This window comes from Drosophila santomea, chromosome 3L (genome assembly GCF_016746245.2).
Source record: "Drosophila santomea strain STO CAGO 1482 chromosome 3L, Prin_Dsan_1.1, whole genome shotgun sequence".
NCBI lineage: Eukaryota > Metazoa > Arthropoda > Insecta > Diptera > Drosophilidae > Drosophila > Drosophila santomea.
In genome coordinates, this window is record NC_053018.2 from 7,926,922 (window position 1) to 8,134,670 (window position 207,749).

The 207,749-nt window shown below is 43.6% G+C and overlaps 38 protein-coding genes and 2 long non-coding RNA genes across 56 annotated transcripts; 19 read left to right on the forward strand and 21 right to left on the reverse strand.

Annotated features, from left to right (window-relative positions):
* The first annotated feature begins 13,470 nt into the window (after positions 1–13,470).
* Positions 13,471–14,285, forward strand: LOC120449667. Its single transcript, XM_039632266.1, has 2 exons — positions 13,471–13,994; positions 14,144–14,285. The coding sequence occupies exons 1-2, from the start codon at positions 13,477–13,479 to the stop codon at positions 14,283–14,285; spliced, it is 660 nt and encodes a 219-aa protein (XP_039488200.1). The 5' UTR covers positions 13,471–13,476.
* A 1,116-nt stretch (positions 14,286–15,401) lies between these two features.
* Positions 15,402–16,501, forward strand: LOC120448947. 2 transcript variants are annotated; one of them, XR_005616164.1, is made up of 4 exons: positions 15,402–15,523; positions 15,624–15,907; positions 16,110–16,294; positions 16,361–16,501. It is a non-coding gene; the product is annotated as an uncharacterized LOC120448947 (long non-coding RNA). The 2 variants fall into 2 exon arrangements; XR_005616163.1 differs by having other exon boundaries at positions 15,408–15,907.
* On the reverse strand, positions 16,090–17,020 carry LOC120448946. Its single transcript, XM_039631192.1, has 2 exons — positions 16,295–17,020; positions 16,090–16,231 (listed from the first exon to the last, which is right to left on the reverse strand). Exons 1-2 carry the CDS (start codon positions 16,810–16,812, stop codon positions 16,090–16,092), a joined length of 660 nt encoding a protein of 219 aa, XP_039487126.1. The 5' UTR covers positions 16,813–17,020.
* A 260-nt stretch (positions 17,021–17,280) lies between these two features.
* Positions 17,281–18,984, forward strand: LOC120449191 (folliculin). The gene is made up of 3 exons (XM_039631545.1): positions 17,281–18,529; positions 18,630–18,732; positions 18,790–18,984. Exons 1-3 carry the CDS (start codon positions 17,371–17,373, stop codon positions 18,908–18,910), a joined length of 1,383 nt encoding a protein of 460 aa, XP_039487479.1. The 5' UTR covers positions 17,281–17,370; the 3' UTR covers positions 18,911–18,984.
* On the reverse strand, positions 18,943–20,141 carry LOC120449193 (60S ribosomal protein L18). The gene is made up of 4 exons (XM_039631546.1): positions 20,069–20,141; positions 19,975–20,004; positions 19,603–19,689; positions 18,943–19,530 (listed from the first exon to the last, which is right to left on the reverse strand). Exons 2-4 carry the CDS (start codon positions 19,975–19,977, stop codon positions 19,054–19,056), a joined length of 567 nt encoding a protein of 188 aa, XP_039487480.1. The 5' UTR covers positions 19,978–20,004; positions 20,069–20,141; the 3' UTR covers positions 18,943–19,053.
* A 623-nt stretch (positions 20,142–20,764) lies between these two features.
* Positions 20,765–22,095, forward strand: LOC120449485 (nuclear receptor coactivator 5). The gene is made up of 2 exons (XM_039631962.2): positions 20,765–21,254; positions 21,314–22,095. Exons 1-2 carry the CDS (start codon positions 20,833–20,835, stop codon positions 22,005–22,007), a joined length of 1,116 nt encoding a protein of 371 aa, XP_039487896.1. The 5' UTR covers positions 20,765–20,832; the 3' UTR covers positions 22,008–22,095.
* A 10-nt stretch (positions 22,096–22,105) lies between these two features.
* On the reverse strand, positions 22,106–22,908 carry LOC120449486 (39S ribosomal protein L50, mitochondrial). The gene is made up of 3 exons (XM_039631963.2): positions 22,817–22,908; positions 22,652–22,761; positions 22,106–22,595 (listed from the first exon to the last, which is right to left on the reverse strand). Exons 1-3 carry the CDS (start codon positions 22,844–22,846, stop codon positions 22,166–22,168), a joined length of 570 nt encoding a protein of 189 aa, XP_039487897.1. The 5' UTR covers positions 22,847–22,908; the 3' UTR covers positions 22,106–22,165.
* Positions 22,909–23,282: 374 nt separating this feature from the next.
* LOC120448503 (meiotic recombination protein P22) lies at positions 23,283–24,475 on the forward strand. Its single transcript, XM_039630537.1, has one exon. It carries the CDS (start codon positions 23,350–23,352, stop codon positions 24,340–24,342), a length of 993 nt encoding a protein of 330 aa, XP_039486471.1. The 5' UTR covers positions 23,283–23,349; the 3' UTR covers positions 24,343–24,475.
* Positions 24,476–24,612: 137 nt separating this feature from the next.
* LOC120448502 (cell division cycle protein 27 homolog) lies at positions 24,613–28,265 on the reverse strand. The gene is made up of 3 exons (XM_039630536.1): positions 27,621–28,265; positions 27,469–27,544; positions 24,613–27,398 (listed from the first exon to the last, which is right to left on the reverse strand). Exons 1-3 carry the CDS (start codon positions 27,642–27,644, stop codon positions 24,781–24,783), a joined length of 2,718 nt encoding a protein of 905 aa, XP_039486470.1. The 5' UTR covers positions 27,645–28,265; the 3' UTR covers positions 24,613–24,780.
* A 198-nt stretch (positions 28,266–28,463) lies between these two features.
* On the reverse strand, positions 28,464–29,613 carry LOC120449978 (mediator of RNA polymerase II transcription subunit 4). 2 transcript variants are annotated; one of them, XM_039632687.2, is made up of 3 exons: positions 29,475–29,613; positions 29,148–29,367; positions 28,464–29,089 (listed from the first exon to the last, which is right to left on the reverse strand). In XM_039632687.2, the coding sequence occupies exons 2-3, from the start codon at positions 29,325–29,327 to the stop codon at positions 28,550–28,552; spliced, it is 720 nt and encodes a 239-aa protein (XP_039488621.1). In that variant the 5' UTR covers positions 29,328–29,367; positions 29,475–29,613; the 3' UTR covers positions 28,464–28,549. The 2 variants fall into 2 exon arrangements, with proteins under 2 accessions (XP_039488621.1, XP_039488620.1); XM_039632686.1 differs by lacking the exon at positions 29,475–29,613 and having other exon boundaries at positions 29,148–29,468.
* Positions 29,614–29,838: 225 nt separating this feature from the next.
* Positions 29,839–42,680, reverse strand: LOC120449116. Its single transcript, XM_039631426.1, has 4 exons — positions 42,543–42,680; positions 31,315–31,438; positions 30,825–31,253; positions 29,839–30,706 (listed from the first exon to the last, which is right to left on the reverse strand). The coding sequence occupies exons 2-4, from the start codon at positions 31,335–31,337 to the stop codon at positions 30,187–30,189; spliced, it is 972 nt and encodes a 323-aa protein (XP_039487360.1). The 5' UTR covers positions 31,338–31,438; positions 42,543–42,680; the 3' UTR covers positions 29,839–30,186.
* A 3,145-nt stretch (positions 42,681–45,825) lies between these two features.
* LOC120449104 (BAI1-associated protein 3) lies at positions 45,826–98,627 on the reverse strand. Its single transcript, XM_039631413.2, has 11 exons — positions 97,340–98,627; positions 65,521–66,129; positions 63,000–63,249; positions 59,941–60,181; positions 58,025–58,193; positions 55,320–55,626; positions 54,028–54,540; positions 53,454–53,927; positions 50,735–52,124; positions 48,929–49,175; positions 45,826–48,859 (listed from the first exon to the last, which is right to left on the reverse strand). The coding sequence occupies exons 2-11, from the start codon at positions 65,954–65,956 to the stop codon at positions 48,768–48,770; spliced, it is 4,119 nt and encodes a 1,372-aa protein (XP_039487347.1). The 5' UTR covers positions 65,957–66,129; positions 97,340–98,627; the 3' UTR covers positions 45,826–48,767.
* Positions 98,628–105,649: 7,022 nt separating this feature from the next.
* LOC120449327 (uncharacterized protein F13E9.13, mitochondrial) lies at positions 105,650–106,739 on the forward strand. The gene is made up of 3 exons (XM_039631726.1): positions 105,650–105,781; positions 105,855–105,937; positions 106,009–106,739. The coding sequence occupies exons 1-3, from the start codon at positions 105,706–105,708 to the stop codon at positions 106,675–106,677; spliced, it is 828 nt and encodes a 275-aa protein (XP_039487660.1). The 5' UTR covers positions 105,650–105,705; the 3' UTR covers positions 106,678–106,739.
* Positions 106,678–108,956, reverse strand: LOC120449326 (rhoGEF domain-containing protein gxcJ). The gene is made up of 4 exons (XM_039631725.2): positions 108,733–108,956; positions 108,114–108,671; positions 107,504–108,057; positions 106,678–107,447 (listed from the first exon to the last, which is right to left on the reverse strand). Exons 1-4 carry the CDS (start codon positions 108,863–108,865, stop codon positions 106,767–106,769), a joined length of 1,926 nt encoding a protein of 641 aa, XP_039487659.1. The 5' UTR covers positions 108,866–108,956; the 3' UTR covers positions 106,678–106,766.
* A 233-nt stretch (positions 108,957–109,189) lies between these two features.
* Positions 109,190–111,837, forward strand: LOC120450273 (RINT1-like protein). Its single transcript, XM_039633189.2, has 5 exons — positions 109,190–109,432; positions 109,488–110,315; positions 110,373–110,598; positions 110,653–111,445; positions 111,518–111,837. The coding sequence occupies exons 1-5, from the start codon at positions 109,292–109,294 to the stop codon at positions 111,702–111,704; spliced, it is 2,175 nt and encodes a 724-aa protein (XP_039489123.1). The 5' UTR covers positions 109,190–109,291; the 3' UTR covers positions 111,705–111,837.
* Positions 111,838–112,089: 252 nt separating this feature from the next.
* LOC120450274 (major facilitator superfamily domain-containing protein 1) lies at positions 112,090–114,446 on the reverse strand. Its single transcript, XM_039633190.2, has one exon. It carries the CDS (start codon positions 113,916–113,918, stop codon positions 112,476–112,478), a length of 1,443 nt encoding a protein of 480 aa, XP_039489124.1. The 5' UTR covers positions 113,919–114,446; the 3' UTR covers positions 112,090–112,475.
* A 323-nt stretch (positions 114,447–114,769) lies between these two features.
* LOC120450276 lies at positions 114,770–115,327 on the forward strand. Its single transcript, XM_039633192.2, has 2 exons — positions 114,770–114,998; positions 115,063–115,327. The coding sequence occupies exons 1-2, from the start codon at positions 114,874–114,876 to the stop codon at positions 115,223–115,225; spliced, it is 288 nt and encodes a 95-aa protein (XP_039489126.1). The 5' UTR covers positions 114,770–114,873; the 3' UTR covers positions 115,226–115,327.
* LOC120450272 (structure-specific endonuclease subunit SLX4) lies at positions 115,130–119,037 on the forward strand. Of its 3 annotated transcripts, none has more exons than XM_039633185.1 (5): positions 115,130–115,271; positions 115,353–115,876; positions 115,935–116,873; positions 116,934–116,978; positions 117,034–119,037. In XM_039633185.1, the coding sequence occupies exons 1-5, from the start codon at positions 115,225–115,227 to the stop codon at positions 118,926–118,928; spliced, it is 3,450 nt and encodes a 1,149-aa protein (XP_039489119.1). In that variant the 5' UTR covers positions 115,130–115,224; the 3' UTR covers positions 118,929–119,037. The 3 variants fall into 3 exon arrangements, with proteins under 3 accessions (XP_039489119.1, XP_039489121.1, XP_039489120.1); XM_039633187.1 differs by having other exon boundaries at positions 116,939–116,978; positions 117,034–117,166; XM_039633186.1 differs by lacking the exons at positions 115,130–115,271; positions 115,353–115,876 and having other exon boundaries at positions 116,772–116,873; positions 116,939–116,978; positions 117,034–119,036.
* A 132-nt stretch (positions 119,038–119,169) lies between these two features.
* LOC120450277 lies at positions 119,170–119,959 on the reverse strand. Its single transcript, XM_039633193.2, has one exon. It carries the CDS (start codon positions 119,957–119,959, stop codon positions 119,786–119,788), a length of 174 nt encoding a protein of 57 aa, XP_039489127.1. The 3' UTR covers positions 119,170–119,785.
* A 6-nt stretch (positions 119,960–119,965) lies between these two features.
* LOC120450275 lies at positions 119,966–120,953 on the reverse strand. Its single transcript, XM_039633191.2, has 3 exons — positions 120,798–120,953; positions 120,251–120,606; positions 119,966–120,160 (listed from the first exon to the last, which is right to left on the reverse strand). Exons 2-3 carry the CDS (start codon positions 120,542–120,544, stop codon positions 119,966–119,968), a joined length of 489 nt encoding a protein of 162 aa, XP_039489125.1. The 5' UTR covers positions 120,545–120,606; positions 120,798–120,953.
* A 238-nt stretch (positions 120,954–121,191) lies between these two features.
* LOC120448905 (N-acetyltransferase eco) lies at positions 121,192–124,752 on the reverse strand. Its single transcript, XM_039631128.2, has 2 exons — positions 121,693–124,752; positions 121,192–121,630 (listed from the first exon to the last, which is right to left on the reverse strand). Exons 1-2 carry the CDS (start codon positions 124,662–124,664, stop codon positions 121,426–121,428), a joined length of 3,177 nt encoding a protein of 1,058 aa, XP_039487062.1. The 5' UTR covers positions 124,665–124,752; the 3' UTR covers positions 121,192–121,425.
* Positions 124,753–125,406: 654 nt separating this feature from the next.
* LOC120448622 (RNA-binding protein lark) lies at positions 125,407–127,861 on the forward strand. 2 transcript variants are annotated; one of them, XM_039630738.1, is made up of 4 exons: positions 125,407–125,558; positions 125,826–126,736; positions 126,842–127,080; positions 127,312–127,861. In XM_039630738.1, exons 2-4 carry the CDS (start codon positions 126,035–126,037, stop codon positions 127,427–127,429), a joined length of 1,059 nt encoding a protein of 352 aa, XP_039486672.1. In that variant the 5' UTR covers positions 125,407–125,558; positions 125,826–126,034; the 3' UTR covers positions 127,430–127,861. The 2 variants fall into 2 exon arrangements, with proteins under 2 accessions (XP_039486672.1, XP_039486673.1); XM_039630739.1 differs by having other exon boundaries at positions 125,922–126,736.
* LOC120448621 (major facilitator superfamily domain-containing protein 8) lies at positions 127,848–131,235 on the reverse strand. 3 transcript variants are annotated; one of them, XM_039630733.2, is made up of 6 exons: positions 131,112–131,235; positions 129,635–129,929; positions 129,065–129,571; positions 128,852–129,003; positions 128,188–128,784; positions 127,848–128,123 (listed from the first exon to the last, which is right to left on the reverse strand). In XM_039630733.2, the coding sequence occupies exons 2-6, from the start codon at positions 129,824–129,826 to the stop codon at positions 127,934–127,936; spliced, it is 1,638 nt and encodes a 545-aa protein (XP_039486667.1). In that variant the 5' UTR covers positions 129,827–129,929; positions 131,112–131,235; the 3' UTR covers positions 127,848–127,933. The 3 variants fall into 3 exon arrangements, with proteins under 3 accessions (XP_039486667.1, XP_039486669.1, XP_039486670.1); XM_039630735.2 differs by having other exon boundaries at positions 129,635–129,923; positions 131,112–131,225; XM_039630736.2 differs by lacking the exon at positions 131,112–131,235 and adding an exon at positions 131,058–131,074.
* Positions 131,236–131,561: 326 nt separating this feature from the next.
* On the reverse strand, positions 131,562–133,050 carry LOC120447605. The gene has a single exon (XM_039629076.1). The coding sequence runs from the start codon at positions 132,906–132,908 to the stop codon at positions 131,685–131,687; it is 1,224 nt and encodes a 407-aa protein (XP_039485010.1). The 5' UTR covers positions 132,909–133,050; the 3' UTR covers positions 131,562–131,684.
* Positions 133,051–133,177: 127 nt separating this feature from the next.
* LOC120447607 (signal recognition particle 19 kDa protein) lies at positions 133,178–133,914 on the reverse strand. The gene is made up of 2 exons (XM_039629080.2): positions 133,726–133,914; positions 133,178–133,655 (listed from the first exon to the last, which is right to left on the reverse strand). Exons 1-2 carry the CDS (start codon positions 133,788–133,790, stop codon positions 133,235–133,237), a joined length of 486 nt encoding a protein of 161 aa, XP_039485014.1. The 5' UTR covers positions 133,791–133,914; the 3' UTR covers positions 133,178–133,234.
* A 288-nt stretch (positions 133,915–134,202) lies between these two features.
* Positions 134,203–139,575, forward strand: LOC120447606 (geranylgeranyl pyrophosphate synthase). 2 transcript variants are annotated; one of them, XM_039629079.2, is made up of 7 exons: positions 134,203–134,605; positions 134,791–134,945; positions 137,258–137,366; positions 137,434–137,694; positions 137,760–137,862; positions 137,939–138,066; positions 138,192–139,575. In XM_039629079.2, the coding sequence occupies exons 1-7, from the start codon at positions 134,540–134,542 to the stop codon at positions 138,348–138,350; spliced, it is 981 nt and encodes a 326-aa protein (XP_039485013.1). In that variant the 5' UTR covers positions 134,203–134,539; the 3' UTR covers positions 138,351–139,575. The 2 variants fall into 2 exon arrangements, with proteins under 2 accessions (XP_039485013.1, XP_039485011.1); XM_039629077.2 differs by having other exon boundaries at positions 134,204–134,605; positions 137,222–137,366.
* LOC120447604 (transcriptional repressor CTCFL) lies at positions 139,521–142,627 on the reverse strand. Of its 2 annotated transcripts, none has more exons than XM_039629074.1 (4): positions 142,508–142,627; positions 141,994–142,386; positions 139,986–141,934; positions 139,521–139,926 (listed from the first exon to the last, which is right to left on the reverse strand). In XM_039629074.1, exons 2-4 carry the CDS (start codon positions 142,382–142,384, stop codon positions 139,825–139,827), a joined length of 2,442 nt encoding a protein of 813 aa, XP_039485008.1. In that variant the 5' UTR covers positions 142,385–142,386; positions 142,508–142,627; the 3' UTR covers positions 139,521–139,824. The 2 variants fall into 2 exon arrangements, with proteins under 2 accessions (XP_039485008.1, XP_039485009.1); XM_039629075.1 differs by having other exon boundaries at positions 142,504–142,617.
* Positions 142,628–143,000: 373 nt separating this feature from the next.
* Positions 143,001–145,781, reverse strand: LOC120449263. Its single transcript, XM_039631646.1, has 7 exons — positions 145,572–145,781; positions 145,333–145,499; positions 145,127–145,261; positions 144,500–145,038; positions 144,350–144,439; positions 144,118–144,287; positions 143,001–144,047 (listed from the first exon to the last, which is right to left on the reverse strand). Exons 1-7 carry the CDS (start codon positions 145,673–145,675, stop codon positions 143,210–143,212), a joined length of 2,043 nt encoding a protein of 680 aa, XP_039487580.1. The 5' UTR covers positions 145,676–145,781; the 3' UTR covers positions 143,001–143,209.
* Positions 145,782–146,252: 471 nt separating this feature from the next.
* Positions 146,253–150,065, forward strand: LOC120447563 (translocation protein SEC63 homolog). The gene is made up of 4 exons (XM_039629019.1): positions 146,253–146,734; positions 147,463–148,172; positions 148,241–149,489; positions 149,554–150,065. The coding sequence occupies exons 1-4, from the start codon at positions 146,611–146,613 to the stop codon at positions 149,730–149,732; spliced, it is 2,262 nt and encodes a 753-aa protein (XP_039484953.1). The 5' UTR covers positions 146,253–146,610; the 3' UTR covers positions 149,733–150,065.
* Positions 149,650–154,950, reverse strand: LOC120447564 (SH3 domain-binding glutamic acid-rich protein homolog). 3 transcript variants are annotated; one of them, XM_039629021.2, is made up of 5 exons: positions 154,571–154,950; positions 153,234–153,671; positions 152,103–152,180; positions 151,827–151,878; positions 150,690–151,770 (listed from the first exon to the last, which is right to left on the reverse strand). In XM_039629021.2, exons 1-5 carry the CDS (start codon positions 154,613–154,615, stop codon positions 150,950–150,952), a joined length of 1,434 nt encoding a protein of 477 aa, XP_039484955.1. In that variant the 5' UTR covers positions 154,616–154,950; the 3' UTR covers positions 150,690–150,949. The 3 variants fall into 3 exon arrangements, with proteins under 3 accessions (XP_039484956.1, XP_039484955.1, XP_039484954.1); XM_039629020.2 differs by having other exon boundaries at positions 150,690–151,773; XM_039629022.2 differs by lacking the exons at positions 150,690–151,770; positions 151,827–151,878 and adding an exon at positions 149,650–150,673 and having other exon boundaries at positions 154,571–154,948.
* A 503-nt stretch (positions 154,951–155,453) lies between these two features.
* On the forward strand, positions 155,454–158,243 carry LOC120447944 (akirin). The gene is made up of 4 exons (XM_039629622.2): positions 155,454–155,803; positions 157,351–157,722; positions 157,795–158,151; positions 158,208–158,243. Exons 2-4 carry the CDS (start codon positions 157,479–157,481, stop codon positions 158,216–158,218), a joined length of 612 nt encoding a protein of 203 aa, XP_039485556.1. The 5' UTR covers positions 155,454–155,803; positions 157,351–157,478; the 3' UTR covers positions 158,219–158,243.
* Positions 158,244–160,071: 1,828 nt separating this feature from the next.
* Positions 160,072–163,956, reverse strand: LOC120447943 (sphingomyelin synthase-related 1). Its single transcript, XM_039629621.2, has 4 exons — positions 163,107–163,956; positions 160,945–161,448; positions 160,722–160,888; positions 160,072–160,656 (listed from the first exon to the last, which is right to left on the reverse strand). Exons 1-4 carry the CDS (start codon positions 163,690–163,692, stop codon positions 160,150–160,152), a joined length of 1,764 nt encoding a protein of 587 aa, XP_039485555.1. The 5' UTR covers positions 163,693–163,956; the 3' UTR covers positions 160,072–160,149.
* A 341-nt stretch (positions 163,957–164,297) lies between these two features.
* Positions 164,298–168,036, forward strand: LOC120448437 (nuclear valosin-containing protein-like). Of its 3 annotated transcripts, none has more exons than XM_039630446.2 (9): positions 164,298–164,462; positions 164,661–164,784; positions 164,846–165,175; positions 165,231–165,281; positions 165,334–165,674; positions 165,741–167,012; positions 167,073–167,405; positions 167,472–167,696; positions 167,759–168,036. In XM_039630446.2, exons 1-9 carry the CDS (start codon positions 164,406–164,408, stop codon positions 167,825–167,827), a joined length of 2,802 nt encoding a protein of 933 aa, XP_039486380.1. In that variant the 5' UTR covers positions 164,298–164,405; the 3' UTR covers positions 167,828–168,036. The 3 variants fall into 3 exon arrangements, with proteins under 3 accessions (XP_039486380.1, XP_039486382.1, XP_039486383.1); XM_039630448.2 differs by having other exon boundaries at positions 165,234–165,281; XM_039630449.2 differs by lacking the exon at positions 164,298–164,462 and adding an exon at positions 164,585–164,603.
* Positions 168,037–168,091: 55 nt separating this feature from the next.
* On the reverse strand, positions 168,092–169,887 carry LOC120448438 (carboxypeptidase B). The gene is made up of 2 exons (XM_039630450.2): positions 169,238–169,887; positions 168,092–169,170 (listed from the first exon to the last, which is right to left on the reverse strand). The coding sequence occupies exons 1-2, from the start codon at positions 169,775–169,777 to the stop codon at positions 168,193–168,195; spliced, it is 1,518 nt and encodes a 505-aa protein (XP_039486384.1). The 5' UTR covers positions 169,778–169,887; the 3' UTR covers positions 168,092–168,192.
* A 428-nt stretch (positions 169,888–170,315) lies between these two features.
* LOC120449554 (carboxypeptidase B) lies at positions 170,316–178,782 on the forward strand. Of its 4 annotated transcripts, none has more exons than XM_039632084.2 (7): positions 170,316–170,343; positions 171,617–171,689; positions 171,839–174,146; positions 176,273–176,948; positions 177,429–177,539; positions 177,641–177,795; positions 178,384–178,782. In XM_039632084.2, the coding sequence occupies exons 3-7, from the start codon at positions 174,058–174,060 to the stop codon at positions 178,673–178,675; spliced, it is 1,323 nt and encodes a 440-aa protein (XP_039488018.1). In that variant the 5' UTR covers positions 170,316–170,343; positions 171,617–171,689; positions 171,839–174,057; the 3' UTR covers positions 178,676–178,782. The 4 variants fall into 4 exon arrangements, with proteins under 4 accessions (XP_039488018.1, XP_039488020.1, XP_039488017.1 ...); XM_039632083.1 differs by lacking the exon at positions 170,316–170,343 and adding an exon at positions 170,845–171,305; XM_039632086.2 differs by lacking the exon at positions 171,839–174,146 and having other exon boundaries at positions 170,325–170,343.
* A 554-nt stretch (positions 178,783–179,336) lies between these two features.
* LOC120448445 (carboxypeptidase B) lies at positions 179,337–180,696 on the forward strand. Its single transcript, XM_039630459.1, has 2 exons — positions 179,337–180,318; positions 180,375–180,696. Exons 1-2 carry the CDS (start codon positions 179,348–179,350, stop codon positions 180,679–180,681), a joined length of 1,278 nt encoding a protein of 425 aa, XP_039486393.1. The 5' UTR covers positions 179,337–179,347; the 3' UTR covers positions 180,682–180,696.
* A 108-nt stretch (positions 180,697–180,804) lies between these two features.
* Positions 180,805–182,340, forward strand: LOC120449757 (carboxypeptidase B). Its single transcript, XM_039632393.1, has 3 exons — positions 180,805–180,939; positions 181,031–181,933; positions 181,994–182,340. Exons 1-3 carry the CDS (start codon positions 180,866–180,868, stop codon positions 182,289–182,291), a joined length of 1,275 nt encoding a protein of 424 aa, XP_039488327.1. The 5' UTR covers positions 180,805–180,865; the 3' UTR covers positions 182,292–182,340.
* A 292-nt stretch (positions 182,341–182,632) lies between these two features.
* LOC120449997 (carboxypeptidase B) lies at positions 182,633–184,293 on the forward strand. Its single transcript, XM_039632707.1, has 3 exons — positions 182,633–182,733; positions 182,793–183,689; positions 183,758–184,293. Exons 1-3 carry the CDS (start codon positions 182,654–182,656, stop codon positions 184,062–184,064), a joined length of 1,284 nt encoding a protein of 427 aa, XP_039488641.1. The 5' UTR covers positions 182,633–182,653; the 3' UTR covers positions 184,065–184,293.
* Positions 184,294–187,748: 3,455 nt separating this feature from the next.
* Positions 187,749–188,454, forward strand: LOC120449459. Its single transcript, XR_005616199.1, has 3 exons — positions 187,749–187,973; positions 188,029–188,223; positions 188,277–188,454. It is a non-coding gene; the product is annotated as an uncharacterized LOC120449459 (long non-coding RNA).
* A 274-nt stretch (positions 188,455–188,728) lies between these two features.
* LOC120449458 (carboxypeptidase B) lies at positions 188,729–190,335 on the reverse strand. The gene is made up of 3 exons (XM_039631930.1): positions 190,177–190,335; positions 189,126–190,016; positions 188,729–189,059 (listed from the first exon to the last, which is right to left on the reverse strand). Exons 1-3 carry the CDS (start codon positions 190,242–190,244, stop codon positions 188,762–188,764), a joined length of 1,257 nt encoding a protein of 418 aa, XP_039487864.1. The 5' UTR covers positions 190,245–190,335; the 3' UTR covers positions 188,729–188,761.
* Positions 190,336–207,749: the final 17,414 nt, after the last annotated feature.

Genomic DNA, 207,749 nt, shown 5'->3' on the forward strand with positions numbered 1-207,749 from the left:
CCAGTTGCAAGCTGAGTGGCATGGAGCATGGCTCATGCCCTTTGCCCTAATCAGGCAGGCATTATGTAAAGTCAGTCAGCCAGCAGGACACTGCCACACTGTACTACTGCTACCATTACCAGTGTGCACCATCACCATGTGGCATTCTGGGCAGCCCAATTTAAATCGTTTCCAAATTGCTGTTGCATATCCGATTGACAAATCGGGAATTCCTCTTCGCAACATTATCGGGTTTTAATGGTTGCTCTGCCGACAGCTCCTCACCGCTCATCGCTTACAATTATAATTTAAATTCCTGGTCAAAAATTCCACACACACACACAAGTCCTCCAGGCTGCCTGCCTGGCTGTCTATCCGCGTAACGATGTTGAGTCCCCAATTTGAAAAAATTAAAACGATATCCATTTTGGCTCAGCAATTTTCACTGTCGCCACCAGCGCCACGATTCCGCAGTGCGTTTGCCAATTTGCTGACTGCCATCAAATCCAAGTCAAGGATGATGTTGCCTAGGCCAGCACAAACTCGTTTAGTTTTCATTTTACCCACAGAGCTACAAAAAAAAAAAAACAGAAAAAAAAGTAGAACGATGAGTCTAAAAATTGCGTTTGCCTGGCAATTTCAGCCATTTTCGCAGCTGCCGTGGCATAACCTTCCCCATAACCTCATTCAATTTCTTTTACATTTATTAGAATTTGCGAGCAGTCGCTCAGCCATTTCCTCTCCTCCCTCATATCTTTCCACCAGACCCTGCATCCCTGTATGTAAACAGCGACGTCTTCGCCATCTCCAGTTGCGAGTCCTGTCTCCCGGTATCCTGTCGCGATGCTGTCCTGTTCTCCTGGCTGGGCGGACGTCTTCTGTTTAGGTGTCGTTAAATGCCTTTTGCCAACAAGTCGTTGGCGACAACAGGAAGGGCACGCCAAATGGCTCAGACACCATGGGTGTGGCGACTGAAAGTTTTGAATTCAAATATTAAAACAAAAGCTACATTTTTTATATGTCAAATAACTCTTAAGTGGCGTGGTTCATACAAATGATGTAGCTTTTTGTACAGTCCCAAAAATAGAGATACCTTTAACTTTAAAATGTGCTTTAAATTTGTAGATCTATAAAGCTGGATAATATGGGATACTTTTTGTGGTTCTACCAAAATCTTTTTCTAAACATAAAAAGTAAACTAAATACCTGATTAATTTTTGAAAATTCGAGTTTAACCGAATTATTGAATTTTATAAATATATGAGTGTTTCCTCACCACCCATGGTGGCGACCTGACTTGCACCTTTGCCTTCGCGTTGTTTATTCTTCACCCTCTGTCTGTTGTGGAATTATTTTGTACACATTTTTTTTTTGCCGTATTCCCCGGGTTTTTATAATGCTTATTTGCCTGCCGCGCTGTTGGGATTTTTTTTCTGGCGCAGGATTTGTTACCTTGCCCTGATTAGAGACGCTGCTGATAAGCCGTCTTTTCATTTAGAGCACAGTCTGCCGTCTAAATTATGCATCAGCAGTTGCGGCGTTTTGCATTAGGCTGTGATAATCGATTCCCCGCATCCCCCTCTGCTTTTCAGAGCCAAATTAACATGTTTTTCAGCTTGTCGTAAAAGTGTCTGCCTACATACATACATACGTATGCATACATATGCATATCCGCATGGCCACAAAAGCTGAAAAGCCCGCAGGCTGTGGCGTTAAAACAACAACAACTGGAACACGAAATGCTGTCATCCGCAGTCAGTGGCATTGTTAAAACTAGAAGCTGGCCAAGAAGAAGCCCGCAATGCGATGGAACAATGGTGGAACAGCATCCACAGCAAACCAACATGCACTTGAAATGCAAGTCAAGAGCAGTCGCATACGATCCCAGTCGCCCCTTGAAGTATGCAATGGATTTCGGATTTCGGATTTGGGATCGTAGCTGGAAATCGCTTCCATTGAACTCGAAAACGTATTCAATTCGCATTGGTTTCGTTTTGTTGTTCTTTGCTGGCTAAAAGTAAGCAAAACATTGAGGGATTTGTGCCTTGTTTGTCGATGAAATTACTCGCATGTTTATTGGCTTTGTGGCAGCAAGCTAGCACATACATATGTGTCCGTTTTAAAGCAGCACAGGAGAAAATATATACTTGTTATGTACAACTATGCCAAATGTTCTAGCCTGGCCCCAGTTGATAATCCAATCAGATAGCACCATCACTATTTAGGCCATCAATTTAGTGGCAAACAATTAAATGATAAGCAATAAATTACCTTTCCAAGGATGCATTTCTCTTGGCTGTGAAACTATCGTTCCCAAACGTCAGTTTCCATAAATATTTGCTGACTCATGGAATGGGATGGTGATAAGATAAATTCAGTGCTATGCAATGAATCGACTGCATTTGCTCAAATGGCGTAAAAACTGAGCTGCAATATGAATCTGAAGCCGGAACTGGCGCTGATGACTGCTTAAAATTCCAGCGAACAGAAATCAAATATGCGCCCACAAGTAAACCAAGCGGCGGACAGAAAGCAAAGCAAAGAATCCACGTTCCATCCGGAGATGGAGGAAAATGGGAAAGCAGAAGGAAAAGCAAATCGCGACCGGCAGCACACAGGCAGCATAGGAATGAAGGCCCACCCGCAGGACACACGGGAGAAGAGCACGCTTCAAGTTATTTTTTGCCATGAAATCTGCAAAGAACTCCCAGTCGCCTTTTCCACACTATGCACGCGAAGAAAATCTTGAATTAAATATTTGATCCATTTTATGATATAATAATCAAGATACAAATTAAGAGCTCCAAAACATAATATATTTGTATAGATGATTAATCTTTCTTTAAAGAAAGTATATGTCTTTAAATTTAAGCTACTGACAAACATTTAGGGGGGAAGTTCGAAAATATTTTAAATTTCTATACACATGGACTATAAAATCCCATTGATGACCATTTCTAGTGATATATATTTTCTCTGTATAGTTACGTGTGTGGCTGATGAAAAGGGGAGTGTGCGGCGGCAGAACCGTAGAAACACAGACATAGACCACGTTCAACTCATCTTATGGCTTCTTTCTGCTGGTGGCTGGTGGCTGGTGGCGGCTGGCTGCTCAAGTAGCTGCAAGTTAGGAATTCATTGTTAGTTATGCGATTTCATTGCTTGTTTTCTTTGCGAATTCCTTGAGACGTCGCAGGACTACGACACCGAAGCAAACTAAACGTCTTTCATTGGATTTTGGCATGCCAGGCATCACGGAATGGAATCACGACATTGTGCGCCGATGGAGGAGGACTAGGACGAAATGGTTTTCGCCTCAATCGCATCGCATCGCAGTGCACGGCACCAGGACAAAGTCAAAGTGTTCGACATCGACATTATTTGAAATTCATGAATGACAGCCTGTCCTCCGGCACTCGTCCCTCTGGCATTACGTGCTGGCCGGGTCTTCAGCTTTGTTTCGGCGTGTTTTGTCTGGCAAATAAATTCAAGTAACAGCAGCTGATAATGGCTTATTACCACCCACTCTCAGCCATCTTTGCCGACCAAGAAATCCAAGGAAACTCGGTTCAACAGTAGCTTTCTCGATTGTAATTGAACACGCACGCCAATTAAGACGCTATAAGTTTTACTTTTTGTTACACTTTGGATTTTGGCTTTGGCTTTTGCTTTGCTTCTGTGTTTTGCTTTAGTTTATTTTCCCTTTGGTGTTAAAATCCACTCTGCCTTTGTGTTTGTCTGAATGAACGCAATTATTACGCTAATTAACTGTTCGAGTTTATGCTAATTACAAGCTGGTAGTCGAGCGAATAATTTTATTGCCGAGAATCCACTTAAAAGGTCGATCCCACTGCTTCTTTGAAATATAACGCATACGCCATGGAGTCCGAGTACTTCCTAATTGGATTGCTATGTGCATGCGCTTGGTTAATTAATAATTGTGTTTGTTTGCTTGGTAATACAACTGTTTTTGCTTAAATGTACATATATACCCAAGAGATAAAGTTTGAATTACAAGTTCAGTGCAGTTGGTCCATCACAATACTGACCTACTTCATCAAATCCAAAAGTGTGTACAGTTCGCGTTGAAATATCCTTGCCATTCAAAGAAGGCGACTGAATGACAAAGCTGCCATGTTTTCTGCATCATTACTTGGGAGTCCCCTCGCTGGCATTATCGTGCTATCGTGCACCCCAGTGAAATGCTTTCCCCAACTTTAACTAATGCACATGCAGCTTCATCACAATAATTCTCTCAGCACTTTTCCCCTTCACCTCGCTCTCTCCCTCTTCCTTCCTCCCTCTCTCCCTTTCTCTCTCTCTCTTTCACTCTCTGTGGCTGGCTGCAGTGCAATGCTTCTTCATTCCTGGCATTCGCACGTCACTCAGCATAAAGCGGAAACAGTTAGCAACCATCATGGCTACCTCGCCATCTTGCTCTCCCTCTCTCCCGCTCTCTTTTCATGTGTTAAGTGTGTGTGTGTGTGTCCGCTGCATTTCTTTAAATGTGTGCGTAATTACTGTAGGTCCAACATCATCCTCATCGCCGTCAACATCAGTGTTTGTGTGGAGACGACGCCGCCAACTTGTTTGCATACAAATTAAACTCGTCATTTATGTTAGCTCTCCATCTGCACCGCTCTCTCTTTCTCTCGCTCCCTCTCCATCTCTCTCTCTCTCTCTCTCTCTGACTTTACCCTTCACTCCTTATCGTCTGTCCCTTTCGCTGCGCCCACTCAATAGCGCGCTTCGTTGCCTGCTGTAGATTAATTTATCATCTCGCTTTACAAGCATTCTATGAGTTTAATGAACTTTTAACAAGCAACCAGCACCGCCACGCCCCCCTTTCCCGTAACAGCCACGCCCACCGTTTCGAACGCTTACCGCTGCGTAGTGCAATTTTTTCTTTCGCCCAGCACATCCAATTAGTTTTTGCAATTTTTCCCTTGTTTTTATTAGAGCAATGCAAATATTTCTCTAGTATTGTAGCATATGGAAAATGTTGTAGTAAAGTCCGTTTAAATGAAATCCTTTGCGTTCAAATGGCAACAAACCAAAAATAGTTTGCGTTTTACATGTGCGTTCAGTTACTTTATTTTCACAGCACTAACACGAAAAGCAATATCTGTCAGCTTTAGTATAAAGTTTTGAAAAATCATATTTACATGTCGAGGCATAAAAACACAAGCTACACACACAAGTTAACTAAAAATCTTGTTGATCATAATACAAAGCTTTGTTACACATATTTCCCTAATAACTTTTGTTCTTTGTGCTTATGTCATTGATCACTATTGCGCTGTATATGTTTGTTATAAAACGATTTCACTGTACCCGCACAGCTATATAGTATGAATTTTTAATGAAATGATTTTTAAGTTTTTTCTTGCACCTGCTGAAATGAGCAAATATTTTGAAAGCACTCAAAGCTCAAAGCGGCTGCCGCTCATTAAACTTTAAAAACATAATTAAAGTTTTAGCCATATATTGTCGGCCAAGTGCCAGGAGGTAAATTGCCAGCCCGCCGGCAAGTACATATGTATGTACATATGTATGTATATGCGACTAAGGGTTTGCTAATGCGCGCAGCTTTCACGCTCCCAGAAGGTAATTAAAATGCTAATAAACACTCGTTAACTACATAATAACCGTGCTAAAGGCGCCACGATGGAAGGCCCAACTAATGCTACTTATCTGCAAATTTACACCCGACACGAATGCTGTCCGGGCACCCAAAAACCAACCTACCAACCTACAAACCATCCAGACAACCAACCAACACGTAGCTACCCAAAATTTGCCAAATTTATGTCTCAAATATTCGCACACGCACCCGTGAACACGGATGCTCACCAAAATCAGCAGAGGAACTCAGATGCTGGCTGTTTTTCAGGCAGTTCGTAGCTGACTATTACCCAAATAAGTTGCTTATTATGCAGCCAACGTTACCTGAGAAATATGAATTACAAGCTAGATTTAAATAAATTAACCCACATGCTGAGAAGGCGAGAGTAACTACCCAAATCAACGAAGCCACCACCCAACATATTAACGTCTGAAAGGTGGATCCTTTCTGTATTAAGTGAAGCTGAGTTCAGATTCATAAACTGAAGCATTCATTTCCCAAAATATATACATCAAAAGCCAAAATCATAGCATCAAAAATAAATTGAATAAAAGTTTGTATTAAATCAAACAAATTTTCAAAGTTCTCATTTAATGATAAATAATGTTTAAAACTGTATTTCACTAAAAGCTCATTGCATATCCTGAAATAAACTAGTGAACTTTCGCTTATTAAGCCCAATTTGATTAATTAGTTCCTATTTAATGGCCATGTAAGCGAATTCGTTTTAATTGATTTAATATAATGGGGCACACCTTTCGGTTACGTAAATTAATGTGTGCAGAGCTGACCTGCAGCAAACGCCGTGTAACCCATTAAGTCGACCCAACACTTCAGCCCAAACACAACACAAATTTTAATTAAAAATGTTTCGAGTGTTTTTTGTGATTATGCAGCCAGAAATGGGTGGAATTACCCATGTCCTCGAGCCAGCAACTTTGGTGCCTGGGTGTTGGGGGCTCTTGTTCGTCCTTGAGTAATTCGTAGACCCAAGTTGGTATATGTACATATATAATAAATTATGACATTAAATGTAATAAACTGGGCGCAGGCACAAATTTGAGATTAAAGTGCTGCCCCAGAGTGTCAAATATTGAACCTGAATGTGAGTCCTTGCGAGCTTGAGTGTGTGTGTGTATGTGAGTTTGGATGGCACAGGGCAACGTATTCATTATTCACGCCTATTGTTGGGCATTAAATATGTAGCAAGGGAACATAGTATGCCGGCAAAGACAAACTTGCAACAAAGTTGTAGACCAAGTACCTTGGCTATAGCTCAACCACCGCGGCGATGCTGTGAAAAATGGACGAGAAAATGCGGCTGGTTGGGAAATTTGCATAAAACAAGGGGAAAGCACGAGTGTTTGGCACATAAACACGAGGTCCCGAATGCCAACAGGTTAGAAGCCAGAAGAAAACCCCTTCGGAAAACCCCCCAATCCCACATTTTTCCTTTTACCCGCGCCGCGTGTACGCTATTATGACTTACAACAATGCCCAGGTCGCTGGCAACACAGAAACGAATTTGCATAAATAACAAAAAACATATTTAACCCCCGCACACTCTTTGACTTCTGCTCCCAGTCTTGGGGTCACAGTTCATGCCCGGGCCAACTCATCCATGGGCACGAGGCTATGGGCTGCAAGCTGGCAAACTTCGCCAGCCAGGATCCGGGCTCTTACCTCATCGCCGCCTCTTCCTTCCTTGGGCTTGTTTTCTCTTTTTTCATATTTCGAATACCCTTTGCAGGGTATGTTTGATTGGGAGATCAAGGAGTTGGCAACTTGCGACAGCACACATAAGTTGAAAGTCAGCTTTTTTAGCTTCAAATAAACTTCTCACATGAGTGCTCTAGATTTTCTTAAATGTATAATTCCATACTTTAGTAGTTAACATTTAAGAAAATTTGAAACAACATCTCGATCTGTCTAATAATGTGTTTCAATTAAAACCAAGTATTGTTAATGAGTTCCTTACAGCTGATAGTGTATTAAAGTTTCGTCCGTGGTTACTTGTTATATTCCAACAATATCAACAACGGCGCGAAATTTAGACAAACGCATTAGGAAACCTTGGGTGTCCTGTTCTTAGAGTGCGGTAGACATCGCATCCTTGCTTATTCCTGATTCCTGACTCAAGACAGTTATTGCCGGATTTGGCTTTCAGCTGGAGTCACGCGGCTTTTTAACTCTGCCCTGCCAAAGTATGCATGCGAAAATTGTTTGTGCAAATGTGGCGGCAAATATTTGAAATGAATGCAAAGCGGCAAGTAAGCGGACAGGACAGCGACAGATTCAGGAAGTGCCAAAAAAAAATTGGCGCACAAATAAGCAGAGCCAACGAAATTCCTCGCTTATTTTGCTGAGAAATTGCTTAAGTTGGCGAAATAAATAGGGTTCGTTTTCAACAGTGGTTTCGAAGTTATTTTACAAATTCAAATATAAATTTTGATTCTTTTAAAGTAAAAATTTTTATTGAATGCTTACAAATCTTTTCCAATTATAAATTATCCCTCCTTTATAGTTAAAATGTATGTTGATTGCTTACAAATCTCTTCCTTCCATTAAGCAGTATTACATAATTGGATTTCCACTTGAAAACGCTCGCGAGACAAGAAAATTCCCAGCTTGCTCGTGTTTAAGGATCTTATTAGAAGCCCATTTTCCCCCCCCCCGCAATTACGCTCGCAAGCGTTTAATAGATGAGATCGCTATCAATGGCATCCTGCGGCAGCAACTTGAACTTCGCCCGGGGACCACAGTATCCTGGCCAGCTTCTTGGCGACTTTAAACGCCTTCCAATCAATATGGCCCTCACACCGCAGTCCTTCGCGGCCCAAAGTTTCGTGTCTCAAAGCGGCGTTCGAATAACAAGCCAAAACCCGGCGATAATGTTGCTCCGGTGCGCAAAACAACAACGTGCAACAGCAACACGCAGCAGCAGCAGCAGCAACAGCAACTGTGGCAGCAGCAACATGGAAAAACCGCAACAGCAGCAGACAAAAAGTTAGACTACGTTGTGTGTACGGGGAAGCAATAATTTAATTCTGCATTGCAAATGCAAACAAATTTCAGCAAGCCGCAGTTGCGAACAAAAAATGTGAAAAACCCCGGGAAAGAAGAACGAGAACTTAAACCGCAGCTAGTGACAAAAAACGCTGGCAAGGAGCTGAACACTAAAAATAAACTCGATATTCATTAATCATCAATTCATATTTGCATTTAATTTGCATATTCTGCACTATTTACAGAACTTCATAAAGTGTTACTGACCAAAATTTAAACTTTTTATTAATTACTTTTCAATCTGTCAAGGAAGAATAAGAACTTAACAATTTTATATTTTACGTTAAGCACTTAGAAATAATTTTTGATATATTTTTTCATTATAGATTTCAAAATCTTACATATTTTATAAAGAATCCTATTGTAGAATCGTTATCTACATATTTTACTCAAGTGCTTGCATTTCTTTTTCAGCACTATGTTAGCACTGGGTGATTTCTCTCAGTGCTCTATGAGAAGCTGCAGGAAAAAGGATAACGCAACAAGGAGCTGGGGCAGCAGTGAGTGAGTGAGTGTTTATTTTATAGCCCGCAATGGAGTTGGCTGCAGCAGTGGAAAGCGAGGAACTCCGATTCCGCCGGAACCCATTTTCCCACCTAACCGACAAACGCTTTGGCCTCCGCCAACTCTGCTCCGTTATTATTGAAGAATTATTGCGCGATGAAGGGGATGGGCATCTTAACAACCCAGGATCGCTGGATCCTGGAATCCCAACATCCCAACATCCCAACATCCCAGCTTCACAGCATCCTGGCGGCACAAGTTGCCAGTTGCCAGTTGCCAGTTGCCAATGCTGGCGACTAATAGTGCTGAGCCCGGAGAGCACAAAAAATATCCTTGCTGCCAGCGGCGTTTGTTTGCCTTGCCCCTTCATGTTTCCCTCAATTTATACATTTGCGCATAAAAAGCAAGTGTAAAAGTTTTGCATATTCATGGCGCTTTAAATGTCGTCGCCAAGCCACGAGGATGGCGACGTCTGAAGTGCGGATGCAGCCACAAAGGCAAAAAGCAATGCTGCAACTAGCATAAAAAACAATAACCAGCTGCTGAAGTTAGTTATGTTAGATGATGCCCTAAGGAAAGGTATATACGCTTTTTAGATTGGCATGTAATCAATATATTTTAAGTATTTATTGCAAGAGTGTTCAACTGTAGGCTGGTTGTTATTAAAATGTATATTATTTATATATATTATATTATATATTTTGTATTACTGTCTAGTGCATCAGCGAAAAGCTTTTCACTCTGCCCATCAGATTGCCTTCAACCTTTAACTTTTTATGCTGTTGCATGCCGCAGTATCAGTTGGTGGGAAAACGAAGGGAAATGGAAAACCGAGGCGTCAGTGGGGACAACAAGGAAAAAGTAATAACATCAACCATAAAAGTAGCTACATCAGATGGCAGATGGAGGCAACCGGCGGGACGGACAGAGCTCAGTTAGACGGACGGACAGATCAACCGAAGGAGTTTGGGATACACCATGTGTACACGTAGCTATACTATATATAGACATACTATATAGACAACTGACTGCCGCAGACATATTGTGTCTGCGAAACTTTGTTGACAACAAAGGGAAAAGGAAAACAGCAGGGCAATGAGCAAACAGATGGGGAAAAGTGTCTCGATTTTCAGTTCTCTCCCCCCTCCCCCCTTGCAACCCGATGCGTGATAAAAACCGCGCAATGAAGCGCATGTGAAAACAATGAGATTATTGCCTGAATTTATGTGAGCTCCATGAACTCGTACACCCCGAGCTTCCCAGCTCCATTTACATTTGCCCGGCGATCTTTCTCTTGTAATTGCCGACAAGTCAGCACATTAAACGGCCATAAAATGGCGAACAAAACTGGCAAATCAAAGGCAACTTGTCCGCATCAGAGGCGAACTTTTCTAATTTATGGCCCTTTCTGTGTGGTGTGGTGTGGTGTTGTGTGGTGTGGGCTCTATGCATTGTGCAACAGTTAAGCCCGACTGCCCTTTGAACTTCGCACCCGGCCCACATTTACATGGACACCACGCGATACCCATCTCCACGGCGTTGCTCACCTGAGAAATGGCCCCGGATCCGGGGTCTCCTTTGCGCTCCGGTTACGTGACTGTGGCTCCACAATTTATCATGACACTAATGAGCATGAAATAGGACAAGGTTTATTAAATTTCCCTTTTAAAATGTGCACATGCCGTGGCAGATGGCAAAGAAGCAAGAACAGGTGATGCAGTGCAGCCAAGGAAGGAACCAGTTTGGAAACTTGTTTACAGACAATTACTTAACTAGTTGTGGAAAAAAATAAACAATTTTTTAAAAATCTAGGACATGATGAATGATATCTATAGTATAAAATATTAATAGTTTCACATAAATTTTAAGAACTATAAATAATATGATTTTTGAGTTTATACAAGCATTCCTATGATTAATACTCTATTTTCCTGAATCCACTGATATGAATAACAATCGTATGCGAATGATTATAAATAAATCAAGTCGCTCCTCAAATGTCATTTATATTCAAAGGCAGCGCGAACTAAGAGTGCCGAACGGAACTAGAGGATGGCAACAAGTATTTTTTGCTCATCAGTTGCAACACCGCAACGAGGACAGTAGTGGCGACATGAATGTGGCACCAACGCTTCTTATTCTCTTGCTTTTGCTCACAACCACCCACTAAGCTAGCGGCCAAAAAAAGGAAACCACCCAGCCACCAACCGCCACCACCCAACGCACCACCAAGTCCAAGCAGCTGCTGCCCGGCGGGCAACAAAATGAAAAATGTCCGCAAGTGCGAAAATGAATCTGCCTCATGTTGCAATTTATTATGCCAACATAATAAATATTATATACAGTTTGTGTGAGAAATTGAAGAAGAGGAACTTCGCTCTGGGGAGTCTTTTTTTTTTTGATGGGTGGTGTTGCGGTTGAGGGATAGAAGGTCGAATGAGGTAGCTACGAGTCCATTGGGTGTCGCAGTTACTTCCTTACTTTCCTTACTTTCTTCCCCGCTCCTTCGTCCTTTTCACGCTGCCAGTGACAGTTGGAGAAATGCTCTGTGTGTGGGTGGGCGATGCCACGCCCCACTTCAGATATTGTTTTTCCAGAAACTACTCCTTCGTGCACCCGCTGCCTAATTGCGGCCAAGAAAAATAAGTTCTCTGGCTGTGCCAAATTGGGCAAAAGGAGCGGGTGAATGGGCCGAGTAAAAATGGACAAAGATGGCTGGGAAAAACATGTGCATGTCGTATGGCAGAGCATGAGATACGGCAATGTTGCAATGTTGAAACAAGCTTTTGCCAAAAATATTGCAAACAAGTGCACATATGTATGCAACCATAAATCAGGACTACTGCTAAGTAATGCAGATGCAACCGAGGACTCAAAAATGGCTTACTGGTCACATGGAACCCAAGGAATAATAGGCAATGCACAATCTCTATAAGGTAGGAAATTGCTTTGCCTAATGAAGCCACTTCAATTTCAGATGAATTAACTACTTAGGTATACATCACTGTGACGTAGTGACGAAGCGCACCGGAGGAAAGTTGTAGAGCTGAAACTGGTTTTCTTAGTAGATTCCTGCTAGGAATCAATCAAAATTACCTTATTTTTACCATTTTTCTTCTCTAAAAATATGTTTTAAGACCACTTCCTTTTAAACAAATATGTTGTCAGCCTAAAATCTATTTTTAAAATCTTTCCAGACTATGATATCAACAATGACTGGACAACTTGAAGATCTTTCATATAATGAGCTAGTCACGTGTCTATTAAACGAGTCTATTGCTCCGAATCGCTAGGTTTTGTTGATCTTTTTATTCACGCCTACACATCAGCCTCCGATAATTCAATATATTTATCTTTTCTTTTTGGGCAGCTAGTTTCTTTATAAATCATTCAAATTCTTGTTGTATTTATATGTTGTGCTTGTAGTGGCCTGTAATTCCCAAGAAAGCGGAAGTGTTCGAGACAGAATTGGGCGGCAAAAGTTTCGCGGCATTGTGATTTTGTGAGACCTAAGAACCCACATGGGATTTCGGTAGCGTGTAAACAGCATTTGCGGTCGGAATCCATTTCCTTCGTCTTCATCTTTGCGGCTTGTTGCCGTGTTTGCTGTACTCCGATTGTTGCCACCACAGTTGCCATGGCAGTGCTGTGATATAAGCAAATGTTGTTGCCAACTGCTTTGCCTGCTTGCAACTGCTATTTGCTTTTCATTTCCGGCCACGTCGACAAATCACAAAACAACCCGAAAAAGGATATTATCTCCGCCTGGAGCGGTCGCCCAGACTGTTGGTGCTACTTCCCGTATTTGTATAAATAATTTGCAAAACATTTTTCGTTTCATCGCTCTGCTGGCTGATTGTGTCCAGAGATTTTCCGTGTTTTAATGGTCTTCTAAGTGGGTCTTTCTCCATCTCCCTGCTACTGTGACCTTTCCATCTTGATCTTCCATGTTGGGGTCAGTTTATTTGGGCCTTACCCAAATGGCTGGCCATTGTCCACTCAGTTTTCCACTCACGTGTGCAAATAGAAAACCAAAACGTATTGGGCACACATTGAAAAATAATGTGTTCTAGTTAGTTTTTCTATATTTCGACATTCTCTACTTAACACAATCAATGAAATAGGTTTCTTACATTTTCGGTTGAGTGTAATCCAGTTCTTGCTAATTGCCTGGCCAAATGTTTGTGCCTCCGAAATTTCCACTTGTCATCTTGGGTTGATGGCTCACTTAATTCACGAGCTATTTCAAAGCGAGTTAAGGCTGTGACGCCTACACCTGCAGCTAGTTAGTCGTTGGGAGCATGAAGTGGACAACGGGTCTGCTCTTGGCGGTGGGGCTACTCACCCTGCCATCGCCGGGATTAGCCTCACGAAATCTGACGGAATTCATGGGACATCGACAGAAACGCTGGCTGATCTACCAGAATAGTGGGTCCATGAAGTTCAGTATTGGTCCATCGTTGCCAATTCCCCTGGAGGATAAGGTGTCCTTTCGTTCCTGTGTGCTCTCCTTCACGCTCCAAGGTGGATCCTATTCCCTGCCCACCTCACCAATCTGGCCGTGGGACAAGTGGGAAGGCACCTTCGCCCGATCCTTAACGCAAATGCGCAAGAATATTGAGCGCCATGTGGCTAATGGAGGAGTGCGATATGCGGATGATGCCAGGTTCTTGGTCTACACTGCTCTGGAGGAGTACATTGGCAGGAGGAACAATGACCATTCCGTGGGCAGACAATGCCTGCTGCGCTCCATCTGCGAGAATGCTCAGATCCATCATCACATCGGCGTGTTCTCGGAAATCATGGATATCGTACTCAGGTAACAAATTGCTATTGAATAGAGTCTTTGAGATTAGGGAAGACTTTTGTAGGAAGTTCTTATATCATTTTCAAGTTACATTTTGCTACCTATTTTCCAGTACTTACTCTCAACTCATTAATCATACGTTAATCTGTCAATCATTTCAGTCCCGGCAAAGCGGATCTGGACAATGCCTACCATGAGGCCTATGCCGCAGGAAGAGCTGGAGCCAATTGCTTGGGCCTGTACAGGACCTGTCCTCGGGGTCTCAACTTCCTCGACGGGCTTTTGATTGCGGAAGATGATTGATTTACTGCTGCTCCTGCTGCTGCTGCGGCTGCTACTGCGGATGGCTGTGGAGTACGGAAGAGAATGGGGATCCGCAATAAAGTTTTCAACCAAATCAAAGTGCATGTCTAATGGTTCTTGTCCTGACGTCGGATTCCGCTTGTTCTTGCTGCATAATTTGGGGCGGAAATGCACGGAAGCATGTCTGAGCGGGGGGAGGGGGCAGGAAACTGTGTTGACTCGGCTCCAGGATGAGCATGTGTGCACATCGATGCAGGCAACCCACATGTACAAGGGTTTATGCGGGCATCGTGCTCTAAAACCACTTCATTGCAGATACTAAACATAAATAAAAGATAATCCCATTGCTACTACAAAAATAGAGAACTAAAATTGTATTTTTTAATATTTCCAACTGCGAATAAATGAAAAAGTTATGGTAGGTATCCTAATATAAATTATTCGCACCGTATGCACCGTAACGCCTTATCTTGAAACAAAATTTGTTGAAAGCTGCATAACTAACTGAGTTAGTTACTAGTTACTCAAATGGTTTGCTTTCCTTATATTCCGTGAGTATTTTCAAGTTCACGTTATTTCTGGCGCATAAACATGGCAGCCGCAGACATTAGTTACCTATTCCTCTGCACCATCACAAGTTCAAACACCGCAAAGTTGTGCAGGCCTTCCCCCAAGCCACCCTCCGCCCTCCCCTTTTCTGCATCAGCTGCACTCTGCCAGGTTCCTTCGCCCCACTTTCTCCGCTTTCACCCCCCGCTCTCCGTTCTCTTCGCCGCTTAGCTCCATCGTTGTTCGCGTTGTCATAATCGCATTTGAATTAGCTGTGCACACGAGGCGCAGCTGAGGATTTCGAACAGGGTGCCCTGTGTATATGCTTATGATTAATTATGAGTGTTAATTAAATAAAAGAAGATATGGTAATAAACAATTGTCACTAAGAGATTTTACTTTCTAAATTATAATTTCATTTATTTATATCGTTAAATTAAAGCGCTAAACTAATAGAAAATATTTTAAATTAAATTTGTATTTGCAATTACTTTAAAGTACAATTAAAATTCAACTAATATTAAGAATGATAATATAATATAGAAAATCAAATCAAAGTAGACAGGCTAACAATTTGCACACTCTTAAATAACATTTCCACTAAATATTATATTTTTATTAATTTCCTTGAACTTGTTAGTTATTCCAAGGACACTTCCGGTTAAGAAAGCATCTGCTGCACCCTGTAGGTAAGCCCGCTCCATCCGCTTGGCACCGTCTGTGAGCCTAATGTGCCACTTAAGACGCATTTATTGTCTTTCGTTGTTGCTGTTGTTGCCGTTCTTGCAGCACGGCGGCTGTTGGTGGTGCCGCATTTTCCATTTAATTGACGCCATTGTTGACAAAATGGCGGTCGCTTTCGCTGCACCCAAGTTGCACCAGCCACAAGCCATTAATGTTAACGCATTTTTCGCTGAGATTCTGCTGGATGTTGGCTTGGATGCACTCATGTTTCTGGTTTACCAGAGGCGACATCCTTCAGTCGGCGGAGTTCGAGGGGGCGTGGCGACGACAGGGGCGCAAATCACTTGCAATTAGTGTTAAAAATGCATCGGAGTACCTAGATTGTTCATGTGAGTAGAGATTACTCCAAGGCTTGACAGTGATTTCTTCTGATCTTACTGAAAAGTGCTATCAGTGGTAGTCAATAAATTCAATTAACTGGATTTATTGCAGTTGTAAACTGATCACTTAAATACATTTTTGATTAACAATTATATGAGATGTTAACTTTGCCTGCAAAGCTGCTGAAATTTCAATACTCCACATCCACAGTATATGCATCCAACACACTTTCACCTCTTGGACAATCCGAATAGTGAGCTATGCAATCAATCCCAGCCTTGCCAGCTGCCAAAGCTTCTGTGTAAGCCACATCCAAACGCGTCTTACCAGGTCTATAAAGTTTATATATGTACATTCATGAAAATTCCATTTAAGTAATAGTAATCACAACTCACGTAAGTAGAACGTTTAGTAGCTCCGCCATGATACCCACATGGTGATGCACCTGGGCATTTTCGCAGATCCCCCGCAGCAAACAGTGTCGACCTCGGCCCGCCGATCCACTCACTTGGTCCATGTAGTTCTCCAAGATGGCATACACGAATATGCGTGTGTCGTCCTCGTGCGACTCATCCAAGCTCCTGATCTTCTCCTGCAACGAACGGGCATAAATCGTCTCCCATTTGTCCCAGGGATAAAGTGGAGCTGATGGCAGGGTAAATGCGCCGAAATGCAGCACATAGTAGTAGACCATGCTGCGCCACACCACAGGATCCTCGAGCTGAGTGGCCAGCACGGGACCCACCACCAAACGGATGGTTCCTCCATTCCTGTAGATCAACTGATGTCGCTTCTGGCGAGCATGCATGTACTCTGTAACATTCTGACCAACTGGAGGACCGACCACCTCATACGCGCTTCTAACCACTGGCAATGAAAGGGCCAACAAGTAAATCCAAGAAACCAGTTGCATTGTGTGAAAAATCAACTGGCAGTGGCACAATAACTTTCAAGAATGAATTTGAATCGGTACCCATCTGCGCTGCAAAGAATATTTAATATTGACTGAAGCAATTAGCATCCAAATTGGGTTATAAAGACATCCAGAATGTAGATCTGCTTTACATTCTCGTTTTGCATGATTAATTGGGTAAATAATTACAGTGGTAGACAGCTGTAAAATATCACAATAACTTAAAAAATTAGTTTTAATTATAGTAGACCTATATTTTAAATATTTTTTTGTGTATTTAATAATTTATTTCTCGTTGACTGATTATTTTTTCGTCCAACTTTTTTGTGTGTTTGAGTAAAGCATAACAAATTTTCTGATATATTTAATTTAAAAAAATGAATTAAATATTCCCGCCCAATTTAAAATATCGCTTAAGAATCGTTGCGATGTTTTCTATGTTATTTTTGCACTTCCAAGTATTTCACTGATTGCGCGCACCTGGTCACTCTAGCGTAATTAACGAATAAAATAAACAATAACATAACCAGGAAAAAAAATAGAAACTACAGAGCAGCGATGAACGCCGTGATAGCGCTGTGCCACTTCTGCGAGGCGCACGGTCCCTGCGCCATCTTCTGCACCCAGACACTGCGGGACACCAAGCTGGAGGACCTGTCGCTGGATCAGCAGACCCAGAAGACGTGCTCCGCCTGCAACTACTCCATTAGCAAGAATAACAATGCGATTTACAGCAGGGACACTGAGAGCGGGGCCACATTCGTCAGCACCAAGGTGGCTGTGCTGCCGGAAGTGGCCAGTCTGGTCAAGCAGGCGGCGGTCCTCAGTCTGAGCAATGGTACGGACGCCAGCAAGGATGGCGAGTTCGTGTTTTTCGGGGACTCGGCCAGAGGTCACATCCTGAGTCACACGTTCCGCGTCAGCGACCTGCAGGCGCGCGGCTACTCGCAGCTATTCTCCATCATTGTGCTGATGAAGGACAAGTACTTCCTGCTAAACATTAAGCCCTTTCTGGCGGAGCACTTGAAGAAGGTGTCATCAGAGCTGCAGGCAGCTGCCAAAAAGACCAAGGAGACGGAGGAGCTGACGTATTCGGAGCGGCAGAGGCGTCTGTCCGGCGCTCAGTTCCTGATGCCCACTTCCCGCTCTTTGCTGGAACTCACTGGCGAGGAGCACATCTTCGCCCAGTTGCACTCACACTTTTCGTGGCTCCTGCTGGCCGGATCCCGCTTCCTCACCGAGCACGTGACGTTCGGAAACCTTCCATGGCTACCGCCACAAAGTAGTGGCCGTCCACCCGCACAGCGACTCACGTACAACAGTTCGACTCTGCCAATGATAGAAAGCATCGACGATCCCGATCTGGAGGAGTTCTTTTCCTTGCGCCACCTCAAGAGTGTCGTGCGCAAGGAGGAGTTTGCCACGGTCTGCTACTGCGCCTTGACCGGGGTCAAGATTGTGGTAAGAGGGGATCCGAGAAAGACCTTTCGCTTTATGGTCTGCCTGAAGAAACTCCTGCCCGAGCCCATGCACAATCTGATGCGAATCGACGCACAGCATCAGCACTCCATTAGCTCAGAGTACAAAATCATATCCGTGTCCAATGATATAGCCGTGCCGATGGCCAGTAGCTCCGTATATCGGATCGATTTTCTGGACAAGCACGTCAACGGACATGAGGTGTCGGTCAAATGGCCGGGAGAGCTGCCACGAAAATGTAAGCTTTACTGTAGTCAGATCCCGCTTTCACTGATAAGAACCAATCGGGAATTACGTGAAAACGGGAATCAATTATGTTAATGATTCTCCCATTTCAGTGCCAGATCTCATGGTGAAACTTCTGAAGGCGGTGGAGGAGAAAAACTTCACAGAACTAGTGCTGAACAAGCAGACCAAAGTGCTCATCGAAGAGTGGAAGAAGTAAGTGGCCCTTCAATTACTGAGATAATCCACAACTGAATAAACTTCCTGCTTCAGCAAAGTGACCTGCCTCAACCATGCCAAATCCACCAGCGTGCAGGGCAAACTGAAGAAGGTACTTGGCGTGCAGCCGCAGGATCAGCCGATCATTAACTACTGGAGCACACACCTTCACTAGTATAACTATACCGCACAGATTAAGGACGTTCGTTTTCACCTTTTGGAATAAAACCTCTTTATTGCCGCGCTGCTTAAGCGAAGGCGTGAAAAATTATTATCTTAACCAAAAGGATGCCGAATCCAGTCCAGTCAGCCAGCCGCTTACTTCTTGTAGCCACAGCTGGAACGACGACCACGAGCACGCTCGAACTTGCGTCCCTTGGAGCGGACATAGGGGCGGGTGTGCGAGTGGGGCACACCGGGAGCCTTGCCGAAGTGCTTGCAGGCAGTGCGGGCGGTACGCCTGCCCTGCAGCAGCAGCGTGTTCTTGCCGGTGGGCGAGCGGAGAGCCAGTTGATCGAAGGTCAGGACCTCACCGCCGGCCTTCAGGATGCGCTCCCTGGCGGTCTGGGTGACGTGCAGAGCGCACACGGTAACCTTGGGCACCACCAGGAGGCGGGCATCGTCGGTGACGGTGCCGACGACCACGATGGTCGACTCCGGCTGGTTGGCGGCCTTGAAGAAGCGAGCGATGCGCTGCAGCGATAGCGGCGGGCGGTTGATCTTGCTCATGAACAAGCGCTTCAGGACGATGCGGTTGAACTTCTTGTTGGTGCGACGCTGCAGGAAGCGGTACAGCTGCAGGGACCAAAGAGAAATACGCATTAGTCTCCACATTGCACTGGCAATCGACGCCATCTAAAGCCTTACCTTGACCAGCAGGCGCAGGTACACATCCTGGGATTTGGGCTCGGTTCTGCGAACCTTGCGATCGTACTTGTGGTTGATATCAATACCCTGCAAACGAAACACACGTATTAGAACTGGTGTTTTGAACCGGGAAAACAATTGGTCGGCATCCGAGCGAATGTTTACTACATATCCATGGCATTCTTTAGTTTAACTGCTTATTTCATGGTATTTTAGGTTCACAAACTAGATGCCGCCCACACAAATTTGTTTTTATTTCATTTCATCGCCAGGAAGCTTTGCAATGCACGTGGGCTGGTGCCCCGTTGGCGTTTGCAGGTTATTTGCAAGTTTCCTGCAAGAATCACTGGCACACTTCCGTCGGGAACCCACCATTTCTTTTGTTGAATGTATTAATCAACGCTAAAATGGAAAATTAGACATTAATTTAAGCATAAAACGTGGAGCAGGAATTTCTTGCACGTACCTCGCCGGAAACGAAAGCCAAAAGAAAGAAAATAGTGTGGCTGCGCCGAGCAGAAACAAGACGCTAAAATATCCGACTGTGCTGTTAGCTTAACAGTGTGCTGTTAGGGCGCAAGCTTTAATTACTTTCAAAGCGCTGAGTTAAGTTTTAAAATAATATTTCTAGTATATTTAATAACATGGGTAAAACTTGCATGCCACTTAAAGAATTTTTAAGATAATTATACCTAAAAACAATTATTTGATAAGTGTCCAGTGTGGCAACGCCGCTAATGAGCTTAACATTATCAGTATGGCCATGGATTTATTTTATTAATATTAGGGGGATACAATAAAATATTGATATCTTGTTTACCAATCAAGTATTTTCAAGTTTCACAGACTGCCATGAGCTTTAAAAGCATAAAAAAGTGTATTAATATTGGAGTAAGTAAATCCTATTGGAAACACCGGCATGTTTATTAAGTCCACTACATAAAAATAGAAAAAAATGGTTGTACAGTGATTTCATTTGAAATTTAGGAAAAGACTGTAAAATTAGCCATAAGTGTTATTACTTTTACAGTTAATTAGTAAAAAAAAAAAAAAAAAGATCTTAATGCAAATGCAGAGTAACATTTTTTTTAATTCAAAACTGAGAGCAACTCTGATAAATAACTATTGAGCCTAACCGGTGTGTATGTTTTTCTTTTGCCCATCTGGTCACACTTGCATTTAAGGATTATTTTTTTCGGTTTTGTGAATAGCGGAGAGCTTTAACTAAATATGTCCGATCCAGGAGCCGCTGGCTACAACATAACCAAGGATCCGGAGCTTGCCAAGAGTCGTATCTTCTTGGGCAACCTGCCGGTTTGCACGCGCGAGGAACTGGTGAGCATTTGCCAGCCATATGGCAAGGTCCTCGGTTCGATGGTCCAGAAAAACTACGGATTCGTTCAGTTTGAAACGGAAGAGCTGGCCAATAAAGCCGCCTCCGCCCTGCACAAGTCCACGTTCAAACAAAACGTCCTCACCGTACGCAATGCCAGCATTAAATCAAAGGCGGCCAATGCGAACGTCAAAAGGAATCCAAATCAAGGAGCCCAGGTCACGGTTCAGGGCGGCATTGTGATGTCAGCGGCGTCCGTGGCTGCTGGTCAGCCCCTCATCAACGATTGCGAGATTATAGTCAAGAATCGCGAGAATACGTGAGTTATGGTCTATATAATTCGACTTCAGATGTTTATTTACTTTGTCACCGCTGCAGCAAATACGCAGAATACATTGAGGAGCGGCTAAAGAATTCCAGCCTGCGGGTGGATGTCCTGTTTCCCAACGAGGACGTCTTGCTGGGCAAGGTCCTGGCCAACATCTCTTCACGCGGCTGCCTGTATGCGGTCTTAGTCACGCCCCAACACGAGGAACACAACAGCATCACAGTAAACATCCTTTACGGAGTACCCGCGGAGCATCGTAACATGCCACTGGAGGACGCCATCACCCTGATTGCCACCGATTTCAGGCTTAAAAAGCAGCGCGACGCTGTCGTCTTACCGCCTGCACCATCCATACACAAGGGACAGCGACGACATCCCGTGCAAATGCAGGAGCTGCTGGAAAGGCTGGCAGACAATCATCCATTGACCGCGGCGCAGTACGAGGTGATTTTAAAGTACCTCGAAGGCGAACGCGAGGAGCAACTGAAGCGAGAGGTTGGCGAGGCCAATGCTCTGGCTAGACTAAAAGCACCCGATCCAGAGATCGAGTTGCAGAAAAAGATTCTCAGCATCATGAACAAGCCTGCTGTGACCGAGATCGCCAACGAGCTCATGTATCCCACTTTCGAAGCAGTAAAGGAGGACAAGAGGCTAATGGAGCTACTTGCTGATGATCGAGTGATGGCGGCCCTGGAAAGCGTTTACAACTCGGATCTCAGGCAGACTTTAGCCGAGTTTTTATAAACGCTCCATACGTAGTAGAATTAAGTAATTTAATACGCAGTTTTACGAATTCCTGGCATTTAGTAAAAGTAATACCTAATATTACGTATAAATCGGGCTTTAAACTGTAGCAGGCGTTTAATAAGTGTAAGACATTAACAACTAACAATTGGCTGTTTCTAAGGCCATGACCGCTTGGCTTCGTGTCCCTCGTACTTGCCACGGTACTTGAGACCCGTAACCAGGGTGGAGCTCTTGGGGAAAGCCGTTTTGCCGTCGAATTTGGTATCTGTCTCGGGATGGAAGCGCACGTACTCGTACTGGATGTGCAGATTCTCCGGCAACTCTATGCGCTTCAGTGCATCCAACGGCACGGTTGTGTCCACAGTTGTCTCGTAGAAGGCGATAACATCGCCGATGGTGCGCAGTTCATGGACTTGGGAGTTGGGCACTCCGTGTTGCAGCTCCTGGAAGCACGCGTTTAGGAACTCGAACTTCTCGGAGAGATTACCCAACTGATCGGATTTCAGTTGAAGCGAGGCGGCTACAGTTCGTATACGCTCTGCTGCATCTGCAGGTGGTGAGTACGGCTTATGGGGACGCAGGAAGCTGCAATCAAGAAAATATTAAATTGGTTTCGAAGTAAATAAATGAAAAGTGCTTACCCCCTAGCGGCAATGGACTCGCCGACAGCTGTTATAGAGCCGGTTTTGACGGGCTTCGCTTTTGCGGCCTTGGCGGCGGAGGCAAAACATCTCTGCAGGCTTTCCGCAAGCTAAAATCACGTTTTCATTTCATTTAAATTGAAATTTATATTATTTTTTACTTACAATTGGGGTTTTACGTAAAATCGCTGCCATCGGATGTGACCAGATTAAAAACACTTCGGCATGGCAGTTAATACTGACCAATTATTTATAAATAAGGAGATGGTAATACTAAAATACTGCAATGAGCGTTACCAGATGGCTTTGCTCTTAACCCATTGTTAAATAAACGAAATTAAACGATCATACATTTAGTATTGAAGTTTTTGCACCATTAATAGAGCTTTTAAAATTAACCTTTATCTTAAAATCATTTTTCTGAAAAAAATTAGTTTTATTTAACGAACTATCTGGGATTAGACGTTATTTTAGAAGTATGATGTTACTACATCAGTTTCAAGCGGAGACTTTTATTAACATAAATTTAAGAGTTATAACATTGATAAGCTTGATGGCAACCCTAAGCTTTTTCGATGACAAGGTCCTGTTATTCAATTGATAAAATCCGGTTATCGCGCCAACTGCTAGTTTTGTTGTAAAATTCGATCAAATTTTAGTTTAAAACATATTCGTTATTTTTCTATAGTAGAAACGAAATGGATAGGACAACAGTCACTCCGAGTCCTGCCTCCACCTACTGCTCCTTTTTGGGGGGTTCCCAGCACTCGCCATTACGGCGATCACAGCGCCTAATCGACAAGGAGAACCGCGATTTGCCGAAGTTTCCGCCCAAAAGCCTTTCTCCTCAATTATTTGGAAACACTGAGGATGATTACAGTGAACTATTGCTGCACCAAGAAAAGCCAGCAACTAAGTTAGTGCACCTGAGATCCGTGGAGAATGTGGACAAACTTCGATCCCCAGCTAAAGTTCTCCAATTGAAACCTTCCAATAAAATCGTCCACCTGAAGCCATCAGATAAGATTATCCAATTAAAGGGTTTAGATGATGTGAAGAATCCCGGAAAGAACCAGTGCAATATTCAGAAAGGAGATCCGTCAAGGAATTCACAAAGGAGGAGCACTCAATGCACTCCCAAAAAACGTGGTCGAAAGCCAAAGCAACCGGCTAAAAAAGAGGCCAAAAAACTACAATCAAGTATTCCGAACGATCATCTAGGGAACACACCATCGCCATCGAAGCTGCCTGCCAAATATCCGGCACATTTTGTTCATCAACTTCCGCCCGCAAAGGATTCAAGCTCTGCCGTTCGAAGACGTTCCTTGTCTGCTCCGGCTATTGAATTCCGCGATCTGTGCCTTACAGCCGATGAGATTCCAAATCCGGAAGGACATGGTGAAATCTTAAACAAATCGCCGTCGGATCTCGACTCCGATGTCTCCATGAACATTTCCTTGTCCGATTCCATTGGCGAGATCTTTGGCACCAAGGACATAAGCAGCATTCTGACCATGCAGCGCCCGCGTCAGTACATTTTGCTGGAGGAGCACCTGCCCACATTGGCCACCATGCTGAACGTGGACTTGGAGCGACTGCGCAGTGTGTTGGAAATCACTCAGGGCCTCACCCACGAACAGATCCTAGGCTTTCCGATAAAACAAGAGGTGGAGGAATTGGAAGTATCTTAGAAATTAGTGACCTATAACTGAACATACGAAATGTTTCCACTTTGAATAGTTTTAATGTGATCATTCCAATTGACCAAGTCCAGGATCCTTAAGATCCTTGTTGCTTTAAGTTAACATTTAAAATGTATCTGTTTGTTTTTGTATATTTTTAAGTGGTATTTAATTGTTGTTGTTTTTTTTGTTGTTTGTTTTTGTTATTTTGCCTTAGACTTTCAGAGTGCACAAGTTTTGTTTAAACCATTTACTTTGTTGTATATTTTAAATTACTAATGCTAAACGTTATCTAGACTTTATTATACTTCATAATTGGTTTCCTTTCCTCTACGACAATACAGCAGCAATCGATCTGGGTTTTTGTATCTGTTACTAAGTTTTCCTTTGTTTACTGTGTTTCTCTTTAACGTATATACAACCGCGTGAATTTGGAGGCGCAGCTCCCTAGTAGTCGCTGTCGTAGCTTCCGTCCTGCTGCGCCTGCGTGGAGTCATCGGAACGCTCCGAAGTGGGCTCCAGATCAACGTCCAGGGCCGTAGTGTTGGCCGGACAGCAGCTGGGATGGGCCATGGAGTCGAAGGCATCTTTGATTTGATTGTTGGCACCCTTGGGATCCAGGTCGGTGGCCCAGCTGAAGTGCATCAGCGCCAGATCCATGTTGCCGAGCGTCTTGTGTATTTTGCCGATCAGATAGAACACCACCGACTCCTTGGGCACGACCTCCTTAAGCTCCTCCAGTTCGCGCAGCGCCTCCTGGTACTTGCCCAAAGAAAAGTAGATGGAGCCGCGATGGAATCGCGTCAGCGGGTTCTTCGGGTCCAGCGTGGCGGCTGTATTTAGCGTCTGCAGCGACAGATCCTTCTTCTTCATGTAGAATTGCATGGCGCCGATGTGCACGAGGATTACCGAGTTTTGCGGATTGATTTTCAGTGCCTTCACATAGTGGATTTCAGCCAGCTCATACTTCTCCTGTTTGGAGTATATGGTGCCGATGCCGTACCAAGCGTTGTAATGCCGTGGATCTCTAACCACTGCGGCCCGGAAATAGTCCATCGCTTTTTCAAATTCCTCTGTGAGTACGAGTTCATGGCCCAGCAGTGTGTAGCTGTAGACGAAGTCTGGATCCACTTGGACAGCCCGCTTGAAGAACTTGATCGCTGTTTCGTGCTCCTTTTGCAGGGAGAAGCAATTTCCGGACACACACCAGGTCACCGGGCTGGTTTTGTCCTGGTTAATCAGATCCTGGGCGAGAGCAGAGAGCTCCACCTCACGCTGCAGATGCCACAGGGATGACGAGTATATCTCCATGTAGTCCAAGCGGCATGGCTCTGCCTTGTGGATGCTTTCAAATATCGCCACCGCCGCCTCATACTCGCGCATCTCGTACCTGGCCAGTCCGATAAGCGACTGCACCCAGCTGGAGTTCAGGTGGTGCTTTGGTATCGTCGTCTCCAGCTGCTTTATGGCCGCCTTGCACTGGAAGTTCGAAAGCAGCTGATAGGCTTCAGCCAAATCACGCAGAAGGGCCATCAGCCCATCGGCCGACTGTTTCTTGAGTCCCATCAGCTGGTGGGCCATCGTCTGGGCGTTGTTTAAGCTATTGTTCAACAGAACCTTGGCCTCCTCGGCGGCACTGCGTCCACCGCTGTTATTATTCGCTCCCGAGGAGGTAATAGTCTCCACCTTCTCCTTGCGCTTCTCGGACAGGTGGTGGGACTTCTCCTCGATCAGTTCGTTATTCAGGCAGATCTTGGTCATCCGTGACTTGGTTTTGCGGGGCGGCGAACGTGGCTGCACGAACTTGTTGGCTATGTTGGGCGATTTATTGTTCTCCTTCACCGAATACGAATTGCTAAACAGCCGCGAACTGCGACGCACTGCAGCATTCGGATTGGGCGGCACATTCATATTGCCATTGTTGCCCACATTATTGTTGTTCGGGGTGCGGGGCGTTATGTTACCGGCTTGCGTAAAGACGGCGGGTTTATTAAGGCTGCCCTCTTTGCGATTAATGAGGCCGCCCACATGTGTCTTCAGCTTTTTGCCCATCATCTTTGGCTCCTGGTTGACCTCGACCAGCATTTGCGGCATCGGCGAATAGCTAATATTCATAACGGGCGTGTGGTTGCCGATAAAGGAACCATCGTTGCCGGTGCAGGGACTAGTCAGTGGCATGATGCCGAAGCTCGGAGTTGGCGGTGAGATGGCCGAAAGGTATTTGAACTGCTTGCGGAATGGTGTGCCGCTGCTCATGTCGTATAGCTGCTGGTGCTGCTGCTGTTGACCGGCCGTGTCCTGCGGATAACCCATAGGTGTATCCTCCAGCATCGCCAGCATGCTGGAGTTTTGCACCAAGCCGCCGCGCAGCATGCTGATCGAGCTATTGAGATTGTTGTTATTATTATTATTGTTGATGGGCGTCACCAGGCTGCTGTTGTGGTTCTGATTCTGGTTGATCTGCTGCACCTGCTGCTGATTCTGTTGCTGCTGATCCACGGGCGTGGTCAGAATGTAGTTGGAGTTAGAGTTGCATAGGCTGGTGATCAGCGAGTGGCGCTCCTGATGCTGCTGACTTTGCTGCTCGGCTCCGAACAGCACCATTGCATTGGCATTGGCGCTGCTGCCTTGGCAGGTGTTGAACACATCTGTGCTGTGGATCTGGAATATGGTCGCCGCATCTGTGTCCTGGCCCAGCAGGCACAGATCAGCGAAGGCGTGCCACATGAATGGGTTCAGCTTGAGGGCCCGCCTTAAAGCACTGACGGCCAGTTTATTTCGCTCGGTTCTCACGCATATCTGGGCCATTAACTGATATGCGAAGCAGGCCAGATCCCCGAAGTCCCGCTGCAGTTCATCGCAGTTCTTAGCGTCCGCGAATCCCGTCGAGATCAGAACGCTTTCCGCTTCGGCGTATTTCTTCAGCTCGTAGGCGCATTTGGCCTGCAGGAAGCGGCACTGCGGCGAGCGTCGTGCCTTCTCTTTGAGCAGCCAGTATGCCTGGTGCACCTGATTGGAGCGGAAGTAGCTGGTGGCCAGCAGGAATATCGTCTCGTCGCTCTCCACTGAAAGAACACAGTGGAAAAGAAAATCAGTGATGTACCCGGCCAACCAAAAGGAGACCTTGACCTATACCTTCTGAGCACAGGCGCTCCGCCAGGAAAACAGCATCCTTGAAGTCGTAGTAGTTCAGGCAATGCCATATGGCGGCCTTTAGGAATGGAAAAAGAAGAGGGAGAGCATTTTGTTTTTTAGAGGCCAGGTGGACCGAGGAGCTATTGATTTACCTGCACGGGCTCTTGAATCATCATGTATGGGCGGTCTATGCGACTTTCTAGGGGCGCTCTATGGATGTACGTGCTTGTGGCTTCACTGTGACACTTGGCTTTACAATAATTCAAACATGCAGTGTGTAGAAATCAAACAAATTCTCATGTCGCCACTGGTGCACGCTTCTTTTTATATATATTTTCTTGTGGCAAATTTTCCCCAACAATATCGGATTGGAAAAGTAAAAGTTTGGTCTGTGTGCTGTATGGTATGTGAGTGTCGTATGTAACCCGATTGCGGATGCGGCGATGCAAGTGGCGATGGCGGTGTCTCTCGCTCCCTGGCCACTCCACTCCACCTTCCACTTCCACTTTTTTGATATTGCAATTGGTTTGAGTCGAGCCTTCGCTTCGCTTCGCCCTCTGTACACACACACTGCGAATGGGGGTCGGTTTTCTACTATCGTTTTCGGGGCTTATCTCGTGTTATAGACGCACACGGTTCTGATCTGCGATTGGCGGCGACACTGGACTAAACCTTGGCCACATTTTAGCTACTTGAAACACGCTGCATTCGCGTTGCATTCCATTTTATTTGAAAAACCAAAACTAAAATATGTGAGAGCTGTCAAAGTATCGATTGCACGCGACCCTGCCAATCGATTGTTTCTGTGGTTGTGGAAGACCGTATCGAAATAGCGCGAAAATACCAAGGTCTTTTCAATGAGGGTAGTGCGAGTTATTATAAGCTATTTTCACTATGTAGTTATATTTGCTAAAATAATTTGAAGTTCTTTTAATGCCAATTAAATTTATATGTTTAATATCAGTTGATGAAGTAATCCCAACTACGCACAAATATATAGAAGTAGCCTACCTTATAGAGCGCTTTTATTAAATATTACTACTAGCTTATACGAGATTTAATTATAGTTGTGCATCCAAAACTACTGCGAGTCGCTTGAACTGGAGCTGGAGCTATCCGTGGACATGACCTCCACATCGTCCTGGGCGCGCGTCTCCAGGGCTACCGTGTTGCCGGAGGCGCCCATAGTCATGTGCAGCTCGCCAAGATTCCAGTTAAATTGATTCTGGAAGGCATTGGGCACCTCGCCGCCGGCACCACTGCCACTCCCACTTCCTGCGCTGCCGGACAAGGTTCTCTGCTGCTCCGAGGGCATGCCGCTGTTTTGATGGGTTACTGGGCCGCCATTGATGTTTTGCTCGGATTTTCCCAGCAGCCCGTTGCGCATCTCAATGTCCGTTGGATAGGGACGCCGCAGGTCGCCTATGCACCAAGTGAGCGGAGCACTGACCGCATTGGCAGAGCTTATACGATGTGCGTATTTGATGAGCTCTTCCGAGGAAACCGGTCGTTTGTTGGCCTGATTGATGCTGGCCAGTTTCTGCCGTGCCTGAAAGATGGCCGTGGACAGTATGAGCTCCGCATCCTTTAGAGACTTCTGCAGCTTCTGGATCTCACGGTCCTGATGGGAAAATCCAGTTTAAAAGTGATTTTTGGTGGCATACAAGACATCCACTTACGTGCACCTCCACTTTGGCGCGCAGTTTGTCCATCGCCTCCTCCACTTTGGCCTGCTCCTCCGCCAATTCAAGCATTTTGCGGAATTCTTCATCCTTGGCCACCAGCAAGTCCAACAGGTCTACCAGTTCGGTGCTGGAGATCTTCTGGTGTGCCTGTTCGATCAGTTCCTTGGCAATCATCTCAATGTCGTCGATCAGGAGCAGAAGGCGCTCTTTTGTGCTGAGGTGAAACGACATTATCGCGCTGATTCGTTTCCTTAAGCAATTATTGCAATTTGTTTATTTTCCACACCGCAATGTGGCTGTTTTTCGATTCTTAAAATATACCTTATGGTATTTGGGCACCCTGTTAATACCACGTTCAAAAAATACCGCAATATTTGATGCTGCCAGACTACTAATTCTATTTTTTTCACATTTTTTGCAATTTTTGATGATGATTTTTGAATTTTTGCCGAAAATTGTAAACAGAACACTAAAAATATAGCTCCTAATATGGAATGTCATACCTCGTTGAGTTCGTAATTAAATTTCCAATCGAACTGTGTTTTCAAAAAAATGTATATTTTTTTCACAATTTTTTGCAAATTTTGATGATGATTTTTGAATTTTTGCCGAAAATCGTTGCCACACTGATTTTAATATTAGAGTTAAAAAAAAGAAAGAAAAACAAATTCGCCGTGCTTGTCTCTAGTAAGTATTATTTGCTGGTTTATTACTCATGTGTTACAATTGCAGTTACAATTTTAGCATAAAACTCTCTTGTTGATTATGGCAGATTACAATACTCTGTTGTATCCTCTCGTCTCCCTTCAGCTTCTCACTTAAAACATACAAACCAGCAAGCAACTTGCAGCAGGTACGTTGAGGGGCCTTGTTAATAACCGTTTAGAACTAGTAGATAGTCTTACAATTAGTTAAGATATAAGTGGTTTATATGTTGCTATTGATATTTCTCTTCACCGGCTGAAGGATCCCCTTTTATCAAACCGCATAAACTGCATAACAATCAGTATCAGTATCAGTATCTGTATCATTATCAGTATCGCTGGCTCTCGCGATCCGAATATTTTCCACTCAGCTTGCTGACCGAATAGCGATCCGAGTAGGCATCATATTTATCCGCCTTGTAGTTGATCTCCTGCGGCGTGTATCCGATGTTCTTCTGCCAGTGCCGCGTCCAGTAGAGATCCTCGTTTCGCACCTGCGACGGCGTCTTCGCATCCCGGAACACATACACGCAGTAGATCATGCAGCCGATCAGCGTGAGGAAGCCAAAGACCAGGAACACAATGCCCAGTATCCACACGTACAGTGGCTCATAGAACTGCACCACAATCACGAATCCCAGCGTCACCAGGATCAGGCCCAGGTTCAGCAACAGCATCAGGCAGCACACGCCCTTGACATTCGGACAGAATGGATTCGGTGCGGACATGGTCTCCACCTTGGCGCCTCTGCGGGTTGTCGAGCGTGCACTGCGTCCGGTTTTGGCCGTGCTGGCCACCGAGTAAACACTACGTGGAGCTCCTCGGGATACTGGGCGCTGGCTGTAGCGACTGCAATGGATGTAGGTCAATTAGTTATGGAGTATATACTTATTTATTACTGAATATGTAGAGTAAAAGGATATCTGGTAGCCGAGTTGTTAGCATTAAGAGCATTGGAGCAACGCACCTGATCTCGGAGGGCGCCTTGTAGGCGGCACTGGTCACATAGATGTCGCTGCCCGCGTCCCCAGCCTGGTCGTAGCTGAGGGCGGATGGAGCACGCGGTGGCTGGCGCGTAGGCGGCGGTCCGCTGAGGGAGCGTGGTCCTCCGTTGTCCGGCGAACTGGAGAGGCCCATCTGACTGTGGCTGTAGCTGCTCTGCAGGTGCTGGCTGTGGTGGTGGCCATTCGCGGAGGTAGAGCGCTTCTTGCGCGAAGCATTGTACTGCGGCGAGATGCGCTCGTGGGTCAGCGTGTACTCCGAGTAGGTGCGTTCGGAGGGCGCCCTGTGGGAGTGGGTCTCATCGCCGTCCGTGGAGTAGCCGCGATTCGAGTGGACGTAGGGCGGATCCGGAGTGAGGCGACCGTGCGTGGCCACATAATGGCTGCCCTTCAACCTGTAATTGGATGGCAAATGTTATCGCCGATTGGCCGCTAAGTGGTTCATCCGCTACTCACTTCTTCACTTGTCTCTCGTGCATCCTGTATCTTTTGCACCGGCTGTATCTGTATCTTTTGCTGCCTCTGCTTCGCTGCGGCTGATTGACTGCTAATGGACCCGACTAGCAATTCCTCGAGGTGCCTGCAATGGGGAAGTAAAGCAAACACACGATGAGCTCGACTTCATGGCAATTAGGTTTTGGCCTCACTTTATCGGATAGCTTAGAACTTTTAATTAGAGCAATGAAAGTTTCATTCGACTGCACTTGTCGACTGCAGCCATCCATATTCAATAAAGTAACTGGTTTGCTTGCATTTCACGAGCGTAATGTAAAGTTTTATGGCTCTGTGTGTTCGCAGCTCGCAAAAGTTGAATAGTTAAATATTTATTGAAATTACACAAAAAACTCAAGAGCACCAACGGGCTCATAAAAATTTCAAGCAACTGCGATAGATAAATGACAAAAATGTTTTTCAAAATAGGTGTTAACTGGAAGTAATGGGCTTATCTAAGTGCAGCAGTTAATTGAAACCCGAGACAAAGGATCATAAACAAAAGGGTATTTCGATAAGCTGGCAGTGGCATCCATGGAGGATGCCGAGAATGCCATTAATTCCATTTTGCAATCAAAACAGACCTTAAACTTCCCTTACGCCTTGCATAACTTATATCAATTTATGGTGCCTGAGCACAGGACACACCCAGCTTAATGATTGCAATGCCAGTTCGTTGCACTTTTCCGTTAAATTCGCCCCCAATACCTCAAACTCCTGGCCATCAAGAACACACCCGCAGGCAGGCACTCAGCAAAGTTGGAGAAATTCGTTCGTTCTTTCAAGTTCATGGCAGAGAAATTGAAGTTGCCCGTCCTTCGCAGCCATTCGACATTCACCATTTGCCATTCGCAGTCCGCCATTCGCCTGCAATTTGTCACTTGGTCACGTAGTGCTCGGTTCTGGGTGCGTCACTCCAAGCCAACCGAGGTGACAGTTGATAAAAGGGAGCGCCAGCGGGTTAAGGGCAAACTGGTTCCATCGGCCATCGCCAACTTAATCTCTGCCCGATGTTCCCATGAATTTGTTTACGCACCCCGGTCGCTCATAAATCAGCATTTTTATCACACTCGAATATGTCAATCAACAGGTAACATATTTTAGCTATATAATAATAAGGTATATTATTATAGCTGATTTTCTTCTGTGTATCATTAACCCATTGCCAAACATGACATCTGTTTATGACACTCGAATATGTCAATCAAAAGTAGCCATATATTGCGAAATCAAGGGCTCTGCTCTCTTTTAGGTGTTTTTGCCAAGAATTTTAACGAACCTGTTTGAGAATTCTGCCCATATTATGCCAGCCTCTTATTATTAGCATATTGCTTTGAGGAAAAATCAGACTGTGTCACTCATGGAAAACTCTAATCAGATATATGTATATATTTATTTTTAACGAATCTGCTTGGGGAATGAGTTTATAATTTACCAGCTACGTTTTCGCAGCATATCATTAACGCCAATGGCAGCTGATAAAATTGAGTTATTGCCTCGATTAGGCCAATTAAAGGGTGTCGTTATCGGGGCAAGATGGCCAGCTAGGATGGGCTGGCTCCTCCTGCTCCGCCCCACAATCCTCCACTGAATTGGACCCCGTTCGCAGAGTTTCGCGGCCAGCTTTCTTATTATTTCAGCTGAAGCCAATCTCTGAGTGCATTTACATTTGTGCCCTGCCCGGCGGTCAATCGCGATACAATTGTCAGTTGGGATCTGGATCTGTGGATCTGTGTGGGGGTCTCCTTGCGGTTCAGTTCGGTACGGTTTGGTTTGGTTTCCCTTGTGGAGCCAACTTTCAAGTTCAATGCGGTGATTTCTGTGCCTGGGGACAGAAATACACACACACACACACACCGCATACATTTATGGTGTGGGCGGGAACGTCGTCAAATGAAAAATCGAATTGGGTGTGCGGTTCTGGGAGTTTGGGAGACAGAAACCTTAAGGAAAAAAAAGGGGAAAAAAAGCAGAAAGGGCGACCCTTTCATCTGTGTGGTCCCTATGGCACTGACTTGGATTTGAACCGCTCCATTTGGCCTCTTGTGCTGGCGCGTATTTCAACTGATTTCTACTGACCACTTCTATCACTTGGCGGCCATCAAAGATGGACTTGCAACTCCCATGCGTCGGATTTCCACTCCGCACATTGATTTGTTTATGCGGTTTTTGGGGTTTGTTTTGTTAGGCCTGACTTATATTAAAGCCTTTTCCTTTTTGCGGCGCTGTCCAAATGGAATGCGAATGCCATTAAATTGTGCTTGTTCCCGCATTCACCATCTACCATTTACCTTGCCGCACCGAGTGGCCTTAACATTTAACGCCACATAAACAGCCTTAATAAACCGTGAAAGCCTCGAGAACTCACTCGAGAGCATCGTTAGTTGCAAGCACAAAAATATATAATATTATATGTATATGCATTTTACATATGTTATAAGGGGATATATCCACATATCACACACTAAAAGAACTTTATGAAATACTTAAATAATATACAACATGCGTGCTTATCTAAACGTTTTTTCTCACTGTGTACTATATGCTTTTGCTCCATCACTCGTAAAGCATTTTAGATGGACCAGCTTACAAGAAATTTGCATTTTGTCGTTCAACCGCCTCCACCATTGTCTTCGATGGATTTCACCACTTTCGCTGCTTCCGCTGCCGAAGCGGGGCAACAATGGGTTAAGAGCGGAAGTAGTTGCTCGACGAAAACGAGAAGTTAATTCGCGGCAATTTGTGTAACACCAACGCCCAGGTGAGAAAAAAAAGCTGAGGCGCCATCGCCAAGGAAATGACCACAAAAATGCACTCCATTGCACTGACCACCGTTGTGGTCAAGTGGTCAAGTGTCGTTAAGGTTGAACGAACGGACGATCGAGTGACTTGAACTTGCTAGTGGACCAAAAGCTTGTGGTCAGCATGCAAATTTCATGGCCAGAGCGGCATATTATTTTTGTTTTTTTTTTCTGTTTGGGGCGCGGTTTAGAAAGTTTTCTCCCCCTGCCATGTGACGATGTGGCCGAAAAACTGGGCCATTGGCATTCACTAGAACTGCAGGCCAGCCGCCATCGAAACAAATCTGTAACAGTCAACCCGCATTGGTTCGCCTTTCACAAAAAACAAAAAAAAAAAAATTCCAAAACCTGGTGATGATCGGCAGAAGGATGTGGAGTCGGGAGGCAGTTTCCATTACCTGGCCAAAAAGTTGCTGGCCACAGTTGTTGCTGACCAAGCTGCAATCCCATAAATAAATCCCCACTGCGCCCCCAGAATTCGCTAGAATAAATAATAACACACTTTACCTTGTCATTTTGCGAATTTCGAGTCTCTGCGATATGCATTGTACAATTACCATTCGATTCGGTTGCGGCTGCGCAGTACGTGATCTTTTAATGTCCATAAATCAGCAATTGTTATGGGCTTAGCCTATTTGTTTAGTTAATAAAACGTTGTGGAATTTGTGAATGTATTTCCTCATGCATTCGAATCCGGACTTTCAATTACGGAAATTACGAAAATTGTGCAAATAATTCTTAAAGAAATAATTAACAAATATACTTTTACAACTGCAGAAATCTAAATAGCTTGGTGTTGCTGAGCTATAAAACATTAACTCACAAGTCGTTAAATGGGTAAAAGTGACTATACCGCTGGAAATTTATGAATATTGGAGTCGAATCAAAAGCATTCAAATGCATTCGAGCAGAATACCCTTGCTTAATTGCGCACGACTATTAAGTTGGGCTGCATGTTTTCGTTAATCAGCATAAAATTTGATTGCATTGTTGGGAGTCAGACTCTTAATGCTGATTTGGCTCGGTCTTCAAACTGGCTGTGTAGAGAACTACTGAATATACTATATATATCTGATATATACATATTTACGTATATAATGCGTAGTCTGGTCGCCGATCTTAGACACTAAGTAGCCATGTCTGCCGCGCGTTAATCGCTTTTAATTGCTAAATTACGCGCTGCATGGTCGACATTGCGACGAGGAGGCTATGGCGGCTATATAGATATATATAAGTGTGTACGTAGTATATGGAGTTCACGATGTGGAGCTTGGAGTCGGGTCCATGGGAGATGGAACTGAAGTGGAAGCTGGAGATGGAGCTGAGGCTGGAGACACCGGTGCGGCTGTTAACACGCCAAAGAAACGACTCGGGGATGTGGGACTGGCCAACACTAATGCGTGTAATTAGCCGCAAAGAGAGTGGGGGAAAAAAGAAGCGGCCAGACCGACCACTTAACTGATTTATTAAAACGTTTTTCCATTAAATTTTTAACCCTGCCGGCTATTAAAGACACAAACGAACGTAGAAAAGAGGCCGCCGCGGATTCCGAAAAGGGCGCGCAGACTTGAAAAATGAGCAGCGTTTAAAATTATTCAGTTGTACGATGGGCAGCATCCTTTAACTGCCAACATATCGTATGTATGCACATACATACATATTAAAAATGTTATACAATGTCTTATATTATTCATAAAGCACACTTGGCTAAGATGGGGAAAGTTCTGCCAAAGTTCGGCAAACATAAGAGGGCTAAAACTTTCAATGCATAAAATGGGTAGTTGTAATTTCACTGTGGCCATTTCAAAGCGACCCATGGTAATCCAACAAGTTGGCCGAAAAATTCAAATGGGGCGGTCAGTTGGCAAAACATTTTGACAACGACAATAGCCATGCGGCAAATGCCAAAAAAACCCGTGCGAAATGCCCGAAAAACCTAAGACACCCCCTTCTGCAAACTTTCTAGCCATAAATGCTCGCTCACGTCGTCAGGCATTTTGGCCAAAAGGCGAAGGCAACGGCAATGGACAAGGCAAGGGAACGAAATTAATTATGGCCAAGTGCGAGCATTGGGCATTGGGCATTGGGCGATGAAAGTGCGATAAAGATGCCATATTTCTTTGATTAATTTTTGAAGCCATTTATTGCTGCTTGTTTTTAATGCTGCGCCGCGTGAAGTAAGCCATTAAAATCAATGGCCGATATGAGCAAGAAGAATTGAACAGAAACGGACTCGCAAAGAAGCTTACAATTGGCATTGCTGTTGAGTGAGGCAAACAATATTAAATCCCAACAATCGACTGGAGAAAGTTGACTTAACGGCCTTAGCTAGGCCACTTCCTCCCAAAAACCAACCAAATCGCCCACCACCACCATCTGCTTTCAATTTTTTCCCTTTGATTCTTTTTATTTTTTATTTTCTGCAAACTCACTTTAAACAGCAAAAAATTGTTTACAACGCTCGGGTGTTTTGTTTTTATTTTAGCCACGCCTTGAGTTTGCTTCTGCAATTGTGGCAACTAGCAAGGGCAAAAATGAAGCCATTGGCCAACGGTTTGCTGGCCAAGAAACGATGAAGTGGTCATGCGAGGTGTTTGAAAGGTCCCTTTTTCGACTGCGTCACGTTTGCCACATCAATTTCAATCAACCCAACGCTTTTCCCCCTTTTTTTTCTGCAATAGGGAATGCCACATATGTATGACTCTACATGGCCCCCGTTTTTTTTTCAGCTCAAAACGCAACAGTTGTCGGTGGGCAATCTCCATGGTTGGGATTGTCTTTGGCCACCCAACTCCGCCAAATGGTGGGATTCAAGGGCTTAGAACATGAGCAGGCATACTTGAAAGTACAAAAGGTCCAAGATGATTTGCGGACTTAGGAGCAAGTTAACAACCATCGTGCTGTTTTCGCTGTGAGATCAAGCTAATCCGTTGATTGAAAAAAATTACTCATTGATTTGTAGTTCTTTGAAGCTCATTTAAAAAGCAACCTAGATTTTTTCCGGCAGATAAGTTTATACTTAAACTTATGACAGCTCTTTAAAGCAACATTTGTGTAGAGGAAGAGGGGAATATTATTGAAATAAGAGAATCTAGTAGTTGAGCACTTCTATTCACGCCTTTCATTACCCCAACGTATTCCAAATCCATAAGTGGAGGGCACACTTAGCCATTCGCACTTCATTAGCACACTTTTCCAATATGGTTATGTGGGCGCCCGCTGTTTTCCCCCGGCTTCTGGGCTAATGGTGTCGTCTTCCGGCATTATTGCACTCCAGTGGAATAGCGTCTCTCTATATAGCTGCCATATGGTATGAGTAAATTGATTTTCACTTTGGCGCGAGTGCAGACTAGGGTGTCGTTTGGATTGGAGGCACAATGATCTGCTTTGACAGACGTCTAGATTTGTGGTCGTATTACCAACTCAGTTGTGGCGCATTAACCAGGCCTCCGACCAGAACCGATGCAGATAGAGATCGTCAGGTGTTTCAGTACCTCAGTACTATTCAGTACTATTCTGTACGTTGTGGTTCTAACTGCGTTCTTGAATCCGTGCGGATTCGTATCTGTGGCGCACGGTCTAAATGGCACCCAAAACCCAAAACAATGCGCATAATAAATATTCTTGCTTTTGGGTGTAAGGTGGTGCTTTTGGTGGCTCCAGTGGCTCGATGGTTTGGTGGTTCACTGCTTTTGGTGGCTTTTTTCGGTGGGGGCTGCCATGGGTAAACCTGTTTGCCTTATTTATGGGCAGTCAGCCAAGGCAGTAGGGAGCCTAAAATGTATCTCTTTGACTGCATGCCACCGCTACACAGCCACACCGTTATACAGCTTTTCTTTCTGCCCCCCGAATGCCGCTTTTCTATTTCTATTTCCATTTTCTTTTCAGACAGCCGCCGCCTGCCTGTGCACATAATTCGGTTTCATTAATAGTTCAAATAACTGCACAAGTGCCTCGACTGAACATCAAAGGCAGACACACACACTAAACTAAACTAAACTAAACAGTTCGCCACTTTTACGACCTCGTAAACCCCATTGCGGCTGTAATCTATTGATCTACAGACTGTCATAAGGATCGAGTTGCGAACAAGTGACGCAATGCAAATACAGGCGAAATAACCTAAGGCAAATTGTATTATTATGTCTTGTTTAACAATTACCATATATATAAACCATATGTATAAATCATAAATTTAAACCATATGTATAAACCATATGTATAAACCATATGTATAAACCATATGTTTAACCATATATATAAAACTAGTTGTACGCAATATAACTTTCCTTTTTCTGTCATTTTTTATTGAAATATTATACAGTTTTAATGACCCTAATGATGTTTAATGAACTCATTTCTGAACTCAGTTCTGACTCATGGAGATAATTAAACAAAAAAACAATTTAAGTACTATAAAGAGGTTGTTTGCAGGGGGTATTGCACGTACTTGTGTCAATCTACTATCAATAATTTCCATTGCACAACAATCAGGTTGACAATAAAGTACACTCAGCAGGCCAAGTAGAAAAAGTGGTGGAAACAAATAAAAGCAGACCTTAAATATCCAATAATAAGCCAATGCGGCAGCAATCGACACATGAGCATATGCAAACTCGAGGCTCCCAAGACCAGATCGTGGCCATATATCCACTTCAACAACCACATCCACATCCACAGCGCCATCCACCACTCCACCTAGCATCCCGGACCGCCAGTGTCCGCCTTGGCCAGTTTGCATCGCCATCGGTTTCCCACGCTAGGCTGCAGCTGCTCCGATCGCAACGGATTGGCTTGGCTTGGATTGGATCGGAATGGTTCGGAATCACTATGGATCGGTGGTGTTGAGAATGCCCAGTTGGTGGCGGTTACCAGTATTCTAATGCAGCCGGGACACGGATGGAGATTAATTAATATTGCAACTCGTTAGGCCGTTTTTCTTTTTTGCACATTCATTGTTTCACAATTATATCGCGGCATGGCGGAAATTCCAACAGCAGTTTTTCTCCTTTCAGGAACTCCATTTGGCTTTCCTTAAGCAGCTTGACTCGACTTAATTATACCCTAATGTTTGCCTGACATTGCCGCGTAATTATCGTAATACTTGATCGCTGATGACGCGACTCTCGTGATGAAGATGACCGCGGATCATGGAAGTGAATAAACTATTTAGTTGAATTTAACGAGTCTACGCTAAATATCAAACACAATCTTGAGACTTTTTTTCCCCTTTTGTTGTCTATACATTTGTGTATAAAGTTTTGTATTTTGGCTGGCCGTCAAGGTCTTTTGGCGGCAAAACGCAGACAGCGATTTATGAGAGGGGTGTTGCCTTTTATAATTTGGCCAGCGTTGATGTTGTATAATATTTGCCTTTGCTCGGAATACATGTATAATTTTGGCGAAGATTTGTAGGGGCGTGTATGTGGCCCCTGAGAAAATGCTTTAATGTCAAGTGTGGCTCACAGAATCGCAGAATCTCGCTTTTTGCTGGCATTGTTAAAGCTTAAGGCACTCGAGTCTCGAGAAGCCCAAAAACTGTGTTTGTGTTTTCAACAATTTCGCTTCTTTTTTGCGTTATTTTTCCTAGCGACTTGATTGCTTGATTCTCTGCTTTTTGGGCACATTTCATCAAATGCTTGTTCACTCAATTAGATGTTGAAACTGAGGACGTTGCCATGGCTTGGAATTCGCCTCCGATTCGGATTGAATTATAGATTGAGCAGTGAAGAGGTTTTTGCATATTGAGCATTGTTTATTGTTTGGCCACTTCTAATTGTTTCCCAGGCCAACTGAAATGTGCTGGGACTATTTATAGGATTTATTTGGGGCTTCAACTTGTGGAAGCATAGAAAACAAGTAGGAAGTAGCATAGAATTATAAATTAATTGCATATTATTTGTTATAAATATGCTGTTGGAAAGACCAATTCTATATTTCCAAATAAATGTTTAGAAACTTAAAGATGCAAAGGTGCATAATTAAATTTCACCAGTTGATATTCCTAAAACTTATGCATATATTCTGTTAACAAAATAATAACACTGCCAGTAATGGCCTTTGAAAAGCTGTTGAGAGTTGAGAATGAAACCCATAATTTGCTGCTGACTGATACCCTAAAAAGTCGGACTGCCTGCACAATCAACAATCAGAAATCAGAAATCGGAGCCAAAACCGGTTGGCATCATTGATTCAATAAGCATTCAACTTAGCATCGATCTGCGAGTCGATCGCTGATTTATATAGCTCGAATGCAACCGCGGAATGTCTGAATCTCTGAATGTCTGAGTGTCGGATACTTTTTTGTATAATTTGCACGCAATGAATGTGCAAGCGACACGAGGCATTAATTACGTGTGATGATGATGACATCATCATCAGCAAGTCATCTGTCGGTTTGCAGATTTTCAATTGCATACAGTCTCAAATGTCAGATGAAAGTTGCAGTTGGTTGGATAATTCGTACCTGCATAATAGTTGCTTGGTTTTTAGGTTCAGTTTTCAGTTGTCTTTCAGATTCACACGCAAACACCAAAGATAAGAAAGACTGCGAAAGCTGGGAGTATGTTTTTTTCCATATTTGCGGATAGTAACACGACTTTATATAACCAACTTGCCAAGAGTGATTAGCTCAGATTGATTTGTGTTTTGACGAGTATTTTGCATATGTGTATACACGTATATATTTGGGCATATAACCTCTTCGGTCAAATTTGCTGTGGCTTGGAGTCAATGAATCGCTGGTTTCTCGCTTAACACGTATACGCACCGTGTGCAGCTGCAAATTGGCCGTTTAAAACCTGTCTGCGCTAAACCGCAACAACCGCAGCATTACGTAACTTTCCCTGCATCTTGCGAATTACGCTGCTGACCATGAGCACTGGCTTTTCAGCTGCAAACTTACCAAACTTATCATCGCCAAAACTCTAATTGTTACCGAATTGGGCGCAATCACGACCAAAACAACTCTATGTTGACCCCAACTGAAAAAAAAGGAAAAATACCCCGGCACAATAAAAGACACAGCAAATTATGATTATTATCAAAACATTGTCATCAAACAAAAAAAAAGGAAAAAACCAAAAATGGGGGCTAAGAGAAAAACTAGAAACACTTGGCCGCTGGCGTTGGTTTTGAATTTCTAGCTGCCGCCGCTGTCCGTGCAACTTTTATTGGATTTTATTGGATGGCAAGCGTGCTAAGCATGGCTGGCTTTTAAGCATAAACATCGCCAGCGGCGAAGACACGAAAAAATAATACCGAAGACAGATGAAAAATGAAAAACCACCAACTGAACAACTCACCCAGCAAGCCAAAAACCAAAAGCTAGTACTGTTATGCACACTGGTTTATATATATTATCTGTACCATATAGATAAGCCAACAGCCCTTTGAAAACTAGTCATTTTCTGCCATTTATGATAATATCGTTGGGTAAGGGCTTATGTCAAAGCATTTCCATCACGATTGTCATTCAAAAGAGAAAGCAATAAATTAAATGCATATAAGCACATTAAATTTCACTCATTGATCCATTTGGTATTGGCATTTGTACTGGTCTCCCTGTCGCCTAAAGGCAATTTCACAGATTGCAGTTTGCTGCCAAATGACCAAAATGCCTTTTCACTCGAATTTCCACCGGATTCCGTACGGGGTATCATTTTTGGTCCGTTGACAAATGACATAAGCACTCTGGGCCATCGAAAGGCGAACAAACTGAGCAAAGTGAACAAACTGAACGAAGTGAACACAACTGACAAAAGAGCGAATCGTGCTCATATAAGGTCAGTCTTCAGCCAACATTTGGCTGACACTTTCAGGGTCAACCGGTGCGTAATCAATGGAATCACCGCCCACGCAAAAGGCAAAAGCTGAGTTCGGTTCAACGTTTTGCGGAAATTGAAACCGAAGGTGGATGGCAGCCTTAAGATGCTCAAAATGCAACTCCACTGCGCCGAAAAAGCAAATTGTTGGCAAATAAGCACACAGTTGAGCATGCACTGAAAAAAGGGATATAGCCATGAAATACTAAAGATTTTAAATGAATTTTAATAATAATTTAGAAATTTGTTTGAAAAGTAGTTGTTGTCCAAGAGCTTTTGTTCTTTTTAAAAGGAAAACATTACATATATCGTATTACAGAGTGGAAACTTCAAATTCGAAGCATTTTATTTGCACTTAATTGGGATTTTATAGTCTCAATGGAATGCAGATGGTCTAATATTGATTTAAGACGTCTGTCCTTGGATTTCTCACTCTGTATTCTCGTCTATGCATCCACACAACTTCCTCGCCATATCTCGTATATTTAAAGATATGGGAATGTATTCCACGGCATCGTTGTGGGCAACAAAATAAATAAAAATACAAAAAAAACAAAAACTGGCTTACCTTCTCTCCTCATTGTTATACAGTTGAACTGGCCGTGCTGTTGGTATTGTTTCGCTTATTTATTGTTAACGCTTTTTGCCAGCCAGTGCGACAGGTTGTTAGTTTTTGGCTGCTGTACACATTTCATTACACTTCACTTGGCTGCTGCACCGAAAATCGAGAAAAAACAAACATTCGCAATGTATATGGAGGTGAAGATAAATATTAATGCAAATATAAAGGCGATGACATCGTCGTCGCTGTCTGCGTGTGTGTGTGTGTGTGTGTGTGTGTGGGCCAAAAACCTTTACTAGTTCTGACCAAAATGCCAGCCAACACATAAATGTATGTGGAATGATATAATCGCCTGCTGCCATGAATGAATGAATGAAAGGCGTTGCAGCTTCTCGCAAAGTTGGCTCGAATCGATGCGAGGCGGCCCAAACACAATGGCCAAGAGTTCGGAACTCGTCTAACTCAGCTCAAATCTTCTCGGCCTAAGCTCTGTTTTACATTTTTGTTTCGCTTTTTGCGGCGGCAGAGCAAATTGCATCGCCATAATGAAATCGCCCATAATCTTGGCTAAGGCTAATAATAGCAGCAGGTTTTGGAGTTGGACAACACACAAATATACACACAAACACACACACTCGCATACACTTTGGCTTAGACACACACACACACACACACAGATGGTGAGCAAATTTGGCCCAACACTCTGTTTGTTCTTTTTTATTCGTTGGTTAATTCTCGCCAGCAGATCGGGCGTATACTTCACGCCGAAAAAATTCAAATGACACTCACGTAATCCGCTAAAAATAGTTGATTTCGTTGCGCGTTATTTTTCTCAGATTTTTCGTTTTGCTTTTTTTTTTTTTGTTGGAGTACAACTTTGTTTTGCTATTGTATTGTATTTGGCAATCGCGATGATAGCCAATTGCAACTTGGTCCGGTAGAAGAAATCGAAGCGAACGCGTCGCGATCTCGGCTCAAACTGATCGCTCGGGAGTTGCGACAATGTTCCAGCACCTGTGAGTGGTCTAAACTGGTCTAAAACGCGACTCGAACCGGTTTCGCTCTTGGCCAAGTCAATCTTACTACCAAACACTCTTTCCCAATTATTCTCTCTCTCTCTCTGGCTTTCTTGGCCTGGCCGTGCCGGTCTCCAGCATCTGCACTTTGCACTTTTGGCGACTGCATTTTGTTGTCAAACTGCAAAAACTGCATTTAATAACCGTTAACCGAAACTTCTGCAACACGTGCACTGCATTCACACACAGAGAAAAAAAGGTGTCGAAAAATTCATTTTTTTACGATTTTCATAGGTACAAGTGCTGTAATCCAAAAAGTGTTTGCATCTATACCATGATTTTTTAAACGTTCACAACTTGAGGTACCATGAATATTAAGTTAAAATAAAAAAGACTTTTGTAAAAATATATTTAAAATATTTTTGTTGTATTTTTATGTAAAACATATATGTATGTACTGTATAATAAGTTATTGTTTAAATAAAAAATGTGTGGTTACTCAAACCCAATCATACTCTATCTCGCTGATGATTCCTTAATAATTCCTGAAAATAATTTCAGTGCACTTATAGTTTGAGTGGGTGGTGGGAGGAGATGGGGCTGGGAGTGGAGGTGCAAGTGGGAGTGAGAGCGTTACAGGGGTTGGAGGTGAGGTGCTTGGAGGTGGGGGCTCACTACATTAGGCTCCACTGGCTGACAGGCACCGCTTTTGGCCAGCTGCCGCACGTGACTGTGCAATGCTTTTGACTGTTGGCTGGAGCATTGGGGGTCATGTTGGCTGGGGGCAGAAGTTGGGGGCTTAATTTGCATCATGTCATTAGGATGAGTGGCATCGATAATGCGGCCGCAGGCCAACTCTCTGGGTCACTTTCCCCGCCCCGCCCCCCCCCAAATCCCACTTTAGAACGTGAACGTTTAAGGTTGCAATTTATACGCTGAATGGTATTCAAAATAGTTACTCATGTACATAAATATTACATGCCATATTTTTCGTACATCTCGACATTTGTATGAAAATATTTCGCACAACTTCCGCTGGCGCAGTTTGCATTAGTTTATTTTTACATAAATTTCTATTGTATTTTAATTTAATGTGGAGGTAGAATAATAAACAAGTCAAGCATGTATTTAATTTAATTTTGATTTAAATTATGGAAAGCTTGCTCTTTAATGTGAATCCTAGCTTACTCTTTAATGTGGCTCCCAGTTGACTAAAAAGTGTACTTACTGTTGTTTCATTTTCATCTAAAGCTGAGAAATGTGAAGCATTTCTTCCCTATCTCGTGTACTAATTTTTTTATTTGCTCAGTGCAGGATGTGTCGTCCTCGTCTAAGTTTGATATCTTTGATTCTGACACGAACAGGATCCTGTGCATACTTGCATTGTCTATTTCAGCTTTTCCTCCTGCAAGCACTTTTTTAGTGTGTAGGTGGGGATGGACGAGTTTTTTGTGAAATTTCACTCGGTCCCTGGCAGTGTAGTACGTTTTACTTTTTGTTGACTTTACGCATCAGGCGCAGCTCGAGAAGCTCTGATGTTTGTTCCTTGGCATTGCAAGTCGTAAAAAGTTTTTTGTGTGCGCTCAGTGTCCTCGGCTGGTGTCATAAAAGTTGCATAAAACTGCACAGATTTCTCCGTCGTGAGTGTCGTGAAAAAGTTTAGGATATGCCTTAAATAAGACAATAAGACCATCTACATATGTATCGTAAAAGTATGTGTGTCCCGCTCAAAGGATCGCTTTAAATAGCAGTAGGTCGTTTGTACCTCATGTGCTAAGAATGGCTGAAAAAGACAGGAGAAAAAGGACAGGGGAAAAACAGGACTGGTTCGCATGTGTCTGGATTTAATTTAGATAAAAGCTTTTCCACACTTTCACTCCAGACCTTTGACGTGCACCAGATAATGCCTCAAATCAATTCCGTAAACATTTTACCGGCCGCAACCCCAGCCATCAAGACGACAATTTGTTTTCATACCTCTGACGTTTGGGCTGTCGTCGGGATTGATTCTAGCTTATCAGTAGATGAAAGTTGCAGGAAAATTAAATGGAACCTGATAACAAATCTAGCCCCTCTAGGAGCAATTACTTGTCAATTAGAAAGGGTAGAAATTGCTGAAATAAAGAGTTTCCTTGCTTCGTTACTACGTAAACTGCCGTCTACAGTGAGTTGTAATCCATTCTATAACAATCCCATATTTACCTTTTGCCACCTGCTCTCGAACCCTTTTAAATATCCAGCGAATCGCAAGCTGAATAAAAGACAGTTGCTAATTAATTATTCATTGACATTTATTGATTGAATTTGATAATGTTTTTTTCTGCAGCATTTTGTTGAATTTACATTGAATATGTTTTAGGGGGTTTCGTCCTCGCTGTCGTTCTTATTTTCCCTATCGCTTTCGTATCGATTTCTTTTTGATTTGATATTTTTGCTGTGGCACAGACACACAATTATGTACTTAGCTAGAGTTTAGATTTTTTGCGGTGTTTGCTATTCAGATACATCCATTGAAATATTTTTACGGAGGGGAGCTTTAGGAACCTGAATTGCGGCCCATTTGGTATTTGCACTCACATTTAAAAAACTATACTCTTTAGCTTTGGTTTTTAAGTAGTTTCTTTCAAAATATTGTTATCAAGATTCGGCGGTGGATTGTTTTATAGTTCTGTCTTGGCATACAAAAAATAGTTTCAAGTCCTTAGTATGTGGGTTTTGTTTTGCTTTTGTTTTCGGTTGCGGTGTGCCCTGAATAAAACGGGGAAATAAATATATATAACCTTTTTATCATCGAAAAAATTGCAGTTTTGTTTCTCAGCTGCTGGTCGCTTGTAAATGTGGCAATTAAAAGTGTTTCGTATTCGTATTTGCATTTGCATTTGCATTCTGTATATGTAGGAGGGCTCTTTTTGTAGGTTTTCCTTGTATTCTGTAACTAGCACAACAATTGCACATTCAAATATGTATACATATATATTTATATAGTTTTAGTATAGGTTTTGGCCTTGATTTTCCACAGTTTCAGTTGCTTGTTGGGTTTGTTGCGGTTGGGAAATGCGTTTGGTCTCATTGTTTGGCCAATTTCCGCATTCTGCTATCAGTTTTGCTTTGAAATTAAGTTGTACAATTGTTTAAAATTATCCTACCCTGTCTGCTTCTTTAAGTTTTTACTTTTTTTTTGTAAGATAGTGCTAGTAACATGAATAATTTAATTTGATTTGATTTCATTTATTCTTCTTCGATCGCGTGTGTGTTTGCATTTGTCTATTCGATATAGGAAATTATCATAGGTACACATATCAACACAGTAGTCAGTAGTTATGCTTGGCTAGTACAACAAACCCTGGCCTATGTTTTTTTTTTATTTATTTATCCAATTAACTATTTGTCTCCTTACTAGATTTTGCTGCACATGCATTCTGGAAGATAGCAGTTTGAAGTGGGGAGTTTTGGAAAATAACGAGTGCCCGTTGGAAGATACTGAGTGAAATGGGAGTTCTTAGAGGAAATTATGATCGTACAGCGTTGACTCTACTTCGATGTTTCATATCTTTTCGGGATCCTAACTTCCCTGCGCCCAGGATTGTCTCTAATCACTGTCGATGTCTTGGCGATGGCAGACTAAAATAATTATAGAAAAACCCAACTTAAAGAGAAAAGTTTGTAGTTTAAGTGTGTGAAAGGCTGTGCAGAGTGATGAGAAACCAAAGAATTATCTTACAAACTAAATACTTGATTACCGATTAATTTTGTATCCATTTATCTATATATATATTTATGTATATTATCTTTGCATAATACTCCATACTCCATTTACTGGTAATTAACAATCATGAAATTTCTTTGCACATCTCTTGTGTTACGTGTAAATATTAAAAATAGTTGTAATTTGACTTGAATTTTCATCTTTGTTTTATTCTCAGTTTTAACCGCTTAAATTTTGCTCAGCCACGCCCACTGCCTCCCTAGCGACAGGTATAAAAAGTTCAAGCTACAGTTTACAGTATACAGTTTACAGTTAAGAGTTACAATTTCAACAATTTCATCAATTATTCATTTTAAGTTCCTTCATCTTCATCATAGAGACCGTTGTATATAGTACAAAATTTACAATAGAAGCGAGACCTTCTGGGTGGCTTAAACCAATTGGGGGGTTAAATAGGGTTTTTCGGAGGAGGAGAGTGGATCCATAAAAGTTTGGGGGAAAAAGCCCTAAGTTGTGTATAAGCAAAAGAGCTGAAGGCTGCCTCTCTGGGGACAAGCGCGAGTCTAATAAATTTATACAAAATCTGTGCTCAGAAAATAGTTTACAAATATACTTTAGACTTAGTTACACTGTCCTTTGGGCGTGATATAAAATGTACAAATCATGTACACACATCTCATATCTCATATTTGTGTTTATTCAAATTGTAAATAGCTTTCTCCTGTTCGTGTGGCATATATGTGTGAATATATTTCGTGTCTTGTGTTTTCTTTAGTTTCTTTTGGGGGGTTTCAAAGAAGCTCAGAGTTACGCGGTTTTTGATTGTTACTTGGCTTATGGTAGAAAATATGCTGAATTGTGGCTTGTATGATTAGGTTTTTAGGTATACTTGTTGCTGATATATTCGTATTGTTCAAATTGACCCAAAATGTGTTTCAGTGTACTAGTGATATCTTGCGTGTTTTTCACAATGTATGTATATCTATATAGGGTTTTTTTTTTATGTTTGGTAAAAGTCTTCAAAACGCATCTGGGTGCTGGAGTAGATAGCTCGAGTTTTTGTGTGTGTTTCGCATATGAGATTTTGCTGTAGATAACTTTGGTTTGATTGCCAATTTGTGACAATTTCAGCAATGCTAGACTTCTAATAAGTCCCTAATTTGTGTTACAATTTATCCATAATTTTGTTCAAGCAACTTTTTGTGTAGAGCTGGGGGAACGTGAATTCCCCAATTTTTGTAGTCACTCGTCACTTTTGCACCATTTGAATTTCGATTCCTTGCTAACATTTACAAACTGAAGAGAAGGAGGAGTCTTTGTCCAACAACTAGTTTAAGTACAATACAATACATACAATGCTGGTTTTGGTTTTGGTTACAATTTAGATTGGTTATGTTATCATCATCGCTATCGATGCAATTACATTGCTCGATCCGCACTTTTCAACGTTTTACAAACGGTTCGTTCGGTAGTCCTGTTTATCCTGTTTCCTTGTTATCCTGTCTAGAATCAATTGATAAACCGCGATTTCTGTTTGCGCACAAAGTCCTGAGCCTGTTTGTCATTGACGCGCACTTCGAGGATTTGCAAAATTGGATTGCCTTCGTGGGGATAAAACATTTTACATGACATCAAAGGATCATCGAGCTGTTTGGGTGTTCTATACTCACATTTATCCTTTTGCTCCATGAGTGGCAGCTCGATTTGTTTCAGTCCATGGAAGTTGTCCACACTCGTACTGTAGTCAGCCACACCGGGAATGTTGCCCAGTGCCAAATAGGCCTCGCCACCGAAGTCATTCGCCGTCAGGACATCGTGATCCATCACCGTGAAGCAGATCATGGCTCCTTCGGTCAAACATTGCTCCAGAGTCACGGAGAACTCGAAGCACTCATCGAAAACGGGGTTAAGAGTTCGCTAAATATTTATAAATGGTATTATTTTAAAGAAAACTAGCTTATTATAGTAACGGGATGGTAGAGTTAAAAGGTATACTAGATTCGTCGCATATATATGGATAGGATGCGATATCCGTCGCAAAAAAAAACGGATTATTTTTTTATCAAAAAATCGAAAAAAATACTTTTTATAAAAAATCTGATATTTTCAATCGGCGTTTTCGACATTTCTTGGTTAAAAATTGTTTTGTGCCGCTAATAAAAATAGCTAACTATGTCCATCCCTACATTTTCGGTTTTCGAAAAAAAAAAATTAGAAAATTTTTTGCATTTTCGATAAGAGGTACCATCATCAAAATTTGCGAAAAATTGAAAAAAATTAGCATTTCAAAGTATGTACATGGATCGATAGGGAATTTTGTTACGAATTCAACGAGGTATGGCATTCCACATTTGGACAACTATTTTAGCTGCTATCGAAAATAAAGCTGATTATTTTTATCAAAAAATTGAAAAAAATTATTTTTTGTAAAAAATCGGATATTTTCAATCGGCGTTTTCGCCATAACTTGGCCAAAAATGGTCACACAGCTAAAATAAAGACTGTTTTGTTCTGCTAATTAACATAGCTAACTATTTCTATCCCCACTTTTCCGATATTTGAAAAAAAAAATTTTTATAAATTTTGCATTTTCCATAAGGGGTACCATCATCAAAATTTGCGAAAAATTGCAAAAAATTAGCATTTCAAAGTATGTACATGGATCGATAGGGAATTTTGTTACGAATTCAACGAGGTATGGCATTCCACATTTGGACAACTATTTTAGCTGCTATCGAAAAAAAGCTGATTATTTTTATCAAAAAATTGAAAAAAATGGTCACACAGCTAAAATAAAGACTGTTTTGTTCTGCTAATTAACATAGCTAACTATTTCTATCCCCACTTTTCCGATATTTGAAAAAAAAAATTGTTATAAATTTTGCATTTTCGATAAGGGGTACCCCTTATCATCAAAATTTACGAAAAATTGCAAAAAATTAGCATTTCAAAGTATGTACATGGATCGATAGGGAATTTTGTTACGAATTCAACGAGGTATGGCATTCCACATTTGGACAACTATTTTAGCTGCTATCGAAAAAAAGCTGATTATTTTTATCAAAAAATTGAAAAAAATGGTCACACAGCTAAAATAAAGACTGTTTTGTTCTGCTAATTAACATAGCTAACTATTTCTATCCCCACTTTTCCGATATTTAAAAAAAAAATTTTTTAAATTTTGCATTTTCGATCATCAAAATTTGCGAAAAATGGCAAAAAATTAGCATTGCTATGTATGTACATGGATCGATAGAGAATTTTGTTACGAATTCAACAAGGTATGGCATTCAAGTTTTGGACAACTATTTTTACTGCTATCGAAAAACAAACGAATTATTTTTTGTCAAAAAATCGAAAAAAAAATTTTTTTTGTAAAAAATCTGATATTTTCAATCGAATTCAACGAGGTATGGCATTCCACTTTGCTAAAAAGTTGAGATTCACTATGTGTAGTAAACTAGATGATATCCTACCTTATGCACATTGGTCTGCTGCTCCATGCAGTGCAAGAAAACCCTGCGAGGCAGCAGTTCGATGACCACGAAGGGATCGCTGAAGCCATTCGGATCCAGCGGCACCACATCCCTGGCATGCAGCACCTCCACGCAGAGCGAGTCGTGGTTGAAGTACGCCCTCACTGCCAGCGATCCATATGGCGAGGGCATGACGGCCATCAGCTGCTCCCTCAGACGTTGCATGTAGAACATGTCAATGAGACGATCCGTGTCCGTTTTGTGGAACTGCAGCCGCTGCTCGATGCGCCAGAAGTCCTCGGTGTGCAGGCACTCCAGGAGCAAACCCTGACCCTCGGCATGAAAGAAATCGATGAGCAGTTGCAGTGCCTCATAGAGCCGTTTGTGAAAGTGTGTCGGCTTGTCCGTCTCATCGCCAGTTTCCATCTGGCGTGACATCTCGCCAAGGACCGTCTTCCAAATGAAACGCAGCGATCGATTGAAGTTCTTGGTGAGCAGGGCGCTGTTCAGGGCAGCCAGGTGGCAATCTAGGTACTCCAGCAGTGGAACAATCGCTTGATTTGCGGGCAGGGAGTCGGGTGACCAGGCCAGATGGAACATGGCCTTTTGCAGGGACATCTGCATGAGTGGTGCCAACTTGGAGAGTATACGCTCACACCGGTTCTCCATGTGAGTGAGACTGGACTCGAGCAGATTATCGGCCGACTCCTCCAGCGGCTGCTCATCCGATCGAAACTCCGCCAGCGTGCGACGCACATACTCCACATTGTTGACGGTGACACACATGTCATCCGAACACCGGAACGGACCCTGTTGCTCATAGTAACCACTGTCGGCCAATGCGGTGTGTATGAGATCGCAATAGTGCATGGCTGCGGAGCAGACGACATCGATGAGCTGCGACTCCATCATGATGGCCGTATCCTCGTCCGGCCAATTGAGCACCTTCCAGAACTCTTTGATATTGAGCAGCGTGCTGGCCGTGTCCACCGAGGAGCTACTGTAACGCACAATCCGCTCACCCTCGCATATGGCATCCATGCGAATGGCCGCCCTAATCCTCTGCAGCGCCTTCGCCTTGCTCACCATCATCCAGCGCTCCAGCGTGGGTATGAACCACTCGTGGCTATTGCTCAGCGCCAATGGCTTCTCCGGCGGCTGCGGCTGGGCAGAGAGGTGTCGCTTCAACTGACAGAACTCCTGCAGGGCCAGGAACAACTCGAACGGCTTGGTGTCCACCGGCTCCGCATCGCCCTCGAGCACGGCGTACTGCGAGAGATTCATCCGCACACCGGGCACCTGGCCAGCGGCCATTCGGCTGTACACCTCTTCGCCCACCATCGCATCGTATTGTTTGTAGATGATGCTGAAGTACTGTATGCCATTCGTGCTGTGATGGAAAGATAGAACGTTTACGTGGCTGGACATCGATTTATGGGCTTATATGGTCTCAGCTGCTCGAATTATTTGAGGGGAACTTTGCCGGAAGGTTTATCTTCTTACTTTGTTTTATTGCACTTGAAACGCTATTTAGTGTGAAACTGTAGCGATAAACTAAACTACAAAAGCCACGGAACTCATTGAACTTATGCAATATTTTTATATAATTAAGCAAAACTTCCTAAAAGGCCCATAAATAAACCAACTTTGAATTGTGTAAACACCTGAAACAGACATCACCACTTAAGCTGCCTTTCCGCCCAAAGAGTTGCAAATAATGGCCAGGCGAGTTTAAGGCGAGAAAATGTAGCAATTAGCCAGCAAGTAAATTTTCCTAATGCCACCCGACTACGGGACTCCAGGACTCCGGCACTCAACTCTTTGGCTGACAGCCCCTGGACATTTGTTAAATGCCTCGTCAGGATGGACCCGAGTTGTTGGCCTGGGTGGAAAATGGAGAAGGGCAACGTGAGAGCATTTTTATGACAGCGCAATTAATTTGGGGCTTATGTGTGTAAGCCACTTGATGTCCTCATTAAGGTCCTTTTATGGCCGCGCTAACTGGCAAATATGTGACTGATTAGTCCTGCGAGGCAAACGAAGGATGCGGCTCTATGCACCTATAAATGACCCATTATGCCAGCGCTTCCGCCTGCGTTTACGGCAGTAACGTGATCTCGGGCATTAGGTGCTTCGATTTATCATTTCATTTGGTATCTATCAAATTCTATCAACTACATTGAACGGAAGGTAACTTCCTTTTGAAACTATATGCTTCCGGTTACATTTATTTGAGTAGATAAGTAGTAGAAACACTTGCACTACAAAAACACTTTCCATTTTCTTTGAACTAGTTCAGTCACTTACAACGCTGCTGGCAATCTGTCATGACAACATTTTGTGGCCCTCATTAATGCTCGTTAGCTTTATGACTTTGACTTTGGCCATTTGACAAATGCACAAACTGATTAGAGACCCGGCAACTGTAAAGTGCTCCGCCTCCGGCGCCGATGGCCGATTAGTTGGAATCGAAGTGACGCCACTCGCGTGGGGGTCACAATTCAATTGGGTCAACACGGAGTGCACTGTTCTCATGGCAACCCAGGGATCTGCGATGGTATCCAGCTTGTTCTGTTAAATGTCCCGGGCACATTTTTATATCTACGATGTGTGGACAGTGGGTACGTTTAATGGGCAACACGTGTGCCACATACCCAAGGCAAAGCAAAGGTAACTAACCGAGACCGGCGAATAAAAGTGATCCTAAAAATCTACTCACTTGTCGAAGAGGGCATGGTAGTAGGTCTGTCCCAGCTGAATGTCCGCCGTTAATGTAGTTACGAAATTCGATAATGGATTGGGCATGCCCTGCGATTCCCGCATCACCGTTTGGCCCCACATCACGGACCCCTTGCGCAGGGCATTGACCACCTCGCCCCTAACGCCCTTATTGAAAGGACACACGGCGCGAAAGGCTCGCATGGAGCCGAGGAGGCCCAGGCAGCGCAGCAGGAATTCCAGTCGAATTAAAGAGGGTGGATTTAGGGCTGGAAAGATGTCCCGGTGCCGGCGGATTTGGTTGAGCGAGCGCTCCACAAAGCCATTCATCGCATCCGCCAGCCACTGCTCCAGATCGCGACTGAGTGCCTCCTGGTTGGGCTGGTTCCACTGCTTCTCCACGTCGCTCAGCAGGCGATGCAGGAACTTGGGATCCAGCGGCGTTGTTCGATTCAGTTTGGCAGCAGCCACATATCTGGGAATGGATTTCGCAATTGCAAATCAAGATTCAGTCAAGGAATATATCTATTTATACATATATCTAAAAAATAAATAAGTGAAGTATAGCAACGCACCTGGCCATGGCGCAGTGCAAATCCGAGAGATCCGACTGCACGGCCAGCTGATGCAGGATGGTCAGAGCCGGACCTGGCAGGTCGCCACACCAGGTCCAGGATGGCTCGTGCGTGGTCACCTCGTGCTGCATGAACACCCGCTGGAGCTGCTCCACCTTGTGTATCTGCTGCTCGTGGTTCTCCTCGCTGACCGTGCTCCGATCCTCGCGAGTCGAGAGCCACAACTTGAGCCGTATGCGACCCTGCACGGTGCTGCGATGACTGCGTGCCTCCAGCTTGAACCAGGCATCCAGGCCGGTGGACGGGATCTCCGCCAGCGGTATGTTCACGGAGCCCAGGAAATCGTCCTGCGAACCCTGGCGAGCGGATTGACACACCTGCTTGAAGAAGCGACCCAGTCCACGCACTCCACGAACCTCGTTCAGTCGCGAAACGGCGTCCATGACGCAGCTCTCGTCGTCGTGGTCCCAGATGTCCAGGTGAAAGGTGTCCGTATTGATGTCATCTATGTCGCTGCGGGACGTAATAATAATGTGTAATTCAAAATTTAATTCAAGTGATTTATTTATGCCTACATATTTACGAACGTGTTTATGTTTATTCTGATTTTTAAGCTTTTGTGCTCCATTTAATTTATAACTCGATTTATTGTTGCTCTTAAACTGAATTATGGTTTTCTCTACCTTTGTGTTTGATTTCTTAGGAATTATGATGGTAATTATTCAAAAAAAATATTCATATTTCCAGGAATTAGCTGTCCAGTCTGACATGACAGCAATGATAACAGAATTCCCGGAAACAATAAATCAATTATACCTTACTAATTGGTCCTTCCATGAAACGCAAACAATTTCTTTGTTTGCCTAATTATTCACGTATTACAAATTTATTGTGAAAAGGACATTTGATATTTGCTTTAATTTCTTGCTGTCCTTGCCCAGTTCATTTTTATTGCAGTTGCAACATCAAATTTATAGCATTTCACCCAATGTGCATTTGTGTTTCATTTATGTTTTATTTATGTAATGTAAATGCAAATGAATGTGTTCCTTTTATGGTTTACAACTCGTAAAATACATTCGATGTTCGAAACGAATCGTTGGGCATGTGACAGGGATCAGGACCCACCATTCAGATGCCAATGATTGGTTTAAATTTCTTTTTTTTTCTGTTGCCAGGATTTCTCATTTATCAGGCGACCGAGCGGAAACAAGAATGCTAAATGCTTCGGTTCAGTTCCACAAATCTATCATCAAATGTCGATGTTTATAATCGTAATGGATTGTACTTACAATTTGAACTTCTCGTTCCACTTGGGCGTCAGGGTGTGGGGCTTGATGCTGGTCGCCTTAATGAGTTTGGCCGGTACCGGTCCGCCCAGTGAGTCGCGCTGCTCCCGCCGTCCCGCCTCCCGCCGCTTGAAGCTCAGCCGGAAGCTGTGCTTCCTGTGCGGCGGCGAGTCCGTGGCGCTATTGTCAAAGCCGCCGCCCATGTCCGCGGAGAGGGCGCGCGGCGTCGGCGGCAGCGGCAGCGGCGACACGGGCGGACCGCCGTTCTCGTCCGGCTGGATGCCCAGCATGCAGTAAGGATCCGAGAAACCTGGGCGGGGAATAAATAATTCAGTATACTTGGATATACAATTTTTTGGTTCTTGGAGAGGGAGTACCACACTGCAGGAACAATATTTTATCAAAATATCATTGGCAAGGAAATTAATTAAATTACTTAATTGATAAAAAATATTTCATTTGATTTTGTATCATTTCATTTTTAATCTTGTACTGTATAGATTAAAAAAATCACCTAATTAACAGATATAAAATTCCAAAAAAATATTTCATTTAATTTTTTTATTTTATTTCATGTTACTATATGTTATAATTCATATTACAGTACTATAACCTGTTTTTATAGAGGAATAATTGCTCATAAAGCTAAGTACATTTTACAAACAATTTAACAATTTAGTAATGAGTCTCCACAAGAAGTTAATATAATATTTCAATTTTTCATTCAAGTAATGCCCCTATAATTACAATAATAATTCAATTAATGAGCTCTGGTGGCGTAATGTAACTGATATTATGTTTTTATCTCCGTGCGGACCAAGGGAAAAAGTTGGAAGAAGGCAGGCTGGGGGGATAAATAATGTGGAGTGGGAAATGGTGGCGCATTAATGAAGAGGTCGCCTGATGACATTAAATGGCAATTAATGGCACTGCCAGCGGGGACAACGTGGCGTCGTCAGCTGGTGCCGGTCACACATTGCGTATGATTAACATTTCATTTGCATAAAGTGCCGCTCAATTATTGAGTGCCTGTGATTTACGCGCACATCGCAGAACACAGGCCACAGATGCCAAGATTAAGATTTTTGCACAAAGATCTACATAATTGAAACAATTACGCAGTCTTGAGGACAATTTCAATATCTGATTTCGGGGCGATTAATTTAATTGGGTTCAAAGTGGGCAGCAAATAAGCGAAATAATATCCGATTGCCAATGCTGATTATGTACTAAAACGGATTCCTTCCGAATTCGATTTACATTTAGTGTGTTTTTGCGTCGGTAAATCGATTACGCCGCAGAAATGATTCATTTGAAATTCGGACTCGTACATTGACGGCACTCATTGTAATGGCCAATTTGATTGTTGCCTTTCATGCTTGACCAGTTCCCAATCGCTGATGGCTGGGGAAGGGAGTCACTGGCTGCTAATGAAAATCAAGCCAAGCCGAATCGAATCGAATCGAACGGTATGGAACGGAACTGAACCTGATTCTTCGCTTGGCCAGCTTATTTGCCCCATCGAGAGTGGGCCAAACAAAAGCAGACCGCTCTCATCGGCCACGTTTCATTGGCAACGAGTTGTTTGCCATCTGCCCAGGCGCCCCCTTCCTTAAAAAACCCCCCTTTCCATGCAGAAGGATGCCCCTCATTCTGGCCTATTGACTGTGCCCTCTGCCTGCAGACGTTGCCCGTCATCAGGACATTTAACAGATGGCAGACGGCACACTAACACTGCACTACTACTTCACGGAATGGGCATGGTGATGGGAATGGAGATGGTGATGTGGGCCAGTTGAGCGATAGAAAAATGCTCCAACTGAAGCAGACGCAGACGAAGGAGCACTCAACGTATTCCTTACACATCCTTGAGCACATTAAAATGCGAAATTGCGTTTCCTTCGATGAGGCTGCTGCTGCTACTGCACAGCGAAGAATTCTTATGGGTTTTTCTTCAAAGGTTGAAAATCATTTCATTTAGTATTCATTTCATCCAAGCTTCCTTGAGCCTAATTTGAAAATTTGTTGGTAAAAATTACAATAAGAATCATAGCTAAAGAGAGCAATAAACTTTTAGCCCAGCCTGCAACTTTTTTCTTGTGTTTTTAGAAAAACACCTTCAGATGTAATTAAAAGTAATGCTTCACTTCTTCCACGATCATTTCCCACAGTGCATTTCTATTTCTGGTTGTAGGGGCTTCTGGCTCTTGAGCATAATGAACAAAATGGGAAGCATTAAATTGCAAATTTATTGAACGCACACGGAGCTCAAGACCAAGATGGATGCGAGGGGGGGGCATAACCAAAACTGTAACTTTGACTTGGTACAGGGGGCAAGGACAGCAACACAAACGCTGCACAGAAAATGTAGGATAATTGGGGGAAATAGTCAACGCACATGGTGCTCAGTTTATGGATGGCTCGTTTGGCTTTTTGATTTGCCCAAGTGCACACACACACACTCTCACACACACACACACACTCTCGCAGGAGAGATGCACACACGCACAACACCACATAATGCAATTATCGCAGTAGCCGCAAAATCAATTTGCAAACTAAAAATATTTACGCACGGTACATGGCTAGGCAGATTGAAACATTGGGATGATGGGATGGGGGGCAGGTGGATTACTAGTGCTAGTGAGGCCGGGAAAGTGTGGAAATTTGTGGAAAAGTGTGGCAAAGTGCCGATTGTGCTGGCTTACCATTGGCATCCTTCGCCTCGAGGCCATCAGCCTCGATAACCACCGCGGAGAGTACGATTATCTTTGGTTTATCCTCGGCGGAGGCGTGCAGCAGGCGATAATGACGATCCGGATTGACACCGAAGGCGCGCTGTGCGTGCAGATACATTTCGTCCTTGTAGTGTGCAAACTGTGCTCCGCATTTTCGCAAGGAAGTCGCATGTGACGGCACATTACGTATACGCCGCATGTTGCCACAGGGAGAGAGTAAATATTTTTAAAAATTTAATTTAATTATATTGTCATTCATTTGTAAATATTTTGCAAGTCAACAAAATTATAATATCATTTTTGGGCCAACAATTTGCATATTTCGCTTTGACTACCCCCCGCCCACTCCCTTCATCAAACCAAATCCACTTTCGTTTCACTCTCTTTTCTCTGGCTTCTGTATTGATTTATCCCTGTTGAATTTATTAGCCAGCCGTCTTTTGATTTCAATCACGCTTCGAAAAACGCTTTCATCATTTTCCCCACTACTCGAATGTTATTATAATTTGATTGCTTTCGCTGCAGTCAAAATTATGAATAATCTTGACTTTCATTAAATCGACTCGGTAGAATGTGCACATAATCCGCATTCCGTCAGCAAAATTTTTAAAATTTAATTACATTTACTTAAAGTGCGCTGTTTGGTTGAAGAGTGAGGATTGATTTGGGCATAGGGAATTTTTAAGTGGGGAAATTAAATATTCCTTCTTATGTGTACATAACGAGTCATATATATGTCCAATCTCAGTTACATTAATACTCATTAAATGCCTTTTTCATTACTCCTACTTCTGCAACTTAAGTCTTTATAATTGAAAATAATCGGAGCTCAGCTCAGTTTGTTTATCTTTTAAATGGACACCACTTGGCTAAGCAATCTTCACATTTCAGCATCTGTTTCTGCAACTTACCCGCATTCCATTTCGTTATTACTTTTATTTTATTTTTTCCCTTTTCATTAATTTCCATTAGGGCAGGTTTAACCCTCTGATGGCTAGCTGGCCGAGCAAATCGCATTTATTTGTAATTATTTACCATTAAATGCAAAAACTCGAGCATTGGGGACGCCCGCAGAGATGCCAAGGCAATAACTTTACTGACTTGGCCATCTCACTACTTCGTCCTGCGTCCTTCGTCCTGTTTTCTCATTTCTCGATCCGCTTTGCAGAGACCCGCGAGATTTGACCGGTTTCAACTCAATCACAGCAGGAGAACGAACGTTATTTTTCGCTACTAGTTGAAACTTTTGTTATGATGGCGCAACCTTGCCATCCTTTCACTTTCACTTCACTTTCACTCCCACTGGGAGCTGCTCAAGTTTCATTAGTTGTGCACTGGGCGTCTAGCAATTTTTTTACTGCTAAATTAAAAACGATAATTGAAAAATGAACTCGTGTTAAGCCGGTCTGGGGCAAGGCAGAATTATTGGGAAATTCCTTTTGAAATGGCAATCAGCAATGAGGAGGAAAAGTAGCACATTTTTAATTGAATTTTGCTACCCTCAACAGAGACTTTGGAGCTTGAGTGCTTGGAAATGGAATGAAATTTACCATTCGTCTGCTGATTTTGCCCAGTTGCAGAATCTCCAAATCCCAGAATGTGCTTGCTTGCCTTTGGGCGCCGAAACCCAAAGCATTAATCATTCAAATTGCAAAACGTCTCAAAGCGTAATGCCGGCGATTAAGCCTTTCAATCATGTGGTGTCCCCGCCCCGAAGCAAAAATGTTTTAGGTATCCTCTAAATCGCCCTAATTTGTGTAATTTGCAACTATTTGCATAAGTCCCCCGCAAAACCCAAGCCCAAAACTTCTTACCCAAATATGTCCCAAATCATAATTGTATTCCAAGCAGCAGAGGCAACCACTCATCCCGGAATATTGATTTACCTGTCCACCGGGAGCCGGTGCGCCCACCGTGTTGGCAATGGTGTGCAGCACCTCCGCATACAGCTTCTCCTTCTCGTCCTGGCGGTCAATGGACTCCTCACCCGCCGGCGGATCACGTTCATTCTCGGGATTAGCCTCGGCACGTGCTTCGGCGGCACGCGTGGCCGACATGCGACGATTTTCACGTTTCCAGCCCAGCGATGTAAAGTTTTCAAAGTACGAGCCGTCCGTTTCCTGAACTCTGTGAAGCAAAAAATACAATGGAGCGTTAGGTGGCTATAAAATAGGGTTATACATAGGTATACACATGTGTGTGCAATTTTATGGGGTCTAGCTCACTCTCTCTATCTGCCGATTCGATATCAAAGGATATTCAAATCGACTGCTGCCGCTGTCAGTTGGGTGTCCAAGTTTAATTGGCACTGTCAATATGCAGTTGCCGACATACAAATGTGACATGGCCGTACCTATTTCAACTTTGATAAGGGTCGTCGCCTGTTGCCGCGTACCACTCGGCGTATGCTCGATGCCCCAAAGCGAAGGCTTGCCCTGAGCCGCTAATTGTATACAAATATTCACCCGTTTGCACACAGAAAACAAAGGTACACATTCAAAACTATACTCAAAAAAAAAATATTTTATAAAATTTAGAAGCTAACTTAAAAATTGCCCTTTGAAGAACGTAAAATTAAAATTAAATTAAAGGATAAAACCCTATTTCGAAATCTTTTTTTCCAGTGCATGCTAGATTGAAACTTTTTAGCTTCGGTCCTAACTAGGACTAGAGTCCCGATAGTGGATGCTCCTAATCATTTGATTTGCATGCCCCGCTCTCTTGCAAAAGCCCATCGGATTTATTTGAGCAGCTGTGGCAAGGAAAAAAAAAAGTTGGCCAAAACTTTGTCCACTCAGCAGGGAAAACGGCTAAGCGGCTTAACTTTGTCGCCGGCGTTGATGATTTTTTACGTTTACGTTTATGGCAGAAAATAAACCGAAGAGCCCACGAAAGTAGGCAACAATTTCTGTCCGCACTTTTTTCTGTCGACCCCGAAATGTAGGCAACACTTTCGTGAACACCTTTCGGTGTTCATCCAGACAAATGTATAAGTAAATATATACGAAAATATATCTATATATATAAACATATATATGTGGGTGAGTGCGGGGGTCGTGTTCGTGTGAAAATGGTCAACATAATTGCCGTAAATGATAGGGTAGACTAACTGCGTTGTCTAAAGTTGTCCCACTCTAAAGTTGTTTCGTGAAAAATTTAATTTTAAAGTTTTCGCCCAGATGTTTGCGTTGCTTTTATTTTTCTTTTTGCTGGTTTGCTTTGTGATTTCATCGCCTCCGAGGACACTCAATTTTGGTTTCAATTTTTAAGATTTTTCCACAGTATTCTTGTCATTTTCTTCTTTTATTTTTGTTGGGCTCAAGTTTTTGCTGAACTTTTTTATATTTCTTTGGTATTTATTTAGTCGCAAATATTTATTTTGTATTTAACTTGAAGTAAACAATTTTAAGTGTGTTTTTTTTATTTTTTTCCCCTTTTCCAGCACTTAATTAATATTGGTTTTTATTTGTCTGACTCCCAATTGTTGCTAAATAATTGATAAACATCGGCTTTATATTAAGGACCCTTATGAAATATAAATTTATCAGTCCCACTGCGCGTAATTTATGTTTGTTTGCTAAAATTTATTGGCTGTGGGGACAAGCCAATGTTGTGGCAATTAGTTGTTATGCATAAAATATGCGACTTCGCTGATCAATTGCATTTTAATCAGCTCAATTTTTGGTTTGACTTCCAAATGGTAAAGAAATATTTTGCTTTTCAAATAGCAAGCAATTAAATGCGGATAAATCAAATTGCTGTGCATTTGTGAAAAATTAATTTCAAAATTGGGCAATATGCGCTCAATATCTCTGAGGTGCGCCTCGGGTCATGAGTTTACAAAGCGGGGAAAATTAATTTCATCCTTGAACAACTTTGGTATACTTTACGAGACCAATTATGCCGGAGAGCCAGCCATGTTAATGGATGTAAAAACTTCCCAGGCAGCTCCGGCTCTTTAGGACGCATTTCACACTTTCGGCTCATCAAAACGTCATATTTCTTTAAGCAATCTCCAGAGTAAACCTCATTTTCGGGCTTAATTAAATGTAACCTGTGATCCGCACTCGCGTCGAGCGCACATTTCCAGGTAAAGTAGATGCCGCATTATGCAAAGTGCTGGAAAAGCTGCCTTTTCACTCGCAAAGATGATGTTGCAGCGACTGGAGGATGTTGCACCTGGCTGCCAGATGATTCTCGGCCACATTGAGAGCAATCCAAAGAACCATAAGAGGCACCTTTAAGCCCAAGGAACAAGACCCTCAATGTGTGTGTGTGTGTGTGTGTGTGTTTGTGCTGGTTATTCCCAAACAAACTTTTCGACACTCAAAGGTTTTTTCGCCCGCATCCAAAGTTGCCATGGTCCTACGAAAGTGGGGCGGGTGCGCTGAAGTTTCTTTCCAATTTCGACGCCCAACTAACTGAAGGAACTTTTGTAATTACGTAATTATGAAGGTCGAGCGGTAAAGTTTTTGTTTGGCAATTCGGGAAAACAAATCGAAAAACGCAACTGAAATTGAAGTACATTAATTAATTGGTGTATGTATGTAATTTATTTTACATTTTCTACCTTTTCGGTTGACTTCAAGCCACGCCCTGTTTACTTTACGCCCCTCCAAATCCCCAAAGAAGCTCATTATGCCTGAATGTTTAATTTATGCATTTCACATTCGAATACCTCTGTATTCTCGTGTGTGCGTGTGTGTTTTGGCGTGTAAATATCTGGCAGCTAAGTTGGGGCAAAATATTAGCATTTCCATCTGTGGGTTAATTACCTCCAGCAAACATGCGCCTCCACCCAACTACACCCATCTTCACCCATCTCCAACCCAATCTCCGCCAGACAGGCATTAAATTTGCCAAATCCATTGGCACTTCATCAACTATGCATTAAGGCCAACGGACTTGGAATTGGTTTTGGCTATCGCTTCGGTTTTGAACTCACCCGGAATTGGAGCGCGGGTCCACTTCGGGCCAGCTCAGGCGGCGTTTGCAGAAGGCCAGCGGCGGACGAGGCGGTGGATCCGGCTGATGCAGTGGCGAGTTGCGTTGCCTGAAGGATCCGGTGCGGGGCGGAGCCAGGCATTCCAGGGCCCGTGACTGGCGACGCGACTGGGGCGTTCCACCCGGTCCACCGGACCCGGATGTCGAGGGACTGCCAGGTCCCGCGGCACCACCTGGTATTTTGGGGTAACCTTTTGGGAACACAAAGGAAGGGGTAAAAGCATGAGCTGAATTACAAAAAAAATAACATTTCAGCAGGTGAGCAAATATTGTTATACTTAAATTATAATATGGTTTTTATTTAGTTTGTTTTAAGTGGAAAATCATATGCGTCACAATCTATAACTATTACTATTATCTCCCTGACTAACTGTGGTAACTAAGATACATATATGCAAAAATGTTTAAATGTTTCCCATAGTTTTTGCCATTCTTTTGTGAACTTTCTTCACACCGAAATAAGAAGATTGAACCAAGTCACACAGAAAGTTAGATCTTGAAAACTATTTGCCCTGTGCCATATCCTATAATTTCCACAACATGCAAATATCTGTGGAAAACAGCTAGCTGATGATGGCCCCGCCCACGGAAAGTCAGGTGTGGAACGAGCGCAGTCAAAGTCAATGTGGTGCGATGTGGTTCCGTGTGGTGCAGTGGTCCGTGCTGAAGGCAATGGCAACGGCAATGGCAATGCAACCACAGCCCGCAACCTTGACATGCATCTGTGTGGGTCCTGCGGCTCCTACATCTGCTCCTGGTCGCCACTCCTGGCTGCCAAGGACTACGACTGGAAGTCACAGAGTGCCTGTGGTGCGGTGCTTTGGATGGAAACCAGCTAACCATTGCTGTGGCTATGAAAAGAAACCTTCTTTTTTTTTTTTGGCCAAGTAGCGAGTAAGCCGGGCCAACTAAAAAATTGAAAAGAAAAGAAAACGAATATGCGCTCGAATTTTCGGTTTGGTTTTAAAGTGTGCACAAAGCGTAAAGTCAAAGTTGGACTTGCAGTGGACTGCGGAATTGGGAAAAACGCTTACACGTTGATGGGTTTCTTTTTTTTTGTTATTTTGCCATTAGAACGACAATTCCCCGTTGGCAGCTGTTTGGCCAGGAAAAACTGCTCGTTCGTCGCTCGTGCAACAAGATAAGCCAATTTCAATTTTGATTCAAATGCTGCAGACGTCGGTGAATCAAAATCCCAGCCAAATGCCAACGTTTGCGATGGCGATGGCAATGGGCATGTGATGGCTATGGCGGAATGTTCAGGATCCGGCGGTTTTGTGGTACTGCTGCTCCGGCTCCTTCAGCTGCTGATGCCACTGCTGCGTCTTGACATTTAAATGTGTTTGCATTTGCCAACTACGGCAGAAACAACAACCTTGTACATCGTTTAGCTTGGCAAACAAGTTTTGCATAGCCAAACGGAGCCAAAGCGGAAACGAAGCCGCACAAGAAGTCACATATGCATGCTGATTGCTTTCGCTTCGCCAGCTAGCTTACACTGAGAAAAACCATTGCTGCGCTGCGAAAATAGTTATGTATTTGTATAAAAGATGGAAAGCCCTATTAATTGTACTCTTCTGTTCTTTTTTTAAAGTTTTACAAACCTCCTGTTAAATATTTATACATATACATATCTACCTATGTATATATAAACTGATAGCTTTCTTTTTAGTTTAGTTTCAGTTTTATTTCTTTGTGTAAGAGCCACTATCAGCCAGCAGGACCAACTGGCACCCCATTGCGGTGGTTTTGTCTGCACATTTGTTGATCCATATGCGAGAGGCGTTCCTGGCCAAGAACATTCAGCGATTGGTAAACTTTGGGCACATTTGGTGGATGGCAAGACATGTAATGTAATTTTCATATTGAGACCCGATGACGATAGCGTCTGCCGGATTCAATAAACTTTTCCATGTTTACCATCTTTTGCGGCACGCATACGCAAACAAATTGTTTTGTGGGCCAAGTTATGGCAGCTGATGGAAAGTGAAAGTCAACTTTGAGCCAAGTTAAAGGTGTATCTTAGGTGCTTTCCTTTTTCTTTTTCTCTCTACACGATTTCTTGATAAGTCCGGAGGCTAAAAACCGCATCGGAAAACTCCATTACCAACTTAATTAGGGGCAAGGCTGTTTTTGAAATCCAGCCAACCCATTCTATTCGTTTGCAAGGACGTGACCTTTGGTTTTTACACAAAAAATAATACAAAGCTGTCAAAAATGCAATAAATGCAACTAAACTCTTTTCTAGATATTTGTTGTGCACACTAAAGCCTCCACGTAAATGGAATACTTTAAATAATAATTCCCAAAAGTTTATTATAAGTTTCTATTCGCCATTTGATTTTGTCATATTTTTTTATATTGTACATTTGCTTTAAATGTGTGTAATTGGCAATATTTGTATAGAGTATTTAAGTATTTACTTGTGCCAACAAGAACCATATCGCTTTTGGAATACTCACCCAGTAATGGATTGGTGGCATTTGGATTGCCGATTACCACACCGCCGGAGGGGTAATTACTGCCACACGTCGAGGATGCCCCCACGCCGGTGGGCGGGGCAGGGGTGCCATAGACGCCCAGTCCGCTGCCGATGCTCGCCTGTTGCTGCAAAGGGGCGTGGCCATGTTGCTGCTGCTGCTGTTGTTGCTGTTGCTGCTGCTGTTGCTGTGGCGGAAGTGACTGCTGCAAGGACTGCTGCGGAAACGGCACCTGCTGCTGCAGCTGCTGCTGCTGCTGCTGCGGCTGGCCGGAAACGAGGCCGCCAGGTGTGGCGCCTCCGATGCCCGACTGCTGTTCACTCGACTCCTGGCGGGAAAGGGAGAAGCGACGATTGCCCAGGCCCAAGCTGGAGATGCCACTTGTTACATATTGCTGCATGGAGCTGAGGAAACTCATGGCGGCATCTGGCTTTCTTATCTGGCTGGCTGGTAATTGGCTCAAGTTGTTACTCCTTCTTCCTCCTCGTCTTTTTTTTTGTGAAATTAATCACTTGGAAAGTTGCGCCCGGGATTTGCCTACCCGGATTATAAATTGGTCCAGACTCACGCCGTTTCCCGCTTATCGAGGCTCTGCAAGGATAAACGACGAAACGAAATGTTTACTTAAGGTGGAAAAACGTCTGCTATTCGCTGGAGAATTGTATTCAGCTATTTTCTGGCAATAATTGAATTTCGACCCTGGCGGAATTATCTGTATATGTATGTGTATGTAAACATTTTCGTGTTCAGACCGAAAGCAATTACAAAATAGAAAAGGAAAGCCAGAGAGCAAAATGCTCTTCATTTGCCTTTTTGACGTAGCATACTTTGCAGTGCTGGAATTCCATGGGTGCCAAAACAAAAAATTAATTAAGCCAACTTGTTTGCCATTTTTATAGGCAGTGCATTCGGCCACTGTGATTCGAAACGAGTGCCCAAATGTCCCCGATTTCGCAGTCAGTCATTATGTTTGTCTTTGATTCGTTTCGTCAGCAGTTTTGTTGACTTACCACCACCCCATATCCTGTTTGCTCATCCAAATTCTGTACAAATATCAAGGGGAAAAAAAGGACGATTGCATTTAGGCATTGCTCCACTGGTCTATATACATTGATTGGAGCGTCGATTTGCTCACTTCAAGGCGCAGCTCTTAATTAAATTTCGTTTGAAGTACGCAGCCAGTATAGCTGTCTTAATTAACGTTTAATCAGCGGAGCCTAATGAGCCGTTTTTGGATTCACGGCTAATCGATCTGCATGAATAATTAGGCAGCACACACTCACACACACATTCAAGGTAACTGTCCGAGTTGTCCTGGCCCATAAATTAGCCCTCATACATGGCCTTGCACAAAATAATAACGATAATTATACGTCCAATGCGCTGGACCAAGCAGAAAAGTAGTTAATTAATTAGTTTGCAGGTTTTTGGCCCGCATTTATGGATGAGCAAATCGGCTGGCGAAAATGAAATTGCAAATTGAACACCAACCATTTTTGGTCCTGGTTTTCCTCCCCAGCCATCCAAAACGTGACCGGCTTAGTTGTCCGCCTTTTCCTTTCGTGGAAATTACCATGGAAATGTATCCGGATAAAGACTCGTTTTGGCCATTTCGTTTTTGGCAATAAGAGTGAAGTAGCTTAAACTTCGGGGGAAACGCGTTGAAAATTAAAGGATTTTAGACTTGCTGAATTAAGCCCGACTAACCAGAAATCTCTTTTATTCAATATTTATGCTAGTACTAAGCAAAGCTATGCCTTATAATTGTTTAATATTCTAGTATTATAAAGTATACTTATAATATACTGGTGTATATTCCTTTGTTTTCCAAATATGCTAGTAAATAAAGTAATAAGCCATTTAACTTTTGTCATTTCCATGTCGAGCTCAAAAAGTCAAAATAGGATTTCGCCGAGATCAATAACATTTCACGTACTTATGGCCCACAATAAAATACTCGAATGTTGTCAACCTGTTTGCTGTCGTCATAAGAACCAAACTGATTAAATTCCCAGCATTATCGTAGCTGGCAACACGCAGGACAGTGTAGTCGAGTACTCTCGGGGACAGTGAAGGGTATTATGTGCTGTGCTGAGTGGCTTTAAATGCCATAAAAGCGAGCTGTGCCCAGGATATGGCCTTAAATGGCCAGCAGTCATAGCAACTGGAACTACAGTTGGCCAACAACTCGCATCCGGCAAAAACAATGGCCACAACAGTGATGATTGCGACGTGTAAGCCGTAATCAGCGCATTCATGCATGTTGGTTTCTCTTTCTAAACGGTGCAGCGCTCTCTTTCTGGGCGGCATTAGCTTCCGCATATTATCCTGCTTACAACTGGTGGCATAATTAGCGGAGTCCGAAAATAATTTGCAAACCATTTCTGTTATCTCATTGTAGTTGGTGTGTGTGTGTTTGTGGCTCGGTTATATTGAGCTTTGTTTTGGTTTCGAAAAACGCTAAAAATAAATCAGCCCACACACAAAAGTTGATTTATATGGTGCACGTAAATTTGCCATTAAGCGACAGACAAATGTATTGCAATTAAATGAAATGGAAGCGAAGCGGAGCCACAACAGCAACAGCTGCCCCAAACCTTGGTATACATACGAGTGTATGTGCTATATAGCCACATGTGAGTGAGTGAAGGAAAGGGCCCATAAATACGCAGCCAACTTGGCTTTAATTAAGATTAATTAGTCACTGGCCAAGTCGTTGTGCCATGTGTGAGTTACTCGGAGAAACTTTAGCAGGGTCTTTATTCTTTACCAAAATATTTGATTACAATCTTTAAGAGCTTTTCTAAGAATATCGTTTCAGTGAAACCCCTATTAATATAGCATATAAAAAACGTAATTAATCGTCATTTACCTATATGTTTTTCCAGTCCACTAATGTAAGCCATAAAGGGAAGGCCACATGCCATTTCCTTCCCGCTGTTGCTTCAATCTATTTAGTTTTTATTAATGATTGCGCATACGCCATGTGGACCGAGTGAGAAGGGTGGTGTTAGCGTGGGTTTTCCTGTTCCGTCAGCCAACCCTTGTTCGAAAAAGTTTTCCTAGTTCGCTAGGGGGGAGGGAAAAACTAAATTAAATGTGGATTGCACTAATGTGACTTCCCGAATGCTCTGAAGAGCTGTCACAACACAGCGCTCTCCATCAACTCGCAGTAATTATCGTTTTTTTTCCCGGTTTTGTGCCCCGCAATGAACCGAGACAAGGGTCTAGTCAATTTTAGACACATTTTGTGAGCTGATTTGGTTGCCATGCATAATTTGAAAACATTTCGTGTGCCCAACCACCTGTGCAAACAATCCTGCGGTGGCAAGTTGCACGCAAAAAAGTTGCGAAAACCAAATAGAAGGCGGAAAATTGAAAATAAACTCGTGGCCAGAAGCAAGAAGAATTTTAAATACGCTAACCAAAGCTTGAAATATTGTATATCTATGAAACAAAGTTGCATAATAAATTAATCCGTAATAAAATGTTTCCAATCACTGTAAATAAATATAAAGTAGGGTGTTTCATCATATATGTTACCTTATATTGTGCAAAAAAAAATCACAAAGCCACAGCTATAAATAAGCTGAGTAAAAAACGCAGAATCCCCAAAGGAAAAGGAATTCGCGCACACCCACCAAAAAAAAAAAGCAATTGTAAGGCAATTTCAAAGGCAAAATTATTATGTCGCTTTATGTCATTTTTTTTTTTGGCAAAAGCCAAGTTTTTCCCAGGCAACTGGCAGATGAATGTGTTGCGCATACCGCTGACAAAAAAAAAGTGGAGATGGGGATGAAACTCAGGATGTTTTTGGTCGACGAATATGGGGATTTTAGGGTGCACGGTTGTACGTGAAAATGACAAAGCAGCTGCTCAACAACAAACGGCAACGCATGCTATGGCATAAAATTTATTTTGCACTCCTGGCCCGACATGATATGTGGCTTTAAATATCCGCCAAAAGAAATAAAGCAAAGAACGAAGGAAAAAACCAGTAAACCAGAGAAAAAAGTCGTTTACATTGCGGCAGATATTCCGAATTCGACAACTCAAAAGGCAAAAATTGCCACTGGGTTGGGGCTAAAAACTGAGCCAAACAAATGTGTGGCATTCAAATGTCTTCCTTAGTTGTGTGTGCGTGTGGGCGTGGCAAAACATAAATTATTTTACGCACGGGCTCACCCAAAATTCAGGGAGCGAAACGGCCTTAACAATGCTGCAATTGTGGCCAAATATAATTTAATTGCCATCAGCAACTGTGGCAACCAGCCAGGTTAATGGCAACCAATAATGGTAATAATCAGGGCTTTAACAGCGCACAGCTTGAATTTATGAAATACAAATATTTGTATATTAACAGCCGTTACAAAGTAGCTGGTTTGTAATAGTTTGTTTTTTCTAAAGCGGTACAAAACGGTTTTTTTCCACAGTACTTTCCATAATAAAGCCATTGAAAAGTGATGAAAGGTGATGCGATAAGCATGAATTGCATTAAACGTGATGCGAAAAAAGTGCATCCGCCACAGAAACCAGGAAAAGGGATTGTGTGTCCGCCCACAGGGATTTCTCGTTTTTCCGCTTCATCAGTATTGGCATCATCATCAGCATCATCATCATAAGCAACATCGTCATCACCATAAATCACAAAAGTGCAGCATATGCAACGCTTTCCACACTTTCCTTGCCCCCGTGATCATTGTTTGCTTTGGCAATTTGTAGTCAGCATGTTGCCGGGCCGAAAAGCAAGGACTCGAGCTCTACTCCTCTGTCAAATGCAATAAACCAGAGATCCTTTTGTGTGCAGGCACTATAAGTTATCGGGCGAGAGCAGCAGCAACTACAGCAAGACTAACTGGCCAGGACAATGGGCAAACGGGGGCCCATGAGTAATGGCCACCGAGCATGCAAAAGTGCCGAACTAAAGGAACTAAAGGCACTGAGTGAACTGAAAGACCGGAGCAGGAGTTGCCTTTGATAAATGCGCCCAAGAAGGGTCACCTGCCTTGTGCAGCTGTCTGTTAAATTGCTTAATTTGTTAGGGCGCAAACAGGGCAGGAAAACACAAGCGTCGTCACACGCAATGTCTGGTACAACGGGGCGTATGGGCGATTTGCGCAAATGCAACAGAAATTCAATTAACTTGCTAGATTTGCGGTTATCAATTACAACGGATAGCCATCAAAATACGCTGCACTTATGGCAAATGCAAGAAATCGAACAGTAGCCTTTGCACCATCGTTCTAAAGATTAAGCAGCTAGGGGAGAAAATCAACAGAAGATTTCACGACTCGAGTACTTTCCACTTGGCAGAAACTTGGTGTGCGGAAAAGGGGCTCTAATTAAATATTGCTCGCATTTCAATCGAAATTTCCATATGTAAGGGTTCCTGCAACCCTTCTAGCTAGCACATCGCATGTCTATGGGGACCATGGAATGGCCAATTAAAACTATCAAATTACGTGTAAGCCTAGCGAGGCGTAACCAGGCTTCCTAATTAGACGCAGGTCTTGAGCCAAACTCAAGTAAGACATCTTACCACGCACACTCAGACAAATCAAATCGAATCTAAGTAGTAGTCTTGAAGTTCCTTTACTTAAAACATTTAGTGATGAATTCATACTAGTACAGTAGTTGCTAAAAATGGGCTTCAATTTCTCTCGGTGTCCTCCCACTCCCGCAGGACACTGGATCCATCCATTGATTATATTTGCGGTGGCGCAAAAATGTTTTCGCCAATGAGGAATGTGTGGGCCTGGAAATTGGAGGCGCGTCACACACACACATACGCATGCATAATTAATGTGGCTTGTGTGTGTGTGTGTGTGTGTGCGTGCTATGTGCTTCCTATTTCGGCTAATTGTGAAGTGTGGCCAAAACCACCGAGCGGCTGAAGAGAGACACAGGCTGAGTCAACGTTTAATTGTCGCCTTTGATATTGCAACAATTTCAAAGTGCCTGCCGCTCGAACACCCCGTGCCACAGATGCTTTGGCCGCTTTAATTACAAATTCCAAGCATGCTCGGCTCATTCAAAATCGATGGGCAAATTAAGCCTGCATTGGGTGGGTATTTGTTGTGGCCCAAAAAGCAAGTACAAACTTGCGATGAACTCTTTATGCTGCTAATTAATGCATAGATTGACTGAAAGCGATGGCCATGCAACTTTTAAAAGTTTTCATTTGGATTTCGGGTACTCCAGATTGGGCAAAGAGCTAAGAACTTTATGAGTACATAGTCATTACCTTAAAATGTTAATGAGAATATTTTACTAGCTATACATTCTAAAACTGTTACATGAAAAAGTTCCTAAAATACCATTAGCCATTTGCAGCCATTTCTCTTGTTTGCAACCGATATGCGTTTTTATTCTTTAAGGTTGGTTTTTAATACCAGTTTTAGGACACTTTAAATTTCATTGTGCAGTTCGATTTATTTGTTTTTTAAACTAATTGGCCTTTAAGCGTTTAGTACCCCCAAACCACGTCGCCCCTGTTAATTTCCCCCACCCTTTTGACCATGTGCGCTGAACTTGAAAGTCACCTTGCCTTTGTCTGATGCGTTTTTTGACGCCAATCAACGCCATGGGGAGTGCTAATGGTTAAGATGGGGCAATCCCTCTAACCCCCCAAAATAAATATGAGTGTATAGCAGCGCTTTGTTTGGCTTTGACATGTCAAACGGCGAACAACAAAAGCAGGGGGCCAAACGAACGAAGATGTTGCAGTGGCACCAGCAGCTTCTACAGCTTCTACATTGTTGCAAATTACAAGAAAATCCAAAACGGCTCAATGCACAACATCTCCTGGGGGTAAAAGAGAGTCGGCTGGGTGGAGGGGGGGATGACAGACTGAGGGGAAAGGGGCGAGGATGGGTTATGGTTCTGCCAGACGTTCAATGTTTCCAACTCGTTGAGCTCGGCTTTAAGTTCATTTTTACTGGGTTAGCAAAGGACCATCATAAAAATTGCTTTTCAGCTTCTGCTCTGCTCTGTGCTGGATTTTTCTCCATTGGCCTTTATGCCGAGCGGGTTTATTGTTTGCTTTCATTGCGTTTTATATTAACCCATTCCCGTGCCGCCCTTCGCTTTTTACAAAGTCCGCAATTAAGGGCGCCGCAGCTTATTTACGAACTTGGCCGGCGTACGCGGCGTATGCGCAATGCACACACGGCGTGCGGAGCAATGAAAATGTATTTTTGCACTGCACATTCAGGCTTTTGTTTGCTTAAATGCTCGGTAATTAAAACGTGTTGCTGCCAGTTGCTCCGCCAGAGTGCGGAGTGGAATTTTTGCAAACGATGTGGGATTTTTGCTAAGGTCAGGTGCATTCTGGCACTCGCTATGCCAGGCAGTCTTAAATGAGAAACTAATTTCAAACAATGTTTGCTTTAGGCTAAATTATTTCATTATAACCAACCAACTTTGAAGTGCAATTATTCAAGCAGCATTATATTTATCATTTATCATTGGATAGGAAGTTTTGTAACGAATTCAACGAGCTATGGCATTACACTTTTGGACAACTATTTTTACTGCTATCGAAAAAAAACGGATTATTTTTTATCAAAAAATCGAAAAAAATATTTATTGTAAAAAATCGGATATTTTTAATCGGCGTTTTCTCCATAACTTGGCCAAAAATGGTCACACAGCTAAAATAAAGACTGTTTTGTTCTGCTAATTAACATAGCTAACTATTTCTATCCCCACTTTTCCGATATTTGAAAAAAAAAAATTTTATAAATTTTGTATTTTCGATAAGGGGTACCATCATCAAAATTTGCGAAAAATGGCAAAAAAAATAGCATTTCAAAGTATGTACATCGATCGATAGGGAATTTTGTTACGAATTCAACGAGGTATGGCATTCCACATTTGGACAACTATTTTTACTGCTATCGAAAAAAAACTGATTATTTTTTATCAAAAAATCGAAAAAAGGATTTTTTATAAAAAATCTGATATTTTCAATCGGCGTTTTCGCCATAACTTGGCCAAAAATGGTCACACAGCTAAAATAAAGACTGTTTTGTTCTGCTAATTAACAAAGCTAACTATTTCTATCCCCACTTTTCCGATATTTGAAAAAAAAAAATTTTATAAATTTTGTATTTTCGATAAGGGGTACCATCATCAAAATTTGCGAAAAATGGCAAAAAAAATAGCATTTCAAAGTATGTACATCGATCGATAGGGAATTTTGTTACGAATTCAACGAGGTATGGCATTCCACATTTGGACAACTATTTTTACTGCTATCGAAAAAAAACTGATTATTTTTTATCAAAAAATCGAAAAAAGTATTTTTTATAAAAAATCTGATATTTTCAATCGGCGTTTTCGCCATAACTTGGCCAAAAATGGTCACACAGCTAAAATAAAGACTGTTTTGTTCTGCTAATTAACATAGCTAACTATTTCTATCCCCACTTTTCCGATATTTGAAAAAAAAAATTTTATAAATTTTGTATTTTCGATAAGGGGTACCATCATCAAAATTTGCGAAAAATGGCAAAAAAAATAGCATTTCAAAGTATGTACATCGATCGATAGGGAATTTTGTTACGAATTCAACGAGGTATGGCATTCCACATTTGGACAACTATTTTTACTGCTATCGAAAAAAAACTGATTATTTTTTATCAAAAAATCGAAAAAAGTATTTTTTATAAAAAATCTGATATTTTTAATCGGCGTTTTCTCCATAACTTGGCCAAAAATGGTCACACAGCTAAAATAAAGACTGTTTTGTTCTGCTAATTAACATAGCTAACTATTTCTATCCCCACTTTTCCGATATTTGAAAAAAAAAATTTTATAAATTTTGTATTTTCGATAAGGGGTACCATCATCAAAATTTGCGAAAAATGGCAAAAAAATAGCATTTCAAAGTATGTACATCGATCGATAGGGAATTTTGTTACGAATTCAACGAGGTATGGCATTCCACATTTGGACAACTAATTTTACTGCTATCGAAAAAAAACTTATTATTTTTTATCAAAAAATCGAAAAAAGTATTTTTTATAAAAAATCTGATATTTTCAATCGGCGTTTTCTCCATAACTTGGCCAAAAATGGTCACACAGCTAAAATAAAGACTGTTTTGTTCTGCTAATTAACATAGCTAACTATTTCTATCCCCACTTTTCCGATATTTGGAAAAAAAAAATTTTTATAAATTTTGTATTTTCGATAAGGGGTACCATCATCAAAATTTGCGAAAAATGGCAAAAAAAATAGCATTTCAAAGTATGTACATCGATCGATAGGGAATTTTGTTACGAATTCAACGAGGTATGGCATTCCACATTTGGACAACTATTTTTACTGCTATCGAAAAAAAACTGATTATTTTTTATCAAAAAATCGAAAAAAGTATTTTTTATAAAAAATCTGATATTTTCAATCGGCGTTTTCGCCATAACTTGGCCAAAAATGGTCACACAGCTAAAATAAAGACTGTTTTGTGCTGCTAATAAACACAGCTAACTATTTCTATCCCCACTTTTTCGATATTTGAAAAAAAAAAATTTTATAAATTTTGCATTTTCGATAAGGGGTACCATCATCAAAATTTGCGAAAAATGGCAAAAAAATAGCATTTCAAAGTATGTACATCGATCGATAGGGAATTTTGTTACGAATTCAACGAGGTATGGCATTCCACATTTGGACAACTATTTTTACTGCTATCGAAAAAAAACTGATTATTTTTTATCAAAAAATCGAAAAAAGTATTTTTTATAAAAAATCTGATATTTTCAATCGGCGTTTTCTCCATAACTTGGCCAAAAATGGTCACACAGCTAAAATAAAGACTGTTTTGTGCTGCTTATAAACACAGCTAACTATTTCTATCCCCACTTTTCCGATATTTGAAAAAAAAAATTTTATAAATTTTGTATTTTCGATAAGGGGTACCATCATCAAAATTTGCGAAAAATGGCAAAAAAAATAGCATTTCAAAGTATGTACATCGATCGATAGGGAATTTTGTTACGAATTCAACGAGGTATGGCATTCCACATTTGGACAACTATTTTTACTGCTATCGAAAAAAAACTGATTATTTTTTATCAAAAAGTCGAAAAAAGTATTTTTTATAAAAAATCTGATATTTTTAATCGGCGTTTTCTCCATAACTTGGCCAAAAATGGTCACACAGCTAAAATAAAGACTGTTTTGTTCTGCTAATTAACATAGCTAACTATTTCTATCCCCACTTTTCCGATATTTGAAAAAAAAAATTTTATAAATTTTGTATTTTCGATAAGGGGTACCATCATCAAAATTTGCGAAAAATGGCAAAAAAATAGCATTTCAAAGTATGTACATCGATCGATAGGGAATTTTGTTACGAATTCAACGAGGTATGGCATTCCACATTTGGACAACTAATTTTACTGCTATCGAAAAAAAACTTATTATTTTTTATCAAAAAATCGAAAAAAGTATTTTTTATAAAAAATCTGATATTTTCAATCGGCGTTTTCTCCATAACTTGGCCAAAAATGGTCACACAGCTAAAATAAAGACTGTTTTGTTCTGCTAATTAACATAGCTAACTATTTCTATCCCCACTTTTCCGATATTTGGAAAAAAAAAATTTTTATAAATTTTGTATTTTCGATAAGGGGTACCATCATCAAAATTTGCGAAAAATGGCAAAAAAAATAGCATTTCAAAGTATGTACATCGATCGATAGGGAATTTTGTTACGAATTCAACGAGGTATGGCATTCCACATTTGGACAACTATTTTTACTGCTATCGAAAAAAAACTGATTATTTTTTATCAAAAAATCGAAAAAAGTATTTTTTATAAAAAATCTGATATTTTCAATAGGCGTTTTCGCCATAACTTGGCCAAAAATGGTCACACAGCTAAAATAAAGACTGTTTTGTGCTGCTAATAAACACAGCTAACTATTTCTATCCCCACTTTTTCGATATTTGAAAAAAAAAAATTTTATAAATTTTGCATTTTCGATAAGGGGTACCATCATCAAAATTTGCGAAAAATGGCAAAAAAATAGCATTTCAAAGTATGTACATCGATCGATAGGGAATTTTGTTACGAATTCAACGAGGTATGGCATTCCACATTTGGACAACTATTTTTACTGCTATCGAAAAAAAACTGATTATTTTTTATCAAAAAATCGAAAAAAGTATTTTTTATAAAAAATCTGATATTTTCAATCGGCGTTTTCTCCATAACTTGGCCAAAAATGGTCACACAGCTAAAATAAAGACTGTTTTGTGCTGCTTATAAACACAGCTAACTATTTCTATCCCCACTTTTTCGATATTTGAAAAAAAAAATTTTATAAATTTTGCATTTTCGATAAGGGGTACCATCATCAAAATTTGCGAAAAATGGCAAAAAAATAGCATTTCAAAGTATGTACATGGATCGATAGGGAATTTTGTTACGAATTCAACGAGGTATGGCATTCCACATTTGGACAACTATTTTTACTGCTACCGAAAAAAAACTGATTATTTTTATCAAAAAATTGAAAAAAATTATTTTTTGTAAAAAATCGGATATTTTCAATCGGCGTTTTCGCCATAACTTGGCCGGAAATTTTGTTACGAATTCAAACGTAAGATTTACACTTTTAAAGATAATTGCAATTAATTTTCTCTGAATTTATCCAAAGGAGGCTGTAATTCCCTTGGTAAAATATCCTTTGTCAGTTCGGTGACAAACCATCAGCCGATTGGCTGCGAAATTCCGCTTAAAGTAATCTGTATTTCATTTCATTCGTTTTTTATGATTTATTTTCGTTAAGGACCCTTTATATTTTTTCTTTGCGTTCGGTTTGGCCCTCAAATACATTTTTCATTATTCTGTTTCCCGCATACAGATATATATGTATATATATATTGGCCATGTATTTTTATGTGACGAAATGCCTGGTGGCATTCGGTTGGCACGGCGATGTCAACAGAACGTTAAGCAGGATTAGGACCGCCGCTTTGCGCTTTTGTTTTTGCCGAATGTCGGCAACATCATCAACAAGGTGACATAAGAGCAGTGAACAAATAAAATACAACAAAAAATAAGAATGTCACAAGATTGTGCCTCACATCCTAACGCTCTTAACGTGGCCATATTTTGCATATGGCTTTAATGGCGGCTAAGCAGCGTAAAAATAGCAAAAGTCGCTAAAACGTTGAATGCCTGTTGTTTGGATGTGTGTGGCTTGGTGGCGAAAACAAGGCCAAGACAAAGGAAGATGCTCTCGCACAAGAGTGGCTCTTGTACCGACAGCTTTGTTGTCTGGATGCCACGCTGTTCGACGCTCGAGGCAGCCAAAATGCGCAGCAAACTTCGGCCCAAGAAAGCGGTGGAAAGTTGCTGGGTAGGCAGGCGAAATGGGTTAAGGATGGGCGGGCGGCTGAAGCAATTGCTACTGTCAGCTGGGCAAAGTTTTTAATTAAAATAACCGAGCAATAAAACAGCGCAACCAACACACACACACGCACACAAGCACATAGAAAAAGGAGCCATGTTAAATGGGAAATTAGCAGCGACAATTTCCCCTGGTCACATGCATAACGTATACGCCATGATGGCCGTGTCCTGCGACGCAATTAAAATTTAACGGCACCCAACGCATTGCGTTGCCTATTTCTTACTTTGTTTTGTATTCAACAGTACGTTCTCTGAATATTTATTGTGGCAAAGGTCAATGCTATGGCCTTGAACCCTTTACCCTCGCCCCCTTTCAACCTCACTCAAAGAGACCACTCCTGAAGGTCTACAATTTGCGAGGGCTTCACGCTTGGTCAGACAATAGCTAAAATGGCATGGTGGCTCATTAAAAAAACATAAATCAAACCGCACCGACCGGCCTGCAGTTAGAAGCTATATCCCAATGCATAATGAAAATTTTCCGAGCGAGAAACAGTATTCCATAGTAAATTGAAACTTGGATTTAAGCAAAGTGAGGCGGAAAAAAATTTCAAAAAAAAAAACTCAGCTTGTCAGGGGAGAAAAAGGAAAAGCGTGATGATGCGTTGGCGTGCGGCTCGCAGCTCTGCAGCAAGATTGATTGATGACATGACGTCAATTTGCCAGAGCCACTCAGTCTCGGTGCTCCATGAATGCAAAGGGATCATGGATCCAGGGGTCCAGGACCCAATGTGGCCAGCCAGGGGCATGACCAGCGACATGGGCCTCGACCATGGCGATGACGATGAAAAGACAATGAAAAAGGCATTAAAACTGCGGTCGGACCGAGGGAAAATATTATCACTCCTGTCGGGATGATGTGCCACATGGGGGCGTCCTTGTGGTGCATGTTATGGTCTGTGCTTGTGGGCGTGGCACTTGAATATAATAATAAACACAACTAAGGCCAGTGGTGCTAACGCAGTAAGGTGTTGTTTTAATGACGCAGGTCGAAAAAGTGGAAAAGACCGCAAGGGAGCATTTAAAAATAGAATCATCAAATATATAATATATATGTATAAAAGAGAATTCATATAAAAAAATTTGTATAAGTGCACGTTTGCTTATTATTATTAGTAAAAACATTTCTTAAAGCCAAAATACAGAAGTTATTTTATATTTTTAGGTATAGTAAATTTCATAGTTGTATAGTTAATTGTATATAAAAAGTAGCACACAAAAGTAACGTCGAATTAACCATAATCTTTTAATTCACCCCCACTAATGAGATAATTCCACCGGACTTCCTCATTTTCCTGTCCATTAGCAGCAATCATTATTGTAGCAATAACTCTGCTGTTTCTTATCCTCATAGGCTAGCGTTATACATGATTAATAAAGTTGACATTCGTTATTGTTGTTTGGCCCGCTTTCGTCCCGGGTCTGCCATCAAAATTATGCATAATTGGTGTCACTGTCATTCCACTCACAAGGACACATCCCCACTGACAAGGACATCGAAGTCCTGGGACCATCGCACCCATGCGGCGGCTACCTCAATTTAAAACAAAAACATTTTTTGGCGCTGCAGAGACACATTCCTGCGGGTGTTTAATGAACATTTTCACACACACACACACACACACCTTGAAAATTATGCAAAAATAAATTAAAGTTTCATGTGGGCAGCCAAATAACTTTAGTGTTTTCTGGCTTGTGCCAAGATGAAAACGAAAAAAAAGACGATAAGGACTAGCCCATTAAATGAGATATAAAAACCCGTGCAGTAAAAATGAAATTTTAAACGCATACTGAATCGAGAGCAACAGCCACTGTATTGAGATGAGTTGAGTTGAGTTGAGTTGTCCTTGCTGGGCGAACTGGTAACTGCCAAGTCTACAAGTCTACCATCACAACACTTTTTGGCATTCGGGGCACGTTCGCTAATGCCACGACTGCAAAGATAAAAACCAAGATATAAAGCATAAAAATCGGCCCGGCAATTACCTCAAGTGATGGCTTTCTAATTTAGGGCTTAATTTGTGTGGATTTAAGGCGCGGTGCGGCAGCAAATATTTTTTTAAGCCCAGCCATCAAATCGGCGCCACTGACAAAGGCGCAGTGCAGGTAAGGAATTCGCAACACTTTATGGACGACCGGGCCGAAAATACCGTGATACCCAGCGGGCACGTTACGTATACGCCCCCAATGACATGTACATAAATTTAATGCTAGAAATGCTTCGCTCGACACGACTCGACTCGAGTCCTGTGTGTCTGCGGATCCCTTCTTGCTGGGTGTTATTTTCGTCTTCGTCCTTTTTTGCCCAGCGTCCTTACTCGCCCACACACACAAATAGACACACACACACACCATCGCATTCGTTGTCCTCAGCGTAACATTTCCGCTTTCGGTTGCATGAGTATCCGTTTCCGTTTTGCTGAGGCCACGCACTTAGCTTGGTCCGCGATTCGTGTCCAAAAATAAAGTAAATTAGAGTGCGCGACTCCAGTTCCAGTTCGAGTTCGTTTTTTATCCCATTAATTGCGTTTGCCTGTTTTAGATTGCGGCTGCTCCTTAAAGGGCACCCACAATCCATGTTGGATTGCCTTGACAGCGAAAAAGTTGGTGGAGTTGTATAGATTCGGGCATTGGAGAGATTGGAATTTGGTGGTTAGCTTACCGAAAATGCCATGCAATCGAGATTTCTACATTTTCATTATTCTTTTAAAGCAATTGGTAAAAATTTAATATTTTAAATAACCTTTAAATGATTTCATTTCCATTTTTAAAATCTATTCTAGGCTCAAATGAAAAGAATTGTAATAGAAATTCAATCTGCAAATGGAATTGCATACATTATGATTTAGACTTTAAAACTTTTTGTAAATAATTAATCTGTTTTTATCAACCAGTTTGTTTTCTGCAAAATCACCAGTTGCATTAAAACAAAGCTTATATATTTATATACATGCAATAGCAGTATGTGTATACATAAAAATATTGTTTACTTTTAATTATAAATGCTTAGCGAATCTAAATCAAATTGTAATTGAATTATTCAAGCACCAATAAATTCATTTGATTGTTTTTTACCCTAAGGCCAAACAAAATCTGGAATTTATTTTACTCACTGTTCTGTTTAAATTAAATTAAAGTTGCATCTTCGCACTTTTAATTACATAATTGAAGAAAATTGGCTCAAGGACTTGGAGAATCCAGTTGATCAAAATAAGTCAGTGTAATTAATTTCCTTTCGCAAATCAAATCAAGCAGCATTCACTGTGAATATTTATGGGCAAACTGAGCTGTCTGTATATCCTTTTCATATGGCCCATCACAATACTGACAGTGTTCGGATTTAAAGCTGTTTTATCCTTGGCGAGAAACGTTTTGCATTGGCCACTGAAAAGTCAAATCAATGCCACAGGCAGAGCTGGCATGACACAAAACACAAATGCGGGACAACAATGTGTGTTGTTGCTGTTGGTGTTGCTGTTGCAGGGATGTTGCTGCTGCATGGATGTTACTGCTGCAGGGATGTGGCTGTTGCAACTCGGTATGTGGCCCTTGTCCCAGGCAATTGCACATGCCGAAGCGAATTTTGGAACGGCTGAAAGTGCTCTGCAGGACAGCGAAGCTGCAGGGCAGCAAAAATAGATAGCCCGTTGACCAGCTCACTTGGCCCTGGACGCAGAGGGAAATGTGACAGTAGCAGCAGCAGCAGCAGGACAATGCAAATGGAAATGTGCAACGCAGCGCGGCATACAAAGTCGGGCTACAAAACGACAGGACTGTCAAAGTGACGACCGCCCTTTTAACTGGACTTTCACTGGACTTTCACCGGCACCACTGTCAGCTGTATTTGCACTAAAAGCTTTTGTTAATGGTTGCGTCAATATTGTGCCACGCTTTAATAACATTGAAAACTGGCTGCGAAACCGGAGAGCCGACAAAACGGAAATCAGAAAATGAGAAATAAAATCGAAAACGAAAATGAACAAGAAATACGAAATGAAAGCCACAAAGAGCGCTAAATTCACTTTCTGCATTTGACGAATGGAATCGAATACAAATATGAATGTAACCGGAGTCGAAAAAGGGCGAAGCCGGCAAAAAAAACCACATAAATTCATTTGGCATGCTAACCCCTTTTTCGCAGGGTCATACATACAATTTTTTGGCCACATCAAACCAAGTTGCTAGTCGCCTTTTACCAGCCTTTTTTCACTTTTGCAACCAGCATTTACACAATATAAACTTTGCACGTACAATCATCGCACATACGAATCGGTAGTCGGTAGTCGCGCATACATTTTAGATGGCCAGGATATTGGCATTTCGGGCACGTAAAACATCAACGCATAAATACAACAAAAAGAGCAAACAAGGACTCCGCGCAGCAAGGAAGTTGAGCCTGTCGAACAGACGGAAAAGAAATGGCGCCCGCCGATCAAAAGACAACACAATGTGCCGCAAATGCGATGCCAAGGCGGCTCCACAACATGTTGAACTCGAATCGAACACGTAGGCGGGTGACTGATTGGACTACAAGGATACAAGGATACAAGGATGCGGAGTGCATCCGATTCGAACTGGTTCGCAGCTCCAGACAGCGAACGCTTATGGATTCATTGAACTGAAGCACAGATTGAAAGTGCAGCAAATTAAGCTACTTTCATTTAAAAGCAAGTATATATGCATTTGTCTTAAGTTTATTAATTTAAAATATTATATCAATTTTATACAATAAAGGTAACTTCCCCTACAGTAAACCCGTCTCGAATTTTATTAGTTTGTCAATTTCCTTTTGCTAAACTATGGCCGATCAAATCCCCTGGTAAATCCCCTTAGACATTTTGCCTTCCACCTGTTTTACTTTCTCCTTTGCAGGCCTATGGCATATGTCAATATTTAGAGCTTTTGGATTGTGGGTTATCCTCTTTTGCCAGCTTCCTTCCTTCCATTTTCATTTCCATTTCGGTTTTCTGCTTGCTACGCTTTGGGGAAATTCAATTTGTTATAATTTGAAAATTTCATTTTTCGTTATGTAAATGCGCTCGATAAGCCACAGTTCGAAAAATAAAAGCAGAGAACAACACATGACCGGGCCAAAAACATGGATGAGGTGTGGCAGAGGCCAAGGAGTATTGGTGCCGCAGAAAACCAATTTTGTGGCAGCTTAAATGTCAATAGCATTCATCCACGATTTCTCGGTTATGGCAATCGGTATTAGTTGTTGCCACCAAGTGTTATAGTCGCTATATACCTATACTGGGCGGCTATAAATAGAGCGGCACGTTCTGCTTATTTTTAGCCTTTGGGCGGCCAAATGGGGCGTGTCCTAGCCTCAAGGCTTAGCCATAAAGATAAAGTTTTGTTTGGGGCAGCTAGAAACAAATTGCAAACAATAAAGCGACAGGCATAAGGTCCACCCACACACACGTCCTCTCCCAAACTCCCCAATCAGGTGCCAAAAACTCGAGAGTCGCCTTCAGAGGTGCCTGGCAAATTGTCAATGAATCGCCCTCTGGGAAAGATGTTGTTCATTCCACCTCAATCGATTGTTTTTACCTTTAGCAAAACTTTTACGTATTTGCTTTTGTTAATGGCGTCCGTTCTTGTTGTTTTGTTCATTGATTCGAGCATCCAGAGTCGTGTCCTTGTTCAAGTCGCTTCTGCTAATTTAATGAAATTCGATTTCATTGTCTGCCACACTCGGCCAAATGACCGTCATAAGTTTGCCCAACATTGCCATGCCCATCGCATAATGTTTGTATAAGTCGATGTTATTGGTTTCAATACTGTGCACCATGGCGTATGATTAATGTGCACAAATCGCGTTAAAGCCTTTCGCAGACCCACACGAATATAACCTAATCCACTGCTGGCTTTTTATGGACTCTGAACTTCTATCTGCGGCATAAAAAGATACGATTATTATTACGATTGTGATGTGCACAATTGCGAGGAGCAACGAAAATGTCTAGAAGCTAAAGGGAATTCTCGCTCAATAACTCAATCAGATTTCGACACACGAGATACACACACTAACACACACATGTGTGTGTATCGAAAACTGGAGGATAGAAACATTTTGATGCATTGCCCAAGCCAAACGAAAAACAACAACCAATTGATATATTATAGAGTCTTAGGACGATTGAGGATGTGTTATTTAATACCCTAAACGAAGCAGCAAAAATGTAAACATTTAAAAGTGGCTATATCTGATTCTCGTATATATATTGAGTTAATTATGTAACTCTGAAGTTGTTGAACAAGAGTCCTTTGGCAAGCTTCACCCTTTAATTTAGCACATTTCAAGAAGTTTAAAACTTAAAAACTTTTACAACCTCGTTCGCCTTTCTCGGAAACTTTAAGACCATTTTGGTGTAAACACGACTCTCCCCAGCGAATAACAAACATCGTAAAAACGCTATACTACCCACAGTTAGTGTAATAAAAGCGTGTTTCCTCGACTCTCCACCGTCCACACCACGTATATATTACAAAATCGATGAATCAAAGTAAATTACCAGAAATAAATGAGATAAAATATGTGTACGCGCGCTTGTGCTACCTGAAAATGGAGCTGAGCTGGTCAGCAGTTCAGCTGGTATATTAGCAAACTGGCAGCTGGGGTTTCCATCTTTTTCCTCATTTTCCCTATTTTCCTTATTTTCCCATTTTGATTTAGCCACGCCAAACGCGGTACAGGATAAGCCCGACTAGTTGACCTGGCAGCAAGAACAGCGATTAAGGGAGGGGCTTGGCTCCATGTTAAGTTCTCCGCAGGTTGGTAAATGCCACTAAAAACGGTGTGGTAACACACGTTACTCACACACACACATACTCAAACACTTGCCGCAGGAAATTGAAAAACTTGTATATGCTCGACTTCCGTTTCAGCTGCTTTCGAGTAGAGTGCGCTTACTAATTTAATAAGGCAACGGGACGTGGCCACTTTTAACCAACAGCAATAAGTAGCGAAACAAAAATTAGTCAAAAGATAAAATTATTGTATGAAAATAGAATCTATACCTTTTCTTCTATCAAAATACGTCATAATTTAAGCGGCTTTTAGCCATACCATTGCCTAATATTTATACTTCTTATGCTTAATCAAAAGGGACACCTGTTTTTGTTCTCTGTATTTGTGGCACATGTGCAGGTCACACCCCACAGCCCCCAAATTGCCACTCTATTCTTCGGCGAGTTCTTTTGTTGCCTCTCTAAACTTGTTCGTCAAAGTAATCATATAAATATTCCTTTGTAAGTGTGTTGGTGTAGCGCTGTGTATGTGTATGTGAGTGCGTGCCAAAAAACTTTTGCGTGTTGGGTGTTTATTAAAAACTTGGCCTACTTTCACCCTCGCACATAAATATTACTTTTGTCTGGCCAGCAAAGTGGGATTCACGGTCATTCGCAATGCGTTTTGTGTTTAATTCTACTGAATTTAATAATAACAATTTCCAACACTTTCATGAATACTTCACGAATCACAGCTACTGGCAAACACCTTTAAATGAGTTTTGCTTGTTGACGACGTGACTTTAATGAGCTCAGGAAACGCCAAGGAGCTTTGGCAGTCAGACAGGGCAAGTGAGCTTAGTCTTTTGTAAGGAGCTCCAGGCTGGACTTTGAGCAGGAATATGCACTTAAAGAAATGTAGTGAAAATATAGGCATGTATCAGAAAATATCACAAAAATCAATAGTGTTTAATATCAGAATAATCATTAGTTTTTAATGTTAGATTATGTTGTAATGAGAGCAAAATCAAATGTAACTCAAAATCATTCTTAAGTACATTCCTAAGTACTACTGATGGTTATGTGTAAATTTAGCAAATACAACTGAACAAAATATCTCAAACTGGAATTAATATCATTTAAATTGAAATAGCTTTAGCTAACGTTCAGTTTTAGCAAACATTTTCTTGCACTGCATCGACAATGGGGACTTAGGGCAACTTGGCAGTGGAGTTAACGCGGGCAGAGTCCACCTATGCACACATCATTATTATTATGTGTCCCAGTTTGAGCTGCCCAGTGGGTACAGTGATGTAGGTGGGAGGTGTAGCTGGTTCCTTGCTGTTTAATTTATCGCCCAAGCGGCTAAATATGTTTGCTTTTTCTGCTCCTTTGGCTCCATCGCCGCTGCTGCCCTTCAGCCGCTCGCTATTATGGGCATAATAAACTCATTAAAATGCACCGGGCCGGACAATTGCTGGGCTGGTGAACTGCCGAGCTGGAGAGCTGTCAATAAAGTCGTGGCCATGGTCCATATGGTGGCCATCGGCCATTCCTGCGCTGCAAGCCTTCCACATGGCCACATGTCTCCCCTTTCAGCCGTTGTGTTTACATTTGATGGGCTCAAAGCCGTTGGCCCCACCGTGGAAAAGTGGGTCAATGCGCTGTGAACTGATTAGTGTCAGTCTAGTGGCAGTGGCCCGTTTCCTGGCCACAACCTGATCAAGGGCTTTTCGCCTTCAAGCGGCCAGCACTCGGCGGTTTTCTGAAGTTTTTGGCCAGCCCCATCACGTCCCTTAAAGCCATATGTCCGCGCACAGGCAGATTTCAGACGATTTCATGCATAAATTCGGCAACAAAATCGATAAGGACACTGCGGTCCTGCCGGATTGTGGTTTGTAGGTTTGGAGGGTTGAAGGGTGATGGCTCGTAAATTATGCCACGCCCCTGCCATAACGAGGCTAATAATTCTGGAAATAATTCCCGCCACATTTTCCCTTCTGATTTCCCTTTTTGCTTGTTTGTTTGTTTGGTTCTTGTTGTTTGTTGCTTTCGCTGCATGATTATTTTGCATTTGGGTTCAACCAAACCTTTTTGAACAAATTTCATCATATTTTTCCAAAGTAGCCCTTTTTTTATAAGTACTATTATTATTATGTTTATTTATTTAAGCACTCAGTTTGAGTGAACCAACCCGTCGGCAACGTGAAAACTTGCAAATTTAATGTTTGTTTCTGTCCGATTTTTTGGGAACAAATTTTGTTTGGCAACTTCATTTCGTAGCGCTTATTGACAGCGACAACTGACAAACAATGAATGACAAACGGTCGCCGAACAAAGGCGAATTCAGGCGGCCAAATAGCACCAGCACGTTGTAACTTTTTATCAAGTTATTAACTTATCTAATTCGATTATGGCCGTGAGCGGGTGTTGCTGTGTGCCCTCCAGTTTGTATGTGGGTGTAGGTGGCTGTTTGTCTGTGTGTCAGCAGGTCCTGGTCGGAGATCCTGGTGGCGGCAGCCTGTTCGTGTCAGGAGCACCGGCAATGGCAATGGCAACGTTTACGTAGCAAGCAATTCAATTAGAAATGCGGTAGCAACAGCAGAAACAAAAACAACACTCAAAATGGCTGCCTAGACAAACAGAGAAAATGAAAAGGACAAAGGCAGCGGAGAGGCGGGAGGGGTAAGGGGGGTGGCTGGTTCAGCGAAAGGACGACTGACAGACAGGCTCTATCAAAAAATGGTAAGCAACAGACTGGCAGGCAGACAGCCAAGGACGCAGCACTCGCGACTCGTTTATGCGGAAGCTGCTTTACGATAATGGCTTAAACGGTTTGGAAGCTGCTCTATGGCATTTTTTCGGGGAAGAAGCACTTACTTCTAAACTGCCTTAATTATTCGTACTACAAAAACCGTATTGAGATCTTTTCGATAAAATGCAAATTGATGCTTTGCAACACAGATTGTTTGCTATTAATTCGAACTAAGAATGGCACTTGTATCCCTACGATTGAGTTTGTACTATGACCTAGTTAAAGTATCTTTTGAATGCGAATCATTCCATTCCAAATGTTGCAAATGAACAATAACAAGTGAGCCGCACAAACATCTCGAATAACACATGCTCTTTAATGGGCAACCATTTGCCTACTCTGAAATATGCCTGCTAAAATGAGCAATCTCCCGCATTCCACATTCAGATTTACAAATTACCAAAGCTACACACAATTCTGCTACACAAACAAAAACACAATCGAGGGAAAATAAATAATATTATATTATGTGTGTTTGTTTATCTCTTTCTAGCAGCGCGCTGTCGTTGCTCGTCTATGTCAGTTAAATTTTGATGTTTTTTTGTTGTCAAAGCCCATTAAACTGTCTTCGTGTTGGTCCTTAGTCCTTTTGGCCCCCACCCTCAGCCCCCAGGCTCAAAAAGCAGGACAAAGAGAAAAAATAAACGAAACAGGACAGAATGGAGGTAAAATGGTAAAAAAAAAAAAGTTGGCCATTTGTCTGGCGCTTGCTTTTGTCAGTTATAAAGTTTTAACCTTTATGGAGTGCTGAGCGTGACCAACATATAGTACATAAATATGCAGGCCAGAGTATAGGAGTACATATGCCTAAACCTCCACAAGCCAACTGAATTTCAGCCATAAACAGCCAGAAAGTCAGATTAAGTCTGCCAAGGAAGTTATGATACAGAAAATTATCCCATTAGGTCTGAGGAAAAGATTTATTTGCCAACCGCAGTCTAGACGAGTGGAAAATTGTAGCAACGCAGCCCAAGTTAATAATGTTAATTTAGCAAAAAAAACTGTATCCCATCATTTGTAAAAATAATGACAATTTAAATGACAATGCTCTGTTCGAAGGCTGGTGAATAAGCAAAGCGCTATTCGTTTGTCTTTTATTAATGGCATTCCATTGTCCTGTGCCTGCCTGCAAATTGATTTGACAAGGATCGCCGCCAAAGAGCAACAAAAATGGCCAAAATATGGTGACAACAAATTGACGGACAATGGCTGCCGCTTCAGTTGCTGACCAGCACATCATTTGACCATCGCAATAGCAATCTCCATCGCCATTCGACATCGAGAGTTTTCCAATCAAACTTGTACTTGGAGCAACGTTATTGAAAGCAGCTTAATGCGCATGTAAGCTGTCCATTATTCCTCGACATGTTCGTGCCAACAGAAGCATTCAAATTTTTGGCCAGTAGGTGTGGCCCGAGGTTGAGATTGGTGCCATGCTCGGATGTTTGGATGTGGGTCTTTTGCTCATGCATTATGCGCATTGTTTGCAACTTTTATGTTGCTCAAAATTTGGTTATCAGCTTGGCAAGAAAAGAAGTAAAATAAGCAGCATTTTGGGGGATAGGGCATGGGGATCCACTGGATTTTGCAGGAATGGGACGCATAAATCACGCAAACTGGCTGTTGTACTGGTGTACTGGGCACAAAAGGTGCCTGGTGCCTGGTGCCTGTCCTGTCGTACGTGTAACTGCATAAATATGATTGATATCGGCCCGATGGCCAGGACCTTGTAGCTTTCCCACGGCAAAAAACAACTTCAATTACCATTGAATGCTAAGCTAGGGGCGTGGTGGTGGTGTTGGGCCATTGTGGGTTTAACGTCTATATCATCGGGCTTGCCAACAACTTTTGAAACACCATAAATGCCTAAAATGTCGCATTGTTGCGCTTGGATTGTGACGAATAAAAGCGAGACAATAGACCCCAAAAGCGTCCTGTGGGGGGGGGGGGGCACAGGAGGTGCTCTGTCATTGTTATAGCAACAATTTACTTTTGTGAATTCGCCATGAAAGCGAAATGAAAGAGGCGGCAGGAAGCTTGACTTTGAGCCCCAGCGAACAAATCTCCTGCCACCCACTTAAGCTTTAAACTTAATGTTTGCTAATATAATTAAGCGATTTGGAGCTGCTTCACTTCACTCAAGGATTTTTAAATTAATTTCTGTTGTCTTGTTGGTTTTAATTCCCCCTCTTCACCACCCACCGTTTTTTTCATTCTTCTTGACTGCTCGTATATTATCCATCCGCCCCGTTGGCCTGACTTTAAGAGCTGTTCGAAATAAATGGAAACGTTTGTGCGTTTCACTATGCCAAAAAGAAGGAAGCCAAGTGCACTGAGAGAAAGCATGCTCATCCATTTAGAGCTTTAGATTTCGATTTGATTTATTTGACCTAGGTATCTTTAAATTTATAGGGTTTATTACAGTATTTTATTTGTATAATCATAGTTTCCTCATTTATTGCGTTTATAGATAGAGTTTTAAAGCAACTCACCTACTTACACTTAATTTTAATTTTTTCTGCATTTTTAGCGTGTACATCCTCATACACGAACACTATCAGCATAACATCAGCAACAACACTGAACAGCTCATGCAAAATGCAAGAGAATGCTGAATAAATCAGGGGAGTCGGCCAGGAGGCAAGTAGTGGTAGCGGCAGCTGCTCCAGGAGAGAATTAAAGACCCCATTGAGCCTTAAGCCGCCGGCGTGGCGTGGCGTGGCGTGGCTAACTGACTACTCAAGACTTCCTCCAGCTGACTGACTGACGACCGGCTGACTGGGAACGACAAGGACACCGCCAAGAGTTAACTAAATGCTCGACAGTTGCAACAAACGGCAAACAAAACGGATGGCAGAGTGCGGGAAAAGTGGACCTGGGATGAGGAAGTGGCAGTGGGAGTGGGGAGGAAGCCAAGGCCAAGTGAAGAGGCATCTCTTGGCGCAGTGCTTCCGCTGTTGTCATTCGCTTAAAAGTTTATTCCTCGCCTGCCGCTGACAGGCGAAAGGCAAGTTGAATCCAGTCGCAAGTCGCTAGTCGCCTCTTTGCTGTTCCATCTAAATATCAAAATGACTCCCCATCCCATCAGTTTTATTCCTCATCCTGCCTGGCTTTTCCTTGGCCTAAAAGCGTCTTGGCCTTATATCCGGTGCCGCAACACTTCCTGTTTACAATTTAAACTAATAAGCAGCCAACGGCAGCTGACAAGGAGAACGCAGTCGAGGTCCTCGCAGCTGGCATCGTTTTCAATTTTCATCCTGACGCCCATTTATTTCTGCTTTGCCCTCTCTTTCAGCGCACGATCTCTTTACATATTCAATAAATTGAAATTGACATTTGGCGTTGCAGGGGGCTGCGTTCTGACGTATATCCTGTTGTAACCAAACACATATGAATACGCAATACAGAGGCATCCGAGGCAGGAGAATATCCATCACCCGGCGAAATCAATCATTCCGCAGTGTCGAAATCATGAAAAATGGTAATGCAATAAAATAAAATAAAATGGAATAAAGGCAAAATAATGAAAGCAACACCATGTTGGCACCAATGAAAAGGTCTAGACTTCTTCAAAATAAATGTATTTTCCTAACTATTCACTTTAAGGGTATTACTTCAATAAAAATAAATAGTTTAGAATTTTAATGTCAAGTAATAATTATATCTAAATAAATATCATAAATTATACCCTTCCCTTTTCCCAGTGTAACACTCCATGGCTATCAATATTTGCCATTAGCATAGTCAGCAAATAGTAATCGGCAAATAGAAATCGATGAAACTATGTCAGTCTGTCTGCCCTGAGCAAACTGAGCCATCTACCTAATCCTTTCAGATTGCAATGAACTGCAATCAAGTCCACCAGCACCGAGCACTTCATTAACCAAGTGAAACCAATTGCATGCCAGGGCAATTCATTAGGGCCCCAAGTCACTTGAAGAGCTTAATCCACAACGATTTGTGCACTTTCCAGCCGCCTGAAGACACGACCACTTGTTGAAACTCAATTAACTTGAAGGACCGAAAGTGTTGCGCCTGCGAATGTCAAAGGGGGCTCGCAAATATTTGCAGATACTTGCTACACACAGCAAAAAAATAAAAACCATCAAAACGTCACTTGAACAATAAATTATGCCCAACGAACGGAGAACTCTTTGCAACTGAGTCCTGTGTCCTGTGGCCATAAAAATGCTCATTTTGCCTAAGAACTTTCGAGAAGCGCGAGCTATTTTTAATAATTATTATGACCTTGGAGTGCAGGGGGGGGGGGAAGCTGAGGGGAGCTGTCAGTCTGTCAGCGTGTTGCAAAGAGATGAGGACTGCCAGCCATTGTCCTGGAATCCACGTCCTGTGAGCAGAGAACCTCACAATGTTTACGTTATCTCATTTAACACTTGAAAAACTTTTCCACACACACAGACACACATACACATGCTCGTGGGTGTGTGTGTGTGTGTGTTTGCTCTGTCTGAGTGTTTGCCGCTTTTCCAAGTGGCCTTCCCCCGCCAGCTCCACTCCCTATCCCCCCACCCCCCTCGCAACTTTTTGTCTGGCGGCGCATTTGCACATTAACAGTGTGAAAAATTATGATTGAGCCATAAAACAGTCAGCTGCGCCCACCAGGTTTCCCACAGGAAAATTCCCCTAGAGAGTTGTCACATGCGTGTGTTTTTTCCTGAAAGTTTTTCTTTATTTTCGGTAGATGGTTAAGTGAGGTGGGTGAATTCAGCTAGCAGAAACAAAGGGACATTTTCACTTTGTCCCGTTGGCGCTGCTTGCATCATCTTCCGCCCACCGCCTCCATGGCATTTTCCATTTCCCAGCTCTGCTTGAGCAAACAAAGTTAACCGGGCGATGCTTGCTCCCAGTAGAGTAGCAATTAAGCGACGAGCTACCTACAATTTTCCCCTTTTCTTTGTTTTGTAACCCATTTTTTTGTTTGTTTGTGTGTGCTGAGGGAAAAACATAACAATGCCAGTGGCATCCTGCCGTGTGCACTTCCATTTAACGGGGTAATATCATAAGTATATTTTAAAACAAAAGCGTAGTGCACCCTATCATTTCATTAACTATTTTTAGACGATCAATGAACACTATTTCCCAGAAGAATTCATATGATACTGAGCTCCATTTCCATATGACATATGACTTTCATTCAAAATACTTGAACATGAAGAAGGTTCCAAAAGTAATGGATAGCATTTGGATATGATAAAAAAGTAATGGATAGCATTTGGATATGATAAAAAAGCAAATGGATGTGTGTATGTGTGTGTGTCACTTTCATGCAGGGTATCATTCAATAATGAATGAGTCGAGCTCCGTGGAGTCGTTTCAATTGACTTGGCCCCGTCCATTAATAATCCAGAGGGCATATAAATCAATCATGCGACAAGCTGATAAACATCCAACAGCTAAACAAATTCGTATTCGAGTGCTAAAGCGAAGCGGTATCCCCGTGCTTGTGTGTTTACACTAAAACACGTCAACATTTCGTGGAGGACGCAGGAGGAGGACGTGTCGAGTAATTCGGCTGTGTCCGCAGCACAATTTATTGGATTTTATGCCGCTCTTTGCGAAGCAGCACAGCTGGCTGCTATTTTTAGTTATCCGTTACTGCGCAACAGTTGAAGCTGGAGCTGAATCTATTTATAGTCGCAAAAGAGCAGCAGGCGTACAGCTTTTCCGCAGGATAATTCCCGTTTTGCATGAACATGAAGCTATTAAGCCACAGAGCCAAATATAAACATGTCGATTTAAATTGAAAATACATGGTCACTATACTATATTCCGCTTTAAAAAAAACTACAGACACTTTGGCACTTTAAAAGTGTTTTAAAATATGCTTTGAATTTTGACTAAAATCAAAATACATTCAATTATTATTATTCAAGTGACATCTCTTGCACAACACTCATTTTAATGAATGCTTTATTAAGCTTAAACTTTATCACTCATTCTTCATATCCTTGCTACAGCAAATGCTTGAATATTTTTCATAAAGTTCTAATCAACTTTTCCTTAAATCCTTTGATGATTGCAAACAAACTCCTTCAACGCAATATGTAGTACGCAAATTCCATAAGCATTACACAACTTTAAGACAAATCTCAATTATATTTGAAGTTCTCCCACGACAACTCTTGACTTCCCCAGCATTCTGTGGCCAGAATTTCCTTTCAGTTGCTAAGTATGCTATGGTTAATAAGCAAACCTCTTCGTCATGTTTGTTTGGTTGACAAATCCGGTTCTCCAAAGGAACATTCGCTGCCATTCTCGGCTCGTTTTGTTGTGCTGCATTGCATTGCCAGTGCACCTGCATTTGGCTATAATATGCACTGTTTTCTTGCCTCCATGCTGTTTCGCTGTGGATGTGGAAAAGTATGCAATGCTTCTTTGCATTTCAAATGTCTAGAAAGGAGCCTTAGAGTCGGACCTTAAGTGCTACCACCCACCCAGCTGTTCCAGCTTCTCCTTCTGTGCCTCCACCTGCCTGTCCCCTTAACCCATTTCATCGTCTTCTTTTGGGAAAGTCCCCCACTTTCACGACTTTTTTTTCGGTGCGCACAATTACACAACAACAATAAAAAAAAGCAGCAGCAGGCAACGAAAGCTTTGCTACGTAATCAGAAAAACGTAAAAATTTCTACAAGCAGGTAACGAAAATATTTGAAATTGCTTTTTGCCTTTGCCACCCCGTTGAAGGACTCTTCGCCCACTCCTTGTGTTGGTTTTTTTTTTATTCTTTTTTTGCCTTTACTTTGGCATTCCGTCTGTCTAATGGCGTATATTTTAGGCTACGGTAGCTGCTTTGGGTTTCGGTTTCCTCGTCCTGTTTCGTCCTGTTTTATTTGTTTTTTTCCCTTTCATTTCGCCGTGTCGCTTTTCCTCACTGCCAAATCTTAACGATGTTGAGGACACATCTTTGCTGGCATTTTTTGTTTTACTGCCACACAGCGTCTTGATAAGGTTAATTGCCCATTTTTTCCATACCCTTCATAACTCAATGGGCATGCTAATAACTCCTTCAACGACTCTTTGATGTCCTGCACATGCTTCGTTTGCTGCGATGAGGGTATTTTCGATTCGATTCGACAGTGAATTCCATTTGATTTTAGCACATAGCTAACCGTCTTTTGGCTGTTGGAACATATCGAATTCTGATTTGACGCTCATCGTCGGCGACATAACACAAATATTTGGGAACACAGCAGGCGACAATATTTTGCGACATTTCTGCCAGAGGTCAGGGGTAATGGAGAGGGGTGGATGCGGGGAAGTAGTCGATTTGGAGGGGAGGGGGAAACTCGATATGGGAATATCAAGCTAATGAAGGATACTTGTTGTCGCATATTAGAGCAATATGAATGGAATACTGAATGTAAGTGAGCTCATTGACATGGCAACCTTGCAAAGAAGCTCTGCTCAAAAGGGACCATGTCAAAAGAACAATGTAGGTAGTTTCCCAATTTAACAAAGCCAAACTGGATCCTATTATCAATACTTATCATGTTAAATGAATGGCCAAGCGAAGACGAGTTAAAACCTAGAAAGATTACTCTTTACAAGTTGCTATGCAAACAGACAAACTCAAATTCATTTTCATATACAGCACATAAATAAACAAAATATGGAAGCACAATTTTTGCTAGCTTATCTAGACTAGGAACACAAATTCCTAATAATTGTGGCACATAATCTTCCTAAAATTATTTCTAAAACAGAAGATGTTAATCAAGAGAAGAAAAGTCTTTAATTTTCAAACTTGTATATTGCCATATTGCACATAATTGGCTTTTTATTTGTTTTCCCTTTGTTCTTATACAATTTAAACAAAAAATTTGTTTGAAATACAAACAAATTTGAATGCAATAAAGTTGTGGTTTGTGCTGCAAACAATCTGCATTTGTTTTTTCACTGCCTCTAAGCCATTCCCTAACAAACTTACCACAGAAACCACAACAATTGCAGCTGGCAAACAAACAGGGAATGTCAAAAACAATGGAAATAGCCAGAAAAAATAGCACAGATTGTCGAACAGCAATAAACTGCAAATAATAACGACTGCTCAAAGTTTTGCTGCCAACGAAACTAAACAATTTTCTTGCAATTAACGTCGGAAGAATGAAATTGAAAAACAACTTGTTTGTAACCATTATGCAAAACAGCAGCGGAAAAGGCAAAAGTCGCACTGGCCGAGAGCGATTTCCATGAAATCCTTTGAAGTTGTCCACATTCAGTCAAAGGACAATATTTCGCTAAATCTGAGGGGTTTTTTTTTTTGGTTGAGTGGGCGGTGCCAGGAAGAGAAATAAAGTACAGAAGTGCCCGCACGGCGAACGGAAGTCAAAATGGAAATTATGATAAGAACTACGGAACTGGACAGTCATTAAAATGGAACTGGCACACCGAATTATGTAGTCAGCGAAATACAAACGATAAAAAAAAGAACGAAAACATTAACAGGGAAAACATAACGCAGCTCACCCAAAAAGGGTGAAATATGTCCCGATGTTAAGTGCTTCATTTAATTAACAAAGTTGACATGAAAGCGCGGTGCCGCCTTTTATCAATACCCTAACTTATCAAAGGTCACATTCTTTGCTGCAAAGTGAGCCCACCTTTTTGAGCTTATATTTGGAATCAATTGTTGGTGTCTGCAGGGAAAAGTTTTACGAGTATTTTTAGAGCTGATTGAAGGATATTATTGGACAGGAAATTAATCACTTTTAAGGGTATCCAATTGAAACTGCCTCTTTCAGACTGCTTCAGCTTGAACTTGCCGCTTAATTGTTTGCCTTTGCCACGGAGCAAAGCTAAGCAGATGGCACCACTTGAGCCACAGCACTCATACGCCAGGTGGGCCACCGTGGAATTACTTGGTTAATTTGATTTCAAATTTGCATTTCGCTACAGCTGCACGTGGCCTTGTGTGTGTTTGTGTGTGTGTGTGCTATTGACACGGATTTTGCATAAATTTAATTAGTCCGCCACGAATGAACAGTTGCCCAATTGAAGTTGAGTTTTAATTAAGTGCGGTTGTAACGATTCCATCGGCCTGTTGCTGTTTTTGTTTACGTTTTTACTTGGCAGACATTTGTTATTCTATATCCCGCCAAGGCCATAAAAACAACAGCTGCACATTTCGCAGACACCATGGGCATCTGGTGGGCAGCAAATTAGACGACATACTCGTATTCCATATAATACGCGTAATACTCGTGTACGTGGCCATAATAGTTTGCCGCGATAAGGAAGCGGTCATTAAATGCGCCCGAGGCATTCTACATCATCAAAATATTATGGCCAGCTCGCTCGCTTTACGTCAATATTTGTTTGCCATGATTAAGGAAAATACGTATTACGTATACGCCATGTATGCCGCTTCGACTTTTCCTGATTTTTCGTACAAAACAAAACAAATGCACCGCTGACTGCGATGCAAACATAAATATTGATTTGCAAAAATTGCGTGAATACTTTATGGCAATAATAAAACGGATTTTATATCACCGATTCGCAATTTCGAATTCGCCCTTTCTGTCTGATGTTATTAGCCATGAATCAACTTTCAGCCGGACATTCACAATCCCATTGGGCCCCCAGGTGTTAATAATATATGTACTCTATTCCACGTATGTACATATGTTAGTCTTGTGTGGAAGTTACAAGGATTAAATTAATAATGAAGACTGGCATGAATAATTAATGACCCGTGAATGCTTTGGTTGTTATCATTAATTGCACTGCGAATGTCACTGGCGGGCGGACATTCGATATATTAACCATTTGCAAAAAATAGTGCAAACTGTTTTTCAAGGACTCACCAGGTGAATGGGAATCCTTTTCCTTTGCCGTTGCCGTTGCTCTCGAGTTCGCCTTCAACTTTTATGGCTGCATAAATGGACACGCTGCCCCGTTTTGACCAGAACTCGCAATTTCTGATGCAAATTGCTCCTTGCAGGATATTTTTTACTTTTATTTTTAAAGTCTAGTTTGCTTTTATGCGCGGATCTCGTTTGTAATATTTATTTTAGCATAATTTTCGGTTGTGCACTTTTCGTATTTCGTATTTTGCATGTAGTTTTTTCGGTTTTTCGTTTCTCGCTTTTCGTTTCTCGCTTTCCGTTTCAACTTGAACAAAACATTCAGGAGCATACTTAATGGGGCATGACCAAGGCTGGGATCGTAAAATAAATGGTTATGTCCTGTGGCCCCCAAGTGCAGTGCGGTGTAGTATGGCGTTCAGTGTCCGTCTGTCCATGTGTTCGTCCTAAGTCCTATGTGGTGTATCCTGCGTCCTGTGTGTGCAACAGTTGTCGTGGAGTTTTTTTTTGTTCAGGGTAGTGTAATGGTTGCGGGCAAATGGATTTTTATTTTATTGCCTGGCAATAAAAAGCGAAACTGCAGGCCGCGCAACAGTTTGCAATTATGTGCAAATGCAGCGTGACATAAACGGGCGGATCCCCTCGCTTGGCCCCTTGTTTCCTCCGTCGTTTAGCTGCAAGCAATTTGCTTTTAATTGCTGCTGCTGCTCCTGCTGCTGCTGCACCTCTCCCTCAATTTAATTCAATTGAATTTGTTTTAGTTGGGTCGAGTTTGCTTTGCTTGGCTTATTCATTTCATTTCGTTACGTTTCATTTCATTTCATTTGACACTCGCGCACTCACTTTCACACCGCCGTCGGTTTTGCTCTAGGATCTCTTCTTTTTTTTCTGTTTGATTTGATTGACTCCTGAGTGGGGGAGACCAACTGGGAGACTGGTCCCTCGGCTGCCGACTGGACTTCCTCAGGTGCCGCTGGGTGGTTAGAGCTACTACCTTCTGCGACGCCTGCCCACAGCGAACTGAGCTGCTCCACTTTCGGGCTTCACCTTATAAGCCGTGCATCCATCGCACTGTTGCTGCTGCTCCTGCTGCTGCTGCTCCTGCTCCTGTGCTATCCTCAATGCGAGTCCTGCTGGCTGGCTTGCCTTCCAGCCAGCCGTTGTCCTTTGATAAGAGCTGGCATTGGTGTGCGTGAGAGAGCGAGCGCCGCAGAGAGCGAGAGTGTGTGTGGAAAGCTCGGTTCCCTACATCCCGACTCTCTGCGAACAAAGCTCAACAGGGAGTTTACCGTTAGAATTTCAAATGTTACATTATGTTTTCAACCAATCTGACATATTTTATTTAATGAATTCTGAATATATTGCATAAAGTTAAGCTAAGTTATGCATTTAAAGCACTATTGATTGTGCTTAAGCATAAACCAAAGAATTTTTAGCATAAAACAGAAACCATTTGCCATAAACATTTTGGTTAAGAAATATTTAAAAACTATCAAAGCGTTGGTACATTTAAAAAGCTGGAAAATTAAAGTATTATAATATAATTTTTAAATTTTGATGGGATTAATAAAATAAAATTTGTTTTTACTATTTTTAATTAAACGTATTGTAGATATCAACATGTTGCACACTCAAGAAGATTGTAATTTAGAGTAATTTGATTATTATTATTTATAATTTATTATAGAACTTTCTATTATAGGCACTTTCTTGGGTAATAGGAAACTTGCTCTACCAAAGCTCCGTCTGCTACTACGATTATCCTCTGCTTAATGGTGTGGGTTGGTCATGAATGAATTCCCTCCTGTTGCATATGTTTTTATGGCCAAGGATGGTAAAAGGGGGTCGAGACTTGGCCTAGAAATGGAGCATACAACCGACCAAGCCACCCACCCACTCACGCACACTCACAAACACACATACAAACATATGGCTCCGCTCTCCGTGAAGTTCAAGATGAAGGTTAGCGCCGAAAACTCGAAAAGCTGCGGAGCTTTCGCTCTCTCTTTCTCTCTCTCTCTCCGTTCTCTCTTTTGTCTCTCGCCCGTCAACATGTTGCTCTTGTATGCTAAACTTCGATTTGTTTTGTTTCCTTTTTGCTTTCCACCATGGCGCCCCAAAAATTATGATGAGCTCCATCAAGCGACGGCGCTTAGCGCGCGCTGGCTTCCTTCCTTGGCCACTCGCCACCCACCAAAGACCATTCCCACCCACTTGCCACAATCCGAACCACTCGCATCCTGCCAGCAAAGATTACACAGAAGAAAAATTCAGCAAAACTATAAGAAACTTTTCACAATGAAATTTGTAAGGATTTTTCTAATTTACAAAATAATTATAGAGTAATTAAACATCATGTAACATATTTATAATTATCTTAATTAAACGAAATAAAAACAGTATTTATTTTACCTTGATTCACTTTATAGATTCTTTTTTAACAAATATAGTAAAACATTTAAAATTTAAAATTTAATGTTACTAAAATCGTAAGCTTCAGATCTTAATTTCTTCTCAGAAATATAAGTTAGTTCAAGGCTTAGATTTTTAACTTGATTTTAAAAAGTGTATAAAACTAGGAACCGAAAATTGTCAATTGTGAAATTGCATCTGTATGGTTACACATTCCTCTTCCATGCCAAAATGGATGTCCCTACTATTAAGGAATTTAGTTCCGCAATCTTAGTTATGTTCCCGTACTTTCTGCGGCTGCCCGAATCCGAGGCCGAATCCGTGCGGAACGCTCCTCCACGACGATGACCCAGAACCCCGCCTTTCGCCGGGCGACCCAATTTCGTGCCTCCACGTACACGGCGCTCAGAAGTGGCGAACTGAGAATGGAGATTCATCCAGCGAGGTGGATGTTGTAACACTGGGGGGCAGTGTGTCCGGGCATCGAAGGCGCAGATCTGCAGTGGCACCCATACCTTCCGCCTGATTGGCTTGGGGCTTTGGCATTTTGTGGGGGGCAGAATGGATATGCTCGGGATGGAGATGCGAATGCGACGCCTTTCTGCATCCTGCATTGTTGGCAGGAGTCAACAGACGTCAGCCGTGCAGTGATTGATTGTTGGCCAACATTTTGCATGCTGAAGGGCGAAAAACGGATGCCATTGGCAACGAAATTAAGCAGCTTAAATAAGCGACAATATCAAGGAGTTGAACAAGAGTCCTTGCCGAAGGATTGCGAGGGTTTTCAGGGTGGCAAGTACTTCGTAACTAACTATTCTCGTTGCTCTCTTGGACTGTGAAAATGATAAAAGTTTTGTGCGTCTCTGCCGCTTGCCAGCTATCTTTTCTTAATTTGAGTTGGGCCAAAGCAGCCAAAGTTGTTCGCTGTCAATGATGTGAACTTTTGAACTTTGATTGGTTGCCCCACATACACACACACACACACACACACCAGCACACCAGCACACACACACAGGCAGTTGAAATTGCACACCTACAAGCGCTTTAATTTTAGGCTTTACCAGCTTTTAGTTTGGCTTTTCAAAGCAACGGCGGAATATTGTGTAATTAGTTTAGATACAAAGCCGAGATTAAATAACAATAATTAAAATGCCAACACAGCAAACAGTGTAATTATTTAAAGGGATATCTCACTTGGCCCAAAAGTCCGTAAAGAGCTTATAGAATTAGTTCATTAGATTGGACAAAAATTGTGCGTTTAGTTTGTGAAAAAGCTGCCATATTATCCCGCACAGTTGCTGGCATTACATTGCTGTGCAGCATGCAAAGTAAGGCAAACAAAATGTTGCTTGATTAAAAATCTAAATAACGAAGCAAATACCTGAAATGCCCGACCCACTTGAATGGAATGCAAATTATATCTTCTAGGAATTTCAACAGAATGCATTTGCCTAGCTTCATTAGGCGGCTGGGAGATACCAAAGCCAGGTGCATTGCAGCGCCATTTTAATGCCCGTTTGCCTTTTAAGCCCAGGATAAAGCAGGACTTAAGGATTTTGTAGAAGGAGTCGACTGACGGAAGGATGGAATGCAAATTAAATGGACGGGAAAATGCGCTTGAAGTGGCAGTGATTTTCAGGGCGTTCCAGTCGACCGACACAAATCACTTTCACTAATTATATCCTCCCACTGATGACCGCCCACTTACCTATGGAGTCCGGCTTAAAAGCTAAAGGACACGCAGAAAAAACTAAACTAAAAGACGCAGCTGGTTTATAAAATGTCTTCCTTTTTTTCTAGCGTAATTCACGGGATTATAATGTAAGTCTAGTTGCGCAGAAAAAGGTTTTGACTCTTCAGATACAGATACAGTATCTGAAGTCCCACTTCGCTGTGCAGCGAAATCCAATAAATAAAAGTGAAATGAAAAAGCATAGCATACTTCTGTGCGCAGTTCAAGGTGCGACAATTTGTTTTTGGCTGACCAAGATAAAGCGAGTCGATAGCCCAACTAGCCATGTCTGGGGCGGTGGCCACTCCCCGAAATCCAGCTGTCTGCTCTTCGGGTTTTTTTTCGTCTTTCTTGGTCAACCACTGGCTGTCCGAGTGGCGAGTGGGTGCGCCAACGTATATTTGCCACCTGAGGTCACGAAAACGTCGCTTAGTTGCTGGCTGTGGCTTAGTTTAATTAAAGTTCTCTTGAAAATTCGACGTTGTTTGGTATTATGGCCTTTTTGGTTTGGCCTGTCTGGGCTGCCTGTCAGCTGAAGCAACGAATTGAGTAATTTATTTCTCCCTCGGCAGCTGCAGCAAATTGTGCACACGTGGCGTATACGTGTTGTGCGCCTTTAATTGTTCATGCAGCGCTTGCAATTTCAGCTTTATGGCATCATTTGCAGTACTCCTTCGCGCTGTGGCATATTTATACTTTTATAGCCAAACAAAAAAAAAAACCAAGTAAAAAGTTGTCTCTTTTTTGTTCAGCTCTCGCGTCGTCTGCAAACTTGTGTCACCTAAATCATTTAGTGGAATATGGCTGGGGCTGTAAACCAGTCAACATTTAACGAAGTGCCTGGTAAGCACCAACCGCTGAGAAATGGTGAGAATTTAGCACTGCTCATTATGGAAAGTGCCATAAAGTGGGTTAAACTGTGGAGTTGCAAGTCAGTTAGTCTGTAAAAATATGGCTATAAAGCTTGCGAACTGAAGGATATAAAGGTGTCGAAGAAAGTGAATATTTGAATGCTGCATTTTAATAAAATTGCTAAATGATGCAAATTGCATGGTTAATATTATGATTAAAAACTTGTAATATCCTGCAACTTACTAAGTCAGTTTCCAATAACTCGTGGCTCTTCACCGAATTCAACCAGCTACCTTTTGATTTAAACTTGTGTTGATGTTCTGAGAAACCAAACATATTTTAAACTGAAAACATGAGTGCTTGGCTATGGAAACTTCACAAGATAATACTCTAATAAATCAACTTCTTTAAGGTAAGCACCTCTCGCTGTGCCCAATTCGGCCAAGAGCATAGCCACCCACTGTGGGCCATTCAATGTGCAGTTTTGGCCGCTTACAAGCCGCCCTCTGTGCACACAATTTGGCCATGTTTTCGCTCATTTACCAATTTGCAGCGCAGCCTGGTTGCGTGTTGGCCATGTAACCACCACCCTTGGCCAATGATGATCGATGCGGCGTCGCTGGCGTCCAGGAATTATGGCCACCGATAGCGACAGCACGCACATTTCGCAGGACAGCGGGTGTCCTTGCCCTTCAGCATTTTGGGCAACGTGGCTCGCATGAAAATTGGTAATATTCACTCAATTTATTGACTAATTGCATTTACACTGGCTAATGAAAACGCTCTAATGCCAAATAAAATGGCAAATTTATCAAATTCTCTCACGCGCCAAAGTCCTTCGTTCTTCGATAGCTTGGCAAATCAACGTCGCACTGTTGGCCAAATATTTGAAATGCTAATTTGTAAAATGGTCGCCGCTGATTCGACAATGATAAAGAGCTTCGCCCACGTTGAGCGGCATTAGGTGTGAAAATGTAATTTACGCGGAGATTAATGAAAAACTCGTTAGGCCGACTTCCGAGTTGATTTTTCTTTTGGTTGCGCTGCGATTTAGTTTCGCAGGGACGACTGTCTGCTGTCAAATGAATGTCGGCAAGTTTTTGCGGTCAGGAAAATGGGCTGCCTGTCCCACTTGTTTTGCCCAATCTTCTGCAGTTGACAGTTGAGGGAAAACTCGAAGGTGGAGCCAAGAAGGGCAAATGCAGGTGAAGGAAACTGGCAATCCAAAAACTGACGGCAAATTTTCAATTAGAGACTGTAAAAAGTTCACCCTGCTGCATGCTAAATAATTCAATTGTTTTGGCCATGTCCACATGTCGGCTATCAACTGCTTGTTTTTCACTTTTGAGGAGCCTTTTGTTATTGCACACTGTGTAATATTTGATGCACTTGTAGCCCAGCTTAATTAGTGCGAGTTCGAGAAGCTTTCGCTTTTGGCCAACTTTCAGCAGTTGGTCAGTAATTGGTTCTTTGGCCTCGTCAGCAGTAAAGTTGGCTTAAACTCAGCACTGAAGAAAATGTTGGATATTAATAATTATTATAAGTGGTTTAGCCGCAACTTCAAAATATACTTGTAACTTTCCTGCATCTTTTCCCAGCCTTGATGGGTGATAAGTCCCAGTTTTGATTTTCGTATAGTGCTTTTATCCTGCATCCTGTGTCCGCTCGGCGAGCCAATTAGAAAAGGAGGGTCCAGGTGGGGGACGTGTTGGGAGGATATCCTGGACATTATGTTTTCTGTTTACCATGCTGTGCGGCACAGACAAACATATGGATGAAGGTTGCTGGCAGCTCGCATAATCAGGGGCGGGGGCACAAAAGGCAAACACGGAAACAACTTGTTGCAACTACAAGCCGAACAAAGTGGGCACACATACATACACATGTGAGGCGACGACAAAGGACACGGATCCTGCGGACTAGCTGCGAAATGGGAAATGCTGCGGCGGAAGTGGGCTGGAAGTGCGAAGGGACACTCGGCTCAGATTATAAATTATTTATACTGTTTGCCAAACAGGTAAAGAGTTTCCACTTGGCCCAGGATATTTGCACAGGTCCTTTGCACAGCGCTGAAACGAGCTGGAATTCGAGAGCGAAACTCGATTTAATCAGCAAGCCAGGTAGGTACTTGGAAATACTCGTAATTTCCATTGTGTTGCAGCAAGGAGCAAACACATTTCGACACGATATCAATTAAGTTGGCATATCCTGATTGTTTGTGCTCAACCTTGCTGGCCAATCAGCTGCTAAAACCAAATTCAATTAGATTGCACATTTTTATGGCGCAAATGGAACCGCAGTGGTGGAGTCCATTTCAACAATCGTTTTTTACATATTGTAAACAGGACAAAGCGCAATTGTTGCTTGCACAAAGGACATCGCACACATCGACAGCGAGGAAAACAATGCCGCGCAAACAAACAAATGGCGAGCATGAAATGGGTGTGGGTTACAGGGTATACGTTATGCAAATCGAAGGTGAGTGCGAGGGTAGAAATACGCACGCACATTGGTAATTGAAATTCTGTCGCGCACAGTCGTTTCCGCTGATCCCAGCCCAGTTAGGAGCACATCCTATATGCCACACCCATACCCATGCCATACCACCGCCTTTGGAAACCAAACCAAATCAAACTCAAGGACGACGGGCTGCTGGCGCCTGAAACAATGTAATTGAGTGGCGACAGGAACAAAACAGGAACAAAACAGAAGCTGTTTCACCGCCCAAATGGAGAAGCCTTTCATTCGACGCGACTTTGTAGGCGGATTTCCCCAGTTCCCCAGTTCCCCAGTTCCTAGTCCCAGCTGCTGCTCTTCCCCGGCTGCTTTCAGTCCTGTTCCGGTTTCCCTGCCGCCGATAGCGGTCCTCATTGTTCCGCCAAAGTGTCATAATTGTTTTCGTTTGCACTGGCCGTTTATTTAAAGTGCTACTTCGTGATGCTTTTGTTTTGGATCAAGGAAAAAAGATTTTAAATGGTTTCGAGTACTTAAAGCTGTCAAAAATGGAGAAATTATCATGTGCAATATGCTTTTAGTTAAATAGCGAATTCCAAGATAAAATTCAGCTTACTTTAAACAGAATTTGAGTGCTTTCTTATTTTATGTTTTAAATAAATGTTGATAAAAAAGTTAAAAAAAAAAATTTAATGTTTTAAATTTGATAAAAAGTTTCGAAAAATATAAAAGAAATTGTTTAAGTGATATTTTTTTTTTATTTTCCTCTTTTAATTATTTGATTTTATTATTATTTTAAGTACCCAAAAAACATAAACAAATGTCATCCATCCCTGGTTCGCTTATCAGCTGTTTGCCGGCAAACTATTTTGGCTATCCCACCATCTGTTTGACTTTAAAGTCTTTAAAATCAAATATGCAACGATTCCTGAAGGTATTCAACCAGCAAACATGCAAAATAATCGGCATGATACACGTGGATGCGCTGCCAGGTGAGAGAAGCTACACCAGAGCTACAGAACCGAACGAAATCCGATTGCTTCTAATCCGGAAACCCAACATCAGGAACGCCACGATACACCGGCAACTGGAAGCAGACGATTGAGAAGGCCATCTACGAGGCGAATCTCTACAAGAAACACCAACTGGTAGAATATACATGTACATAAGTAATATTCCATTCTGTATATGTGTACGTTGTGTGTTTTTCCTTTTGCAGGATGCCGTGCTCATAGAGAATATGCACGATATTCCCTATGTGCCAGAGCGTCTTCTTGGCGCCGAGATAGTGGCCTGCATGACCCGCCTGGGACGAGCGGTGCGCGATGTGCTGCCCCAGGAGACGCCGTGTGGTGTCCAAGTGCTCGCCTGCGGCAATAAACAAGCACTGGCCATTGCTAAAGCCAGCCAGCTGCAGTTTATTCGCGCCGAGGGATTCGTCTTTGGCCACGTGGCGGATGAGGGTTTCACGGATGCCTGTGCGGGTGATTTGCTGCGCTACCGCAAGCTCATCGATGCAGAGGATGTGCTCATCTTTACAGATCTGAAAAAGAAGCACAGCTCACATGCCATAACCGCCGATGTCAGTCTCCTGGAAACCGCTCATGCGGCCGAGTTCTTCCTAACCGATGGCATCATCATCACTGGAACTGCAACGGGTCATGCAGCCAGTCCCGAAGATCTGCAGCAGCTATCCGGCCGGGTAAAGGTTCCCCTGATAATTGGCTCTGGGGTGACCAAAGATAACATCGACAGTTACTACAAAGATGCCCATGCAGTGATAATTGGCTCGCATTTTAAGCGGAATGGCAACTGGCTTGAGGAGATCAGTGAGCCAGCTGTGGATGAATTCATGCAAAAGATTTGCCAGCTACGGCACTTGAAATGATTAATAATAATTGTTAATGAATTTATTGATGTGTATAAATGTTGTAAACGATGAAATATGTATACGATTTAGTTTGATGTCATCTAGTTCTAGAATAGATTAGCAAAGAAATCATAAATTCGCTCACGCAAAGATGTGGGTTTTAGGGCAGTAGACGCCTCGCTTGAGAAAGCAAAGGGTTTCTCTGCCAAAACCGGCGACACTGCATCCAAGGTATCGTCGAACTTGACCCGCTTTTTCTGCGGCGGCGTGCTGATCTCCTCGTGGCTCTTTAAATGTACGGGAAACATGTTGTCCCCGTTGAACAGATCCTCTCGCTTCACAAATGTCGGTATGGTGTTGTCCACATTGTGGGCCCTAAAATAAGATTTGGAGTCGGAGTAGCGACTGGCGAAGCCGTAGCTTGGATCGTGATCATTGTTGGGCGCCGACACATTGCTGCGTTTCAGAATGCCGCGAACATTGGCCACCTTGTCGCCGGCGGCAATCTTTTTGTACAATTTTGATATGCGGTTCTCCTTGCTGGACGACTCTCCTGGTCTTCCCGGCTGGTGACGCATCTGCACTGCCGGAGGCGGCGGAGGAGCTGGTGGTGGTGGTGCAACACGTTTCATGGAAACTGAGGAGGAGGCCTTTCCCGTAAGATTGGAATTTGGAGTCCTCAGAATCGCACTGGGCACTTTGCGCTTCCGAGAAAAGCATGCACTGTCCTCGGTCTCTTCTTCGGAATCTGTGCTGCGGTTCTTATTGCGGAAAACCGTCTCATATTCCTAGTGTTTTTAAAACATTAAAACTAGTCTTGTAAATTCAACTATTTGGTACTCACGCATTTGCGCTTATTGGGACTCAATACATAATCAGCTCCGAACTTCTTCATGTCCTTCTTGCGAATGGGCGTTCTTTTGCTCGAGTCCTTGCGTAGTGTTTTTCGGCACTGAACGTGCAAATCGATGGCATCGCGAATAAAGCCCACCCAAGTGCGCGACAGCTGCACATCGCCGCTGCCAAAGATTATGCCATCACTCTGGCAAGTGAGCTTAAAGTTGCCCGGCAGCATTTCATACACTTTGCACTTTTTCAAAGGGAAAATGCAGCAACACTCCAGTGAGTTTTCCACAACAGTATTGGGCGCCCGTTCCTTGATCATCTTGCAGTACATGAAAATGTCGGACATGAGTACACAATAGCGCTTGATCTCCGTGCCCTTGTGAGTGATCTTCTGCAGAACGCCCTCCTTGATGACCCGCCGCGAGGGCTTCACAATGTTCGGAGTGCGGTTCACCAAGGAGTTCTGCAAATGAATCAGATACTGGGTGATTTCCTGCTCCTCCACACAGGTGTTTATGTGACTGGCGGTGGCCTCGATCTCCTTGACGGATTCTGAAAGGATGACCATCTATATTGGATATCAGATTACCTTTACTTTTAAAACATACCTTTTAACAACTTATAGTCAGCATCGGCGGGACTCGTGTACAGCAGAACCTGCTCCAAAAGAAGCTTATACCGAGGAACCCGCTGGATGGGCACAATCATCAGTGAGTTCAGTTTGCGTTGCACCTCCGGGCGACTTTCAGTTTGTTCCAAAAACTTTCGGAACACCGGATTCTTGCTGATCAAGTCCTGGATGATGAACAAAGCTCCGCGGTAATCAAAGGCGTACACCGAGTACAGCTTGAAGAAAGGTGCCATTTTCAGGAATGCGTGCGCAACATTCTCCATGTTCGCCTCCAGTTCCCGTAGGAATTCTCCGTTCAGATTGTGGATCATCTCTATTTGACCGAAGAGCAACGTGTGATTGGAGCAATCGATGATAGCCTGTTCCTTTAAGGGACGCACAAAGAAGTTCATCAACAGCTCCAGCTGCTCCAGATATGACTTTTCCGACGAGATGATCTCCTGGATGGCCTGGCGCCGGAATCCCAATCGTTTTCCCGACTCCGGATTGGGTGAGCCAATGGGACTGCTGTTGTTGCTGTCCAGCATGGAGCAAACTGCACGAAATAGCCACAATTAGTGAGTGAACACCTGGCGACGCTTTTTTATGCCGCTCACCTTTCCTGCGCGATTTGGCGGTTAGGAGATTCCTCTCCTGCAGCACCTGCCGCAGTTCCCGGCTGAAGCTGAGAGGTGTTTGCGGCGAGGGGATGAAGCCATTCCCGTATCCTTTCTGCCTGGGCGTAAACATTTTCCAACCAACTTTCTGAAAAGAAGATGTCAAACGAAAACGACGCCACACCTGTTCAATTTGAACAATGCCGCTTCTGCAGTGTTACCGTTCATCGGTGGCAGCCACACTGGCCAGTGTGTGACCGCACTGGCGAGGGGAGTTCGAAAAATAAGTTGAGTAGCTAACAATATATATATTTTGTATCTTCATAAGTAGCCATTTATTTTTATTCGAAGCCGTTTACTTCTTATTTTTATTTATATTGTAAAATCTGTAATATCAATATAATTTCACTTAGAGCTTTAGAACCCGCGAAATAGTTGCACTAGCTTGTTTATTGTCTTGCGACATGGTCACACTAGCTTAATTATTTATTTTTTATACGTGGTACGTTGCCCGTTTAGCTTTTAATTTAAATGGTGTTTTAGCTATTGCTGCACCGAAATGCATGCAAAGCTCAGTGAAACCGAGTTGCGCATAGTGGCGCGTCTAAATGAGGAGATTGGAAAGGATGCCAGCCGGCTGCATCGAGCCAGTCACCTCGTTAGCCACTACAAAGAGCGCCTCCAAGTTTTGTCACAAACGGTAGGATGAATATTTATGCATCTAGATCATGTTTTTAATCCATATAATCCTTCAGCTGGACTACGAGGATGCCCAGAACGTGTCCTGCTACAAATCCGCCTTCCAGTGCCAGCAACAGGTCTGCGAGAGCATCGACTTCGAGCTGGAGAAGCTGGCCCAGTTCGAAGCCAAGCTGAAAAAGAAGCTTAAGGAGTGCCAGCCTGCCCTTGAGGGCGTGGCCGAGGACTTGGATAAAGTGCGACAACTGCAGCGTTTGCAGCAGTATCTGCGCCTGGTCCAAGACATCCAGGAGATAAGTGCTGCCCTGGGCAATGCCATCGACGGAAAGGACGAGGACAAACTGGTCAATATCTACCTAACCCTCTACGAGGGCAACGACTGCGAGCACAGCGTAGTGGGTCGCCTGCAGGCCGTGCAGGCACAGTCCCTGAAATCCTTTGCCGAACGCACTGCCATCTACTGGCACAAGCTGCTCCTCAAGCGGCTGTCCAGCGAATTCGAGGCGGTCCTGAAGAGCATGCGCTGGGCGCATCTGGAACAGCAGACCCTCAACTATTCACCCACACGAGACACTGCCAAGGCGCAACTTCTTGCCGAGTACATGTTCCTCATCAAATCTCCGGCCGAAGAGCATGCGCCACTACAAAGCATCACGCCCAGCATCGTGTGCGAGCCCATCAACCAGGTGGTGCAGCTCCTATTGGCGCCATATCGCCAGCGTTTCACATTTCACTTCACAGGCACCAGGCAAACAAATAGACTAGACAAGCCCGAGTGGTTCTATACGCAAATTCTCAACTGGGGCAAAGAGACGCATTTCTTTGTGGGCAAAACATTTCAACCATCTGCCATCAAAGCGGGCAAACTAGATTACAATCTCAGGGTAAGTAGTTGGTAGCTTACTAGACCATTCAAGGTTCTAATTGTGATCCTCTTTCAGCTGGAGTTTATGCGAGGTCTGGTGCAGTTAGCCATTGAGAAGTTGGCGGTGGATATAGAACAGATTGCCCAGGACGAGCTACTATTTGCCCATCTGCTGGACGAGACGCTGGCCTTTGAATCCGAGTTGCGGGAAACATTTGGATATCCGGCGAGTTTTCCCAGCGCTATATCCGTAATCACGCAGCCCATGTATTTGCTTCGCTGGATTTCCCTGGAAGAACGATGTGAGATAAGGTCGCTGCACTCGATTGCTGTTATTTAATAATATGCTTACATAGTTTGTGCGGAAAAAATGGATGACATTCTGCAAGCGGAGACGCCATTCCAGCTAATTGATCCCAACACATTCGAGGACGATCTGAAAATTCCCAAGTGTGCGGATCAGTTCATGCGACTGCTGGACGCCATTAAGGATCGTTACTATGGGCTGATTCAACCTGGCCACCAACTGCAGTTCCTGCACCTGCAACTGGAACTGATCGATAGCTTCCGACGGCGCCTGGTGCAGCTGCACAGCAGTGGAGCGGTGCCAAGCATTCCGGTTCTGAATGCCATCAACTATTTGGTAATGGTGTTGCGCGAATGGGGCGAAAACGTGCACTATCTTCACCTGCATGCGGCACTTGCCGGTCCAAATGCAACGGAGATTAACTCAGTGTTCGAGCATGCGGTTGCTGAACTGGAGCATTGGGCCAGACAACTAATGCGAAATCTGGCTACCAAGGCAACCAATGAAATGAAAGCGAAATCGATGAGCTATCGCCATGATGCGTGGCCAACGATGCCCGAACAAAACAGCCGGGAGCCGTTTATCCTCTCGCCCAGTGGAGGGGAAATGTTCCAGGTGCTGGTCACGCTGCTACACAATCTGGATCGGGAACTGTCCGCCAATCTGTTCAACCAGACGCTCCGTTTGATAGCCCATCAAATTGATGAGTTCATGCTCGAGAGCATGGTCATGAACACGAAGTTCGCACCCGCTGGGGCAGCGCAATTCAATTATGACATGACGCGCAATTTATTCGCACTCTTTGGACAGTATACTCGACGTCCCGAGCTGCTCTTTAAACGGTGAGTCATCTCTGCATATGCCATGGCAATAAACATAAACCTGACACCTTTTATTCACGTTCGATTCGCCAGAATACACGATGCCTGCAAGCTGCTGGCGGCGGCACGGGGAACAGCTTTGTTGCTGCTGGAAACGCTGCGCAGTAATCAATCGGTGGAGGAGAAAACGAAACCGCTGAGGGAGCTGCATGTGCTCAGCATGGACAGCAAACAGTGCATTGAGGTTCTGGAGCGGAGGACGGACATAAAGATGTTTTAAGCAATGCAAATCTTTAAGCTAGCTAATTACTCTGTTTTTTATTGGGCACTAGGAACTTATGCAATGATATACAACGTTCAGACGCCGACTTATTGCGAAATAAAATCATTAACACCTGGAATGAAAGCCAAAAGATGTTTATCGTAATTTACATTCATTTTATTTGAAGAAAGGCATGTGTATAAACATAGTTTTCATGACGGAGCTTTAACTAATTTGTATTTAACCAGGACACAGTTTTCAAATCGTGAGAATGCTAGTAACTAACGACCAAGTTGTATGCATGACATATAATTTCAAGTATATATTTACAATTAAAGTGCGATTCCTTGCCCTTGGCGCACAAGTCTTGAATGTGTTGTGATAATTAAACATTTAGTTGGAATCGGGGTTCAATGTTTAGTTTAATTTGTAAAACGTTTACACAAAAACATGCGGTAACTTTAATAATAAATTGCTCTAAAAATACATAGCGTAAAATAGCATATAAATCGGCCTGATCGGCCTCGAATCGCAGATATTGCATTTGACACATCAATACTGATTCATTTCGATTCACGGCTGATCAGGGCGTATTGTATATCCCAGTCGTCGGATGACAAACAATTGCAGTTAGTAAATACCAATTTGCGACTCGAGACGCACATCACACATCATCATCACATCGTGGAACAGACCAAGGCGCATCGCCCGCAGAGAGTAACTTTATGTCTACACTAAATAACCGATAATAATCCGATCTGCGGGTGCCATTCGCCTTTGTATCCCCTTCTATTCAAAGTTCTGATAATTCTCGGCGCTGACAAACTGTGCCCGTTGCTGGGGAGTCATGTTGAGATTACCGCGGTGCTTGTTGTTGTAGGCCCAGATGATACCAGTGGAGATCAGGGCAATGGTCAGCCAGCCCATGAAGAACAACTGTAACCACATGTGCTCACTGCCGCTGTAATCCGAGATGATTCCAGCCACGATAGTGATGACCGCCAAGCCGAGATTCTGTATCGACTGGCAGAAGCCGTAGGCCGTGCCCAATTGGTATTCCGGAATGATGAGCGCCACCAGTGGCCACAGGCTAGCGGCCAGCATGGAATACGAAAGTCCCATAATGACCATGCCCACATAGGGTGTCACCTGAGTGAACGTAAGCAGGGCATGGGCACCAATGGTGGTCAGTGTCGCGGTAAACACCCAGGTCACATTCCTGCCCAATTTATCGATGATGAAACCGAAGACAGGGGACGATACTGCTGCAATTAGATACACCAGCGAGTCCACCGTGTTGGCCTCTGCGGGGCTAAAACCAAAGCGATCGATAAAGAATTTCTGTCCGAGGGCAATGAATGGAAAGATGGCCACATAGTAGGCGACGCAAATGATGGAAACCATCCAAAATGGTGGCTTGAACGAGAAGACATCAGTGAGCTTTGGAATCTGTCCAGCCGGGTTGGTGTTACGCTGCAAAATCCGCTCGGCCCTTTTGTCCATCCAGCCGAGAATGAGGGCACAGGTCATAGACATCAGACAGGTGAGGGTAGCCAGCAGCAAGACGACGCCCAGAGCGGTATGATCCTTGTAAAATTTGCTCACATAGTCATAGATGGGCTGCATCACCCAGAAGTTGACGGTGCTGCCGAATCGGGCCACCGACAGCTGCAGGCCAAATACCATGTTCAGTTCCTTGCCCTTGAACCAGAGCACCGCATAACTGTTCTGGGCCACGGCCAGTGATTCGGCACCAATGCCAAAGATGAATCGTCCCAGGATCATCATCCAGAAGGCGTCCAGTATGCCGCCGCAGGCAAAGATCAGCTGACCCACCAGCAGGATCAGCATGTAGATAATCGTGCCCAGTCGAATGCCAAACAGGCGATCGATCAGGAAACCGCCGACGAAGCATAGAACGACATTGGGCCACGAGTAAATTGAGTAGATGAGCGTGAACTGGGCGGAGGTCAGGTGAAGATCCTGCTTGAAATGGTTCTGCAGGGCGCCGGGTGCATCGTAACAGAAATACGAGCCGAATCCCAGCAGGCACATGAACACCAGAGCCATGAGCCGATGGCTCGTGCTCGAGGGCATACAGCAGCCGCCGGATGGAAGGCTCAGTTCATTGTCACGCCGTCCATTGTCACGCCGACCGACCACTTGGTCCTCCTCCGTCGGTTGCGACACCTCCTCATTGTCCACGATGCGTTCCTCGTCCTCGCGCGCCATCTCCACTCACCCCGCTGGCACAATCCGCACTGACCAGTTGTCTTGGAGCCGATTCCCGCTGAATATGGGCGTATGCAAAACTATGTGATATGATTAATCGGCCTTCTGATTTCCTGCCGCAGTTGTTTTTTTGTTCGCTTTCGCTTTTCTCTTTTCCTTTTTGCCGTTTCTGCAAAATATTTGTATCAATTTCAGCGAACGAACGAGCGAGTTGAACTCTTCTGCTTTGTCTTTGCTTATCTCGCTGCTTTTGTTTTTGTTTACTGTACTAGTACCCCTTTGTCTAATAACTATAGTTGTTGTTGTTGTTGGCTGCGTGGGCTAGTTTGTTGTCTCGGGGTTCATCGGTTATCAGCAGTTCTCCCACTCTTCCCACTTACAGCTGAAGTTCGTTCTGCGGTGTTGGGCAAAATTTTGCGGTGTCGTGTGCAACCGCACTTTATTGCTGATCGAATGAAACTAAATTGTTTTCTCCGCCTAATTAGCGTTAATTACGCATATACAATGGCGACGCTGCCAACTCGTCTTGGGGCAGGGTTGTCGACGCAGCTGCAGGTGCATTCAAGCAGCTGGAACGCGATAACGATCACAAGCAGTAGGGGTATTCCTGTTTGATACCCATTACGTTATAATTGTTATCTTATTGAAAATACAAATTAAAGTAAGCTACGATTAATTTAAAACCCATTTCCATTTACTTTCAAGCTATTTAGTAAACAATCTTTAAGCAAATACAAGAGCGCTAGAGAAAAATTAATTAAACCAGATAATCATACTTGAAAAGTCTTCAACATTTCAAAAACTCAAAAAGCCACAAATACATAAAAGGTATTTGTTTTGGTTTGTTTTACAAAGCCTGGCAACCCTAATCCAGCAACGCCGAGTAGAAGCATGTTTTCATACTTTTTACCGGGCAAAATGTACTTAATTATATAATTCAGCGGCACTTGCAGCAATGGACTCCACGGACACCACCCAGCGGAAGCCCAGACGCACCCACGGCACACCATCCTATACGTACCGCAATCGATTCGCCTACGCCCTACTGGCCGCCGGAACTGTGCTCTTCGGCATTTGGAGGTGACTTTATCTTTGAATTCAACGTATAAATGGGTTTTTAATGTGTTCCCCGCTTCGTTTACAGCCTGACTCCCATCCAGCGCATTGCCAACGAGAAGCTGTCCCAGGCGGTGGCCCAAACGGAACAGGAGCGCGATAGGAAAGGACTCTTTCAGTTCGCCGCTCCAAGGACTTCGGAGTTCATCAAGCAGGCCATCGAGGAGAGCGAGGAGCAAAATAACAAATAATGGATCGCAAGACGCGGCGGGCGAACTTCAAAAACCTGCAGCCCCGGTAATTTTAATTGATATGATGGAGATCAATAAAACGAATGTCATTATCTAACCGAACACTTTGTTTTCCTTTCATCCAAAGATCGACGCGAAGCACCAAAGCAAACGCAGAAACATTATCGTTATCCACCTACTTTGCCACACCCGAAAGTGCTGAAGAAGCTCCGCCATGTGCCACAGACAATGCCATGGAGCTCGATCCGCCTGCACCCAAAATCAAACCAATACGCGCCAGCAATGTGTTCGAAAAACCTGGACCGAAGCCCAAAAAGGCGCCCAAACTGAAGGGCAGCACTGGGCCATCGTCGAGTGGCGCACGTCGCGGACGCGGAAAGAGTAAACAGCAGCCCAGTATCAGCAACTTTCTGCGCAACGAGCAGATCTTCGCGGAGGTGACCGCCCAGCATTGCATGGCGGACAACTTCAGTCCGGATGACATTGAAATGGCGCTGGCGCTGTCCAAGTCGGAGTGTGAGAAGCAGGGACGCCTGCGCTTGCACGACGATGACGATGCTGTGGTGGACCTACTGGATGATGAAGAGCAGGCCACGGATAAAATACGGCGGAAACTGCAGAAGTATGGCTTTCGCACTGCCGCCAAGGAGGGTAAGTACAGAGATTAACTTTTGGCAGTACGACTATACTTTCGCTCATTCCAATTTAGATTATAAATCTCTGGCGGTTCTGCCTGTGATGGCCGGAAAAGGAGGTAGGCGTGGCAAGTGGGCCAATAAGTTTACTGCCCTAACATTAAGAAATCCGGAGGTGCAACAAAAGAAGCTCGAGGAGAAAGTGTCTGCACTGCTGGCACAACAAGTGCGCATCAAGAGGTCGAAGGGCAATGACTGTTTGTTACCACCTAACACTGTGATCACTGCAGCCCTTCGGGAACTCAGAGCTGAAGGTGAATCTAGTATCCTTCGAGAACCAAGCGAAGGGCCCATAGATGACCTTAGATTATACTACGTAACCGACTTGTTTGAAGTAAGTAAAACGCCAGCGCACCATCTTTTGAAGAATTGGGCTGCGATACAGGGAAGGGATTTCTCTCCAGAGCGTGAGACACAAAAATCACGCCAATTGAGGCAACAACATGAACTTGTCTACGCTGAGTTGGAAAGGCACTTCGGGGATCCGCAGAAGTTGGAACAAGAGGTGATGGAGGAGCTGGATGAATTGGAAAAACTGGTGGCAGAAAACATGATCGAAGATGACTCCCTGGTGATAAATAAAGTGGAGGCAGAAACATCCTCGACTAGCAGCAGTCCATCTAAGGAGCCGCCGGATAAGCGACCAAAAATGTCAGTGGAAGATAAAGAAAACCTGCAGCCCACAACCTCAAAAGCCAGCTTAACCGTTCCCACCCAGTTAACTCGCTGCACATCGCCTGATCTCTTTGCGGATTCCGAAGATGAGACGGATATAGTAATGACTGCTAGCTCAAAGGAACCCGAAGATGTTAGAAATCTTTCAATAAAGGTCTACAAGAATGTAAGCACATCCGAACGATCATCTCCAGTCAAAGAAATAGAAATTATATCCAGCAACGATGAGCCTTCTCAGATAACCACGTACGAAGTGTTTTCCAGTTCCAGCGACGAAGGTGAGCATCGTCATTTATATAGAAGGCACAACTCTAAAGAGTATTTCAACTTACTTTCAGTAAAGACTGTTTCCAACGCTACGCAGGAGAAGATTTCTTTTGAAGGTGAGTAAGAAAGCAAAATGTTTGCAACCGAAATCTCATCGTATTTTATTTGCAGACAAACCGATTGACGACTTTATAGACCTAACACAAGAGTTCGAAATGGCGGTATTTAATGAGTCGAGGCCTAAAACCCCAAATTTAAATGAATCATCTGAAACAGATTTCAATGTGGACAACCTAAATGGCAACACACTACTAGATTTCAGTTCCCAGGAGGTTAGTTGTCCCATCTCCAAAGAATTGTACCAAAAGTATGCCAGTGTGGATACATTTCCTGCGTGGAGTGCAGCAGAAGAGGAGAATAAAGTTGAGTTTTCATTGAGTTTGGAGAGAGATTTGAAGAGTTCCGAGCAGTCTTCGATCCATCTCGGCATATTAAACACTCCGAACGACACTGAACGGAGTTCAAGTGATTTGAATTTCTCAAGGAACTCTTTTCAAAGGAGCGTTAGTCTATCAACGGATCTCGGTTTCAAAAGTCCGCTGAGCTGGAAAGCAAACTTATCGGCTGAGAAGAGGGTATCACTTGCAGCTTCGCCGGATAAACAGTCAGATGCAAGTGTGGATTTAACACAGAACAGCAGCAGCGATGATGAAGACGACGCGATTCTGCTCTCCGACGAGGAAATCAATTACTCCATATGGAAGTCCAATAGAAGCGCAAACGACTTGGATATCGACGACGATAGCTCAGACAATTGCTTTGCATCTCCGGTATCGAAAAAACGAGCTGTCCCACAGTTCCAAACCGAGGAGGATCTAGATGCCTTTTTGAGGGGCTTTTCAACGACTGCCAATGGATCGCAAAGTTCGCATTCACCCAACCAAAGTTGCCTTAGCAAGGAGCGCGCAGAGTTTGGAATACTGGATGCAGCTCCGTCTCAACCCTTCAGCCTCTTCGAGTTCCAAAGTCCGGTAAAAGAGCAGACATCGGCTAGCGAAATCAACTGGGCTGAAGCTTCATTTCTGGATGCACCCGTAAAGCCGTTGGCTCGCAGGAGTAGCCACAAATTTAATGAACTCTTGGCGAAAGTTAGCAAACCTGGGCATAATTCCGATGATGACTTTGACGAATTCGATCAGATGGTTTTCCAAAGCACAAAGGAAGCCTCCAATGTTGGCGAAACAAATGGCATGCCTCGCGGACTGGACCTCTTGTTAAAGGGAGAGATAAAAACCACAGCGATCCCAGTGCCAAGTACACCCAGCAACCAATCTCCTATTGTGCCGGAGCAAGTAAATGTAGATGGTAATGTCTACACCGTGCGTGTTTGCCACACACCTAAGCCAGATTTCGCGACTCTTTCCGAATCGGAGATCCTCCAGCAGCTCTACAACTACGGTATTAAGCCACTGAAACGCAAGCAGGCCGTGAAAATGTTAGAATTCATCTACAATCAAACGCATCCCATAATGAAGACTGCTGCTGTCCAGGACGCGCCACCCAGAACAGAGCCAATCGTCCGTTCCAAATCAAGTCCTGTGGTTATGGAGAGGCCACATTCGAAGGCAACCAAGTCTACCAATAAGACTCCTTCGACGGCAACTGAGCCGAAAAAGGATTTCAAGTTCAATGATGGCACGGGCGAGGAACTGCTGCGCTTTTCCCAAACCCTGATCCCAGGGCTTTGTGACGACTTCGAGACCTTTGTCATGCAAACGAACGTTACCAAGAAGACACCACAGCCGCTGGTGCCACTGCACATCGCCTGGCACAATCTTCTCTGTGCCAATCCGCTTCTGCACGAAAGTGTGCTCATGTACGAGCCCATTGATTTGCAGGCGGTCTACTTGCACTTTAAGCACCTGGGTCACCGATACGATCCGAAGGACTTGAAGACCTTCTTTGACCGGCGTTGCATTATCTTTCGCTATGAATTGGCTGCTCCTGGGAAACAGGCGGAGCATCATGTGCGGAGGCACCACAAAAAGCCGTCAAAGAGAAGTTAGGTTCCATTATCCGTTATTTGCAAGTCAAGTTTGGAATTTTTTTGTAGTTACAGTCCACTTCGAATGCATTGAATTATGTTCTAGTATTACCTTAGAATGTATTATTGAAAAAAAAATTGTTATTTGGCATTTTGCGAATTAAATATATTATACATATTGAAATTTATAAAACTCAAATAGTCTTATTTGTCATTTCCAGTTACCCCCTATCAACAATCCATTGAATAAAAACTAACTTGCATTATTCTGGAGGCCGTAGATTTATTTGATGCAACTTCAAAATACAATATTACAAAACTAATGGACGAATACAAATGTATAGAGTTTGCATACACTATTGTAGATACAAGACACTGATATGTTCATACGAATAGAATATTGGACAACATTAAATGCAGCATCTGTGCACATACTACCCCAGAAAGGGTATTAAATGTAAATATAGTTCGATCTTACGGCGCTAGAAAGACACTTGGACGGCATAATTTTCTCACGAGTCTCTACGTTGAAGGCACATTGTCAGATTGTGAATAATGGAATGGAAACGGCTCGAACGAAACTAGTTGCTAATGAAGCTATTTGTACTGCATGCAAAATTGATATGGTTGGTGGGTGCAGACGGGTTAGTGGGCTCTTACAGCAGCTAGGATTAGTTTTAGGGAGATATATAAGTAGCAATTCAATTCAAAGCATTGCCGGCATGTAGTAAGTATGTAAATTAAAGAAGGGGATGTCCCAGAAATCTCTAACAATTTTGTACCTTTGAAACTACTTCTTTCATTCTGGCATTGGTTACTGAAAGCTGGAGAGAAATGTATATTGTTTGAAAGAAATTGCTGGGACAGCCCCAAACAAGATTAGGCATAGCTAATCTCATGCTCGTACGTCTTTCCCCGCAGGTCTTCATCATCCGGCAGCGCATGGTGGCGCAGACCGCACAAACGCGGTCCGTAGCGCAGCATGACAATGATAACGCCCACGATGAACAGGGCGACGGCGGCCACGGCGGGATAAAGGAAGTAAAGAGCCATTGCTAATTAGATGTCGCTCTCGCGCTTCTGCAACTCCACGTATTCCTCGCGCTGGCGCTGCTGGTGCAGAGTACGACCCTCTGGGCGTGGTGGACGCTGGTGCTGCTGCTGCTGGTGGTGATGATGCGCCGAATGCACAGGCTCCAAGTCGTCAACGCCAATGACAACGTCGTCGGGGAATACTTGCTGATGAGTTGTGGGCTAGAAGAAATATACATTAAATAAGTCAAGAGAGCCAAATAATAAGCTACGATTAATTTCAGCTGTAAAAAAGAAAAAACGAAAACTCACATGGAAACGCTGGAAGTAGGAGGCGTCCTTCAGTTCAGTGAAGTCCAGTGGCGGCTGATTATGGGGCGTGGCGGACCAAATGGAGACCAGCCAGCGATTACCCGTGTGCCTGTCCTGCCAGTACTTGCGATGCTTGGAGCAGCAGCCCAAGATAATGTTCAGTATGATGATCGTGCCCAGGACAACCGTGCAGATGGCAATGGTCACATAAAACGGCGAGAAGTTGCCGTAGATGTGGCCGGTGAAGTATGGATTCTTTTCGTACGCCTTGCGTTCCTCTTCGATTGTGGACATAGTCTTTTAGGGGTGTGGTACTTGAAAGAGCCTCAATAGCCTGCTGCACAATGCTCAATGGTCTGGAAGGCGGGAGAAGAAGTGTGTGTGCAATGAGAAAGCGGTTCAACCACCACGCTGCAAGTCACTTGCACCCCGAAAACCACTTGCCACCGATTCCAATTTGTCACATTGGGCGTGGCGTCACCAAAGTAATCAAACTAGCAGCACCTGCAGCTGCAGAGTTTCCAGCTTAGACGTGAAGTGCACTTACCATTTGCGCGCGATTGGTGGTCACTGAGATTGGCACAAGTCCCATTCAGGTATGTTACCCACTTAAGGTCGTAAAAGTATTCAATTTCAGCCACTTTGCTGCTACGAAAACAACGCCCAAAAGCCAGGCTCAGTAAGTTAGTGATGGCACTCAGTGGTTTCGCCGCATGGTTGCAAGCGATCGATAGCAATTTATCGATCGCCAATGCGAGTTATGTAAATTGTTTATTGCATTCATTTAGGCATTAAGTTTCTTATAAGTCAAATTAAACCAAAATGTATTGTTTTAATAAATGTATTTATTTTTGGTATAGCACTTGAACGTTAATCTTACTGTTCTAATACGAAATTTACACAGCTAAAAAAATTTATCGCATTAAACAAAAGTAAGAAAGTATGATAAACAAAATTATTCTATATTTTCAAAATAAATGCGATCCAAAGAAGAAATCAAGTTCATTGCATAAGAACAGGCATAATAAAACCCACCATTGTGAACAAATTAAATGCCGCGTCTTCGTGCCGCTTTGTAACAAAATCGCATTTCCTTATCAACTATTACAGGTTCCGAAGCAATCCTAACTCAAAAAACAATCCAGCTATTCAATAGCCGATTCCATTTAGCCCGATCACTGGTCGTAGGTCAGGAAGTTATCCAACCCGGTAAACCGGCGCGCCAGTGCTCGACCATCGTCGGTGGGCGTGCTGAAGGCGATGCTCTCCTTGGAGATCTCCTGACCGAGAATCGTGTGGCACTGGACCACTCGCAGCAGCTTGCTGGCGATCCCGCTGCGCCGCTGCAACGGGGAAACCCAGATGCGTGATACGCCGCAGCTGAAAGAAGGCACAGTTTAGCTGTTGACAAAGGAAGAAGCCATACGAAATGGGATGCTCACCTGGCCGGGTAGCTTTCCTCACTGAAGTAGTCCGTGCCATCGACCTGAATGAAACGATGGGCCTGCGACAGGGGCTGCACCAGGCAGAAACCAACGATCTGCTGCTTTCGCACCGCCATGAAGGCCACAAAGATCTTTGGCACAATGTACGAGGAATAGCCCAGCTCTTTGTCCACCACACCAATGAGATCCCGCAGCCTGTCGAGCCGAGCTGCCGGAGCGCGTTCGTTGATACGTATTATGCGGCCGTCGCTGGCCCACTCCGGATAAACGGCCACAATGTCCTCGTCGATCCAGCCCTTGAATCGCAGCACATGGATTGAGTTGTGGTACTCCCGATGCAGCAGCTCCTCCTCCGGTTCATGCACGGTGTACACCAGTCCGCACTGCTGGCACTGTCGCGCTCCGAAGGCCTTTTGACCGGCATCGATCTGGTACTGATTTGATCCCCCAGCCGCCGAAAGCAATCTCATCGATGTATCCGGACGACGACGCATCGATTTCTGGACAACGGGCTGTAGGCGTTGCGTGAAGATGGGGAATAGCTTTGGCTGAACTTCCTCGGCTGCTGGAGGATCCGGTTGTGGTGCAACAACCACCGCCGCTTCCATCTCAGCAAGCTGCGCAGCCTCCTCGCTGTTTACCACCATGTACAAGTTGTCCACAATTTGATTGGCCTCGTCCTTGTAGTTGTCCGGATTGGCAATAAAGATCTCAAAGTTCTTTTCGGTGCATATATTATTGCTAATGAGAAACTCTAGCAAGATTTGCTGCTGCTCCACGACTTCGGGATCATCGGTTTCATATGGCAAACGTTGACGAAACTCAGCAAAGGGATCAATTTCCACATCGTTCGTTTCTGGTGCATATTCAATTATATCTGGCAGCGGCTCCGTTTCCATGGCTGTTTCTACCGCATCCTTAGGCGTTGCCTGTGCCACCGGATTTGCTTCAACAATCTCGTCCACCACCGTGTCGTCCAGGTTCTTCAGGATTGCATCCACAGTGGCCTGCTCGGCTGAAAATATAGTGGCCGACCTGACGCGCACTTGCCGCGGCTTACGGCGTGAAGTTTGGACGAGGGCAATCTTGCCCTGGGTGACACTGGCGCGGATGTTGTCCGTGATTCGCACCTCCATGCAGGTGCTACTTCGCCGGCCCGATTTAAAGAACTTTCGCTTGCTGAGATCGGCTGGCTCGGCGATTGGCGATTTCTGGACTGGTTCGTGGCGAATTATCGGTATGATGGGCTCCATCTCGATGACGGGTTCAATATCCTCATCCTCACTAAGGTCGGAGAAGTCGGCTGAGGTTTCTTGCCATGCCGTTGCAGGCACACTTGTATTATTGTTAGCATCGTCAGCTTCAATCACACTCAATGGCTTAGCCATTTTGATCGGGTCCTTGGCACTACGCAGGATCTGATGGACTTCCTCCACTTTGGCGCGCTCTTGCCGCTTGGTGGTGATCAGGTTCTTCAACCGCTCGTTGCTCAACGAGTTGAGAATGTTGTCCAAGTCTGTGGCTGGCAGTCGGGTGGCGAATCCGTGGCGCTTTCGTATCTTGTGGCGAACACCTCTATTAATGCCCAATGGTGGACGGGAGCTTGGAGAGATTTTCGTCGGTTGCTTAGGCTTGTTCTTGGATTCGGACGGCCTTCCTCTCGACTTTGTGGCAGTGCCATCACTGTGAGAATAGAAGGCCATGGTGGGAATGCTGCTACTCAGCGTCACCTTGCGCATCTTGCTCTGCGGCGATCCAGAGTCGGACTCCGTTGAGGGAGCAGTCTGGCTGGACGTTTCAGAGTGCATTCGCTTTGGGGGCTTACGATTGGGTGCTTCCTCGTCCGATTCGGGCATTTCGACTTCAACTTTCATACTGTCTCTTGGGTTCTCTAAGCTCTTTGCTGTGTCTTCTACTGGAGATTTCGCTTTTTTACAGATGTTATTTCCTGGGTTTTGTTGTGTGGTTTCATCGTCATTCGACTTGAACACCTCTACTGGGGATTTGGTCCTTCTTCGGTTGTTTTCTAGCTTAACTGCTGCGGTTTTAGTAACTCGGCTTTCCTCGTCACCCGACGTTTTGTTCTCCATATCTGTTTTAATAACAGGTACATGGGCAGCAGCCTTCAGACTATTGCTGTTTATTTCCACAGACGTGCAGCCTCTTCGACTATTCCTTGTTTTGGGACTGATGATTTGCGATCCCTTTGCTTCGCGTACTTCTCTTCTCTTCCTGGAGTTTTTACTACTAGAGGGTTTCTCGTCCTCCGACTGAGTGTCTTCAGATGGGCTCGTTTTCTTGGGTTTAGTTATATGCACTTGGGCGGTGGTTCTTAGGTTGTGGTTGTGTTTTTTCTTTGATTCTAACACAGATCTTGGATCCTGGCCCTTCATTAACATAGCTGCCACCTTGCTTAGTCTAGTCTGAAATGAGTCTGACGGAGAAAGCGCATCTGGATCCTTCAGCGCACTGGGGGTTCGTGGACTGCGTCTCAGGCTGGTTCTGGCCCTCGGAGACGGAGTTCCTTCGGAGGAGCATGTGGGCGATGACATTGAAGAATCAGCTCGCTTTCTTTGGACCTTCGGCTTGCGGGGGCTGCTGGTGCGACTGTTGCTGCTGCTGTTGCTATTCAGCCGCATGGTGGCTGTAAACAATTGGGGCAGTTGATCCGCGGCAGCTGTAACGACTCCTCCGCGGGATTTCTTGTTCTCCTTGTTGGTTTCCGGGCTGCTGTTGGCACTGCTGCTTGACTTGCCGGCGCCCGCAGCGAAGAGGCTCCTCCTCTGCCTGTTGGCCGCCACATGAGTCTTTAAGGGCAAGACACCCAGACTGTCTACGTCCCCATCATCCTCGTCGTCGTTGATCTGGCGCAGCCTGGATACCGGACTGCCAAAGAGTTGCCGCTTGCGCTCGGAGAGGCGCGGCGTGGCCATGCGACCGGGACGCCCACTACCCGTTGGGGTCTCCATAATCGCGCGCAAAACTTTTATTTCGCATTAACTTTGTCCAAATTGTGACTCCTTCGCGCTTTTTTGTAGCTGCCTAGTGTTGGAGGTGGTTGGATCGATCGAGGTTTCTGCGGTCGTTTGTCAACACTTATCAGCTGCTTGGAGATCCAACACAGTCACACTTACTATTTGTTTTTAAATTATTATTATTAATATTAGTATTAATAAATACATTGCATAAATATAAAATACTAAGTAATCGAAATATTTTTTCTACCACACTTTATATTAAACTTTTTTCCTTAAAGGGATCAAGTCCGTTTGCAATAATTAGTAAAACATTTGTAGAGTGACGTATATATTTCTGCTGAATTAAGAAAAGAAATTAAACCAATTTGTTGATCCAAAAAAATGTATTTAATTTAGAACCATTTAATGAGTGACCATCATAAAAGCCTGACTTTAGCTTTTCCTAATTGTCATATTTTTTTAAAGATATTATTTTTGTGTTAGCTAACCGATCTTTTTACAGAGTCCAAGTAACGATATATTGTATATGGACATATTTAAATATTTATATGTATTCTAAAGTACTATACTATTTAATAAGGTGCAATCATAGTCGCTTGATTTTAAGAGTATTTTCCCAATCTTCATAGTTTTCAAAGATTTTATTTTTCTGTTAACTAACCGATCTTTTTACAGAGTCAAAGAGTTTACAGAGTAAAGCGACCAACTTTCGTTGGTATTTCTAGCGAAGTGATCTAGGGTCACACTTCACCAGCTGTCAAACGGTCATACTGCGGATAAGGAACAAAATCGATTTGGAAAATTCATCTGAACGGCTTGGAATACAGAAAGTATACAGCTGTGCATTAAAATTTTAATTTGCAGCTCAGCCCCGCCGTCGATCAGGTAAGTCAGCCCCCTGCATTATCCGTTCCGCATCTGAAAGCCACGCCGACGAAAGCAACGAGAACCGTGAGAAAATGTGAACTTTAGCCGCCGCCATCTTTTTTTTTTATGTATGCGTTAGCCCAACGCCAATAATGAGAAATAAAACCGAATTTATAGAGATCACTGGTTAATCGCGCTCCTTGTGCTGCTGCCTAAATCCTAATAATCCTTTGCTCGTAATGGTTAAATTAGAAAAAATTGCACTGTCTTCTCTCTTCTCTTGAGGTATCGCGTTTGTTCGCCGCCGCCGTCGTCGCCCAACCGCGGTATATGCATACAAACATATAGACATACATATATATATATATATTACCGACGCAGCCGCCGCCGACGACGCCGCCGCCGCGTAGATATCCAATTTCCGGGAATCCCCCACCCAGAGTGATAGAAACGAAATAACCGTGGACGACCACGCTGCGGAACCCGCTGCCGCCATGCCCGGAGCCGGCACGTTCAAGTTATTCATCGGGAATCTCGACGAGAAGACGCAGGCCACCGAACTGCGGGCACTCTTCGAGAAGTACGGTACCGTCGTCGAGTGCGACGTGGTGAAGAACTATGGCTTCGTTCACATGGAGACGGAGCAGCAGGGTCGCGATGCCATACAGAATCTGAACGGTTATACGCTGAACGAGTTCGCCATCAAGGTGGAGGCGGCCAAAAGCCGGCGGGCGCCCAATACACCGACCACGAAAATCTTCGTGGGAAATCTAACGGACAAGACGCGGGCGCCGGAGGTGCGGGAACTGTTTCAGAAATACGGCACCGTCGTCGAATGCGACATTGTGCGCAACTATGGTTTTGTCCATCTGGACTGTGTCGGTGATGTGCAGGACGCCATTAAGGAGCTGAACGGTCGCGTCGTAGATGGGCAGCCGCTCAAGGTTCAAGTGTCGACCAGTCGGGTCCGGCCCAAGCCGGGCATGGGCGATCCGGAGCAGTGCTATCGGTGCGGAAGATCCGGGCATTGGTCGAAAGAGTGTCCGCGACTGTACGGCAGTGCCGGAGGCGGACGCGAGCCGCCATCGCCCCTCAGCGCCGGCGGCTACAGAGATCGCATGTACGGTCGTGACCCGTATCCGCCGCCACCACCGCCGCCGCCGTTCCTGCGTGACCGCATCATGGATGGCTTTAGGGTAAATTCAGCATCCATTTTGCCCCCAGATCAAATCATCCACTGTCCACGTATCATCCACTTCTTGTGCTGCTACTAATCCAATCTATTGCTTTCCCACCCGCAGGACTATGACTACTATGACCGTCGCTTCGAGGACTCGCGCGATCTGTACGAGCGTCGCTATCAGACGTCGCGAATGCGCGACTTCCCACCGCCGCCCATCTCTCGCCGCGAACCAATGCCTCTACCGCCCCCCTTAAGCGGTAGCCTGCGCTCCTGCAGCGTTTCTCGTGGATACGACACCATGTTCAGTCGGCGCTCGCCGCCTCCGCCGCGCAGCAGCAATGGCATGAGTCGCTATGGGTAAGTACCACGTCAAGTGGTTGGAATACTAGTATGTGTGTACTTAGTTCAAGCTAATTCTTATCAGCTGACTAAGTTTACTATTATTACTTGCGATTTATTCCCTAGAAAGAGCTTTGCTTGCTTGTTTTTATACAACGAAATGTTGAAATATGTATATATCAAAAACATATATCGCCAGCGAAACCAGTTTAATATCAGTACCTAACAAGTTCTTTTCTTCCTTTACAGCTCGCCCACTTCACACGTGTACGAGGACTTCAGTCGCGATGCATTCGACGAACGCATGATTTCGTCTCGCGGAATGCGTGGTCCATCGCCTCCGGGTCGCCGATATGCGCCCTACTGAGATGAGTTTTACTATCACGGCAGCAGCTGAGTAGCGGTTGCACTACCCATGCCCCTGCCAATGTCTGTGTCCCTAGCCATGGGCCACACTGTCTACCACACACCCAGCAACCAAAGGACGGCGCCTGGGGACTGCTGGCTGCTCTGCTGGTCGCCAGCGGCCTACTACCAACAAGCACACCAACAGCACATGCTGATGCCGACTACATTTTCACAACTGTGGCTGCCGCCTTGGTGAACCACACGTATTTTACTAAGCCTAAACCATACTAACTATAATTCGTACACTTAAACAAGAAGATGGAAACACGTGTGTCGAAGCATCCTCCTTATATGCAACACATGCCTAAAAGACTAGACAACGACATGCGCCCCACACATTCATCCGTAGTACCAATAAACGCATAAACAGTCGAAACTATGCAAAAATAAACATGTATTTTAAAGCTAGTTTAAGGGGCAGTATTGCAACAATGTGTCTTAAGATCTACTGGCGCTCCATTCGTTACGCATGCGAAATGGAGTGGTGGCTGCCGTGCTTGCCCAAAATGGGCTGATCGGGTGAAAGATCTTCCGGTGGGCTACCATTGTGCTTGTTCTCGGGTGAGTCGTCCAGTTTGCTGCCATTGTGCTTGTTCAGTTCTTGCAGCTCCACAGGTGTGGCCTTCTCAAATGTTGGTGGGATTAGTAAGCGACTGCAAAGATGAACACGTTCATTATTATGGGAAACCAACAAAGAAGAAAAGTATTTCAGCTTACTTGCTGCACTGTAGCCAAAACATGGAGACCAGCATCATGGCCGAAGTAACGCCGAAGGTCCAGAATGTGCCCAGTCGCGTGTAGATGGATCCCACGAAGACAGGACCAAGGACGCGGGACAGGCAACCTGAGCCGGTCATCCAGCCCATCCAGACGCCCTGCGGCCGGGGACCCAGAACTTTGGAGAATATGGTCTGTATGAGAGTCACGCCAATGGGATATCCAATCGAGGTAAAGGCAAATCCAATGATGAACTGCGTCAGAGTCAATGCCGGCAGTTCGCCGCACCACGACTGCGTTGTGGGGCAGCCCAAGAAGATGGGATCGCTTTCGCTCAGATTCCAGCTGGCATTGAAGGGCTGCGCCAGCTTGGGCGGATCCGGACCCCAAGGCACGAAGAGCACGCGACCGAGAAACATGAGCGAGAATCCGCCCCAGATGAGCACATAACGCTCCGCAATAATCTTGCACATGGGCTCAATCAGTACGAACGTGATCAGCGAGACAATAGCTGCGGTGGTCATCATGATGCCCATGTACCAGAGTGCCTCGTCATTGGACCAAGCGAACATATCCATTGTCAGGGATGTGCCCAGTCTGCAAAGCGAGGAGTCAATCCATAAACCATCAAGCTCTCAAAAACTTCGCTCTGTGGAATACTCACGTCTCCAGCAGTACAAAGTTGAAGACCAGAACAAAGAAGGCGACGATCAAAGTCCAGGCGGAGAGATAGCTTGGCTTGATGCCTTTCCAGGTCTCCTTCTCGGACGTGCCGCCCTGCATCACCATCACCTCGCGAGCGGCAATTTTGTGCTCCTGCAGGAATGCTCAAATTTGATACCACTTTTAAGAGCAACATAGTAAGTGGACTACTCACCTCAAACACACCGGGCAGGAACATCAAGAAGTTTCCAATGCTCATCAGCACATTAATCCATCCGGATGCGGTGTACATGTTGAAGTGCATCTTGCCCCACAGCCAAACGTGTCCCTGATCCCCCAGCGGCGTGACTGCCGCCTGCAGAGTGGGTCCAATGATGAAGCCAAGGACTTGAGCCAGCGAAACCATTGCAACGGCATGGGTGCGTTCACTGATTCGCGTGGCGGCGGACAAATACGAGCGGCACAGGGCAATATTCGCCGAGCTGACACCGATGAGGAAGCGCGAGGAGAGCATCCAGTACTTCACGTTGTCCGGACGCAGTTCCAGCGAGGAGTATATACCACTGGCCAGAGTGAATAGCGACAGCGAAAGCAGCAGCGGCAGACGAATCTTGCCTAGCTTATTGCCCCACCAGCCAAAGATCGGGCTGAAGATCATTTGTCCCAGCGGATTGGCGGCCACAATCAGACCCATGAACTCCTTGCCCGCATCCGGATCTAGCTGAAGCGAGAGATTAGATTGAAAGGCAGCTGGATAATGTGACCATGACCAGGTGGAACGAACCTTGTTGAGGTAGGGCCAAATGCCTGTGAGAATGATGCTGAAGCCCAGCGCCATCAGAAACATGGTAAAGTAGATGATGCGAACGGAGCGCCAGCGCTGCTTGTACTCCTCCAGCGTCTCCAGGCCATCGTCCACATCCTCCGGCAGTCTTTTGGTTTCAAAGCGAGCGGACACTCGGCGTGCAAACTCCATGGTTGCTTTGCTTGGCTAACTTGTGTGCTGTTCGGTGGTTGGAGGTGGGTTGATTGCGATGGATGCGTTTTCTGGATTTCACCGCCACTGAGTCATTCTGTAACTGGATTCGAATGAGTTTTTAGTGCTTTTGTGAATGAATGTGTCAGTTTCGTTTCATCTGTTGAAAACTGAGAATAATTCTGTAGAGGAGTAACCTAAGGTAACTAAGCTCAGAGTAGAGTATGCTCCTAGTCGGTCACTTGAATATAAAGTGGATTATCTGCCAGCCGTCGCGTGATTATCCTCCGCCGTCTTCCGAAAAACCGAAGATATGGAAAACAGTTGGTCGAACTTATCACAGAAATGCGGAAGATAAAGGCAATCGGTGCCGAAATTAAGCCATATTCAGCTGTTTGTAGCTATCCGTTGCCATGTGAGGGTGTTTGTAGGGCGTTTTTCTTTAGTAAAAGCCACTATCACTGTGAGTACGCCGTGGTTTTTGTTTATTTGGCCTGATAAGGCTCGAACAGAACGTCAGTTTATTACATGATTTCATTTATCAGAGAGAGAGCGATGGAAATTAATTCGCCAGCACACAGAGTCCGAAATAAAAACACTTGGTTTGAACTTTAGTTTTTGATAGTGCAACAAGTGCAGCGATTAGCCATATCAATCAGACTTCAGTCTACTTCCTATATCACTTCTCAATGGAAAGTCACGCCTTCGTAAATCAATTTCTGATTGAGTATACTAATTGATGCATCAATTGATGCACAAGTTTGTTTGGTTTTTTCTGTGTGGAGAGCCAGATTCTCGTTCTCCAAGTACGCACACACACATCTGTCAGATACAATATACAAGATAGCGACCGTTGATCTTTGGCTGCCTTTTGTTTTTTCGTTAAGCTACTTTGCCAATGCACTCTTTTCTTTGATTTCTCATTATTTCGCATTCGAAATAATTATTTGGCCCGCCTTCTAAAGTTTACCAAGTTGTTTTTTTGTTATTCTTCACACATTGTAGCACAAGTATTTAAGTAAAACAGGCACTCATTGTTTTTTAAATGACTCTTTCTTTGTCACACTCTCATTCACTCACTCACTCGCTCTCCCTCGATCTTTGTAATGTTTAACCAACCGCACTATAGGCGCTTTTCTCCCCAATCTCTCCGATGCCAATGGCTATATCTGTATCTGTGTCTATGTACATGTATATTTCTGTACGGCTAGAAGTCAAAGTCACCCCCTACCGCGCATCCTCTCCTCGCAATCCCTTTGTGGGGCTTCCGTAGCGGGTAATGCACCTTTTACCAATCGGGTTCGGTGGTTCAGTGGTTCCGTGTCTTCACTCCAGCCAACTAACTACCTGTTGCAGCGGAACAGCGACAACCACTGCAGATGAACGGTCGCGTCGGACTGAACTGAAGACGCGGCAGCGCCTGTTGCCAACAAACCGGACGACGCGTCGCCACAGAGCGGCATGGAGCTGACCAGAGAGAGGAGCAGATAACGCCCGCGCCCGAAAGTATGCTGCTGAGATAGTCCTGTGGCCATAGCATCTATCGTAAGTGCTTTCTATTCAGGGTATTAGTCCTAAATAGAGTATAGTAGTCCACAATCTATGGACTCTTTTGAATGGATTAGGAAACCATTACGGCTTCTTAAAATTATTATTATTATGAGCTTGGACCTGGATCATCAATTGCAAAGATGTATCTTTGAGATACCATTCTTTACTTGAAGAACCTACTTGATTCGCTGCTACTGAAGAACACTTTAGTGTGCAGGTTTATTTTTGAGAGCCCAAAATGCCTTATAAATATACAACAAAGGATTATAATAAAAGAAATGAAAGTTGATTTTATAGCAGAGTTCCTCTACAGATTTCCCTGTGCCTGCTGCAAGCGCGTCAGTCGCCGCTGCCTTAGCCAGGGCAGCAGAAGACCACCTGGCCGCTGGACGGGAAGTGCAGCGCGTGGGGCGAGGTCCAGTGGGGCAGCAAGGGTGACGGCTTCGGGGATGATCTCATTACGCCGGAAACCACGGAAGGGTCTGCGAGGCGCACGCTCCTCAGCCTGGCGATCCTTTCCTCGTTTCTCAGCCGACACATCCTCGTTTCGCATATTCAGGCTGAAGACATCCCCAGTGCGTGGATCGGAGGAGAGATGACTGACAGTATCCTGGAGTACCCTGGGTATGCGCTCCACCACCTGCAGGGCATCGCGAAGTGGCCGAATCTCGCGCTCCGGTTCTTTGCGCGACTGCTCCTTGGACGCCTTACTCTTGGGGCTCTTTCGGAACAAGGGACTCTTCTTGTTCTTCCGGGAGAACTGATCCTTCTTTAGGGGAGCGGGGCGAGTAAGTCGCGCAGCAGCCTGCTCCAGGAACCATGGTTCCCGACGAGCCGGCTCATCCAACGCAGCTTGACGCTTGAATGCCGATGGCTTGGCCGCTGCACGCTGCTGCTTTTGTGCTCTAGTGCCCAAGGGCGAGGGACGCACCAAGGAACCGGCAAAGTCGTTGAACCACTCCAGATGCTCCACGGACCTCTTGTGCCTAATCTGCTCCGTAGCCTTGGATGGCGTCTCCAAGGCATTAGCAGTACGTTGAATAACCGACTTGGCGGCGGGCTTATAGATGGTTATGTTTGAGCGGCGATTCCGCGGCAACTGACCCGAGGCGGAGGCGCTCCTGGCCACCACATCCCGCTTCTGCTCGAACTGCTGGGCGTTGCGCACAAAGCGATTGCTGCTCGGTCCCTGGATGAGTATTTCGAATGGCATATTCAACGTCTTGGCATTCATCTGCATGGTGCGGATGCACTCGGTATCGGAGTGGTCGTCATTGCATTCGCACAGGCACTCCTCGCCGCAGTAGAAACCCAGACAGCCGCAGTGCTCACACAGCGCCTTGCAATTCTTCTCGAGTTTGGACTCCGTGAGGGGATTCACATTGCGACTAGATTTCGTGGTGGTGGCCACTGTTGACGGCGGTTTGGTCGTCGTGCTGCACACTACACTTGCTTGGAACTGAATAGCCGCCAGTAGAAGTATCACCGTATAGCCGGAGAGGCTGCTCTTCCGTATCTTTTCCGTCATCATTGTGGGTGCTCCAGTTCAAACTGTGTGGCCATTTGCGATGCGCAACCGATTTTATAACGCTGACCAGGTGAAATCGTAGATGTTCGTGACTGACAGTTGATTTTGGCTTTCAGTTCGCCGGAATTTATGCTGACTTCGTGTGATCTTGAGACATTTCCCAATTGGGTTCTCTAATTGAGTTCTTTGTGCCGATTTTTTTTTTTTTTGGCACACTTCGGCGTGCCAAGGCCGAATTCCCGCACTTGAACTTGGCCCAGAACACACAAATCTTTGTTTACAGCGTTTATTACAAAAGAAACCAAAACAACGATTAGCCACTGAAGTCATTAGCGGCGCTTGCCCTTTCCCTTCTTGCCACCGCCACCACCACCCCCGGATCCGGATGCATTCGACTGTTGCTGCGACTGCTGATGGTACGAGTCGCCGGATTTGTTCTGTCGCGTCTTCAGCTGCGGTATCTTGCTGGCGATATGCTGCATGATGGACTCGCGCGTGGGGAAGTCACCGTTGTACAAAGTGCCATCGACATTACGCAGCTGGACGCGCACACGACCACGGAACTCGAGTTCGCTGCTGTTCTCGCGAGAGTACTTCTTGTTTTCCACGAGGAAGGGCAAGTTGGACACGGACAGCACGTCCCGGATCTCAGTGTAGGTGGGATTGTCCACACAGTTCTCCTTGGGCAGCCGGCGGCCCTCCTGGCGTGTCCTTTTGCTGTTGATGTAGGCGGGATATATGCAAATCCATCTGTGATAACAACAATAAAAGTTACATGTGGGATCGAACTTTGTTTTTGTGGCCTGTGTCTGCTTCCTACCGCTCCATATCGCTGTGCTTCATGCTCGGATTCCAGTTGCTTATCACGGGAGCTGCTGCCGCCATTACTGCAGGGAATTCCTTGTTGGTTTATTGCAATTCGAGTGTAATTTACAAAAAGTGAGCTAGAAAGCTATTTTCCACGCAAGCAACCCAATTGAAATAGGGATGGCAAGTGCAGCAGGTCGAGTAATCGATATTTGGCGAGAGAGCTAACAATGCACTTTGCGTTTTTTCCGTCTACTAAGGAATAGGTGAATTATATGCCATTTAAATAAAAAAAAAAAAGATTGATTTAAAGAGTAAGTTACATGTTATTCTGGATAAATTAAATTATGTAATTACGTTAAAAATTAGGTACTGATGAGAATTTGGCTATTTCCCGCCAATTCCACTTAGCTAGATTTCTCATCTCTTGGAATATCGATGATATCAAAACAAAAAGCCCTCCCCACCTTATCGATAGAAACATCGATCTGTGACCGCCTCTAATATGCAGGCCGCGAAAGAACTTCAATAACAGTCTGTTTTTGGTCTTTCCGTGGTGTAATTGCCTTGAAGTCGTGCGGATAACGCGAACACCAAGTGGAAACGACGAGTCGACTAAACGGCGGCCAACAATTCTAGTCACGCGTGTCGCGAAGCCAAGCGGTAAACAAAAAGCACGCCCCACACCGCAGTGCACCCTCCCGCCCCTTCACACCCGCGCAATCAAAACAACAAAAGCACACACGCAAGGCCACGGCGGAGCAGCAGCAGCAACCACAACAACAACAAAAACAGCAGCAACACCAGCAACAAAAACGACAACAACAATGGAAGAACTGAACAGCATATTACAGAAGACCAAAGATAAATCAACGCAAAAGGAGCAGGATGAGGTACTTATCCCACGGCCTAATCCTTCCGGACCCCATGATGAACTTTGACATTTGAAAGTGACACCCACCAACTAACCAGCTATTTTGGCCTTCCTCATTCTCCTTCTCCATCTGCTTCTTTTTCGCCCCACTTCATTTTCGGGTCTTATTTACATGTGGCCCACGCACGCAAACGCGCTATCCAGATTCTGCTGCAGCCCTTCACATACATACAACAGATTCCTGGCAAACAATTCCGCTCCGAGTTGGCCTTGGCCTTCAATCACTGGTTGCTCATACCGGGCGAAAAGTTGGCGCAGATCGGAGACATTGTGCAGATGCTGCACAATTCCAGTTTGCTGTGAGTATATCAATTATATATAGTATACAGCTGCGGTCAGATTAATAGGCCCTAAGTAGCACGCCAATATATCAGCATGATACCACAGACATTAAACATTTGATATAAATGTTTATACATATATTTTCCACTTTCTAGGAAAAACCCAAAATAATGTACTGACTAACATGCATATCAATATAAACAAGATATTTTACTAAGAAATTGTAGACTCACTAAACACATGTGTCGTTTGGAAACCATATAAAAACCATGCTAGTTTTATGAACGTATTTAAATACCTGTCGATTTATTGCCAGCCAACTAATCATGCTTGGCGTGCTTTACTTTTTCGTTTTGACCTTTGCCTTCCCTCTTTGTTTCTGCTCTCCATTATCTGGCTTTGTTTACGCTTTGTTTTTGTTTTTGTTTTTTTCTGTGCCCCCCCAAAACACCCGAACGTTTGACCCCCACCTTTTTTTAAACACTTCTCCTGCATGTTTTATCTCAGTTCACACTTGCAGAGTCCGTATTTGTATACATTTGGCTTATTTGCTTTGGTTTAGATGGATTCCAGTTAAATGCCCAATCGAGCGTGAAGTTCTTTGGGCAAGTGATGAAAACTAGAGACTCCACGCTCCAAAAGAAATATATAGCAATGCTGCCATATGCTCGTTGGAGAAGTTCTTATCATCATCAGCAGTTCGTTTCCATATATAGCGTTTCCATATGCTGTATAGAAGTTTGCTTTATCACTTGGACGGTGAATCATCCGCACTCCTCTTTTACCCAATTAGATTTGACCATATGTATATTCTCGCACATTTTGTGGGCTATTTGGCCAGAGCGCTGTGCGCTGGCCTCAAATCAATTTCCAAATTTCATCATGAGCCCGCAGGTTTTTCTGTTTACAATTGAATTTCTTTGCACTCGAATGTGGAATACGAAATTGCATAAATTATTTAGATTTTTCTCCGGGCGACCTACGTGGGGAAAAAGCGATGAATAAGATGGCTTGGCAACAAAAACGTCGCAATTAAACTTTTGAACTCAGCCAATTGAAGTGTCTGCCGCTTTTCAATTGAAGACAGTAAACCGACTCGAAGTGACCAGGGATTTTCGCCTATCTTCAGGCAGCAGCAGCAGTAGCAGCAGCTAAGGAAGCATTCATGTCGATTTCGAGCTAATCCCGTCTTGCCTCCGGCCACCTGTCGCCGCCATCCATTCACAGGCAAACACTCAGAACTGGCCTTAATTCTGCTTAAAATCCCCAGCATTGTTCCTCGACAGCATTCTCATTGCCAGCAAGTGGCCTGCATGTTCTTGGTGTTCTTGGGTGTACTTGGTGTTCTTGGCGTTCCTGGTGTTTTTGCCTTTTTAGTAATGCATTTTCATATTGGCAAAAAACCTAGTTCTACAACGACGCCAGCAGTCGCAGCAGTCAGTGCCCCGACCCTCGTCCGTCCGTCCGTTCGTCATTCATGCACTTATGCCCATTGTCAGTTAGTCAGGCCGTCGCCAGTCGACAGGCATTGTCACAACTCTTGCCACGCAGCGGCAGCAGCAGCAGCAGCACGCCCACCCGCCCATTTTCCCCACTTTCCCTGTTTTCCTCATTTTCCCCAATCCCATCCAGCCTCCTTTGCACCCCAGCCCCCATCCCATCCTTTCCACAACCCAGCCCCTTTGTGCGTTGTCGCTTCAACGCCCACGCCTTCATGCCATGCCATGCCATCCAATCCTGCCTCATACCATCCCTACACCATCCAAACCATCCATATTCCCTACCAATGACTTTGCCAGCTTTGGCGGAGCGCAAACATTTTTTAATTACGCAAATGTTGGGCTGCCCAGCTCGTCTTACCCGCCGGGCATCGTAGTTATTGAAGCGATGGCGGCCTTTAAGCGAGGCTTAAATTTACACATCCATTATGAGTGGAATGGGGGGCGCCACCGTATGTTTATAAATATGCATGTGGCTGGCTGGTGGACACATGAACTGGTGGCACCCTTCGCTTGATACACGCTTCAATTGTGAAATTCTATTTAAAAACCCATAGTTTTCTATTCAGTACGTGTTTGTGTAGTGCAATTCGGAATTAATAGGTTTACGAAAACATCTGCTGATTAGTAAATTATCGGATCTGAAAACGAAAAACATATTTCCAATTGCTTAAGCAAATATTTCCTCCAACTGCTTGAAATAATATTAAGTTAGAATAGAAGAACGTAACTGCCCTTTACACAATTAACTCACGGCAACTATATACATGTGTGTTCTTGATACTAACTTACAGCATTGATGATATTGAAGACAATTCGATCCTTCGCAGAGGTGTGCCCGTGGCGCATTCCATTTACGGCGTGGCCAGCACCATAAATGCGGCCAACTATGCACTGTTCCTGGCACTGGAGAAGGTGCAGCAGCTGGATCACCCGGAGGTACGAACGAAATCAAAGCACCAAAACGACATTGTGGAGCTAAAAGTAATAGGCATTTCGCTTGCAGGCCACCAAGGTGTACACCGAACAGTTGCTGGAGCTGCATCGCGGACAGGGCATGGAGATCTATTGGCGCGACAGCTTCACGTGTCCCTCGGAGTCGGATTACAAGCTGATGACTGTGCGCAAGACTGGCGGCCTCTTCATGCTGGCCATTCGCCTGATGCAGCTGTTCAGCACCAACAAGGAGGACTATTCAAAGTTGACGGCTATATTGGGCCTATACTTTCAGATACGCGACGATTACTGCAATCTGAGTCTGAAAGAGGTAAGTGAATGGGAATGATGGCAATATGCATAAATCGGTTAATCACTGATGACACTTCTCTGTAGTACACGGAGAACAAGAGCTTCGCCGAGGACTTAACGGAGGGCAAGTTCGGCTTCCCGGTAATCCATGCGGTTCGCACCCAGAAGCAGGATAAACAGGTTTTACGTAAGTCCTACGGCTTGACCTCACCCAAAAGGCTTTTCACGCATTAAGCTGGGACTTATTGTGCTAATATCCACAGACATATTACGCCAGCGCACGCACGACATTGAGGTCAAGAAGTACTGCATCACCTTGCTGGAAAAGCTGGGCAGCTTTCAGTATACACGCAAGGTTCTGGAGACGCTCGACGCGGAGGCGCGTGCGGAGGTTAGTACTTAAAGACGTGTAAAGGCAACCGAAGTGTCTTGGAAGCCGATGCAGAATAAAATTTATGATGATTTCGCATCATTGGTCGCATGTATCACAAACTAATAAGCTCTCAACCCACACAGGTGGCCCGTCTGGGTAGCAATCCGTACATGGACCGCCTCCTCAACAAGCTGCTGTCGTGGAAGACGAGCGATAGCGCCAGCATCACGCAGTCGAACCAGATCAATCACAACAACGTCTCACGCAGCAGCCCCAACCAGAACACGCTCAATTGCAATTAGCAGCCAAAGAGGCAAAAGAGGGAGCAGTCGTGAATTGCGAACGGCAGTGCCTCTTTTGCCGCCAATCCGAGACAGCAGCAGGCCAGCAGCCAGCCGACGCCTGCGTGCCTCAGTGCGCCACTGTTGCGTTTCCTGCACAAGCTGAAACTGAAGTTGAAGATATTCTGAGATTTATGTTACCCTTTGCCAACCGAAAAACCGAAAGCCCACAGTTAACCCTTTACTTTCAACCGAAACTAGAGCGAGGAGAACGGAAACGGGGAGGATAGGATTTGGATTGGAAAGAGAAATCGATGGGGATGGATAACAAAACCAACAGCAGCCTTACAGAAAATTGTTAAGCCAAAAGTAAATTGATATAAGCCAAGCTTATCGGTGAGCTAGCAAAGAGCCATAGCACAGCTTTCCAAGAATTTGTTTAGATTTTGTACTTTTTACTTTAAATTTAGTTTTGCTTTAAAGTTACGTAGTTAGTTGCGGGTCTACGTCTACGATGGCAGTCGGCGACTCAATTAGTTTCCCAGTTTTAGTTTTGCCCACCAAATGGAGTCACGCAAATCTCGCAGAGCATTACTGAATTATAAAATATGCGATATGCAATTTTTTAGCTCTTGTATTTCTAAGTGTGTTTCGTATTCGTAACTCGATTCTGCAAGCAATTTTCGATTTCTAAGTGTCATTTTATCAAATCTAACTCACTCGGAACTTAATGTGCACTTCCTTTATCGACGTTGTTCCATTTTAATTGTTATACAAATGCAATTCGTATACATATAATAATATTACATTAACGACAAATTGTTCATGCAAAATCAACACAAATGAAAGCAACTATATATTGAAATAATGATAATGATGCACTGCACAGCAGGTTTTTGCACATTGCACCACCTAAAAAATATATACATATATTATATATAAATATATATATTTTTATTGTAGTTATACACTTAAAAAAAAACCGAAAAAAACCACAAAAATAACGGCAAGAGAAACCGGAAAAATAACAAGAGAAGTAACCAGATTGCTGAAGAGGAAATTGAAAACTATGCGAACATTTTACGGTAGAAACGACAACTAATAGCCGAGAATTTACAGTGCACGCCCAGATGCAGCTAAACGCAAACGCACCTAACATTTTGCCCATATACTATACTACTAATGAAAACATTGAAATATATGTATATGTATTTAAATAAATATTTATGCCAAGTTGTCAACTAAAGGTTAAGTGTTGGGGATCATTTACAAATATGTTAGTTGCCGAGGAATATTAACTGCTCACCAAGAATTGTATATTCATTTAGAAAAAATAAATTTTCAAAATCCATTTCTTAACCTTTCAAAAATAAGTTTTCTCTTTCAACTTTGTATTTAAATAGTAAACAATTTAACGTAGAATTACGTTACCGTATGCTTGGTATGTACATAACTTAGTCATCATTTCTTATCTATAAGCTTTGTTTTCAGGAGACTAAGAATCCTGCTCAATCATATCCATCAGCTGCAGAAACTCCTGGGAAGCGCCGTCAACTTCGTTTTCCGCATCGCCGTACTCCTCATAATCATCGTCGTCCTGAATGAGAACCAGATTTAAGTATTGGAATAAATGTCAGTCTAAGTTTTGCAACCTACCTCGAAACCAAAGCAGTTTTTGGCACTAATCTTGGAGTTGGCGCTCGGCTCGTGCTTGACCAACACCTCCTCGTCGCCATTAACCAGCTCAACAACCATAACCTCGCCGTCATCCCCTTGCCATTCCACGGTGAAGTCCGAGTTATCCGGCTCCTCCTTGATGTGGAACGTCTTGGTGCCCCGTTGACTACGGAGGCGCTGATTGATGATCATCGGCTGCTTTTCGGAGGCGGCAAGCCTGGCCTGTTTGTTGATAATGACAGGTGCGGGCTTAATTCTCTGCCGGATCGGATCAGCGACTATGGTTTCCACATCTTCTGCCTCTTCACCCTCCGAGTTCTCAGGCTCGATTTCAGCTAGGTCATAGCTCTCTGGGTTGTCTTCCTCTTCGTTGTCCTCCTGGTCTATATCCAAATACTGATCCTTGATCAACGTAATGACAGTGCCATCCTTCTGGAGTCGCACATTTCTGCCCAACTTGAGGCGATGGCGCTTTTCGCGAGCATTTGCCGAATCGTCGTGAATCTCCATGTGTCTCATTAGATTACCCTTGTGGGTAAACTCCCGCGGACAGCTCGGGCACTTGTGCAGTTTCGCGCGCGGCGCTGGTGGCTGATACTCTTCGTTGTGTACGAGATTCATATGGCGACGCAGCAACTGGCGCTGCCGGAAGGCCTGCGGGCACTGTTCGCAGTGGAACGGCTTTTCGTCCAGGTGGATGAGCATGTGTGAGGCCAGGTGGCGCTGGGTGACCGATGCGTAGCTGCAGAGCTTGCAGCTGTAGCACTTCTCGCCCTCGTGTGACTTTACGTGCAGCTTGTATTGATAGCGGTCGGGTAGCTGCTGGCCACAGCGCCGGCAAGTGATCGGCACATCAGAGGTATGCATGTGCTTAATGTGAATACGCAGGTCAGCCTTTCGGCCGCAAGTCGTCGGACAGAAGTTGCACTGAAAGACGGGCTTGTCGACCACGCTGTGGATGAGCTTGTGGGCCTTCAGGGAGTTGGACTGCGTGAATCGTGACTTGCAGATGTCGCATTGGTACTTCTTCTCGCCCGTGTGGATCACCATGTGTCGCTTCAGCTTGAACATGTCCTGCGAGGCGTAGGTGCAGTGCGGACATTGATATGGTCTCTCGCCCGTATGGCAGGTCATGTGGCGGCGCAGTTTGGTCAGCTCCACGCTGGCGTAGGTGCACTCCGTGCACTTGTGCGGTTTTTCCTTGGTGTGCTTGTAGCGCGTGTGACGGACCAGCTCGCCGCTGGTGGTGAAGGCGCTTTCGCAGAGCTTACACTTGTGCGGCTTCTTGCCCATGTGCGTGTTTACGTGATTTTGCAATCCCACGTTCGATCGAAAGGACCTCTCGCAGATGGAGCATTTGAAGGATGGCTCGACGTCATGACTCCGGGAGTGGCGCGTGATCAGAAACTTCTTGTTTGCCGTATATGGACAGTGTGGGCATGAGTACTTATGTCCCGAAGCATTCGAGTTCTGGCTGGTAGAAGCTGGCTTCAGCTTCACCTCCTTGTTGCTTAGCACAAAGTCTACGTCCTTCTTGTCGGCACTCTCATCCTCTGTCGCATTGTCCTCAAACTCGTACACCTCAGCCTCGTTTGGCGCCAGGGTAGCTGAGGCCACGTCTATGGCAGCTTCGTCTACGGCATAGTCCGACAATTCGGTCACCATTGAACTGATGTCGGGCTCATCAACCAGCTCCTCGAGCTCGCGCTCCAAATCGATCGGTTCAGGCTTCGGTATGACAGGATTCTTTCTCGGCCTGCCCCTGGGTGCCGGTACTTTGACCACTGGTGTCGGCGGGGGTGGCATCGCAGATTGCTTCGCCTTGGCTGCAGCTGCTCGGGCAGGACGAACGCTAATTGCCTTGGGCTCTGGGGCAGGTTTCGAAGTAGCCGCCTTGGGTGGCGATTTGGCTGGTCGCAAATTGATGGCTGAGAAAGAGCCGTATAAGTGATGAAATACACCTACAGATATGGCAAAGAGTACTCACATTTATTGGTGGCTGTACTGACAACGGAACGTGTGGCTTTCCCCGGTTTGCCAGCCTGTTTGAGCTTCTTTTGGAGCTCCTTTTGTTTCTTGGGCGTAGTCTTGATGTAGCAGTTGCCCTCGTCATCAATGAAGTACTTGTCCTCGTCGTCTTCTTCCTCCGCTTCATCCAAATCTGCCAACTGCTCCAGCACCTCCGGATCCTCCTCCAGTGGTTTCGATCCACCCGCCTCCACATCATTCTCATCCAAGTCGTTGACCTCGGCACTAATGGCCTCTAAAATTGTGTTCACCACCTTCTCATCGCTGTTGCCTTCGATTTCCTTATGGAAATTGTTAAGGAAGGACTGCAGATCCTCGGGGTCCTCGTCCTTTTTTGTCCTCCTAGGCATTCCTATGGGCAAATTGGATTTGTTTTAGTGGCGACCCACAGCGGATGACCGGGATCCCGAAGAGGGCGCTTATCGATTTCTCGCAGCGACCAATTGTAATCCCGCTTGATTCAATTTACCTACCGGCACTGAATGACCAACAAATAATAAGTTAAAAAGGACGCCGGTTGTCGTTATTGTTGTTAAATGTACAATTTAATTCGCGTCCACAAGAAACAGCTGCCCATTTCTAATAAAAGATGGCGACATATAGCATCAGTACAGCCAGTTATCGATAGTTCGATTGGTTTCGTATCTTGTCATCTCTATACATACTATCTTGAATTTTTGATAACAGAAAATATCTTAACATCAGCTAAAATAGTTTACTATAAAACATTAATACATTTTATGGCAAACTTAAGCAACAACGAAAAGATTTGGTCCCGACCGCTTTCCTGTTTCCGAAAGCATCAAGTTCCCTTACACAAATGCTTATCCTTTTATTTATTGCCCCAGATGACATCATAAAAACATATGTACATATGTGCATTTCTCTTTAGAATTAAAAAATCCCAGGTAGATTAGTGGATGAATCACATATTCTGCTTGAAAACCGGATATTAGACTCGTTACATTAAAATTCTACTGCAGTAGAAAAGAAATCTTTATTTATAAAAACTAATAAATCGTTGTCAATTTGTGCTCCAATTTGAGTAATATATGTCAATAATTATTTGCGTATAAAGATTTGTGCGCATATGTGGGTGGTTACATTTCTATAAAACTAACTTTTCTTTGTGGTAACAACAAGGCAACAATTATCACAAGTCCCAATTCAAACATTTACAAGGGACAAGTGCTGAAGTAGCCGACGCACTTTGCACACCTTTGAAGTAGACCCGGGAACGCATTTGGGTTGAGGGTGAGGAAGTACGCCCTGACGGCACTTAAGATCTCGCCAGTGTGATCCGCAATCACAGAATATGGCATGTTTTCGTAGTTCCTTAAAATCTGCACCAAAATTCGATACAGAACGGACTCCGTTGATATATAGAACTTTAGCACCGAGGTCAGGTTATTCAGCATGGTGTCCATGAAGGTTTGGGTCAGATTCATAATAAAGTCAAAGACTTCTGGTTCAAGGTTATTGGCCATGCCGTTGATTAGATGCTCAAAGCTTTCAGCATTGATTACGTGCTCAAATATGATTGTTCCGTATTTCTCCATTGCGAAAACCACACCTCTCACCACCACGGAGCTCAGCTGTAAGATGAAGACGCCGGCAGCATAAGTACTTGGTTCCGGGCGGGAATGGGATGTGGGCAGCGGTCCGATTAGTCGGGAAACCTGATTAACGCCGTCCAGCTGCAGACGTCCTGACCCCGCATGGCTACCGGGAATGGGCTGACTAACTGTGCCTAGGACATTCGATCCTTGGTTATGCTGTACACTGGCTCGCAGTTCCGCTCCCGTCGTCTGCACCTCGCCATTTAGCAAAAAGCCGGTGCCTTCGGATGCAAATGAGTATCGCACGCCCTCCTGATTCAAGTTTTTGTTGATCTTATAAAGATCATTAAACTCCTGAGGCGACATTTCGTTTACGTTGCGTATAATGTCCAGCTTGCCGACAGAGTTGCCCTTCAACCGAACGGTCTCCTTGGAAGCCTTGTCAAAGGATCGTCTAATGGAAGAAAATTAGTTTTGAAAAACTCTTGTTCAGAACAGAATGCATCTCATTGAACGTTATTCACCTCTGTCTATTAGAAAGATTTCTACGATAGTCGGCAATATTAGCATTGCTTGTCTCACTAATTATGGTAGAAGCCAATTTAAAGTTGTAGACACTGTGCGTGAGCAGCACCAACGATGCGGACAGTTGCAGAACATCCATTCCAGTAATGTCATCACCATCTTTCGCTTTCTGTGGGAAGCAGAGATCATTAGCTTTGATGTTGCAGCTATGGGGATCTTAATCAGACTTGCCAATATCAGATCCAGCACACCGTTGGCCACTCCAGTGCCCGAAACAACGATCGAGGATATGTTCATGCCATTCACAGTCAGTTGGGTGATCTATAACATGATTTTGGGGTAATGTTTAATGCTCTTACGGTGTGGGGGCTAACGACTCACCGCTCCCACTTCGCGTCCGGCATTTGTGGCCGTTGTCAAGGCTGTGGTGGCGCCAGCCGCTCCCAATCCAACAGCTCCAGCAGTCACGCCCAGCCAATGACCACGCGCCTCACGGTCCGTCACATTGATAGACTGCTCGTGTTGGCTGCGATCGACTAACCTGCTGGCAGAACGCGTTGTGGCGTATCCAGCACTGGCCAAACCTACTGCTCCCGCTACGGCCATCACCGGACCGGATACCGGCAGCGTTAGTAGGGCAGCTATAGGCACGCAAGCTGCAAAAAATCCTCCGACTGCCGAACCAGTATCCAGGTAGCCAAGCACCCTTCTGTTGGTGGTCCCCGCCGGCGTTTGGTACTTATCCAAACGTACTTGGTCCCTGACCAGGCGGTAAATACCCCTCTCTGGGGCCACCATCACTCCGGCGGGCAACTCGTTGGTTTGCACATACTGTTCCCAGTTTTGGTAGACCCGGCCCACCTCATCGATAAATAGATTGCAGCAATTCGAGCTATCGCTGCTGGTGCCACTGCTGTCAGCTGAGAAATAAATCAGAGAGTAATAGAAATGCTTATCTTATGTGATGGATCAAAAAACACATATATGTAGGTGCACAGAATTACTCACTGACGCAGCGACGGGCCCGAAAGACTGGGTGCACACTGAAAGCTCTGCAATCCTCGGCGCGATTAACGTCCGTTTCGTCGGTTACCACAATTACGTAAATGATCGCCGTTAGCGATTGACGGTTGGTATATTTTCCTGGCAGACAAATGTGTAGGCAGTTAAGCAAACGAAAAAGTATGCTTTAAAATTATAAAAATCCAACTCACGTTGCTCCCAAACAGCATCGAAAATGATTTGACGGGCCCGCTCATTATCTGCGTTTAACTTCAACCGGATTTTTTTCTTTTCCGGAGTTTCAGTTTGCGGTGGCGGAGAATCACGAATCAGTTCACAGAGTTTTCTTCTCAGCACGTTAGATTGTTCATGGGACAACCTAAAGGGCAAAACGGAAAAAAACCCAACTCAAACACTTTAGCGAACATAAATTCTACTGCGCAGTACTTACAAATCCCAGATTATCTCTTCCGCGTAACCGAGCGACTCTGCAAAGTTTTGCTGCACTTCCCGTGCGGTGCGGTTAACTTGCCGGTTTTCCGTTCTCTCTGCCATTTTTAAGACCTCACCTTTCCGTGGCCACAATTGCGCTGCGAATGGAATGTTACCGGGAAATCACCAGCTTTTATGCGCAAACTTCGATGTCTGCCACACTTATCCCGCGATCTCCATTAAAATACCAAAAAGGCAAGCCAGTAGAAAAGCCCTAAAGCGGTCATACCTTTTGTCTAGTTTAATAATAGCTCTTTACCACTGCCACCATTTTGGCTCATTTTACTTTCAGGTTGAAGTCCTATGAAAAGCTAAAACAACAATTTAATGATAAAATATTTGATTTGTATTCATAGCTGGCACACACCCAAGCTCATGTTGGTTATGGGTCATTGAAATATTATAAAAAACCACCCAAAACTATTTAAAAATACATGTTTATTGAAAATTTGCTGAAAGAAACTTAGCTTGAAAACATTTACATAATACATACATAATACTTGGTATCCTAGCGCTAATTGTAATATATCAATAATCAAGTTCAAAAATTAAATACCGCCAGCCTTGGCAACCCTAAGCATATGGATGCTGCCACTTATCTATCGATTAGCGCGCAATCGAACCGGCTCCGCTCCAGCTACGTCTATCGGTTCCAGCACGAGCCAAACAACCCTACGTGTCAGTCTCATGCGTCGGTGTAAATACAGAGTTTTTTAAGTTCGCGGCTTGCCAATCTCGCGAAATCTTGCAGCATCAGCAGCCGCAGCAGCAACAGCTTCTGCCCCACTCGACTCCAACGCCCGCCGATCGCCGTGTGTCGATTGAAAATCCACGGGGCGCAGCGATTGAAGCGATAACTCCAACGCGACAGCAACATCAGCTGGAGCCGCCGGAGGAAAAGTGCAAGGGAAAGCGGCAGTGAAAGGAACGGAGCCAAAAGGCAGTGCCAGACAAAACATAAAACACAAAATACAAATAACATATAGTCGCTGCCGGAGATGGCGGGTCAAAAGTTCCAGTATGATGAGAGCGGCGGAACGTTTTACTACTTTGTGTTATCGTTCTTGGCGCTAATATTGATACCGACCACCATTTACTATTGGCCACGTAAAAAGAAAGAAGGTAAGTGCCGCTTCCGAGCCGATTTTAATCGCACTCTCTTCGCTCTTGTGTTTTTTTTCTTTTATTTTAATTTTCCACCTGCAGCTGTGCGCGAGTGCGTGTGTGTATGAGTGCTAGTAAGACATAGACATACATGTGATTACCCCGCTCTCGTTCTCTCCACCCACTCTCCTCCCGCCCTCGAGCTCCGCGGCAAATGGACACGTTCCAATAAGTTATTCTAACAACGTCAGCTCATCGTCTTCGTATGGGTGAAAGCTGCGATTACCGCAAGTCGAGCTCTCTTCATTTTCCAATTGGGACAGCGCACTCTACGCTCCGGAAGCGTTTATGCGTAGCGAGAATCGAGATAACTCCACTATCATCGCGATCGATGGAGTGTTCAAGAGCGTGTTACCTTTGACTTATCGCGTTCTTGTTGTATTTCGTGCACTTTGCACACACGCTCGCTGACCAATCGTGTACTCTCTTAAGATTTTCCTCTCGCGAGATTTTCATTTCTGTAACGCTGGCATTCCCGGTAAAAATACAAATTTAATATGCATAGACCTCATCTAATTTTAAGAGTACTTTTAAAGTCACTCACTGTGTCCAAAGATAAAAGGTACTGCTTAAAATATGATTCTATTTATTTGAAATTTAAAGTAAAATATTATTAATATTGTAATATTATCAAATATACATTACACCTGAACTGACCCGATTTTCGTATACGCATGTACTTGCAGATAACAGCAAGCTTAAAGAGGAATGTCAGTGCGCCGACTGCCAGAAAAAGAAGACCATCTTGGCCAATGCCGAGCCGTACAGGGCTCTGACGTCATGGACCATCAAGCTGACCATTGTGCTGGGCTGGGCCCTGTTGCTCTTTCTCACGTACCGCGTCTCACAGTTCGACTACGAGATGGCCAGCTTCGATCCCTTCGAAATTCTGAATGTGCCGCCAACGTCATCGCAGGCCGAGATCAAGAAGGCCTACTATCGGCTGTCCAAGGTGCTGCATCCCGACAAGGAGACGGGTGACGAGAAGTCCTTCATGATGCTGAGCAAAGCGTACCAGGCGCTCACCGACGATGTGGCCAAGGAGAACTACGAGAAGTATGGTAATCCGGATGGACCGGGTGCCATGTCCTTTGGCATCGCCCTGCCCTCGTGGATTGTGGAGAAGGAGAACAGCGTTTGGGTTTTGGGTCTGTACGGCCTGGTCTTCATGGTGGCCATGCCCTCGGCGGTGGGTGTTTGGTGGTACCGATCCATCCGTTTCAGCGGGGACAAGGTGCTGCTGGATACCACTCAGATGTACTTCTACTTTATCCACAAGACACCGCACATGCTGCTTAAGCGGGCTCTTATGGTGCTGGCGGCCAGTTTGGAGTTTGACAAGCGCCACAACTCGCAAGTCCAGGAGCGCCAGTCGGACAACGACGAGGTGCCGGCGGTGAGTGCATTTTCTGGGCATTACCCTACTTTGTGCGGTTACAAATGACACGTCCTTTTCCAATACAGCTCATTCGACAGCTGCCCAACCTGAATGAGAAGTGCAAGGAGCATCCGCTGTGCCGCATGTACTCCATCAAGGCCCGCGCTATCCTGCATGCCCATCTCAGTCGAATGCCCCTTAATCCGGAAACGTTGGAGCGCGATCGTCAGTTTGTGGTGAAAAAGTGCCCGTATTTGGTACAAGAAATGGTCTCCTGCGTCCACCAGCTGGTCATGATGGCCTATGCCCGACGTGTGCCCCGACTGCCCAGCATCGAAACGATTGAAAACTGCATGAAGATGTCACCGATGATTATCCAAGGCCTGTGGGAGTTCAAATCGCCACTGCTGCAGTTGCCCCACCTCACCGAGGACCATCTGTACTTCATGAACAAGAAGAGGCACGTCAAGAACCTGCAGCAATTCGCTCAGCTCAAGCCGGAAGAGAGCCGTCAGCTGCTAAAGAACCTATCGGACTTTGAGTACGAGAACACGATGAAAGTACTGGGCAAGATGCCGCTGATTGACTTCTCCATTCGTTGCGAGGTTATCGACGATGAGAACACCAATGTGGTAACCGCCGGGGCCATAGTTACTGTCACGGTTACGCTGGAGCGCAAGGACATGAAGACGCTCTTCGGGGACACGAAAGCACCTGAGAAGCAGGGCATCAAGGATGAGGCCAACGAAGAGGCTGCCGGTGACGAGGATGAGGCTGCTGCCGCTGCGCCGGTCAAGAAGGCTTCCGCCTGGGCAAAGCCACGTAAAGGTGGAAAGGGAAAGGGTGGTAAGAAACCAGCACAGAACCAGAAAAACCAGAAGAAGGTGCCGGCAAAGGTTGCGGCCACAGCTGCGAACACGGCATCCGAGGATCAAGCGGCGGCGGGTAATTCCGATGCCGAATCGGAGGCCGGAAATGCGGAGGGCAGCGATGTGGAATCGGCTGCTGGCAGTGGCAGCGAGGATGAGGAGAAGGGCAAGAACAACTCCTCGCTGGACGACGACGATGACGAGGAGTGGGAGCGGCTGCAAGCTAAGCTTAACAAGAGGGAGCGTCTCGAGGGCAAGTCTCGGCTGTCGCACACCGTCCACTGCCCCTACTTCCCCGAGGAGAAGCAGGAGTACTGGTGGACCTACATATGCGATCGCAAGTCTCGCACCCTGCTGACGGCGCCCTATCACGTGACCAATCTGGTCGAGAAGGAGGAGATCCAGCTGAAGTTCACTGCGCCGCGCTGGCCAGGCGTCTACACGTTCACCGTTTGCCTGAGATCGGGTGAGTTGAGCTGGAAGAGATCCGTTTGAATTATACCTTTATTGAATTGTTCTCACTGTTTCAGACTCCTATTTGGGCATGGACCAGCAGCAGGAGCTTAAACTGGATGTGCAGAAGGCGCCCGCACCACCGACAGATCATCCTCAGTGGGATCTGAGCGAATCGGAGCCGGAGCACACCGACCAGCAGGAGAACCTCAGCGACTACACCACAGATACGTCCGATGAGGAGGACAGCGACTAGATCTAGATGGACAGAGCGACGGAAGGCTGGACGTCCCGAATCCGAAGAACCCCCAATCAACCTCCACTCTATTTCTGTGGGAGGAAAGAGACGCCTCTTTGTTTTCCTTTTAGTAAATGAGTTTCGCGTGGCGGCGGAGGCACACCAATGCGACCCTTCCTTCGCATTTTTACTAGTTTTGTAATGGAAAAGACCCCGAACTAGTGCGTAAATAACTATAACTTCATTTTACCGTGTACTGTACTAAACATAATTATAATGTACTGTATATTTAATTATTTGGATACAAGAACTAAAAGTGAGACACGTAAATACAAAAGTCTATTGATATTACTACTCTTTTGTTGTGTTATAAACTGAAAAAGAAAACCCACGGGCTTGTTACGGCTTTCACTAATTTTAATGCTGAATCAACTTAAATTTACTGAACATTTGCTGAATTTGTTGTTTAACATTTTATTCATTTAAATAGATAGCATCACAATTACTTTAATTTAAACCATTCAAGTTATTCATTATTTGTTCTATTGTTAATATCATAAACAACGCATAATCTTTAACGATTTTTAAGTTGACTGTTTTATTACATTTTTGGTAAACTTTAAGCAAATTTAATTGTTTGTAGCTTTTAAAAGTTTTTATTATTTCGGAGCAAAAGAAAATTCATTTTGTAATAAAGTAAAAACCGTTGTATCATTGCTACAGCAACGAAATATAAAATAATAATTAAGCATAAACAGGTGAGAAGTGCAACAAGCCCGAATAGTTTGTAAAAGTCATAATATAAATTAAATCGAAGCTGGCGCTGCCTCTGCCGGCGTTAGCGTCGACGCCTACTGCGCAGCCGCTGACCGCTCGCTGTCCAATAAGAGATCCGATTGGGAATCTGAAGTCTTCTTAGCTGCTGCTGGTGCTGCTGCTGTTGTTGTCGCTGGTAACTTCTTGCGTTGTTGTTATTGTAGACAGGAGCGAAAGGGGTAGAAATTGTAAATAAAAGTCACAAAATGGCCTAAACTAGGGTTCATTACCCGTCACCAGACTCGATATTAGTGGGTTCTTGTTTCTATTTACAAAACAGTTTCTTTTAATTATTTGGCTAAATGTGCGTTTTTATGTGCGAGTGCGAGTGTGTGTGTGTGTGAGTTTGTGCATTGGTATTGGTGATGCGGATGTCAGTGGGTTTCTGTTGTCGTTTACTCGATTTTGGTAGCTTTTGCTTATTCGTCTTCTTCGCTTTCTTCGGAAGAGGAACTCTCCTCAGCCGGTTTGCTTTCTTCATTTTCGGGCGTGTCTTCTGCCTTCTCCTCTGCTGCGGGTTTTTCTTTCTCGGTGGCTTCTGTTGAAGCCTCCTCCTCTTTGGTTTCATCTGCAGACTTTTCTGCCGCACTTACTTCCTCGGGCTTTTCTTGGGTCTGATTTTCCTCTGATTTTTGTTCCTCTTCGTCTTTGGTAGTTGCAACCTCAGTTACTTCAGTACTTTCAACTTCCTCGGACTCTTTGGTGTTGTCAGTTTCCTCCACTTTATCTTCAACTTCCACCGATTTTTCAGCCTTCTCATCTTCGGTACTATCACTATCCGCCTCGTCGGGCTTTTCTGTTACAGTTTCCTCAGATTTTCCTTGAACATCCTCGTCTTTCTCATCCTCGTTGACTTTGCTGCTCTCAGTTTCCTCAGATTTTTCATCGTCGTCATCCTTGGTGCTTTCTGCCCCTGATTTTTCAGCGACATCAACATCCTCGGACTTTTCTTCATTGGTGGCCTCCACCTCTGACTTTTCGGTAGTGTCCACATCCTCCGATGTTTCTGTGCTCTCATTCTCCGCTAATTTATCTTTAACATCCTCGGACTTCGCATCCTTATCAACTTTAGCATCCTCGGATTCCGCATCCTTATCATCTTTATCATTCTCGGATTTTTCATCCTTATCATCTGCAACATCCTCATCACCATTTACAACCTCATCATCTTTGGTACCCTCAACCTCTGATTCTTCCGTGGTAGCCACTTTCTCGGATTCCTCCTGCTTCTCACCTTCAGCTTCTTTACGGGGTAGAAATGTTGATTAGAGTCTTGGGACAATCTTCCTACTTTACCTGCAGTTTCCTCCTCCTCCTTTTTCTTATCCCCAGATTCTTCGGTTTCAGTCTTTTTGTGGGTGGTGGGATTAGGCGTGCGAATGTTTGTGGTTTGTTGATGGGTGGATTTTGTATATTTTTTTGGGGGAAGGAAAGTGGAAGTTGTATTTACAAGAACTGATCTCTACAATCGCTGGGCTACTACGGTGCAAGATCATGCCTTTGTTAGCTCATACAAGCTCTAAAACTCTAGAGTTATGGTTGGGTCATGCAGGATCTATCTATCTAGTTTACCTTTTGCTCGGCACTATCTTCGGCGTCTTCAGCCTCGCCCTTTGAATTCTCCTTGTCCTCGCCGTCAGCGTCTTCGTTCTTTGGAGAATCACTCACACTTGTTAATAATGCTTTTCATTACGAAACTAAAGTCGGTCTTTAGAGCAACAAAAGTGCTCAAGAATATTGCAGTTCATAATCTTTCTTGCAAAGAGCTACCTAAAGACCAGCTTTGTAAAACCTCTATAGACATTTGCTAGTAGAAAAGGCGTTGAGTGAGTTTAGTTGTCACATTCTCTTTGTTAAACTAGCTGTTGAGTTAATGATGTGGTGTGTTAGGGTTTAAGTGTGTTGCATAGTGTTAAAAAAACAAGCTTGCGGTTGGTTATAGTTCTTTAGTTAATACAAATATATTTCCTTTTATTACAGGGGCAGCGCTTTTTTATGTTTTAGCATTAACATAACGGCTGCACAATAAGTTTCAGCTCACTACACTAATCCAACTTAGGCTTAAGTGCTGGCGTGTATTCCGAGTCCTTACAGGTGTGTATAAATGGTACATACAAGTTCTTGGATGTAAGTTAATGAATATAAATATTTTGATTAAAATTGTCTTTTCTCCGGCGGCTAACACAATCGAACGCCATTGCTTAAATACGCTCATGAACTTAGCTTAAGAACCGCAGTCGTCATGGGAAGATATCCGATTTCTAGCTCTATAAAGTCCGGGGAATAGCTACCGATGAGGTCTAAAAAAGTCGTTAAAAACTAAGCCGCTTGGGTTTAGTAGGATTATACAAATCTAAGATATCTCATGCTTTTAAAAGTTAGGTTGTAAATTTCCTATAATTTCCAAGGGGTTTCAAGTTGATTGCACTTAATATTATGCAACTATCTTTATAACTACCCAAAACTCCCCGAACCCTATAGGCATAGAAATCGGAGTCGGGTGCCATAAATATGGATATAGAAAGTTGGTAGTTTCGGTGCTGTTAGGTAACATGAGGGGTTATATCTGCTGTTAACTGTGGGGCTTTAGTTTCAAGACGTTGCTGTTGTTAATTCTATTGCTCTGCTGCAGATGATCGCTGGCTGCGTTTGTTGCGTCGTAACAGTTAACGGAAAATACGTGAAAATAGCTCAAGTTCAAACCTCGGCCTTCTCCGCAGCCTCCTCCTCCTCCTTGACACCGCCATCGCCGGCTTCCGGTTTCTTCTCCTCCGCATCTGTAGCCGCCTCCGCTTCTGCCTCCTCCTTCTTGGCATCGCCGTTCTCCTGCTTCAGTTCGATTTGGGCGGTGCTAACCGCCGTGGTGTCGGCGGGTGCCAGTTTGAGGAACACCTCCAGGGTGTCGATCTCGTTGGCCATGTCGAAGGCGTCGTAGTCGCCGCAGTACTCTTCGTCGTTGAAAAGCTGCGGAGGAAGCGGATGACGGGGCTCTGGATCGCTGACCGTGCCGCCGTTGCTCGTCGATTTGTTCTGCATTAGCTCCTTCTCGGATTCCTTGCCGGGCTCCGTGATGTCCACCGTGTCGTATTTGATGTTCTTGCTGTCCAGGATCATCAGAACGCGCTGCTGGCGTTTCTTCACCTGAAATCAAATTCGGAGTGTCAGTAAATGCACTTATTTGCACAAATTGATTTAAAAGTAATGTATATTAAAAGAAAATTATCACATAGTTTTGTTCAGTGTAACTACCTTTAACAACACTGTTAATTACAGCGATGACAAATCGCTAATGAAATGTTACCGGCAAGCCCAAACGCACACAAGCACACGCAAAGCCAACTCCCCGGCAATATAAACATACATACGTACAAACAACGCGAGTACCTCACGATATGATAAAGCTAATTAAAATGGTTTGTTGCACCCCAGCAGTTATCATACGATAAGAATATGTAAGTGTTTTCCTACGATTTTTTAACGTGTACATAGACAGGACAAAAACGACTATTGTGAACCGTACAATGACCGTTATGTTTTTGTTCTTATTGGGAGAGGAATAACTTTGCCAATTGAACAAAGGCACCGAAAGAGAGAGGGGTAAGTGAATCACCATCACGCATGCACACACAGACACACGCACACACGCACCCACGCAACTGCGATCAATGGAAATCCCTCTCTTCCATGAACAATTTACAGTTCACAGTGGAATGAGCTTATATGGGCAATGAAATGTATGTTTGTTCTGCTTCTTGCCACCACTAACACTCGCACACAAGCACACTCACGAAAATACCCACTTGTTTTTCTTTGACTGTACAGCCATACAAACTTACATACCACACACTATATCATCACCATTGTCCAAGGCACGTACATACATGCACGAAACGCAGCAGAAGAAATAGAATTTGCAATGCGTTCGTCACCACTTTGGTTTTGTTCTTTTCTTTTTATCTGTTTGCTGCTAATAACAGGGCCAAACATTCCAATAACATGACACTATTTCGGTCTTAAGCCCACCACGCCCACAAACTCACCTCCTTATTGCCGGACATGCCGCTGACGTAGACTTTCAAGACCATTTTCGCAGATAACTGTGTCCTCGCAACGCAAATGAAATAATAATTTTCGACTAAAATCCGCTGGTTACTTTCACGGCGATTAAAAATATTTTTAGATCTTTTCTTTTCCTGCTTTCTTCCGTCCTGCGCCCCTACGTAATGTTTTTCCACTGGTGACGAAGGCACACGCACTGGGCAAGGTCGATGGTTTTATTGGTTGTTAAAACGGCGAAGACGCGGACACAAAATTGCTTGACGACGCTTATAAAAGTGCAAAAATATTTAATATCAGGAGTGGAAAATATTTCCTACTTTGTCGTTGAACCGAATGGTGTGACCGCGGTTCAATGGCTATATAAAACCTTCCGGCTTATCAAATATACTAAATTTACTTTTTGAAATACTTTAAGCCTTTTTCTTAAGCGATTTCTTAAAATATTTATTAATAACACTATAAGTTAATTAATTGCATCCATGTAAAGTTCTGACTTTTTTACGCTTTGGGATGTATGAGCGACAGCTTATAAATAAATTATATAAAACTTTATTATGGCAGCTTTTTAAAGCACAGGTCCATCCAACATGTAAAACATCTACGAGCATTTTTGATCCATTAAACAAGGCATATGATATTAGAAGACATTAATATGTTACATAAAATATACAATATAAAAAATATACATATAAATATACAAAACAAATTTTTTTCTTTGTGTATAAATTAGTTATACAGTTAAAAAAGTACATAGTTTAAAAATAATTTGTTTTGGTATTATAAGATTATTTTTGGTATATTCTGGTACAACCAGAAAGTATTTTTGGTATATACGCGTTGGCAGGGTGGCCAATCGTAACGGTCGCAGTGCGGTCACTCTGTTCACGTCCCGTCACGCAAGCATCGTCGTCCATTTTTGCCAAGAAGCGAGACGAAAATTTGTAAATTATAGCAGGCGAGTCGCAGAGGACGAATACCTATTGACAGTGCATTTCAGTGGCCTTTGGAATACTGCTCAAATAACCAGCAAGCAATAACTTTACTAATATCTACCCAAAAACCTAAACTAAGAACCTAAATCGAAGTTGGAACGTAAATGTACGTGCGTATGTGCCAGCGGAATAGTGGCACAATAAAAAAGTAAATAAAGCGCGTGTGAAGTGGTGCAGAAAGAGAATACACAGTCGGACGGCAAAACCGAGAAACGTATTAACGTAAGTGCGATGGTTGGAAAAGCTAATTCATTTTTTGTTCCGCTGAAAAGCTGATAATGATATGCGATTCAACCATTTTTAAAATTTCATGAAATCAACATTCCAACTCACAACGGTGTGCGTGTGCGTGTCTCTGTGTGTGCATGCGAGAGTGAGACAACTAGTGTGATCGCTTTGGCTGCGTTTTTTTAAACTAATCTCTGGCATTTGTCAAGTAAAAGAGTAAAACGTAAAACTCAAAAGCGCTTTAAACATGGCTTTAAAAATGTATTAATTGTGGGCAGAAACAGCAGTAGCAGACACATACACACGTGTTGCGGTTTATCGAGAGGGCAGTGTGCGTGTGTTAGTGCGGAAAACAGCTGGTACAGCTGCCGCTGCAGCGAAGAAGAAGAGGAGGAGGAGAAAGAAAAGGGGAGAGAAAGAAGAACACGCTTATTATCCTGCGTAGTTTTCTTTTATCGGTGGTTGTTCTGCTATTAGGTTACAGTTTACACTCTTCTCTGTTTTCTTATTTTCCCTCTGCATTGCTATGCATTTTGCCTTTGTCGTGGTGGTTTCTTTCTTTTTTTTGTGTTGTCGGCCGTCCTTTAATTGCGCTGCGCCACCTCGTTTCATTGCTTTCCTATGCCGTTTCTCCTTCTCTTCGGAGTTTCTGGATTCGTATTCCGATTCGGTATCGCCCTTTTCCTGTGGCAACACCAGCTGCTTGCAGGGCATCGGTGCTGTCGGTGATATCCGGAAAAAGCTAGAAACCCTAAATAAGCCAATTTAATTAAAATATATTATTCTCTTAAAATGTAGGTTTTAGAAAATTTGTGTCATTCCGTTCTAAATTAGCCATGACACTATTAGAATATAAAATATGAATAATATCCAATTTGATTGAAAAATATAATTTAATCGTGACGAATGTAAAATTGAGGGCAATAAACGAATTTTTTTGGTTGGCTTAAATTTGTTCACCTCTCTTTTGCCATGAATATATTGTCTTAAAACGGACGTCATCGAAGTCATTAAACTCTGGCTAACTTGGCATTTTAAGGTTTTTATTGCCATTTACCTTTATTTTCTATTGGTTTCTTAGAAATATAATACAAGCTATTATAAATCATTTTATTTTTGGCATGAGTAACTGTACTTTTTTATGCAATAATTAACTTGAAAACAAATGTGGATCACCTTATAGTTTACGAAGTCCAACCTAGGGATTCACCCAAATGAAAGCCGCTGTATTTATAGCTTTAAAGCATCTGCTAGCTACCTTACCCCTTTTAATTATTTCCGAAATCACGCCCCATTAGCGATAAGATAAGAGAGCGTTTAATAATTCTTGCCCATGCAATGCAGATCTGGCGGGAAAAATAACAATTTGCCAGCACTGGCAGCCATAAATCGCTGCACCATTTTCTTTTATCGGCTGCGTGTGCGTGAGTGCACGCCTGTGAATCCTGTTTTTTCCTGGAAACCAGTTTGTGGCCGTCTTTTCTCTGCCAGCAAGGTGTTCACTTCACCTTACTCATTCATTGTTTGTTTGGCCATTGCAGCCGACGCTTGATCATCCATCTGCAGCATCCATCATCCGGAATCGAGGCAATAAACAGCAGCTAGCGACAATCAAGCCAACCATCTATTCATCAGCAGAGCACCGAGAAGTAGAACCTCAATCATAGCGATGGCCTGTGCAACCCTGAAACGCGCCCTAGACTGGGAGTCGATGAACCAGCGTCCTCCGAAGCGCCGCCGCTGCAATCCATTTGGGCAGGCCGGGAACAACGCCGGTCCATCGTCGCCGTCCCGTGACCGCGATGGTCCCAGCACCTCGGCTGGACTGCCCCACACGCCCAGCAACCGATTCGCCAAGGACAACACCGAACCCAGTCCGTTCAGCGAGGCGTCGCTGGCCAAAATGTCACCAGGTGAGTCAATCAGTTTAATGCCCCCGCTTGTGCACATTACCTAAATGCAACCTTCACCTATCCGAATTACAGACAAAATGGCCGAGAGCTTGTGCAACGAGATTAAGAGACTGCACAAGCGCAAACAGCTGCCGATCACCTCGTCGGCCTTGGAGCGCATGCAGGATTCGGAGTCCAGCGGATCGGAGATGGGTCCGGAGAGTCCGCGTCGCCCGGACAGCCCACAGAACCTGATGCGCCACGGCGAGAAGGCACTGTTTACGTTCAAGCAGGTGCAGCTCATCTGCGAGAGCATGATCAAGGAGCGCGAGAATCAGCTGAGGGAGCGCTACGAGTCCGTGCTGACCACTAAGCTGGCCGAACAGTACGATGCCTTCGTCAAGTTCACATATGATCAGATACAGCGTCGCTACGAGGCAGCGCCTAGCTGTGAGTTCAAACTAAGATACTTTATGGTTCAAATGCTAATTTTCTTATCTTTACAGACCTGTCGTAAAGCTGTGTAGGCAGCTGGAGCCTCAGAAAAAAAGAAATTAATAATTGCACTACGATCTTATGTGACGGTAGATCTACCGCGACAACAACAGCCCTCATAAACTAAAACAAACAACAAATAAGGAAACTAAAGCAAAACAAACCAACAAAAAAAAAACCTAAAAAGCAAAAAACAGAAAAACAAACAAAAAAAGAAAACAAACTACAACATACATCGTGTTTAATATATTTTGAAATACACGCGAAGAAAGCAGTTATAGTTTATGCCTAGATTTACATATATATTGTATCGGTTAGCAGCAAAGGGATGAATTATTTAACAGCAAGCAGAAACCACAAACGAAAGAAACCAACAAAACTTGTTAAATTTATGTTTTTCACATAACGAAAATTCTAAATAAAATGACAAATATCTAATATGAAGAACTATAAGCACACCGCCACTGCAGACATATATGGTGCATCCGTAGAGAGAACGATTCAATGAAACCTCAAACGTAGCTTCGTACATACATAACTGACCGACAGAATTGGCAAATATAATGTTAGGTACACATGTAGCATATAAGGTATGATGTAAAACGTATCAAACTACATATATTGTTTTTTGAAATAGTAATTTATCAGCGGAAGGCCACGAGCGAAGCAACAAAGATAACTCACAACTTATGAAGAACACTTTTCATAGTTTATTTTTGCATATTAGTTGTACTCTAAGGCGAGAAACGAACGCTTGACTTTGCCTGTTTTCTCGAGTATCGTTTGTTAATTGTTTCTTCCTTTGATGCGAATTATTGCAAAGTAATGTAAACACACAAAACAACTGAAATGTTTCGATTTGCTTTACACTATACGAAAATGAATACTGAAAAAAAGAGGAAAACACAAACGTATAAAAGTTATTCATTAAGTCAAATTGAACGCTTTCTTATAATAAACGCTTGACAGAAGATGTTTCATGTTCATTACAATTATTTTTTCACACCTTGAAGAATATATACAAGAATATATGATATATATATATTTTTCAATTACCGCAATCATACATACTTTATATTAGTAATTTAAACTTAAAATTAGTAAAGAAATGCCATTTTTATATTAAAACAAACAAAAATAAAATGATGAATTGTAGAAGCCCGCTGGTCTTTTCTTTTTAAAGCTTTTTATTCTGTTTGTGAAGCGATCTTTTAATTTCATCCGTTTGTAACCCACAATATTATTTATACCAACCCTTACTTTCCTAATAAAACTCAATTGGTTCAGGTTGTTCCAAAGCCAGCTAATGGTAAATGATTAACAAGATTTTTTAATATAATTTGCAAATCTAGCAAAACCTGGGCTTCTTCTTTAAGGTGGGGAAAAGACTGAGCACAAATTCATTTTGTGCAAAACTTTCCATTTATGAATAAAAATGAATACATTTTTACAGTGGTTTCTCCAGACTATGAGAATATTCATTTTGATTTATTGATGTTTGTGCGTTCAACAGAAACTTTCCAAACTTAACACTAGTTAACTAAAAATACGCTTGATTCACATGCTTACAATTACATAATAATGCATTAAAAAGTCTTCAATAATAAATACAATTAGTTCAAAACTCAATTGAACGGAATGAGGAGGGTTATCTTATCATCATTATCAAATAACAGCCGACGTGGAGCGTCTCCCGGCTAAAAAAAACTTCGATATTCAAATTCCACAAGTAAACTAAGGAAAGACTCGACTCGACTCGACTCAGGGGGGATCTGACCCGGAAGGCACTACAAATGGTAGAATGCAGTCAATAATACAGGGGAGCTGTGAAAGGAAGGGGATCGATGGAAATTTCAAAATAAAAATATCAGTCGGTATGGTTGATTTCAGCATGTTTGCTTTTCGAAGAGCGACATCGATATACGAATGTGGAAGAGCGAATGGCTCTGAGAATCAGAGATGCTTCTTTTCCTTCACCGGCGAATCCTTGGCGCTTTCCTGCCCGGCAGCAAACGTCGTTCGGGAGAAGGGATCCACACTCGCATCCCTGAAGGTCTTCTGCAAACTCTTTGCCGGCGCCGATGTTGCCGCTGTGGGTGTGGTCGCCGTGGCTTGGGAGCTATTCAAATGCGTTTGGCTCCCCTGACGACCCAATCCACCGATCATGGACTGGTTGGGACTAAAGAAAGCGGCTGATGCTGTACCATTGCGCAAGCATTGATCAGATTCGCCCCCAAAAATGTGTGCTGATGAATTGCCGGACAGCGGGGCATCCAGCCAGCAGCGCTTCACGGATATGGCCAATTGGTCCTTGGCCTTGAACATCTGTTCAATCATCCCATCGATAAGGGAGCCAAGTGAATCATATTCATTGGGCACCATGCCATCGACGCTGCTCTCGAAGTAGCTAAACATGGGAAACCAAACACGCGTCCTTTTGGAGTCGCTTTGCATGAGAGCCTGTGGAACGCAGGAAATATTAAATAATAATTCAATATTTTATAGAGAAACCATTAAGTGCTTACTCTGTTATTAGCTAGAGTATGATAGTACAGAAATAGACGGGAGGTGATATAGAAGGCCACAAACACATCGATGGAGTAGTGCTCGTGGGCGGCCAGGATGAAGAATATGCCAAACATGTTGAGCAGCCAGGTCAGCGTGTGCAGGAAGTACAGATTGCGCGGCGTGTCTGAGAGATCAAAATAAGTCAGTGAATACAAATTGGCAATAATAATACTAACTCACATTCTGTGATGAAGAAGTTGAGCAGGGTCAAGGCCACCGTGTGACCACTAAACATATAATCGCCGCAGGTCCTCACGCCCTGAATGGACATGCCCAGGCCGCTCCAGATGCGATAGGCCCGCGACATGCGGATGATCAAGGCGCCCACCATGTCCACATTGGGATCATCGATGGCAAAGTCCTTCTGGCTGCACTGCAGATGCGTTCCAGGCACGCTCAGCGATGTGATCAACATGGTGACGCAGCGCAGCAGGAAAACCGTGCCCGCCAGAGCGAAGAAACGCCGCAGAAGGACCAATCTGTACTTGTGGAAGATCAGGACGACCACCCAAATGGTAAACAGTAGCGAGCCGGTTATTTCGCACATATTGAAGGCCCACGGAATGTGCGGCACGTTGTCCAGGAAGATGTCCGGCAGCGGTGGATAACGCTTCATATCCGGCACCCGCTCATGGACAATAACCATTGTTAACGAAGTTATCCAGGTGACAACGAACGAGTAGCCTGTTGATGGAACAGAAAACTTGGTTACCATGCGGATTCCGACTGTGACTAACATAGCTCTGCACGTGGAAAAAATAATCTTGGCATCGGCAATTTAATCTGGAAACTCTAGGCTAGAACAAATTAAATCTTAAAAGTGTTGCATATACTTTCTATATATTTAATTACTAAAAACATATATTATTAAGTTGAATCACAATGATGACTAAACACGATTTCGTGGCAAATAAATACGTTTTTCTGAAATTCATCTTTGTTTGTATAACAACTTAGTATACAAAGCGCAAACCTTTTAACAAAGGAAAGAAACCTTTTTCAGTTTATTATTGTTGGTAATGTATTTGACCCCATTCTGACAGTGATAAAAGTGTAATATTTACTACCCAAAGAATTATCTTTCAGTAGCTTTATCTGCCCAAAAATATAGACTTATCTATTGAAGTGGCCATGACAAAAGAAAACAAACCCAGTCTGTAATGATAAATACATTATCGAAATAAAAAGCCACTGATAGCAAATTAGCCCAGATAAGCCCATTGATTTGTTTTGGACTTTGTTCACATAAATATTCAATATATTCTTGAATGCAACATCTGTTTACAGACCTTTAAGTAACGCATATTAGAAGCTGAACCTTATCAAAAACTAAATCAGATTAACAATAATACAAATCAATATGCACTTGGCTACAGCGTCTATGTTTTCTTTCGCCGCTAAGCTGTTGAAAATTTCCAAGTAAAGTAAGTCAGCCGTTTGAAGGGTATCATAAACAAATCGGAATTTGAAATTTAAGGCACGCAAAGTTACACAAAAGGCTCACAATCCCAAGCTTACAAATAATAAAACCAGTAAGCCAGAATGAGAGGCATATGAGTACACAAATAAATGCGAGCGGCGTCTCCACAAATAACCTCCAAAGTGCTCGAAATAAATAATAGTAATGCGTCACTAGTGGGCAGAAACTATTTAATAATAGTTAGTGTGACGTGCTTAGAAGTCACAGCAAATGAACCTATGAACTCGAAGGTAAACTTGTTTACTTCTGTAGGATGGGTATAGTACACAGACTATAAGTGGGGATTCATGACGTATGGTCTGATTAAGCATTTATAACATGCGTGACATTGAACTTATTATTGTTGGCTTATCACTTGGGTAGTGATTATATTGGCTGATGAACTCCAGAAATAATTGTGCTTATTAAAGCAACGTTTGTCACAAGGAAAGAGGGAAACATGACAAGAACTAATTGTAAGATATTTAAAAAGATCAAAGTGTTTGTTTTTCCAAGCTTGTCTGTTATGATTAAGAACCAGAATATCAGTATATAGTATATTTCAAGAGTGACCAATACATTTCGCTTGAAAGTTAATTGGGCAAAGCGCCAGTGAACTGAATCTGCGTAATTTATATGTCATAAGCACCATATGCCTTAGCTTGCAATCTACATATGTACATATACATAATAGTCATTCCCATGGGGAAACCTCTTACTTCTCGGTTATCGCAAGGAAAGTTTATGCCTGAATTGCGCTATAGAGAAAAGCTCTCGAGAATTGGCACACGACCGATAAGCCCGTAGAAGCAATCAATGGACAATTGACCTTCGTAATTGAAGGGGGGCAGGTTGTCGTCGGTGGGAAGTGTGGACCACTCACCTAAGCTCATGGCGGTCTTGAAGTATTCCGGCGGCACATAGCGTCCGCCCATGCGCATGTAGGTATCGCAGTCGGACACATAGCTGGGGCACTCGACCTGCGGACAGGGGCACGTGGATGAGGATGGTGGACCGCAGCCGGTGCCGGCTAGTGGCATGTAGACCGAGTTTCCGCCATGGCTCTCGATGCCCAGCATTACGGATTCCGCAGAGCTGTTCTTCACCAGCAGCTGTAGCTTGAGCACGGCCAGCCAGAATTTCTTGAGCTCCCCGAAGGTGAGTTTGTAGCCCAGCTTGTAGCGCATATCCCGTACATCTTCCTCGGTGAGCGAGAGCAGCACCTCCCCGTCGATGGCCTCCTGGCGCAGGCAGTCGAGCAGTGTTCGCGAAAAGTGCTCGGTGTAGGTGGCCCAACTGGTCACATTCTCGATCGACCAGTGTGCCACCAGCAGTGGATCCACGGGCTCCGGATCTGGCGATCCATTTGTCAGGTGCTTATCTGTCCTGGTCACCTCATCCATTGTGACCAATCCGCCGCCCTCGGAACGTGGCTGAGTCACCGGATCGCCAATTTCACCGTCGCACATCGCGCTTTCTTTTTTTTCCGTTCGGTGTTCTTCTGGCTGTTTTCTTATGTGTTCCAATTTTGCGATTTATCCAATCCAAAACAATTGTGCGGCCGAACTCAGACGGAGTGCAACATTATTTCACTGCTGGCTGCGGCGCATAATTAACACCTCACTTATTGCGCGTCCAGTGTTTGTTGATGTAAAAGCACATTTAATTTTTGGTTTGGTTACTTGTAAAATTCAGACTACTCAGTTGTTCCGTTCAGAGAGCGAGCGAGAGAGCAGAGCAGAGCGACTATGCTGCGGGCGGGAGCGAGATAACAACGGCGAACAGCTGTTGGCGGATATCGATAGTTCTTGGGCATGCCATTGTTATCGTTGGACAGTTACTGTCGCAATAACTGCGTGTTCACACTAAAAAATTTGTAGAGCTTGGCTCTGGAAAAAATCACAAGACTTAAAAGCCTAATCTTTGGTCTTCCACCGTTTAATATTATTTAAAAATGTAAACATTTGAGTTGTATAGACGAGTACAGATAATATATAAATTAACTCTTGATTGAAATAAATCCCTTTCGATACACACGCATCCGATGCAAAGAAGTGGAAGAGTGGAAACCGGCCTGCAAAGCGAATATATCGAGGCGAGAGCTTCGTTAGCATTTTGCGAGCGGCAAAGTGAATTAATTGTCCTCGTGCGAATGTCTAGACTGCAGTAATCCTTGAATAATATGAAGAAAGCCAAGCCGCTGCTGCACGACCATCTGATAACGATCCGAGTAAAGAAGGTGCGTTCAAATTCCGAGTTCATCCCCCACACTTTCCCCCTTGCCAGCTGCCCGATAGCCGGTAAATTCCCATGTAAAGCAGGAAAAAAAAAAACACAAAAACCCTTCGAAGGGCGGCGAGTTTGGGCAAGGGAAAACAAGGTTAGGTCCGCAGGCTACCCGCATCGTGTGCTAATTGCGCTCTACTTTCGATTTCAGTACCTCGAGGAGCACATCGGGGAAACCTACCTGGATGTGAAGCAGATGACCAGGGAGTTGATGCAAAAGTACCCGGAATATTCACGTCGCAAATTCGGACCCTTCAGACAGCTGGTGCACCAAGGTAAACATTGGACTAGGGCGTGTGTTTGTTATATTTATGTCAAACAATATTTATATTGCAGCGTTCTCGATCATATCGGAAAGCTACAACTTGGACAAGGTAAGCAGTTCCGAGGAAGATTGCGTTAGCGAGGAATTCGAGGCGCCACCCACCAATAGTGTGATGAACAATATGATGAACAGCCTGTATAGTCAACCAAGAAAGCCGCTGGCGCCCAAGCCGATCAGCGAGCCCATCGATATATCCAGTGGTGATGACAACGACGATGACTCGAATACTAACACCACCAACGGAGATGGTGCTCCAGCTGCTGCTCCTCCAGCAGTTCAGGCCAACGCCTTAAAACGCCTGATGGAGGAAGTGCCGGAGATCGCAGTGGCTCCAAAGAAAAGTGGGTTACGAATGCATGAGTCTCTGTGACTTAGTTTAATAATCTTCTCTATTAGCAGCCAAACCGAATACTATTCACGTCGCCCAGACAGAGTCCGTGCAAAAATGTGAGTTATTTGAATTACTTTAGAAAAAAATATATTAAATCGTTTGCTTTAGTGCATCCAGGTGTGGGGCATCGGGCTAAGAATCATTTAGATGACGCCGGTTCGCGGTCCAAAGAACACCGTAATGCACCAGGCTTATATCAGCAGTTGCACCAAAACCAAAATCGGGACCGCCCGAGGAAGTACAAAAAGGAGTTGGAGGTGCAGCACACCACGGAAAGTTTCCGGGACATTGGCGGCATGGATAGCACCCTCAAGGAGTTGTGCGAGATGCTGATCCACATTAAGTCGCCGGAGTTCTACTTTCAATTGGGATTATTGCCTTCGAGAGGATTATTGCTGCATGGGCCGCCAGGCTGCGGCAAAACCTTTCTTGCTCGTGCCATTAGCGGGGTTTGTTTTATAAAATGCAATTAAATCGTTAATTCATATATTAACTATCTCTGCTTTTTGACACAGCAACTAAAAATGCCTCTTCTGGAAATACCGGCCACGGAGCTAATTGGTGGCATCTCTGGTGAGTCGGAAGAGCGGATTCGCGAGGTCTTTGAACAGGCCATAGGCTACTCGCCGTGTGTGCTTTTCATCGATGAGATCGACGCCATTGGAGGGAATCGTCAGTGGGCGTCCAAGGATATGGAACGTCGCATTGTGTCGCAGCTGATAAGCAGCTTGGACAACCTTAAGGCCAACGAGTTTGGCCAATCAGTTGTCGTCATAGCAGCCACCACGCGTCCCGATGTCCTGGATCCTGGACTACGTCGCATCGGTCGCTTTGATCACGAAATTGCCATACACATCCCGTCGCGCAAGGAGCGGCGTGAAATTTTGCGCATCCAGTGCGAAGGCTTGTCCATCGATCCAAAGCTTAACTATGATAAGATTGCCGAGCTTACACCGGGATATGTCGGTGCTGATCTGATGGCTCTCGTCAGCCGAGCAGCTTCTGTGGCCGTGAAGCGTAGGTCAATGAAGAAGTTCCGTGAACTGCACGCTGCCAGTGAGAAGAACATGACAACGGTCACTTTGGATGACGACGAACCCAGCGAGGAGGCAGGTGAAAAGGCTGAACAAACAACTGTTGCTGACTCAAATGATAAGGAAACTGCAACAGATGCAGAGGCCGAGCCAAAGGCAGATGGTGACAAGGAAACATCTGATAAGGAGAAATCAGAAGTCGAGTTACCTAAAACTGAAACCCCCGAAAAAGTGACCAACGGCAAATCACCCAAGAAATCGCCGAAGAAATCAACGGATGCTGCCATGGAAGTAGACGATGTCGCTAACGAAGAGCCGAAAAAAGTCGTTGAGCAGAAAGTTGACTCCTCCTCCAATGACGAATACTACGAACCCACGCTGGCTGAGCTGACCAATTTTCTAGATAACCCGCCTGAGGAGTTCGCCGATCCAAACTTCTGCCTCACTCTCATCGATTTCGTAGATGCCATTAAGGTGATGCAGCCTTCCGCCAAGCGCGAGGGCTTTGTTACAGTGCCGGACACCACTTGGGATGACATTGGTGCCCTAGAAAAAATTCGCGAAGAGCTTAAGTTGGCTGTTTTGGCGCCAGTCAAGTATCCAGAGATGCTGGAACGTCTTGGGCTGACAGCTCCATCAGGCGTTCTGCTGTGCGGTCCGCCAGGTTGTGGCAAAACTCTTTTGGCCAAGGCTATTGCCAATGAGGCTGGCATCAATTTTATATCAGTGAAGGGGCCCGAGCTTATGAACATGGTGAGATAATTTAAATTTTGTATCTTTCTTGCCTTGCCAATCATCTGTGTATTTGTGTAGTATGTCGGCGAAAGCGAGCGCGCTGTGCGTGCCTGCTTCCAACGTGCCCGGAACTCTGCTCCCTGTGTCATCTTCTTCGACGAGTTCGATTCCTTGTGCCCCAAGCGATCGGATGGCGGCGACGGTAATAATTCCGGAACTCGTATAGTTAACCAACTGCTGACCGAAATGGATGGCGTGGAGGAGCGCAAGGGTGTATACATATTGGCGGCTACCAACAGACCGGATATCATTGATCCGGCCATCCTGAGACCTGGTCGCCTGGACACCATTTTGTACGTGGGTTTCCCCGAGCAGAGCGAACGTACTGAGATCTTGAAGGCCACAACCAAAGTAAGATTTTGCTTATTTATTTTATTTGATAAATTATATTTAAATCACTTTTCTTTTGCATTGCAGAACGGAAAGCGTCCGGTTCTGGCCGATGATGTGGATCTTGATGAAATTGCTGCCCAAACTGAAGGCTATACTGGCGCTGACTTGGCAGGACTGGTTAAGCAGGCATCTATGTTTTCCCTGCGCCAATCTCTAAACAATGGCGACAGAAACCTTGACGATCTGTGCGTACGCAGCCAGCATTTCAAGGAAGCTTTACAACAGCTTCGCCCCTCAGTTAACGAACAGGTAGGAATGCCCTAATATATTGTTATTAAAAATTGCTTATTGTGTATCTACTTCTTTGACAGGACCGCAAAATATACGATAAACTGCGCCTGAAATACGCAGCTCCTAGGGTACCCAACATGAATGAATAGTAACCCCATCAACATTGTTTGTTGTTTTAGCCGATAAGAATCCTCGCGAATCAAATAAATTTAGAATTGCGAAAGTAACGAACAGTTTTCGAAATGTTACCCAGAAAAAAACATTGTAAACCTACATAATTTCAAAGTTATTTGGTTTATTGTTTGTATTAAGTTACAAAATAAATTGGAAAACCTAATTTTAAAGATTTAAATTTGAAGACCAAGCTTATATTAAACCTTACGTTATATGTATGTAAAAAAAGAGACCGTTTATTTGGGTTCATCGCAGTTAAGTTTGACTTACTTATTTAATCTAAAATTTTATTTATTTTATATATACGTTCCCACGCTTATCACAAAACCAAGTTTTAAGCTCATCGAATAACCAGCGGCATTTGTGAAGAAATAGTGGTTTTGCCACGGCTGGTCAGAGTGGCGCCATCTCCACCACCTTGCCCATCACGACTGAGTCCAGAACGTTTTATCGGTGGATAACGCGGCTCCATTTGCCGCGGAAAGAGTCCTGGAGGCAGGACTTGAATGCCCTCGGGCAGGTCCTGTGTTTCACGTGCCTTGAAACTCTTTTGCAGCTGTACGATGTCCTCGTGCTGCGTGCGAACCGTGCGCTTTGATCGTTTCTTCTTGGACGTGGTTTTGGCACAATCGCCACCAGCCGTAGTGGCTTCTTCGGTGGACGTTGACGTTTTCCCGATTGTCACGCCCTCACTACTGGTTTCGTAACGTGGCGGTCGCGGTGCTGGCATTGGTGGATCATTTTCACGCTCAATCTGATTTCGCAGGTCATAGGAGCGCTTGCACATCTCTCGAATCCCATACCAGCTCTCGTGTCCAATTTGACTGATCATCTCCACTGGCGGCTGGAAGCCGAGCTCTCGTGATGGCAACTCCATCACCAGAGCCATCGGCACCTTCAGCACTCCGTATACATAATCCACAACGGATCCGGCAATGGTTCGCTTGGTCAGACAGCTGATGCTTCCCGTTCGGTACTCCCGGCCATTGTAGGACTTGATCGCACTCTTGCCGGAATTCGCCAGGGAGCTCAGTTCGCGCCAGTAAAGAGGATTGTCACGGCAGTAGCCCCAAGGATACATGATACTTTGGCCATACGAGTGCAGGGACAAAAAGAACAGAAGATTCGAACTCATCCTGTCCAGAATGCTCCGCATGGCCCGGGTCTCCGGTTCGGAAAACGGACTTTCACCCTTGTAGGTGTTGCGGTTGATCTTGCTGGGTCCGCTGTTCCAGAAGACGTCGTAGTTTCGATTGCAATCAGTGCCTACAAATTTGGTGGACTTGTGTGGCCGTCGGTTCTTGCGCCACTTGGGATTCTAGGGAGTTGGTTACATCGTTTACAATCCCATGCTGGTAATTATTGTACCGAAAATCCTTGCTTACCTTCGTGCGGGAATACTCGTAGCCATCGGGATTGACCAGCGGAACGATGATGAAGCGAAGCTTCCGGAGCACCTCGATGTTCCTGGTGTATCGCTCCGTCAGCTGATAGATGCAATTGAGGGCCGTGGAGATGGTAATCCATTCGCGGGCATGTGTGCCCGCCTCTATGAAGACGGTTTTCCGGCAGTGCTCACCCACGTGGATGACCGGAACGGTGAATCGTCCATTGGGTGCGTTGTCGAAGAGCCGCGGTGCGTGTTCCCGCATCTGCGGCGATAGCTCCACGTTCTCCGAGTTCATCCAGTTGATCTCCAGTGCGCGTACCTCACGCTTCTCGTGCGTGTGGCCCAGGATGTGAACGTGCACGAAGTGAGGATACCGCTGGGCCAGATACTCCAGATACTGATTGATCTGTTTGTACTCCAGGTAGGTGTGCAGGATGTCCGGTCGTGGGATAACCAGTCTGCGTAGCGCCGTGGTGGCAGTATCACGACTGCGATCCTTGGCCGTCTGAGTTTTACGTTTGGGTATGGTGGCCATCGTAGGAGAATACGAAACAATTTTTACGGAGCAACAAACAAGAAAACGATTTATCACTTGAGATTTTAAGTATTTCGCCCTAGGTATAAGGCACAAATGAAAACTGAGACTGAGAAACTAGCCACTGACATCCAAGTGGAATCAGCCAGGCCTGCTGGGTGGCACACTCACCTGGCACTTGATGTTCAGGTGCAGCCGCTCGACCACGAGCAGAGCCAGCCGTGCGCCCTGCTTGGGCTTCTCCTCCATTGTGCGGGCCTGGAGCAGCGGACGCTTGGGTTTTGTACTCCTGAATGGCGGAATTCGTACTCCCACAGAAGGTCCAACGCCCATGGAGTAGCTCCTGCTGATGCACTGCCAGAAATTAAAACTAAAGCTAAAACTTAAGTTCTAACTACCTTTTAATGCTATTAAATTACTCAAGATTAGCTAACAAATTACTTGCATTTAACTTTTAGCTTAGCTTATTTTTAACATTTGCACATTTAACTTTTATCAGTATATTTGGTAGAAATTAAACCAATTTACCCAATTAGATTTTTCTTTGAGTGCGCAGTTCGCAGTGGGTAAATGGGACAGCGACAACGTTTAATAAGTTGGGCACGGTAGCATGTAATGCGGAATTGGATTTGGATTCCGGCTCGGAATCCCTCAGCCTGGCTGCAGCTGCCACAAAACGCAAATATGCTAAATGTCAGACAGGAGGACGGGGTGGCTTGACTGGTGGGAACTGGTGGATAGGAGCAGGAGGAGCACGAGCGGCGGGAAAAGGAGCAACGGCGTGGGCGTAGAAAAGCGCAGGAGGCGCTCACTAATGCAAATAAACAGGGACTCCAGGAGCTGGCGTGCAGCCTGGGAAACGAGCCAGGATTTGGAGGAGGAGCCACTGCTGTCCTCCTCCGGTTAAGCGTTTTGCAGCGAAGTTCATTTGTGGATCTGGGCTTCCTGATTACACTGAGCTGCAGGGAAATGATTATGATTATAAATTATATTTAAATATTAATTATACCATAATATTATATTTTTTATACATTTAAACAAACTTTTGTTGTAGTGTTGATGAAATATTTAAAATAGTTTTAAAAAATAGTTTTTAAAATAGTAACCTACCTTTATAGTACAGCAATAATATTCATCTCGCTAAATGAGTTATCGAGTTTAGAACAAGTAATGATCCAGTTCATATCTTCAACTACATATCTTCCAAATTTTTCCCACAACTTGTTGACGAGTGTAATATGTTTCCTATGTCCTGGCAAATGTCATGTCAACGCAAAAGTCAAAAGTGCGCGGCAGGTCGGCGTTGTAGTAGATCCACCCGCAAAAATTCATGGAGTTTGGAGCCGAGTCCTCAACGGAATCCATATAAATTGGTATAAATATGTATGGCATATAGCGGGAGCAACGCAACCAGTTGATTTATACAGGAAGCATGTTCGTGTTGATTTTCATTTAACGGTCTTTTAGTCAACTTCCTGACACAGTGACTGCCATATATTTACGTCCAGCTATGTCTACATAATACGTCGTAATTCCTTTTCCGGTTGAATACCCTTTCACTGCCAAACTATCGTGTATAAACTAATCGTAGATGTTAAGGAACTTGATTAATTAAACATTTGTGTAATTAAAATACCTACTTATACGTATTTTTAGTAGATTTTCTATTCTTTCTTTTTAAATTTGATATAAAATGATACTTTTCTAGAGCAAATAGGTTTCACTTTAACATTAATTTAAAATTAAAGGCTTAAAGTCCTGCGAAAGCTATTTACATTGAATGTTTCAAGAAATTATACATTTAAAATACTATTTGCAACTGACTTCTTCCTTTTTCAGTGTAAACTATGCATAAACACGCAAGGACTGAAACCAAATGGATGAATGGAGCAAGTGAAGCCTTTCCCAGTCAGTAAGTCAGTCGGCTGTTGGTCGTCCTTTTTCGGGGGTAAAAGTTAAAGGGGGAAACCCTTTTCAAGTATGCATTATGTCATTAGCATGTAGGCCAATATAAAGGACCAAACTTTGTTGAATTCGGGCCCTTTTTTTTTTTACTTCCAGCCTGACGGCTGTCTCCTGTCTTTTGTTCGAGTTGCGATGACGAAACGTAATGTAGCATAAAACTGTTTGTGAATTAACGAAATTCCAAACAATTATGCCCAAACGAATGCGGATTTGCTGGCAAAGTTGTTGTGTTGCCTGGACCTGCCCCAATAAGCTGGATTTTTTGTCATGTGGCAGGGCAATTTAACTTTGTGCAATTTGGCATAGTTTGTGGGGCAATATGCTGATTACTTTGATTGCTGAGCGAGTACCAGATGATTACCCACTCCCCGGGCCAATAAACACTCTATTAAATAAGCATGAACACTGCAAAATTAACTTATTTAGTTTCAAGAATACATTTGTTTATACAAGGTGTACAAATGTTTCTTTGATACGAGTATCTATGCAATAAGTTGAATTTCAATCTGCGCGGCTCGCAGTTCCGTTCCCATGCAAAGATTAAAGATTGAAGATTTCATGTTCATGGTTAAGGCCAAAACGCATCAATTGTCATCAGTGGTTTTTTCAGATGCAAATAATTCGGTCGAAAACGCGACAAAACAATAGCCAATGCCTTGAGTTGAACAATACCGAAAGCCAAATAGATCTCTCCTTATACGAAACCATAAACATGTACATATATGGTATAAGCCTTTAAGCTAATGCGATCGTCGCGTGGAGATTGTGAATTAATTTGCCGGGGAAGTTGAATGCCCTTTGGGCTGCTGTGAAGTTGTGGCGGTGTCTGAACATGGTTAATAAATAAACTAAAATCTAAAATGATTTAGAACCCGACTAGAGAGGGCTGGCATTAAGCCAAGTGGTGCCATTAAGCCGCAGAAGTCGCACAAATTTCAATTTCAAATATAAATTATTTCATCCAAACAAGTTGTGTGTTTTTGATCGGTTTAGCACCGGAAATATGCGAGTGGCGGTACGATTGTTCATCTGTCGTGTCTCCCTATCGAAAGACTGCAGGCGGAAGTGCCTGAAGCTATAGCCAAGTGTTATAATTACACACAAAAGCGGTCCGAAACGAATGGAGCCGAAAGCAAATATAAATATCAGTCGATGAGTCTTGGACGTTGAGTGACCTGGCTTCTGGCGGCGATCACAATGATGATGATCTCTTCACGACTTAATGAACTCACTAAATGCGTATTTAGATGCCAATTGGTAACTGTAATGAACTGAACCCATCACACATCACCCATCATCCATCGTCTATTGCTTCCGGCTATTTTGGGCCCAGTAACCTTGTCCGTTTTTGGCCAAAAAACATTCGAAAGTTCAGTGCTCCAAAAGTATGGACCATCTACAACACGAGCACATCTTGAACTTTCAATTCAGACCGCAACAGAACACTCATCATCATGACATTAGGAAGCGAGTTTGTATATAAAAACCAGAAAATTAACTATCAGCGGCTTCAGAATCGATTTACGAATCGCCATATGCGGATGCAAAAGCCACAAAATAAGCCAGAACAAATTGTTAAAGCGGCCAACAGTGATCAAAAGTGATTTCGAGACAAACAAGTTTTCGATCTAAATAAAGAAATAAAATAAAAACTAATTCCCAATCAATTAAATAAAAGAAAAAGTACAGATTAAAGGGAATCGAAACGGTGAATAAATTATGCAAAAATATCAAAAAGTTCTTAGCCGAAAGTCGAGATATTTATAATGGCCAAGACGCGTGCCCAAAATCTTGTCTCGTGACGCGTTTGCCGCTTTATTTCGGAACTCTATATAAACTGGTCGCAAAGCCCGACCTTGACACTCACTTTTCTAAACAATCGACTCTCGGAACCGAGATCATTTTTTGGTCTCTGCCTTTTTTTTTTTGGCCAAGATCTCGTCTTCTTTCTCGGCCGCTTTACAAACCGCCCGTCAGTCTTTCGCCGGACCGGAGATGGAACGCACGGATCGCGTCCGCTGAACAGTGTTTAATATTATAATATTTTCCCTAAGCTAATCACTTTAACTAAGAGCACTCGAAAAATTGAAAACTCAAAACTCTTACCCAATCGACGCCAGCGTGCAGCGTGCAAACAATAAAACAAACAAATAGCCAAACAAAAGTGCAAAATAAAAAAAAACAAATACGTGTGCCAGTCCATGCAACTGCATATTTTAATACATAATTAGCCACAGATCGTGGAAGCATCTCGGTGCAAGTGTACAGCATACTATTGTATATATATATATATAGTATCCATATACATTGCAAAAATGTGGCAGGGAATCGTGTGCAGCTTGACTTTATGCCTCGTCGGATTGGCGGCTTTCGGCCTCGCCAACAATCTCGCCGGCTACGAAGGGTAATCATCAGCGGCTACTCGCATTAATTATAAATTACAACGTTACCGAAAGGTAGCATTGTAAACTAAAAAAAATATGAAATACGTAATACATATCAATCAAGCGGCTCTTCTGTGGGGCAAGTCATTAATTGAAATTGCTTTTTGTTTTCGTTGTTGGTTAGTTGTTGAGAGTTTTCAGCTGATAAACGGGTTTTCGAATCTCTTCGATGATCAGGGCTAATTCAGCAGGTTGTGCTAACGAGGACGACCCCGCCTCTCGTCCTGAATCAGTTCAAAGGCTCCAAAGAACCAATCGACGAAGTCCTGTAGGAATTGCAGCATTTTGCCTCTCCTTATGGGCTCGGTTTTTAAATAGTATTATTGGATGTGATTTGCTTGGATAACTAGTGTAGCAGTATAATATAAAATCGAAGGGTACTTAAACTAAAATGCTAAGAAGCATGAACCAAATTAAGATTTAAAGAGAATAGGGAAAAACTGAACACTTTTTCATCAGGATACAACATTTTGTCAAGTTAAAATTCACCTGGGCAAATTTCCGATATAAAATTATTAGTTTTCAAAGTGTACTAAATTTGTCTTAATTATTTTTTTAAAATAGTTTGCTAACTTATTGAATATTTTCAATATTTTTTGTATTAACATAAATTGTTTTGTATTGAAAATGTTTCTTTTTCGTTCAATAAAAAACCTGAGATATTTTGGCCACTACTGCAGTTTGTTAAACAGCTTAAAATATGCAAACATCATAAGGCCTCATCTAATCATAGTAAAAACAAAAGCGGCATGTTTTTAAAATATTTTTTTCCTATTGTTAGCCAAGTCCATGGTCGTTGGCCGTGATTAGAAGTCATCATAATGAGCAGGGCTAAACGTTTTGTCGTTTGGTCCAACTGACCAACAGTTGGACATTCAGCAATTCCGTTGATAATTGCCATACATTTGTAATTGGCAAGCGATCGCAGTGCAAATTGTTTGCCAAACATGCCACGCCTCCTGTCATTGGACCATGTGGCGTATGAGTGATGAGGGCATTCCGACTGGAAGTTCGTATCTAAGTAAAAGACTAACTTCCGATTAGTACTGGCCAGATGTTTTGTTTCCTAACCTTTTTTCAAGTTCAAAAACATGAAGATATGCATGCAGAGTGATATAAATTTTCACAAGGTCGCGTTGCGTTGGACAATAGGCTTTGATTTGGTCGAAAAGGCGTTGGGAAAATTTCGAAAAATAATCGTAACTTTTAAAGATGAAAAATGAGCCAACAGCACGGGGCGTCTCATTAAACTAACAACAAATGCCGTTGGCCGGCTCACGTGATTAGCTTTTGTGTGGCATATAATACAATATAATAGCGTATCAAAATGCCCCCCTGCCACCCACGAAATCGCATGATGCAAACGAGATAAATATGCAGGGGGACCTAAGACTTGTTGCCTCACAATTTCGTGTATTTTCAAAAGTGTGTGTGGAATTTCGAGAGATGATAAATTGGCCACCGATTCGTGCGAGGTGGCAAAGAGCCAACAAACAGCGGCCAGCAGTCGCTTTGCATAAATTTATGAATCAACAACTCATTTTGACGCCAGGCGAGGGCGAGCCATAAATTAATTTGTTGTCCAATTAGTTTGAGACATGTGGAGCAATCATCGGGATTTCCCGCCGCTAGATTATGATTATCTGGCTGGGTGTCAGTTAATTAGAAATCACTAAAACGGCATATCACACTTTTAGTTTGCTGAAAAAAAAACTAGCAATAAGTTCCAACATGTTTTGCTGTTAAATTAATTAAACACCTGTCAACTGAATGTTAATATTTATTTGTCCAAACATCGCGTATCTCTACAATGAATTAATTAACACGTATCTACCAAAACAATATATAGCCCAACCTTGACATACTAACTAGGAATTATGGCTTTTAAATTGTTCGCAAGATTAACATTACCTTATTAAATTTTGGCCACAATAGATTTAGCAATATATAACATATTTTATTTAAAGAACATTCAAAAAATTTAAGGCTTATAGACATGTAACAATTAAAACTTATAGCACTTAACAAGAACTTGCGATTTAATTTTAATAGTTTTCTAAATTTAATTTTAAAATCCCTTTTTCAGTTACACAAAATACACGGTGCAACATGGAGACGAGGATGCCTTCAAGTACATGGTTGACCTGCAGACGAATGACGCCGAGCTGGACTTCTGGCTGCTGACCAGAAACTCCTCCGTTCTGACAGTGAGTCCCAAGCGGAAGACCCAGTTCGAGGCGCGTCTGTCCAGTTTGGGAGTCAGCTACGAGATGCAGCCGCTCATGGAACTGATGGCGGCCCTCCAGGCGAATAGTTCCTTTGCGGAGGACAACTACGATGGGGAGTACGAGGAGTGCCAGCAGGAGGAGTGCGAGGAGGCGGAGCGACCACGTCGCAGGAGTCGTCGTCAGGCGCGCGGCTTCTTCTCGCACTATCCACGGTATCACGAGGTCCTCAGCTTTATGAGTGGCTTGGCCTCCAGATATCCGCAATACTGTCGCTACGAATCCTTGGGTCGTTCCAACGAGGGTCGGCACATAGCTGCACTCTCGATTTCACTGAACAGTAGGGTACGTCCTCGTCGAGTGGCTTATATTCAGGCAGCCACCCACGGACGAGAGTGGATCACCACCCAGACCGTTCTCTATTTGGCCTACGAGCTGCTGAGCAATCTGCGCGCCTTCACAAGGGTCCTGCAGGATGTGGAGATTTTCCTGGTGCCTCTGGTCAATCCCGATGGCTATGAGTACACTCACACGACGGTAAGTGGGGGGTACATGTGTGTTTCAATTTCTTACTGCATTATGTGAGCTTTTACCTTACCATATTTACCAAAGCATATAATCAACATAAGTAGGATACATTTGTCATGTCGTTGCTGACAACATTTAAGTATTTTTTTTAGCAAGAAAAACTTTCAATTTGTATAACAACGAAATATCAAAGATTCAAACATGTGTTGAACCAGTCTTGCTCATTTATCTTGTAATACATATACGCTTTAAATATCCATTGAAAGGCTGCGGGAAAAGACATAAATTATTTGAGAGAAAAGTGTCATTTGAAAAGTGTTTAGATGTCTCGGGCTTTAAAATACATTTTGAAATATATCTTCAATGTTCCTGGCTGCTCATAAACTGCTGGTCCAAATTAACAAATATAAGCAAAAATAGACCGAAAAATACATATATTAGCTTATGATATATTTAATATAATAAATATATAAACTAAATCCATTGCAGGATCGTTTCTGGCGCAAGAACCGCCATCGTTATGCGGGTCATTCCTGCTCCGGCGTGGACATCAATCGCAACTTTGGCAACCACTGGAACTACCAGGGAGCCAGTCAGAACGTAAGTCCCTCATTGACCCCGACATTGACCTTCGCCATTGATGGCCACGTGATATCTGTAACCCCCAAACCCTTTCCATTTCCATTCCCAAATACCAACAGCTCTGCTCGGAGGTGTACTCGGGCACGGCTCCCAACTCGGAGCCGGAGACGTCGGCGGTGGTTAGGTATCTGGAATTCAATCGAAACCGTGTGAAACTCAGCCTGGATGTTCACTCATTTGGCAAATTCATTTTTTATCCCTACGGCTATGCGAAGTGAGTATAAGTATGGGAATGAGTATGGGTATGGGAATGAGTATGGGTATGAGTATGAGTGTGAGTGGAAAGTGCAGTCTCCCTGATTTCCATGTTGCATGTCCGAAAATCCTCGGCACTGGCAGTGGCAATGGCAGTGGATGTGGCTGAAGGCTCGGCCAGCGGGTGGCCCCGAAAGAAATTCAATTTACTTTTCAATTATTTGCTAAAAGCAATTAAACGCGAATATTTCTGCCAATGCAACCATTTAATTCATTTTCGTTGCACTGTTCGTTAAATATTCAAGCTTAAGCTGCATACTTTTGAACATGGCAGGCAGAATAATAATTCTTGGAAAATTTGTAAAATGATTATAAAATATTACATATATATGTATTATATATTTAAAAAGTGTATTTAAAAAATTTAAAAATATTCGCCCATGCTAGCTAAAATTCTTAAGATATTAAACAAATAATTGTATTATTTTCTATGCCGATTTTGATTATTAATTAAAATATTCAATGTTTTTCATTCCTTGTACGGTTGCACTAATAGTTATTTTTTCCATATGCATACACCTAATAACGAATATTTCTCTCTGTGTAGAAACACCGTGCCACCCACCGTGGGCACACTGCGCTCCGTGGCTCTGAGGGCCGCCAACCAGATCGGCAGGTACCGTGGAACGCGCTACACCACCGGCACCTCCGCCTCCATTTTGTACGAGGCATCCGGCAGTTTGGACGACTTTGCCTACGGCAATCTGGGAATCCCGCTGTCCTACACGCTCGAGCTGCCCGGTGACGAGTTCCACGTGCCCGCCCACGACATCATCCACGTCTGCAAGGAGACATTCGCCGGCTTCATCGAGTTCATCCGGCATGTTAGCCTCTACTAGGAGGTGCCACTGTATTTGCTAAGCCTTTGGGCAATTGAATTTATTGTTTGTTAAAACTAACATGATAAGTGACCTCGTTGTTAAGCATTAAAGAGATGAATAGTGAATAAATATATCCATACAAATATTTCTTTATTACTTTAAAGAATATATATTCGCTGATTTTATATGCATTTGCCAAATGAATGGCAGTTTTTACTTAATTTAAATTTGAGTAGCCAAAAAATGAAAAGAAAATTAATTAAATATATTAAACTGAACAATTGGAAAACCATATACAATTTTTTTTTCTATATACTTATATTTGACGAATAATAAAATACAGAACTCTTTTTACTATTTTATTTATATTTTGGCAGCTTCAAATTTTACTTTAAATTTATATGTATGCAGCTTCCAATTTGACTTAAAATTTATATTTATGCAGCTTCCAATTTAACCTTAAATTTTAAGTTTAAATGAACTGGAACTAGTGGCTTTTCTCAAGCCCTGACTATGAAAAGGGGGAACTACTTAGTTGCTTATATCAGTTACTTATATCATAAAAGCGATCCGCCTTTTTGGTATCGTAAGCTGGCGGCAGCGTCTCCAATAAAGTGATAAAAACGGGTAATGCGATTAGCCCTCGTCGCCAGTGTTTTAGCCCAGTCAATATCGGACTTTCGGGCAATAATGGCTTGGCCACTCTTGGGTTTGCTAACTCTGCTGCTATGGCAGCCCATGGTGCTGTTCGCTTGGCAGGATTACAAGGACTACAAGCTGTACGAGCTGAAACTCGAAGGAGCTGAGGAGCAGAATCTTGTGAGGAAGTGGTCGACGGAGAATCCATTATGGGATTTTCACAAGCCAAGTCGAAATGAAAGCGTACTAAAAGTGATGATACCACCTGAAGAAGCTAGTGGGTTTATTGAAACTTTAAGAAACTATCATTTGGAGTACAAGGTTTTAATAGAGGACTTGGCACCACTGGTGCAAGCCCAACGAGCTGAGAATCTTGAGAAGAAGTTGCTCATCCAATGGCCACACATTGATGTGCTGTCAGCATTTTATACCCATTCGGAAATCAATGATTATCTGGATAGTTTACCCGAAAGATTTCCCAAGCGAGTCCAGGTGAAACAATTCGGCTGGAGCTACGAGAGACGCGCCCTCAAAGTTTTAACTATTACCAATGGAGATGGCAGGCGGAACAAGCCAGTGATCCTGATTGATGGCACGGTGCATGCCCGGGAATGGATATCACCATCGATGGCCCTATATATCATAGAGCAGCTATTGGACCACTATGTGGATAACCAGGAGCTCTTGCAGGACTACGACTGGGTGATCATGCCGGTGGTCAATGCGGATGGTTATGAGTACACCCACACGGATTCTCGTTACTGGCGTAAGACCCGTCGACCCACCAGCAATCCGGATTGCATTGGCACGGATATCAATCGCAACTTCGGCTACGAATGGGGCCACGATGAGGGCTCCTCTTCAGATCCCTGCGAAGATATATACCGTGGAGAGCGAGCATTCGACCAACCCGAGTCGCAGGTCCTGCGAGATGTTATGCTCCATTACAGGGGACGACTTAACTTCTACCTCTCGCTGCACTCCTATGGCAACTACTTTCTCCTGCCATGGGGTTATACCAGGTAGGTCAGCAGAGATAGCAAATAAACCAATTTTATTTTATATTATTTGATTCCAGCGACTTTCCGGATACGTACCAGGACATGATGTCTGTAGCGGATGCCGGAGCCAAGGCGATCATCTACTCCACGAATGGAATATATAGCTATGGAAGCACATACTACGTGCTATATCCGACATCTGGCGATACGGCGGACTTTGCGCTGGGAGTGGTGAATGCCACAGTTTCCATGACCATGGAGCTGCCGGCTGCTGGCTTCCAGGGTTTCGATCCCTGGGTTTCCCACATCGAGCGTTTGGTCACGGAAAGTTGGGTGGGAGTGCGGGCCATGGCCGCGGAGGTGATAAGACGCTATCCGGTGTAATCGGGCTGTAAATAAACAGACATTAACTTTGATTTGCTCTGATTTGCGGTTTACTCGTACTTCATCGCACGGCAGTGGCTTGTTATTTATGGATCCATTTGTCGATTAGATATGTGGCCGGGTGACTTTGTCTAGCTATTTAAGTGGCTCGGCACATCCACGCGGTTGCTTAGTTCTTGTCAAGATGAAGTACTCTTTGGGTTTGCTAGTGCTCTTTGTGGGCGCCACTCTTGTGGCTGCCGATCAGGATTACGAGGGGTAAGTATTCGCATAGGAGCTATCACTCCCATCAAGGAACTACTCAGAGGATTACTATTGGATATGAAATATTCAAGTTATTCCCTTCCAGTTACCGCATTTATGAGGTGATTCCCTCGAGTGCCGACCAGGCTCACCTGCTGCATCAACTCAGTCTGCAGGGATACGACTTCATCAGCGAAACTCGTCTGTTGGGGCATCCGTCTCGTGTGATTGTGAGTCCCGGCCAGCTGGAACAGTTCCAGCGTTTGGTTGAGGCAGAGAATATGACGCACAATCTGGTGAACTCCAACCTGGGCGCTTCCATTGCCGAGGAGTTTGCCCAGCGCCAGATGCAGCGCCTTTTGGCGCCCATCACGGGAAAGGGTCGTCTGAGCACGGAGCGATACTACACGCACGAGGAGATCATCAACTATATCGATGACCTGGCCCAGCGTTTCCCCAGCCGTGTGTTCGTTAAGACCGTTGGCTGGTCCTATGAGAAGCGCGTCCTGAAAACCATCACCATTACCAATGGCGATGGCAAGGCTAACAAGAAACTTATCTTCATGGATGGCGGTTTCCATGCAAGGGAATGGATCTCGCCAGCAGCCGTTCTCTACGTCATCGATCAACTGGTGGAGCAGTTCGAGGAGAACGCTCATCTGCTGAAGGACTACGACTGGGTCATCCTGCCCCTGGTCAATGCCGATGGCTATGAGCACTCCCAGACCGGAAATCTGGCTCGAATGTGGCGCAAAACCCGCCAGCCATACACGTACGGTGGTCAAACCTGTTACGGAGCCGATCCCAACCGGAATTTTGACTTCCACTGGAACGAGGAGGGTGCCTCCTCGAACCCATGTGCCGACACCTATGCTGGACCAACGGCCTTCTCCGAACCAGAGACCATTACCGTTCGGGATCTGATGCACTCACTGGCCGATCGGGGTATTATGTACCTCACCATCCACTCCTACGGCAACTATCTGCTGTATCCTTGGGGATGGACCTCGTAAGTCATGGCTATTACATTTCATATGATTTACTCTGACATATAACTTACATTTCACAGCGATCTGCCGGAGAACTGGGAGGATCTGGATGCGGTTGCCCGCACTGGAGCTGAGGCTATTCAGAACGCTACTGGTACGGAGTACACCTATGGATCGTCCACCAATGTTTTGTATATCGCTGCCGGAGCCAGTGATGATTATGGCTACTATGCCGGCTTCAATGTGTCCATCACCATGGAGTTGACAGGTGCCGGCAGCATTGGATTCAATCCTCCGGTCACCCGCATCGATGAGTTCGTCACCGAAACCTGGATTGGCATCCGTGCCATGGCCGAGAAAGTGATCGAGATGTACTAGAACATGTGTTTGGTTTTCAATAAATTACCATTTATATATAGTGCTTATAGAGATGTCTAATTTTCAATATTTCTCTGTATTAAAGATTTTTTTCTTTTAAAAAACACCGTGTTCAATTAATATCGAATTCGACTCACTTTACCTAACAAGATTTTGGTCGATAACGTAATTGGGAACCAAATAGATAGTGGATCGCTTTTTTCATTGCTAGCAATCTTTATTTACAATCGATTTCTCTTGAAATCTTTACTACCATTCATAACGCAGCACGATTTACTGATAACGATTTAAGAATTTAGTCCACGGCAGTTTCTTCGATAGCTTGAAATTGGTAGTGCACAGATAGGAATCGACTGTGAAAGATGTCGGTTTGGTGGGTTTTGCTGGCACTAAGCTGCCTAAGCTTTTCTGCTGGACTGCAAAAAACCAATAGATACGAAGGGTAGGATATTAAATTATATAAATAATTTAAATCAAAATTTAAAAAAAATTTTCTTTTAGTTACAAAATCTATGAGATCTCTGGTAAAGCGCGTTCGGTTTCCTTTAGCGAAACTCTTAACGAGTTGGTCAAGAATGCGTCATATTATGAGGTGTTCTCGGGATTCAATGGTGGTAATCCAGCCCAGATTATGGTGCATCCTCACGAACAGGTGAACTTTGTGCAGCTGATGGACGACAATAATGTGGACTATGATATTATCAACCGGAATGTGGGTCTCACTCTAAGTCGCCAATTCGAAACGAACCAAATGTTACGCCAGTGGTTTCCCTACAATGGAAGATTGGGCACTGAGAGATACTACTCCCACGAGGAGATCAACCAGTTCATCGAGGATTTGGCTGTGAAATATCCGCGTCGAGTTTTCCTGAAAACCGTTGGCCGAAGTTACGAAAATCGCTGGTTGAAAACCATCACGATCACCAATGGCGATGCCAGGCGCAATAAGAATGTGATCCTTGTGGATGGTGGCTTCCATGCTCGCGAATGGATATCACCGGCGGCTGCGATTTATCTGATCAATCAGCTGGTGGAAAATCTCGAGGATAATGCCGATCTACTGCAGGACTTCGATTGGGTGATCCTGCCCGTGGTCAATCCCGATGGCTATGAGTACACACAGCTATCGGCGGATACTCGCATGTGGCGCAAAACCAGGCAACCCAGCAGTTCGAACTGCATTGGCACCGATCCCAATCGAAACTTCGATTTCCACTGGAACGAGGAGGGTGCCTCGGACGATCCCTGTGATGACACCTTCGCTGGTGCAAAGGCTTTCTCGGAACCGGAGGCTCTGGTGGTCGGGGATCTCATCCATAGCTATGCGGATCGCGGACAGATGTATTTGACTTTGCATTCCTATGGCTCACTTATTCTGTATCCTTGGGGTTGGACTGCGTAAGTATCTATAGTGCTTTTTTATTTTTTAAATTTTATTTATAACATGAAATTTTAACATATTCCAGAGCTGTTCCCGATACAGAAGATGATCTTAAGGAGGTAGCTGAAGCAGGTAAAAGTGCTATTCTGGAGGCCACTGGCACCAACTATACGGTTGGTCCCTCTACCACAACCATCAATTATGCGGCATCCGGAGCTAGCGATGATTATGCCTTCAATGCTGGCTTTCCGATTTCCTTCACCATGGAACTGCCATTCGGAGGCACTGGATTCGATCCCCCGGCATCGGATATTGATCGCATAGTCAAGGAGACCTGGGTGGGCATTGCGGCCATGGCGCGGATAGTAATACAAAAGTATCCTCTGGCATAATCGTTATCAAACTGTTTCGATGATTCAGTTTATTGATTGCCTGACCAATATAAACTAAACAAGTAGAACTTCAGTTCAATAGCTTGTTTGTGATACCAATAACGATAAAGTCTACGGTATTGTTTGCAAATAAACATGGAATGAATGGACAAGTTATTGAACTGTGCGGAACTAAATACTTTTTTTTAAAGCGAATTACAATTAAATTATAGAATGAGTGATTCATTTTGGCAAACAATACAAACATTTGTATTATTTTTGTATGATAAAAACTTTTTTTTGATAAGTTTCTTTTCAGTAACACTCATTTATTTTCTAATCGCATTTTAGGATAAAGAAGAGAGAGAATTTGTTTTGAGCTCTCAAAATATGTTTTGCATTGAGTTCCCTGTGGAATAAGTATAATGTTGATGCTTCCAATGAGTCGGTTTCGAAACTATATAAATATAGTACAGTAAGCTTAAAAACAGTCAGTCGAGATTTCCTCTTAGCAAATTTGGGTGCAGAGTTCCAAAATGCATAAGTCTGTGAAATTATTAAATGTATTAATTTTTACATTAATTGTATACGAGTCGAACGCGAAATTACTTAGCTGCAGTTACCACGACACGGTGGATATTTCGTATTTAAAAGGTGTAGATGACTATTTCGACCAAGTTCCTGTCAATGGGACAGTGGAACATTTATGTAGGGAGACCACAAACGCATGTGTGTGTAAAGGGTTGAACTGCGTCGGAGTTTGTTGTTCCAGAACGGAATTTATTCCCATTGGCGAGTGCATATATAATCAAGTAGAGTCACCTAACAGAAAGAAAGACATCCTAAGTAAATCCGAAACTTTAAGAGAGTACCCCAGCTGCCATGGACATACATTGCTTGAGGTTTGTATTTGATTTGCCGTATTTTATCGCTATAACATTTTACCTATTATTTTAGAATGAAACCATCGCAATAAAAATATACCAATTGACCGAATCGGGATATATCATCGACATCTATAAGTATACGACAATCTGTTGCAAAATGAGGCCAGCGGTGCTCGTACGTAAGTAAATAAATTGGTTATTAATGCTCGTATTAGTTTGATCACTCTTTATACACGATAATTAATCATACACCCCACACCCCACACCCCCACACCGCACCAGGCATCAAAAACCCCGCACCACGCACCACACACCCCGCACCACACACCCCACACCCCACCACCACACACCACACTTATAATTCCTCCTTTGCACTTCCACACCCCACACCACGGACCGCGCACCCCGGACCCCGCACCACGCACCCTACACCCCGGACCCCGCACACCACACCCCTGACCCCGCACCCCGCACCGCGCACCGCGCACCCCGGACCCCGCACCACGCACCACGCACCCTACACCCCGGACCCCGCACCCCACACCACACACCCCGGACCCCGGACCCCGGACCACGCACCCCGGACCCCGGACCCCGGACCACGGACCCCGCACCCCGGACCCCGCACCACGCACCACGCACCCTACACCCCGGACCCCGCACCCCACACCACACACCCCGGACCACGGACCCCGCACCCCGGACCACGGACCACGGACCCCGCACCCCGGACCCCGCACCCCGGACCCCGCACCCCGGACCCGCACCCCGGACCCGCACCCCGCACCCCGGACCCCGCACCCAGCACTCCGCACCCCGCACCCTGCACCCCGGACCCCGCACCCCGGACCCCGCACCCCGGACCGTGGACCCCGCACCCCGGACCCCGGACCCCGGACCCCGGACCCCGCACCCCGCACTCCGGACCCCGCACCCCGGACCCCGCACGACGGACCCCGCACCCCGGACCGTGGACCCCGCACCCTGCACCCCGGACCCCGCACCCCGGACCCCGCACCCCGGACCCCGCACCCCGCACCCCGCACCCCGGACCCCGCACCCCGGACCCCGCACCCCGGACCCCGCACCCCGGACCCCGGACCCCGCACCCCGCACCACGGACCCCGGACCCCGCACCCCGCACCCCGGACCCCGCACCCCGGACCCCGCACCCCGCACCTCAGATCCCGCACCCCGGACCCCGCACCCCGCACCCCGGACCCCGGACCCCGGACCCCGCACCCCGCACCCCGCACCCCGCACCCCGCACCCCGCACCCCGCACGACGGACCCCGGACCCCGCACCCCGGACCCCGCACCCTGCACCCCGGACCCCGCACCCCGCACCCTGCACCCCGGACCCCGCACCCCGCACGACGGACCCCGGACCCCGGACCCCGCACCCCGGACCCCGCACCCCGCACGACGGACCCCGCACCCCGCACCCCGCACGACGGACCCCGCACACCGGACCCAGCACCCCGGACCACGCACCCCGGACCCAGAACCCTGGACCACGCACCCCGGACCCCGCACCCCGCACGACGGTCCCCGCACCCCGGACCCCGGACCCCGCACCCCGGACCCCGCACCCCGCACCCCGCACCCTGGACCACGCACCCCGGACCCCGCACACCGCACCCCTGACCCCGCACCCCGCACACCGCACCCCGCACCCCGCACACCCGCACACCCGCACACCCGCACACCCGCACACCCGCACACCCGCACACCCGCACACCCGCACACCCGCACACCCGCACCCCACACCCCGCACTCCGGACCCCGCACCCCGCAATGCCTTAACATCACAATTATTTAAATTCAACATAGAAATAATAATAGCACAATCTATGTACCTAATAATGCATAATAATTTTCAAATATGATTTTATATTAGAATAGTTTTCATTAGAGTATTCAGCGTGCGACGTGTGAAAAATATAAGACGTCAATAATTCTTCGGTGCTTATGTCCGCACTTCGTGCATCAATGAAATCAATTTTGCAATAATGAGTTTCCATATTTTTTATTTTATATTTTATAATTTATAATTAATATTTTATTATTTATTATTAATATTATTTTATAATTAATATTTTAGTTTATGAATTATTTTTATGAAATATTTTAAATGTAATTTCTTTTTTTTTTGACAATTCTTTGTTTTAAATTACAGTAGTTTTAATAATTTACTTTATATACATTTTAATTATTTACTATAGTTATTTAGTCAAATTACTAGTATAAAAATTACCAATTTTCAGTATTTAAAATGCAAATAAGATTCACTTAAATTATTTTATTATTTATTTTATTTATTTATTTATTTATTATAATGTCTTTGCACAGACTATAGCGTTCACCCTTTTTTTTTTTAGTTGGTGTGATATCAGTTATATGCTATGTACTAACGATCGCCGCCTATCTGTACCTTAAACAACTTCGAAATATAGTCGGAAAGTGCTTTTCAAGTTGCTTTGTCTGCATGTGTATGAAATGCATATTCTGGTTGCTGGACGATCAGTGTTTGTTGAACAGAAATAACGCTGTTAAAGGTAAGTTATTAAAAATGTCTTATTACATAGTAATATGTAATTGGTTTGCTGGACCTTGTTTACCATACTTAGCCAAGTAAAATAGTTGTATTTTAATTTACAGGTTACCTAGCCTACTTCTTCTGGATAGCTTCGTTTCTTTGGTTCCTTGTCCTAAATCATGTTATTTGGAAACATTTTATTGTAAAAGATCGAAACCCTCCCCAATCTAGGATTCGGTTCAAGAATTTTTGTTTCTTTGTCTGGCTCACTGCGGCCATTTGCACCGTACTGATTTATTTCGTAAACTATTTCTGGGAGAACAACGCAAAATACATGTTTTCATATTTCATTCAATTTGATGCTGCGGACAGCTCTTACACAATTGCCTTCTACTATATAGGGATGATGATTGTAAGTCTTATCAACATGGTCTGTAGTATCCTGGTGTTAAGAAATGTTAAAGAAGTGCTTAAAGTTGAACTAAAGGAGAGGAACATATCAAGGTAGGGCATTATTAATATCACAATTTAGCATATATATATTTTATTTCGATCACAGATATTTATTTTGGCTGCGATTACCTACGAAATTGGGAGTTTTTTGGAGTCTGGATTTGATTCTCTGTGTAATGCAGACCTATAGAGTTTTTCCACACTTCCTGTGGGTAGCCGATTATTTTCATGCTGCCATTGGAATACAAATTTTTTTGCTATTTGTTGTTAGGAGAAAAATCCTTGAATGGCTTAGAAAAGAGTAAGTCCAGAGATTGGGTAATATTTGAAATAACTTGATATTTCTTTTTATAGAGACCCAGTGGAAGTAAGGCCGCTGACTGTGGACACTTTCGGAGGTGAAACATCTTTCTAAACAAATGAAAATGATGAATCTATTTTTAACATACATTTATACATTTAAAATTGGAATGATGAATCCAATAAATATCCAACATAAATAAATATTTTAAGTTCGTACCTATTCAGCCCAAAGGAAATGAGACATGTAACCGAGTAACCGAGTATCCATGATAATCAAGACCGCCACTTCAGATCCGTTCCACTTTATGAACTCAAGTGGCAGACCGCGATAAGTTCATAGTGTCCCGAGTCGAGTGTTCCCCGCCCAATTAGAAGAAGAGTATGTCAATGGCGCAGCTTGAGCGATATGGCCACCCAACCCGATGGAACACCCGTCGATTTTACCATGCATGGCAATGCCAAGAACGGGAATAGAATACCCAATTAGTGAGCAGACTACGCGATTAGGAAATATCAATGGCATTTATTGTACGCGCCTAGTACTTTTCGGCCACCTTCTGGGCCATGGCCTTGATGCCCACCCAGGTCTCGGAAACGAAGCCCTCGATCTGGCTGGTGCTGGGATTGAAGCCAGTACCGCCAGCCGGCAGTTCCATGGTGATGGATACCGGGAAGTTGGCCACTCCGAAGGCATAGTCGTCACTGCCGCCGGCAGCAGCGTACAGTACATTGGTGGAACTGCCCACGGTGTACTTCGTTCCGGTGGCACTGTTGATGGCATCCGCTCCAGCCTGGGCCACCTCATCGTTGTCGCGCCAGCTGCTGGGCAGAGCACTGCAATAGGATTTGAATGCATTAGCACTGAATATCTAGAAACGAGTAATTGGTAAAGATACTTACGAGGTCCAACCCCAAGGATACAGCAGGTAGTTGCCGTAGGAGTGGAGGGTCAGGTAGAACTTGCCGCGTCCGGTCAGACTGAGCAGGAGATCGCGGATCAGCTGGGTCTCCGGCTCGGAGAAGGCCGTCTCACCCTTGAAGGTATCAGAGCAGGAGTAGCTGGAGGCGCCCACCTCTCCCCAGTGGAAATCGAAGTTGCGATTGGCATCGGTTCCATAGCAGGCACTGCTGATTGGCTTCCTCGTCTTGCGCCACATGCGGGTGGTGGTGTGAGAGTATTCATAGCCATCGGGATTCACCACCGGCAGGATGACCCAATCGAAGTTCTTTAGCAGATCCGAGTTCACGGCAAAGTTCTCCGCCAGCTGATGGATCACATACAGAGCGCCAGCATGGGCGATCCATTCGCGAGCGTGAATGCCAGCATCCAGGAAGATAACATTCTTGCCGGTCTTGCCATCGCCATTGGTGATAGTTATGGTCTTGATGTCACGGTTCTCATACGACTTGCCGGCCACCTGAACGGAGACACGGCTGGGATAGGCGGCGGCCAGTTCATCCAAGTAGGCATTGATCTCGGCATGGCGATGGAACGCCTTGAAGCTAACGCTGCGTCCAGCGGAACGCAGGTTCATCAGCCTCTGGCTCTGGTTCTCCTCCTGCTCCTTGCGCAGCGACTCACCGAAATTCTCATTGATCACCAAGTAGTTCACGTTGTACTTCTCCAGCAGGTGCTCGAAGCCCTCCTGATCCTCCGGCTTCACCATCACGCGACTGGCGGCGTCCAGCGAGCGGGGCAGATCAAAGAAGTCGTACGCCTCATTTCCGGACAAACGCAGCAGGAACTGCTTCTCAAAGGCATTGCGAGCAGTGATGTCGTAGATCTTGTAGCTATAAATAAAGATTTGAATAAGTTAAACAATAGTTTAAAATGAATTTCAGCACTTTTCTTTAAAAAGCAGATGGCATCTCTGTTTTAATTGTTTCAAGCTGACTAAAAGCCTTTGTGCCAGTTACTGATAAATGGCCAAGTGCCCGTGGAATCACTCACCCATCGTAGTTGTCCACCGCCAAGGCAACGCCGGCCAGTAGGAGTACTGCAGCAAATAGTTTCAACATTTTTCAGACCGCTCCGTTCCGTTTGGGCCCAGGGCTTCTAATGTGGCTCCCACCTACGTATTCTTGCTTATATAGCCAACTGCTAGCTCAGCGTTCATTCACAGCCCACCAACCCACCAGCCACTTTGTCTTGTTATCAGTGAAGAACTCTATCAGAACAGAGTTATCACAGTTATCAGCGGCCAGATGATGGGCGATGTTCGATTTCATTTGATTTGATTTGTTGTTGTGTCTTCACCGAGCAATGGGGCAATTCTAAATAAAAATCTCTCAAAATTTATGGTCAATGACAAGAGGATGACAGGCTGAATCGTATTAAAAGTTTTTCACTTGACTAACTCATGACTCGGGGATTAAACAATTTGCTGTGTGATGTTAATAGTTGGAAAATTTAGTGAGTCAGTGATTAAAACGCATTTCAAGTAAACAGTTTTGATTGCTTATTGTATTCATCCAAATAATTGCATATGTACATATATGTATAATATAGTTTTTTGTAAAACATTAACTATTGCTTATAATATTATTGAATTATCCATCATCTTATAAATAAACCATTTGAAATGTTGTCATCTCAATTTTGAAGGTATCAAATTTGGTTCACTTATAATAACTCTCCTTCATACAAATTAGATTCAAATACAAATAACTTAACAAAATATGGTCATGTTGAATTTGTCATTCTCCAAAGATATCTTCCATTTTTAGACGGTTTTGACGCTACTCGTAAATTTGGTCTTCTGACTTTACGCAATCAACATTTGATTTATATGACTTTTTGGCCTTAGACTCCGTCAATTCTTGGAGTGCGCCAGTCGCAGTCTCTATCGCACTTTTTGGTATTTGAATTTGCAAGCGAAACGTGGCTTTATCAGTTTGTTCTGTGCGCTGCACCAAGAAAAAAGTTTTTCAGTTTAAAACAATGAACGTCTGTATAGTGTTTGCAAAAAAGCAAAAAGCCTCGTACGCAAAAAAAAGGGGAGAAAAAAGAATTTCAAAAACAGACTAACTAAAAACTCGGTTGCCGCGCACACAAAATATATTTGAAAATTTATTGCATTTCATGAGTTTTTCCATATTTGTCTGCATTTGTAGGCAGAGTTTTGGTCACAAAACTTTCGGCTGCTGCTTTGAAAAAGGAAGAAAAAACAACAACGAGGAAGTTGCTTACTTAAAACTGACAATGAGCGCATGGAAATGACAAAAAACACTGCGGAAACTGTTGGCTCGTAATTTTGAATGGCCCATTGGAAGCGACAGCCAAAACTCCTCCCTCTAAACCACATTCTGAATATCTGGTGTATATCGTCGAAATATTTGGTTATCATTGAATACTTTCACTTTTGATGGCTAGTCCTTAGAACTTTAAGGCTAACGTTACTTACCAGCTCTCTTCATCTCTTAAATGATAATGACTTCTAGAAAAAACATGCTATATACATACATACACTTCTCCATTTCAAATCAAAAGAAATACACTCTCATTATTTTATGATATTTTTAAAAAATGAATAAAAGCAAACAAAGCGAAAAGAGAGAGTATCAAGTAGTCGCCCTGTTGGCAGCGATTCCTGTTCGCATTTTGTACTTTTTGTGGACTGTATGTGACTGCCCGTAAAAATTCTGTGCGAGTGAGTGTGTGATTGCTCGGCTGTATTTGTTTTCCTTTGTGCTTACTTTTTTGTTTTTGATTAAAACTTTAACTAAAGTCTTCCAGCTGGCTTTTTTACAGCTGGACAAAGCGGCATTGTTTGTCATGCAGCTCATTTCAAGAGAAATTATGCAAAATAATTTACTATTTGGCCTAGGGATTGATGGTAATCAGCGCATTAAAGCATATTAATTGAAATAGATGGTCGAGAACTGTGGAATTTCGGGCAAATTGCTTGTAAGTAGTTTGGGAATTAAATCCTCTGTCATTTGCATTAAAAACTTTTGCTCAGTGGATCTTTAATTTTCATTTTGCATAAATTACGATGACTAAGTCTGGCATGAACTTGCGGCTTTTATTGCTCTATTAAGAGGAGTGGGTTGATTTTTGGGGGGAGTGTCGGAAAACCGTTGAGTGTCAAAAACTTGGCCACAAAGGGGTGAGGGCGCCAAGCCAGGGCGAGAAGATTGGGGGTGGATTTTAATTAAAATTCATCTTCACATTTAATCAAATCATGGCAACCCTTTGGCTGGATGCCACCACATCCACCTCCACATCCACCTCCGCCTGCCACTGACATCGACACTGGCTTCTAATTAAGTGCGAAAAATCGTTAAATGTAAAATCAAATCGTGCAAAAAGTAATTGGAAGAAGAACTTGCTGGGCGGCAGCGCAGACTGAGTAAATTGTTGGCATTGTTCTGCGTTTGGATTAAGGCCACATCAATGGGTTGGGTTTGGGGTTGGGGTTAAGTGGGTGGCGCAGGTGTCAAATATTTACAATCCATTATGTACTCGTTGCCAGTCGCCGCCAGTCGTTGTGTTGGCCAATTTTCTTAATTGCCAGCCGGAAATCCAAATTGAATACGATTTCCACTTAAATTTAGAACTGCCAAACTGGCCCCGAAGCTTTGCTTTGTTCGAGTGTACTCGCAAAATTTAATCGCTCGTATAAAAGAGCGATTCGCCTTTCAATTGCCAGTTACTTGCCAGTTACTTGCCAGTTACTTCGATCTGACTCAAGATGAAACACATTTTGGCTCTGCTCTGCCTGATCTTGCTGCTGCCGCTTATCATGGCGCTTATCATGGCGGAAAATCCACCCATCAGTTTTCCGGCAGTGAATCGAGAAAAAGCGCCAACGGTGGCGCCACAAAATACTGCAAGGGTGGGATCACGAACACTGGAAAGTCTGAAGGGCCTTGGATAAATGGTCAATGAATTAAGGGATTATTAATAATGTGCCACGAATTTCAAACTGTTACCTCAAATAAAGTTTAGATTTATGACAAGCCACTGCCTTTTACTCAGGAATTCATTAAGTTATAGTCTGATGTGTGTTTCTGTAATGAAAATCTTATATGGCTGCTGTTGCATGTCAAACTCTATCGTTAAACCATTTCCTATTTGCGTGATTTAAACTGCTAAACAAACCATTCAAGCTGTATTAAATAGATGTAGTGCAAATGTTAGACTGCCACCTCGAGTGTTATCGAGGAGTTTGTTTTGCATATGACATAGATTGCAGCTCCTGGCACTTTACACTACCTCCATGAATATTCCAAGCGGTTTCTGGAGCTTATGCATATTTACAATGCCAGTGGCACCGCTGGTCCTACGACAACCGGAAAGAAGTTGCTGTATAAATAATCCCATTGAAACCGAACGAATCGGACCGGATTGCATCGATCGTTGACAGTCGGGGCGATATTAATTGCCTCATTTTCTTGTTATTGCTTCTTTTTTTTATTTTTTAACCCGGCTTACGGCGAATTCACTTTGCCGGAGAGCCTGATTCTCCGAGTTGGTGGCACAAAACGCAATTAGCTCTCTTAAGCTCATTTGAAGGGGCCAATTTTATTTGGCAAATGTTGCCTTAATTAAGCCAAAGCACTTCGGGTAAACCGAACGAAAGCAGACTCCGCAAAATCATTACAAAACAGGTAAGAATGTTGGAAAGTCTTGCGACTATTAGAGTTAACTTGCTACTTGGATTTAAATGTACGTTTTTTTTTATTTTTAAATTTCCATTAGGAATCAGAAATCATACATGACTTTAACCTAATGGTTTAATGTAAGTAATCTAAAATCTATTTTAAAGATTTTCTCACTCCTCAAGTGTCGATGGTAGCAGCTAAATAAAAAAACAAGTAGTTTATATACTACTAGGAATAATTAACTCATCTGCAAAATAAAAATGTTACATTTGGAATAATTTGCATGTACGAGGTAGGGGATTAATTTAAGTCCTTAAGCCAGATGAAGAATATGTCTGTTTGGCAGCTATATACTCTACAGGTACCGCGTAAAAAAACAGCAAAAAGTAAAGTAATGAAACACAAAATAAAAACTGAAATGAAAACAACCTGCGAGTGGGAAAAAAGCAACCAGAAAAACCAGAACGAGAACAACCAAATGCCAAACAAACGGCACACGTCGTTCTTTTCTGACCCCCTCTTATTCCCCCCGATCCCTTTGTCACACTTCCACCTGCAACAAAGCCAAGTAAGTCGTATTAAATTTAATTGGATTTGAGTGTTTACCAGCGTCCCAAGCCGACGGCAAAGCCACAGGCAGCGAGAGCAGCGGCTAAACCAGCTGGCAAAAATGCGTTCCACTTTTAGTTTTTTGTATTTGTGCATTCAAAAAAATACTGTTTAAACAAATTTTTAAATATTATATAAAAGCAAATGCCTTGCTTATATTTTATAAAATTTCTAAAGGGTATTATTCCGCAAAATAGTTAACTAAATTTATTTGCCTTAAACCAACTATTGGCGAGTTCTCAAGAAATAAAATATCAAACCATCTTTTAACAGTGTGGGCGTGGCACTTTAGGGCGGTTTGTGGATTTATTTATATTTAATCATTTTTATATTTCATTAAATGCATATAATATGCCTGCATTTCAAACTTTTTAAATCTTTTATTACTATTACTACTATTAGTAAAATATCTTAAGCTGTTATTGTTGGCTTATAATATAACATTAATAGTTACAAATATTTTCCTTTGTGTACTTCTGCGTGTGCGAAGTTGCATTGTCGCTGGCTTTATCCCCACATATACACCTGTGTGCGATTGTGTGTGTGTGTGGGGGGCTGCTGAGTGGCTGCAAAAATTTCATACATTTCGCAGGTAGCAAGCGGCTTAAGCCGGATTTTATAGACATACAGTCGTTCTGGGGGAAACACACACACACACACATGCACACGGAGAAAGTGCAATAAAAAACTACAAATATTGCGTATACGCCCAGCAGCCACAGCAGCACGTGGCTGTTGCCACAGCAACGCTTTCATTTGCAGAGAGCAAAAGACCAATTAGCGGGATACATGTGTATATATGTGCAACTCACACGCACACACCTGCAGTTGTATGGGTGTCACCTGCTCAGTTGCATAGCATACTTTTCGGTGGCCGGTGACAGAAGAAGGTTATAGCTAGTAGCTACCGCCCAAAAGTGCCACGCCTATTGAAAAATCATCAGATATTTTTTCGTTTCATTATTTTTCTTTCCCAATTTTAATCGGTATACCAGAGTTTTTAAATATTTTTGTAATTATTTTATTTTATTACTTTTCTTCCAAATTTCTATCGATATTCCAGGAAATTGTTTAACATATTCGTTTGCACTTCCACCGCAACTAAAGCGTTCTTTCTTGTTTAAAGCTATTTCCATGTGCTTTAGTACATTCCATTTACTGCATTTTCAAATTGAAAGGGTTAAATTTAATTATGGCATGCAGCTAATTCGCAAACATACTCGCTAACTGGCTTCAAGAGCAGACCCGCCGTTCGTTGGCTTAAATGTTAGCATGCAAATATGATAAATCACCGCCATTATTGGGCCATCAATCAAAATTATGCGTCCCTTGTAGTCGCTGCTCTTCCCAATTTGCCCTTCCTCCACGGCACTCGTTGTGTTTCTGTGTGCCAAGTGTCTAATTGAATAACGAAGCGTGCAAATTGAGCCACCACCCAGCCACGCCCCCTATTCTGTCTGGGAGGCGGAAAAATCCAAAGGGGAGTGATTCCAGTAGCCCGGCGGCAGTTAACAACACATCCGTAGAGATTTATAGAGACAGACAGAGGCAGACAAGCAGGACGCAGCGAACGGAGAGGCGGAATGGGCGACACTTTCAATGTCTGCGGCTTGTCCCGCCGGCGGACTCACAGCTGGTTCTCCTTCTCGGCGGGCCAGGAACTCGCTTGCCAGCTCGCCTCAATCCCGGATAGCTCACACATTAACATAGTTTTTTAGCATCAGGTATGCAAATGCCGCCGGAGGTTTGCCACGTTGCACCCAGTCCCATCCTTTATCCAGACTGACAGGCCGCAAACTGAGAATTTCATGCACTGCGCGTAAAAATGAGCTTTACATATATAGATCTAGTCATAAAATGATTCTTTTTGCGTATCTGACAGGTGCACACTTCAGAATCACTTTGGATTTTGCCTGAAAATTGGTTTGGTTTTAACTGAAACTGGACTCTAAATTGATCTTAATCCTTTGTGTTTTTTAGTGCATAATCCAAAGGTGATATCGCTGTTACATGTTACTTGTTGGGTTTTAATCCCCTTGCATTTGATTGTGTGCAGTTGTAGCAAAAAGTAATTTACTTCGGCAAGCGTCTTTCTCCTTTCGTCCTTAACTTTTTTTTGCACTTGTTTAATTTGCAGCATGTCAAAAAAGTAACTATACAAGCACACGAGTGTTTGTTTCTTTGTATGCATATAATTATTGCACTTCTCGCACGTTCCGGAAAAGTACGAAGCCACTATATATATGTATGTAGATATATGTATATGTACTATAGGATGTAACCTCCATTCTGTTTGCTTTGCAGCTCGCAAATGGCACATTTTCCGCTTTTCCCACTGCCTTTCATTATGCTCGGCTTCTTCCCGCTTTGTTTGGCTGTAAGTATTTTTTAATGATACATAAACTAAAAAGATACACACACTGATACTCGCCGGTTGTGCTGGCAACTCGTCTAAATTATTTACACATCCGTTTTGCATTTTCCGAGTTTGTTTGCGCCACGCATGGCCTGCACTCGAAGCATTTCCACTTTGCATTTTCCCCACTTTTCCCTCTATTTTGCGTGTTTTTTTTCGCCCCGCTTTTGGTCGCATTGTTGCCTCATTTGCAGCTCAACACTTTCTGTGTCATCCCGGTGGTTGTCTGCGGTGGGTGGTGCCTTCGTTGGTGGGTTAATGGGTGGTTTTTGCCCCAGGCACTAACCTCCTTTCCGCAGTCAGATAATTAATGCGTTTCTCAGCTGTTGTTTTTCCACATCGAGTGGACTCCCTGTTACTAGTTGGCTCTTGATGAGGTCCAGATGTAGCAATTAAAAAACGGAGGTTCATAGTATTTAAAAAACTTGGTTGTAAGTAAAATATAAATAATAACTAAACTATGTGGAAACCTAATATAATACGAAATTCCCATGCATCCTCTATCAGCAAAAAGTCGTATTTATTTTAATCCCTAAAATAGTGATATACCATAGTAAGAAATTCTTAATCCGCAACTTCCTTAATTAAGCAAGGTAACTTCCGCCCCACGCAGAGTTTAAAACAAGATTTTGCGCATTTGATTACAGCTTTTTCTTTCGACGCGTGCTTGACTAATTAAAACCGCAACCAAAAGCCCACACTTCATGACCAAAAGCCAGAATTCAAACCAAATTCGCTGGGCCCACAATTACGAAACTGAAATGGAGGGTAGAAAGGGTACTTGGTCAAGAAGAAAACTTGCAGAACACTTCTTGGCTAACAAATTGTTTTCGCTGTCGTATTTCAACTGTTTTGGCTTCTAATCCTGTTCCTGTTTTTCCTGGCTAATGTTGTTATTGTTGCCCCAGCGGTTTGTTGCAGATAAAAATGCCAGGCAATCGCCGCTACGTTAGGCGCACAAAACTAACTAACGGCCACACCAACTGCAACTTAGACAATGGCTTTAATTTAACTGTCGGAAGTGAGGAACAATGCAAAATACGAGTTGAACTTACAAGCAATTTGCCTTATGCACGGCGCCCAGGAAAATGCAGGGAAACGCCCATTTCTCACTCAAACTGAAGGCGATTTTTAGTATAGAAATACAGGTGTGATCACTTAAAAAAAATAGAAAATATGCTATAAATAATTATAACAATTAGATGCCCAGCATAAATCAACAATGAATGATGTTTACCCAATAAAAATTGATATAGAATACCAATATCATAAAAACAATATTTTTGGAAATATGTACAGATATAAACAAATATACGGTATTGAGGTATATTAGCTCCTTGACTATAGTTCCTTAGGAGCAGTATCTACTGTACGTGTATGCATTCGGCGCACATAAATCTAAGGCAACAAAAACTTGGCTAAATCGCAGCTCCGTTGCACGCACATACAAAAAACTGGGGGGCGGAATGGGGCTTAGAAGTTGGCGTTGGCGGATCAGAAGGAGCCATATCTGCAGTTGTGCTGAGTTGCTTGTTGGCATTTGGTTTTCTCTTTTTTTTCGCCATTCGAGTTTGCCTTTGGTATGTTCATTATTTTTATCTCTTTCGCAATGAATGCAAAACTAGCAAACGAAACAAAAACAGAAACAAAACGGCAAACTGCCGCAGAAGCACGGACTACGGACTACCAAGTACGGACTTTGGAGTCCGGAGCAAGGATCAGGCACGCAAATATGCAAAACAGTTGGAGGATTCATGGCGTTCGAAATCTAGGCGTAAAGTGTGAATAACGCGTGGAAAATGTGAATGAGCCGAAGGCGCTTTTCACTCGCAGCCCAAAAGAAAATGCCGGCGAGTGTGGGCAATGCAATCAGCGGAATTGTAATTTGCCCCAAAAGTGGGCAAGTTCCAGCAGCGCAATTTGCGGTTTTTCCACGCCGAAGACAAAGGAGGAAGTGTAGCCATTGAAATAAAGGGAATCATCCTGGACGTAAACAACTTCCGCTGCAAAATGGAAAATGCCTTGCGGATCGGTGCGTTCTACAAAGATTGCACAGAAAAAGAAGTTATCACATCGAATTTTTAAACAAACAATAATAAATGTCAGTTGTCAGAAAAATGGAATTATTTTATTTGATCTAATATCTATAACTGATCTAAAAAAACAATGTAAGATCGAAGACGTTCTTTTAACTTTATATAGAATTTAAAGGGTTATATACACGTAAAACATTTTTTGACATTTTGGATTATAATGTGTTATGTGTTTGCAGTTCTGGTACTCTCCCTTTTTTCATCATAACAAAGATTTTATTCATCCTTGATGGCAGCTATGTCATGTTAAATGCGCTGCAAAATTGCATTAACTACGCACGCTTGTCACTTTCTGATAAGGGAATTAAATTTTGCGGTTTTACGCTGCCGCCAGCACACAAACCAAGCCGAAGCCCTTTCGCTGCAGCTCCTTTCCCGCCAATCCCCATGATTTCCCCTCTGGCATTGGCCGTGTTTATGGCCAGCATGTCAGCGGAGCTGTCAACACTGAAAGCGAGACATGGCCATAACCAACGCAGTCATCATCATCATCCCTTCCGTAGCTTGGATTCAATTTACTCGACTTGGCTGGCTGAAACAATAAAATATTGCGACGTACTTGGTGGATAAGGTTCTTAAGGATTCAGGAATTTTTGATTTGGAATTCATATAAAAATGTAAAGGGTTTCCTTACCTTAAACAGTATTAGTATTGAAATGTACCAAAAGAAATCAGTTGAAAGAATCTCATATAAATAGATAGAAAAATTCAGCAGAAATAACTTGATTTAGAAGAGATGTGGTTGTCCCTTTGCCAACAGAAAACGCATTGAGGCCATCAGATGGCATTTACTATACAAGGCAATTGTAGCAAAAGTTCCATTTCTGATTTCCCTACCGAACGGATTTACATAGAAAGGCAATTGCGCCAGTTGGTCGACGGATAGTGAGTGGATAATTACCGCAGAAGCGGCGCTATAGGAAAACCGCATCGTTCTGAAATAAGTGGGCCATAAAGTGAACTTTTTTCCACACGCCGTACCGGGAAAAGTTCTCCTTGTGCTGAATTAATGTGCATATGGCACGCACAAATGTCAAAGAAAAAGCAGTGAGGGGAATATACAAAAATTAGTGATATATAGAATGAGAATGAGAATCTATACTTGAGGCATTTAAAACTGGGCGTTGCTGCAGTGCGCCACAGTTTAATGAGGTTTTGATTAATTCGATTTGATTAATTGCCGTGGCTCATAAATCATTAAATTTAGCATGCGGCATATTATTGGCTCCAAATACACGCACACACTGGCAGCAGCGATATCAAGGATATCAAGGATTTCCCCTGAGCCTGACCCGAAGAAATCCGCTCGGTGGGACACCGCTTGACAAATGGCATTTTGTTGCCTTGGCATGCCGCTGAGCTTGGGCTAAATATTTTCGTAATTACATTTCCACGTCGAGTAATTAATTTTGTCTCTTGCCTTTGCTGGCTTCCCCCGTCATTTTCCCCACCCGGATTTCCCGATTTTCCCCACGCTGCTTATGCTGTTGACATTTGCCATTATAGGTTGCATACTTCTGTGTGCTTTTTGCTTTCTTCGAGTGTCACAGAGCCTTTCTTCGGGATTAAAAGCAGACCTCGCCTTATTATTACTATTATTATTATTATGTTTCATTATTTTATGGGCCATCTTGTCACACTTTTCATGCCATTTTCCCGACTTAAATCTGTTTTATTGCCAAGTTCACGTTTGGTCCTTTGGGGACCGCACACGTAGACGGGGTCACATAAAAACTTTTCTGGCTACTTAAGCCGTTGCCAAGCCGAAATTGTGGCCTAAATTATGCAACAAGGTGGCCATAAAAATGGATAACCATTCGGGGCATGTCAAACGGGGCGTATGTGTAATTAAGCCTGAAACAGTGGATCAGCATTAGAGTTAAACGAGTAAGGGAAAGAAGTTTGCGAAAGAGGTTTTAACATAGAATAAAGCCTTCTACAGAAGTTTAATCTAACTTAAAGAAAAAATAATAAATATGTTTAAAATCATCTGTAGGAAACCTCTTATTTGGCTTCAAAAGAGCCAGTCTTGAATAAATAGCCAATAATTAGTCAGCTTGAAAGAGCAAAACATCAGGGGATTACATTTAAACCATTTTACTTTCCCTGCACCTCACGGACACCCAACTCCTTTAAACTCCCTTTCGTTCACCTCATATGCGACAGCATAATTTGGTGTTAATGTACTTGCAACTCAGATCCTGTTCTGGCCAGCTGAAGCTGACAACTTGGCCATAATACAGGTGCAACTCACACAGACATTTTTAAGGTCCAGGCGACACATAATTAACCCAATTAGAATGCGTGCGTGTGTGTGTGTGTGTGAGTGTGCGTCAACGCTAAGCTAAATTTATGTGAATTTTTAATTATGCTCGGACAGCAAGAGGTGTCGTTGGCCGTCCACAGGCAACCGCAAACCAAACACCAACTAGCAAACAACAAGCGGCAGGAGCCACATCATCCAGGCAAAAGCAGCAAAGAGCAGGAAAAAGCAGGACAAACGACCTGAACCCAACGTTGGTTAAATGAAAAACGTAGTAAACTGTGCGCAAAACACCTGAGGATTCACCATGGCGACCGACAATGAGTGGCCAAGTGGCGTCTGCTGTTCCAGCTCCTGAATCCTCCTGCTCCTGCTCCTGCTCCAGCTCCTGCGGCAGGATCTCATTGCTGTTGTTATTGTAGTCGAGCAGCTTTGCCATTTCCGGGCGTGCCTTTTGTTTGCCACGTTTACCTTTTTGGCCCTTTGTTGTTGCCGCTGCACAGCGGAAAATGTATTGTCTGCAAATTATAAACAATCACAGCAAGTTTAAAATAGTATAAAGTGCCTTATGGTATTGTTAAAGGTGAAGACATTATTTTTGCAATTAGGTATTTATACCCAATTTAGTAAATGGTCAACGCTGTGAAGACTATTGCTTGTACTATTGTTTCATAAGTTTGTTATACATTCTAGTTTTTTCCAGTGCATGCCAACTGCTACTGGAGCTGCTGTTGGTTGAACTGCATCGTGCCGGGCGACTGTTTGTGTGCAGCAACCGCAACTAGAAAGCACACGCTTGCCATCCGAATGCCCTGCCCCTTGGAAAAATCCTCCCCAAAAGTCAGGGACTGGCAAAAGTTTTAAGCAAATGTTGCCAAAGTGTTTAACATTTTGTACGGTGTCAGTCGTTTCCTGTTTGTGCGAGAATGTGTGTGTCTGCGTGCCAAGGCACCACAGGGACTTTGGCCCAAGGACCAAGGACCAAAAGTCGGACCAGAAACAGGACTCGGAACAGGCAAATGAACTCTCCACCTGGAGTCTTTGGGGCCAGCAAACTGGTTAAGCGTGTGGATAAATGTAAATTAAACTGAGCCTAGAACGGGGACACAAAACTCAGAGGAGCTGGCGTCCCGGAGGTGGAAACAGATTGCAGGATTGGCAGGCTACGGACAGAAAAGGAGTTAGGTTCATTTCCAGTCTGATTTGTAGCAAATTGGGCATGCAATACTCGCAGTTTGCCCATGGAGGTGGAATGTCTAGTACAATAATAATTTGAAATCAAGAAAATACATTTTATTCTACAATAACTAAGTGCAACATTTGTACAATACTTTCTATTATTATTTAAAGAATCTTTTGTGTTTTATACTAGGATTTTAAGCAGAAAATTTGAGACAACCCTCGGGGCAAACCAGTTTAATAGTGTGAGCCTGAATAATTGACAACTTCCGTTCAATCTTGTCGCCGCTCCGGCGTCAAGTGTTTGGGCATATTTCTGGTCATCCGGGTGCTGGATTTTGATTACCAGGTTATGGAATTTCATTAAAAAGTTGCCGGCACCGGAAGATGGGAAGGTGGAGTTCAGCTTTAAGCTGGATTCCTGGAGTTTGCGTGCGCTGGGCAAATGAATAGCAGACTAGTTCAAATAAAATTTTATGAGGACAAAAGCCAGAGCATTAATTTCTATCAGGAAAGTCAAAAAGGTTGAGTCTCTGCTGCCCGGCAAAGGAGACAAAGGCCAAGCCATGAAAGAGGTGTGGGTTGCACTCCTCTCATGCAGTGTTCTCTTCTTTCTGGTGCTTTTTTTTGGTTCTTTTGGGTATTTTTTTGGTTTAAGGATAATCATCCGACATCGCGTGCTGTTGAAATTTAAGGAGTGTATGTGATTTTTATCATGCAAACAGCCGGAAAAAGCCGGACCTCCCACCAACCGACATCCACAACCCCTGTCGCGACCCTCATTCAAAGAAACGTGCTAAATGAGTAAGGTAAATGAAATTACCTGACCGAACACACCTCAAAAACAGCGATGAGGTGGCTGTCCAGCCGAGTGTCCAGCTGTGTCCTGGATGTCCTGGTTGTCCAGGGGTGTCCTGGGGTGTCCTGCGTGCGTGTGCCCAACAGCGGAAATTACAAATTTGTCCGCCGCTAATGGATTTCCATTCCGAATTGCTTTTGCCTCTGCTGCTGGCGCTTTAAGGCCAGTTAAATAACTTGCAGTTAAATAATTGCAGAAGCTGCATATATATTTTTTGTTAAATCTTCGCCTGGCGAATGCAGCAGCTCCCGTTTTGCTGCCACACGAAATTAGCTGCACAATTTATGCGAATTGTGGCGCAACATTTTGGGGGCGAAAATTAAATTTTTGCCTGCTGTTGTCAACGCGGCGCGTCGTCATCGTCCTTGCCACAAAACGCTAACGACTACAAAATTGCAAGAAAATTACCCGTTAATGTCCAACATTTATGTCTGCCTCCCAAGACGCTCAACGAGGTGGAGGCGCCGGTTCTCTTCGGCTCTTAGCTGTTTTGGCCTGACTTGGCCTCCTCCATTTGGTCTAGTCTACACTGAAAAATATTTATTACAAGGGATTTCAACAAACCTAATATACAGAACCTTAAAAGTAAGTACTTTAAAAATCGATCCTCATTTTGATTTTAGAAAAAGTTTGAATACAAAACTTCACATAATACAAAAGCTTATTTCTCTTTAATTTTCACTGACCATTTAGTTTCGTGAGTTCTATTTTGGATTTACACATGGAGCAAAGATTACAAAGATCAAGAAACATATGTTTAGATAGGAATTAACTTTATGAAAACTATTTATTTATTTTACTAGAAGGTCATTGGTAAGTACCAAACTGATCTGAAAGTTTTTGCTATCTGCAGCAGGAGCAGTTGGCTCTGGGCGGCTTTCGAGTCATGGCCGCGTAATCGTGGCGGAATTTCGGGCGCAAATGCTTCGCGGGCGGAGAAAGCAAAAAAAATAAAATAAAATAACTGGCAAAACTATTATGGCCCTTGTGCTTATTACTCGCTGACATGCAAACACTTGCGCTCTCACTCGCGCCTGCAGGTCCTTATTTTTGCCAGCAGTTAGAGTGCTATCATGTCCTGGTGGGCGGATTGGTGTGGATGGGCAGATGGGTGGGTGCCCCAAGGACAAGGACAATGTAGGAAATGTAGCGAAAACTTGGCAACTTCAACGCCAACTCACGTGTTGAGGGGCGGCAAACTTTAAGCAGAGCTGCATTAAATATTCAACGTATTTTGGCATTTAATTTGCAGCACACAATAAATAATAACATGACACATAGCAGCCACCCACTTACCACCTACCACCTCCAACCTTTTCATTTATAAGCACAAATCGAAGAATATCAGTAGTAACAGTTGCTGTTGCAACGGCACGAAATAAAAGTAAATAAAATTGCTTTTCAACAAAACTTCCGCTCGCCGAACCTGACACACATGTCGAAGAGTCATTAATAATGAAGGTGGAAGACGTTGTTACTGGAGGGTTGGACTTCAGCCCCACCTATATACGTAACATATATATAGTATACATGCCAGAATCAAGTGGTCCAAAAGAGCACAATGAATGGCGACGGGCCAAAAGTCAAGCCCGGTATGTCAAACCAAAATTTATGCACCCACACGCCATCGAGGAATGCGGGACAGCCAAAAGTGTTTTGTAGTTGGATCGGCAGCCCCCTGTGGTGCAAATAGTACCTTCTTCCTCCGGATCGAAGTTGGTGAAATTTGTGGTGCTGCCTGCCACTAATTTCAATATCATCAAAAATTAATTCCACTAATTCGATTAGAGGAATTTCGTCCTCAAGGAGCAGCAGTCGTCCTGGGGAATTAATTCTTATGGAACTTTTTCTTTTATTTTGGCCCAAGAACTATATCACTTGTATGAGGTGGCAATGGCGTGTTGGGTTAGTCTGGGATCTGGTAATATATGATGCTTGGAAAATTGTAAACGACGCACTCAAGTAGTATTCTTGCCAATTTTATACGAGAAAAGCTGCATAATGTTGGGAAAAACTCTTAGCAAATAAGCATATTTAATATAAATTCTGCAAGTGTTCATCTCCTCATTTCAATTGTGTTCTTTCGGGCAATATATATCAATATGCATTTGCTTTTGCCTTACTTTTAAGTAAATATGCTCAAGCAATTAACTTTTATTTCATCAATGCAAACGCTTTAATTGAGTTTTCTATTTGAGTTGAGTTCTGTGTACACAATCATATCGAAGAAAATCCAATTGTTCTTATAGTATGTACATATATGTACATGTAACCAAAGTGAAGCCACAATCCCTTAATCGCATTTTTTAAGCTTCGCATTTAATTAGGTACCAGAATAAACTCGTTTCAAGATGGGGAGAGCCCCAAAAACGGCACATTACGCACCACATTTGAGAAGCTTTTTCAACGCAAATGAAATCTTCAAACAAAGAGTGCCGTGTCCTTGGGGTTTTCCACCGTTCTGCCGGCTTTTCATTTTTATGCAAGTATTTTTTATTTAATTTCGCTTTATGGCCTCTGCCGCACCCTATTTCCTTTCGTTCAGTTCGCATTGTGCAAATAAGCAAATGCTCATGTGTGAACAGGAAACACCGTGGTAAGGGGTGGTATTTTTCTTTATTTTTTTGAAGAGGGTGCAGGGGAGGAGAAGCCAAACGTTTCCAGGACGAAACGCCAAAAGTCACGAAGTGGGCGCCGGAGGGGGCGTGGCATGGCATGGCTTGCCTTACACTAATTGTCTTTGCTGTGCGTGCGTGCGGGGTGGCAGAATATCTGGGGTTTGCATATATTTTACGGTTGTTTAGCTACACGTATCCCGCATACGGCAGTTGGCTTTTATAGCCGTCATTTCCGCCGGATCTCGGCGAACAATCCGCATTTCCCCTCGGCCGCAGAATTTACTTCAAAAATGTGACGGCTAAATGAAATGCAAATTATTTTTTGCCCACTCCCGTTTCTCCCCTCTCCTAAGCACCTGAGCAAATATTCAAGACTCGTATACGATATATCGCGGCATAATGCTATTTGCATTATTCTCTTAATGATCAAAAATAAACTTTTAATAAGACTCGTGATTTGCACTTCCGTTTGTGTTGACTCAACGCGAAAGCGTTCACTTACACATCAGTCTAATTTTGGATGGATATGTGATTAATGAAATGTAATAAAAACAAAAAAGGCAGAACTTTTTAAGTATATACTATATGGGTCATATATAATAACTAATATAAGTATTTTATTAAAATCTACGCATGCTTTAGTTCTCACTGACGTGCATATGAGTACAACTTGCTACAGCAATATGGTTGTGACACGCACTGTACCTATGTGGGACATGCCAATCAAAAGTCTCCAACTGTGAGTTGCACTGCAGGACTCGTACTGTATAAATGAAAGATCCGAAGTCGGAGTCATTGTCATTTCTCCGTTGGCTGGCTGACTTGTCATTCCCACTTCCATGCCATTCTTTAACCGACTCCGGCGAATTCCCAATGCCAATTAAATGCGGCTTTCACATTGTCATCCGGCCAAGACTTTCCATATGACAATGCCACCGGCAAACCGTAATGAGCTGGTCCGCCAGCAAGGACACCCACCCCCCTGAGTGCCGCCCCAGCAGGCGGCCCGTCGTCGGTCGTTGGTCGCATGTCCTGCCAAAGTAAATTAATTGCTGGATACAGCTCCTTGATCCTGCTGCTCCTTGGACCTGCTCCCGTTTTGCTACACGTGCAACTTATGTGCAAATTAACATCATCATCAACAAGGACGGCTCGCTGGCTTGCTGGCTCGTGTCCTCCGCCTTCGCAAAACACTTGCACTCGTCCTGCGTAGATTAATCGGACTGATTAACCGCACGCAGCTAGCCAGCAGGAATACTTTGGGGGTTACTGCCACTGGAACGAAAACGAGAACAGGAATAGGAACAGGAACAGGACGAGAAACAGTGCCCTCTGACCCCTGCTCGCTTGTCCTGCCTATTCATTATGCAATTATTTCGAATGACTTTCGTAAGTGATATTTCCTTTGGCTTTCGTGCCGTCAGGGAAATGCATTCATCAAGGCAAACGGGAATCCATTTAGGCCAAATGGGGTTAATGCTTAGCCAGCTGAGATGGATGGGTGATGGGATTAATAAATTAGACCAGGAGAAATAACAAGTCGTCGGTAGGGATATTTAATGTGACTACATATAACAAAGAATACTATTGAGTTAAAATTTACATCAAAAGAAGAAATTGAATAATCTACACAGGCGTATAAATTTATTATTGTTATTAACATTGTTTTCTTGTGAAACATGGCCAATTAGAAACCAATAAAAATTCAGCGCACTAGTTTCTTCAAAAAGATTTAGCATCCACTTAGTCATTCGGAAATTATGATTATAGCGCCGTTGAAGAGTCCATACATCACCGCCAAGTATAATTTACAGCCATAACAATTAAGTCTTAAAAATGGTTCGCATATTTCAGCGCACGACATGAAATACAGTTGGGCC

Bases quoted from the DNA above. Each gene is read 5' to 3' on its own strand.
- LOC120449667 (XM_039632266.1), top strand. From the start codon at position 13,477: ATGAAGTGGACAACGGGTCTGCTCTTGGCGGTGGGGCTACTCACCCTG. The intron at 13,995-14,143 runs GTAACAAATTGC...CAATCATTTCAG, and splicing joins ATCATGGATATCGTACTCAG to TCCCGGCAAAGCGGATCTGG.
- LOC120448946 (XM_039631192.1), bottom strand. From the start codon at position 16,812: ATGCAACTGGTTTCTTGGATTTACTTGTTGGCCCTTTCATTGCCAGTG. The intron at 16,232-16,294 runs GTGAGTTGTGAT...TAAACTTTATAG, and splicing joins CTACTAAACGTTCTACTTAC to ACCTGGTAAGACGCGTTTGG.
- LOC120449191 (XM_039631545.1), top strand. From the start codon at position 17,371: ATGAACGCCGTGATAGCGCTGTGCCACTTCTGCGAGGCGCACGGTCCC. The intron at 18,530-18,629 runs GTAAGCTTTACT...CTCCCATTTCAG, and splicing joins GGGAGAGCTGCCACGAAAAT to TGCCAGATCTCATGGTGAAA. The intron at 18,733-18,789 runs GTAAGTGGCCCT...TTCCTGCTTCAG, and splicing joins CTCATCGAAGAGTGGAAGAA to CAAAGTGACCTGCCTCAACC.
- LOC120449193 (XM_039631546.1), bottom strand. The intron at 19,531-19,602 runs GTAAGGCTTTAG...TGGTCCCTGCAG, and splicing joins ACCTGCGCCTGCTGGTCAAG to CTGTACCGCTTCCTGCAGCG.
- LOC120449485 (XM_039631962.2), top strand. From the start codon at position 20,833: ATGTCCGATCCAGGAGCCGCTGGCTACAACATAACCAAGGATCCGGAG. The intron at 21,255-21,313 runs GTGAGTTATGGT...TCACCGCTGCAG, and splicing joins GTCAAGAATCGCGAGAATAC to CAAATACGCAGAATACATTG.
- LOC120449486 (XM_039631963.2), bottom strand. From the start codon at position 22,846: ATGGCAGCGATTTTACGTAAAACCCCAATT. The intron at 22,762-22,816 runs GTAAGTAAAAAA...ACGTGATTTTAG, and splicing joins TTTTACGTAAAACCCCAATT to CTTGCGGAAAGCCTGCAGAG. The intron at 22,596-22,651 runs GTAAGCACTTTT...TCTTGATTGCAG, and splicing joins GAGTCCATTGCCGCTAGGGG to CTTCCTGCGTCCCCATAAGC.
- LOC120448503 (XM_039630537.1), top strand. From the start codon at position 23,350: ATGGATAGGACAACAGTCACTCCGAGTCCTGCCTCCACCTACTGCTCC.
- LOC120448502 (XM_039630536.1), bottom strand. From the start codon at position 27,644: ATGATGATTCAAGAGCCCGTGCAG. The intron at 27,545-27,620 runs GTAAATCAATAG...CCATTCCTAAAG, and splicing joins TGATTCAAGAGCCCGTGCAG to GCCGCCATATGGCATTGCCT. The intron at 27,399-27,468 runs GTATAGGTCAAG...GTGTTCTTTCAG, and splicing joins GGAGCGCCTGTGCTCAGAAG to TGGAGAGCGACGAGACGATA.
- LOC120449978 (XM_039632686.1), bottom strand. From the start codon at position 29,384: ATGTCGTTTCACCTCAGCACAAAAGAGCGCCTTCTGCTCCTGATCGAC. The intron at 29,090-29,147 runs GTAAGTGGATGT...TTTTCCCATCAG, and splicing joins GCGCCAAAGTGGAGGTGCAC to GACCGTGAGATCCAGAAGCT.
- LOC120449116 (XM_039631426.1), bottom strand. From the start codon at position 31,337: ATGCACGAGAGACAAGTGAAGAA. The intron at 31,254-31,314 runs GTGAGTAGCGGA...ATCCAATTACAG, and splicing joins CACGAGAGACAAGTGAAGAA to GTTGAAGGGCAGCCATTATG. The intron at 30,707-30,824 runs GTGCGTTGCTCC...CATCCATTGCAG, and splicing joins AAGGCGCCCTCCGAGATCAG to TCGCTACAGCCAGCGCCCAG.
- LOC120449104 (XM_039631413.2), bottom strand. From the start codon at position 65,956: ATGAGTTTCCTCAGCTCCATGCAGCAATATGTAACAAGTGGCATCTCC. The intron at 54,541-55,319 runs GTAAGTACAATC...TACGTCCCGCAG, and splicing joins TGGAACGAGAAGTTCAAATT to CGACATAGATGACATCAATA. The intron at 52,125-53,453 runs GTGAGTAGATTT...TTTCCATCACAG, and splicing joins TACCATGCCCTCTTCGACAA to CACGAATGGCATACAGTACT.
- LOC120449327 (XM_039631726.1), top strand. From the start codon at position 105,706: ATGCAACGATTCCTGAAGGTATTCAACCAGCAAACATGCAAAATAATC. The intron at 105,782-105,854 runs GTGAGAGAAGCT...ACCCAACATCAG, and splicing joins ACACGTGGATGCGCTGCCAG to GAACGCCACGATACACCGGC. The intron at 105,938-106,008 runs GTAGAATATACA...TTCCTTTTGCAG, and splicing joins TCTACAAGAAACACCAACTG to GATGCCGTGCTCATAGAGAA.
- LOC120449326 (XM_039631725.2), bottom strand. From the start codon at position 108,865: ATGTTTACGCCCAGGCAGAAAGGATACGGGAATGGCTTCATCCCCTCG. The intron at 108,672-108,732 runs GTGAGCGGCATA...TATTTCGTGCAG, and splicing joins CGCCAAATCGCGCAGGAAAG to TTTGCTCCATGCTGGACAGC. The intron at 108,058-108,113 runs GTATGTTTTAAA...TCATCCTTTCAG, and splicing joins TGACTATAAGTTGTTAAAAG to AATCCGTCAAGGAGATCGAG.
- LOC120450273 (XM_039633189.2), top strand. From the start codon at position 109,292: ATGCATGCAAAGCTCAGTGAAACCGAGTTGCGCATAGTGGCGCGTCTA. The intron at 109,433-109,487 runs GTAGGATGAATA...ATAATCCTTCAG, and splicing joins TCCAAGTTTTGTCACAAACG to CTGGACTACGAGGATGCCCA. The intron at 110,316-110,372 runs GTAAGTAGTTGG...ATCCTCTTTCAG, and splicing joins AACTAGATTACAATCTCAGG to CTGGAGTTTATGCGAGGTCT.
- LOC120450274 (XM_039633190.2), bottom strand. From the start codon at position 113,918: ATGGCGCGCGAGGACGAGGAACGCATCGTGGACAATGAGGAGGTGTCG.
- LOC120450276 (XM_039633192.2), top strand. From the start codon at position 114,874: ATGGACTCCACGGACACCACCCAGCGGAAGCCCAGACGCACCCACGGC. The intron at 114,999-115,062 runs GTGACTTTATCT...CTTCGTTTACAG, and splicing joins GTGCTCTTCGGCATTTGGAG to CCTGACTCCCATCCAGCGCA.
- LOC120450272 (XM_039633185.1), top strand. From the start codon at position 115,225: ATGGATCGCAAGACGCGGCGGGCGAACTTCAAAAACCTGCAGCCCCG. The intron at 115,272-115,352 runs GTAATTTTAATT...TTTCATCCAAAG, and splicing joins TTCAAAAACCTGCAGCCCCG to ATCGACGCGAAGCACCAAAG. The intron at 116,979-117,033 runs GTGAGTAAGAAA...TTTTATTTGCAG, and splicing joins GGAGAAGATTTCTTTTGAAG to ACAAACCGATTGACGACTTT.
- LOC120450277 (XM_039633193.2), bottom strand. From the start codon at position 119,959: ATGGCTCTTTACTTCCTTTATCCCGCCGTGGCCGCCGTCGCCCTGTTC.
- LOC120450275 (XM_039633191.2), bottom strand. From the start codon at position 120,544: ATGTCCACAATCGAAGAGGAACGCAAGGCGTACGAAAAGAATCCATAC. The intron at 120,161-120,250 runs GTGAGTTTTCGT...TATTTCTTCTAG, and splicing joins CCTACTTCCAGCGTTTCCAT to CCCACAACTCATCAGCAAGT.
- LOC120448905 (XM_039631128.2), bottom strand. From the start codon at position 124,664: ATGGAGACCCCAACGGGTAGTGGGCGTCCCGGTCGCATGGCCACGCCG. The intron at 121,631-121,692 runs GTGAGCATCCCA...GCCTTCTTTCAG, and splicing joins GAGGAAAGCTACCCGGCCAG to CTGCGGCGTATCACGCATCT.
- LOC120448622 (XM_039630738.1), top strand. From the start codon at position 126,035: ATGCCCGGAGCCGGCACGTTCAAGTTATTCATCGGGAATCTCGACGAG. The intron at 126,737-126,841 runs GTAAATTCAGCA...TCCCACCCGCAG, and splicing joins GCATCATGGATGGCTTTAGG to GACTATGACTACTATGACCG. The intron at 127,081-127,311 runs GTAAGTACCACG...CTTCCTTTACAG, and splicing joins AATGGCATGAGTCGCTATGG to CTCGCCCACTTCACACGTGT.
- LOC120448621 (XM_039630733.2), bottom strand. From the start codon at position 129,826: ATGGAGTTTGCACGCCGAGTGTCCGCTCGCTTTGAAACCAAAAGACTG. The intron at 129,572-129,634 runs GTTCGTTCCACC...CTCTCGCTTCAG, and splicing joins TTTGGCCCTACCTCAACAAG to CTAGATCCGGATGCGGGCAA. The intron at 129,004-129,064 runs GTGAGTAGTCCA...GCATTCCTGCAG, and splicing joins TCCTGCCCGGTGTGTTTGAG to GAGCACAAAATTGCCGCTCG.
- LOC120447605 (XM_039629076.1), bottom strand. From the start codon at position 132,908: ATGATGACGGAAAAGATACGGAAGAGCAGCCTCTCCGGCTATACGGTG.
- LOC120447607 (XM_039629080.2), bottom strand. From the start codon at position 133,790: ATGGCGGCAGCAGCTCCCGTGATAAGCAACTGGAATCCGAGCATGAAG. The intron at 133,656-133,725 runs GTAGGAAGCAGA...TTGTTATCACAG, and splicing joins AAGCACAGCGATATGGAGCG to ATGGATTTGCATATATCCCG.
- LOC120447606 (XM_039629077.2), top strand. From the start codon at position 134,540: ATGGAAGAACTGAACAGCATATTACAGAAGACCAAAGATAAATCAACG. The intron at 137,367-137,433 runs GTACGAACGAAA...TTTCGCTTGCAG, and splicing joins AGCAGCTGGATCACCCGGAG to GCCACCAAGGTGTACACCGA. The intron at 137,863-137,938 runs GTAAGTCCTACG...TAATATCCACAG, and splicing joins GCAGGATAAACAGGTTTTAC to ACATATTACGCCAGCGCACG.
- LOC120447604 (XM_039629074.1), bottom strand. From the start codon at position 142,384: ATGCCTAGGAGGACAAAAAAGGACGAGGACCCCGAGGATCTGCAGTCC. The intron at 141,935-141,993 runs GTGAGTACTCTT...GCTCTTTCTCAG, and splicing joins CAGTACAGCCACCAATAAAT to CCATCAATTTGCGACCAGCC. The intron at 139,927-139,985 runs GTAGGTTGCAAA...GTTCTCATTCAG, and splicing joins AAAACTGCTTTGGTTTCGAG to GACGACGATGATTATGAGGA.
- LOC120449263 (XM_039631646.1), bottom strand. From the start codon at position 145,675: ATGGCAGAGAGAACGGAAAACCGGCAAGTTAACCGCACCGCACGGGAA. The intron at 145,500-145,571 runs GTAAGTACTGCG...TTTGCCCTTTAG, and splicing joins GAAGAGATAATCTGGGATTT to GTTGTCCCATGAACAATCTA. The intron at 144,440-144,499 runs GTGAGTCGTTAG...ATCATGTTATAG, and splicing joins CCGGACGCGAAGTGGGAGCG to ATCACCCAACTGACTGTGAA.
- LOC120447563 (XM_039629019.1), top strand. From the start codon at position 146,611: ATGGCGGGTCAAAAGTTCCAGTATGATGAGAGCGGCGGAACGTTTTAC. The intron at 146,735-147,462 runs GTAAGTGCCGCT...ATGTACTTGCAG, and splicing joins GCCACGTAAAAAGAAAGAAG to ATAACAGCAAGCTTAAAGAG. The intron at 149,490-149,553 runs GTGAGTTGAGCT...TCACTGTTTCAG, and splicing joins CACCGTTTGCCTGAGATCGG to ACTCCTATTTGGGCATGGAC.
- LOC120447564 (XM_039629020.2), bottom strand. From the start codon at position 154,615: ATGGTCTTGAAAGTCTACGTCAGCGGCATGTCCGGCAATAAGGAG. The intron at 153,672-154,570 runs GTGAGTTTGTGG...ATTTGATTTCAG, and splicing joins GCATGTCCGGCAATAAGGAG to GTGAAGAAACGCCAGCAGCG. The intron at 151,879-152,102 runs GTAAACTAGATA...ACCCACAAAAAG, and splicing joins AAGATAGTGCCGAGCAAAAG to ACTGAAACCGAAGAATCTGG.
- LOC120447944 (XM_039629622.2), top strand. From the start codon at position 157,479: ATGGCCTGTGCAACCCTGAAACGCGCCCTAGACTGGGAGTCGATGAAC. The intron at 157,723-157,794 runs GTGAGTCAATCA...TCCGAATTACAG, and splicing joins GCTGGCCAAAATGTCACCAG to ACAAAATGGCCGAGAGCTTG.
- LOC120447943 (XM_039629621.2), bottom strand. From the start codon at position 163,692: ATGTGCGACGGTGAAATTGGCGATCCGGTGACTCAGCCACGTTCCGAG. The intron at 160,889-160,944 runs GTGAGTTAGTAT...TTGATCTCTCAG, and splicing joins CAACTTCTTCATCACAGAAT to ACACGCCGCGCAATCTGTAC. The intron at 160,657-160,721 runs GTAAGCACTTAA...TGCGTTCCACAG, and splicing joins ATACTCTAGCTAATAACAGA to GCTCTCATGCAAAGCGACTC.
- LOC120448437 (XM_039630446.2), top strand. From the start codon at position 164,406: ATGAAGAAAGCCAAGCCGCTGCTGCACGACCATCTGATAACGATCCGA. The intron at 164,785-164,845 runs GTAAACATTGGA...TTTATATTGCAG, and splicing joins CAGACAGCTGGTGCACCAAG to CGTTCTCGATCATATCGGAA. The intron at 167,697-167,758 runs GTAGGAATGCCC...CTTCTTTGACAG, and splicing joins GCCCCTCAGTTAACGAACAG to GACCGCAAAATATACGATAA.
- LOC120448438 (XM_039630450.2), bottom strand. From the start codon at position 169,777: ATGGCCACCATACCCAAACGTAAAACTCAGACGGCCAAGGATCGCAGT. The intron at 169,171-169,237 runs GTAAGCAAGGAT...CCAACTCCCTAG, and splicing joins ACGAGTATTCCCGCACGAAG to AATCCCAAGTGGCGCAAGAA.
- LOC120449554 (XM_039632084.2), top strand. From the start codon at position 174,058: ATGTGGCAGGGAATCGTGTGCAGCTTGACTTTATGCCTCGTCGGATTG. The intron at 176,949-177,428 runs GTAAGTGGGGGG...AATCCATTGCAG, and splicing joins ATGAGTACACTCACACGACG to GATCGTTTCTGGCGCAAGAA. The intron at 177,540-177,640 runs GTAAGTCCCTCA...AAATACCAACAG, and splicing joins ACCAGGGAGCCAGTCAGAAC to CTCTGCTCGGAGGTGTACTC.
- LOC120448445 (XM_039630459.1), top strand. From the start codon at position 179,348: ATGGCTTGGCCACTCTTGGGTTTGCTAACTCTGCTGCTATGGCAGCCC. The intron at 180,319-180,374 runs GTAGGTCAGCAG...ATTTGATTCCAG, and splicing joins CTGCCATGGGGTTATACCAG to CGACTTTCCGGATACGTACC.
- LOC120449757 (XM_039632393.1), top strand. From the start codon at position 180,866: ATGAAGTACTCTTTGGGTTTGCTAGTGCTCTTTGTGGGCGCCACTCTT. The intron at 180,940-181,030 runs GTAAGTATTCGC...ATTCCCTTCCAG, and splicing joins GCCGATCAGGATTACGAGGG to TTACCGCATTTATGAGGTGA. The intron at 181,934-181,993 runs GTAAGTCATGGC...TACATTTCACAG, and splicing joins TATCCTTGGGGATGGACCTC to CGATCTGCCGGAGAACTGGG.
- LOC120449997 (XM_039632707.1), top strand. From the start codon at position 182,654: ATGTCGGTTTGGTGGGTTTTGCTGGCACTAAGCTGCCTAAGCTTTTCT. The intron at 182,734-182,792 runs GTAGGATATTAA...ATTTTCTTTTAG, and splicing joins AAAACCAATAGATACGAAGG to TTACAAAATCTATGAGATCT. The intron at 183,690-183,757 runs GTAAGTATCTAT...AACATATTCCAG, and splicing joins TATCCTTGGGGTTGGACTGC to AGCTGTTCCCGATACAGAAG.
- LOC120449458 (XM_039631930.1), bottom strand. From the start codon at position 190,244: ATGTTGAAACTATTTGCTGCAGTACTCCTACTGGCCGGCGTTGCCTTG. The intron at 190,017-190,176 runs GTGAGTGATTCC...CTTTATTTATAG, and splicing joins GCGGTGGACAACTACGATGG to CTACAAGATCTACGACATCA. The intron at 189,060-189,125 runs GTAAGTATCTTT...ATCCTATTGCAG, and splicing joins TATCCTTGGGGTTGGACCTC to TGCTCTGCCCAGCAGCTGGC.